Source organism: Hippopotamus amphibius, chromosome 1 (genome assembly GCF_030028045.1).
Source record: "Hippopotamus amphibius kiboko isolate mHipAmp2 chromosome 1, mHipAmp2.hap2, whole genome shotgun sequence".
Lineage (NCBI taxonomy): Eukaryota > Metazoa > Chordata > Mammalia > Artiodactyla > Hippopotamidae > Hippopotamus > Hippopotamus amphibius.
The window spans coordinates 54,772,334-55,060,691 of record NC_080186.1 but is presented as its reverse complement, the minus strand read 5'-3'; the positions used below and the strand labels follow the sequence as shown (position 1 = coordinate 55,060,691).

The 288,358-nt window shown below is 38.1% G+C and overlaps 1 protein-coding gene and 1 pseudogene across 1 annotated transcript; one reads left to right on the top strand and one right to left on the bottom strand.

Annotated features, from left to right (window-relative positions):
• The first annotated feature begins 134,913 nt into the window (after positions 1-134,913).
• On the top strand, positions 134,914-144,237 carry LOC130859965 (peptidyl-prolyl cis-trans isomerase G-like; annotated as a pseudogene).
• A 4,312-nt stretch (positions 144,238-148,549) lies between these two features.
• Positions 148,550-270,240, bottom strand: HFM1 (helicase for meiosis 1). The gene is made up of 38 exons (XM_057746760.1): positions 270,170-270,240; positions 266,403-266,515; positions 264,811-265,117; positions 258,170-258,435; positions 257,868-257,915; positions 244,532-244,602; positions 243,952-244,084; positions 243,171-243,322; positions 242,521-242,598; positions 242,139-242,297; positions 239,638-239,838; positions 239,466-239,554; positions 234,340-234,383; positions 234,131-234,232; positions 233,582-233,727; positions 232,591-232,685; positions 231,842-231,975; positions 230,992-231,039; positions 226,100-226,180; positions 206,738-206,829; positions 205,192-205,298; positions 205,051-205,098; positions 186,927-187,024; positions 186,715-186,843; positions 181,037-181,122; positions 180,723-180,806; positions 180,444-180,601; positions 178,839-178,942; positions 178,239-178,373; positions 163,333-163,413; positions 162,984-163,099; positions 160,752-160,831; positions 159,638-159,744; positions 155,163-155,276; positions 153,055-153,145; positions 149,606-149,717; positions 149,359-149,513; positions 148,550-148,619 (listed from the first exon to the last, which is right to left on the bottom strand). Exons 1-38 carry the CDS (start codon positions 270,238-270,240, stop codon positions 148,550-148,552), a joined length of 4,305 nt encoding a protein of 1,434 aa, XP_057602743.1.
• Between the last annotated feature and the right edge of the window lie 18,118 nt (positions 270,241-288,358).

Genomic DNA, 288,358 nt, shown 5'->3' with positions numbered 1-288,358 from the left:
CTAGAAAGAGAGAGAGCACACATGGAGAATCGTGAGTGCAGTAAGTTGAAGTGGCCAAGCCCAGGAGTGGCACACATCCCTTCTCACTTTCCAGTAATCAGCATCTAGTCATGTGGCCCCACTTAACTGCAGGCAGAGGCTGGGAAATGTAGGTGGGTGGTAGGCCCTGGAGGAAAAGGAAATGGGACTCGTGAGCACAAAGCAGAGTCTCTGCACACCATGAGTAAATGCAGCAGAGAGGTTATGCAAGTAAGTTGAGTCCACTGGGTGTATAAAATCATTGGTGGCCTTGGTAAGAGCAAGGTCAGTGGAGTGCCTCAGCCTGCTGCAGTGAGTTCAGGAAAAAATGGAAAGGAAAGAAGGGGAAATAGCAATAGTCTGATTAACTGGAAATCTGACAAGATCAAGTGACTAGACTTACAAGGCTGAGAGACTAATCTCACACTATAGGTAGATGCCACTGCTTTAGGATTCTTGGCAACTAACTAGCCAGCCTTCTCCTGGTAAGAAGAAGGCCCTCTCTAGCCCTTCATCAAACTTTCACACACATTAAACTTGAGAAATGCCTTTATTGTTTATTTTTTCTAGAGTGAAAGATTCCAGATGTTTCAGAATATTTGGTTGAGATCCTTCCAAGGAAAGAGGGCATTCATAATTTCAGCCATCCCTTGTGTTTTCTAAAGAAAATGAACACAAAATAGTAAGCCAAAGAATTGCATTATATGTATTGATTTCCTTTATAATCAATAATTGGGAGATGTAATTGTACAAATGTACAATTTAACTACATGGCAATAATTAGAAATTAGACTTTGATATTTCTAGTTTAATTGTAAATGAAATTAAATGTCTTTAAAATGAACATCAAAGTCTCTATCATGTATCATTTTCTGAAATTTTCTAAATATGTTGTAGGAAGGAAAAGGATGGTGGTTACAACCTTTAAAAAATAGATTTAGGAAACATTTAGTTCAAAATAGAAATACAGGTCTAAAAATTTAACATGATAATGTCATCTTTATTTTTCTTATCTGTTTCTCTTTTTATTCCAAGACATTAAAATCTCTCTTACAAATTCTTAATCAGATTTGTTCCTTAGTGCCGTACTTCACCCTCAACATAAAATGGCTGTGGTCTCCAGGCATACCTGAAAGATGCACTGAAATGTATATCCATCCTCTCTTCTGATACTCATGTGGTACCTTCAATGTTCCAAACATTATACTGGGCCCTGTGGAAGATGTGAAGGTAAACAGGACACCCTCAGCTCTCAAATATCTTATGGTCAAATATATCAAAAACCACATGCTCAAAGTGCTATTTGTATTTTAAAGTTGACAAAGAAAGAGGTCAGTTTATTGTTCAACTAGTACCTCGTGTGGTGATAATGCTGTGAAGTCATTTCCTCTAGAGTTTAGCTCTTAGCTTTGCAGGTTGAGAATCAGTTAGACTAGAACTGATCAAGCTCAGATGCATTAAACCTATAAAAAGACTAGTGTATAAATCACATGGTGATATATCAATTTACAGTAAAAGTTGTGACCGCCAAGCATAATGGAATACTTAGGCAGATTGGTCAACATAGTCTTTCTCCTGTAGAGAAGGGTTCCAGGAACACTAAATTACATGTTCAGTGAGCATGGAATTATATGAAAATGATCTTAACAGATGGTGTTACGAAACTTTGATAGCAAACTGCACTCTGCCATGAAGATGTACTTGTCAAGATAACTTGAACCGTTAGTTTGCTGTCATAGGGAAATAACTCGTATTTTCCTTAAAGCTATATAGCAATATATAAGAAGCACAAAAATATGAAGCATTTTATAATCTTTATTTCATCAATTCTATAACACTTTTTAAAAAATTATTTTAATACCTCTGAAATCGAGATGTGTTAAAATCATGGTTTGTAATTGGCATTTTTTTCTTGCTTAGGGGTACATAAAATAATGGCACACCTTTCAACGAGTGATATCTTAGAATAACTGCCTGACATTTTTTAGAAATTCACCTAACTCTGTTTTGGTAAATTGACTTTCACGAACTTAGTTGTTGCCCCAGTATATTATAGCTTACTGTCTAAGTTCAAAAACTATGTCAAAGTTTAGTCTCCTCAGTTCATACTCTGATCAGGCTGTTACAATTGAGCAAAGTTCCCAAGGGATACAGAATATTGGAGGATAGTTCGTATACAAGTGCATTCTTCCCTCCTAGAGTAACCCAGAAGTAACCTTCACTAGGCTTGTCACCACTTTTTACTGCAGGACCCTTAAAACCCCTGCAGAGTTCCTTGAAAGATTCTCATATACACTCAGGAACAGGTCCTACCACATACCTCGTCATTCCTCTGATATGACACACTGTGTGCAGTGGCTACTGGTGAGGCTTCTGCCATAAACGACTGCCTCCCACATGGCAACACCATTTTTTGCCAAGCACCTCCATAGTCATAACTGATAATACACATCTGGAATACACATTGGTACTAAGGCAGCACTGGGGGCTTAATCTAAGCTTTTATTTTTATGGACTACTTTTTAAATATTTACCTATTGTGTTTCAGGGCCTTTACTAGTCACTGCAGAGACTGTACTGAAAAATCTATGGTCACTATGCATAGTTGTGGAGTTTGTGCCCTGCACAGAGGCTCTCAGCCAAGCAGGTGCATAGAGGCTAAAAACTAGCCTTTTCTCTACTCACCAAAGCATGCCCCTTAGTGCAGGGCTAAATTTTTCTTCAGGAATGGATGCCATTTTCTTCCCACAAAGTGCCTTTTCTTGTGAAGCAATTCTTGTACTCATGGACCTGCATCAGCCTATGTCTAATTCTTCTGCACAGAGTATCACCTTTTTCAATCTTTCTGCCTAGAGAGGGTCTTTCTGGAATTTCTCTTTCCTACTTCACACAAAGGGAATTTATAGGATACTGGATCCTAATTACTCAGTCCCTGCCCTCAAGCAGTTTACAGTCTAATGGAGGGAGATAAACAAAGAAAAAGACCATTGTTGTATATGTGATACGTGTTAGATAGGAGTAAGCACCAGGAGGCCCTTGGAAACATGGAGGAGGAGGACTTAAGTTAGCCTGGGGGACCAAGAAAGACTTCCTGGAGAAGCCTTTATCTGCCTAGGGCCATCTTCCTACTCTACCTGGGCTAACTCCTACTCATTCTTCAAGTTTCAGTTAAATATCCCTCAGAGAGGCTATCCCCGCCCCCTTACCTCACACCCACCTCTAGTACAGATGCTTTCCCTTTGTTATACTAGTCTTATGTGTATAGTAAAATCCACTACGACTGAACAAATGGGGACCAAAAATTCAGTTTCACAAATTACAAAGTCATATTATTATGAGGTTAATGAAATGACTGGAGTAAGCCCTCATAGTTTGCTGGGGGTCTGGTTGTGTAATCAAAATCTATCCTGGTCTCATTTAGAGTTTAGAGCAATCTGCTGTACTTGACTGTTTCAGCTTAAACACACTGCAAATGACTCTAGGTCCTACGACTTGCTGGGAATTCCAGGATCACACCACTAATTCCAGCTACTTGGTACCCATTTCATCTGACTAATCCAGGAAGATTGGGTTGGGAGAATAATGCAGAATTATTCTGGGAATGCAGAATCCCACTTCTTCCATTCCACCTTGCCTCTTTCCATCCTAAGTCAAGAACTTTAGCCCACTGCATTGGAAAATGGAAACTGGGCAGAGGACAGGATTAAATAGCCAGAATTATTATAGTTGATTTTGCATTATCAGGAATATGATTTTACCATATGTTATTTTCTACATCACTGTAGATTTATTTGGATTTAACTATAATTGCTTGCTTAATGTCCTCCTCTAGACTATATCTAACATGAGGGTGTATTAGATGTTCATATTATATTCCTTACTCATAATACAGTTCTTAACTCAGTTGCTTAATAAATATTTATTGAGCTGAATTGATGTTATATCTAAATTGAGATCTAAAAGACTTTTAAAGCTAGCTGGGGGAAAGGAGTAGAGGGAAAGTATCCTATCAGAGGGAACAACATGAAAAAAGTCTAAGAAGAAGGAGAGAGTGTGGCATGTTTGGAGAGTTGTAAGTAATTTGCATGGCAAGCGTTATAGCACAGGAGTGGAGAGTGGGGAGTAGTAAGTATTGAAACTGAAGTGGGGGCAGATGTTGGATCTCAAAGAACAAGAATTTGGACTTGATCATAAAGACAATGGGAAGCCACTGATGGATTTTTTCAAAAGAAATTGTGTAATCAGATTTGCATTTTAGAAAGATCTACAGTGTGACAAATTTAGTAAAAGGAGTCAAACTGGATGCAGAAAGGGAGTGGAATGTTTTCAGGATGGACCCTGATGCCTGCATGAGCATATGTTAAAGAAAACTGCCTGCTCTCACCCCACATGGAGAGGTGGTCCGTAGCATTCCTGCCTTGTACTTTGCAAGCCTACTCCCTCTAACACTCAGCTGCAGCTGACTGGATCATGGATGGGAACCTGATCCAAAGAAAACCAATTCGTAGGCTGGCAAGTGGTCTATGACATAACTGTCATGGAAAATAGCACTCAAGACACTGTGGCATTACAATAGACAAATAAATCAATGGAAGAGAATAGAGGGTCCAAGATATAGATCCACAAATGCATGGCCAATTAATTTTTGGCAAAGGTAAAAAGGCGATTCAGTGGATAGAGTAGTCTTTTCAACAGATGATACTGGAAAAATTAATCACCCATATGCAAAAAATCAAACTTTGATCCATATAAAAAAATTAACTCAAAACAAATCATAGAAATAATATAAAATATAAACTGAAAAACTTTTAGGAGAAGAACTTTGTGAGCCAGAGTTGGGCAGAATTCTCTGGAATATGACACCAAAAGCATGATTCGTGAAAGAAAAAGTTGATAAAATGGACTTCATCAAAGTTAAAAATTTTTTCACTCTTCAAGAGACTCTGTTAAGAGAATGAAGAGACAACCCACAGACTGGGAAAATTACTTGCAAGTCATGAAATTAGTAAAGAACTTATATCCATAATATACAAAGAATTCTCAAAACTCAATAATTAAACAAATAACCTGGTGAAAATTGGGCAAAATAATTAACAAGAACTTCACCAAAGAAGATATACTGATGTCAAATAAGCACAGGAAAATGCTCATTAGCCATCAGGGAAATGCAAATTAAAACCACAGTGAGCTATTACTATGTACCTGTGAGAATGGCTAAAATTAGCAACACTGACCACGCCATGTATTGGCCAGGTTGTATAACAACTGAAACTCTACTACACTGTTTGTGGAAATATAAATTGGTACAACAACCTTGGAAAAAAACTTGGCGGTTTCTTTAAAGTGTTAAAGAATATGACTTATCCCTTTTGCTTCTGGGTATTTACCCAAGATAAAAGAAATATACATCCACACAAAGACTTGTACAAGAATATTCATAGCAGCTTTATTTATAATAGCCTAAAACTGGAAACAATCCAAATGTCCATCAGTAGATAAATATATAAGGCCAACCCCCAAAAAGGCATACCTACTGTATGATTCTCTTTATATGAAACTCTAGAAAATGCAAATTAGTCTACAGTGGCCCAAAACAAAACAAAACAGATCAGTGGTTGCCTATTGTGGAGGAAGAAGAAGAGACGGGAGTGGAGGTAAGGGATTATAGAGGGGCACAAGGATATGTTTGGGGGTGATAGATATGTTCCTTAGCTTGATTGTAATGGTGTCTTCTGAGGTATAGATATGTACACTTTAAATTGTAAACTTTAAATATACACTGTTTATTGTTTTGATAAGAGTTTCAATAAAGAGCTTCAATAAAACTCTTTTCAAAAATTTAAAAGAGAGCGGTAATGGAAAGAGTGAGCTCCTTGAAGGGGTAGAATGGTAGGGTACTACGATTAGACTTGGACAACACTTTTATTTGACATGTTTCTACATGGGGTGTCAGGCACACAAGATTATTTCTTTTCCTTAGGTGCTCTCCATTTTCTCCATAAAATTGGCAGCACTCTTTCTGCACAAAGTGATTTGAAGTAGGTAGACAGAAGGCTTGAGGATGTGGATAGTGGATCACCCTTGAAACGGGCTGCTGTGGAGAGTGGATCAGCCCAGACCTTTTGCATTTGGGCAGCATTAGGGTTTCTCTTGATATTGGAGACCAAGAATCTATAGTGACTCCATTTCGTATCATTACATAATTTTCTCTAGCACACATCAGCAGTACAAATGAAGGAAGAGTCAGTCCCTCTCACTTCTTTGAACACGTCTTATCTTCCAGAAGCTTTTGGAAGATTTCTAAGAAACTCAGATTTCTATGGCATCTGCTTCACCATTTTGCCAGACATGTCAAGACTTTTTTTCATTTATTCATTCATTCATCCAATAAATATCTGTTGAGTCCCTTTGACTCAGGTGTGAGGTGCTAACGGCACTGAATACACAGTAGTCTAAATATATATGGTCCCTGCTTTCAGGCTTCCATACCTAAATAAGCAACTTACTCTTCCAGGCTCCACCCTGATCCATTGCAGACGTCAGGGCACCAGACACTTCCCAAGTAAGTGTCACCCCTGGGACTCATACAGATCACTTGGCCACCCATCATCAAGGTGGCTCCATGTCATGTTCCATCTTCATACTGGACCCATGTTACATTCCTCCTTTCGAGTGTGTATTGTGAGATGGGAAAAGTATTTGGCCAACACTGAATTCCTAGGAGAGACCCAAGGGCAAAAGGAAATGTGCACAGCCATCTAGTACACTGTCAGTAAGAGCTTTAAGTATTTTCTTTCCCTTGAAATTCAATAAACCTTCACAATGACCTTCCATTAAAGAGGAATGCTAAACTGCCGTCTCACTCAGTTTGGATAATAGATTATTAAGAAATCTTTACATATTAAATAATGTGGCACTACTGCATCAAATGGGAGTAACATTAAGTTATTTCTTTATCCTCTTAAAGGAGAGCTACCAGATGCAAAACAGTTAAATACACACAAATGTGTATTTATATATGTGGAATGTTGAGTTAGGAATCACATTATGTTTGCTTTAAGGGGAGATAGAAAAGTAAGAGGTTTCTTTCTGCCTTTGTAACTCTGTTTTGAATAGTGTAAGAAATTCCATATAAAATTACAATTTTGGGCCAGAAGCCAGCATACAGTGTCATCTAGCTGACTGTCAATATTCAGTCTGTGAGGGCACCACCAGAAGAGACAGCTAAACAGTAATAAAAGGGGAGAAAGGGATATAAAAAAATATGTGTGTTCTTTCCTCTACTGTTGCTGTGATCCAAAAATTTAAAATAAAAAAATATGCACAAATGCATAAGGGATGTTTCATTTAGTGAAAAGGGGAAAAACGGATCCCTAAGGGTTGAGGATAGAAATTGATGAGTTTGGCAGTGGGCTTTGGAAAAGAGCAGTGATAGCCAACCTGACTAATAAGAAAAAAATGTTGCAAAGAAGCACTAGTACCAAAAAAGCAACAATTTTTGAATTGTGCAGAAAAACAAAATGGTCTTGTAATAGCCCCCGAGGGAAGCTTTCTTGTGACAAAGAAATTTTCCTAAGTAACAAAATGGAAAAAGGGGACTCTGCCTGCAAGATCCCTTAAGAAATAAAGTATTAGTCTCTCTATCCCAATGGATAATAATGAATTTTTTATAGGAAAAGTAGTCATGTGCAAGATATTTCCCTAAATCACAGGTCAATGCATTTTACCCTCCATATAGCCACCCACGATACAGAATCTGGCTGGAGATTCCAGGATGATCACTCTTCATAATTAAGTGTAAAGGTTACATCTAGCCAACTATTAATATTTTGCCTGCAAGCATCTTGCCAGAAGATGCTGAAATGAGCACCGAAAATAAGAGAAGATCCATGAATTTACTGTAATTTGACCAAGCCCCAGTGAAGAAGATTTGTTTTGGAATTCATAATTTCCCCCAGCTTTTTAGAGCCTTAACTGTTGAGACAGGAAATTCTCAGTGCTTATTATTATGTGTGCTCTCAGTATTTTTATTTAAATAATCAGAGAATACTTAATAACTTTAAGTCATTCTTAAGACAGATTACTTTGTGAATTGTCTATGGTGACTTGTGAAGAATTTCCCCTCCTCCAAAGACAACTTACTCTGTTCTCCCTTCACCCATTCCTTTTGTGTCTAGAAGGATTGACTAGCAGAGACTTCAGGCAAACCTTCATGAAAACGGTTTTTCTCAGTAAGCTTTTGATAAGTACTTGGCATGCATGAGTTTATGATTTTACTCTCTGTAAAGCGCCATGGCATAGCGTGTCTATCTTGCTGTGATAGTCGGCCAGTTTTGGGGCTGCACCACCATCAGACTGATTCTGTCAACTTTTATCTGTCATGTGCCTACTGGATACTGGGAATCACGCTTGTTCATGACACTGGGTGTGATTCTATAAGCAAGATTGACAAGTCCCTGCCCTTATAAAGCTCACATTCCAGAATGTTGACTGCAGTCCAGAACTAGGAGTTGTTATGTAGGAAAACACCCTGGGCACTTCAAGCCAAGGATTCTTAGGTATTCCTATGAATCAAGTAGGATAAGAACTGTAAGGAAGGGAAAAATAGAATTAGGGTATTGATCCCAAGAGAGACCTCCTCCTTAGAAAGCCAGAGTTTAATCAAGCAGGCAGCCTTAGGTGAGGGGATGAAGGGAAAACTTATTGTTTTGCAGGTAAGGAGGGCAGCTCAGTGGGAGCTCAGAGTAAAGCATTCTGGGAGCAAGAGCAGGCTGTTGCTTGTGTGCTATGCTTTGAGATGAATTGGGAAAGCTGCCAGTTCAAAAATGTCTCTTCCACAGATGTCTGTAAAACGTGAATGTTTACTTCTCTTGGGAGAGATGGCAGTTAAAAGGATGGACTTTGGAATCAGGCAGACTTGTTTGTGAATTGCAGCTCTGCAACCTAATAACTGTGTGACTTTGGAGAAGTTACTTTTCTCTCTTAGCCTCAGTTTCCTCATCTATGAAGTGGGGATAGTCAGGCACTCTCATAGGGTTTTTATAAGGCTTAGGAGAGTTATTATAAAGCAAGCACTAGCACAGGTGCCAAGAAATAGTAATATTCAATAAGTGATAGATATTCTTAATATTATTTATGCCGATGGATTGATTCATTCATTCATTCAACTAACATTCATTGAACTCTCACTGTGTGCCAGGTATTGTGCTGGTCATGATGAAACAGGGAAGATAGTCATGGAAGCAACTGACTAGTAAATTGTGAAAGGTGCCCTAAGAGACGGTAATAGAAAAAAAAGTAAAAGAAAAAAACTCGATTTTTTTTTCTTTTCCAAAAGCAGCAAAAGGAAGGAGAACATTCCTGGAAGATGGGGAAAAAAGGCTCAGTGTGTGAAAATGTTTTAAATTCATTATTCATTTCTTCCTAGAAACTGAGATGTAAATGGTAGAAACTGGACCATTAATGTAAGAAGTTACTTCATCCTAAAAATGCGGTGTTCCCTTGACTTCTGTGGCACTGCACTCTCCTGGTTTTTCTGCAGTGTCTCTGGTAGGTCAATCTTAGTCTCCTTTGTAGGGTCTTTCTTCTTTACCATTATACGCTGAAGTTCCTCGAGATTGTCTGAGATGATTTTCTTACTCCATATGCTCTCCTCAAGCATCTCCTTCATCATTAATAATTTTCTAGGGGTTTAAATTACTATCTAAATGATAACCCCCAAATTTTTATATCCATCAGATCTCTCTTACAAACTCCTCCTATTTCCAGCTGACTCACATTTCCAGTTATTTAGTGAATGTGTTCACTTGATTGTCTTAAGAACACCTCAAAATTAGAATGTCACAAACTAGCTTGTTTCCTTTCCAAAGCCCCTTCCAGTGCTCCCTCTCCCAATAAGTGTACCATCATCCTCTCAAGTGCCCTCCAAGTTAAAAACCTAGCAGTCATTTCTGACTCCACCCTTTCCCTCAATCATCACATGGTCAAATCTATTCCTTCTGCCTCTTAGATATGGATGGCTCATGTCTGTTTGCTTCACTGTCCTTAATGCCACCACCATAGTCCACCTTGACTTTCATATTGTCTTCCCATGTTTAGCCTACTGCTTTCCCACCTAATCCAGTCTCCACACAGCAGCCAGAAAATGGAAATCCATCCCTGTCACTACTTTATTTAAAACCCTTCAAAGCCTTCCCACTGTCCTTAGGAAAAGTTCCAAACTCTTTACCAAGCTGTGCTTATCACTCTCCTATCTCCAGTCATTCTGAAATTTCTTTTCCCAGGACACTCTATCCAGGCTATTGCTCACCTCATACATTTTCCCACTTGCTGTTCCCTGTGCCTGGAATGCTTTGCTCTCCTTCTTTTCACCTAACTATACTTAGTCATGCTTAAGGTCTCACTTAGAAATCGTTCCTCGTTGAAATCTTGACAACCCCTCACTCTTCACAACCCCCCAAGGGCCATGGATAAGGGGGAAAGTAGAAGGCATGGGAGAAAAAATATCATCAAATTTGCACTGTGAAAATCACTGTGGATGATGTGTGGTGAACAGATAGGAAATAGGTGAGAATGGTTGTTTCCAGTAGTTAAATTGGTAAGAAGGCTATTGCAAAGATCTTGTTGAGAGATGATGTTAGCTTGGATCAGGGAGGTGGTAACAGAAATGGAGAGGAGGTAACGTTGTCAGAGATATTTTGGAAATGAAATCAATAGGCTTTGATATTGCATTGTATTAGGAGAGTGATGCCTCCCTATGCCTCTGGTTTCCATGAAGAAGTATTTTCCTTAAAATTTCCTGGCTTCTTGCCTCAACTCATACTCCTTACGTGTGATTGATGAGTTGGGGAGAGTAACTGGGCTTGCAAGATTCAGCCCCTCCTCTCTTCTAAGACTGGCCTGCCTGAAGGGAGTATGTGCTCTCAGTCTGTAGAGGGGTCAAGTTTTTTGATAAAAAGCCTGTCCTTCTAAGGAGAAGGCTCCAGTGGTCTGGTGCTGTCAAGAACGGGGTAGGTAAATCCTCCTAAAGCTGGGGTTTGGAGTCAGGATACTCATTTTTGCCACACACCTACAGCACATTCTTCAACCTGGCCTTCATCAGTAGGAAAGATAACACATTGATCTCTGTTTTCCCCACTCTTAATTTACTTCCTCATTTATTCAGAGCTCAGATGGGGGTTGGAGGAGGGAGGAGACAATGAACAATGATGACTTCCAGATTTCCAGCTTATACAACTGCATGGATTATGGTGTCATTCTTTTCCTTCCCTCCTTTTTTTTCTTTTTTTCATATAGAGCAGTCAGAACTCACAAATTCAGAATTTGGGACATTTTGAGTTTAAGATAACTTTAAAATATGATATGGAAATGTCAAGTTGGCAATTGTATATACAGATCTGGGGCTCAAGGATGCAGCCTGGGCTGGAGATAGAAATTTGGGAGCTATCAGCAAGTAGACCACCATCATGGGCTTGGATGAACTCCTGGGGAGGGATTATAGAGAAGGGAAGGAGGTTAGACCTGAGCTTCAGTGAACTACAGTGTTAAATAGCCAGTTTGAGGAGGATAAGTCTGAGAATGTAGGCCAATTTGCTGATACTAGAGCAGACCCAGAGGAAGAGTTTAGAAGATGAGCAATGAGGGAGGGGCTGAATGAGGGGCAAGAAAATACATAACATTATGAGGAAAATAGTACATAAAAAATATAAGGCCTGGGCTTCCCAGGTGGTGCAGTGGCTAAGAATCCGCCTGCCAATGCAGGGGACACGGGTTCAATCCCTGGACCAGGAAGATCCCACATGCCACAGATCAGGCTAAGCCTGTGCACCACAACTACTGAGCCTGCACTCTAGAGCCTGCAAACCACGACTATTGAGTCCATGTGCCACAACTACTGAAGCCTGCATGCCTGGAGCCTGTGCTCCACAGCAAGAGAAGCCACCTCAATGAGAAGCCTATGCACCGCAATGAAGAGTAACCCCCCCAACCAGAGAAAGCCCACGCAGCAACAAAGACCCAACACAGCAAATAAATAAATAAATAAAATTAATTTTAAAAAATTAAAAAATATATATATATAAGGCCAAGGGTGGGCTTATACTTGGGGCATTGACTAATGTACACAGGATTCTGATTTAATCTCACATCTTGTAATTAATTATTTATAATTATTTGTATAATGCCTGGTTTTGCCTCCAGATAGAGACTTCATTTTTTTTAATTGAAATATAGTTGATGTGCAATATATGTTATAGGTGTACAATATAGTGTTTCATAATTTTTCAACATTATATTCCATTTAGGTTATTATGAAATATTGGCTATATTTCCTGTGTTGTACAATATATCCTTGCAGCTTATTTTATACATAATAGTTTGTATTATGTATTATCCTCTTTATCCCCTATCCCTATATTGCCCTCCCCCTCTCCCCTCTCCCCTCTGATAACCAATAGTTTGTTCTCCATGTCTATGAATCTGTTTCTTTCTTGTTATAGTCACTAGTTTGTTGTATTTTTTAGATTCCACATGTTAAGTGCTATCATACAGTGTTTGTCTTTCTGTCTGACTAATTTCACTTAGCTTCATACCCTCCAAGTCCATCCATGTAGTTGCAAATGGCAAAATTTCATTCTTTTTTAATGGGTGGGTAGTATTCCACTCTGCTTGTGTGTGTGTGTGTATGTGTGTGTGTGTGTGTGTGTGTGTGTGTGTACATCACATCTCCTTTATTTATTCATCTGTTGATGGACACTTAAGTTACTTCCATCCAGATAGAGAGACTTTGAAAGGCTGTCCCTTCTTGGTCACTGCTGGAGCCTCAGCCATCAACACAATTCCTGAAACAAAATAGGGACTCAATATCCTTTGACTTCCTACTTCTATATTAATGGTTAAATGAACCAGAGAAAGAGAAGCCTAATAGCATTTTTTAGGTTAAGCTCTAATTATAGTCACAAAGAGAGGGGAGTGGTAGTGAGAAGAACTATATGTTTGTTACTCACTTCATTCCATACTGACAAAATGTGTTTTCTTATCCATAATTGTTAGCCAGAGCTCCTCTCTTTTAGTGTCATAATTAGTTGATTGCATGGTACTCCTAATCAAATAATCAAAAAAATTTTCAGACTTCCCAAAATAAATCTGGCTTATGAAATTATAATTTCAACTACATTAAAATTTGCTTTTAAAAAGTCTGGAAGGAAATGTGATAACATGTTCATAGTAGTATGAGAGTCATTTTTATCCTTTAGATCTAATTTCTAAATATTCTAGATATTTTATTTGTTATGGCTTTAAATGAATTTTCATATTTCGTGGTTGTTAATCTTCAGTTGATTGTATATTGTAAATATTTTCTCACAATTTGTTACTTCTTTTAACTGTTTGTGCTTTATTTTTAACCACTTTGTAGAGGTATAATTTGCATATCACAACATTTACCCATGCTAGGTATACAATTGAATGGGTTTTTTAAAATCTGTATAGTTTCACAAACATCACTACAACCAAGTTTCAGAACACTTTTCTCCCTAGAAAAAGTTCCATTGTGCCCATTGGTATCAACTTCTTTTCCCACTCTCAGCCAGAAAATTACTAATCTGCTTTCTACAATTCTGCCCTCTCTGAATTTTCATATAAATGATGTCTTACAATAATTAGTCTTTTGTCTATGGCTTATTTCAATTAGTATGATATTTGTGAGATTCATCTACATTGTTAAATATATAGTTTGTTCTTTTCTATTGCCGAGTTTTTTGTCTATTATATGGATATATCATAGTTTATTTATATATTACATTTGATGTTGTAATGTATATATTACATTACAAGCTGATGGACAGTTGGGTTATTCTCAATTTGGGGCTATCATAAAAAGAATTTTTTGAGGGCATATGTCTTCATTTATTTGGAGTAAATACATAGGAGTGGATTTTCTGGTTTATATGGTAACTTTGAAGAAACTGCTAAATTGTTCCAAAGTGGCTGTAACAATGTGTGAGGATTCCAGTTTTTTCAAATCCTTGTTAACACTTGGTATTGTCAGTCTTCTATTTTAGCCATTCTAGTGAGTGTACAGCAGTACATCATTGTGATATTAATTTGTACTTATCTAATGACTAATGGTGCTGGGCATCTTTTCATGTGCTTATTGAATCTATACATCTTCTTGGGTGAAGTGACTCTTCAAATCTTTTGCCCATGTTTTGTGTTGAGTTGTCTTTGCTGTTGAGTTGTAAGTGTTCTTTATGTATTCTGGATACAACTCCTTTATGAAATATATGTCTCACAAATAATTTCTCTCAGTCTATGGCTTGTCTTTTTATTTTCCAAATGGTGTCCTTAGAAGAGCAAATTTTTTTTAATTTTGATAAAGTTAAATTTATCAATTTTTAAATTTTATTATTTGTGCTTTTTGTGTCATATCTAAGAAATCATTGCTTACCCAAGGTTACACAATTTTCCCCCATATTTTCTTCTAAAAGTTCTGTAGCTTTAGCTCTTACATTTAGGACTGTTATATACTATAGACAGACATATTTTGAGTTAATTTTTGTGTATGAGTGAGGTAAGAAGCAAAGTTTTGTTTTGTTTGCATAAAATGTCCAATTATATTAGCACCATTATTTGAAAAAAAATTTTCTTTCTGGTTGACTTAGCTCAACACCTTTGTCAAAAAAAAAAAAAAAAAAAAATCAGTTAACCTGATGTCTAATTCTGGACTTTCTATTTTGTTTCATTGATCTGTATGTCTATCCTTATGCCAAAGCCAGATTGTCTTGATTACTATAGCTTTATAGTATCATCTGAAATAATGTGCAAAGTCCTCCAACATGTTTTTTCTTTTTCAAAATTGTTTTGGCTATTCTAGTTTCTATGCATTTTCACATACATTTTAAGATCAGCATCAGTTTCTACTAAAAAAAAGCCACCTGAGATTTTGTTAAGGGTTGCATTGAATCTAAAGATCAGTTTGGAGAGAATTGCCATCTCAACAATATTTAGTCTTCCAATTCTTGAATATAGTATAGCTCTCCATCTATTTAGGTGTCTCTGGGCATTATTTTTATTATCAGAAAAAAATCAAGAACACTTTTCTCCCTTTTCTCAGATAGTTTATTTTTTATCAGTACCATATAACCTTAAAGAAGAATGGATTTCTCCTATAGCTACTAGTTATAGGTGAACGTAAGTGTCATAGGCAGGTGGGGGGACTGCTCTCAAGGAAGTCCTCTGAGATGTGCAGAATATAGCTGGTAGTTTACTATGGAACTGATAGTTTACTATGACACTGATAGTTTACTATGGAAGAAACAGATGCAATGAGTGTGGTGAGTGGGCTGCAGAGGTCAATGGGTCAAAATCCTTCTCATCTGTGCTTCTTTTCCACTTGTTTTAGATACTTATAAGGAAGCGTCATTTAATTTGTCTACCATCATCAATACTAAATATATAATCTTATAGAAAATAAGTACTCAAGTACTGAATAGTTTTCAGTTATTGAAAGATCATTAGAAAATTCTGGAAAATTGTTTATGATAGCGTTTTCAATACATGAAGAATAACAAGTGAAAATATTGCTTTTTTTATAGATCATTGTTTATCTTAAGACATTTCTTGCTGAATTTTATTGATAAATTATCTTGAAATGAATGTACTTATCCAAATCAGATAGTTTATATAAATTAAAGAATATCACTCAAATATCAGTTCCAATATAAGTAAATTATAAATACAGTAAACTTACTGGAAGATTTTAAGAAATACTGTTGTCTGTTAATTTTTTGAAAACTACTGGATAAATAGTTTTAATAAGTGAAACAACAACAGCAAACCTTCCTTATATAGAGTGAAAAACATTTTCTCTTAAAAATTTTTCTATTTGAGGAAGCAAAATACATTTGCACTAAGGTATGGTAAACTAAAGAAAAAGAGCAAGCAGTAGCCTGCAGAAAATAAAATGTAACACTCTGTAGCTCCAATTACAGAACTGCAGAGTGAAAAAGAAATAAATGAGACACAACAAATATAAACAATTTATATCTCTTATGTTCATGTTATCAGCTTCATTTACAAAGAAAACATGAAAAGAGTTTGCAGTAAAAAAGAAAAAGATATAAAGCTGACCCAACTACATTCATAAATCTATAAAACTTCCTCAAATATAAATGGCCACATTTCAAAAAAATTAACTATGATAATGCTACTCACAATAGAACTTATTAGGATTAAAATATTTATGCATATTTAATTTATTCAACATTAAAGGGGATTTATTAATAGTCCAATGGTAACTAACATTTATAAGTAAAACAGAAATTTTATACATAGAAAGGAGAGAGAGAAATGGGTAGATAGATATAAACAAATATAGCACTTGTACTAGGTACTTTTTTCCACTGTATTTTGTCTCTTTGAAGGGAACTACGATCATTTATGGGCACATAAAAAGTTTTTCAATGGATGAATGAATTAACCTGCCCTGATTTCATTTTATAGATGACAGATTGGTAGTCCAAAGAAGTTAAATGACATTCACTCATTCATTAATATTTGTATGCATACATTACCAAACAAATCATTGTTGAGCACCTACTATGTGCTGAGCCCTGAGCTAAGAACTGGGAATTCAAGGATAAACCAAAATCCAAGAGGTACCTAGTCTGTGGAACTTGTTTAGTGGGAGGAGACAGGTATTAATTACACAAATAATTAACAACTGCAAGTAAGTGCCCAAAAAAAGGTATATGTGGAGCTATGCAGAGGTAGAGGAAAAGGGGAAGCAACTTACTTAGGTTCATAGATATAACTATCAGAGACAAAATAATACAGATCCACTATCTTTCCAAAATATCTTTAGTTAAATGGTTGAAAGTACTAGGTATTAATATTATACAACATTTCAGAAAAAAAAAATCAGAAACTGTTAGTGTATCTTTCCATTATATTAATAAATTAGGCATACAAATACAAACCTTTAAAAAGCACTTAATTCTTAAAAATCAAATAAATGAACTGTTTGGTAAATGGTGCTGGGTAAATTGATCATTCTTTTGGCAAAGTAGATTTTTTCACTTACATATCATACAACAATCAATTCCATTTGACTCAAAAATCTAAATATATTTTAACAAAACTAAAAAGTATTATAAGAAAATATAATTTTTAAAAAGTAGGGGGAGGGCTTCCAAGGTGGCGCAGTGGTTGGGAGTCCACCTGCCAGTGCAGGGGTCACGGGTTCGATCCCTGCTCCGGGGGATCCCACGGGCCACAGAGCGACTGAGCCTGTGTGCCGCAGCTGTTGGGCCTGCTCTTTGGCGTCTGTGAGCCACAACTGTTGAGCCCATGTGCCGCAGCTGCTGAGGCCTGCACTCCTGGAGCCCGTGCTCTGCAGCAAGGTAAGCGGTGGCGGTAGGGAGCCCATGCACCACAGGGAAGAGTGGCCCCTGCTCGCCACAGCTGGAGAGGGCCCGCGTGCAGTGGGGAAGACCCAACACAGCCAATAAATAAATAAATAAATAAATAAATAGAGTAGGGGGACAATATGAACTTCTTAAAGAAGAAACAAAATTCATAAGCTATAAAGGAAAACATTGACAACAGTAACTAAATAAAAGTTAAATAGCTAGGCATGGGAGAAAATATTCCCTCTCTCTGTCTCTCTCCACACACACACACACACACACACACACCCCCACACACCACTATCACTACCACCACCACCACACGATTATATCTATAACATATAAAGAGCTCTGGCAAATCAATAAATAAAAGACAAACAGCACTGCTGAAAAATAGGCCAAAGATATGTGGAGGGAAGACTCTAAAATGATCTCCAGTGATCCCTGTCTCCTGATATTCATACCCCTTGTGTAATATCTTACATGTAGCCAGGATCCAATAAAATACAGCAGAGATGATGGGAGGTCACTTCTATGATTAGGTTACATAAGATTGTGACCTCTGTCTTGCTAGCTGTCTATTGGCTCTCAGCTTGCACACTTTGATGAAATGAGCTGCCATGTTGGAGAGGCCCACATGGTAAGGAACTGATAGTGGCTTCTGGCCAACAGTAGGCAAGGAGCTGAGACCCTCAGTCCAACAGCCCCTGAGAAACTGAATTCTGCCAACAACCACAGGAGCTTGGAAGTGGATCCTTCCTTAAGTAAACTTTCAGATGAAACCATAGTCTTGTGAGAGACCTAAAGCCGAGGACTCAGCTAAGCTGTGCCAGACCCTGACCCACAGAAACTGTGAGATGGTAAATGTGTGTTGTTTAAGTTATTACATTTGTGGTAATTTGTTATGCAGCAGCAGATAACTAATACAGGTTATGAACAGGCAATCTGTAGAGGAAAAAAATACAAATGATCAACAAATATACATTAAAAATGCTTAATCTCATTAGTGATTAAGAAAATAATACAGAAAAATTACAGTGAGATACCAATTTGTACCTGTCAGGCCAGTAAAAATGTTAAAGATTGATAATTCCTAATAAAAGCAACACTAGAAGGAAAAGAGTACTTTTATACAGTGTTGAGAACACTTTAAACTGGTACAATTTCCTCCTTGGAGAGCATTTTGGCAGCACCTTTGAAAAGTTTAAACATATAGACTGTTGACAGTTAAATCTATCTCTTGGAAACTATGCTATGGAAAGAATAGAGAGGTATCTCAATGTTCATTGCAGCATTTGCTATTGTAGCAAAATATTGGAAATTATCTAAATCTCCATCAGTAGGGAGTGATTGAATAAATTATGCCACATTCATACAATCGTTGTCAATAAAGGTAGATCTGTGTGTACTAACCTGGAAATGTTTTCATTATTTATTAATGGGTTAAAAATCAAGTTGATAATGATATTTTTAGTATGATCGCATTGCTAATGAAACAGACATACACATACATACTTTCATATGTGCACATATATGTATATGCATAGGAAAAACTCTGGAAGGATTCACACCAACTATTACCAGTGGTTACCCCTTAAGGAACAGAAATAAAGCAGATGAAAGACAGGCTTTCACTTTGTGCTTCCTATTGTTTGAATTTTTTCAGGGAGCAGTTCATCCTTTTTGTACAATATTTGTAATTCTTAAACCAATGAAAATAAATAAAAGGAAATAAAAAACAAAACTAAAGCATTCTTCCCTTGTTGAAGGAGGAGCATTTTGATATTCCACTTCATCTTGTAACAAAAGAACACTGAAAACAGAAACAGATGTTCCTCATTCAAGCGTAGAGAAGAAAGCAAAAATAGAACTGTTTAAGAAGAAAGGTTTTAAAACAAAAGTAATCTCTTAGAATTTAATCTACACAAAGCACATATGGCTTAAATTTTTAAAAATTATTTTATAATGTAAAAGAGAAACAGAAATAACTTGCTCATTTTATCGCTAAGAACAAAACCTACATTTGATAGCCATGAATATTTCACCAAATAGAAAATATCCAAGAACAGATAGATAAAACAAATAAAACAATGGAAAGTATTTCTCAAACAGATCAAAATTATGTGTGATTAAATGAGGAAACTTTTAGATTGAACAATATGAAATTGCCATTTTTATAAGTCAAAAATAGTAAACAATCAGTAGTTTTATATTGTTCTAGCAAATATATAGGAGGGTTTCTACATCATACAAGCCTTTGAGAAAAGAGCAAAAATAAAGAAATGAAGAAGTCTCAAGTTTTGTTTGCTATCGCTTTTTTTTTTATATCCCATAAAGCTTTATGGCTCAAACTTGAAATCCCACTTTGTTTTCCAGACAGGGAAACTCATTTTTTTTCATAATAAATTACAAGTATAAAGGTTAATAGCTGAGGGAATAATTCAGTTGTCCTTTGTGCCTAATTAGTGTTCAAAGCAGAAAAGAAAACAATTTCAAAAAAATGATCTTTCATGAAAATCAAAACGAAGAGATAAAAATTAGAGAAAGCTTTTCCACTGACAGCTAAACTTTGAAGCAATTTCTAGATAAAAAGAAAGCATCAAAATTCAGATCATTTCAAATCTAAATTCATTTTTTAAGAGTAAAGGAAAACAAAAACCTACTTAGCAATAGATAAATGGATTGTCTTAACAGCATAACCTGTAGGTAATGCGTTCAAAGTAAAAAATACAGTATCAGAAGATTTTTAAAAAAGTAACAAAAAGAATTTTCCTATAAATTGGGATCCTTACTTTATGCCTCAAACGTACGATTTTACCTAGAAACTCATTGAAAAATTGTTTTACCCTAAAAAAAAAAAAAAACTTCAAATATGGATCCATTTTTCATTAAAGGTAAGATCCTATCTGGAAGAAATTTCTAAGTTTTGAAGCATAAATCCACAACAATTGCCCCTGTTCTAATATCAGAATACGGTGCATCAGTACAGGGTCTACCCTATCTTAATAAAGAATATTTTCATTGCAAATAACAGATATACATTCAAAATAGCTGAAGCAAGAAAATAAAAGGAAAAAGAAAAGAGAGAGAAGAACGTGGAAAGAGTTGTAAGACTATAGAACTACCTCAAGAAACTGAGGCATACAATGTACCACTGTACTTCATGAAGAACTAGAACCTGGAAAGAGCCCAGAACCATGTGCTCTATCCATTCATTTCTATGTGGACCTTATGTTCTCTCATCTCTTTCTCTATACTTTTGTTATATTCTTTTTTTTTCCTGTAGACCACTTTCACTGCTTTTTTGTATGTGTGTCAAGGGATTGCTACCTGAGTTCAGGTCCTAGCTAAGATTCATTAGCCCTATCATCTCTGAAATGTAAAATTCCAAATTCCTTGGAAGAAGGAAACTGATTGGCCAAACTCAATGTGTCTATTCCTCATCCCATCAACCGTGGGTGAATCCCATAGACTAAATATGGCTGTAGGGTCTGCATCTGTGAAGGGGGCGGGCAATACTTTGTGTATGTTTGGAGGGGTCATGGTCTAATATACACCCTGATTCTAACATTCTGTCTGTATTATCAGGCTTAAAATATTCCCATCTACAAAACATTCTGAAATATATGTCCATTTGATTCAGTCTCATATTTTTATTATTTGTAATGTTTATATTATTATTTGTTCATATGGTAAATACATGTACCAAGAAAAGACTTAAGAAAAGAATATTGAAAACTAAGAACATCGCAGACTTTCAGAAAAAATTAACCACACTTGTATGTTTAATTTTCACACCAAAAAAAAATCAGTTTGGTAGGCTGAACAAAGCCATCAAAGCTGTAATCCCCCAAACCTGTGAATGTTATCTTATATAAGACTTTGCAGATATGATTAAGTTAAGGATTTTGAGATGGAGACATTATCCTAAATTATCCTTGTGGGCCTTAAATGTAATAATCAAAAGTGTCCTAACGACTATAAGAGGAAATATGAGGAAGATTTTACCACACAGAGAAAGCAATGTGATTCTGAAAGCAGAGATTAGAGTGATGCACTTGGGAGGAGGAGAAAGAGGCCACAAACCAAGGAATATAGGGGACCACTAGAAACTGAAAAATGTAAAGCAATGGATTCTCTGCTGGAGACTCTGGAAAGAACTAGCTCTGCCAACACCTTGCTTTTGACTCAGCAAAACTGATTTTGGACTTCTGACCTCTAAAACTGTAAAAGAATAATGTTTGTTGATTTAGTATGTGGGGTATATAAGGTGCAGTACAGAAGAATGAAGTCATGACCAAATCTGTGTTGGGGGGGGGGGGGTGGGTATCAGAAAAGTCCTGATCTTTTAATTGAGTCTTGAACAAAGTGCAGACTTTGGTCAGGTGAACAAGGGAGGGGAAGGATGCTCTAGGGTGAGGGAGCAGTGTGGCACTGCAGGGCTGTGGTAGAGCTGCCATTGACCAGTATGCAGGGACTAGCTATATGTGGCTATGAGCCTCTTATCATAAAAACTTGGTCATGAAAATTTTCAAACATAAAACGAAGTTGAGACACTTTCCTGGTGGCACAGTGGTAAGAATCCGCCTGCAAATGCAGAGGACACGGGTTTGAGCCCTGGTCCGGGAAGATCCCACATGCCACAGAGCAAGTAAGCCCTTGCACCACAATTACTGAGCCCGAGTGCTGCAACTACTGAAGCCCATGCACCTAGAGCCCGTGCTCCACAACAAGAGAAGCCACCGCAACCAGAAGCCCGCGCACTGCAACAAAGAGTAGCCCATGCTCTGCAACTAGAGAAAGCCCATGCACAGCAACAAAGACGTAGGGTGGAGAAAAATAAATTAATTAAAAAAAAAAAAGAAAGTGCGTTTTGTTTTGTGTTTTTTGTTTGTTTTTGTTTCATTTTGTTGCAGCTGTAAAAGGGTTTATGCTGATTAGGAACACTAGGTTTGTGATTTAAATTATAGTTGGTGGTCTAAATTCTCCCATCCAACTGATAATTGGATTTCCAGTTTCTAGATTTTTATGAAGGCTATACTGTCAAGCTTTCTTAGGATTTTTAATGTTTTATACACTCCTTATGGTAATTTAAGTATGCTACTAAGAATCTGTTATGAACATGTATTAAAAATATAAAGAAAATGAAAAGATGTGCTGAGAAATAATCTCTCTCTTGTAAATGAATGCTTTGCTAATGCATATTCCAGGTGAGAAGATTTTAGAAAAAGAGGCTTTTCTGAGAATGTATGAGATCTAATTTAGAGCCATGCCTTAGTTCAATTGTTCTAAACTTCAATGCTCATAAGAATTACCTGCAGAGCTTATAAAAATGCAGATCTGATTTGATCTTCCAAATTCTAATCAGTAGGCCTAGGATGGGGTCCAGAATCTGCATTTCTGGCAAAGGATGCAGACAGTGCAAGAGCACACTTTCAGAGACACTATTCCAACTCTGTGGCCCGCACTTTGACTGATCATATCTTTGTAGATCTCCCCAGTCCATTTGGACAAGATATCAGTGATCTTTTATTGAATACTTACTTTACATTAATATTAGAACTATGAGGATGGGTTATTTGAACTAATCCTCCTGCTAAAAACAACTGAAAATGCTGGATAAAATATGTTTTTAAATATCTTCTTAAAAGCATCTTGCCATTAGGTAAGAAATTAGTAGGCCAAAATCCAAGTGAAGGTAGGAATCCTAAGTGTAACTGACCTAACCAAAGCTACTTTTGCTCTAAGGGTATTTGCTCAAAGGGTGGAAATTGAAGGGCAGTTTTCATAGTTTCAGCTTATGAGACACTCCAGCTAGGGAGTCTTAATGGTAAACTCTCCCCCAGTAAAGCTGGAACTCAAAGGGGCTAGACCCCAGGGTAGGATGACCCAGAAGCAACTCCCCCAACTGTTACCACTAGAGAAAACAAGGAAAGTTGCCCCATTTCCGAGGGGCCGGGGAGAAGAAAAGTACATTTCTATGAAACTTGCCACAAGCTAGCATTTGTGCAGTTTTTCAGCCTAAATTTATATCATCTGAGTGGTACAAAACTATTTTATTATGTAAACAGAAGGGGCATGGATGGACAACCTGGACACTCATAGAGTGGGAATTTGCCAGGAGGTCTCCACCCTAAACCAGGGTAAAGGGTACCTGACATTCTCCACCCTCCCTTCTAACAGGCAAGATGCTACTTCAGTTGCTCCCGCAAGAAAGATAACCAATGTAGCTAACCTGGCTCTGATTCCTTGCTCAACTTCTTGCTCAGTAACCTGCTGATTAAAAACTTACTTTGAAAAAAAAATTACTTTTCATAGAGATATTTCATAGGTTTGGAATATATTAGTGTATGGATACTAAGAATTTTGATATGTACATAAATCTGCATTCTGTTTTATATGCCAGTATTTTGAGTTCAGTGGTATGAGTTCATCCCCTAGAAATTGTTTGTTTCTGGGTCCACTGGCAAGAAATAGAGTTTCTCAGCCAGGAGGGCTGAAAATAACCTGCCTGTGAAGTTTTTTGTGAGTTACTGCCATGCTGGGAAGTCTTGCCTGGAGGCCACAAAGTCAGGCCACCAACCCATGGCTTCCAAACAACTATAGGACATTTCTCCCCAAAATTAGCACACTCAAAAGACATATTTAGTTGCTTTCCACAGAATCCCTATAAACTAAGAGCAGAGCAGATCGGGTATGCCATCTCTGGAAAGAGCACAGTCCTGGGAGTCAGAAGAAGCAGGTTTAAATTCTGCCCCTGCTACTTACTAGCCCAGTGGTTGTGGGCTGTTTAAACAATTTTATCAAAAAAAGAAGAAAAAAATTAGGGGGAATTCCCTGGCAGTCCAGTGATTAGGACGAAGCACGTTCACTGCCATGGCCTGGGTTCAATCCCTCGAGGGGGAATGAAGGTCCCACAAGCCGTGTGGTGTGGCCAACAACAACAACAAAAAGGTACTATTGATTAAAATATAAAGTAAAACGAACAATTTTATCCCTGCACAATGCGATTGACAATATTTACCTTATAGTATAACCATGAATATCAAGTAGAATAATATACACGAACATGTCTAACATAATGCCTGACTTTTAACAATAAATATCAGTAAGGGTTGGTTTCCTTCTTTGCTTCCACTACTTTCTAATAATACAGACACAGTTTAGAACTTTTTTCTCCTCCTCCTATCAGGTTGTCTGGAAGGACTGGTGGTTGGTTTGCTGCTGATCACAGTAAGGAGAAGAGTAATATAGAAAAATCAGTGCCAGCTTTTATCAAGGAAATTTGGTTTTCTAGATCCTTCCCTTACCCCCAAAGAAAGAGGAAAGGAAAGAACAAAGAAAACTGAGAAGCAGTGGCTATAGAAGTATGAGGAAAAGCAGTGGAGGGTAATGTCCTAGAGACCAAGGGAAGAAGGAATTTCAAAGAGGGAGTGAGCAAGATGTTGTGGAGGGTGAAACCAGTTCAAATGTTGTAGAGAAATCAAGTGAAATAAAGACTGAGAAATTCCCATTTAACTTAGTAACTCGAAGGCCACTGGCGGCCTCAGCAACAGCATTTCACTGGAACTTTGAGGGAAACGGGTTTGCAGCAGGTTGAGAGGCGGGGAAAAGGAAGTAGACTAGCAGAGTTTAGACAAATTTTTCAAGTCTGCCTATGAAGGGAAGGGAAGAAGTAAGGCAGTAGCTATAGAAGGACATGAAGTTGAGAATGTTTATTTGCTTAGATAGGACAGAACTATAGGAGTTAAAATGCTGGATGGAGATGAGATAACAGAGAATGGAAAGTACAAGACAGAAGACAGGATGATGAAGAGAAGGAAGTTCCTAAAGAGGCAGAAGAAGCTGGGACCAGGTGGAAAGATAAGCCTTTAGAGGGAGGGATACCTATTTTATTGTAAGAGGAAAAGGCAGGTGCCAGGAAGGTTTACCTAAAGATTTGGAGCCAGGAAGTTAAACGAGCACTTCTTGGATAGCTTCTGTTTTCTCTGTGAAGTAGGAATTTAAGTTGTCTTTTGAGAGTAAGGAGGAGGAGGGGGAGGCAGAGGGTTAGACGTTGGAGGGAAGTGGAGAAAGTAAGAAAAAGTCTGGGGTCTGGAGGGAAAAATTGACCAGAGAAACATAATAAGATTGTAGAGCAGCACTGAGGGCCCAGGTAAAACTGACCGCTCTGAATTTATACTGGTAGCAAAATTTAGGGCTCTGTGGTTTTCTTCAGACTCTGTAGAGGGAGTAGCTGGGTTTTCCTGTTGTGTTGTACAACGATGTGCTGGTAAACACTTCACAGCTGCTTTTAGGGGGTACAATAGGAGGACATTTGATTTACAGCAGCAATGTAAATACTCTCACCATGTCAGACTTCAGGCTACCAGTATGTTGTCATTGAACTCAGACTTGGGAAGAGATGCCCAGTGGCACACAGTTATGTAGTACTTACATCTACAGATACAGTAGATGTAAATAACCTTAATCACACAGAAAATAGTAAAATGTAGTAAAATATATTGTGATGAGTTTTGATTATTTATTACCTTTGTTTTTATATAATTTTCTTAATTGTAAGTGCATATAATTTTTAAAAATAAATATACCTGACTCACAAATTTCCTGAAAAGTTTACAATCAGCTCTCTCAAGATATCATGAGCTGGTTCCAGCATACCGCTGGTTGTGATGGCCTGCACTAATAGATGGGGTGGGTTGGGGGCAGGGAGACAGCTGAGATATAAATGACAAGATTGCTTTCCCCGGGGCCAGGGACTCTGGGCCTGGTAGAGGTAACCTGAGTTCACTAGAAAAGGAGGCTAGAAATGATTGAAAAAAAGCTTGACTCTGGGGAAAGGAGAGGGAGTTTCAGGTGCACCATGAATAGAGGGTCAAACGATTCAATATTAGAGTAGTTACCAAGTTCATATCTATTTTGTGACCCTGAGTTTTCTCTCACTGCACTATAAATAGCTTATAAATGTCTGATGGAATAAGTTGTCCCAGAGTGGGGGAAGGGTGCTGCAGGAGAAGAGCAAGGAGAGTGAGTGTGGACCCAGGGGCAGGAAACCTGGGCCCCCTGGATAATGGCCGAAGAAAGTTACCTCTACAGAGGCAAAACCAGCTGGGAATTTTGCTGTTCACAGTTTCCCTGTGCTATGTTTTGTTTCGCGTTGGCAGGGAGATACTTGGGGGATGGAAGCTTTTTTTCAGTTCTAAAATTATACTCTAGGAATAAATGCTGTACCTCAGTTTCTTGTGTCAAATAGTTCACTACAGAAACAAGCAAAAGTCTTTCTCTGCATAGAGTACAAGAATAATTTCACTTCAATTCTGCTCAGTATTTTCTGGTGTTGGAAAGTCACTTTCCACAAAAGAGCTAACAAGTTAATGGCGTCAGCTTGGCTTTTATAATCATGACTGGGTGTAATTCAGAATCATGTTTGGTGTGAGATACCTCGGCAGGCAGCATTTTCACTCTTTTCAGAGAAAATATTTCAGAGAGTAGCTATATAATCAACATCTCCCTGTTTGCAAAAATCCTGCCTACCCTATGATCTAGTGATCCTACTTCAGGGAATATATCCAAAGGAAATGAAAATGGGCTATTGAAAAGATATCTGCATTCTTATGTTTATTGCAGCATTACTCATAATTGCCAAGATATGGAAACAACCTAAGTGTCTGCCAGTGGATGAACGGATAAAGAAGACGTGGTATATATATACATGTGTGTGTGTGTGTGTGTGTGTATATATACACACACAATGGAATATTATTCGGCCACAAGAAAGAAGGAAATCCTACCACTTACAACAACATGGACAGGCCTTGAGGGCATTGTACTAAGTGAGATAAGTCAGAATGAGAAAAATTCTACATGACCTCACTTATAGGTGGAATCCTAAAAAGCCCAACTCACAGAATCAGCGAGTAGAATGGTGGTTACTAGGGGCTGGGAGGTTGGGGAATTGAGGAGATGTTCTTTAAGGGTATGAAGTTGCAACCAGTAGATAAATAAGTCTGGAGGTCTAATGTACCGCACAGTGACTATACTCAATAATATTGTACCATAAACTTCAAAGTTGCTAAGAGACTAATCTTAATTTTTCTCACACACAAAAAAAGAAATGATAATTATATGACATGATAGACATGTTAGCTAATTACACTACAGTGGTAATCATATTGCAGTATATAAATGTATCAAATTAACATGTTGTACACCTTAAACTTACACAGTTACATGTAAATTACATGTCGATTAAAAAAAAGAAAAGAAAAGAACTGGGCCAGGCCCAAGTTCAAATCTCAGCCCTGCCACTTACAAATTGGGGAACCTTGGGCAAGTCACTGAACCTCTTTGAACCTCAGTTTTCTTCTCTTCAAAAGTAGGACAGTGATAGGTACTTCCCAGGTAATCACGCTGATTTGATGAGATAAAATATAAATATACAATAGGACTCAGAAGAGTGCTTAGCATTCAATAATTGTTTGCTCTTATCTTCTCTCATCCCCATAACTTTCTTTTTAAAATGATAAAGACAGAAGCTGGTAATAATTTCTATGTAACCTCCTGAACTTGACTTTACCTTTGGTAACCTCACCCTTTTTAGAAACACACACACACATATATATGCTGGTCTCTCTTCCGGGAATGCTCCACTCCCTCACTCTTACCCTGGCAAACAAATAAATTATGAGTCACTTGCTACTGCTCTGGTTAGAAACATGAACAAGGCAAAGAGGTGGTAGGATCTAGTATGCTGAGTGGCTAGGTTGTAGCCTTGTCAAATTTCACATCTCCCGTTTACTAAAGTTATCAATATCTTCACGTGCTTGTCCTGCATTCTGGTGTATGTAGATTCACTGGGCTATGTTCAAGTGGGATAACTGGTTTCATGGGTATGTGCTAAGCCACCTTCTAGGTAGAGTTTGGAGACCCATGCTGGACCTTGCTCTAGCGTGTAGGCGTTTTAATGTATTTAATGATCACGAATGTTCCATTTGTTCTAGAGAATGTGTACCCCAGAGTTCTACAATGATACAAAATGCATGGCCCAGGGAAATAATTAATATCACATGATATATGTTTTTTAAAATGAGGGTTGCTGCTTAGGTCTATGCCATCTACTAATAATTTCCCCCAAAGAAACTCATTAAGCCTGGGTGTCAATTTACTGGGCAGCCTTGTATTTCACTAACAATTGAACTAGAGTCCTGGAAGGCCATTAAAATGAAATGAATAACCTAATCTCTTCTGCAAAATCAGCACAGGATTCTAATTTAAACTTATCAAAAAAAATAATTTCTAGCCAGATGAACCAATCAGTAATATAATGTTAAGGCAATTATATTAGACAATGTTTCCAAGAGATTGAATTACATCAAATTAATCCCATGTTAGCTTAGATCTCCAGGCCAGATATTTTCCAGGGGCCATGTGTTACAAATATTTGTGCACATCTGGGTTTCTGTGGGCCAAAAGGGTATAATCATAAGATGCATTAAACATATATACACAAGCTACTGTACAATGAATTATAGTTAATTGGAGCAATCAATTAGGAAAGGTTAAAGAGGCTAATATCAGTGTTGGGAAAAGAAGAAATTCAACTGCCAGCAGTAAAACCGTTAAAAAAATATTTCTAGAATAAGTTGTAAAGTATAAATGAATGAACAAATGAATACATATAACAGTCAGCAACGTGTCCAGAATGCTTTTTAAAAGCACATGCTTTCCTAACTCAATAGCTATCTTCACCAACATCACATCACATGCACACATATAAACCCAAATCAAAAACTGATTTTTTTTCTCACTAGGCACAATTCAATATATTTGAAAATAATCATTTGGCAACTTGATAGAAACAGAGAGAAGATAGCTCTGTCTGCCGGGAAAAAAAAAAAGGCAATGAAAAACTGCATGCCATCTTTCTGGTTTTGAATCAGAAATTGCTGCCTTAACCATTTCATGCCAGATGTGTCAGTGGGCATTCCAGACTCTCTGTAGGTATCGGTGTCCTGAGGTCTGGCACAATGTAATCCCTTCCCAGAAAGGAAAGAAATTCCATTATTTCAGTGCTTAATATGCATTAGCTTGTTAGCTATATGCTATCTAATTTAATTCCTCTCCAACAGCTCTATTGGTGGGGAGGTATTAGCATCCCAATTTTGCCAATGGGGAAACTGAGGCCTAATTTTGGCAGAGAACTCAGACTCCTCAAGCCATCCTAACACATTTCATACCCCTCAAGCTGTGTCTCCTGGCACAAAACCCATGCTGTAAGAAACTTCCATAACATGTAATTCCACTGACCTTCAGGAGACCAAGCCCAAATCAGCAGCAAATGGTTGCTGTTTGAAGGGGCCACAAGATGAAACGCCAACCCAAACAAAAAACTTCTTCTCTACTTTCAAGGAAGATTTGGATTTCAATCCAGCAGACCCTTTGAGTACCTTCTATGACCAGACCCTGTGCTATGTACTTTCACATATCTCTTTTGTCACAACAAATGATTTTATTGATATGCACTAAAATAATAGAGGCTTCCTATTAAAAAAAAGATAGAGTGCATTCTGTGGTTAAGAAGGACACGTTTAGAATTTTTTCTGTATCTCCCACTCTTGGGAATGGATGTGATTACTGTCTTAAAAGCAAGCTCATTTGAATGCCCAAGCATCAGTTTTAAATACTTATTTTGTTCTTTTCTTTAATCAAGCTCATTGTTTTTCAATCCTTATTGTGACTAAGAATTAGGGCTATATACTCATTTAATTAATTAATTGATTTTTTTCTTTATCAACAATTTCACTCATGCAATAAGCAACTACACTCACAGACATACTTAAAAGATGAGTCATAACAAAAGATTTTGGGGGAGATAACAGGCCAAAGTCATATATATCACTGCGAGGCCATGTTGAAGCTCATTAAAATGTTTTCCCTCCCAGGTAAGAACACTTGTTCTTTCTCTCTCTTTCCCTGTCTCTGACTGTCTGTCTCTCTCTTTCTTTTCTTTTCTTTTTTTTCCTGGAGTTTCTTGGGATCAAATCAAAGCAAGATTTCTCAACAGCTTAGGTGCCTGGAATCCATCCAGGGCATTTCCAGGAAAAACATGAGTATGACTTTGACAGGCAGGACTATAATCACCGCAGAAACGACGGCAGTTTGTACATCCAGAGTCATGGTGCAGTGCAGAACGCTGCAGTGTTCCAGTTGTGGGGGGGGGGGGGGGGGGAGCGGCAGATTTGGAGATGCCAGTCTCTATTTTGTCCATATAGCCACCACACTAGAAAGGAGAAAAGGAAGTCGGGTGGTTAGGGAAGGGCTAGGTTTGGCGCCCAAGTATGGTACGGGAGAGCAGGAAGGGGGCATGGGGACAGGGGTGCTTGCTTCTTCCCTTCCTAGGATTGAGCTGATCTTTCTTCCCTAGCTGAGAAATCTTAGCTTACGCTGAAGTCCCAACATTCTCTCTCGGGCTCCACGGAAAAGGCAAAATCCTGGCTTTAAGAGGGAAAGGCGGGAGGAACCAGCACGGCGTTCTCTGGTACCTGCGTAGGTTTGCCTGTCGGGGGAGCGTCCGGTCTGCCCGCTTGGCTTCGGATCAGTCTCGGTCTCCCTACTGCCTCTAATTCGCTCGCTTTCCCACGCTCGCTCTGTTCACGGGGCTCCCGGCTGCCAGCCACTCTTTAGATCCCTGCCTCGCTAGCCCTCTTCCTCTCCCCTCCCATGTACCCATTTTAGAAAATTTCAAAGATAACTTTGAGTTAGGTAATGTTTCATCTTCAGGCTGACTTTAGTGCTTAGCCCCTGCTTCAGATACGACCCTTTGATAGACTAGAACTGGAGAGGCTGCCAATAATTCCTATGCCCACATTGGTGTCATTCCCTCCTTTGGGGAACCTCCCCCTCTTTCCTGCACTCTAACCCTCTGGTCTGAATGGCCTTATTGTATGATTTCATCCCTGGCCCCAGCGATTGGTTCAAGAGGTTGGCACAAGACCCAAGTTGAAACATCACAGCTCTTTCCCAGAATTTTTCAAAATGGAGCTATAGACATTGACACTTTCTCTGTTCTGGCTGCGCCCTCTGAGAGTGTGAGCCTGGGGCCACCAGCACCTCCCTTGAAGAGATAAAGAGACAACTCTGATGGTGCTGGAAACTTTGGTCCAGTCTTTCCTCAGGCCAGCTCTCTCCTGCCCTTCTCACAATTTAGCTATGTGAGTCAATTGATTTTCTGTTTTCTTAGGCAAAAATTGGGGTTTTGTCTCATGCAGCCAAAGACGTCTGACTAAATACACCCATGAAATAATTATTTTATACTTACCTGAAAGGGCGTATGCTATAATAGAAGGCAGGCTGGCCTTGAAATAATATTAGAAAAAACCTTGAATTTTGTGAGTATCAAGTACCTATTACTGACATACAGTGTTGGGGTAGACTGTGAGAGAGACTTGGCCCAGGGTCAAGAGGTTCATTTAACCCAGCTCAGGGACTGGGCAGCCTGCTGCTGGGACCCAGACGCATCAGAATTGTCTTCGCAACCTCGTTAAGATGATCTGCTTCACACTGCCCCTTCCCCATCAGTTGTGGGGACTCGTTACCATTCTTTCAGGCCCAGGCCCACAGGCATGGCAGCGCCCTCGCTGTCCTTCCCGGCACTGCGTTAACCTGAGCACAGGTGTGGCGAGTACCAGTCCTGAACACTGGCTGCAGCACAGATACAGTTGCTCACGGAAAGGGCTAAAGCATTGAACTGCAGGAGCAGAGATAAAGAGTGGGGACATTCAGAGGCCCACAGAACTAGGTTTTAATTTAACTCTGCTACTTATTGACTCTGTGAATTCTCCAAGTGCCTGGATTTTCTATAAAGTGGGGATAATAATACTTTAAATGTTAGTGCTTTCATGAGAATTAAATAACGGTGGAAAGTATATGGTCTACTGCCTGCACATAGTTGGCCCTTATGTGGTAGTTGTATTGATGAGGATGATGGTAGGTGATGGTAACGTTACGGCTGTAAAGTAACCTCCTGCTCTCCATTAGAGAAATGCAGTATAGGAACGTGGTTCTCTTTCCTCAGGGCCATGTGATGAGTTACTAATAAAGATAGAATTCAAATAACTGACTCATTTTAGGCATTTGTGTCTTCTCGTGCGCTAAAGTGCTCAAATGATAAAAGTGCTTAGTTTCACTCAGGAAGTGTGAATCACTATTATCTTGCTTTTGACTTGCTTCTATATTTCAGTTTACAGAACTAAATTTAATAGAAGTATACTTTTAAAATGTCTTAGACCCTGATTTGAGGTGGTACTTTCTCTTAGATTATACTGGCAGCATAGGTCTAAATTCTTCCTTCTTGGCTCTGATTTTTTCAAAATTTTAAAATTTTCTTCATGTTTTTCAAAGGAAAGGCACTTTTTTCTATCTTAACAAAAAGAAAATGAAACTATTGCATTTCCCCAAAGATATGTCTTGAGGAAAAGCAGATCCCTGAGAGGATATTATTAACTGTCTGCTTCTTATAATTGAGGCCTCTTCTTAGACAACGTTGCTGTTTAATCTCAGCTGTCACCAATAACCCTTTCTGCTTTTTGATCAAGTGTTTAATTTCCTTGAAAGATTTTCTCAGATTTCAACTATTACTGAGAGGATTTTTATTTTACCCTAACCCTTTAATGGCTAAATCTTGCATATCCATTATTTCCAAAAAGGGTATCTCTGTTCATCTAAGTAAATAGTGCAAGGATTTGATCTTCTTTTCTTGCCTATTACTGCTGAAATGAGGAATTATTTGGAAACTTTTGCTAAATGACTGTCTTGTAAAAATCAGGTAAAATTAAGCATTTCTGAAAACCAATCTTGGACAACTCTCAATTATCTACAACAACATAGACTAAAGCATAGATCACTAAAAAAGAGACATTTCTGAACCTAATTTTGGCCATTCTTTTACTTTCTTCCAAGTAAAATGTATGTGTTTAACCTTCAGTTCAGGTTTTTCTTTCAATCCTTAAAAACCTTCTAATTTTAGGAAAACATGAAATATTCATAAGGAGGTAACAGGAAAAAGAAGAGTTGGCCAGGATAACACAAAAGTCTAGGGGTAAAAGTTATTGCCATTAATATTTAAATATGTAAGAATATGATTTTTAAAAATATATATGTATAAATATATAACAAATGAATCCAGTGTGGATTTTGCCAGATTTTTCCATAGACTTCGATAAGACTTCAACTTAGCGCAATCCTAACCATAAACCCTAGCTGATTCCCAAATCTGGGTTAGTTGCTGTGTACTAAGGAATTTGGTTTTATGCAAAGACAAAGTCTGGTCTTTGCCTCAGTTTCTGGGAGATACTCTGTCACAGGAGTATGTTTGTCTACTGCAGAAACTGGACACATCAGGCTTTAGGTTGGTGACCCTATCTAACAACCTAACAACCTAAGGTCTGGTCACAGCAGAAACATGTGACTTAGGAGTCACAACTATGTGACTTAGGGTCAGGGCTTTGGATCATGCAGTATCATTGAGACTGAGTTCACCCACATGGTGATCAATCAGTCAGTCAATCAATCATGCCTGTGTAATGAAGCTCCAATGAAAAGTCTGGACACTGAAGCTCAGGTGAGCTTCCCTGGTTGGCAATACTTCATGTGCATTGTCATACATTGATGTTGGGTGACTAAGGCATCCTGACCCCATGGGGAGTGGGCAGTGGACTCTTCACATTTGAAACCCTCTCAGACTCTGCCCTATGTGTCTCTTCTTTTGGTTCATTTTATCTATGTCCTTTCCCTATAATTAATCTCTAACCATAAGAATAATAGCTTTCTGTGAGCTCTGAGTCATTCTAATGAATTATAGAACCTGAGGGTGATTTGGGGAACTTGGAGTTGATGAGGCCCATCTTGGGGGCTGTGGCCTCAAACTCTGAAGTTTATCTAACTGGGTGATGCTCCTCTCCAATTCTCCCACTCTGTCACTACCTCTGTTATAGCACCTAATACATTGTTCTTGTACAGTGCAGGGGAGAAGGTAGTAAAAAATGGAGAGATTTCCAAAGGAAAACCACTGGACCTGTGGCCAGCTGGATCTGGAAGATAAGCAAGAGGGAAAAATCAACAAAACCTTTAAGGTTTTTAACCTGGTTAACTTGGAGGATGTTACTGTCCATGATGGAGGGAGGCAATTTGGAGGGAAGATAATAAGTTCATTTTTTAAAAGCTCTACTTTGTTAATGTATAATTTATATTCAATAAAATTTACACATGTTAAGCACACAGGTTGATGATTTTTGACAAATGCATGTACTGTGTACCCACCATCCTAAACAAGATATAAAACATTTGCAGGTCCCCAGAAAGTTCCCACGTGGCCCTTCTTTCCCTCATCATGCCCCACAACCATTAATCTGATTCCTATTACTGAAAATTGATTTTACCTGTTCTAGAACTTCATATAAACAGAATTATACTTCTTTGTATGTTCTTTGTGTCTGGTTTCTTTTACTCGGGATGATAGCTGTGAGATTTGTCCATGTTGCTGCATATATCGGTATTTTAGTGGGGGAGGTGGACATGTAATATTTCATTGTATGACTATACCACTGTTTGATCATCCCTTTACCTGTTGATGAACATTTGGGTAGGTTTCCAATTTAGACTAATAATGAATGCAGTTGCCATAAACATTCAAGTACATATCTTTTATGGTCAGATATTTTCATTTCTATGGGTAAATACCCGGGAAGCAGAATTACTGGCTCATAGGGTTGATGTATGTTAATTCTTCAAGAAACTGCCAAATGGTTTTTCAAAGTGGTTGCACCATTTTACACTCCTGCCAGCAATGCATGAGTGTTCCCATTGGTTTACATTCTTGCCAGCCCATGCTGTTGCCAGTCTTTCAAATTTTAGCCATTCTAGTGAGTATGAAGGTAGTATCTTATTGTATTTTTTAAACAACTTTATTGAGGTATAATTTGCATACTATATTTACCTATTTTAAGTGTACAGTTTAATGACTTTTAGTAAATATAGAGACTTGTGTAACTACTACTACAAACCAGTTTTAGGGTATTTCTATTATCCTGGAAACTTTCCTCATGTTCACTGCAATCAGTCTCTGCTCCTACTCTCAGCCCAAGGGAGCTACTGATCTGCTTTCTGTCCCCATAAATTTACCTTTTCTGGCTATTTCATGTGATGGAGTCATATAATAGGTAGTCTTTTGTGTCTGGTTTCTTTTGCTTATCATAATATTTTTGAGGTTCATCCATGTTGTAGTTTGTATATCAAGAACTATAAAAAGTCTGAACTTTTACCCTGATTGCAAGCTAACAAGTTAGCCTGCCACAGCTTCATGGCTACTGACTGAAGACGTGAGGCTCCTGAGTCAGGGAGAAAGGCCTTTGTTACTTATGGCCCAGCAGGCAGCGTGAGCTTCATGTTTGTGCAGGTTGCCTGTGCCTCTACAGTCCCACAGGGGTGATACAAGTGGGCTCACGGGGATGCTGAACAAGCAGAGGGTTCCTGTCAAAACTGAGGAATCCTAAGCTTAGGAAACCCTCGTTTTTTGTAATGGGCTGCAAGCAAACCTACTCAACTTTTTTCTTGAAGAGATACATTGTCTTTATTAAACTAAGCATCAAGCAAATCATTCCTCTGCTCTACTTAAATCTTTTCCCCATTTTATAATTGGATTATTCATCTTTTTATTATTGAGTTATAAATGTTCTTTATATATTCTGGATACAAGTTCTTTACCATATGTGTGGTTTGCAAATATTTTCTCCCAACTTGTCTCTTGTCTTTTCATTTTCTTAACAGTGTCTGCTATTGTTATTAGCTTTTTCAAAAATTTTGAGACATAATTTACATATTATAAAGTTCACCTGTCTAAAGTGTACATTTCCATAGCTTTAGTATACTTACAGATTTGTGCAATATCACCATACTTTAAAAAAATCATTAATTAATTAATTAATAATTAATTTGCTGCATTGGGTTTTTGCTGCTGTGCATGGGCGGGCTTTCTCTAGTTGTGGCGAGTTGGGGCTACTCTTCCTTGTGGTGTGCAGGCTTCTCATTGTGGTGGCTTCTCTTGTTTCAGAGCACAAGCTCTAGGCACGTGGGCTTCAGTAGTTGCGGCACATGGGCTCAGTAGTTGTGGCTCACGGGTTTAGTTGCTCCTCAGCATGTGGGATCTTCCCAGCCCAGGGACAGAAACTGTGTCCCCTGCATTGGCAGGTGGATTCTTAACCACTATGCCACCAGGGAAGTCCCTCACCGTACTTCTTTAGAACACTTTCATCATCCTCAAAAGAAACATTGTACCCTTTAGCGGTCATTCTTCATTCTCCCCTCAGCCTCCCTGCTGGCAATTAGGAATCTACTTCCTGTCTCTAAAGACTTACTTATTCTGGACATTTCAAATAAATGGTCATACATTATGTGGTCTTTTGTGACTGACTTCTTTCACCTAGTATAACGTTTTAGAAGTTCATCCATGTTGTCACATGTATCAGTACTTCATTCTTTTTTAACTGATGATAATATTCCATTACATGGCCATGTCACATTTTGTTTACCCATTCATCAGCTAATGGACATTTGGGTTGCTTCTACTTTTTTGGCTATTATGAATAATGTTGCTATGAACATTCATATGCAAGTTTTTTTGTGTGGACATACAGTCTCATTTACCTTTGGAAGATATCTAGGAGTGGAATTGCTGGGTCAATATGATAACTCTATTTGATGTTTTGAAGAACTGCCAAATAGTTTTCCAAAGTGTCCATACATTTTCCATTCCCAAAGGCAGTATAAGTGGGTTCCGATTGCTCTAGTTTCTTACCAACACTTGCTATTATCTCTCTTTTTAGTTTTTGTCATTCTAGCAGGTATAAATTTGGTATCTTATTGTGGTTTCAATTTGCATTTTCCCAATGACTAATGATGTTGAGCAGCTCTTCATGTGTGTATTCACCATTTGTATATCATTGGGAAATTTTCCATTGAAATTCCCTGCCCATTTTCTAATTTCATTATTTGTTTTTTCTTATTGAGTTATGAGTTATTTTAGATTCTAGATACAAGTGCCTTAGCAGATTAATGGTGTTTTTTGAAGTGGCAAAGTTTTTCATTTTGGTGAAGTGCAATTTAATAGTATTTTTAAAAATGGGTTTGCTTTTGGCATTGTATCTAAGAAATCTTTGCCTCATCCAAAGCCACAAAGATTTTCTGCTATATTTTCTTCTGAAAATTTATAAGTTTAGCTATTATATTTAGGTCTGTGATCCTATATTGAGGTCTTTCAGATAACTTTTTTTTTGTATTTTGTGAAGTAAGTTCACTTTTCTGCATATAGATATCCAATTCCAGCACTTATTTGTTGGAAGGGCTACAGTTTGCTTATTGAATTGTTTTTGCATCTTTGTTAAAAATCAGTTCACCTTAGAAGTGAGGTTTATTTCTGGACTCTCGATTCCATTCCATTGATCTACATGCCAATCCTTGCACTAATACTGCACTGTTTTGACTACTGTGGCTTTATAATACACTTTTATATTGACTGGTATGTCTTCCACATTTGTTCTCTTTTTAAAATTTGTTTTGGCTATTCTAGTTCCTTGCATTTCCATATAAACTTTAGGATCAATTTTTAAATATATACAAAAAATCAATATATATACAAAAAGGCTGCTGGTATTTTGAATAGGGATATTGAATTTATAGATCAATTTGTGGGAGAATTGTCATGTTAACAATATTGAGTCTTCCTATTCATGGCCATAGAATGGCTTTCCATTTACTTAGATCTTCTTTAATGTGTCTCATCTATGTTTTGTTGTTTTTAGTGTTTGTCTTCCACTTCTTTTATTAAACTTATTACTACATATATTTTTGGTGCTATTGTGAATGGAATTTTTTACTTAATTTTATTTTTGGATTGTTCAATGCTAACGTATAGAAATCAAATTTTTGTGCATGGTTCTTGTATCTTGTGACCCAACTCAGACTGTTTATTAGTTCTGGTAGTTTGTTGTAGATTCTTTCAGATTTTCTACATACCATATTGTGTCATCCGTGAACGAAGGCAGTTTTACCTATTCCTTCCAATATGAATGTGTTTATTTATTTAAGTGGTAAAAGGAGAACTTGCCTTGTTCCTGATCTAAGGAAAATTATTTCATCTTTCACCATTAAGTGTAATTGTCCCTCTAATTGGTTTAAACAAACCCCAGGTACAATATTGGACCCAAATATTTTGTAAGTTGGGAAACATCAGAGGCTGGAAGGAGAGATGTAGAGAAAGGTAGAGGTAGAGGTAGAGATAGAGGTAGAGGTAGAGATAGATGATAGATAGATAGAGAGATGATAGATGATAGAGAGGTAGAATGAAACACACGAATGATTCTTCTGAATGACATCAGCCAAGCTGATTCTGTCAATGGGTTGTAACCAAGAGGGCATGGAAGGCCTGGACAGGAAATGATAAAAATTAAAACAATGCCCAGTGGCATTCCACCAGCCCAAAAAAACCTTATCTCAAGATAAGAGTAAGTGCCATCTTAAATTGAGAGCTGGGAAAAAGAGGCTCCCTGAACTGGCATTATCTGTGTGGCAAATGCTGTTGGAAGGACTGGGACAGGATGTAGACACGCATTAAGGGAGGGTTAATCCCTTCGGTATGAAAGTAGAGCTTGAAATATTAGCTAAGTATACCAGCTGCCCTGCGCATTAAATATTCATACTAAAATCCCTGTCAATCAACAGGAACAACTTGTCCCTCTCAGACCTACTAAAGAGAAGCTGTGTAGGTTATTCAGCAAATTATAAGGGGAAAGAACTTGGCTTTTTTTTATCCACAATGATGCCAAAGATGCATTGGAATTGAAAATTGAACTGCTCCCTTCCTCGCCTGTCCTTTGACAAAATGCATGTGGAAGGGTAGGGAGCGTGGCCTTGGTTCTCAAACTTGGACATCGTGGGAATCAACTGTGGACCTAACTGAGATGCAGATTCCTGGGCTCTCACTGTTCCCACCCACTGCCATCTGATTCAACAGATTATGGTGGGGGGAGAGGGAGGGAATGGACACATTTTGATATATATGGTCTGCAGGCCATTCTTTGTGAAACAGTGGGATGTTTAAGAGTGCTGGTTTCTCAGACAGCCTACATGGTTGCATGACCTTGGAAGTGTTACTTAACCTGTAAGGGCCCAAGTGTTCACAAACCTGAAGGATGAGAATAATAATAACACCCACATCCTCAGAGGGCCATGGTGAGAACTGAATGAGATAATGTGGGTAAAGTACTGATATGCAACACTCAGCAAATGGTAGCTACTGTTAACTTGAATTCAAGCAGAAATGAATTCTCCACCTCATAAAGGCTGCAAGTGCATCAGCACGAACCTCAGGTGCCACTGCACCTCACAACCCCAGTATAAATCGGGGTGTGGCAAAGAGTTAAATATCCCTGAAGGGCTTTGGCTTGGTGTAGTGGCTGATACAGGAAGCCATGCTTCCCACAGAGAGGTGGTGGCCTGACCTGTGGGGCCAGGATGCAGTGATCTATTGGCTAAGTCTGCTTTACAAAACCCTGACCGCAGGGGTCTGTGTGACCCGAATCTTTCCTTTCTTTGCCTCTGTGGTGAAGGGCCTGCAGGGAATGTTAGCGATTCAGGAAGCTGTGCTGTGTGGAGGAAGGCACACTGACCCAATTTCCTGTGCTGCCTCTCCCACTTGAGAGATTGTGCACATGTCAGGTCATTTCTGTCGACGTTAGTTTCCTTATCTCCCAGAATAAGGGCAGATCAGATATTTGTATGTGGGCATGGTGGTTTAGCACTTGGACCCACCGCCTCCCTTTTGAGTCCCACAAGGCTGTGGATTCCACAAAGCAGGAATCCTCTCCTGATTCACTGGTGAGCAGACTGAGCCCAGGAAGGTCAAAGGACTTGTTCGACATCACAGGGCAAGCACGCAAGCAAGCCTGACTCTCCTCGTGCTCCACGTGACACTGTTCGCCCTCACTGCCTACCTCCAAGGGCAGCAATAAGGAGGAAAGAAAATTATGGGTGTGAAAGTTCTTGGCACAGTTAGTGATTTGAAAGCACTATGACACGTCCTCAGCCTTACGGGGACACAGGTGGGAGACTATTTATAGGGAGCTACAGTTTAGCTTTGGACTGACATGGTAGTGTATGTTAGAGAAAGGAATATCAGTGTGATGAGGGCTTAGTATCCTGAGAGTTCTTCCGTGGGTTACATGTCAAATTAATGCTTTTGTCACCATCATCATCTTCATTATCATTAACAACGTCCTTTATGACATTACACTGGCATACAGTGCACTGGGGCCTTTCTACAGCGCTTTATGTGTAGCATCACATTTATTCCCACCAATGTCAACTAAGCCTTAAAAAAATACCTGTGAGAAAAATGCTATTATTACATACCCATTGCACAGAAGAAGCAGCCGAGGAACAGAGTTTAAATATTTGGCTACAATTTATGTGCAACAAAATATGAACTGAGTTATATTTGAGTAGCTGACAGAAAGTTAAATTTTGCAGCCATTTAAACAGTTATTAATTTTAATTCTGCCAATTTTCTTTTTTCAATTTTGCAGCCAATTTTTTTTTTCAGAGCTGAAACAGTTTTATAGATCCTTAGGAATTGTGTCTATAATGCGTTGTTAATGTCCCCGTATAAGAAAAAACTGTGAGCAGGGTCATGGGCTTTCATAACAATGAAAGTAGTCCTGGAGGCCAGGCAGATGGTGAGCTGGCTCACTGTCATGCAAAACAGGACGCCACTGATGGAGAAGCTCCCAAACTGAATCCTTGGGGAAGCTTTAAAAAACACAGATTTTTAGGCCAAATTTCTCCCTGTGTTCCAGACCCCATCCCCTTCTCCACCTCTCTTCTACTGGACTGGCTCATTTTCCCAAGTCTCTGTCTTAGCAATCACTGTGTTTTGCCCCTCTTTTCAGGGAAGGCTCGGGAGAGGAGGCTTCAGCCACTTTCTTTCCTTAAACTCCATCATTCCTTCTCTCACTGTGTTTGCTGGGTCTAATTGACATTTTGCCCCATTTTTATACTATTGGATGACAAAACAACTTAGCTACAAATCTGATGTCCTTTATTCAGGGGAAAACAATCCATGGACTGGGGGAGTGCAGTGCCTTATGAGCATTGGAGCACTCTTCCCAAAGGACTTTGGGCAAGAGCAGGTAGAAGAAGCAGGAAACAGGCCATGGTTGGCTAGGAGGCCGGGGATTTCCTTACAAGGCTAGCAAGTCTATTTTCTAGGGCAAGGTAAGCTAGCTAATGTGGAGTTGGAGGACTGTGATTGGTGTTTGTTGGATTTCCTTGACAGGTGTTTGCTGTAAAAGCAGACTGACTTAGGTTTTGATTTGTGACATGCGCTGGGCCACTGGGGCAGCCTCCATTTAATGGGTCTTCATATGTGAATTAACTTTATCAATACATACTGCTATGTGAGCATAGCTTCAAACCACCCTTCTAACAATGTTGCTGCCCTCAAGTGCCTGCAACTGAATTCCTAGAGATGTCTTTAGAGTCTCCCCTCCCTTGACTTCACCCTGCCTCTAAAACCAACATGTCCTTCCTGTCGGCTCATCCCCTGGCTTGGGTTTCTCCCTCCCTCCTTCAGGGTCCCCCCTCTCCCCATTGCCTCATATGCTGCCCTCTCTTGACTGGCTCTCCGCCTTCTAACTACAGACCTGCTGGGGACCCACCTTCTCTTGTTTCCGGCTGGACATGGACCAAGATGGTGAGGCAGTTTCTCTGGTGGTGAAATACTTTAGATCAGGTGCAAATTATGGTTTCCACCTGGAACAGCTGCCCTTAGAGCTTGCAAACCTTGCCAAGGTGTTTGGTAAGGAAATTCCTTGATGTTAGCAGGTTTCCTCAAATTATCCCCCTATGACATTCTGAAACAAATTCCTGAGACATGTAGGCACAGCAGCAGTGAGACATTTCAGTTGGACAAAGGAGTTTGGGGGTAGGTGGGAGGAAGGCAGAGGAAGCAGGGAAAAGAAAATAATATTACTGAGCTGTTATATATGCAAGGAAGGAGATGTCTGTGTATTATAAGTACAGCAACCTTGCAAGAGACGTGTAGTTATTCCTGTTACATAAAGGTACTGAGATTTAAAGAACTTGAATACTTTGTCCCAGGTCAAACTATATACAAGTAACTGGGCCAGAAGCAAAACCCACGCTTTGGAATTGGCTCCAAAGCCCATCACTCTTTCCATGGGATCACAATTCCTAAGACTTCTATGTGTGATCTTTTCAGCCTTCTCAGGTTATCCCATACGTCTGGAATCCCCAAGCTGAACTTTGAGGAGGCTAAACCTTCCCCATGCTGGGCTTCAGTTAGAATTTCCTTTCCTTCTGGCTCCACAAAGCCCAAGGAAAGACTTTTCCTTTTGAAATACAGCTTCTCCCTCAGGTGATTTGTAATGTTTGAGGCAAAGCATAGCATTTGCCTATCTCACAAGCACAAGTCACTGAAACCCAGCAGAGATCACGTGGTACAGTGGAGATCGCTCTTTCCTGCAGAGGCCTGGGTTGGAGCCCACGTTCTGCCACCAACTGGCTCTTCTGAGCCTCAGCAGCTCGGTGTTTTAGGCAGCTGCAGTTGGTTGCTGAGTCTGTTATGGACCTACTTTTTAATGCTTCTAACTGGGCTTTTGGATTTTATACAAGCTGAGTTTGACAGTTCCTGTTCTTTAGAGAAGGTTGGTTGTGTAGAGCCTTCCGTATATCAGAAAACTTTTCCACACCCCAGATTTGTCCATCATTAACTAAATGAAAATCATGGCAGAGACATAAGATTTTAAATGAGAGGACGTGAAAGGGGAGTCAAGCAGTAACACTAGACTGGGCTCTGACTTTTAGCAGATAATCCCCAATAATCACATAACACAAGAATAAGGTGCCACAGTTATTAAATGCCCTGAGGTTCTTGCTTCTAATTCCCCTTTCCTTAAAAAGTTATCTGTTCCATATGTACAAGCCACTTTCCACCATCCCCCCACTCCCTCCATCACCACCCCCTCCCCAGTGCTAGATAGATTCGTTTATTCAAGGAATTATTTAGTGTCAATCAACAGCCCATATGCCTTGCACCAAAAAAAAAAAAATTTAAAAAGTGAAATATGGTCCCTTTCTGTTCTTTCAACACAGGAATGAGCACCCTTCCCCCACACTCTTCACTCACAGCCTCCTTTTTCCATTATTCTGTGTGTAAAGCGAAGAAATTCTTTGTTTCACCTACCCTTCCTAAGCTCACCAAATCTAGGCTTTACTCCTAGGCCCCGAAAATTCACTCTTTCAGAAACTCAAGTCTTTGAGGAGTGTGGTTGGGTCCTAGCTGGCATTTTGTAAATCAATCTCTTTGCAAGATTTTTCCACCTGTGAAGTCTTTATGATTCTGCATAAATACCAGAATGCAGGCTGTCAGAGGGGGCCCCCAGGAAAGATTCTTTTCCCTTTCTTTTGGGCTATTTGCATGCACATTGGTCAGGAGTTTTGCAAATTAAAATAACAGCCACCACACTAAGTAGTGATTAAAACAGGAAAATGCATAAATGTCATGAGCACAGGCTAAAGGTGAAGTCAGGGAAATTAGTGATTTTTTATGAAACCAAAGAGCCAGTTTCCACATTAGCTTCTCCCTCTGCTTTTTCTAAATCGACTAGAGTAAGTAGATTCTCTTAGCCACGTTTTCTTTCCTGTGGCATCTGGAAACCTGGGGTACTGAATTCAGAGAGCTGACCATGAATTAGCTGGTAAGTACCTGTTCTAAGAAGCAATATGCTATTACTTCTCACACACCATCAACGATGCAGAGGGGAAGCATTTGCCTCTCGTTAGAGGTGTATTGGAAGCAGAGATGGGGGAGGTGTATTGGAAGCAGAGATGGGGGAGGTGTGTTGGAAGCAGAGAGTGTACTGCTCTGTCTCAGGACCTAGAAACACTGAAAATACTTGTGACTTTTAAATGGGTGGCCAAAAACTGAAATAAGACCTCACTTTGATTCAGAAGAACTTACCCATCTAGAATCATCAGAGCCTTTTCATCAATAAGGCTCCAAGGGAAAAAAAAAGTGTTAGGGACACCAGAGAGCTGCACAAATGTGGAAGCCAAGTGCAATATCAGGACAGAGGCTGGAGAAGAGGGAGGTTAGGGACGGGGCAGCCTGTGGCTGTACCGGAGAGAGCAGAATGTTCAGTACTTGTGTTTGCAGTATCTGGCTGGCCTGAGGACTACCTGCATTAGCAATCTGCAGGAGGCTTGTTCAAAATGCAGATACCCCCAAAGAACTGACTCAGAGTCTCTGTGGGTGGGCCCTGGACTCCAGAGTCCAACTTTTTAGGCATTTGTGAATCATCTTGAAGTTTGAAAATCGTTGCTTTAGAGCTGGTGGAGCCAGTCTTACCTGTTGCAGCTTGGAGTTAGAAAAAGATGATCGTTCATTTATTCTAGCAAAAGAACATACAGTTGTCCCTCAGTATCTGCAGGGGACTGGTTCCAGGACCAGCCGCCCACCTCCACCCCCCCCGCCCTCCCCCCCACACATATACCAAAATCTGTGTGTGCTCAAGGCCCTATGTAAAATGACATAATATTTGCATATAATCTACACACACCCTCCTATATACTTTGTCATCTCTAGGTTATTTGTAAACACCTAATACAATGTAATACTATGTAAATAGTTGCCCATGCTGGCAAATTCAAGTTTTGCTTTTTAGAACTTTCTGAATTTTTTTTCACATATTTTCCGTCTGTGGTTGATTGAATCCGCGATGCAACGCAGGACATGTGGCTACAGATGGCCAGCTGTACACGTAACGGCAGACTGGTTTCTGCGCACGCCTGGTTAGCACCTAGACAGAATCACTAAGCACCAACCCCCCCTTCAGTCAGTAGAAAGTAGCCCTGTAGAGACTCCAGATTCGGAGCAGCCCCTCTTACGTATCTATTTCTCTATCTCCTTTATCTCCTTTCTCTCTGTTGTACACGATAAAGTAGTTCCTAGACTTTTTGTTTTTTGCCAATCAGTAAAATAGGAAAACAAATAGACAAAACCAAACACATTTTGGTGATCAACATAGGACTGCTTACTTTTAATTTTGCCAAGTAAGGACATTGAAAAACAGCACCTATCAGGTATCATTACCATGCTCATATAAAATTAAAAACACTTTAGCGCTAATTTCAAAACAGAGAAAGGATATGTGGATTAATTTCTGAAACTCACTGTATTATCTTTATTTTTCTCTCTGTTTCCATTTTCTAAGAATTATTGGTGTACTCTAACTACTTGTCCAAGAGCAATGCAACTTGACTCATTGGAGTGGATTAAATGAGGAGACAATTGACGAAGGGGAGAGCTGCCTTCTTTGCCTGGGAGAGGAAAGAACATTTCAGGAGGTGGGTTCAAGCTGGATCTTGAGTGCTAGGCCGGATTTTAACATTTCAGGGTCAGTTTCTAGAGGTGAGATAGTAGGAGCCTAGGCATGGGAACTGGGAATGTGGGGTGCGCTGGAAGATAGGAAATCTGCTGGGTCTCTCATCCTTAGACTGGGTCCTACTCTAAAGTCCATGATCTTTCCTTTTACCAACTTTTCCTCTTGGCCTTGAATGACAAGATAATTATGGTCGACACTTACATCCAGTACTTCCTATGTGCCAGGAACTGCACAAAGTGCTTTACGTCCATCAACCTATTCATTCTTTAGAATAAGCCAGTGAGGTAGGTATTCTTGTTACCATGTACAGATAAGAAACTGAGCCCAGAGAAGTTCATCAACTTACAGAGCCAGATTTAAACCTAGGACTGTGATTCTGGAGCCCAGGCTCTTAATTACTCTATGGTCTTTCCTCTGTCGTGGAAGTTTCTGAGCTGAGATCACAGAGTCCAGGTACCACATATAGTAATATTTTTCCTAGATGAAGCCAGTAACAGATCAGGGAATTCTTTGTTCTTACCTTTAGCTCCTCAGTCTATCCCATTACTACTCCCCCACCCCGAACACGCAACTATAGTGTATTTGCTTGATAGACAATATACATTGGAACTCCTTCAGCTCAGGCAACTAGCTGTCTCCCCCGGTCAGGAGTAGTGAAGGGGACCTGAGTAGGTTCCCTGGCAATGGGGAAGGCTTCCAAAGTCAGCAGGAGCAGACCGGGGCTGTGGTGGAGTTGGTGGGGATAGGGCCAAGGAGAGGAAGGTGAAAGTTCCATTGACAGGGACCAAAGAGAGTTCTTGCAGTGCTGATGCTGGGAAGGGAATCTCAAATGTAGTAGCCAATCATTCTGTTTCAAAAAACCTCATACTAATCCTTCCTAGAAGGCACTTTGGTTCTATCAGGGGTGTCTACACACAAGTGGGAAAACATTCAGCACAAGTTCACAGTTTTCAGTACAAGTTTAATATTTATTGAGCACTTACCACATATCAACAGAGGGAATGCTGAAGGGTTTGGGGCATATTTTTTCCCGCTAGGGTGACCAACCACATCCTGTTTGTCTGGGATTGTCTTGGTTTTAGCACTGGAAGTTGCACGTCCCGGAAATCCCTCAATCCTGGACATACCAGTATGGCTGGTCCCTCTAACAGATGATTAACACAAGGTCTCTGTCCTCAAGGAGTTCACAGTCCAGAGATGATGAAGGGAAATACATAAAACAATCATGACAGTCCAAAGGTTTAGGTACAGTGTTTCATTCAGGAGGGAATGGCAGTTTGATATCTTTACTGTACCCACTAATGCTATAATATAGAGTGATTTCCATTCATTACAAACTCAGCAGTAGCTCATTAGTGGATTGTACTGTGAAATGGAAATCATGGCAGAATGTATAGGCAAGCAAAATTTTGCTCTTGTCTAAAATACACTTTTTTCTGCCTGAAATAAATTCTGTTTTCACTCTGAATAGTGATCCAATTTTTCAGATCTTTGCTTCAATAGTCTACTGAGTATGTACAGGCATTGTCTCCACTAGTGCTGTCCAGTAGAAATGCAATGCAAACCATGTGTGTAATATAAAGTTTTCTAGTAGCCACATTAAAAAAAAAGGAAAAAGAAACAGGTGTAATTAATTTTAATAATATAGTATATTTAACTAATACATTAAAATATTAATTTAATATGTGATTGATGTTAAAATTTGAGAATTTTTTTTGATACTAAGTCTTCAAAATCCAGTCTAGCTACATTTCAAGGGCTTGGTAGTCATAAGTGACTAGTAATTAGTTTTGGCCGCCGCAGGTCTACACGAAGTCATGTATAGAATACAATTAGTTTAATAATTGAAGTCAAAACTCTTTGCCTAAATTAATGGACTATTTTGAAGGAAAGTGCTCACTTCTGCCTAGGTTTCGGACTCCTCAGTATTATGGAGCATCCTGCCACTGGTCTCTAGGTTCCAGCTGAGTTGAACACAAATTCTTAGCACATCTAAAGAAGAAAACTGCAAACAGGGAACTGCATATTCTTTCTTACCTGTGGGGAGCCCCGCTGAGCACATTGTGAAGAGGCCATTCTTAGGTCTGATTTTGAAACATCCCCAGGTGTTTCTAGTTACCTCCAAGGGGTATCATGAAGTTTGCAAAACAAAATATAATTTACATTCTTGGATTTATAAAAAGCAATTATTATATGTGCCTTATGGTATGCTCTTGATGGAAAGAGGGGAGAATTGTGAAACCTAGCACACAATGAACCGCTGTTGTAATTCCCCAAAGGCTGCAAAACACAAACAAAAACAAAGTGACAGAGATGATAAAGATGCTATGAGAAAACAATGAGTTGGGGTTTAGAAAACCCCATTCTCCCTCAGCATGCTTTGCCAAGTGACTTACCTACTCAATAATGCAGAATGAACACTCTGCCTTTCCCTCCGTTAGAAAATTTTTGACTCCCCCCTTCTGTTTGCCATGGCATTTTTACTCAACGAACCTCAAAATAACTGTACCCACACTCTATTTTTTCATTATTTATTCACTTTGCAAACATTTATTGAGGCCTTCGATGTTTCCAGCATTGAGCTAGGCCTGGGGTTGGGGGAGGAATTACAAAAATGTTCACCGCCTAGTGGGTGAGACAGAGAAGCAAACAAAAGGGCCGCAGAGAGATCATTTCTGGAAGGAAGTTCATACCGAGGGTTAAGTGAACCCAGCTAGAGAGCTATGCTGTCAGTTCTGGATCTGGTTAGGTAAAGATTAGTCTGGGTGGGGAAGGCCTTGCAGAGTAGTATTACTTGATCTAGTTGGAAGGGAGAGTAGGAAGTGGAGGAAGCCTCTTCAAGTAAATAGACTGAGCCAGGGGAGCAAATGTGTTGAAGTTCTACCAGTTAAAAACATCATTGTCGGTTAACATCTTAGCCACTTGTGGTTGGATTGGAACTCCAAAAGGTACCAGAAGCAGGCAGGGCAGGGATGATCCTGAATGAGAAGCAACTTTTATTAACTTTGACACATTTTTCTCCCAGGCTGGCCTTGACTTGTCATTCAAAGTAATCTCAGTAACACTTTGACACCATTCCTTCCTTCCTTTTATTTATTCATCCAATAATTTTAAACTCCTACTAGATACCAGGTGTAGACTGGGACCAGAGGTAGGAAAATGAATATGACATAATCCTTTGCCCTGGAGTCAGGGGGAGAGGGGGGTTCACTAGTAGGCACATGTATTAGGATGTGCTATTCACAGTGGCAAAGACAAACTTGGGAAACAGGGGAAAATCCCCTAAATGGCATCTCAAGTTCAGGAGCCAGAGAGCTGAGAAGAGGAACATCACTCCACCGCTCCCCTGGACGCTCAGAGGACTCTGGAGGACCTTCAACTTCCACAGCTCCTGGGAATTGGGGCATGACATATGTAGCAGACACTATACAATTTTACCTGGATTTTGAGGGCCAAGGAGACCCCCGGCTGATACTCGATAATACTGGGATCAAAAACACGACTGGAAGCAGGTGACCTCAGTGTTCTCACTCTGAGGCAGCGGGGTGTGTGTGTGTGTGTGTGTGTGTGTGTGATAGCCAGAGCCAGTCACGTAAACGTCAATGTGGTGAGAAGGGCCCACATGGCAGAGCCTGTTCCCTGATTCCTCAATCAGACCTTCCGTTGGAACTGGAGTGTCCTTAGACACCCTTTTTTCTTTTTTCAAAATCCTTCCCTTAATGACTGAAAAGTCTGCAATCTAGACACATACATTGATGTGTCATTGGGTGCTGTGACCAGATCCCATGTTTCCCTGGTTCTCTGTGTCCCTCTTTCCATCATTCTGCCTTTCTGACTGACTCTGTGAACTATCAGGGCAGCACAGCAATAGACATGGGAAGACCTCATCCAGGTTCACTTTGGGTAAGTTCAGCAGCACAGGCCAAGGCCCTCTGCTGGGTCAGAATACCTTGCACCCTTGCTTAATGGCCCCACTTCCTCCTAGCTGGAGAGTCTCACCTATCTTGTTGTTCAAGGCTGTGTCCCAGCACCTGGCAGTTAGAGGATGCTCTGTCATTGTTGATTGACTGAGTGGATGAGACGTAACACCATCCAGCTCCGTCATACAAACCCAGACTGAAGCCACCAGAAGCTCTGGGGTCCTGCCCACTCTCAGCGGCAGCTGCAATAGTAACAAGAATGCCTTGTATTCAGATGGTCCTTTGCTATTTCCAAACCCATTAGCCTGCTTGGCCACATTCAATCTCAAGTGTCCCTGCAAGGTGAACATTAGCCTGAGAGTAAAGGGAGCCTGAAAAATTCTGGACTTTTCTCTGGCACTTTCATTCAGGCCCACAAAGCCTGAAAAACCAGGAAGTTGCTGTATATTATATAGACTCTGAGGGAATGGCATTATTTACCACAGTTTAAGATTGATTCTTGGGCTTCCCTGGAGGCTCAGTGGTTAAGAATCCACCTGCCAATGCAGGGGACATGGGTTCGAGCCCTGGTCCGGGAAGATCCCACATACCAGGAGCAACTAAGCCCATGTGCCACAACTACTGAAGAAAAACCACCACAATGAGAAGCCCACACACCGCAAGGAAGAGCAGCCCCTGCCCTCCACAGCTACAGAAAGCCCGTGCACAGCAACGAAGACCCAACACAGCCGATAAATAAAATAAAAATAAATAAATAAATTTTTAAAAGATTGATTCTCAAATGCATGGCATTAAAGGGGCTATCCCTCCATCAGTTGTTTGTGGAACTGTAATTTATTCAGCTGGACTTTTTACACTCAGCCCAAACTTAGGGGGTATTTGGTGAGCAAATGCAAGTTTCTTACAAGCATCCAAGTCTGGGAATGCAAAGAAGTTTCAGCCCAACAGAGGCTTGGGTTTATGCCTTCCTCACATCAGACTTCCTCATAGAGTCCACTTGCTCACATCTGAGGGGAAGGACCGCATCTGTGCTGGTCAATTCTGCAACCCCAGGGCCTAGCATTTTCAGTGGATGGATGGATACATGGATGGACGAAACTTCAAAGAATCTTCCCACTTCAGAGACGTTTTGAGTTCCCCCTCTTTGTCATTCCAATTGATTTCTTCACAGAAGAGCATTATAATGAGCAGACAAAGAGGACTGAATGCCCGGATACTGAGAGCAGTTAAAAAGGCCAGGCAGCAGGGAATTTCTCCACACACACACACAAAAACTTAGGCGAAAAGGAATGTGAAAAATATACATGCACATTTTTGAGGAGCAGGTACTTTATTTTACTTTATTCTCACAAAAACATCCTGATAGGAAGAGTGACAATTGAGGGACTTTTTCCCTGCGGGGGTCACTTGCTGAGGACTATTCATGCATCATCTCATTTAAAGTCACAACTTAATCAGGCCAACACTAGTATTATCCCTGTTTTACAGATGAGGAAACTGAAGCTTCAAGAGATGAAACAGAATGTGACAGTTGCAGGAATTGAACCTAACTCCAAAGAATATGTGCTAAACTGCTATTATTTATGATAAGGAGGGTGATTTGATTTTCTTTTAGAGGGATGAAGCAACTGAGCCTTAGAGAACTTGAGAATCCTGCTCAAGCCAGTAAATGGTAGATCCAGGACTCAGACTGGCCTTACTTTAAGTAAGTCGGCCTTGCTTTAAATCTGATCCTCTTTTCAACTCTCCAAACTCCCTTCTTTTTTGACATGCTCAGTGGCTTCCAGGCAGACCACCAAAAGTGACTTTAGATGGGTACTGAAAGAATATTTTTCACCAGAAACTTGGGGATGGTGTCTGATACACATTAAAAGAAAAAAACAGAAACAAAACACCAAGATTTCCCTAACAGAAAACAGAATTAGGTGGCTGTCGGATGATTTTAAACATTACTTAAATTCTTTTTTAAAAAACTTATTTTATTAAGCATTTCACTCTCTTCGTGTAACATTCAAACTACACAAAAGGATATGTAGTGAGAAACAGTTCTTCTCTCCCTCTGTTACCCAGTTCCGCTCCCATGGAACTATTCAGTACTCCAACACTAGTGGTATATGTGGGGGGGATAAACCTGGCCTGCCACCACCCCACAGTCCACACACACTGCCTGAGAGCAGGAGGAAGGGAGAGAGAGGAGGAGAGGATGTGGCACTGGAATGAAAGGTATTTGCCCCTCCTGGCCCCCTCTGGAGACAGGAAGTTAGAGGGCAAGGTGATACAACTGTTGGAGGGATGCGGGACTCCAGCTGAGCTGGGGTGGGGTGGGCCCTGCCCCCTTTCCCGTCCCCCTGCCCAGCTGTGCTGCTGCAGTTGAGTGCATCCAGCCTTGTTCCAGGGCGGAGACTGGGAGCTTGGGAGCATCCAGAGGCCACTGCCACTGGGAATGTTGGCACGCTCCTGATTGGCTGCGAGTCACGTCAAAGCCCAAGCCCGTGGGACTCAAGATGAGGAAGAGGGCTGAGGCTGTGGGGTAGCAGTAGCTGACCAATTGGGTGTGAAAGTGTCCCTTCTGGGGATATTTTGGGGCTGTGAGCCGAGGTCACACTTTTAAATGAGTGGAGGTGGTCAAGCGGCCGATTATAGGCCTGCGATAATGTTACCACTTAGTGAGTGCTTGCTGTAGGATACCACACGCTGCAGACTACGTGAATTACAGCCGTTTCCTCCCTTCAGTCAAGCATGAGAACTCCTCAAAGTGAAATCGCTTTGGCTGGTCCAGTATTTGTCTTGCCGTGGACTGGTGAAAGTAGAGGACACTGGGGGAGAAAAAAGCAATAAAGGAAAGAAGTCTTGCCTGGTTCCCAGAATGTGTGTGGCCGGAAGAGGAGAAATGCTTGATCCCTACAGTTGCAGCAGAAAATATTCCATGAATGTCATTGGTTGCTGCTGTTGTTTTTGTTTGCCAGACTTGAAGAAGCCCTCAAGATAATTTTATCCAAATCCCTGCCATTCATAGATGAAGAAACTGCAGGCTGGCTGAGGGTGTAATGACATCCCAAGGTCACGCAATCAGTACCAGCATCACCTGGCCAAGGCGACCCCCTGGAGACCCAATTGGCTAGCAGGTGGAGGGTGCACCCAACTTGGTCACAGGCTGACCAGAGTGTTCCTCACAGCCCTGTAAGTGCTTGTCAGCATGTTCGTTGCCTCTGAGTTCTAGGGCTGGAAAATCAGGTTTTTCAAGTCTAGAAACCTCACAATCCATTCTTCACTTCCCCGGCAGTGCCTCAAAGGCCTCAGGAAATCGACGTATGATAACCAAACTCTGCTGAAGTTGATTTGTAATCAAGGAAGCTAATAATTTACAAGGGGGATGCAGTCTATTCCAGAATCTCTTTACCTGGCAGTAGGCCTCCTTGTGAAATCAAAAACATAAGAGGAAAACTGCCTGATAGGCAGAGAATTATAGAGCAAGAAGAATAGGCCTAATAAAACCTATTCAATATTTAGGCGGGGAATATCTACTGTTACCCACCCCCCTCCTTTCTTCATGGAAAGAATTGCATCTTGGATTTGAATTTTAGCTCTAAGATTACTAGCTGTGTGACTTTGGCTACTTGTTTGACCCCTCTGAGACTTCATTCCTCCACAGATCCAAATATACCATCTTCTTCTCTTCGATGGTGTCGAATGCAATGAGATGTGGGTTTTCAAATGCTGTTAAGTGGACTGTAATTTTCACGCCTCCTTTTCTAGGTGAAAAAAAGACAATGTAGTGAGTTTTCATCATGCTAAATTCATTGAAATTTTAAATTGTCCTTTATTTTACCAAATGATGGTGATAAGAGGTCATCTTTTTAAAAATGTTCTTACTTAGCTGGATCTTACTTAGCTAGATTAAGAAATCTGTCTCAATCTAGTCACGCAGGATTTGAGCCTGCATCCCCAGGAATATTTGGATTAAGTGACTGCAGCAAAATAAAGAAGTGTACCCTCTTTTGCTTTCAGGTTTTCTACTTGGTTAGTGGGTTCAGTGAATTTAGGAACAAAAACTGAAATTTCTAAAATAGAAAATTTTATGTCCATGCTATTTAGTCTCAAACTTCTAATTTGTCTCAAGAGAGAATGTTAGCATTTGGTGGCACCTAGATTTTTGCTACATTTTCTTCCGAATCTGCCTACCATGTCTAACTCTGTTGCCTTTCTTTGACTCCTCCAGTGTCTGGTGACTTGGGTTTTATGTGAGACCTTTTATGTGAGACCTGCAGAAATTATGACTGAACTTGGTTGGAGTCCCTAACTCTTGTTGGGAGTTTTGTCCAGCCGGTAGAACCAGGAGAAGAGAACTTTGCAGCCAGCACAGCGGTGTCCCACTCTGCTCATGGGTCAGTAACTTCCAGAACCATCAGGGGGGATGGGTGAAGCTGCTGAGGAAGACTTCAGCCTGTGGCTTTATGTGAAGAGAAAGAGAAAAGAGAAAGCGAGAGGAAGGAAGGAATGAAGGAACGAAGGGAGGGCGGGAGGGAGGGAAAGGGAAGCAGGAGGGGATTATTATTTGAGAAAGGTAGGCTCTTTAAATAAAAAACCCATATGGCCCTCTAGAGGAAAAAAAGCAATAGTTAAACTTTGAGAGCTAGATTGTGAGCAACACCTGTTGTGTTTAGAGGCAGATTTATTTAAATAGCAGCACCCTGGACGTCACTTCCGGTGCATACAAGCTGTTATTCTGCTCTGGAAACTTGAGCAGAGGGGCGGGGAGAAGGAAAAAGAGTCTTGGTGAGGTAGCTGAACCCAAGCTTGGGTAGAGGAGGGACATGTCTGGCTGAGGCTGCAAGCCTCAGGTAACTGGTAACTTCTGCAAAATCGCCCTGGGGTGAGACCCTCGCTCTCACTCCACCCTGCATTCTTATAAAACAGGCATGCGGTAGATTCCCTTCTGAGTTAGCCAGCAAAAGCCAAGTTTTCACCCTGTTCACAAGCTTGCGAAGGCTATTTTGTAACCTAGAGTTGTAGTATTTTGATTCTTGTGAATCATTTCATGTAAATCAAGGGAGGCTGAAAACTTCTGGCAGCTTTCTGGGCTGCCCGCCCCCTTGGAACAGCTGGGGAGCAACGCTATGCCAGAATATCTGAGGGTGTTTGCAAACACGGCTCTGGGAAGGTTCTTAAAGTGCCTAGGTCCACATTTTTGTGCTGCAGGCAAGACTGTGGAGGGATGGGGGGAAGACAGCCATATCCCTCACCCTCATGTGTCACAGCAATAGTTGGAAAGCCTTGGTGATGTTTAGTGGTTGGAGGCAGGGTATTTCAGCCACTGATGTGCATAGAACGTGGGGTTAGCTGCAGCTGCGTGATCAAGGAGAGGAAAGTTCAGACTACCGTCATCTTTTGTCTGGACTAGTTTCCTAACTAGCTTTCTTGCCTCAGTGGCACTGAAACCTGCTCTGCTGGCTCACAGGAGTTCATTGTACGTGACTTGTCCTAACTCTGTGTTCAGCAACAACAAATTGGTAAGCTTGAAACTGGCCTGGGTGGGAGAATTTACACTACGGAAATTGTCAAGTGCCATAGATCAAGGCTTTTGTTTTTCCCCAAAGATCTGATGTATTAACACAGCACCTCACTGCTTCCACACCTGTCCCCCTACATTCATTTCCTTCCACAGCTACAATGGTTCATCAACGGATAAAGCTGACTGTTGTTGGTTTCAGACATCCACTGTAGGGAATTCCCTGGTGGTCCAGTGGTTAGGATTCCCCACTTTCACTGCCGAAGGCACAGGTTCAATTCCTGGTCCGGGAATTGAAGCCATGCAGCACGGCCAAATAATAAATAAACAAATAAATGAAATAAAACATGCACCGTCTTCCTGTTGCTCTGAAAAGGACCACAATCTTTTCCATGGCTTAGGAGGCCAGCTTGCACAGTCTGGGCCCTACAAGGTCCCCTCTACCTTGTCTTGCATTATGCTTCACCTGACTTTATGGGCTCCATCAATTCTTCCAACAGAGCTTCAGTTTCTCACCACAAGTTCTAAGCACAAGCTCTTTTTGTTACAGTATAAAGAGCTATTTGCTGCTCACCAGATAGTCACATTTCCCAGCCCACTTGCAGTTGGGTGGGGCCATGTGACCAGTTCTGCTGAGTGAGCTGCGAGTTGAAGTGACACGTAGCAGAAGATTTAGGAGCTGATGTGCCATCTTCCAGCTTTCTCTCCTACAGCTGCAGTCATGGAAGCCGTATGTTGAGACAGCAGAACCACAGGATGGAGGAACTTGGTTGCTGAGTCAGCACGTGGAGACCAGCTGTCTTTGGAGAGCTGCCTGATTGTCTATGCGCGTCAGGGAAATAAACTTTTGTTCTGTTTAGCCACTGAGATTCAAGACAATTTTGCTACCACAAAATAATTTAGTCTAGCAGTTCTCAAATATTTGAGTCTCAGGACCTCTTTAAACTGAAAATTACTGATAGTCCTAAAGAGCTTTTACTTATGTGGATAATATCCAGCAATATTTCCATATCAGAGATTAAAACTGAGAAAAAAATCTGAATGTGTATATATTAATTTCTTTTAAAATAACAATAATAAAATCATTACCTAATGTAAATAACACATTCAATGAAAAACAGCTAGCTTCCAGAACAAACTAGTAAGAATGATAGTATTTTACATTTTTGCAAATCCTCTGGATTAATTGAAGACGGCTGGATTCTCATATTGCTCCTGCATTTAATCAGTTGCAATCTGTTCTGTTGCTGTTGTGGCATGTGAAGAAATGTGGCTGCACGCAGGTACTGTAGTTAAAAAGAGGTGTATTTTAATAGCCTTTTCTGATGATTGCAAATATTCTTTTTGAATACTATGCCAAAACTCGACAAGTGGCAGTTTTTTAAAAGCTAGTTACAAAACAGAATCTGAAACCATATCAATGAGCTTTTCATATTCTGTTACGGTAAAGTCCATTAGGCTATCTTGCACTTTGAATGGATCCTTTACTCATGCGTGATTTTGTGACCTCATGCATTGTTTACTTGGAAAACATTGGTTCACTGAGTTATACAGATCTTCCAAATGTTGACACATTTCATTATATAATATATTTTAAAATCACATTAATTAGTATCATCATCTCACTGGAGTCTTTAAGTATTAGGAAGTTGTCAAGCTCATAACAGTGGCTACAAGTTTTCTAAAATTCTGATTTTTGTTTGAAAGCTTGAATTTTTATCTTTGGCAACAAACACTGTCAGTTATTTTCCTTGAAGTGACAGATTCACTTTATGCATTGTTAAAAAAAAATCTGCCAAGAACCCAAGATGGAATAACCATAGTTTGTCAGTAGTTCTTTTTCAAGCAAAAACTGTGTTCCGTGATAAACGCAGCCAGTTCCATTTACAACTCAAAAAATCAAAGTGCTTTCCCTCTAGACAACCATTGTATTTCTGTACGCGGTAGAAATGCTTTGTGCATGCTTCCCATGTGTCACAGAGAATACTGACAAGATGTGTACTCAGGGTAGTGACTTAATAAAAGAAATAATTTTACTGCTTAATTAAAGGCATTTCTAAGTAAAACTGACTCCCCCCCCCACGTTTGTGTGGAAAAAGAATACAGTGGCTGCGAGTACAGTCTGATGCCACTGCCTTGGTTTGTGCTAAGGCCTCAGCAATGCTACCCACCAGTGCTTTTATGTCATCAGTGCAAATATCAATACAGCTGAAAGGGGGCACTAAAATCTTAGTATAATATAAAAATAATGTTGACCTCAAAGAACCTCTGGGAGGATCTCTGGTACCCTCACTGGTCTGAGGACTGCACTTTGAGAACTACCTATCCAGCCCATCCTCACCAATCCACTCACACTTTTCCTTCTGGCTGGAATGTACCCCCTCCGCCACCTCTTTAGCAGGCCATCACATTGTAGATATGATGCTCAGGTTCATGACCAAGCTCTCGGGGGTCCTTCTTTGACTTCCTAGGTCTGTTTCCATTTTAACATTCTCACATATCTCATGTACATCTTCACTTACCACAATAGTAATCTTACACTGATAACTATCTTCCTTGCTAGATTTTAAGCACTGGTAGTGTAGGGATGGGTTTTAGGGGCTCACTAATTACATTTTCAGTGTTTGGCGTGTGTTTGGTGCATACTAGGACTCAAATCTTAGTTGACTGAGTAAATGTGAGGTTCTGAAAAAGCCATGTGAAAAGACCTAATGGAGGCTCCTGTTGATTTGGGACTAAACAGAATGACTCCCAGTCCTTGATTAAACTTTCGCTTACTTAGGTTTTCCCACAAAGAGATTCCATATTAAAAAGATGGCAGGCCTGTGACTGGTATCTGTGCTCAGCCCTTTCCTGTTTCTGAAAAAGTCATGTGTGTGTGTGTGTGTGTATGTACACGTGTGAACATGAGAGAGAATGGGTCTGGAGGTCTGGAGAAGGGACACTGACAATTCTTAGTTACCTCTATAATGGGGAAAAGCGCTAATAATATCCGAAAATATTATGCAGTTCTATGTTTTTATCTCATCCCATGGAACCTTTAATAAGAGCTACTGATAAGTAGGAACTGATTTCTGTACTACTGCATTTGCTTTCCCAGTGAAGGTTGATAAGTTCTATGACGATAAGGATCATGTCTTTCTCTTCCTTTCTTTCTTTCTATAGTGCCCAGCCCAGCACCTGGCATACAGAAAACATTCAATTAATGTTCATTAAATTGTCATGTGGGAAGAAGTAAAGCAATGTGGCAGGAAGAAGGAAAGGCAAAGACTTGAGTTGGGAGCTGACCACCAAGGATAATACAGCCCCACCATCTTCCCTGTCAAGGAAGAGATTTAGGCACAGCCTAATGGCTGCTGTTGGCCACAGTTAGCAGCTCTTAGACCCATCTCCTTTCTATTTTCTAGATCCAAGATGCCCAGGGCCAAACCACTCCACCTTGCTGGAGAAAGGTAGGGGCCACTCCCATGGTTCTCAACCTGTGCTGTACATCAGGTCCTCCCGGGAGCTTGTGAAAAATACCTTCTCTCTAGGGAGGGTCCCAGGCATCAGTATCCTGAGGAGCTCCCCTGGCGATTCTGATACGCAGCCAGGATCCGGAACCACTGAGCCAGACAAGGACGGGGGCACTCAGGTGCTCATGGGGCTCCCCCTACCTCCATGGGGATAACTCAAAAACCAGGTAATGAGTCCCTGAGAAATTACCACATGGCTGCTGGTCACCATGATGGCTGACACTACTGGAGAAGCATGCATGGGACTGGACCCAGGTCCACGCCTGACTGCTGGGCCATGGGACCACCTCTGAATGCTCTCAGGCTTGTGCTGCTTGAGTGCTCCTTGCATAATCCACCTTTAAAGCACCATGGTCTCAAAATCTGTTCTTCACACCTTTCAGTTGCTTGGACTAGAGGCAAGTGGAGTGGCAGGATGCCCTAGAAAGACAGGTGTGTGATTAAATTCCACTTACAGTGAAACTCCCAGGGGTGGGGGTCACATGCTGAGAGTACCCGGGAGCAGTGCTTATAATAAGCCCTTGTTTATAGTTCAGTTAGAGTTCAGCAGCTCAATAACCCCCTCTTCCACTTGTGCTCCCCACTCTCTCACCCGCTGCTTTCCCTCTAATAGGGTTCTTTAAACTACCCTCTAATGGTGGGGTGGGTATACCACCCAGGTCCAGGTAGAGTTTTCATGGTGTTTACACAGTCAAAGTAGCTCGGCTTGTTAGACCATTGAGCCTCAAGGACAGGCAGAGCATCTGCTCAGGGCTCTGTTAAATTAACCTTTAGTCAGTTTGCCCTAATTGATCCAGTGCTTCACGCCCAGGGCATTCTAAGTATTTAAAAGCATGTAATGAAAGATCTAACTAGCCACTAACCATAGTGGTTTAAGAGAGCTGCTACAGTATTCCTTTTGAAATATCCCATTGAATTAAAAATTATTTAGGAGACATTGGGCTGAACGTAAATTAAATCACTTGGAGAGAGATTAGTCTTTAAAATGTGGACCAAAATGTATGAACATGAAAGCACATGTTTTGCACTCAAGGAAGACTTTCTGCAATGCTGACATCCCTTTCCCTGGTCAGAATGTTAGTAGGAAACTGTATGCGCCAGCAGCTTTCATCAACAGAGGGACACATGGTGACCTCAGGGTGTCAACAAATGACACCTCGCACAGCAGAGGTGCATAGGCTTCAGAGAACCATCCTCGGCTTGGATTGGACTCCAGCTTTGGCCAGCGTGCCAGCCAGGGCTCAATGGAGTGGATGGCATAGGCTCTGGAGTGGCAGAGACCCAGGTTAAAATCTCAGCTCTCACACCTACTGGCTTTGTGACCTTGGTCATTCTCTTAACTTAGTTAAGCTTCACATGTGTAAAATGGGGAAGATATTGGTACCCACCTCCCAGGGTTGCTATGAGGATTAACAAGATAACACATGTACAGCATTTGGTGTGCACTAAATTTACAATAAATGTTAGCAAAACAAAAAAAAAACAAAGCAAAACAAATCAAAACCCAGTCAAACAGCGACAAGAATAGGACAAGAAGCCCTGAAGAGCTACAGAAAATTTTTTAGTTACTTCCAACTGGCACCGTCCCCTTCCTTTCCACCCCTCTCTGCAAGCATGCTAATTTCAGTGACCTCAAAGAAAAGTATATTTGGTATGTTATAGTGTAAATATAGTATGTTGCAGGGACCTAAAGGTCAAGTGCCCATGGCAAATTCAGGACAAAACTGCACAATGAGAACCCCACCCCCCGCCCTGAGAGCTGTTGCTCTCAGAGAAGACTGCTAGAACTCACGAGTGTCCACGAGCGCTCTTCTTTCTGGGCACACAGTCAGACTACATTTCCCTCGCTGCCCCCCTACCCCCGTGCAGTGAGGGGTGGCCGCCTGATTGAATTCTGGACGATGGAAGCGAGGCGGGCCACTTCCAGGCCTGGCCTGCTGAACACTCCCAGGTGCAAGATTTGTTCTTTTTTCATTGGCTGGCTGAATGGAGAAGACACCAAGTACATGAAGAGCCTGAAAGAGGACCAGCCCAGCGGGAAAAGGGAAGGCCCACCTCCTACCTACATTGGGTTGTGACATAAGTGAGAAAGAAGTTCTTATTACATCAAGCTACTGATCCTTGTGGTGTGGTCGTAGCAGCTTGCCTCTTCTGAAGGGTACGACGAGCTTCTCTAATCTTTGGCTGGTCTCCGCAGGGCTGGGGTGGGGGTGGGAAAGCACCAGACAGACAGTCAGGAGAGCCAGGCCTAGTCTGGGCCCTACCCTTTGCTTCCTAATGGACCTAAATGGTCTCAGAGAGCGGAGAGTCTGAAAAGGAGGCCAATGATTCCTTCGTCTCCACAGATGACGCAATTGCCTCTCTGCCTGAGCAGAGACTTGGCTGGGAAAGGCGCTTTGCTAAGCCCTTAAAAGGAGATGCTGGTTGCCCTTCCCCTTCTTTTCCTGGAGCTTGACTTATATGCCGGCTCAGCACTCTGCAAAAACTATTTGCTTCAGTCACTTAAACTAGTTCAATGACGTTATCCAAGTCCCTTCACTACTTTGGGCCTCAGTTTCTTTGTCTGTACAGTGGGAATAATGATTCACCTACCAAAGAGTATTCTTGTAAGAATCAGAAATAACTTTTGCAATGCATGGATCACAGTGCCTGGCCCTGGTAGTCACACAACAACAGGTTGTTGCTCTTAAATTTGTGTGCTTGAAACTTGGAACAGTCCACAAACATTTGTTGAGCACTTGCTGTGGGATGCAGAGGCTTATGGGTGGACAGAGCTCTGCCCTCAATGCATTTATGCTCCAGTCCTGGCATCCCCTTACCGCCTTCCACCCCTCCCCCTCTCCCCGAACACACACATGGCCATGACTTGGCAATATGAAGTAGAAAACACAGAAAGGAAAAAAAAGTTATACACAGTGGGTGAAATGTATGGTATGTGAATTTTATCTCAATAAAGTTATATAGATATATAAAAATTGGGTGGGTACAGAGTTTTACTTTTTATACTTCTGTTGTATTTGAGTTTGTTTTGTTGTGATACAGTTGTTTTACCTTTATAATTAAAAGGGAATAAATGTTTTATTTACTGCAAAAAAGAAAGAGAGAAAACAAAGAAATGAATTTTCAAAGGGATAGATTCAAAGGGGTATCTGGGGCCAGACTACTGCTCTTCCTCCAGGTTGTTACATGCAGTCAGGTATTCCTTCCTTAAGGAATTTCTCCCTTAGTCCAAGGGCTGGCAAAATTTGCCCATTAGACCCTAGGCAGAAAGTCAAACTCCAGGGGGCTTTCAGTCAGTAGAAAAACTAAGTCAAGTCTTCAGCTGCAGCTTAAGCCTGACTCCTTTGGTCTAAAGGAAGCTGGAGAGAAGAGAGAGGTCAGAGTTCAGAATCATTGCTCTGTTTCCTGGGTGTGAGGGGTGAGGGAAACTGGAAGCCTTGTAGAGTAAGGGAGGGACAAATAATTATACGTTCGTGCATTACTCTTCAGAATGTAAAATCTTCAGTGGTCATTCCAAGCACAGTGTAACAAAGCCTTTAAGGACAGGCTTAAGAAGGATTAATTTACAAAGACCCAACAGGTAGAAACCTCTAAAATAATTGTAAATGAAAAAAATGATGCCAACTTTTCTTTTGTACATCTTGCAGTTTATTGTTCTAGGAATAAGTAAAACAAACTTCCCAAATTCTCTCTCTGATTTTGTTCTAGGACAGTGTTTGGAGAATCGCACTATAAATCCTCTCCTTTACAATATATGAAGCAAGTTAGAATTCTGGTCCTAAATCTTCTATCCACAAAAATAAGAGTCTTAGGGCCAAACTGAGAAATTTTGTGCATCAGAGGTATCTGGAAAGATGCCAAACTTGCTCTGCAGCCGTTGATAAAGACAACTGCCCTCCTGCAGTTCCTTGCTGCCGGAAGCTGACCGTAAGTCTGGGGTTGAAACAAAGGTGGCCACTGGACTGGACCAGGCTGGAGTGGCCACCAAAGAAGCTGTCTAGGGAATGGATACACACCTGCGAGATGGTCTTGTCTGGGAAGCTCTGCCCAGGAAACTTCTTCAAGTAAGTTTGAATCAGGAGGGACAGAGAGAGCCAGGTGTAGGTGTAGAGAGCCAGGGAGGAAAAATGAACTAACACCCAAAGACACACAGGGCTGGTGAGAGTGGGAATCACCATAGCAACAGAACACAGGCAAGAAGACCTTTCACTCCTGTAACTGAAGAGGGGACAAAACCGCTTGGATCCTAGGCTTGTCTTAGATCTTGGAAAGGAGCTGCTCCTTGGTTTCCACGAGCTTCTTTACCTGTCTATAACCCTCATGTAATAGTGACAGATATGTGAATAAAACCCCCATTACCTGAGCAAACTTGAAGGCATTTCTAACAAAGTGCAAATCTTGGTCTTCGTATTTATGAATTGGAGCTGTGTGGGGAAATCTTACTGGATGGCTAGAACTTCCTGGGCTGCACAGGGGAGAGGATTCTTCTAACTGATGAATATATCGAGGCATGGGAGGTCAAGACGGGTCCAGAGGACATGGGACGATCAGTGTGACTAGCAGGAAGGATGAGGGGAGATGGCAGGCTGTGGGGTTGGACTAGTAGGGTCCACACTGTCAGGGGTCTGCTTGTCATGCTAAGATGTGGACAAGATCCTTAAGTGGGGGCGAGGGGAGGATGGGACATGATCACATTCATTTCTTTGTTGGTTTCCTTTGGGTTACAAATGCAGTTATACTAGTAAAGACACACTGAGAAAAGGGAGGCCGAGACATTATCACATCAGCTGCACATTCAGGTCTCATGGAGAATCAGAACGTCAGTCAGGACATAGCCATCCCTCTGAGGAATTGAAATTGAGGCCTTAAAAAATCATTTTAAATTCTAAATGATGTCATTTTGCTTTTCACAACTCAGTGTTCCAATCACAGATTTGCCCCCTTGGATCAATGTCCTACTTAAAGTTCCCAGGGCTTGAAGGAAAGACATGTAAGGAATGTTTTCATATTGTCTTTCATGCTTAGATTCAGATGTTCATGTCTAATGAACCACAGGCTGCTGCTATAAACCAGAGAGCATTAATTGTTTAAGGACCAGAGTGAAGTCAGCATCATGTGATACACAGAATCCCTTTGACCACACTCCTGAAGTGATGGGATGTTAGTCCTTCATGAAGCATGGCATGAAAGGCTTGGCTAAGAAGTTGTAATTAAAATAATAATAATAATAATAGTTTTTCTTTATTTTGTAGTTAGTAAACATTGTGGTTTAAAGAGACTGAGTCACTGTGTGATGTGATGAACTTATGGTCCTACAAGAATGATTTTTATCATTTATTTATTTTTTTAAAATTTATTTATTGGCTGTGTTAGGTCTTTTTTGCTGTGCCTGGGCTTTCTTTTTTTAGTTGTGGTGAGTGGGGGCTCTTCGTTGTGGTGCGTGGGCTCCTCATTGCCGTGGCTTCTCTTGTTGTGGAGCACAGGCTCTAGGCGCGTGGGCTTCAGTAGTTGCAGCACATGGGCTCAATAGTTGTGGCTCACGGGCTCTAAAGCGCAGGCTCAATAGTTGTGGCACACAGGCTTAGTTGCTCCGCAGCATGTGGGATCTTCCTGGAGCAGGGATTGAACCCGTGTCCCTTGCATTGGCAGGCGGATTCTCAACAACTGCACCACCTAGGAAGCCCAAGAATGATTTTTAAAACAAAGTTTGTAAACCTCAAGGGGTCTAAAAAGAAATATGTGATCTGATTTAGGCCCTAAAAAGCCTAGTTTCATAAACTTTAAGTTTAGTCCACTCTCTCAAACAAGGGTAATACACTCAACAGCTTGATTCCCTAACTATAGTTCCTATAATGAAAATCAGCAGTTATAACTTCTAACAATTGCTGCTTGCAGACACTCAGTGCTAGTCAATATGTAAGTTGGTGCAAACTTTCTGGAAGACTATTTGATGATACGTATCAGAAGCCTTTTATGTGATCACAGGGTTTGACTCAGAAATTCCACCTCTGGGAATAATATCCTAATCAGATATGTTTATCACAGCATTATTTATATTAGATCCAAAGTAAAGCTACTGAAAGATCCAAAATTATAGGGGACTTAGCAAATAAATTATGGTAGAGCTATATGATGAATTAAGAAGTCAGAAAAATGTTTTCAAAGGATATTTAATTCATGAAAAATTACTCACAATATAACCTTATTTGAGAAAAGGACATAAAATGACATAAACACACAAATACATATATATCAAGTTTTTCGGTATGTATTTATATACATTTTAAAATGCTTTAAAAGAAAACCTGGAAGAAAATACTCCAAATCAAATACTGTATGCAATAATCAAATGTTAATAGCATTTGTCTTTTGGTGGTAGGTTTACAAGTGCTTTAATATTTTTGTTTATTAATTTTCCTAATTCATCAATGCATATATACTACTAGCATAGTCGGGAAAAATTTATTTAAACCACACACACAAAATTATCATTTGACTAGTCATTAGTTGAAAGGATGATTACATTCAGAAAACAGAACAGAGACCAAAACTTTCACTACCCCCAACCTGTTGACACAATTACAGGGAATAAGCAGGTGACCTTATTTAGGTATCCGTTCTTTTTCCAGCTTACTCCTTGGGTGAGCTGATGATGTCAAATCAGATTCACTGTGATCTCCCAGGCCTGTCACCATCATCATCATCATCATTGCTAACAGTTATTGGGCATGTGCCAGGTGCCAGACATCCTTGGAAGGATTTTTTCATATACTGTCAATCAACCCTTACAACAACACTTTGGAGTAGGTACTATTATTGCTTCTATTTTACTGATGAAGAAACCAAGCAACAGAGAAGCTTGCTCAAGGTCGCACAATTAGTAAGGGATGGAGCTGGATTCAGACTCTAGGGAGTCTGTAATGCAAGGCCCTATGCTTACCTGTCAGAAATCAAAAGACAATATTGGAATTTTTGGAACTAGAGGAGATCACAAAATTTTGCATTTTTTTTTAAACAAAGAATTTTTTTTTTCGAATCAAACTCTGTGTGTAATTCCAATATCTAAAACAGATTTTTTTAAAGGAGGGGTTTCCTCTGATTTAGTTGAGGCAGAAGATGGGGCCCTTTGCTGTGCCTTTTCCCCATTTCCCGTTGAGGCCACAGTGGTGCCACAGATTTTTACAAGTCTTCTGAGAAACTCTTGTCTCATTCCAACTACTTATACTTAGAGATCAGAAACCTGGGCCCAGAGCTTTTAAAAGACCTGCCCTAGGGCACCCAGTTAGTAGGTGTATAAGTCAGTGCTTCTCTAGTATCACCCCAGAGTACACATGAACCTTAATCAGGACTCTTCCTGTTACAAGGAACAGAAACCCAACTCAAACTTGCTTACATAGAAAAGGGAATTTATTGCTTCAAATAATTAGGCAGTCCAAGGAGATGTTGGCTTCGGGTATAGCTAGATCCAGGAACCCAATATCACACAAGAGCCTCTGTCCATCCCTTATTTCTTAGCTCTGCATCCCTGTGAATGAAGTTTCCATCCTCGGGAAGGCTCTCCACATTGTACACTCATACTCTAAAGGCTCTAGATGTGCAGGGTTCCTGCATGGTAAACTGGATAATCATTATCATCTGTGTATCCTTCTAGCTAAGATCTCTTGACCTTTATTCTATTAGTGGTATGATGATTAGGTCCCTCATCCCCCACTTAAAAAAGAGAAAAGTGATGAACAGAGTGCTCAGTGGTCCATAACATGCACTACCGCCCCCTGTAGGCGTGGTGGTAATGAGCTCCTCCCGGTAGCCAGGCACCCTGGTCCACTGATCTCTGGGTCTATCTGTTCACCAATACCACACCATCTTGATTACTACAGAAGTCTTGAGTTTGGATAGAGTCTCATTCCTCCTTGGTGATGGTGGTGGCGGTAGGCAATGGTGTTATTGCCATCCTCTTCCTCCTTTACTTCCTTCCCACTCACCCCACCTTCTTCTTCTGTCAGATTTATTGTTGTGTAATTTAAATACAATAAAATTCACCAATTTTAACTGTGCAATTTGATAACTTCTCACAAATATATATGTATATAGTCATGTAATTACCACAATCATGGTAAAGAAGAGTTTCATCACTCCCCAAAGTTTCTTTGTGCCCCTTTGGACTTAATACCTGGTTACCACTCTCTAGCCCCCGGCAAGAGCTTTCAATTCAGGTTTTCCCTTTCAACAATTTCATGTAATTGGAATCATACATGTGTTGTCAGTTGTGTTTGATTTCTTTCACATAGCATAATGCTTTTGATGTTTGCTCATGTTTTTGCATTTATCAGTAACTTGTTCCTTGTTATTGCTAAATAGTACTCCAATATAGGAGTATACTGCAATTTGTTTATCCATTCACAAGTTCATGGACATTTGGGTATTACATTTTTAGCCATTATGAATAATGCTACTGCGACCATTCATGTACAAGTCTTTGGGCATATGCTTTCATTTCTCTTTGGTAGAAATGAAATTGCTGGTCCCTATGGTAAGGTGACGCTTAACTGTTAAAGCAAGTGCCAAACTGTTTTCCAAATTGGCTGTGCCATTTTACATTCCCACCAGGAATGTATGAGGATTCCAGTTCCTCCACCTCCTCCCAGAACTTGATATTATCTGTCTTCTTTATTATAGCCATTCTAGTGAGTGTGTAGTTGTGTCTGATTTTGGTTTCAGTGTGCATTTTCTATGTCTAATGATATAGAATATCTTTCCATGCACTCATTTGCCATCTGTATTATCTTCTTGGTTGGATGACTGTTCAAAGCTCTCTCCCCAATTTTTATGGTTTGAATATGAAAGATAAAACTTTAATTTTTAAAAGAAATCAGAATAATTTCTTACATAATTGGAATAGGGAATTTTGAATTATAAATATGATAAAAATGAGAACTCATAAAGAAAAATTTTAATATGTTGGATTATATTAGGGACTATGTTTCACTAAAATATTATAAAGCTGAAAAGACAAACTGCATAATGGGAGAAGATATTTTCAAGATATATAAATAACAAGAATTGGCATCCAAAAAATATAAACAGCATCTACAAATCAATAACAACAAAAAAGCAACACATCCCGTTAAAGGCATTAGAAAAGGAAACAGGGATGGTGAGTGAACACAGGAATATATTCCAAAAATCATTGGTAGTTGTGCATGCAAACCAAAACCACAATGAGATACCATGTGTCCCCATTTTTAATTGGGTTGTTTGCTTTTTCCTACTTGATATGGACGGAATTGTGTTCCCAGCCCCACCCCAGTTCGTATATTGAAAAGCAAACCCCCAGTGCAATGATATTTGGATATGGATATGGTATTTGGATAATAGCCTTTGGGAGGTTATTAGATTTAGATGAAGCCATGAAGCTGGAGCCCTCATGATGGGATTAGTTCCCTTATAGGAAGATACACCAGAGATCTTGGTCTCTTTCTGCTATGTGAGGACATGGTGAAAAGGGGACCTCTGCAAGCCAGGAATAGATCTCTCACCAAAACCCAATATGCTGACACCTTGATCTTGGACTTCTGGCCTCTAGAATAGTGAGAAAATAAATGTCCGTGTTTAAGCCACTAGGTGTATGGTATTTTGTTATGGCAGCTCGAGTAGACAAAGACACTACTGTAGAAGTTCTTTATGCATAACAGATATATATTTGTTGGACATACGATTTGTAAATACTTCTCTTATCTATGACTTGCCTCTTCATTTTCTTAATGCCTTTCGAAGAAGAGCAAACATTTTTAATTTGGGTGAAGTCCAATTTATTGATTTTTTTTCCCCTATCTATCTCCCCTATTTTGTGCTTTTTGAGTAACATTTAAGAAATATCTTCCAAACCCAAGGTCATTCAGATTTTATCCTATGCTTGTTTCTAGAGTTTTTATAGTTTTACTTCTTATATTTAGGTCTATTAACCATTTCAAGTTAATTTTTTTAAATTGTATGGTATAATTGTCAAAATCTTTTCTTTTTTTCTTCCTTTTTTTCTCTTCTGTTCTTTCCTTTCTTTCTCTTTCTTTTCTTTTTACCCCCCAGCATCATTTATTGAAAAGGATATCCTTTCCCTGTTGGATTGCATTGGTATCCCTATCAAAAACTAATTGACCCTGTGTTTATGGATCTATTTCTAGACTCTCTATTCTATTCTACTGAGCTGTGTGTCTATGCCAATACCATAGTCTCTTGATGATCATAGTTTCATGGTAAATCTTAAAATCAGGTAATGAAGGTCTTGCAGCTTTTTCAAGTTCTTCTTTTTCAAAATTGTTTTGGCTATTTCCAGGCCCTTCGTATTTTCATATGAGTTTAAGAATCAACTCCTCACTTTCTATGAAAGAGGCTGATGGTATTTTAATGAGATTGCATTCAATCTATGATTAATTTGGGAAGAATGTACAATATTAAATCTTTTAAACCATTAATATGGTGTATCTCACCACTTATTAAGGTGCTCTTTAATTTCTCTAAACAATGATATATGGTTTTCATTGACCTGATCTTTTATCTAGTTTGTTAAATTTATCTCTAAATATTGTATATTTTTGATAGGATTCTAAATGATATTATTTTATTAATTTCAATTTTTGATTGTTTATTGCTAGTGTAGAGAAAAACAACTGATTTTTGTACATTGAGCTTGTATCCTGCAGTCTTACTAGACTCACTTATTAGTTCTAGTAATTAATTTGGAGATTTGCAAGAACTATATATCTAGTTTGCAGATTTCTAAGGTTTATCTATCATAAATGGTTAGGAATAGTTTTGCAAACAGAGACAGTTTAGTTATTCTTTTACAATCTGCATATATTTTATTTCTTTTTCTTATTTTATTACTCTAATCTCCAAGCAATGCTGAATAGAAGTGGTGAGAGCTGACAGTCATTCCTTGTTTCTCATCTTAGTGGGAAAACATACACTCTTTTGCCATTAATCATGATATTAGCATTAATATCTTTGAGATGATAACCTCACTATCAGGTTGAGAATGTTCTCATCCATTCCTTCTTTGCTAGAATATATACATATTTAAAACCACGAATGGATGTTGAATTTTGTCAAATGCTTTTAAAATATTTATTGTGCTGAGCATACATATTTTGTTTCTCATTTGTTATTATGGTGAATCATATTAATTGGTTTTTTTCATGTGAAACTAACCTCACATCTTTGGTATAAACCAAACCACACTTGGTATGACATGTTATCAATTTTGTTAAGGATTTGGCATGATGTTCTTGAGGGAGGGATATAGGTCTGTGGTTTTCTTCTCTTGTAATGTCTTTGTCTGGTTCTGAGGTCAGGTTAATGCAGCATAATGGCCATTTAAGGAAGTGTCTTTTTTGTGTAATTTATTACAGGTACCATGATTTTTATTAAAGTCTGGGATTCTTAGAATTAGAGAATAAACAATTTCATTCAAAAGCAAATGCGTTACCAGAATGAAAATAATTGGAAGGATAAAGCTTATTTCAGCAGAAAGGGTCCATATAAAATCACCTCTAAATAAGCATCTGGGCAAATGAAAAAATCTTATTTCAGAGCTTGGAAAGAGGCTGGCACTCCTCAGTTATGCCTGTGCTCAAGAAGTTGGAAGGAATTCAAGTACAGCACTCAGGGATGTGCACTGCACATCTCTGCTGCTGAGAGAAGATGCAAAGTGTGGCTGCACTGGGGATTCTCTTGATTTGTTTCATCCTCCTGATTTCCCTTGGCACATCTTCAGACTGATAGTAATGACATTGACCTCCCCATTGAGAGTATACGTGGGGGGAAGTGACGATGCTGATTAAAAGTAACAATCGTTTAAGGAAACAAGGAGTCTGGAACCTTTACTACTACCAGGAGAGAGATGTGGAGAAGCCTGGTGGGAGCAGGTTAGAGATAGATTTGCAGCCCCAGCCCAGATGCCTGCATTTATGTGGTGAGCAATGATGTTTGTGTGCTTTGTCAGTCCTGAGAGAGTCTTCTTCCCAAAATAATTTTATCTTTGTAGCAGGAAAAGCTCTTATCTTCTGTCTAAATTCACATCTTCATCTGCCTTACGGAAGCTTCACCCTTACTAAGGCTTTGGCTGAGATGTTGGCTGAGGTTCTGCCAAGATCAGATCGTCCTCCTAATCTTTTCAGGACGTTTTAATCTGTAGTGACTTTGAAAGGAGAGGGTGGTTCAGGATCCCATAATGTCGCCAGGATGAAAAAAATTGAATAGAGACAGAGAGAAAAATCACTGTGGTGATTTTGTGTGTAACTGAGTGGAGTGATTTTCTTGAGGAATGGTCCCTTCTTTTCTGCCCACCTGCCTGGGTTACCTTAAAAGCAGAGCCTGAGACAAAGGTTTACGTATGAGTAGTTTACTTGAGAATGTGGTCCCAGGGGGCAGGAAAGAGGGAAAAGCCACAGAGAAGGAAGGAAAGCCAACGTAAGGTTGTGTTGTTGAGTTGACCATGGCATCGGCAATAGGGCTTGACTGTGGAATTTTCTGAGGATCTATATGAAATGTGTTTCAGAATGTCCACGAAGGATGAAAGAAAGAAACACGTATTTATGAGCTCTCATCTGCCCCTCATCACCAGTGGCCCTGAAGCGTCAACAGCCCCGCGTTTTGAGCTGCCTTCGTGGGAACGCCGTGCCACTCCCATATGATGATGCTGACATTATAACAGGAGTGGCTGTGAGACACAAGACAGCGCGGCAGGGAATTATTAGGGACCCAGACTGCAGCAAGGATGCAGCAGACGGGCCCCCAGTTTGGAGTGTGGGGTGGGGGATGGTGCATCTGTTTTTCGAGTCGGATATAGACCCTGGGGTGGGGCTGGCCCAAGTCTGACAAGATGTCAGGACTTCCACTAAAGGGGTTGAGGCCGCAGATGGGAAACTAGAGCATTGCAGAGGAAACAGAAACAGTTTTAAGATTTCAGAAATTAGGGGGTTGCAGAAGGATTCAAAGAAAGCTTAGACAGCCTGGAGGATGCAGAGAGGCTTCCAGGCTGCCCCACCCCCATCCCAGGCTTACAGAAGCCAGACGAACCTCACACCAAGCACCGGGTCCCTCTGCATGGACCGTTTGCCTGAGCACAGGGTGTGATTCATGGGTTCAGAATGAGGGGATTGGTGCAACTGGCTGGGGCTAGGGGGTGACAGACTAGAAACTTGCCTGACTCTCAGCTCAGCGGCAGCTTAGCAGGAGGCCTCTGCTCTAGAGGGGCTGGCACATAACCCCTGACCCTGATCCCAATCTGGCATAACCTGCCAGTTGACCCTCAGAGCCCAGGTTAATCAGGCCCCCTTGCCTCAGCTGACAGGGTGACTGCCCCACCATTAACGCCTAATCCTTTCAGGCTGAGACCAAACTCTCAGCCAGGACTAACAGCTCACTGACCCAGGACAACATAAACACACCAGGTATCCCAAACTGTAACTCATGGTTCCTCTGTTAATTTCCTTTGGGGGGAAAGAGCCATATTATATTATAATGGACTAGGATATTTGGTCCATCACACCACACGTAGTAACAATGTAAGCAAATTCATTTCAACGAACTTTCCATTTTTATTTAATATCAACACCTTTCTTTTATATTGTTCAAAGAATGATCTCAGATCCTCCAGGTTTTCATGGAGAAAACACACTGAATTGATTGTTTTGATTGAAACAAAGATGTTGGAAACAAATTTAAATGAAACGTGTGGTTTTATACGTCGTTGGCTGTGTAGCAATTGATAGGTTAGCTTCCCTTTATTTTTCTTCAAAGGAAAAAATTCCAATTGAATGATGCTTTGAAAATAGCTAACTAGAAGCGTGAGGGACTTGTTTAGAAAGTTGAGGTGACAACAGAAAGTCAAGACCACACATGTTCATGTGTTTCCTATGGGGGAAAATATCTCCAACTTAAAGAGAGCTGGGTGCTGCTGTTATTTCTTCAGCTATAATGCGTAAGGATGGAAAAGATGAATTTCCTTAAAGAAACATTAGATGTAAATTTTTTTTAATGAATATAAAAAGTGACATATTTTTCCTTTCCCAAGATATTTCCTTTATCTCTTCATAGTTTTATTATTTAAGGTTGATATCTTCAACTCTGCGCTTGAGTACGCTTATCCTTCCAGCAGCACCCAGGGACACTACAGGGGTGCATCTTCAGGAACCAGGAGTCTTGGTCCTCCTTGTGGCTGCTCACACTTGCTGGACCGCCATTTCCTGACGTGTCTCCCCGTCTCCGCGATCCACTCCTCAGCAGCCCGTGTGCCGATCTCAGCTCCATCCTGTGCAACCTCATCTGAACACCTCTCTCCCGGTTCACTAAGACATGTTATCCTTGTTTCCCTTCCCAAATTCCTGGCAGATTTCTACCTGTTCACCATCTTTTAAGACTGATCCTAGATTAGAGTGTTGATGAGTAGCCTGAGTTCCTAAAATAGGTCACGTATAGACCAAGGTGGAAAACTGAGCTAATTGGGTGGCTGAAATCAAGTGAATTTTGTGGTATAACAGGCCCTGGTCCATCAGGCCCTCTCCCAGCAGCATTTGCTCTTGAGCAATGGGATAAAATTCAGAAGTAAGCAAGAATGTCCTCTAAAGCGACGAATCAAATACCTGTCACAGAATTCACACAACTTTATTCCTTTGATTAAATTTAACAAAAAGTTATTGAGTATTTCCTATCTGCCAGACGCTGTCCTGGGTGGTAGGAATACTGAGATGAATAATTTATCTCTCTCTCACCTTGTTCCAGGAAGGATCTGAGGCAGCCTGTAGCAGAAACACATAAAATAAAATGGCCAAATACAGGTTTTTAAAACTCTGGGCAAGGCAAATACAAATTAAAATAGGTCACATCCAGGGGGAAAAAAGGACACAGATACATGGCCAATGACAGCCTTAGTAATTGTGATACTTGAGCTGTGAATTTGACTCTAAGTGCATTAAGTGGCCAAGGGGAAAGGGAAAATGGTCAGCCACACGTTTCCCATCATAGAAACAGAGAAACTATATAGTTACTCAGGGGGAAGAAGATGAACAAGACGTGGTTCCTAACAGCAAGGAATTCATAATCTAGCAGGAGAGACAGGTCCACAGCGAACATCTGTAAAACAAAGCTGTGTTGTGATGATCCGTATAAAGTGCTAAGGGAATAGAGAGAGGGAGCAATTTATATGGCTTGAGAAAGAAGATGCTATACGAACAATGCCTCAAAAGAGGAAGTGGACAGGGAGGAGAAGGATGCATGAGACAGAGGGAAAGAGCACGGTGACCCTAGATTAGCAGCCCTCAGCTATGTGCACATAAAAATTGCTTCAAGTGCTTGTTAAGACTCTGAGTTGTTAGGGCTGGGATTTTTCACAAGGACTCCAGAATGCTAATTCTGCTGTTGAGTGACTGGACTTTGAGAAACACTGGAATAGAGTCTCCCAGTGTTGCACAGTGTTGCAGAGTGAAAGACGAGGTTGGAAAAGCGGGCTGGACCCACTTGGAGTGGGCCTTGCATGCCGCAGTCGGAAACATAGGCTTTATGGGTGGCGGGGAACTGCTGGCGCTTAAAAGCCTAAGCAGGAGAATGACAATATCAGATCCGTGTATGTCTGTGTGTGTGCCTGTGTTTTACTTTTCTTCTTCTTGATTATAAATGCAGAAGCTATAGGATGAAAAGCAGGAGGAGACCAAAACAGGGAACCAACTAGGAATGTTTCCGGGTCCAGGCAGGGGAAATGGAGAAGGTGAACACTTTTTTGCAGTGAGCACGGGCCTGTTATTGTATTATTAGCCACAGATTTACTGCTGTCTTCGTGTCTCACCTACTATTATTTTACTTCAGTTTCTGCTCTCTGGCATCAGGCCTAAACCAACAAGCAGTCCCAGTGAGCTGCAGAGGAGAGGATGGTTGTAGAGCTCTGCGTGGTCCACGTGTGGGCGGTGGGGTGGCTTTGAAGAGCCGTGAGGGACACTTGCGCTCTATCACGTAGGGGAGGCAACTTCTCTCACAGTGAACTCACGTTGGAGAGTAACATAATGTACACAGTTTTTTGTTTCCCTTTTTATGTTTACACATTTTTAAAACTCTGTTTTCATAAACAAAATAGAGAATAACTCACAACTACTCGGATTCTGCAATTTCAAGATTTTTATCATCTTTTTTCAGCTATATTGAGGAATAATTGACAAAATTGTATATATTTATTTATTTATTTATTGCCTGGATTGGGTCTCTGTTGCTGCTCACAGGCTTTCTCTAGATGCAGTGAGCAGGGGCTACTCTACACTGTGGTGCACGGGCTCCTCGTTGCGGTGGCTTCTCTTGTTGCAGAGCACAGGCTCTAGGAGCATGGGCTTCAGTAGTTGCAGCACACGGGCTCAATAGTTGTGGTGCACGGGCTTAGCTGCTCAGCGGCATGTGGGACCTTCCTGGAGCAGGGCACTGGCAGGCAGATTCTTAACCACTGCGCCACCTAGGAAGTCCCAACAAAATTGTATATATTTGAAGTGTATAACGTTACGATTTGACATGTGTATGTTTGTGAACTGATTACTACAGTCAGGTTCCCTAGCACATCCACCCCTCACAGTCACTTTTTGTGTGTGGTGACAGCACTTAAGGTTTACTCTCTTAGCAACTTTCAGGTACACAACACAGTATTATGAACCATAGTCACCATGCTGTACATTAGCTCCCCAGAACTTATTCATCTTACAACTGAAGACTCGTACCCTATTACCAGCACCGCCCCATCGCCCCAGCCACACTGGGCCTCGGTAATCACCACTCTACTCTCTGTTTCTAGAATCTGATTTTTTTTTTTTTTTACGATTCAACATATAAGTGAAACCATACCCTATTTGTCTTTCTCTGGTTTATTTCACTTAGCATAACGTCTTCTAGGTTCGTCCAAGTTTTGGGGAATGGCAGTATTTCCTTCTTTCTCACGGCTGAGATACATACACACCACATCTTCTTTACCCATCCATTCATCTCTCCTCAGACATTTAGATTGTTTCCATATCTTGGCTGTTGTGAATAATGTTACAAAGGACAGATATCTCTTTGAGACCTGAAAAGTGTTTTCTTCATATTTATACCTAGAAGTGGAATTACTGGATCTTGTGGTAGTTCTAACTTTAATGTTTTGAGGGACCTCCATATTGTTTTCCATAATAGCTCTACTAATTCCCATTCTTACCAAAAGTACACAAGAGTTCTCATTTCTCCACATCCTTGCCAACCCTTGTTATCGCAGATCTTATTATTTATTTATTTATTTATTTATTTATTTATTTATATTTTTGGCTGCATTGGGTCTTCATTACTGTATGCGGGCTTTCTCTAGTTGTGGTGACCGGGGCTACCCTTTGCTGTGGTGCGCGGGCTTCTCATTGAGGTGGCTTCTCTTGTTGTGCAGCATGGGCTCTAGGTGGGCGGGCTTCAGTAGTTGTGGCACGTGGGCTAAGTAGTTGTGGCACACGCGCTTAGTTGCTCCGTGGCACGTGGGATCTTCCCGGACCAGGGATTGAACCCATGTGCCCTGCAGGTGGATTCTTAATCACTGCGCTACCAGGGAAGGCCCTCAAATCTTGTCTATGGATAAGCCTGCTTCACACTTCTGGTTCCCTCTTTGGGGGGAAATCTTTTCTCAACCCTGCAAAGCCAGGCCATGTGCTGACAGCCATGTGCTTCCCTTGTGTGATACTGATACTCGAGTTGGTGTGCTTCTCCGAATCGTGCAGGGTCAGGCTGGTTTTCTGTGTGTGCTCACCAGCCCTCTGCAAAGGCTCACGCTCACCACCTTCAGGGTTTACACAGGGAGCCAGCCACGGTGTAGGGGTGTGTGGGGGTGAGGCGAACGGAGCAGTCAGGGTGGCTGTGAGCCAGCTGGGGGCATCTGCAGGTGAGGCATCCCCAGCAGCTCGTGGACAGGCTTCCTGATGGATTCCATGACACAGTGAGTAGTATCCATGTCCCTTTGACACCCTCTGAGAGCCCTGCTCCCAGGGCCCTCCCACCCCCATGCCGTGCAGCACACCTCCGGATTCTGGACGGGGTGAGACAGAAGGGGGCCCCTATGGCAGCGTTCCACATGGCTGGGAAAGCCAGGTGCTCACACACACTCACTCTCCCCCATGAGAGAAGCTGCAGACCCAGAAGTTCTCTCTTGCGCTGAGCTGTGCTACCTCGGGGAAGAGGTGACGTGGGTAAAGTGAAACTGCTCTTCTCACCCTCTGCAGTGTGTCCAGAGTTGGACTGCTTTTGCTCCAGTGCTGTGTGGAACTCCTCTGCCAGACTCCTGGAAGGCCACAAAAGCACTCTCTTCCGTGGGGGATTTTCAAAATCGCTGTTCTTTAGGAGGAATGCAAGAGAAAACTCCTATTCCACCATATTCTGGTATCACTGAGATGTGTTTTTATTTGTTCTAAGAAAATAGCTGATAATGTGCAGTTCACTGAATTCTGCAAATACGATGTCTCCCCCTCAAAAATGGCAATAAATGCCAGCACCTTTGTATGTAGCTCACAAAAAGTAGTGTGCCTGAAGCTGGACAACGTTCCCATGCAAAGCCCAATTGTTTTGAGGCTCCTCTCACGCTTGCAAGGTGTTTCTGAGCTATGGACCTGTGATCCAGTCCATTATTTCCTTTATGGTATAGGAACCACTGAGCACAGGGCTAAGACAAAGTCAAGTAAATGACATTCGACAGGGATCTACTGATTAAACCTGTGGTCAGCAGGATAATGACCTCCCAAAGATGTCCAGGACCAGTGAATATGTTATCTTACACACAGAAGGGATATATTGGTTTGCTAGGGTTGCTGTAACAAAGTACCACTAACTGGGTGGCTTAAACAACAGAAATTTAGTCTCTCACAGTTCTGAAGGCTACATGTTCAAAATCAAGATGCCAGCAGGGTTGGGTCCTCCTGAGCGCTGTGAGGAAAGGCTCTGTCTGTTCCAGGCCTCTCTCTTTGGCTTGTAGATGGATGGCTGTCTTCTCCTTCTATTTCTTCACATCATCTTCCTTCTATGTGTGTCTGTGTCTGTATCCAAATTTCCCCTTTTAATAAGGATATCAGTCATATTGGATTAAGCCCTGCCCTAAGGACCTAATCTTCAGTGATAATATTTATGAATCAATTTCCAAATAAGTTCACATTCTGGGGTTGAAGAATTCAACCTTTGAATCTGGGAGACACAATTTAACCCATAATATGGGACTTTGCAGATAGGATTAAAGTTAAAGCCAGTGAGGGACTTCCCTGGTGGTCCAGTGGTTAAGACTCTGTGCTCCCAATGCAGGGGGCACGGGTTTGAGCCCTGGTCAGGGAACTAGATCCCGCATGCCACAACTAAGACTCGGCACAGCCAAGTTAATTAATTAATTAATTAAAAAATATTTCTAGGGGACTTTCCTGGTGGTCCAGTGGTTAAGACTTGCCCTTCCAATGCAGGGGGTACAGGTTTGATCCCTGGTCAGGGAGTTAAGATCCCACATGCTTTGCAGCTGACAAACCAAAACAGAAGAAGCACTATTTTAATAAATTCAATAAAGGCTTTAAAAATGGCCCATAGCAAAAAAAAAATTTTTTTTAATTAAAAACATTTTAATTAAAAACAATAAAATAAAAAAAAATAAAGTTAAGGACAATGAGGTGGGGAGATGACCCGGAATTATCCAGATGGGCCCAATCTAATCACACGAGTCCTCAGACGTGGAGAAGCTTTCCCTCGGAGGTCATGAGAGAAAGTTATGATGACAGAAGAGCGGTCAGCGCAAGCAACATCGCTGACTTTGAAGATGGAGGAGGGGGCCACAAGCCAGGAAATGCCAGGGGCTTCAGAAGCTGGAAAAGGCAAGGAAACAGAGTCTCCCGCGGAAGGACCTCAGTCCTGCGGCTGCCTTGATCTTAGCCCAGTGAGACCTGTTGTCAGATGTGCTACCCGCCGAACTGTGAGATCGCGCATTTGGAGTGCTCCCAGCCACTAAGTCTGTGGTAATTCATTAGGGCAGCAATTGAAAGCGAATACACCCCACCACCACCCCCGCCCCCCGCCGCCTCTAAATTCACCGCTCAATCTCCCATCGCCCATAAATAACACCTCTCTTCTGGGAATCGCTCTCCACAGAACTTCCCCCACAGCCACTGATCAAAACAGCCAGGTCAAGTGTCAGATTCCTAGCAGAGTGGCCAGCCCACGGCCACGCCGCCGCACACCCCCTGACTTCAGGGTCAGTGCGGAGACCCTCCTGCCTGCTCTGAGCTGACGGAGCAGGAGGGACCGTCTCTCTCAAGATCTCCAGCTGAGAGACTCTGGGAGCAGGAGTTGGGAGCTGGTTCCTGTTAATGACAGAGGTCTGGGGTGAAGGTTGGTGGGTTAGCGCTCTTGGGTGCTGAGGGCCGTGCTGCCCTGCTTACACCAGTTTGCAGCCAGTCTGTTTGACGTGCCAGAGAGACTGAGCATTTGCATTGCTAACCCAGAAAGTCCCACCAAGACTACATTGGAAAGAAGGAAAGGGAGGTGCAGAAAAGGCCAGGGCAGGATGCTGTTCCCTGAGGTGGGAGAAGGCTGCCACTCCTGACTAAAAAGTATCTCAGAGGAGTTTCCGGGTTCATTGTTACAATGAAACGTTGTCAGATGACTCGGTGTTTTTCCTATAAATCCAGTAACCAATTTCTGGAGGCCTTGTTTTCTTCTAGAAGAGCCAAACCACACATCTCTTATTGTAGGTGGTTCTTGTACCACGGGCACTTATCTCTCCCTACACAAAGGCTAGCGAAATACTCAGCTGCCTCTCAGTGCTTTTGTTTTACATTGTTTTGTTTTGTTTTGACGTGTTTGATTTTTGAAAGCTGTTAAGACCTAGATTGGAAACTCTTAGATGATCTGATCCTCTCCGGTGTCAGGATGCTTAAACAAGGCTCTAGTCTTTTCTTTGTACCTATTCCATCAGGAACTGCTGGAGATAAAAGCAAATGTCTTAGAAGAGCAAGTGTGACATCTGGTTTGCTATCAGGAATAAATCTCTACCTGCCAAGCAGCACTGTAAGGCAATCTGGAACCAGTTACTATGCAAACTTGTTTTATTTCAAAACCTTATCACCTGACTTACTTTTCTATTTATTGCCTGTCTTGAATTCTTTTTCAGCATCAAGATGCACCTGATGAAACACAGTTGCCCTGAGTGTTGAGGTGAATAGTGAGAAAGGAGTTTGTCAGAAGGACTTAAAGCGAAAGTGCTTTTATTTCCTTTGGCTTTTGTGGCTGCAAAGGCACCACAGAAGCCAAGCCCCAGCTCTAAAGGAAGGTAAGGGAAACTGATGGGGCTCTGATGCCCAAAACCCCATTCTAGGAGCTGGTTTTTAAGATGTGGTGAATAAGCAGTACATTTCTGCACTGATGTGTAATGTGGGGTCAGGTGCCTGTCAGGCCACTGCCCGGTATGTTGAAGGGTCTCAGATGGACGTTGCTGGAAAGCAGGCCTGGGCCTGCATGACTTGCTCTCGTGTCCCCCTGCAGGGACTTGGTGAAGGGGATGGGGCAGGGGGGGTAGCTGTCAGCTGCTATGTGCTGACCAGATAGTGCCCTAGCTTTTCCAGGTGCTGCTATTTTCCCAGGGGAGTATTTGATGTGCAAAAACCTGGAGGTGCCAAATGTCAGGCAAATTCATACATCCTTAATGTGAGCATGAAAGACTAGGGGGTGGCAGGCCCGTGATATAGGGCTGTTGTTTGTATATCAGCCTTCACATTTTCTTACACACTTTCCTACCTGTTACCCTGTAATACTCTTCAGAAAAACCTGGTGAAAATGCTGCTGTCTTTCCCATCCTATAGATGTGGATGTGGAGTCTCAAAGGGCTGACTGACTTACTATTAAGTTGAGGAAGTGAGTCTCAAGCCCCTTTCGCCTGACTAACACAGGGCTCTCAAACTCAGATGCCTGACAGAGCAAGGGAGTAATTACGGGAGAACAGTAGCCTGGAGACCACACAGCTTGTGCACAAGGGCAGCGTCCCTCAGCAAAAGAGGGTGCTGTCATCTGAGAACTCAGGTCCAAAACTGCCAGAGCCTTCTATTTTTTTACTCCACAGTATGGATTTTTGTGTGTATATGTGTTCATGTGTGTGAGTGTGTATGTGTGTGTGTGTGTGTGTGTGTGTGTGTGTGTGATTGCAGCTTATTCAGACAGCTTATCAAAAACTAAAAACAAAAATAACTTTGTGAACCCTAAGCAGCATGCCTTAAGGCCCTGCCTTGTTTTCCCACCAGTTTGCAATATCTACTGGTGGCTCATTTTACGTTTATTGAGTATCTACTATGTCAAGGGACTGTGCTGAGTGCTGGGGTACAGGCGCAGCAGGCCTTATTTGAATGGAACCAAGATGTAGGTGGAGGGTTCCTTTATTCATATCCAATGAGTCTATGTAGACTCAGCTTGAAGTCTTGGTCCCTTGCTGGCTGCTAGGATTTAAAAAAAAAACCACATAGTTGCACAACAATGTGAATGTGCTTAATACCACTGACTGTACAGTTAAAAACGGTTAAAATGGTAAATTTTATGTTATTTATATTTCACAACTATAAAAATATCATGCTGTAAAAAAAATGTAATTTTTCTTCTCAACAAAGAGAAAATCTATTTGAGAAGAGAAAATTTAGTGCTATCAAATACTTCAACTCAACAAATATCTGAGCACCCACTGCGCATCAAACACCATCCTAGGTGCTGGGAATAGAAAATTCAGGAAAATCAGTTCCTGTCTTCAAATGTATCAATAGCTTCTACCTGGGGATGAGAGAAATGTTGGGAGCAGCCTAGGTTTTTGTGGCTGATAGATACTGACTCCTTGCCAGGCCCTTTAGAAAGGGCTTTGTGTGCACGGGCTAACTCATTTGAGCCTCACAGCAACCCTATGGGGCAGATACTATTATCAACCTCATTTTACAGAAGAGGTGGTGGAGGCTCAGAGAGGTCAGCATCTTGCCCTAGGTCACACAGCACCAGAGAGTGGAGAAGCCAGGTTTTGAACGCACATACACTTTAATATAGGGCCCATGGCAGAGGGGCTCCAAGAGCCCTGTTGTAACTAGCCAGCCGAGATTGACGGGAGGCAGGAGAGCTGAGGAGGCTGGGCAAGGGGGCTCAGGACTGAGGTGCGGGTGCCGCACCCCATGCAGGTAAGTGTACTACGTCTCCTGTTCAGAATCCATGCCAGTCCCACAGAGCTCATTGTCTTAGTCTGTTCGAGCTGCTATATCAAAATGCCACAGGCTGCGTGGCTTGTAAACGGCAGAAATGTATCGCTCACAGTTCTGATGGCTGGAAGTCTGAGATCGGGGTGCCAGCACGGTCAGGTGAAGGCCCTCTTCCCGGTCACAGGCTTCTTGTTGTGTCCTTACGGGGCAGAAGGGATGAGGGAGCTTGGTGGGGTCTCCTTTATAAGAGCAGGAATTGCACTGTTGGTGGGACTGTAAGTTGGTACAGCCACTATGGAAAACCGTTTGGAGGTTCCTTAAAACACTACAAATAGAACTACCATATGATCCAGTCATCCCACTCCTGGGCATATACCCAAAGAAAACCATAATCCCAAAAGAAACTTGTACCATAATGTTTATTGCAGCACTCTTTACAATAGCCAGGACATGGAAGCAACCTAAATGCCCATCAACAAATGAATGGATACAGAAGATGTGGCATATATATACAATGGAATATTACTCAGCTATAAAAAGGGATGAGATGGAGCTATATGTAATGAGGTGGATAGAACTACAATCTGTCATACAGAGTGAAGTAAGTCAGAAAGAGAAGGACAAATGTTGTATGCTAACTCACATATATGGAATCTAAAAATGGTACTGATGAACTCAGTGACAAGAACAAGGATGCAGATACAGAGAATGGACTGGAGAACTCGAGGTATGGGAGGGGGCGGGGGGTGAAGGGGAAACTGGGATGAAGCGAGAGAGTAGCACAGACATATATATACTACCAACTGTAAAACAGTCAGTGGGAAGTTGTTGTATAACAAAGGGAGTCCAACTCGAGGATGGAAGATGCCTTAGAGGACTGGGGCGGGGAGGGTGGGGGGGACTCGAGGGGGGGGGAGTCAAGGAAGGGAGGGAATATGGGGATATGTGTATAAAAAGAGATGATTGAACCTGGTGTACCCCCCCCCCAAAAAAAAAAAACAGATGATTGAACTTGGTGTACCCCCCCAAAAATAATAAATAAAACAAACAAACAAACAAAAAAGAGCAGGAATTCCCTTCGTAAGATTCCACCATCATGACCTAATCACCTCCCAAAGGCCCCTCCTCCCAATACCATCACCTTTAGGGGTTAGGATTTCAACATATGCATTTTGGGGGACACAAACATTCAGTCCATAGCAGTCATGAATGCTGATTCCTAAAGGATGGGAGATGGAGAACACAGGGAAGGACATGCTGGCCACACAGAGCATGTTGACATAGGGCAGGGGAGGGGGCTGCCCATATCATGGAGCCCTCAAGGCCCAGCCGTGGCACAGTGAAGCGTGACATCGCACAACGTGAGGGACATCTGTGGCAGATGGCATGGAGCTTGCCGGCCTTAGCAACCTTTGCAATAGACTTCCCACCCACAATAGGACTAGAGGAAGATGTCAGGGACCACCTGGCAGCCCATGGGCTCAAGTTGAAGACTCTTGAAATACTGGGAAGGTCGGTTTCCAAGGGCAGCTGGAGGTTCTACCAACATGCATGGGGTGGAGACTAAGAAATGTAGTTGGATGCAGGTGATGCAGTACTATATTATTTTTTTTTTTTATTGGCACACAGGCTTACTTGCTCTGCGGCATGTGGGATCTTCATGGAGCTGGGATCGAACCCGTGACCTCTGCATTGGTAGGCGGATTCTTAACCACTGCGCCACCTAGGAAGCCCAAGTACTATTTTAAACAGATGGACTCACCTGTAGATGCAGCGGATGTGGCACTCAGCCAGGGTGGCCTGGGGCACATGTCGTTCATTCAACAAATAGTAATTGAGTGAGTCCCCACGAGTGCCGTGCTCTGTTTTATTTTTATTTTTGAAAAAATTGTGAATCAAGATTTTTTTTATTGAAGTAGAGTTGATTTACAATATTAAATTAGTTTCAGGTGCACAGCATAGTGATGCAGTGTTTTTACAGGCCATGCTCTGTTTTAGATGATAGGAACACACTGTTGAACAAGACAGAGAAGCTCCCTGCCCTCAGGGAGTTCATATTCTAGGTAGAGTTTATTATCTGACTAGATAATACACAAGCAAATAAAAATTATATTATATAATTTATATATGTAATTGGTCCCGCCCCGGCTTTCCCACGTGCTGCCTTTTTTTTTTTTTTTTTTTGATTTTTCAGGCTTTATTAACCAATAGCAAAGCCGAGCCCTAGAGTTTCCTTTTAAAAGACCCAGCCTTGTTTATGGCAGACAATTTCAGAGAGTGTCAAGAATATGAAGGAAACAGGGGAGGAACATAGAGTGTGATAAAATATTCAGGGAAGGTTTGTCTGAGGAGGTGACATTTGAGCTGGGACCTGAATGGTAAGATGGGGTGGGCATGAGCTGGAGTGCAGAAGACAGAGGGGAAAGTGGTGCAAAGGCCCTGAGGCAGGTGTGAGCTTAATTTCCTGCAGCTTTGAACACATCTGTCTGAGGAAAGGTGGAAGTTCAGTGTGGTCGTGGGGAAAGAAAGGTAAGAGATGAGGTTGAGAGGGAACCAGACCATATTGGGCCTTGCAGTCTCCAGGCCATACATGCACATGTACTGGAGCAGCCTCATCACTACCTCAAGGAAGGAAGAGGTTCCTGGACTAGCTGGAAAGGATTCAGGGAAAACTGGCTGGGCCATAGGGGGAACTCCTATGAAGCTGGCTGACAGTCCAGGGTGCTGTGTCCGAAGGGACCTGGAAAATCCAAGCTTGGTACAAGAAGACGTGGTGATATAAGATGTCCCAATACAGAGCAGAATATGGCTTTGGAAATCCACCAAGGAAGTGCCAGGTCAAGTCAGTCCTAGTCAATGGTGAGGGGGTTGGAGCTGGGCAACACAGGAAAAGACCCTGGGCAGGTTAACAGGGCCTCTGTGAATTTCAGGGCTAACTGGGGAAGAGGGGCTAAAGCCCAGGTAACCGCTAGGTGAAGGCAGCTGTAGTGGAGGAGAATTGGGGGAAATGTGACGGTTGCTGGGCAGCGGCGGCCAAGCTCAGACCTGGGCGGAGCCCTGGCAATAAGGCTGATTTGAGCGCCACCTGCTGGTAGATTGCAGCTGCTGCTAGTTTCCTGGTCCTGGTTAGATCCACCTCTTAAGGTCAGGTGGGAATTTGTAACAGCATTTATGATCGGATTCTTACTATCTCTATTTTGTTTGAAGTATGAATACAATAGATACTAAATTCCAAAGGAACCACTGTGCAGAAACTTCAAAGAAGTATCAAGAACAGGGAAGACAACTCTTAAATTGCTTAACCAACTCAATGCTGGAAGGGTGGGATAGGAAGGGTGGGAGGGAGGTTTAAGAGGGAGGGGATATGGGGACATTTGTATAAACACAGCTGATTCACTTTGTTGTACAGCAGAAACTAACACAACATTGTAAAGCAATTATACTCCAATAAAGATCTGAAAAAAATGCCTTAACCACCAGGGAAAGGCAAAAAGGATTTGCAACGAGAATTTTTAGAGTGAGCAGCTATCAAATCCCATCCTTCACAGGGCTGGTGGGAGAGGGGGTCTGTGGCTGCTCCTTGCATCAAGCCTAGAGAGAGACGCTAAGGAGAATGCTGGGAGAGCTTGATCAGTGTTTCCTGAATAGAAAGACTCTGGGCTAGGATCTGACTTCTGCCTACAAGATCCAGCAAGCTTGAGATGGGCTGGCTGCCCTGGAAAGGAGAATAAAAAGAAGCAGTTTCTGCTTTGGGCAAAGTCACTAGGGGCAAAGCTGTGTGTGTGTGTGTCCAGATGTGCTGGGAAAAAGAGAGAGAAGAGTTTTTATTATGGTGTGGTTGTTGCAGTTGTTCCTTTTCAAGGAAATAGCAGGTATTGATATAAATAGCCAATATAGTAAACATCACAAGATATTCAATGCTATATTTCCCAAAGTGAATGTCTATTTTTTTCTGATTAAAATAATGCATGCGAATCAAAATTCAAACAGCTCAGAAATATCCATTAGCAGAAAATGAATTTCCCCTTTATTCTCCATGCTCATCTTTAAGGCCTTTTCCAACATTAACAGTCTCAAACTGCTTTCTGGGGTACATTCTTCTGCACTGTGACCAGCAGGTGGCAGCATACCACTGCATTAAAGGGACCCAGAAAAGACGTCGATTGGAGAGGTAAGTTCCAGCCAGCAGAGAGCTGTGTAAATGGCTTTAAAACAATTTTCAAGTTTTAAAAAAAGTCAGGAAAACCTCCTAGTGATTTTTTTTTACCTGTTGAGAAATGGTCAGTTCTGGCCACTATGCCCTAGATTATTACCCCTGAGCTCTAAGCTTTTGAGAGCAAGAAAAAAAAAAGTTTAGAAAACAAAGGGAATTCATTGGCTTATGTAATTGAAAAGTCCAGGGATTTATTCTGGGGAGAGGGATAGGTGCTTCAGGTCTGGTCTGCTCTGGTTTCATCCCATCATTAGGGCCTTGGGTCCGTTTTCGTGGTGTTTTCCTCTATCCACGGCCAGCTTTGTCCTAGGACTGCCTTCCCTGCTGCTGGAAAACAGTCACAGCGGTGTCAGGCCTCATGTCTGCAGGTTTCACCTCCTAGAGTGCCTCCTGCCCCCTGCCAGCTCACTCTCCCCCCGTGCTGCCTTGGGTCTCAGCAGCCTGAGTTGAATCACTTGCCCTTTCTGAAAGCAAACACAGTGACCAGGGGCATGGAGTTGGGTTCATTCACTGAAGCCTGAGCTCTGTGCCCCAGGAGAGCAGCCAGGTTTCCCCTGAAGTACATGGGCTATGTTGGGGTGAGGGAAATAACTGGGTGACTAAGAAGTGTTAACATGTGTTAACTGAAAAAACACACACAACGTGAGAGTTGTGAGTTAAGTTTTATTTGGGGCAAAATGAGGATTATAGCCCAGGAGACAGCATTTCAGATCGCTCTGAGAAACTGCTCCAAAGAGGTAGAGGGAGAGGTTAGTGTTATACGTGACTTTAGTGAAGGGGGGACCTGCAGTCAAGCACACATTTGGGCAGAAGCGATTTTAGCGCTTTTCTGGATATGAGGAGATATGAGTTAGGCTCTAAAAATCTTCTCCCGAAAATGTTTAACTCTCTGAAGGCCTGCTCTGCCAGTTTTTCCCAGAGCACAGAGTGCCTCATTCCTGATCTTCACCCTGAACTGCTTTCAGGGGGTGCTGAAGGTCAGCAGCTACAGCAATTTGTGACCTCATCCTTGTAGAGGCAGACGGCAACGGTCAATGTTTAGTCGGCACATGTGAGGGGGTGGATGTTTGGTGGCCCCATGTGGAACGTCAGCGGGACTCTGGTGTCCTAGGTCTCTGGGAAGTCCTCGTGCACACCAGCAATCAGGAAAAGGCGTAGGACCCAGCCTCCAGGTAGCAAACTGGACAGCCTCCTCCAGGCCCGCCCACTCTGAGCCTCCCTCCACGGAGCCAGCCCCTGAACGGCTTCTCCAGGCTTCACGTTTGCCTGCACATCCCTCTACCTAAAACCCTACTGATGGCGCCCGTTCTCCAAGCACGAGTCCGTAACCTGGCACACGAGGCCCTGCACCCGTGGACCACATTCTCTCCAACCTCATCGGCCTCTTCTGTCTCTGGTACTTTAGCCTCCAGCCACACGGATCTGCTTGTTCATCTCGTCACTCTGAAGGGAGGGCCTTTCCATTTCTCTCACCTCCGTTTACTCCTCTTCCTCCTTCCAAAGTTAGCTCAAGTGTCACCAACTCCTCCAAAGCAGCTTCTGCAGACACCCCCAGGGCTGCATGGTGCCCTTGCCGTTGTCCAGAACACCACACGGGGCGAAAACCTGCAAAATGGCTCTAACCACGTGGTGTTGCAATGATCTGCAAGGCAGTGCATACCTTTCCTGAACTGTGTGGTTCTGGACGGCACAGGACATAGGCAGGTGTTCAAGGAGTGTTTATGGGATGGCTGGAATGCATTCTCAACCCTCCCTCAGCAATGGGGGGGATTTTCTCTCTGAGAGGGAGATAGGGGTTTTCCCCTCAAGAACTGAACTTCCTCACCAACTGTCTTTTCAGCCCCAGAAACCCCACCATCCCGTTGGCCTGAGTGATCTTCTAGGATCCCTTCCAGTCTTCAAGTGTGTGATTCATCACTGGAAACAGCATTTGAGCAGAAGAGAACTGGTCGCACTGATCAAAGTGGTAGAGGATCTGAGCTTCCTTTTATCGGAAGTCAGATTGGATCATTGGGAACAGCCTCAGATTTGGGGCGGGGGATGGTTTTGTTTTTAATTAATTAATTAGCTGCAGGGGGTCCCAGTTGCAGCACACGGGATCCTTGCTGAGGTGTGGGGGCTCTTGGCTGCGACGCGTGGGCTCCTCTCCGTAGTTGCAGTGCACGCAGGCCTAGTTGCCCTGCAGCATGAGGGATCTTAGTTCCCCGGTCAGGGAACAAACCGGCATCCTCTGCACTGGAAGGCAGATTCTTAACCACTGGACCACCAGGGAAGTCCCAACAGCCCCAGATTTTGGATGTAAATCAGACAAGCTACCCAGGGCCTGCAATCTCCCTGTTTCCTTCCCCCCAAGAAAGGCATTTTCATTTTTTGAGGAGATTTTCTAATTTTCTTTTTCTTCAGCTTCCTGGCTAACTTGCCAAGATGGAAAGGTCCTAGTGTTCTCTGAATGAGCAGGGAGGTCAACAGAGTTGAGGCACTCGGAATGACTTTACTATGGCTATTAAGGAAAGCTCCCATTTTTTGAGAGCTCACTTTACTAGCTATCATTTTAAGTATAATTATGCATTATTAATTATCATGTGTAATTCGATGTTTACAACATCCTATGAGGTATACACACCACCATCATCCCCATGTTGCAGATGAGGAAACTGAAGTGTAGAAAGGTTAAGTGGCTTGCCTAAGGCCATGAAGCTACTCCGTGACCAGGACAGGATTCAAATGCAGGCAGTCTGGTCCCCCAGACCCTCAGCCACCATTCTATGCGGCCAGTCTTCTCCAGGCTGTGGAGTAAGAAGGAGGGAGAGAGGCCGGTTTGGCAAGGGGCGTCCAAGCTGGCGGGACCCTCCCTCCGTGCCACCAAGGCTGCTGGCCTCCAAAGACCACACCTGGCTCCGTTCTACCTACCCAGGAGTCTTTAAACCACCGTAAATACTGATTGTGGTAAGTAACAATGCCTGCTATTAATCTATCACGTTCAGCTCTCAGAACATATCACAGGCCTCACGGAGACCGACCACGGCTCAGTGAGGAGGTATATTAACTCCATTTTACAGGAGGAGAGGGTGAGGCTCTGCAAAGCTAAGGGGCCACTCAAATGCCCCAAATAAGTGGACAGAGAGGTGGGACTTGTTCCTGGGGCATCTGTCTATGGACGCGAGACCCACATTACGGTATCTTCCCTCGTGGGCGCGGGCCTCTCAATTGCAGGAGGTGCTCTAGTGAAAACAGCTCTAGAGCGGTTTGTTCTTATTCTACATTCCCTGCTGCTCCCAGACAACACCAGGCTATGCTGCTGCCCCCGTGTGCCGGGGCAGAGGATGGAGAGACCTGCCTCTGGGTCTAGGATGACTTTTCACCCCATCCACACCCAGCCTGTGCCCGCCCCCTTTCCTCCAAACACCCCCTTTTCCTTTTGCCTAGAAACGTTTGAGGTTTGATAGCTTCTGCCTCTGCGTCACTACCTAATCTCAGCCGGTGGCCGGGGCATCCCCTGCTGCTTCCCACAGGGCGGGCTCGTCACGTCCATGGGCCGTCATTTCCCGCTTCCCTTCAGAGTCCTTCTCGGGTCGGTGGCCTTTCAGGGACATTAGAGGCTGAAGTGCTGGCCGCGGTCAGGCCTGCACGGCGCCACCCTTTCCAGGGTCCATCCAAGGACCCTTAGACACGGCGCTGGCAGGGGGAGAAGTGTGAAGGTCGTGTTTCTCGTCTTCTTCTCTCCGAGTAGATGTTGACTAAGTCCTACTATTTGGTCACTCAAACAGTTAAGGAAACCTCACTCCAGGGAAAAAGTCCCCATCTCTCTTTCCTAGAATCCCTGAGACCCCAAGCAAGTCACTCCTCCCGGTAAATCTAATCACCCTCTCTTATTCACATGGAGACCCGGGCTGCTGCGGAGAGGTCAGTGGAGTTGGGCCATTTGGTACGGCCTTATTATGACTGATAAGGACAGCTTACATATTTTTTTTGAGAGCTCACTTTGTTAGCTAAGAGTCACTGAGCTCTCACTAGTGCAAGATACCATTTTTCTTTTTCTTTTTCTTTTTTTTTTTTTGGCCACACCGTGCAGCATGTAGAACTTCCTTGACCAGGGTATTGAACCTGCATCCTCTGCAGTGGAAGCACGGAGCCTTAATCACTGGACCACCAGGGAAGTCCCCAGATATCATTTTAAGTATGATATATGTATAAACCGTTCAAGATGCACAGTCTTATGAAGTAAGCACCATTATCATTCCCATTTTATAGATAAGGAAACTGAGGCATAGCAAGGTACCTGCCAAAGGCCATGAAGCTAGTGTGAATAAGAGAAGCCAGAAGCTAAGATCAATCCCTGCTCCATCTCCAGACTCCCCAGGCAGGTGGGCATATCAATCCGCTCATCTCTCTGAGTACCTGCTAAGTTCAGTTGCACACAAAGAAAATAAGGTTTAGGCCCTGGCCTCTGTAAATTCAATGCCTGATAGTGAAGACAGACATATAAGTTATAGCACAATGAAACAAGTGCTAAGAGAGGGTGGGTAGGAAGTGTGTGGGTGTTACACAGGGGAGGCTGCGTGTGCCAAAGTTCAGGGCCATGAAAGAGGACATCCTTCCTGGGCCACTGCACTGTGACCCACACCCCTGCTGGACCGCCTGTGAGCAGGGAGGGTGGCACGTACCCACCAAACAGCTCGATCACCCCTGAGCTTCCCAGCCACTAGCCAAATACCCAGGTGGCCCTTTCTGTAGAGATTCAGGGATGGGTGATGGGAAAGAATTACCAGGGATGTCTCATGACAGTGCGAGTCGTGCTTTCTGGGCCCTCTTAATGCACTCTGTGGTTTTCTGATATTTTCCATATGTCACAAAATTTACGAGTCTGATCTCACAGAGCAGCCAGAAAGCTCAGAGGCAACTGGTGATGTATGTGGACCTTCTGGCTCCTCTGAGAAATGATTCAATTGTTTCTCTTAAAGTGATGTAATCCTAAATCTTAGGCTGGAACAAATAGAAAATGCAAATCTGTCTTCCTTGCTTAAGGGTTTTGCATTCTTTGATCGTTTCAAAGCAATCATTCAGAGAAACAACATATTTTAACAAATACATCTCATTGGAAAGTGTAGATGCTTTGACAAATTAGAAAGCCAACCAAGTCACACACTTCCTTGTCAACCCTTGCTTCCAGCTGGAAAGCATTTAAAATAATATTCCAAGAAGGTTTAACATTCATGATTACATTGTTTGATTACTGCACTTTCTAGATAATGGTTTTTCAAAATTGTATCTTGCAGCTAAAAATTAAATAGCGACTTCTGGGTATGCATGACATTCTTTAATAAAATGAGACCCAACGTAATATTCTCAGAGGCTGAGCAGTAATATAGAAGAGATTTACTGTAGTCCAAGTGAGTGAGATCACTGATCCTATAGGATTCTTATTATTTTCTCAAGCTAAACTCCAGAGTATGCTGGGAATGGAGCCACAAGCTCCACTCCCATCTTCCAGGATCCTACATGGGCTTTTCTCTCCCACGTGGATACCTGAAGAATTCTTGGGGCCTTTTGGCTGTGTGCTGGGAAGATGCCTCCTAAGAGAAAGCTGTGCACAGAGCTGTTTATTTGTGTGCACTGTAAAAAGGTACCTCTGATTTTCAGGTCAGTGAAATCATATGTTTGATACTATAATGGTGAATACATGTCACTCTGCATTTTTCAAAACCTGTAGAATGTACAACACTAAGAGTGAACCGTGGTGTGGATATGGAATGTGGGTTCATCAGTTAGAACACATGTATCGTTCTGGTGGGGGAGGCTGGTAATGGGGGAAGCTATGCTGGTGCGGGGACGTGGGCTGTACGGAAACGGCATGTGCTTTTTGCCTAATTTTGCTGTGAACGTAAAACCAGGCTTAAAAAAAAGACCCTCCGGGCAGCTCAGCCCAGGACTGCAGCCCTTCCCGGCCAACGCCCACAGCCCTGCCCTGCCAGCCCTCCGTATTCTCAGATTGCTCCTTGCTGCTCCACTACGTTTTGTCAAGAAACGCTTGACTTTGTTTCTTCCTTGTCCCTCAGGACCCAGATGTTCAATCAGTGTTTGCGGTGGAGATTCCGGTGTGTGTCAGGTGCTGGCTTACACTTGGGTTCAAACTTGGCTCAGACCCGGGCTTCAAGCATCTACCTGGAAGAGGCCCCAGGTGAGTTTGGGTACAACAGTAGGTCTGATGGGCTTTTCCATATGGAATATTGCTTTGATTTAAAAAATTATTTACAAATGTCCTGGGTGGCAGGTCCATCCTGTGTTCATATATCGGGGCTCACCTGTTTCCTGCACTCAGGCTAGGCTGGGTTAAGTGGGTAACAGACAACTATGAGAATCTCAGTGGCTTAACACAATGAAAGCTAGTCTTCATCCACACAAGGTCCAATGTGAATGTCACGGGTCGGGCGATTCCCTGTCATGAGTTCAAGGATCCAGCTCCTGACATTGTTCGCGGCTCTGACATCTCAGAGTCCTTTGCTCCAGGCACAGAGATGGTGAAGCCAGGGACCATGGAAGAGCTTGCTGGGCATTTTAAGGGGCCAGGCCCTAGAATGGCATTTACACCTGTGCATCTGCCACACACAGTAAGGGAGGCACTTCCACTGGGGACGATTTGGAAACTAAAAGGTCATTTTCATTCTTCCTAAAGTTTTTATATCCCACCTACTAGGCTTTTTTTCTTCTATATCCATAGTCATTAAACCAGAAACCCTTTGACACAAAGTTCTGAGTAGCTTACCTCCTGGCCCAAGTTGCAGGAAAGCTCTACGTGTTAGGACAGGCAGCTCATGGGTGCCAGTCTTTTTTATTTTCAAGAAAGGGATAAAATAACACAAGAAATGCAACTATATACATGGTAAGAATTCTATAAAGGAAACTAGTAAGAAAGACTGATCTACACTATATTTCTGGGACCCATAAGTAAGCCCAGAATATGTGGCATATCCTGAATTGCAGGTCAGTCTTCAGTTTTAAAAACATCATTCTCTTCCTAATTGGAAATATATGATTATATCTAAAGCACTTGATAGTTTTCTAATCATTATCTGCAAGTATTTGTCATTGAAACTCTGTGGTGCTAAGTTGTCCTAGAAAAAGTTATACTAATGAACTCTATTAAGTTTAGAGAAAATACAAATTTCCCCCTTTGTTACTTTAGGTAATCATATCTTCATTCAAAGGAATGTTCTCATTAGAGGATTTCAAAGTAAAGACCACAAAAGAGGAAGTGTGGCTGTATGTGTTTTCACACATGTGCATTGTGGTACCTGCCAAGATCCAAACCCTGTTAATGTTGATAGTTTGAAATATGCTATGACGATAGTGCCTTTATTTGTATACTTGGGGCTTCAACATGGCATTCCCTCACTGCACCCCACTGCCCTGAGAACCAGGAAATAAGATTGCCCTTCGAGAGCCAAGCAGTAAGATCAACATCAGAGAGAAGCGAAGTCACTCAAAGGAAACAAAATGTCTCAGGGCCTGTAAAGTCCCCCTAACAACCCAGGGAAGATGTGACATATACAAAAGAAGGTTCTGTCCATTAGAAGAGATGCTAGTCAGCCCTGGAAGCCTAGAAAAAGAGAAAATCCCGGGCAGGTGCTGATGGCATGAGCAAAGGGCCTCGAATGCCAGCGCAGAGGAACTGGGACCGGATCCCCACAGGACAAAGTATTGACAGGTACATTCGTCTTCCGTGTCCTATTTTCTCCTTTTTACCTATTTCAACTATTTTTAAGACCCCTTTTCCTCCACTTCCTTTAGATGACCTGTACAGTACTATCTTGCTTTTTTCCAGAAACCAAGCTTTTTGGAGGCAACAGGAAACCATGGAAAGGAATCTTACCCCACAGAAGTCATGATTCTGGAATATACTTAATCATTGATTCTTAATTTAAAATGACTATCATATATGCACAAATATAAGATGAGGATTTTTTCCTAAAAAATTATCCCTTGGTGGGAAGTCCCTGGCGATCCAGTGGTTAGGACTCTGTGCGTTCATTGCCAAGGGCCCCAGGTTCACTCCCTGGTCAGGAAACTAAGATCCTGCAAGCCGCATGGCATGGCCAAATATATATATATATATATTTACCAAGAGACTATATATATATATAGAAAGTAGCCTTATATTTAAGACTTCAGAAAGACTCTTATGAGGCTGCTCTCTCAGTTACTTTATTGTGAACAGCAAAGTGCCGTTTGGGGAAGGGTTAAAGGGGGTCCACCCCAACAAACTGAATCACGGGGCCTCCTTGGCAAAGGCATCGGTAACGCGAAGAGGAATACAGAGAGTTGAGGCCAGTTGAGTCCTAGGATTCTAACTAGTTGTCTTCAGGGTCCTATTTTCTCCTTAGCCCTAGCTAGTTTTCAATGGAAGCATCAGTTTATATTAGTTTGATTTCACTAAACATCCAAGTCATTTAGCGCTTCTTGTTCAGATGCCATAACCCTCTCTCTACCCCCAGGCAATCTTCTGATGATGACATAGTGTCTGCCTTCAGGAAAAGAATGCAATGGTCACGTAGACTTTGAGCATTTTGGTCCCTATGACAGTTACTTCTTGTTGCCAATTAGTGCTTTTGCTTTTATTCTTCAGCCTCACTACTTGGCTAATGAGTCTTTATCCAAAATAAAAATGGATCTGCCCTTAGTGGGTTGTGAACGTTCTGAGTCTGCAAGACTGAAATCCAGCCCAGCCCATGCACAGCCCACAAATGTAGTGGTGGCCACAAGTCAACACTTCCCCGCAGATGGACTGCGGATCTTGTTTGTCAAAAAACATGTTTGACTTGTTGGGTGAGTGGAAGAGAGCTTTTTTTTTTCTTTTGGTCATATGATGGATATTTTCCATTTCAAATGGCAGGTTTTTTCATTGGGAGATTGGGACTGTCATATATACATTACTAACAATAAAAACATCAAACTGTACACTTTAAATATATGCAGTTTAGTGTATGTCAATTATATCTCAATAAAAATCCTTAAAAAAAAATGGCAAGCTTTCAGTCCCCACCTCTGCACAGCTGTAGGTTGCTTCTCTCTTTTGTGCACTTGGGAATGAATTTTGCAAGTAACACCCACAATTTCTATGTTCCTGGCAATTTTGGAGGCAACAAAATTATCAGTTCTTATTAGCAATTCCCAAGCAAGAAATCACAGTATACTCACAGCTCAGTATAAGAGCTGTGTCCTCCAGATTTGAAAACAAAGCCTGCGACCAATAAGGTTGACAACCAATACTTTCTCTTTTTTGGTGTAAAGCCCCCTCCCCATGTGTTTCTTGGCAGGCTCCCATGTGCACAGGGATGCTTGAGTCTACTGTCATTTTTTAATTTGACAACTCTACTTACACACATTAAGTTAGCATTCTCTAACCAAGGGAGGCCAGTTAAGGACACGGGTTTTAAATAAAAACTGAAAACATCTGAAGCCATTGACTTCATAAAAACTTGGGAAATGGAAAATCTTCTCAGGCAGTTTTGTGGGATAGGAAAGCAGAGGTCTTATCATATGGAACAGAACAAACTAAGTAGATAATTCTGAAGGGACTGCTTCTAACTCCCTGGAATATGCTCACATGACATCCTGTCCTCTCTTTCATAAATTCTGGCCATGGTTGCAGTGAATCAATTATGGAATTATTGGGTTAATGTCTACATTCTTGCAACATATCAAGTTCTAGGAAGGCAGAGACTGTGTCTGGCTTTTTTTCTCTCTGAAAACTCAGCACCTACTACAGTGTCTTACACTGTAAAGATGGAAGATGGTTGGTGAATATTAGATGACTGGATAATATACCATCCAAGGGACTATGTCTTTCATCTTTGAACCACTAGTGCCTAGCAGAGTGTCTGGCACAGCAGGGATTCAGGCATCTGCTGTGGAAGGAAGGAAGGAAGGAAGGAAGGAAGGAAGGAAGGAAGGGAAGGAGGGAGGGAGGGAAGGAGGGAGGGAGAGGTCACCTCCATCCCATGAACTCAGTGCAGTTGGACTTGAGGTTTCCTGATTAATATCATCAAAGGGAAAATCTCCTTCTGTTAGCAAAAGATATGAAAAATAAACAGAATGCCATCTAATTTAATTTGAGCTGCAAAGGAAGTGACTAACGAGGCATTTCTGTATTTGGGTAGGAGGAGGATTCTCTAAGTGCTACCTGGAAATGGCTTTAGTTACTTTGGTGACTGTTATAGTCTTGTGAGAATAATCTCCTCTTAATAAGGACAATTACTTAGATTTATTACTCCTCTGTGGTCTTGTTAAAGATCTAAGAAGAATCCTATTTAAATGAAAGGAACAATAGGAGCTTTTTAACAGGGAACAAAGTTTAATTAAAACCCGAATACTGCCTCTGTGCCTGGGTAGAAAAACTGGGTTTAAAAAAAAAAAAAAAAAAAGCAGAGTAAATAATGGCACCTACTTCACCTACTTTTGGGGAAGAAGGTCCATTTTGAATGAAAAGGCCTCAAAAGGGTATGTGTATTCAGATTAGACAAAACATGCCTTCTTTGAAGGTGGCCTTTGGAATCAAGTCCTCCCACTTTGTTTGATGAAATATCCTTTAGAATTGAGATAATGAGCTCAATTACCTGCCGGGGTGCCTGATCCAAGAGGCAGAGCTGGGTTGACTGATGGGAATCACTGTAATAATATGCAGTGGTATTTAAAAAGTACTTTATAATGTTCCCGGGGAGGACCCAGAGTGCTCTCAAAGAAATACATTGTACCAGAGTCCCAGTCCACAAGTAGAGAAGCTTAGGGTTCTTCCTGCTTGAGTAATAATAGCAAGAGCTGTTTGGAAACCCCCAAAGCTCTGACCCTGGGGAAATATCATTAAAAATAACTGATATTCTAGAAGCTAACAAAAATAATAGAGTGAAACAAAACAAGTGTGGTAACCCATCAGATGGCTGCCGGGTGTACGGGCCGCAGACCCGCAGACTGACAGCTTCTCTGCTGTCTGCGTGGCTGTTTCCATGTTGGAGTGGCGCATATAAATACAGCTGTCTGTTGTTTGTAGCATTATTCTGCCCTAAACAAATAACCAACAGCAGTCATTTAGATGCATTTTGGGTGACGATGGCACATGGGAACTCATGTCATCTAACCTAAGCCAGAAGTATTTCCGCATTAAATTATATCATTGAAAACAATGAAGGCGTAAACATGGGGTAGGGTGGAGGTGGGGAGGCTCTTTCTTGGCTTATGGGGTATGTTCTGATTTTATGTCACCCTAGTGGTCAACAAATGTCATACCAAGAACAGATGAGCACTAAATGAATCTCTTCTTGTGATGATTATAACAAGACTGTAAAAGGGAAAACAGTAAATATAACTCATCCTTATTAAGACTCTCTGGTATTTGTTTCCAGCTAGAGCTCCTAACAAGAGAGTAAACAATACTCGGTCTCTTGTGATTGCTAATTAAAATGCAATAAATTATGGAATCAATTTAAATTCTGGATCAGCTCTACAGTGGGTTCAACAAACCTCCTAAATTTTATTTTCCCCTTGGGGTCTCTTTTCCAGAAACTTGGGGGTGGGGGAATGTGCATGAGCGTGATCTCTCTTTTGTTTGATATTTAATTGCTGGTGGCGTCTTTCAAGGAAAGACGGCCAATAGCAGGACAAATTTCAGGATCCTGGCACATGTCTTCTCTGCCTCTGAGTCACCTCTTTGCTTTTGGCTCGTTATTTTGACCAAGATAAGACCTGGGGTTGTTGCCCAAATAAGTTCAGTGGCAGTGGGCTTGGCAAGATCCCTAGAGTGACCAAATAGCCTGGCTTCCCCACAGTCTTGTCTGGACCCAGCAAGAACAATAGGGTCTAAGTGGTACCCTTATGTGCCTAATGCTGGAAGGCAAAGTGTTTGTCAGCTAGGCCAGCAGGAGAGGAGACTAGTGCCTCTCGAGCGAGCAATATATAGATATGATATAGGTATAGGTAAGTAATATAGTTAAAAAATATAGGTACAGTTATATAGATGCAGAATCCTAAGCCAGAAATATTTCTACATTATATTGTATTATTTAAAACAATGAAGGAGAAAGGATATATAGATATAGTTACATCTATATCTATATATCTATACCTATATCTATATCTATATATATAACATATGGTTATATAATATATAATATTATCTAGTAAATCTATATAATATAGATAATAATAATTATGAACAATAATTACGAATTATTGCTAATAATACATATTAACTATATAATGCTATCTACCTATTTATTCATCTATCTACATATATTTATAATTTTGTTTTAAAGCTATTTTAAATCTAGTAGAACTCTGCAAGAAAAGAAAATATTCTAAGAAAGATTCCACCTGGGAAAAGCAAAGTTACTTTGACTGGATGTGGCAGTGGCTCTTTCGAACTGCCAGAGAGAGGACAGGAACAACTTGCTATCACTTCTGATACTAACCCCAGACACCGGAGTGGAAGGAAACCCTTGGAGGGCTTTGCTGGCCACTCCTGATCTGCACCAGCACCAGTGAGGGGCAGGTGAAGCGTGAAGAGGAGTGTGTATGTGTGTTTCAGCCAGAATACAGTTCAACTAGGATTGCCTGCTAGGCTGAGATGGAGATACAGTTTCAGGTAACATCACAATTTATATCAGAGTAGACACACAACCCAAGTCTGCTCTTTCCTTGTGTAGAAGATGTTTAGTTCTTTTCTGCGTCCTTCAGACAAAACACATCAGCAGTTTCATCTCTTGCTACCTGAGAAGCAAGCTTGACAGTAAAAGACATGCCACCTGCCTGGCTGCTACTCAACTGTAATTCAGAAGAATTTACTTCCATCCCATTTGAATGTGTGAAGTGCTCCCATCCAGCCAGTACTTAATAAATTTGTATTGGTTATTCTTGAAGCAAAGGACATTTTCACCTTCTAGACGGGCCATATGGTCTCTTTCAAAGTCATCATGATGTAGAGGAATAAACATAGACTTCAGAGTAAGTCAGAGTTGGGTTCAAACCTCTGTTTTGTCTTTTATTAACTGCATAGTCTTTAACAAGTTTTTTTGCCTTATATATAAAATGGGGTTAATAAGGCCTCCTTAGGGCTATTATATAGCTTAAGCAAGTTCTTTTACATGAAATGCCTACAACATCTACACAATAAATAAATGTTAGCTAAAACAATTTCAAATTTGGTTTTTTCTATTCTATTAACTTTATTTTATACATCATTTTGTATATTAAAAAACCCTAAGTATAACCATCTGTCATGCCTATTGCCCAAGTTATTTTCTTAAGGAACAGTGTAACAAGATAATTTAAAAAGTGAAGAATGGTTTTTCTTTTCTCCGAGAGCACACATACATTTGTGCACACGCACAGAGGCAGATGGGTGACTTTCCAAAGTTCCTCAAGCTTTGGGTCATCATCATAATTAAGAAGGGGACGTGTCCAAAGTGAGGAAACAGTTAATGCATAGCGCATCGTGAGAGATGTATTCCTCCCTGATCTGTGACAAATACTTTCTGAAAAGCCTGGCAGAAGCAGGGTGCACTCCTGCCAGTCAGGATGGCCAAATTCTGTGCTCATGTGTTAGAAGAAAATTAAAAACCAGAACCCAGCAATCAATTGCTCTGATCCAAGTCTGTGGCGGCTGCTAGTGAACATTTAATAGTGATTAGTTTCATTCCACCCTGGAATCTCTTACAGGAAAACTATTGGCAGAGCTGTAAACAATAACTAGAAAAGACTCCATCTCTAGACAGAATAACCAGGCCACTAAAGGGGTCTCTTCTCTCTGTCCTTCTAATTGCCCTTGTATTTTAGATCTGACAGAGCCCTGTGCAATAAGCCTCTTCTGTTCGTCCTCATTCTTGGGTGGGTGGTAAATCAAACCCCATCTTCTCATTTCTTTCTTCTGCCGGGTGACTTTTTGCATCTAGCATAGCTCAAGGATGAAGGGGTCCTGGAGAGCCAGTGCCAAGTCAGTGGTCAGGAAGAAGAGCCCAGACAATGTGGGCAAGAAGGTAGAAAGGCTAGGCTGTTGAAAGGCTGTGGGCAGACCACTGTCCTCAGAGAGAAGAAGGTCTCCCAGAAAAACTGTTGGGAAATAAGTGCTTCCAAGTGTTGGAAGAGGATGAGGGAATCCTTTTTATCACACAGGGCATTAATCTTACAGACATAAAGGAATTAGAAAAGAAAAAAGGCCACAAAGAGGAAAGTTGACTTTAACTCTTTTTAAAAATTAAAAACTAGGAACACAAAACACTGGCCTTAAAAAGTCTGACATCATTTATGGCTGGTTAAGGGGGTGGATCTGAGGGAAAGGATATATTGATAGAAATGTGATGGATTGTGAAAGATGAGCTTGGTTCAGGCACACACTCAGCAATCCCTTGAGTCCCAAGCACATCTTTATTTTTAGGATTTTGAAGAAGGGGAGAGCACATCAGCTGTGTGAAGCAGTAGAAAGAAACTTTGCAAGGTTGGTGTTTCCAAAGCAGCACGGGTGAAAGAGGAGCCCCAGCTCAGACAGAGGCCTGAGGAGCCCACAGTCAACCCCTCCAGTAGGAAAAGAGCCCCAACAGGAGGCTGAAACGGAACAAAGAAAACCAGCCCCATCCAGCCCAGGGCCAAAGCTGGAAAGAATCAAGGCAAGGAGAGCTCGACAGCAAAGAGGATCCTTGCCATGCCCCTCCCGGTGCACACGCGCGCTCACACCCACCCAGCCTCCTTGGGCCTTGGGAGAAACAGTCGGCTCTTTGCACATCCCTTATCCCTGTTTACCTGTTTTCCCAAGAGAGGCCACAAACTCAACGATGATTCCTCATTCCCTGGACACTTCATGCACATTCAGTCCAGTACGTCACATTTCTGACCCCATCCTCCACCTCTCGTTTTCTCCTGAAGCTCTTCCTCTGTGCTCCCTGGAATTCACTGTCACTTGGCAGCAATATCCCTGTTCGACCCTCCACGTCTTTTCTGAATGCCCCTTACTTCGTTCTGACACTTGCTCTTCTGAGGACACTGCTTCTCCTGTGGCTCTACGTGGTAGTCTCTCCCCGGCTCCAAATCCTTCCCACCCTTCCCTGACCCTCAAACCCCTCATGTCCTCTTTTCCCAGCTTAAGTCTCTGGTGGGTCCTTACAATTGCTCCCAAATTGAAGCCTAGACTTCTCTCTGGAACTCCAGTCAGATATCCACTTGCCTCTTTGACATCTCCACTTGGGTTTCTAATGGGCTCTCAAGCTCTAGCTGATCCAAAATCAAGCTCAAAATCTTTTCCAGTTGCTCCTTCTGCAGTCTTCTCTGTTTTAGTAAATGGTACCCTTTCTTCTGATTGCTCAGGTTGAGACATTTGTTGTCATCTTTAAGTCTTTCTCCTCCTGCCTTTATTGAGATATAATTGACATGTAACAATGTGTAAGTGAAAGGTGTACAACTGTGATGATTTGATAAATATATATATTAGGAAATGATTACACACCCATCATCTCACATAGTTACATTTTTCTTTTGTGGTGATAACTTTTAAGATCTTTTCTCTCGGAGACTTTAAAGCATATAATACAGTATTGTTAACATAATCACCATGCTGTACATTGACACAACCCGAACTACTCATTTTGTAATTGGAAATTTGTATCCTTTGACTGCCTTCACCCATTTCCCCCACTCTACCTCCTGGGCAGCCACCAATCTACTCTCTGTTTCTATGAGTTTGGTTTCTTTCTCAGTTTCCATGTATAATGAGATCATACAGTATTTGTCTTTGTCTGTCTTGTTTCACTTCCCATAATGCCCTCAAGTTCCATCCATGCTGTTGCAAATGGCAGGATTTCCTTCTTCCTCATGGCTGAATAATATTACATTATGTATAAAAATATAACAAATTTTCTTTATCCATTCATCTTTTGGTGGACATCTAGATTGTTTCCATGTCTTGGCAATTGTAAATAATGCTGCAATAAACATAGGGCTACAGATAGCATTTCAGGATAGTGATATCATGTCTCTCAGATATCTACCTAGAGGTGGAATTGCTGAATCCTATGGTAGGTCTATTTTTAATTTCTTGAAGAATCTCCATACCGTTTTCTAGAGTGCCTGCACCAACTTACATTCCCACCAGCAGTGCCCAAGTTTCCCTTTTCTTCACATCCTTGCCAACACTTGTTACATCTTGACTCTCTGATGATAGGCATTCTGACAGGTGTGAGGTGATACGTCATTGTGGTTTGGATTTGCATTTCCCTGATGATTAATGGTATTGTGCACCTTTTCATGTACCTGTTGGCCATTTGTACACCCTCTTTGGAAAAATGTCTCTTGAGGTTCTTTGGGTCCTTTCTTTCTCACATATCTCATAATCTGTCAACAAATCCTGCTGGCTCTACCTTAAAAATATATCCTAGATTTGACCACTTCTCACCATCTCCACCATCACATACTGGTCGCAGCCACCATCATCTCTTGCCTAGATTCTGCCGTAGCCTCCTAATTATCCTCCCTTGCTCTCCTTCAGCCCATTTGCCACATGGCACCCAGAGTGACCCTGCTAAAACTAGACTTGCTGGGCCACCCCTCCGCCAGAATCCTGCTGTGGCCTCCCGCATGGAGCAGAGTAAAGCCAGGTTCTTACCAGGCCCTGCAAGACACAGCTGGTCTCTTCCCAGCCACGCCCCACCCTGACCTCACCTCCCGCTTTTCCCTCCTACAGCTGCTCCTGCCACAGCAGCCTCCCCACTCTTCCTCGGGCTCCGGGAGGGAGCATCTATCTCAGGTTTTGCACTTGCCTTTTCTCCCTTAGTTCAGACCTTCTCAAAGAGGCCCTGCCCTGGCTGGTCAATTAAACCCCACCCCAGACTCCTTCTGTTCTCCTCCCTGCTTCATTTTTTCTCTTTATCACTGCCTAGCATACTGATCTTTTACATACTGTATCTTTGCTTTATTTTATCCTATTTATTGTCTGTCTCTTTAAAGAAGGCAAGAGATTTTTATCTCTTGTCTTCACTACTGAGTCTCTATTGCCCCAAACAGTACCCGGCACACAGTTGTTTAATAAATGGGTGAATACCAGAGGTTCTGGCAGTGGGTCATTGGTGAGAGCACAGGAGAGGAAGGTTGAATTGCACTGCAGACATGATGGAACTGGGATGTGGAGGAAGAGAAGACGTGGGAGGGAACCAGGAAAACAAGCTCCTAGAGATGAAGGCTGCCTGAGGGTCCCCATGCTTTCCTCAGCATTTGGCTCATGGCCAGGCCCCATAGGCGCTTGGAAATATTGTTGCAATGAACACACTTGCTTTATTTTTTATTTTATTTTTATTATTTATTTATTTATTTATTTATTTTTGCTGTGTTGGATCTTCTTTGCTGCGCATGGGCCTTCTGTAGTTGCGGAGAGCGGAGTCTACTCTTTGCTGCGGTGCATGGGCTTCTCATTGCTGTGGCTTCTCTTGTTGCAGAGCATGGGCTCTAGGTGCACAAGCTTCAGTAGTTGCTGCATGTGGGCTCATCGTTAGTTGTGGCTGGCGGGCTCTAGCGCGCAGGCTCAGTAGTTGTGGTGCATGGGCTCGGTGGCTCCGCGGCATGTGGGATCTTCCGGGACCAGGGATCAAACCGTGTCCCCTGCATTGGAAGGCGGGTTCTTAACCACTGTGCTTCCAGGGAAGCCCCCAAACTTTCTTTAGATTAGACAAATCTGAAAAAGGAATGGGGCAAAACCAACTGAAGTTGTTGATTTCAGAATCTTCTTATCACGTCAGGTTACCCAGGAGTCTGTCACCTGGGTGCCCCCTTGCTAGGCCACCTTTTTCTTTACTATTGAAATGACATTACCTCAAGTCTTGCGGGCCACAAGCTATGGGAAGTCCTGTGACCTCCGCAGAGGATCTCAGTAAACCCCTGGGCCTCTGCTCTCTGAGTCAGCTCTCCCACTGACCTCCTGGGCCTGCGATGCTCTACCTGCCGTCAGCATCATCTTGGACTGCTCCCCTCCCTTGCCCTGTGGAGACCCCGCCTCGGGAGCCCTGGTAACACAGAGCAGTGTCTGCAGCAGGCTCATTCTGAAGTTCGGGGTTATACGACAACACACCACACATTTAATCTGAAAAGTCGTTACGTGGCTCCTAAGAGTCCCTTGGCTTCCTGCACACTGACCCCCCCCCGCCACAGCCCAGGATTTCTCACTGCCGCCCTTTTCTCCTCAGGCCACACGCTGACCCAGGCAGGATAAGCCTGGCCCGTAGCTTTAGCTCTCCTCTTCGGGTCCGACACAGTTCCTGGAAACACCTTCACCTGCAATGTCAGGACCCTGAGACCAGGTCTCACAAAGCGGTTTCCATTTCAATTAACCATGTGTGATCTGGATTTTCAGTGATTTCAATTAAATATTTTGTGAGCACTATTTCTCACTGGCAAATAGGTACAAAATTGTTTCCTTCTCAGCCCCTGTGTGGTGGGAAATGAAGAACAATTTGAATGGGCCTCACCTTACCCAAGAGCTCATAATTCACACCACAAGCCCCACTTTATCAGCCACTGTGGATTCAGGGGAGGAAATAAGAGAATCTCAGGCACTAGAGGGGTGGACCAGCTCTTTGCGCTCACGAGGCAATGGGGTGTGGGAGGGAATTAAAGCTCCAAGAAAATCTGCATTGCACCTCACCTCTGTCATACGCTTTTTAGGGATCGAGTTGGAAAAAACCACTTGCCTCTAAGAGCAGGCTTTACTTTAGTAGGACTCACTGCCTCCCAGCCGCCTCTGGAGAATTGTCAGCCCATAGAGGAGCCGTGTATGCGGCTGGCTGATCGCAGGTCAACAGCACCCATTCTCCTCCGGCTCCCCTACGGCAGAGGTTCTCAGAGCGGGGGCCCTAGACCAGCCGCATCAGCATCAGCATCAGCTCTACCTGGGAACAAGTTGGACGTGTACGTCTCAGGTTCCACCCCAGACCTACTGAATCAGACACCTTGGGAGTGGGCCCCACTAATCAGGTGATACTGATGCAGCTCAAGTCTGAGGAGCACTGACCTGGCATTCTGTACAGCTCATAGGCAAAGTCTGGCCTCCAAGTCTGGTGAAATCTGCGTAATCCTTCTCGTGTGATGGGAAAACAGTAAAAAAGAAACAACTTTATTTATATAGCTAGGTGAACAAAAAAGGCACAGAGAGGATGATGGATGGTGCTGCTTTAAATCACCAGGCACAGCGATGGTCCATGTGTCGATGTCTTCAGGGGTGAGGTGCTGGCCTGCAGTGACCAGCAGCAGACACGCAAGTGGGTGAAGAAGTCCCCTGAACTGCCCATTAAGCTGTCACGAAGCCCCGGGTTCCTTAGAACCGACTCACTTTTAGGTGTATCCTGTGGAAGCCGCGGCCCCCAGGAGTCTGTGCCAAGTTCTGTACCAACATCCCTCCATCTCATGACAACCCTAGACAAGTATTTCTTCTCCATTTTATAAACAAGAAAACTGAGGAAATTAATTGTTCAAGTTCACACAGGAGGTAAATGGTAGAGCTGGAATTCACCCTAACATGCTGGACTCCAAAGGCCCTGCTCTCTCTCACCTGCAGAATCCTGCCTTGTGTGATAGAAGTGGTGAGGGCGATTTACAGGGCAGCGCACGGTGGGTGAGCACGAGAAGGAAATGCTCAGGCAACGGAGGAGCCTGAAAGCCCCAGCCCAAGAGCCACATGCAGCCCAGTGGCCCCAGCAGCCACTACTGGGTGGTAACCAGTAACACGAATTCATTTTCACACACACAAAAATCTGTGTGCACTCAAATCTAAAAGGTAGGCAAGTATGCAGTTATTGCAGAAACGCTAAAGTGCCATGTGGTTACCCTGAAGGGACTGAAATTTAAGTATCATTTAGAAAAGATTTACTTTTAGGGAAAACATAACATCATTTACTGATGGTGTTAGCTAGATAAATGAAGTATTCCTGCAGTATACTTCTGTTCAAGTGCATGGCGAGTTTTTGAAGAATGGGCTTAGTCCTTTTCTTTTTTTTTTTAAATGGAATCAAGCAATGCATTTATTTATTTATTTATTTATTTATTTATTATTTTTTATTTTTGACTGCATTGGGTCTTCTTTGCTGCTCACAGGCTTTCTCTAGTTGCAGCAAGCAGGGGCTACTCTTCGTTGCAGTGGGCAGGCTTCTCAATGCAGTGGCTTCTCTTCTTGTGGAGCACGGGCTCTAGGCTTGTGGGCTTCAGTAGTTGCAGCACGTGGGCTCAGTAGTTGCAGAGCATGGGCTCAGTAGTTGTGGTTCACAGGCTATAGAGCGCAGCCTCAGTAGTTGTGCACGAGCTTAGTTGCTCCGTGGCATGTGGGATCTTCCTGGACCAGGGATTGAACCCGTGTCCCCTGCATTGGCAGGCAGATTCTGAACCACTGCACTACCAGGGAAGTCCTGGGTTTAGTCTTAAGTTGTGCACAGGTGAATAGTGTACCCATTTCTTGTATTTCACCTGATGAACTCAAGCGATGATTCTCAAAGAATTTCTTCCGCAGTTTCAGGACTCAGCATCCTCCAGAGTGCACTTTTAAACTAGAGTTTAACCAAAGCCAAGCAAAAGTCAGCACTTGGTTATTACTACTATTGTCTTAATAAGCATCTTCAGCAAACCTACCAATATTCTCCCAAAAATTAAAAATCTAATTCTTTTTCCCTGGGGACAAGGGAATAACTTATGAAAACATTGCCTTACAGTAAAAGAATGATGCAATGACAGACAACACTCAAACTGGCCATCAATTAGTACTCGAATCTCCTGCCTTTTTCTAACGTGTTGATTAGCTCTGCCTTTGCCAGGTGGGGGTGTGTCTTCCGCATGAGACACCAGAGAAGGCAGCGGCATTCCTATTTTCAGGGTGGAAGAAACATTAAGTATTCCTCAGAATCTTGTTGGGTGAAGGGGTGCTTTGTTCTTGCTTTCCCCAAACACAACAGGAGAATTATTTCCTAATAAAACCTCCACTAGACCAGACAGTGTTGCTGGAACGTAATTTTTAATATGCAGTGGCCTGGAACCTGACAGATATTGGCAGAGCGGGTGCCCCTGTTTTAAAAAGCTGAATGTGGCTGACAGTAATATCACTGCTTCCTTACGTCTATTAGAGTCAGTGCAAGGTTAGACAAATACCTTCCCACCAGCACAAAACAGCAACCTTCCAAAATGTATGTCAGTGGTGTATTTACAGCCAAATCCAGAAGGAGCTTGTACTTCTGATGCTGCTCCCATTAATGAGACAAATGTCAGCATCTGCAAGCTATTTTTTTGTTTCTGCTTATCAAATCTTTCAAAAAATTGATAACTAGTCTTTATAGATTGTGAAAGTCAGATATAACTCTGAATGTATTACTTTACTGGACCTCTTGGGGTAAACTTATCACCTGGAAACCATTTTACATGGACGATTTGACTTTCATGTGGAGTGTCAGAATGCACCCTGGATGGAAATCTAAAATAAAATATCTGGACTACAACCTTCCTCTTGGTGGAATTTATGATTCCCTCAGAACAATAATTTTGAAAATTGTATCCCTTAAGCTACAAGACTTGATATATTATTAAGTGCCTGAATTGAAGAAGATTTCCAATAGGCTTACGTGCTATCTAGAGGCACGGATTAATTTCTATGGAACTACAAGCTTATCTCAAACTGTTTTTCAGCAATCTAAACTGCACTCTTCATCTTCTGTCTAAGACAGATCAGAGTGTCCATTTCCTCTCTGGCAGCTCCGGGAGGCGCTGCTTTTAGCAAAGCTCTTCTAGAAGACAATGGCCATCAATCCACTAGAGAACTGGTTGTGTTCAGTCAATCACACCCCAGAGAGACTTGCATCCACCTGGGGCTCTTATTTTTCTATTTCTTGTGGCATTTTCTGGTTTTAATTCTACTCTGGCACAACTGAACCGGTGTATAGAGAATGCTGGTAGGAGGGAGTCTGGAGGGTATTGTTTTTGTGAATTTAGGGAATAACATTTTTCTTTAACTTTAAGAGGCTTGTGCTGCCAGAGGGAACCTGTTCACCTGTCTTCTGCTTTCATAGCCCCTCTTCTCTCCTCCTAGACACTGTGCCTTGAAAATCAGCCATGACCAGGTGCGTAAGAACCACCAGAATGTCCAAAGGCAGAGAGGGCGGGAAAGCTTTCCACAGGGTTTGTTTTGTTGTTGTTGTTATTGTTTTGTTTGTTTGTTTTGGGGCTGCATTGGGTCTTCATTGTTGCACGAGGACTTTAGCTGTAGCAAGCAGGGGCTGCTCTTTGTGGCGGTGCATGGGCTTCTCAGTGTGGTGGCTTCTCTTGTGGAGCATGGGCTCTAGGTGCGCAGGCTTCAGTAGTTGTGGCACACAGGCTCTAGAGCACAGGCTCAGTAGTTGTGGCACACAGGCTTAGTTGTTTCATGGCATGTGGGATCTTCCTGGACCAGGGATCGAACTTGTATCCCCTGAATTAGCAGGTGGATTCTTAACCACTGTGCCACCAGGGAAGTCCCAGGGCTCTTCTTATAAGACTCTTTCCCTTTACTCATGTTAGTTGAGCTGGGAATAAAGTTAATTATCTGTTTTACAGTCAATTCTATATATAGTCAAGATAACGCTAACTGTCCTGATATAGGGACAGCTTCTATAAATATTATTTCTGGGGACACAAAAGTACAGGGCTTGAGAGTACATTGCAGTAGAAACCAATGTGTCCTGTAGCTTGAGATGTCAGGAACATGTGAATGTATTTAGGATCAGTCTCTCCACAAGAAAACTTGAAATTCCCTGAAATTTCACAGCTCACTTATAAAAGAAGTAGAGGTTTTCCCCAATTTGATAACAATCCTAAAACTTTACGTGACATTACATATAGCATATTGTAAGCTTTTAAAAACTATCATTAATAAGAAACAAATATTTATCAGCCCTACTAAAGAATAGACTGAACAGGTAGTCAATTGTAGGGAAAGTGTGATAGAGGTGTAGCCAGTTAACCAATCAAAGTAGGTTAGTTTTGTGGCCTTTGTGAGGCTTATAATTTGCTGTGATTGCTTCTTTTTTTTAATTTATAATTTGTTGTGTCTTTCTCTACACCTAAATAAATATTAACTTTATACTCAATTTTGTATCAGTAAATCTAATATTTTTTTTTTCTTAAAGAGAGTCCTCCAAATGGAGTAAGCTTCAGGCCTCACAATACCTGGATCTACCCCTGGGTAGTTTAATCACTCTTCTCTAATCCTGGGATGCCAAACTTTGGATAATATGATCATCTTCTATGTGTATAATCTGATCAATTACCAGGACCAAGCTTTCTAGAATTTATAGTTTTAAAATCTTTATTAAACCTAAAGCTTTGGGAATTCCCTGGTGGCCTAATGGTTAGGATTCCAGGCTCTCACTGCTGTGGCCCAGGTTCAGTTCCTGGTTGGGGACTGTGATCCTGCAAGCCATGCCATGTGGCCAAAAAAACAAAACCAAAAACAAAAACCCTAAAGCTTTATATATTCCTCTTTATGGGGATATGTCAAATACATCAGCAAATCTGAACTGAGATTCTTTTCTCAAGTCAGCATAATAGAGTTCTATAGAGGCTCTAAAGTTCTCTATGAAATACACCTATTTATGATGAGTTTCTAAATTTTTCTTTTTGCCTGCTAGCTATTTAACTATTTATTAGTCATCTTTAATTATTGCTTTTCAAAAATATGTGTATACCAAGGACTTTTGTCATTCAGTAAATGTTAACACATAGGGTTTAAAAACGTGTTAAGAATTAGTTACCTGACTTATTTAATGAATAAATAATTCAGTGATCAAATGCTGAATCGATATAAGTAAAGTCTGTTACTTAAAGGATCACCAGATACTATTTTTCTATAAGAAAATCTAAAGTTATCACTTGAGGGACCATCATTTACAGGAAGATGTTCTTCCTGAGGGGGCTGTGGACTGGCTGGCAAGGTGATGGTGTTGCTATGTATTTCTCTGGCCTTCCCAGCAGTATACAGTATACAACAAGCAGTTTCTAAGCAAGCTCTATTTTACAGTTTGGGCAAGAAGCCAATAAGCACTGGGAATGATGCAGGGCCAAAATTTGGGGCAGATTTCTGAGGAACCCATCTCTTTCCTCCAGGCAGTGTCGGGGACGCTTGCCTGGAAGCAGTGCAGAGGATTCCAGGATCTGTCTCTTACCAGCTGTGAACCTTGAGCCACAGGGCATGGGGCAAGGCCACATGGTGGGCACTTGGCAAATTTGCAGGAATTTCTGGGCCACAGTAATTTCCCCCCTAATCTTTTAGCCAGGCTGCTGGAAAAACCTTTTAGAATATGAAAACTGGAGTTTCCTTTGGCCCTTCAAAAAAAGGTTGATCCTGCAGAGGACAGAATGAAAGCAGAGAAAGCACCACTGTCTTTTCCCCAGGAGACTCCCAGGCACACAGCCCTCTTTGTAAGCTGTACAGAAAACCAAGTTTCCAGTTGGTAACTTCAGCTGTCATGCCGCCTATGCATTTGTAAGCATTTAGCTTATTGACCTAAATGTTCTCATGTTTAGAAAAAAAAATGTAGTCTAATTAATTCACAATAAAAATCTTCCATTTCATAGAAGATACAACTCATATAACCCAAACAGAATTGAATGTGTGATAGGATGCAGTCATCAGCGTGCAGCAGCCTTAAAAATTACAATACCTGACCTTAATATGTGTGAATCTATCAGGATTCCATTGTCGACATGTATATTTTTCAATATTCTTCTCTGAGCTGAAATCATGTCATTTATATGCAAATGACCACATCTTCAGCAGCTGCTGCTTCTCCGTTGAAGCCGAGGGACTTATTTGCACTTAATAAAGCCTCATAAATAGGTTTTGCCTCTAAAAGTGTGGGGGAGCAGGAAACCCATCATAGCCTTTTACAGTTACAAGCTTCTTTTTGTTTTGAAAGCAAGCAGCCACCTCTAAGAGGATGGTTCTCAGTTACCAAAGAAACAGGGCTCCTCACCCAGCCAGCCTGCCCCTTCCCTACTCGGGAAACAAATGCTCCTGTCCTTCTTGGCGCCTTCTTCCCACCGCAGCCGTGGGCATCGCCAATCTCCAGCCGGGTTGTGATTTAATCCAGACTTTAGTACAAGGGGGGGCTGCTCTCTGAGTGGAGCCTCCTGCCAAGGTGGTAAAAGCAGGTGTCCGGCCCTGGGAAGACCCCTCAGGCTCCTTCAGGCTGTCCTGTCTGAAAGGAGGAGGAGAAGAATTCCTCTGCAAGTGGAGGAGAATTTTTCCTTTTATGAGTTATGAGTTTTCCTTGAAAACACTCTACATAGGGACGGGACAGCATTTGGGGACTGTTTGCACACTCTGACGGCCCAAAGAGCAATAAAAGAATGTTAAAAACTCACCTTAATTCATGGGATAAGTACATAGCATTTCTCCTTTTCCCCTCCTACTCCCATCTTCCTTACTGGTCCTTCTTTGTCAACAGAATTGGATGGAAAAGGAAAAGACTATATGCATTTGGTGTGCATATAACATGAATTCTACCCATTTTCTATTAATGCTCCTATAAAAACCACCCAGGTTTCTACACCGAGGTCAACAGAAACGTTCCATTTGCCATTTAAGACCACTTAAGACATGCTAAAAAAATAGAAGAATATTATGGGATAATTGTCTCCTGCTGTTAGATGCTAGGATCAACCTGAGGCACTTATGAAAAATAAATAATGATGGGAAGCAGAGTCATTTATTTTTAAAGCACTGTGCTGCTGATTTGGTAATAATGACCTATTATCCTTGTCAGAATAATAGACTGTTCCTGTTCCTGGAGCTTCATTTCTGGTGTGTGAGCAACTGGCATTAGTAGAGATGATTATACTGTGTGATAAATGTGTATAATCATTGAAGACACTGGTTGACAATACTATCATTAAATTGTCACCAGCCTGGCAAAGAGACAAACATCTCTACCACATCAACCTATCAGAGATGTTTATAACTGTAAAAACATCCAAACACAATATGAATGTTAATAACTGAAATGTCACTCACACACACATACCCCTAAAAATCCAGCCACTAGGAGCAAAGTGTGGCCAGGGAAGAGTTGGAAAGAAGTGATAGCCGGTCCTTGACTCAGGAGTCCTGGGCTCTAGTCTCATCCCTCTGACCCTCGGTTTCTCTCATTTTAAAAATAGAGATCATGTCTGTCCTGGGCATCTCACAATATTATTATCAGTATCAAAAGTGTAAAAGAGCCTTAGAGGACTGGGGCGGGGAAGGTGGGGGGGACTCGAGGCGGGGGAGTCAAGGAAGGGAGGGAATACGGGGATATGTGTATAAAAACAGATGATTGAACTTGATGTACCCCCCAAAAAATAATAAATAAATAAATAAAATTTAAAAAAAATTAAAAAAAAAAGTGTAAAAGAATACTACCAACTGTAAAATAGATAGCCAGTGGGAAGTTGCTGTATAACAAAGGGAGTTCAACTCGAGGATGGATGATGCCTTAGAGGACTGGGATGGGGAGGGTGGGGGGGAGTCGAGGGAGGGAGGGAATATGGGGATATGTGTATAAAAACAGATGACTGAACTTGGGGTACCCCCTAAAAAATAAATAAATAAAAATTTTTAAAAAAAGAAAAAAAGTGTAAAAGATACAAAATACAAAGTAATAATAATGTTATCTATATAAGATTATAGTACAAAGTTGCTCTTGGTATATTTAAGATTTTACATTGGGTTACTTTTTTTAAAAAATGGTGGTGAAATACATGTAACATAACATTTATCATCTGAGCCATCTTTAAGTGTACAGGTCAGTAGTATTAAATATGCACATTATTGTGCAACCTTTATCAGCATCCATTTCCAGAACTCTTTTCATCTTGCATCACTGAAACTCTGTACCCATTAAACAATAATCTCCGATTCCCCCTCCTCCCAGCCCCTGGCAACCACCATCCTATCTTCTGTCTCTGTGAATTTGACTAGTCTAGGTATGTAAGTGGAATCATACAGTATTTATCCTTTTGTGTCTGGCTTATTACATTTAGCATAATGTCTTTAGGGTTCACTCATGTTGCAACATATGTCAGAATTTCTCTTCTATTTAAGGCTTAATAATATTTCATTGTATCTATGAACTGTTTTTGCTTATCCATTTATCTGTTAATGAATACCTGGTTCCTTCTACCTTCCGGCTATTGTGAATAATGCCATAAACATAGTTTGCATGAACAGGAATATATTCTATTTATGAGTATGAATATATCTCTTCAAGACCCTGCTTTCACTTCTTCTGGGTATATATCCAGAAGTGGAATTGCTGGTAATTCCGTAGTTAATTTTTAAGAAGCTCCCATACTGTTTTTCACAATGGCTGTACCCTTTTATATTCCCACTAACAGCGCACAAGTGTTCCAATGTCTCCACATTTTCAACAAGGCTTATTTTCTGTTTTTTGTTTTCCTTTGCTTTGTTTTAATAGTAGCCACACTAATGGGTATAAGGTGGTATACATTGGTTTACTTTTAATACAATGATGTACAAGAACCATTGTCTAATATTATCATGAAAGTGTTCACATTTGGAGTGACATTTAAATTTATTTTATTTTATTTTATTTTTATTGAAGTGCAGTTGATTTGTAATGTTGTGTTAGTTTCAGATGTACAGCAAAGTGATTCAGTTATACATACATATATATCTATTTTTTCAGATTCTTTTCCCTTATAGGTTATTACAAAATATTGGAATGACATTTTTTTAGCCATAGATTAGATACTAATTTGCCAAGTATATTTACAACTACAGTACAGAGTGATTTGTGCGCTCCTCTAACACCTGTATTATATTTACGTATATATTACATACATAGTTTTAATGGAAATTCGTCCCCCAGAATTTCCATTATATATGTGTGTGTGTATACACATATTTTTTAAGATAAAAAATAAGCTTCTTAGTTACAAAACTTCTTAGATATATCAACCAGTCAATATATAGAATAAGAATCACTGGAAAGCTAAAAAACATGGTAGTGCTGAAGCCTCATCTCCAGAAATTCTCATTCAGTTGGTCTTGATCAGGCCCAGATGTCAGTATTTTGATGATTCTAGTGAGCTACCCTGTGGTGAACCATTGCTGCCCTGTATCCATTCCATTGCAATTTAAAATCTGTTACTCCCTTACTTTTCACACTGTGGATCTGAGCCATCATCCTCATCCTCATCCTCATCCTCCTCCTCATCCTTATCATCATCATCCTCATCATCCTCCTCCTCATCCTCTTCATCCTCATCATCCTCATCATCCTTATCCTCATCCTCCTCAACCTCTTCATCATCCTCATCATCCTCCTCCTCCTCATTCTCATCATCCTCATTATCATCATCATCATCATCCTCCTCCTCCTCCTCCTCCTCATCATCCTCATCCTCCTCCTCATTCTCATCATCCTCATCATCCTCATCCTCATCCTCCTTATCCTCCTCCTCCTTCTCATCCTCATCCTCATCATCCTCATCATCATCCTCATCCTCCTAATTCTCATCATCCTCATCATCCTCATCATCCTCCTCCTCCTCCTCCTTCTCATCCTCATCCTCATCCTCATCATCATCCTCACCATCCTCCTCATTCTCATCATCAGCCTCATCATCATCCTCATCATCATCCTCCTCCTCATCCTCATCATCCTCATCTTCATCATCATCCTCATCCTCATCATCACCTGAGAGCTTAGAAGCTGAGAGTCTCAGGCTCCACCCCAGACCTACTGAATCAGAATCTGCATTTTAACAAGCCCCATAGGTAATGCATATGCACATTAAAGTTTGAGAAGGGCTCCTCAGTGGGGATGGAGAGAAGTTGTTCACCGCCAAACACACACTTTCTTTTCAAACGCCTGCACTGTAATATGAACTACTTTCCCCTTGAAACAGTCAAGGAAAGAGAAAGTTAATGTCAACCCTATAACAAGTGGATGGCAGCTCAAGTCAACTTAATTCTATTCACAGGGGAGGCCTAGTAGACAGGCCTACACCTTCCCTGCTGCCTTCACTGCTGCCAGTGCTGCCGTCAGTCTCTGCTGCAGCCACACCACAGCCCACCTCAGCCCCCAGGTGAGGCATAGCTGGGTCCACCTGCCCCAAGCCCAGCCCAGGTGGCAGGATGATGAGAGCGTGGATTATGGCTGGGCTGCCCAACAGATTCAGCAGGTACCATGTCTCCTCCCCAACCCTGATCAGCAACAAGCAAGGTCCTACATCTGCCCTTGGCCTCTGTTTAGGATGCATGTTTCCCTCATCTTCATCACAGTGGACACTGCTGAGCCATCTCTTAGATCCTCAGGCCATGCTTCAGTTGTCAGATAAAGAACCCACCAGGCTCTAATGAATGATTGGTCCTAGAATCTGAATGGTCATTTAGTACATCTACAGTGAAATCCCTTCAATAAGGTCCTGTCAAATTGTTTTCTTTTCTGTGCTTGAACATCTCCAGGGGTGCAAGCAAAGCCATATGACTGACTTATACTGACCTTGCTTTTGAATAAAACCTATTTATAAAAAACACAAGCTGCTAAGACATGTACCCCATACTCTGCTTATAAAGTTTAATATTGGACTAAAGTAAAAGACTAGATTTTTTCTAGGCAAATCTTGTATTGTTTGATTTGGCCTGTTGTTTCAGCCATATGAGAATTTTTTTGAATCCTTTTTGTAACCCAGCATTCTTTCGTTGATCACCATGCTACAAATATTAGCATAAAAGTCATTAGTGAAAATGTTGAACATTTTAGGGCTGAGGGACCAATCTCTAATTTATTCCTCCTGGAAAACTTCCTCTGAATTTATAATTTTTCTTAACTAGCATTGTTTGGATTATTTAACAGGTTAAAAATCCTCTTACCTAAAACAACCAGCCCATAGTTCTTTCATTAGGATAGCTTGAATTCTTGCTCATACTGAAGTCCCAATACTCTTTATATATAAAATATCTCTGATTTCCAGTATATAGCCCTTTAGAAAGAGATTAATAAGGCTTATTCTTACTGAACCTACACTATTGCTAGAGATCACTGTTTACTTTGGAAACTCTTTAAAACTACCTTTAATATAATTAGTTCTAGTTTTATTGACTACTTATTAACATTTATTCTTTAATTTCTTAAAGATTTCTGATGTCATTTTAACTGTTTAGTCTATAGAAATAATAATGATAAAATGAATAGCTATTGTACATGGAGCATTTACTATGTGCTGAGTGGCTGTGTTAAAGTGGCTTACATTGAATTGTCACCCTAGCGCTGTGAGGTATATACCATTATCCCAATTTTACAGGTGAAGAAACTGAAATTTAAATCCATTAAGTAACTTGCTAAGAGAACAAAGTGGACTCTAGGTCTGACTTCAAAGCCTGTTTTCCTAATCAGCATACTAGATTACCTTCCATTGGAGGAACCAATTGCAATGGTTCAGATGTGGAGCCTTGAATAAACTGGGGCTCAAATTCCTTCTTATCAACCCTCATTATACCCTTCCCAGCCAAGTCTGATGAGCAGTCTTCTTTCCCAGAAAAAAATATTTAAAGGTAGTACCATAGGAGTGGAGAGGTTCTGCTTCCTCATTGCTGTTATTCACCAATCTAGCATTACTTTCAAGCCAGGGGCTGTTCCCTTCTCAGAACTCTTCCCACTCTGAATTTCTTATTTTCTCTACTATTTTGTCTGATTCTGAGCATTAGTGTTCCTCCAAGACCTGAGTTATTCCAAACCTTGAGTATATGTCATCCCATTCAACTTTCATCCACGCTCATCAGAAAGCTTGCTATCCAATCTAACTGGTCTCATTGGATCTCCAGCTTTTCTTCCTGGGTAGAACCAGTGCAATAGTTAGAATCAAATTGTGCTCTTAATCATTTTCATTGTTTGCCTTACTTCTGATGGAGTCACTATCATGACATCAGTTAGCAAGCTTTTCCTTTGGGGCTGTAAGAACTAGTACAGTTCAGAGACAGCCAAGCCTGCACTCCACAGGCTGCCCCTTCTCTGACTGCATCTGGCAGTAGGACTTTGCCTGGTGTTGTATGTGACATATGTGTTTCCTCTAGCAAACCCTTCCTGCACTCTCAGGAATCTGCTGGGGTAGGGCACTTAGAACATCAAGAAAACAACAAGTGTGCCATGACTCTATCATATAGAAAGCTTTCTACGCTGTCAGCCAAAGGGCTGTAGAGCAGTGGTTAGCAGCTCACACGGGGAGTGCATCAAATCTACCATGAGTCAGCTGTAGGTGATGTGGAGATGCTGCCATTTCTTAAGCTTTAATTTCCTCCATTGAAAATAGGGATGGTAAGAATGGGATATTAGGGTAATACAAATGTTCCTTAATGTGATGTAATTTCTCCTAAGCACAGTCAGTGTTGAACTATCATTATTCAACCCTTGGCCCCTGTGTGAGATTTTGATCAGCTGCCCCAAGCTCCTTCCCAGCCTACACTATCAGCCCAAGGGTATAGCCAAAGCTTGTGACTCTGGTGAAGACACTTAACCACTTTCTAAAGGCTCTATTATCCTCCAAGTGGTTTACTCTTGTTTAATTTTGAGTACAGAACAGAGGCTAAATTGATCAAAAGACATTGTGTATAGTTGTAAATATCTTTTTAGAAAATGTTTTTGGAACAAGACCCTTCTATATGCTGCCTACAAGAAACCCACTTCAGACCAAGGGATACATATAGACTGAAAGTGAAGGGATGGAAAAAGATATTCCATGCAAATGGAAGTCAAAAGAAAGCTGGAGTAGCAATACTCATATCAGACAAATTAGACTTGAAAGTAAAGACTATTAAAAGAGACAAGGAAGGGCACTACATAATGATCAAGGGATCCATCCAAGAAGAACATATCACAATGGTAAATATCTATGCCCCCAATATAGGAGCACCTCAATACATAAGGCAAATGCTAACAGCTATAAAAGGGGACATCGACAGTAACACAATTATAGTGGGAGACTTGAACACCCCACTTACATCAATGGACAGATCATCCAAACAGAAAATAAATAAAGACACACAAGCTTTAAATGACACATTAGACCATCTCGACTTCATTGATATTTATAGGACATTCCATCCAAAAACGACAGACTACACTTTCTTCTCAAGTGCACACGGAACATTTTCCAGGATAGATCACATCTTGGGTCACAAATCAAACCTCAGCAAATTCAAGAAAATTGAAATCATATCAAGCATCTTCTCAGACCACAACGCCATGAGACTAGATATCAATTACAGGAAAAAAACTGCAAAAAATACAAACACATGGAGGCTAAACAATTCACTCTTAAACAACCAAGGAATCACTACAGAAATCAAAGAGGAAATCAAAAAGTATCTAGAAACAAATGACAACGAAAACACAACAACCCAAAACCTATGGGACGCAGCAAAAGCAGTTCTAAGAGGGAAGTTTATAGCAATACAGTCCTACCTTAAGAAACAAGAAAATGATCGAATAAACAACCTAACCTTACACCTCAAACAACTAGAGAAAGAAGAACAAAGAAACCCCAAAATGAGCAGAAGGAAAGAAATCGTAAAGATCAGAGCAGAAATAAATGAAAAAGAAAGGAAAGAAACCATAAGAAAAATAAATAAAACTAAAAGCTGGTTCTTTGAGAAGATTAACAAAATTGATAAACCATTAGCCAGACTCATCAAGAAAAAAAGAGAGAAGATGCAAATCAACAGAATTAGAAATGAAAAAGGAGAAGTCACAACGGACACCTCAGAAATACAAAACATCATGAGAGACTACTACAAGCAACTATATGCCAATCAATTGGATAACCTGGAAGAAATGGATACATTCTTAGAAAAATACAATCTTCCAAGACTGAACCAGGAAGAAATAGAAACCATGAACAGACCAATCACAAGTACAGAAATCGAGGCAGTGATTAAAAATCTCCCAACACACAAAAGCCCAGGACCAGATGGATTCACAGGCGAATTCTATCAAACATTTCGAGAAGAGTTAACAGCTATCCTTCTCAAACTCTTCCAAAATATTGCAGAAGGCGGAGCACTCCCAAACTCATTCTATGAGGCTACCATCACCCTGATACCAAAACCAGGCAAAGATGTCACAAAAAAAGAAAACTACAGACCAATATCACTGATGAATATGGATGCAAAAATCCTCAACAAAATACTAGCTAACAGACTGCAACAGCACATTAAAAAAATCATACACCACGATCAAGTGGGGTTTATCCCTGGGATGCAAGGATTCTTCAATATACGCAAATCAATCAACGTGATACATCATATCAACAAATTGAAGGATAAAAACCATATGATCATTTCAATAGATGCAGAAAAAGCTTTTGACAAAGTTCAACATCCATTTATGATAAAAGCTCTCCAGAAAATGGGCATAGAAGGAAATTACCTCAACATCATAAAAGCCATATATGACAAACCAAAAGCCAACATTGTTCTCAATGGAGAAAAACTGGAAGAATTCCCTCTAAGAACAGGAACAAGACAAGGGTGTCCACTCTCACCACTGTTATTCAACATAGTTTTGGAAGTGTTAGCCACAGCAATCAGAGAAGAAAAAGAAATTAAAGGAATCCAAATTGGAAAAGAAGAAGTAAAATTATCACTCTTTGCAGATGACATGATACTATATATAGAAAACCCTAAAGACTCTACCAGAAAACTGCTAGCACTCATTGATGAGTTTAGTAAAGTAGCAGGATACAAAATTAATGCACAGAAATCTCTTGCATTCCTATACACTAACAACGGAAGAGCAGAAAGAGAAATTAAGGAAACTCTCCCATTCACCGTTGCAACCAAAAGAATAAAATACCTAGGAATAAACCTGCCTAAGGAGGCAAAAGATCTGTATGCAGAAAACTTTAAGACATTGATGAAAGAAATCAAAGATGACATAAACAGATGGAGGGACATACCATGTTCCTGGATTGGAAGAATCAACATCGTGAAAATGACTGTACTACCCAAAGCAATTTACAGATTTAATGCAATCCCGATCAGATTACCAATGGCATTTTTCACAGAACTAGAGCAAGAAATCTTACGGTTTGTATGGAAACGCAAAAGACCCCGAATAGCCAAAGCCATCTTGAGAAGGAAAAATGGAGTTGGTGGAATCAGGCTTCCTGACTTCAAACTATACTACAAGGCCATAGTGATCAAGACAGTATGGTACTGGCACAAAAATAGAAAGGAAGATCAATGGAACAGAATAGAGAACTCAGAAGTAAGCCCAAACACATATGGGCACCTTATCTTTGACAAAGGAGGCACGAGTATACAATGGAAAAAAGACAGCCTCTTCAATAAGTGGTGCTGGGAAAATTGGACAGCAACATGTCAAAGAATGAAATTAGAACACTTCCTAACACCATATACAAAAATAAACTCCAAATGGATTAAAGACCTAAATGTAAGGCCAGACACTATCAAACTCCTAGAGGAAAACATAGGCAGAACACTCTTTGACATACATCAAAGCAACATCCTTTTTGACCCACCTCCTAGAATCATGGAAATAAAATCAAGAATAAATGAATGGGACCTCATGAAACTTAAAGGCTTTTGCACAGCAAAAGAAACCATAAACAAGACTAAAAGGCAACCCTCAGAATGGGAAAAAATAATTGCCTATGAAACAACGGACAAAGGATTAACCTCCAAAATATACAAGCAGCTCATGCAGCTTCATACCAAAAAAGCAAATAACCCAATCCACAAATGGGCAGAAGACCTAAATAGACATTTCTCCAAAGAAGACATACAGATGGCCAACAAACACATGAAAAGATGCTCAACATCACTCATCATCAGAGAAATGCAAGTCAAAGCCACAATGAGGTATCACCTCACACCAATCAGAATGGCCATCATCACAAAGTCTGGAAACAACAAATGTTGGAGAGGGTGTGGAGAAAAGGGAACTCTCCTGCACTGTTGGTGGGACTGTAAGTTGGTACAGCCACTATGGAAAACAATTTGGAGGTTCCTTAAAAAACTACAAATAGAACTACCATATGATCCAGTAATCCCACTCCTGGGCGTATACCCAAAGAAAACCATAATCCCAAAAGAAACTTGTACCATAATGTTTATTGCAGCACTCTTTACAATAGCCAGGACATGGAAGCAACCTAAATGCCCATCAACAAATGAATGGATACAGAAGATGTGGCATATATATACAATGGAATATTACTCAGCTATAAAAAGGGATGAGATGGAGCTATATGTAATGAGGTGGATAGAACTACAATCTGTCATACAGAGTGAAGTAAGTCAGAAAGAGAAAGACAAATATTGTATGCTAACTCACATATACGGAATCTAAAAATGGTACTGATGAACTCAGTGACAAGAACAGGGAAGCAGATACAGAGAATGGACTGGAGAACTCGAGGTATGGGAGGGGGTGGGGGGTGAAGGGGAAACTGAGAAGAAGCAGGAGAGTAGTACAGACATATATATACTACCAACTGTAAAATAGTCAGTGGGAAGTTGTTGTATAACAAAGGGAGTCCAACTCGAGGATGGAAGATGCCTTAGAGGACTGGGGCAGGGAGGGTGGGGGGGAATCGAGGGGGGGCGTCAAGGAAGGGAGGGAATATGGGGATATGTGCATAAAAACAGTTGATTGAACCTGGTGTACCCCCCAAAAAAAAAAAATAAAATAATAATAAAAAAAAAAAAAAAAAAGAAAATGTTTTTGGGTTTTAAAAACCTGGGAGAGAGAAATTAACTCACACACAGACTGGTTTCTTCCCATACGTAGGAACCCTCACTAGCACTCCATTTCTCAAAAGGCCTGAAATAAACAGGAGCAAAGTGAGCTTCTGCTGCAGGGCCTCCCTGTGTTGGATTACAGGCACAGGAAAGTCATTTCAATTAAAATGACATCAGTGTGGTTCTGTGCCATGAGCCCAAAGGTGGTACATTAGATTTTATTGCTGCTGTAAAAAATGATCACAAACTTACTGGCTTAAAAAAACACAAATTTATCACTTACAGTTCTGGAGGTCAGAGGTCCAAAAAACCAGTCTCACTGGTTTAAAATCAAGGTTGCTTGATTTTAAAATCCAGGGCTGCATTCTCTCTGGAGGTTCTAGGGGAGAATCCATATCCTTTGCCTTTTCCAGCTTCTAGAAGCCATCTGCATTGATTTGTGATCCCTTTCTCCATCATCGAAGGTACAGTGTGGCATTTTCAAACCTGCCTCCCTCTCTGTCTCTGAGCTCTGCTTCCACCCTCACATCTCCTCTGACTCTGACTCTCCTGCCTCCTCTTTCATTTATAAGGACCATTGTGATGCTCTGGGCTCACCCAGGTAATCCGGTATAATCTCCCCATCTCAAGGTCCTTAACTTCACATCTGCAAAGTCCCTTTTGCCATGTCACGTGACATATTCACAGACATGGAGGATTAAATTGTGGCCATCTTTGGGGGCATCTACCATAGGTGTGGATTACACATTCTTTCCTCAATCATGGGGCCCAGATATTATCAGTACTGGTTTATATGTTACAGTCAATACTTCAAATGGGACAAGCTGGCATTCAGAGAAGCCAAAGTTAATCAAATAAAAAGCAGGTATCAGTGTGCATTTTATCACATCACCAAGAGAATCAAAACAGTATGATAGTAAATTTGACTTCTTGTCATGTTGAATTCTTCTTTCAGTGCTACGTTATCGAAAGAGGCAGTATTGTTATAATGTAATTTATATAGTACCTTCCCCTGAGTGATGAACAGAATATTCCTCAATATCCTCAGAGAATTAGGCTCTCTATCTCTCTTTATCCCAGCTCAGCCACTCCAGCAATATAATATGCAGCAATATAACATCTGTGTGCAAGAAATAAATCAGACTCACTAAATTTAAGGATGTTCACTTAAAGAAATTCCTTTTGGAGTTTCTTTTTTTCTCATTTGAAAATCCTCTTCTTTGGGTATTATAAAGCCATTGACCTATATTAGATTAATTAGGTCAATTAGTCTTTATGTAGTAATTACCACTCAGATGGCTTTGAATAATTCCCTTTTAATAAAGATGTGTCTTGGAAAGAGATTAAATTCCTAAAATTCCTGCCACATAGTAGCATTAAGAAAACATGCATTTAGCAATTCTTTCTGCAACGTGGTTTGGGTGTAGCAATGATACTGGGTAGAAAAAGCTTAAGGATTTTACCTTGATGAGTTGATTATTCACATTCACAGACTGTTAAAAGCCACGTGGGTATTTTCCATTCAGAGAAGCTGCTGGTAGCTCTGAACGCTGTGCCTGATTCAGAGCAACTCCCTCTCTTTTTCTATCCTGTCAATAGGAATTCCCACATTTTTAGACTCACACTGGCCCCAGCACCTAAACTGGGACTCCCACCAGCCAAGAGGACTATGAATTTTTTTGCTCTCTGCTTCTCTCCTTCAACAACATCCCCATATTTTCTCCTAATATTGACAATAGCTGCCACTTAAGGAGAATGTGCTAGGTTCCAGACATTTCACATTTGTTACTCCTAATTGTTACCGTAAGTTAACTCACTAACAGATATTTGTTGAAATATTTGCTTATGATACTGGAGATAGTCAAGTGGATAGCCTATCTCCATGTAATAGTTGAGGAAACTGAGATAGAGGACCTTAGTGAGGAGCCCACGGTCCCGCAGCACAGGAGTTTGCAGGAAGCCCAGGGTCTGACTAGCTCCGCAGCTTGGCCCTCCCACCCCAGTAAGCTGCTCCAGTAGGGGAGGGGGCACTGGAACTGCTGTCTTCTACGTTTGAAAACTCATTAGACTGTTTGGGATCTAAGGTTACTAATGAAATCAGAACCTTCAAGAAAAATTTAAAAGTACTTTAGAAATCAGGTTGAAAAATAGAAAACTCACAATTAGAACAAAAGTCCCACTGCTAGTAATTAAAGGCTTTAATTTTTTTTTTTTAATTTCAGGATTCTGATACATATACAAGTGCAAAAAAGTTGATGTACTATTTAAATGAATACATATAAATGGCATGAAGGGTATTTCTAGGTGCATCCTTGCTGCTTTCTCTTGCTGTATGTAGTTGAGTCAATTCCTGATGTTTAGATCAGAAGGCAGTGCTAAATTGTCGGTTGTGCACTAACATTAACATGTTTTGTAGTCTTTGATCTCACACGGAAGGGAAAGGACTCTGAGCAAATTTACTCTATTGCTGAGATCTGGATGTTTTGGTGACCTGGAATATGGAGATAACTTTGTTTCTGTTGGTTTGTTTTACAAGTTTTAGGTTCCTACAAGAATCAGAAAGTTTCATATTTAGAGTGTAAAACTGGAGTTTCTGGAGGGCAGTTTGACAACAATGTGTTTCAATAACTTAAAGGTGCATTTCTAGTGAAAGGCAAATAAAGATGTACGCATAAAAATGCTCATTGCAATACTAGTTATTAAAAAAACTGGAAACGATCTAAATATATATCAATGGGGTAGTCATTAAATAAGTTATGCATATCCATGCTCATGCTACATGCAAAATGATTATGTATAACATTTACACTGTATTGCTAAATGAGAATAAAGACTAAACAACAGATTATAATCCCACTTTAAAGTGTGTGTGTATGTGTGTACCTGGATGACTGTATTCCAAAATATGCAAACTGTGATTATCATCAAGTGGTGGGACTGAGGGTGATTTTAACTTCTTTGTACAATTTCTGTATTATCTGAAATTTCTTTTATTCTTTATCCACATTTCCCATTTAGATCACCCAAACCACCCCCAACTGACAATAATTCTAATGCATTTGATGTAAATCTTTTAGTTTACATATATTTCTACAAAATATATTTCCTTGTTTTTTGTACAGATATTTTATTTTATTTATTTAAAAAAATATTTTTATCTGATAAGACTCTATGTAGAATACATCCAGAACTTTTACAAATCATCAACAAAAAAGACAAACAATAAAATTCTTGAAGCAGACAAATGACTTCCACAGACTGTTCTCCAGGCAAGACATACAAATGGTCACCAAGGGCATGAAAAGATGTCAAATATCAGCAGTCATGATGGAAATGCAAATTAAAGCCACAATGCGATACCCCTTCACACACGAGAATGCTTATGTTAAAAATAAATAAATAGAACAAGGAAGCAGATACAGAGAATGGACTGGAGAACTCGAGGTATGGGAGGGGGCGGGGGGTGAAGGGGAAACTGAGAAGAAGCGAGAGAGTAGCACAGACATATATATACTACCAACTGTAAAAGAGTCAGTGGGAAGTTGTTGTATAACAAAGGGAGTCCAACTCGAGGATGGAAGATGCCTTAGAGGACTGGGGCGGGGAGGGTGGGGGGGACTCGAGGGGGGGCGTCGGGGAGGGGGGGAATGTGGGGATGTGTGTGTGAAAGCAGTTGATTGAACCTGGTGTACCCCCCCAAAAAAAAAAATAAATAAAATAAAATTAAAAAATAAATAAATAAATAAAAATTACAAACATTGGCAACAATGTAAAGAAATTGGAACCCTTAAAAGTTACTTGTGGAGATGTACAAGGGTGCAGTCTATGTGTACAAAACTTTAGCATTTACTCAAAAATTTAAAATACAATTACCACATGGTTCAACAACTCCACTGCTAGATATATACCCAAACAATGGAAAACAGGTGTTCAAACAAAAACTTGTGCACCAATTTTCATAGCAGCACTGTTCACCATAGCCCAAGGTAGAAAAGATTTAAATGTCCATCAACAGGTAAACGGATAAGCAAAATAAGGTAGATCTGTAAGCTGCATTATTCTGTCTTATAAAGGAATAAAGTAAAACTACGCAGCCACTGTGGAAAACAGTATGGCGGCTCTTCAAAAACTGAAACATAGAAATAACGTATGATTCCTCAATTCTGCTCCAAGGCAAATATTAGAAGTCAAGGACTGGAACAGATATTTGTACCCCATATTCACAGCAACATTATTCACAACAGCCAAAAGGTGGAAGCAACCAAGTGTCCTTCAACAATGAATGGATAAGCACAATGTAGTATATACATTATGGAATATGATTCAACCTTTACAACTAAGGTAAATCTCACATATGCTACAATGTGGATGAATCTTGAAGTCATTATGTTAAGTGAAACAAGCCAGACACAATAGGACAAACATTCTATGATTCCACTAGCATGAGGTATCCAGATAAGTCAGATTCAAAGACAAAGTAGAATAAGATTGCCAGGGGTTGAGGGGAGTTAGTGTTTAATGGTTACGGTTTCACATAACCATTGGAGATGGATGGTGGGGATATTTGTACAATAGTGTGAATGTAGTTAATGCCATACAGCTGTATACTTAAAATGGTTTAAGTGATAAATGTTATGTTTTTAATCACAATGAAAAAAATGAGATAAAGATAAATGTCACAATGTGGATAGACACTGAAAACATCCTAAGTGAAAGAAGTCACACAGGAAAAGCCACCCAGATCACACTCATCTTGTACACTTTAAATCCAACCAGGTTTTAAAATGAAAATTCCCATAATGGTTCCAAGAAAAGAAAAATAATCTAGAATGGAAAAAGACATTTCTGTAAAGTTGGGGGAGTCAGTCTGTGGAGAGGATTATAAAGTGGAAACCACAATCATTCCTCATTTGGGGTTATGTGCTATTTCCCTGGGAGAGTGGCCCTCCCACTCTTGCAGGGTAAAACACACTGGAGTGTTTTGTGAATGTGGAAAACTTTGTACTGCTATTTAAAGTTTTTTTATCCACTTTAAATTTACTAGAAAATAAACTACTTATCAAAACAATCATGTCATACCATGTCAGAAAAAACAGACATCAAACTTTGTTATAGAGGCCAAGCCCTACCCAGATCCAGTTCACCCACAGTGGTGATGCTAATCGCCCTTGTAGGAGACCACATATTATAAGAGGCACCATAGGAAGATTATAGTAGGAGCCACTATGTCTTGGGTGCTGTGGATGACCTGGATGTAGCTGAAACAGTGGGATTTCTGAATTCTAGTTTTCCATATCCAACCACCAAAAAACTGTTAGAACTGAAAAATGAATTCAGTAAAGCTGCAGGGTACAGAAAAAATCAATACCCAAAAATCATTTGTGATTCTATACACAAATAATGAACCATCAGAAAGAGAGACTTTTAAAAAAAATCCCATTTACAATTGCATGTAAAAAGATAAGGCATGGGAGGGGGCGGGGGGTGAAGGTAAACTGAGACGAAGCGAGAGAGTAGCACAGACATATATATACTACCAACTGTAAAATAGTCAGTGGGAAGTTGTATAACAAAGGGAGTCCAACTCGAGGATGGAAGATGCCTTAGAGGACTGGGGCAGGGAGGGTGGGGGGTACTCGATGGGGGGGAGTCAAGGAAGGGAAGGAATATGGGGATATGTGTATAAAAACAGATGATTGAACCTGGTGTACCCCCCAAAAAAATTAAAAAATAAAAAAAATTGGAAAAAAAAAAAAAAGATAAGAAAATTTAACTAAGGACGTGAAAGACCTGCACACTGAAAACTGTAAGGCACTGATAAAAGAAACTGAACAGACAAAAATAAATGGAAAGGTACCCTATGCTCATGGATGAAAAGAATATTGTTAAAACATGCATTCTAAGGTGGGACTTCCCTGATTGAGGCTCTGCGCTTCCACTGCAGGGGCCACAGGTTCGATCCCTGGTTGGGGAACTAAAATCTGGCTTCCTGCGTGCCGCAAGGTGTGGCCAAAACAATAAAAAAAAAAAAATGCATTCTACCCAAATTAATGTACACATTCACTGCAGTCGCTACCAAAATTCCAATGACATTTTTCATAGAAACAGAACGAACAATTTTAAGATGTGTGTGGAACCACAAAGGACCCAGAATAGCCAAAGCGACCCTGAGAAAGGAGAACAGGCTGGAAGCACCTCGCTCCCTGACTTCACAATACATTACGAAGCTACAGTTCCAAAAAAGTGTGGAAGTGGCACAAAAACAGGCCTACAGACCAGAGGAACAGAACAGAGAGCCCAGAAATAAATCTACAGTTATGTGGTCAGTTAATTCCAAGAAAGGAGCCAAGAACATACACCAGGGAAAGGACAGTCTCCTCAATAAACGGTGCTAGGAAAACTGGACACCACACACCAAAGAACAACACTGTACTCTGTCTACACCACACACACACACAGAATGGCTAAAAACCCAGTTTTCTACACCAAGCCCTTCCTCTCCTGGGTCCTCTGAAGACAGGTACCCTCAGCGGTCAGCCACACACAGGAATCTTCTCCCCTACTTTTCTTCACCTTTTATTTCAGCAGCACCACCTCCCGGCAGGTTCTGAGGAGACCGGGCTCCTGTCAGAGAGAAGTGGACCCCACAATGTCCCAAAACTGAAGTTCCAGCGGGTCCTGTGGACTCAGCCCCGGTTGTCCGGAAGCCCAGGCTGTCAGCACGGGCTCAGCCCTGCATGTTCCAGAAGCCAAAGCCCCAGCAGGTCCTGAGGAGATGGGCTGTAGAGATATTTTAAATTTACTTAGATAGTTTCACTTTCTATTCCTTAACAGTTTTCAAACAGTATTGTTTTTTAGGCCACTTTTGTTATGTGTACTAGTCTGTTGCTGATTTATTTTCATAGTATAGGTACTGTAAATAAGCATACGCTACTTTTATAATCAGAAAAAAATCCAATAAAGCTCTTTTTATTGTGAAGAAAGAAAAAAGAAAGAAAATTATTTCTTCTAACATAAGAGCATAACACTATAAATAAATTTACATAATTTTGTAAATGGAATATCCAATTGGAGAAATATTTATCACACTGAAGATTGTATTTTCCTGAACACCTCTACTTCAGAAAAGTGTTTGGACATATGGAACTCTTTTTTATAAGTATAGAAAATTCAAAGAAAAAAGAAAATATTTCTTTCTATACAGACTCTAAAATAATTCATTTTAGGAGGCAAAAATTTCAAAAGACAAAGTTACTTGGGAAGTGAAAAGTAGTGACATGAACTTATTACAGTGTGTTCTCGCTATATATTAAAAATGAAATTAAAATCATTTAAAATAAAAGAAATATGACATCGTAATGCAAACAGAAATTGAAGAGAATCCCAGAAGGATAGGAATCGGTTGATGGACAGCCAGGAAAATGAAAAGACAATCAGGGGAAGTAATAAATCCTATTGAGAAAAACTTCAAATTTATATTTTGAAAGTTCATAATTTTTAACATAAAAATCTAATAACTGATAATCCCTTTCCTTTCTTTAAACTTTAACTTAAGTTTAAAAATAGAACTTCAAGAATAACTATTCAATCGTATTTTTATAAGGTATATATCAAATACTCTCAGTAAGACGTGTGTTTAACTTTCAAACTTTTCTTCAAAACAATATATTCCTAGATGAGAGATATAAAAAAAAACCATATAACTATTTATTATAGGGAGGAATGGCAAAATGAGAGTCACATTTCAAGCAGATATTACTGAAGTCCTATGATCCAGAAAAGGTCACAAAGAACTAGGTTTCTTCTCTTTCTTTTTTAGGTTAGTTTTTACTGACAGCGGAGGGCAGCTTTATGACATAGCACTGGCAGACAAAACCAAGTCTCCTTTACGAAAAGGATTTTGTTGAACACAGGCTCTCCTTTTCTCTCTCTCTCTCTCTCCAAAATATTGGGTTTCAAAATGAAGTCATTGACCTAGGAAAGATAAACAAATAGTATTCAGGGATCTGGAGGCAGAACAAAAAGGAGGTTAAAGTAGAGAAGCTTAAGTGTGATAATGAAAAAGCAAAATAATGACCTGATTGTTCAAGTTCAAATGGGAAGAAGAGATGTCCTACTAATGTTGACAGGTGACCTGCAAAGGGGAACAGCCCAGCACAATGACCAGGTTCTCTAGGGAGAAGGTCACAGCAGTCTTGCTTCTCTGGAAACTAGAGTTAAAGTGGCCACTGAGACTGCAGGATGTGTCTTGCATAAGAGTCCTCTTGAATATGCCTTAAATGCTCCAACACAGAAACTCTAAAGATTAGGAGCAATATGGATTTTGATGATTTTATGTGACTATAAAGATCAGTCAGTTTTTCATTCATTTCTGGGCAGAATGGCAGAATGGTTATGCAAAGGATTCTTAGATCACACAAAGTTCAAGCTTTGTGAACTCTCACAATTTATTTTGCTTCCTCATGTATAAAATACATATATAACAAGAGAATTTACCTCACAGGACTATTGTAAGTATTAAACTAAATATGCCATATGTGTACTCTGTGCCAGATAGTCTTACTTAGGAAGTTTTTATTTTTTAAAAAAGAAAGTATGTTTAACATTTGAGCAGCCACCTGAGACTCAGATCTGATTTTTTATACCAATTGAGATTCGTATTTTGCAGTTTTTGATAGATCATATTGAATTTGAAGAAGACATTGTTTGTTACTAATAATATTAAGAAATGAGACTTCTTGCACAAATCTATCACTATCAATAATATAGTGGGTACAAATCTTGGTCGATTAGCTCAATGATGCAAGAAATGTTAAGTTTTAATTTCTCTTTCAAGCCCCTCTTCCACTAGATGTTGGAAAAACAATCCCAGTGAACTCAAGGTTTCCCTCCTCTTACACTGGGATTGCATACATGTTCCAGGGGCCTGTCACCTGTTAGTTGTCGTTCTCTCACTATGTTACTATCTGGTAAGGTGTACATCCTTGTCCCGATTGCCAGTCCACAAAATTTATGTCTGTGCCCTCCTTGTGTTGGACACCAGCTTCTATGACTCTTGGAAGAATGGGGAAATGAATGGGGCACTAAAAGGCCCTATTCCACCTGCTTCTAGCCTCTGGCTCATGGAAAATGCTACTGTCAGCGCCCCATACTATCCTGGTGCACAAAGGGACTCTGAGCTTATCTCAGCCTCTTTTCAACTCTAATACACCCCATTGCCATAGTTATTCTACTGCTCTGCCACCACTGATAAGACCTCACTGATAAGACAGTGGGGTCTTAACACCTTCTCAAAGGAAGTAGGAAAAGTGACATTCTTTCTCCTCCTGAATCTCCAAAATTATGCAGAGATGAGTGTTCTATTATTCCCTAAACCTCACTACACCCTACTTCAGATGAATATAGGAGAAAGCTGGGCACAGGTCCTTTTTCAGGTAGCCAGCATCTTTACTTTTCCTCTGACTTCTCTCCTTCTCAAAAAGTCTAGAGAGTCTTCAGTCTTGGGGACAGGGAAAAAGATTGACCCATTGGGAATTTTTCCAATTTTTTTGTCTCAAGTCTGGATCTTGGCTTTTGAAATTTAAAAAATCAAGGATTTGACACTCTCCCTTGAGGAATATCTCCTTCATGGTCTAGTTGTTTCAATGAGGGAGCAACAGCAAAAACAAAACAAAACAAACAAACAAGATAGTTCAATACATCAAAATACATCAAAGTAGGGAGAGATGTATGTTTTATCATTTTCATCTAAACTTACTCTTTAAATACTTTCCATAATGAACAAAAAGTCTCCCAACTAAAATATTTTTCTCTGGTTAAAAATATGGGTTACCTTATATACTATTGGTAAGCACTTGATTTATAATTTCCTTTCAGCCCAAATTATAATTATTAATTACATAAATTTTATGCATATAATGATTCTAACACTAGTCTGCCAGATGAGGATGCTTTTCTTTACTCTCTCCTTGCTTCTTTTTCTTTCTTTAACCCACCTGCCAATATGTTCCTCAGGGATCTCTGTTCCTCTCTGAATTTATTCCATCCTCTAGCTCCACTCTTTTTATTTATAAGCCACTATGCAAAAGAATGTGTAGCTTTCCTTTTTGTAAAATTTGACTATGTCTGCATGTTACCTCCTTAAGTAGCCCACACACTATAAATCTTATGTAGAGTCTAGAAAAAGCTTGAAGTCGGAGACATTTGGTAATATCATTTGATGGTGATGATGTTTATTTTTAAAAAACCTTGATAACATTAAAGGGCCATATATTTTTGTTGAATTTTGATCCCTGTTACCTGGGTCATCTATGAGCCCTATGAAACATGGCCTGGTCATATTCATATTTCTAGGACTAGTTCATGATACAATAGGTAGTATAGTAGTTGTTTAACCACTATGTTGAATGAGAGAACAATAAGATATTTGGCTTTTTTCAAACAGTAATGCATAGCAAGAGCCGTCTAATCTACATACACCATATACTACAATATATGTGTGCAATACTTCAAAAATATAAGCATAGCAACAACTATGAGTGAAATTATGTTTGGAATTGAGTTATTATGGTTCGTAAATTCCTTAATACATTTAAGGAAGAAGAGAGTAAAGTACATTTTACATTTCTAATCAAAAGATCTAAGGTTTACCAAATAAACAAACAAAAAACGTTTACAAAACTGAGCATGAGACATAACCCTTAATGTTAGAACTGAAGTAGGAACAGAATGGAACCAACCCGAGTTTAGTTCTGGTTCTAACAATTATTAGTTGAGAAATTATGGGCAAGTAATTTAGTATTTTGGGAAGCTCAGTTTTCCCTTCTGTAAATTGAAATTTTGAGTTAGCATCTCTAAGTTTTTTTTCATTGCACCATTCAATTTTTTCCCTTATTTTAAAAAATATATCAGATAATAAATTTTTAAATTAATTTTTTAATAAAGCAAAACTCTTGCAGCAAATTAGTCATTAAAAAATGATTGTAGGTAATCTATGACAAAGGAGGCAAGGATATACAATGGAGAAAAGGCAGCCTCTTCAATAAGTGGTGCTGGGAAAATCGGTCAGCTACATGTAAAAGAATGAAATTAGAACACTCTTTAACACCATACACAAAAATAAACTCAAAATGGATTAAAGACCTAAATATAAGTCCAGACAGTATAAAAATCCTAGAAGAAAACATAGGAAGAACACTCTTCGACGTAAATAACAGCAAGATCTTTTTTGATGCACCCCCTAGAGTAATGGAAATAAAAACAAAAATAAATAAGTGGGACCTAATGAAACTTCAAAGCTTCTACACAGCAAAGGAAACTATAAGCAAGGTGAAAAGACAACCCTCAGAATGGGAGAAAATATTTGCAAACGAATCAACAGACAAAGGATTAATCTCCAAAATATATAAATAGTTCATCCAGCTCAATATCAAAAAAACAAACAACCCAATAAAAAAATGGGCAGAAGACCTAAATAGGCATTTCTTCAAAGAAGATATACGGATGGCCAAGAGGCACATGAAAAGCTGCTCAACATCACTAATTATTAGAGAAATGCAAATCAAAACTACAGTGAGGTATTACCTCACACCAGTTAGAATGGGCATCATCAGAAAATCTACAAACAGTAAATGCTGGAGAGGGTATGGAGAAAAAGGAACGCTCTTACACTGTTGGTGGGAATGTAAATTGATACAGCCACTATGGAGAACAGTATGGAGGTTCCTTGGAAAACTAAAAATAGAACTACCATATAACCCAGCAATCCCACTACTGGGCATATACCCAGAGAACACCATCATTCAAAAAGACACATGCCCTCCAATGTTCATTGCAGCACTATTTACAAGAGCCAGGACATGGAAGCAACCTAAATGTTCATCAACAGATGAATGGATAAAAAAGATGCGGTACATATATACAATGGAATATTACTCAGCTGTAAAAAGCAATGAAACTGGGACATTTGTAGAGATATGGATGGACCTAGAGACTGTCACACAGAGTGAGTCAGAAAGAGAAAAACAAGTATCGTATATTAACACATATATGTAGAATCTAGAAAAATGGTACAAATCAACCAGTTTGCAAGGCAGAAATAGAGACCCGGATGTAGAGAACAAACATATGGACACCACGTGGGGAAAGCGGGGAGGGTTGGGGGGGAATGAATTGGGAGACTGGGATACCAGATAGTACTCTCTAAATATATGCAGTTTATTGTATTTTAACTGTATCTCAATAAAAGTTCTTAAAAAAAAAAAAGATTGTAGGGCTTCCCTGGTGGCGCAGCAGTTAAGAATCCACCTGCCAACGCAGGGGACACAGGTTAGAGCCCTGGTCCGTCAAGATCCCACATGCTGAGGAACAACTAAGCCCATGTGCCACAACTATCGAGCCCACATGCCACAACTACTGAAGCCTGCTCGCCTAGAGCCTGCACTCTGCAGCAAGAGAAGCCACAGCAATGAGAAGCCTGCACACCACAACGAAGAGTAGCCCCCACTCTCCACAACTAGAGAAAGCCCACGCAGCCAATAAGTAAATAAATTTATTTAAAAAAAAAGGCTAATTAAAAAAATGATTATAGTAGTTGGCTTCAGAGCCTTTTCTACAAGTGGCAGATTTGAAGCACTTTAAAGGACAGGACCCCAGGAAAAAGAGAGTGTACTGATACAGGAGCTTAAAAAATTTTGGATCAGCTTGTCCTTGATTTTTCTTTATTTAAAGATTGAAGTGTAGGAGCCATCAGAATAAAAGTTCAGCACCCTTGATGTTTTCTTTTTTGACATCACCATTAATAACCTGCTGGAAAAGCTGTCTTTGAATTATTTTCTGATGTGTGCCCCCAAACATGCGAGAACTTTTATTGTCTTTGTACTGGTGAAAGGGGACCGAGAAATAAGCTCAGAAGCCATTATGGTTTTTGTTGTTGTTTCTACCCACCTGAGGAAGCTTTCCTTTTTCCCCCTGTGCTATACAGCAGGTTTTTATTAGTTATCTATTTTATACATATTAGTGTATATATGTCAATCCCAATCTCCCAATTCATCCTGCCATGATGTTTTAATACATTTATTTACTTCTTACTTACTTATTGGCTGAGTTGGGTCTTCATTGCTGCGTGTGGGCTTTCTCTAGTTGTGGTGAACAGGGGATAGTCTTCAGAGTAGTGCACAGCCTTCTCATTGCAGTGGCTTCTGCGGAGCACAGGCTCTAGGCACGGGGGCTTCAATAATTGTGGCATGTGGGCTCCATAGATGTGGTTCGCAGGCTCTAGAGCGCAGGCTCAGTAGTTGTGGCGCATGGGCTTAGTTACTCCTTGGCATGTGGGATCTTCCTGGACTAGGGCTCTAACCTGTGTCCCCTGCATTGGCAGGTGGATTCTTAACTGCTGTGCCACCAGGGAAGCCCCCACCCCCGCCCCCCCATTATGTTTTAAGAATTATCTCTTTCACAGGGTTGTCAAAAATTTTGTGGTTTAAGGTGGTGACTTCAGTGAAGGAAATGGTAGAGGAGGGGAATCTATTAACAGAGGATTTTTTTTTTTTTTTTTAATTTCCAACTATTTTATTTTGCTTCTTAAAGATACAAGGCATTTTTGCTCTTATAAAATTAATCTTATTTTAATATAATGTTACCTTAATGATATTGTATTAATGTTTTTAGAAAATTGTAGTGAGAGTAATAGCTTTTTTTTAAATTATTATTATTATTATTATTTTTTTATTATTATTATTATTTTTGGGGGGTACACCAGGTTCAATCAACTGTTTTTATACACATATCCTCATATTCCCTCCCTTCCTTGACACCCCCCCCGAGTCCCCCCCATCCTCCCTGCCCCAGTCCTCTAAGGCATCTTCTATCCTTGAGTTGGACTCCCTTTGTTATACAACAACTTCCCACTGACTATTTGACAGTTGGTAGTATATATATGTCTGTGCTACTCTCTCGCTTCTTCTCAGTTTCCCCTTCACCCCCCGCCCCCTCCCATACCTTGAGTTCTCCAGTCCATTCTCTGTATCTGCTTCCCTGTTCTTGTCACTGAGTTCATCAGTACCATTTTTAGATTTCGTATATGTGAGTTAGCATACAATATTTGTCCTTCTCTTTCTGACTTACTTCACTACGTATGACAGATTGTAGTTCTATCCACCTCATTACATATAGCTCCATCTCATCCCTTTTTATAGCTGAGTAATATTCCATTGTATATATATGCCACATCTTCTGTATCCATTCATTTGTTGATGGGCATTTAGGTTGCTTCCATGTCCTGGCTATTGTAAATAGTGCCGCAATAAACATTATGGTACAAGTTTCTTTTGGGATTATGGTTTTCTTTGGGTATATGCCCAGGAGTGGGATTACTGGATCATATGGTAGTTCTATTTGTAGTTTTTTTTTTGTCTAGTGTGGATTAGTTCTTTTTTTTTTTTTTTTTTTTTTTTATTTTATTTTTTTGGGGGGTACACCAGGTTCAATCAACTGTTTTTATACACATATCCCCATATTCCCTCCCTTCCTTGACGCCCCCACCTCGATTCCCCCCCACCCTCCCTGCCCCAGTCCTCTAAGGCATCTTCCATCCTCGAGTTGGACTCCCTTTGTTATACAACAACTTCCCACTGACTATTTGACAGTTGGTAGTATATATATGTCTGTACTACTCTCCCGCTTCTTCTCAGTTTCCCCTTCACCCCCCGCCCCCTCCCATACCTCGAGTTCTCCAGTCCATTCCCTGTATCTGCTTCCCTGTTCTTGTCACTGAGTTCATCAGTACCATTTTTAGATTCCGTATATGTGAGTTAGCATGCAATATTTGTCTTTCTCTTTCTGACTTACTTCACTCTGTATGACAGATTGTAGTTCTATCCACCTCATTACATATAGCTCCATCTCATCCCTTTTTATAGCTGAGTAATATTCCATTGTATATATATGCCACATCTTCTGTATCCATTCATTTGTTGATGGGCATTTAGGTTGCTTCCATGTCCTGGCTATTGTAAAGAGTGCTGCAATAAACATTATGGTACAAGTTTCTTTTGGGATTATGGTTTTCTTTGGGTATACGCCCAGGAGTGGGATTACTGGATCATATGGTAGTTCTATTTGTAGTTTTTTAAGGAACCTCCAAATTGTTTTCCATAGTGGCTGTACCAACTTACAGTCCCACCAACAGTGCAGGAGAGTTCCCTTTTCTCCACACCCTCTCCAACATTTGTTGTTTCCAGACTTTGTGATGATGGCCATTCTGATTGGTGTGAGGTGATACCTCATTGTGGCTTTGACTTGCATTTCTCTGATGATGAGTGATGTTGAGCATCTTTTCATGTGTTTGTTGGCCATCTGTATGTCTTCTTTGGAGAAATGTCTATTTAGGTCTTCTGCCCATTTGTGGATTGGGTTATTTGCTTTTTTGGTATGAAGCTGCATGAGCTGCTTGTATATTTTGGAGGTTAATCCTTTGTCCGTTGTTTCATAGGCAATTATTTTTTCCCATTCTGAAGGTTGCCTTTTAGTCTTGTTTATGGTTTCCTTTGCTGTGCAAAAGCTTTTAAGTTTCATGAGGTCCCATTCGTTTATTCTTGATTTTATTTCCATGATTCTAGGAGGTGGGTCAAAAAGGATGTTGCTTTGATGTATGTCAAAGAGTGTTCTGCCTATGTTTTCCTCTAGGAGTTTTATCATGTCTGGCCTTACATGTAGGTCTTTAATCCATTTGGAGTTTATTTTTGTGTATGGTGTTAGGAAGTGTTCGAATTTCATTCTTTTACATGTTGCTGTCCAATTTTCCCAGCACCACTTATTGAAGAGGCTGTCTTTTTTCCATTGTATACTCGTGCCTCCTTTGTCAAAGATAAGGTGCCCATATGTGTTTGGGTTTACTTCTGAGTTCTCTATTCTATTCCATTGATCTTCCTTTCTATTTTTGTGCCAGTACCATACTGTCTTGATCACTATGGCCTTGTAGTATAGTTTGAAGTCAGGAAGCCTGATTCCACCAACTCCATTTTTCCTTCTCAAGATGGCTTTGGCTATTCGGGGTCTTTTGCGTTTCCATACAAATCATAAGATTTCTTGCTCTAGTTCTGTGAAAAATGCCATTGGTAATTTGATCGGGATTGCATTGAATCTGTAAATTGCTTTGGGTAGTACAGTCATTTTCACAATGTTGAGTCTTCCAATCCAGGAACATGGTATGTCCCTCCATCTGTTTGTGTCATCTTTGATTTCTTTCATCAATGTCTTAAAGTTTTCTGCATACAGATCTTTTGCCTCCTTAGGCAGATTTATTCCTAGGTATTTTATTCTTTTGGTTGCAACGGTGAATGGGAGAGTTTCCTTAATTTCTCTTTCTGCTCTTCCGTTGTTAGTGTATAGGAATGCAAGAGATTTCTGTGCATTAATTTTGTATCCTGCTACTTTACTAAACTCATCAATGAGTGCTAGCAGTTTTCTGGTAGAGTCTTTAGGGTTTTCTATATATAATATCATGTCATCTGCAAAGAGTGACAATTTGACTTCTTCTTTTCCAATTTGGATTCCTTTAATTTCTTTTTCTTCTCTGATTGCTGTGGCTAACACTTCCAAAACTATGTTGAATAACAGTGGTGAGAGTGGACACCCTTGTCTTGTTCCTGTTCTTAGAGGGAATTCTTCCAGTTTTTCTCCATTGAGAACAATGTTGGCTTTTGGTTTGTCATATATGGCTTTTATGATGTTGAGGTAATTTCCTTCTATGCCCATTTTCTGGAGAGCTTTTATCATAAATGGATGTTGAACTTTGTCAAAAGCTTTTTCTGCATCTATTGAAATGATCATATGGTTTTTATCCTTCAATTTGTTGATATGATGTATCACGTTGATTGATTTGCGTATATTGAAGAATCCTTGCATCCCAGGGATAAACCCCACTTGATCGTGGTGTATGATTTTTTTAATGTGCTGTTGCAGTCTGTTAGCTAGTATTTTGTTGAGGATTTTTGCATCTATATTCATCAGTGATATTGGTCTGTAGTTTTCTTTTTTTGTGACATCTTTGCCTGGTTTTGGTATCAGGGTGATGGTAGCCTCATAGAATGAGTTTGGGAGTGCTCCGCCTTCTGCAATATTTTGGAAGAGTTTGAGAAGGATAGCTGTTAACTCTTCTCGAAATGTTTGATAGAATTCGCCTGTGAATCCATCTGGTCCTGGGCTTTTGTGTGTTGGGAGATTTTTAATCACTGCCTCGATTTCTGTACTTGTGATTGGTCTGTTCATGGTTTCTATTTCTTCCTGGTTCAGTCTTGGAAGATTGTATTTTTCTAAGAATGTATCCATTTCTTCCAGGTTATCCAATTGACTGGCATATAGTTGCTTGTAGTAGTCTCTCATGATCTTTTGTATTTCTGAGGTGTCCGTTGTGACTTCTCCTTTTTCATTTCTAATTCTGTTGATTTGCATCTTCTCCCTTTTTTTCTTGATGAGTCTGGCTAATGGTTTATCAATTTTGTTAATCTTCTCAAAGAACCAGCTTTTAGTTTCATTTATTTTTCTTATGGCTTCTTTCCTTTCTTTTTCATTTATTTCTGCTCTGATCTTTATGATTTCTTTCCTTCTGCTCACTTTGGGGTTTCTTTGTTCTTTTTTCTCTAGTTGTTTGAGGTGTAAGGTTAGGTTGTTTATTCGATCATTTTCTTGTTTCTTAAGGTAGGACTGTATTGCTATAAACTTCCCTCTTAGAACTGCTTTTGCTGCGTCCCATAGGTTTTGGGTTGTTGTGTTTTCGTTGTCATTTGTTTCTAGATATTTTTTGATTTCCTCTTTGATTTCTGTAGTGATTCCTTGGTTGTTTAAGAGTGAATTGTTTAGCCTCCATGTGTTTGTATTTTTTGCAGTTTTTTTTCCTGTAGTTGATATCTAGTCTCATGGCATTGTGGTCTGAGAAGATGCTTGATATGATTTCCATTTTCTTGAATTTGCTGAGGTTTGATTTGTGACCCAAGATGTGATCTATCCTGGAAAATGTTCCGTGTGCACTTGAGAAGAAAGTGTAGTCTGTCGTTTTTGGATGGAATGTCCTATAAATATCAATGAAGTCGAGATGGTCTAATGTGTCATTTAAAGCTTGTGTGTCTTTATTTATTTTCTGTTTGGATGATCTGTCCATTGATGTAAGTGGGGTGTTCAAGTCTCCCACTATAATTGTGTTACTGTCGATGTCCCCTTTTATAGCTGTTAGCATTTGCCTTATGTATTGAGGTGCTCCTATATTGGGGGCATAGATATTTACCATTGTGATATGTTCTTCTTGGATGGATCCCTTGATCATTATGTAGTGCCCTTCCTTGTCTCTTTTAATAGTCTTTACTTTCAAGTCTAATTTGTCTGATATGAGTATTGCTACTCCAGCTTTCTTTTGACTTCCATTTGCATGGAATATCTTTTTCCATCCCTTCACTTTCAGTCTATATGTATCCCTTGGTCTGAAGTGGGTTTCTTGTAGGCAGCATATAGAAGGGTCTTGTTTTTGTATCCATTCAGCCAGTCTGTGTCTTTTGGTTGGAGCATTTAATCCATTTACATTTAAAGTGATTATTGACATGTGTGTTCCAATGACCATTTTCTTAATTGTTTTGGGTTTGTATTTGTAGGTGTTTTCCTTTTCTTGTGTTTCCTACTTAAAACAGTTCCTTTAGCACTTGTTGTAAGGCTGGTGTGGTGGTGCTGAATTCTCTTAACTTTTGCTTGTCTGGAAAGCTTTTGATTTCTCCCTCAAATCTGAATGAGATTCTTGCTGGGTAGAGTATTCTTGGCTGTAGGTTTCTCTCTTTCAAGACTTTCAGTATATCCTGCCATTCCCTTCTGGCCTGCAGAGTTTCTGTAGAAAGGTCAGCTGTTATCCTGATGGGTTTTCCCTTACATGTTGTTTGTTGCTTTTCTCTTGCTGCTTTTAATATTTTTCCTTTGTGTTTAATTGTCGTTAGTTTGATTAATAGGTGTCTTGGTGTATTTCTCCTTGGGTTTATTCTGTATGGGACTCTCTGTGCTTCTTGGACTTGGTTCATTATTTCCTTTCCCATGTTGGGGAAGTTTTCCACTGTAACCTCTTCAAATATTTTCTCAGACCCTTTCTTGTCTTCTTCTTCTTCTGGGATGCCTATAATTCGAATGTTGGTACGTTTAAGGTTATCACTGAGGTCTCTGAGGCTGTCTTCTAGTCTTTTTATTTTTTTTTCTTTTTCCTGCTCTGTGGCGTTTATTTCTCCCATTCTATCTTCCAACTCACTTATTCGTTCTTCTGCCTCAGTCATTCTGCTGGTTATAGCATCTAGAGTATTTTTAATTTCAGTTATTTTGTTATCCATTGCTGTTTGTTTTTCTGAGTTCTTATGAACTGTTTCTTGTACTTTCTCTATTTTGTTACCAAGATTTTATATCATTTTTACTATCATTACTCTAAATTCTTTTTCAGGCATTTTTCCTATTTCCTCCTCATTTATTTGGTCTTGTGGGTTTTTTTCCTGCTCCTTTGCCTGCATGGGGTTTCTTTGTTTCCTCATGGTTGTCCAAGCTTTTGGGGTTGCTTGTCCTGGTGATAGAGGTGTTTATAGAAGACTGTCCAAGCCTCAGACTAATGTCCAAGTATTGGATTAAACGAATATTCAGTCTAGGAAACACATACATGTATAAGACACACAATTATTGAATCCATTAGGACATAAGGCTCTAGAAAGACCTGACAGAACCCCAGTGTGCTATCAGATATTCAAAGAGAAACCCAGCAGAAATTGACAACTGAAACAGAACAAATCAGAGACAAAAGCAAAAGCAAACAAACAACAAATAACACCCTACACATACAAACATCAATCCAGGGAGATTTTGTAAGCTAGGATCAAAATAAGAAATGAGCTGGAGTACCACCAGAGAGAATGGAGATTCTCAGAATGTAATTAGACAACTGTACTAAGAACTAAGATAAAGACAAAAGCCTAATATTAAATACCAAGGCAGTGCATCATCTGGAGAATAGAGCAAGGAGTCTGAGCAGACCGATAGTGTTGCTTATAAGTATGTTAAGATAAAATACACTTAAAATGGCTGGAAGAAAGGGGAACAGAAGAGCGTAATGTGGTTGGAAATATGCAAAGAAAAAGAAAGGAATAGAAGTGTATAAAAGAAAGGGATGAAAAGAAAAGTATGAAAGATATTTTGTCCGTACTACCAAAAACTTAGCTAGATATAGACGTATATAAAAAGGCAAAAAAAAAAAAAAAAATAAAAAAAAAAAATAAAAAAAAATAAAAAATATCCTTAAAAAATTATGTTGTAAAACTTGTAGATCCCTTAGAGCTAAGATCGTATTTAATAAATCAAAAAAAAAAAAAAAAAGAGAAAAAAAAAAAAAAAATCCAGAACTGATCCCAGAATGGACCAGTTCAATAGGTATGGATACTACTATTTCTGTGTCCTTAGCGTCTCAGCTGTAAGTGTCCTTCTCCTTGCCTTGGGTTTTTTTTTTTTTTTGCGTTATTCTGTGACCAGCAGAGGTTCCTTTATTGTTCGTCTGTAAGCCTCGCTGTGTGGGGAGGGAGAGGATACAATAGTGACTCCTTCTCCTGGGAGTGAGTGAGCAGTGGCGCACTGTTGTTTCAGTCAGGCTTGGAGGTGCCTGTTGCAGAGGGCGCTGGTGGCTCAGGCGTACACAGAAAGTCTTAGAGTTGGGCCTCTCTCGGGGTTTTTTCTTTTTGATGCTGGTTTTTTTTTTTTTTTTCTCTCGGCAGCCTCCCTGCTGCTGGCATTGCAAGGAGTTTTAATCTAGCCCCGCCCGAGTGCCTGAGGGTGCTTGTTCTCCCTGAGTGCCTTAGGTGGCCCGCAGGGCGTCTCTCCACAGCCTGTTGCAGAGGCGCCGAAAGAGAGGGAGAGGCTATGCGCGCGGCTCCTCCCCCCCCCCCCCCCCCCCCCCCCCCCGCCCGGGAGCCTGCAGCCTCCAGCCGCCATCATGGCCGGGCAGCGCTCAGGGACGGGCACTCCTCTCCGCGGACCTCCTCCCTCCTGTCCTCTCGGTCTGTCCCCCTACCGGCAACAATGTTTCTCCCCCTGAACCAGCTCTCCGGTTCCCACGCTCCCGCTCCTGGACCCTCCGTTCAGCCGCGGATCGATGTCTCGGTCCGGGAACGCTGAGCTGCGCTGCGGACCCTCCGTATGTTTCTCACTCCCTCCCGTCTGCCACAGCTCCGCCGCTTCACCCTCTCTGAGCCCTCGTAGATGCCTCCCTACCGGCTACGTCGGGCTCCCCGCAGCCCTTTCTGGTGTCCGAGGCCGTCTGCTGGTGTTCAGCTGGTTCTCTGTGGGAATGACTGCGTCCTTCCGTGCATTCCCAATGCATCTGTGGAGAGGGATGCACTCCACGTCTCTCTACTTTGCCGCCATCTTTTTCTCCAACAGAGGATATTTTGAAGATGAGTTTTGCTAATAAATATAAGAGAGAGTTTCTTATCAATGACCAAAAAAGAAAGGGAAGAATACAAACAGTTCACAGTTCTTCCTAACAATGAAACCAACTCCTCATTTAGATGGGCATCATGTGGTTTTGGGGAAAGTGATTTCTGGTCAAGAAGTTGTGAGAGAGAGAAAATCAGAAAATAGATGCAGCTAGCAAACCATTTGCTGTGATGCAGATATTCAGTTGCAGAGAGCTAATTCCCAAACTAAAACTAAGAAAGAAGAAAAGGCATAAGCCATCATCACCATCCTCATTATCCCATGACTCAGCTCGAGATTCTCAGTCCTCTTCTGATTCTTCTGATTCTGAAAGTGCTTCTGGAGAGATATTTTTAAAAAGAAAAAAACATAGGAAAAATTCCTGAAAACACAAAAAAGGAAAAATGAAAGAAAAGTGCATCTAGTGAAACGAGGCTGAAAATCTTGAAGCATGACCCCAGTCTATTGTCCATCCAAAAAGAGATCCTCCTATATTTGAAAATAGATTCCTAATCAGGAGCATGAGAAGACCAGAACCTCGGTGGAAAAGGAAGACCAAAAATCAAATGGTCAAGAAAATGACCATGTACATGACAAAAATAAAAAATCTGAATCAAGCCTTAGGACAAATGAGGACAAAAGTGGATGAGTGAATTGTGCAAATTAATTTCAATTCTATCTCTGTTTTAAAGTTTAGAGGCTTGCTGATGAACTCCTTTATGTTGTTTTCATCTTTTCATTGTTTTTTAGGCTTTTGGCTTTTTTTCTTTTTAATGTGGACTTAATTGAGTTGATCTTTTGATAATCTGTAATGTGGATAATTTGTCTTGCTAAGGTTTTAATAAACTTGAAGTGAGAAAAAAAATATTGTAGTAAAATTCCTTTTGCGTTAAAAAAAATTCTAAATGGTAAAACGTAAAGTTTCCAAACTGATCAATTTGGAAACTTAAAAAAAAAAAAAAAAAAGGCTATCGTGTGTGTAGTTTTAAAGGATTGAAGCTATCTTCTGTCATAGGAGGTACTTCAGGCAAAATGCTAATGTCAGCTGAATTTTAATTCCTCTTTTAATAAAACATTTTATAGCTACAACACATAATTCGTGACTGTAGGCTTATGCGCACTTTTCTAAATCTTTCAGAATGCTATATGGGGTTTGGATTATTTTGTTTTATTTTGTTTTGCTGAAGTATGGTAGGGATTTTTAAGGCATGTGTTAGTTTAGGGAAAGGTTTCTGAATTAAAATGTGAAAATAAGAAAGACAAAGATTGCTCTTTTGAATTACCTGCTTTTATTACATTAATTAAAACTCTACAGAGCATCTAAGTGCCTCTCAAGCTACATAACAAAATACCCAGTTGATGTATGAGAATTATAATTTACACAGTTGGGGAAGAAAACAGCCTATACTGAAAGGCAATTAAACAAGAGCTATATCACCATGCTACATTTAAAATAGGAAATATACGTGCAGAAAACCAAGTAACCATTATTACTCTTTTATACTTGTCTTCTGAAATGGAGTCTCTTGAAATTCTGATATCACCCCCTTCCTTTCTTTTCCAATGAAAAAAGTGCTCCTTACACTTTAATGTGCACACAATCACCTGAGGATCTTGTTAAAATGCAGATTCTGACTCAGAAGGTCTGCAGTGAGGTCTAAGACCTTCTAATCAACTCCCAGGGATCTCCCATGTTACTGGTCTTTGGATCAGACTTTGAGCAGCAAAGTCTTTAACTACTGGCAGCCAGGAGTTCAAATGCCAAAAGATAAGACGTGCCAACATTTTTCTTCTTGTTTTGTTTATTCCACTAACTAACCAAAACTCACACTAAATTCTTAGCTTACTTAGCTTAATTCTAAGCTTAGCTTAGTTTACTCCCCTTTGCCCTGACTTCCTCCTCACTGGTGCCTTCTCTATACACATTATCTAGGATGCACTTAGATAAATGTTATCCATTTATTCAATGCTCTCCCCCTGGGTTAGGGGTCCTCAAAGAATGGTTCCCTACTGTGCTTGTTGTGTTGTTCCCATTCTCTAGAAATGGGGTCTTGTAAAGAGACTTTTTGCATAATCTGCTAAGGAGTAAATTATGCCAAAATCTAAAAGAGTGAATAATAGAGTAATCATCTGTATTTGGCTTTAGAATGTATTATAATAGAATATGCCAAGGATTTATTTTATAATTACATTTTATTTAAGGTAATATTAAAATAGATTTATATGCTCTGACCATAAACCAACTAACTGTTGGCAAGGAGGGAATGGGAGTGGAGGGGACCTACTCGAAAGCATGAGGAAGTGTATGTAGGAGGGAGGTCTAATTTAAAAATTTTTTTTATGGATGATAATCTATGGAAGTCAAGAGTTCATTTTTCAAGTCCTATGCAATTTAGTGCAACTCAAATATGACAAATGAATATTGTATTATTTCACCCCTTCCCAATGAGTTATTTAAAGTGCCATTAAAGACACTTTCTTTTTAGTACAGACAACTACCATTCATTGAGCATGCATTATGTATCAGTCCTTAAACTAAGAACTTCCTATTCAGTGACTTATTAAATTCTCACTCTGTACCTATGAGGTAGCTGCCATTATGCTAACATTATGGATGAGAAAAACACATCCAATTAAGGTCATTTTTAATTGAAAAATATTTCCGAAAAAATTTAACCCATCAAAGATTTTTGTGAAAGCTCTGTTGCATGGTTCATTCTATAGGAATAAATAAACCCAATATATTTAGAACACAACTAATAAATAAGAAAACAGCGTTATTATTCACTTCGTGGAAAGAACACTCAGTGTCTGTACTCCTTTAAGTGGTCAGTATATGTAACAGGGTTTTGAGTTACACACATTTAACATACACATAATTTTCGAGGTAAGCACTTGCACAAATGGCCAATTATCTACCCACGTGTTTCTAAAATTGGACTGGTCATAAAGAATGACCTGGAGTGACTGTTAAAACTATAGAATTCCCAGTCCTATCTACTGGAGATGTGGAGTTCTGAGATGAAGTTTGGGAGTTTGTATACTTAATATATTATCCATATGTTTCTTATGATGAGGCAAGTTTGGGAAACATTAGTTTGCTGAGTAAAGCTCAGATTTCTATATGGACACCAAATGGGGGAAGGCGGGGAGAGTTGGGGTGGGATGAATTGGAAGATTGGAATTGCCGTATATATATTACTAATAAAAGAACAGAAATGGAATTGTACACTTTAAATATATGCAGTTTATTGCATGTCAATTGTATCTCAATAAAAGTTCTTTAAAAAAAAAAAACACCTCAGGTTTCTTATTTTAACATCTAAAGTCCTCCACAGAGTGATCTTAACATACAGTTCAAACATCTCCTACAACATTAACCTATGTTTAGAATTATCTCTTCATTATTTCCCAAATTCATATTTTCCTCCCTTGGAGCTTTGCTCAAGCTGTCCCCTCTGCCTACAATGTCCGTTTCTCATGTATTTGCCTATCAAAATCTTATTCATCTCTCAAGGCTCAGCTCAAAATTTAACTTCTCTATAAAGGCTTCCCTGATCCCACAGTCAGGATTGTATTCTCTCTCTTATGAACTCCCACAGTCCTTTAAATCTCTGGAATAGCAGCATCAGCATCACTTGCGAATTTGTTAGAAATGCACATTCTCAGGCCCCACTCCAGACCTATTGAGTCAGAAACTAGGTATGGCGCCCAGCAATCTGTTTTCAAACAAGCTCTCTAGAGTATTCCAATGTACCCTGAAGCTTGAGAACCACTTCTCTAATTACTATCTTATTATTGCTTTAGTATAGGTCTTAATTTCTCTACCAGAATGTAAAGTAAGCTCTATGAGAGCAAAAACAATGTTTTCATTATTTGTGTCCTTTGCACTACCAAGCACAGTACTTTTCACTTAGCAGATCACAATAAGCCTTGTTGAATTAAATCGCTATTTTCTTAGTGTCGAAGTCTATGTATGCTAGATGAGCAGATTATAGTGTACCAATTTTTCATTTTAATGGCATTTAATAATCTTTAAATGTTGTAGCATGATTGATTCAGATGAAGAAACACCAATTGCAAAGATGACTAAAATAAGGGCTGGATGCTCTTATTTTTCAACAGAGACAAAGCCTCTTAGATTTGTTCTAAGTTTAAGACATATGATGTCTCATAAATGTTTACTAATAATAACTAACAACCTCATCTTTTTCTTTACTTCTCTTTTCTCTTAGGCTATTATGTCTGAAGAAAAATTCCTAAAATTTCTTAAGTGGCTTCAACCTCACACTGTATCTATGAATAAAGTAGATAATAAACATTGCTTAGAGTGCCTATATACTATTTTTCAATAAGGAAATTTCAGATATAACTCACTGGAAAATAACATAAAATAGCTTTTGCGATAGTAAAAGTCAACATAACAAAGTTTTAGAATCCACCACATTGAAAAACAAGTTAAAGGAAAACAACAATCTATGTTGATAATTTCATTTATTGTTGCTTGAAATGATATAACAATAGGTTCAGATAGCCATTGGATTCTTAAAAATCTTTAGTAAAACAAAACAATAATTGTGAAAAATTGATACAGTAAATAGATTCCCTGACCTACCATCATTTTGCTTTCACAGAATACCTTTCTTCTTGTTAAGAAAATATTAAATTGGTTCCCATCAAAAACCAATTAATAACCAAATAATTTTTTCTAAATGAAACAATTATCAGCCTATGAAACAAAGCTACTGTAAAAGTAAAAGTGCTTTTCATGAAGTTACCATATGATGGGGAAAAAAATCAGTCCAAATATTTTGTTGCAAAAAAGTCAACAAAGCCAGTCAAATCCGAGAGAAAAAAAAATCTGAATAAGTATGAACTACTTTTTAAAAATAAAAATCATGCTTTTTAACTAGGTGTCTTTATACTTTGTCTTATTAACATAAAAAGCATTTTTGTCTGTTGGTTTTAGAAAATACCATCAAATATTCCCAGAAGAGACTTCATTTCGTCAGCTTCATTATCAGGATGATACCTACTAGCGGAAAAAGCAAATGTAAAAATAACTATTTTTGTAACACAATTTTTAAATTTATAATAGATAATGTAATAATTATAAAACAGATAAACTTGAAGATTGCTGAGAGGTTAATTTATCAAACGAACTTCAATATGCATAACCTTGGAGAAAGTCTGGGGAAAATTAGAGCTCATGAACTGTGAAAGGTAGAAACAAGTATCAGATATTTCTTTAAACATAGTGGAAAGTAATGCCGTTTAATCAGTGTCAACAGGTCTACAAACCTTGACTGTTCAAGAGGGAGAGGGAAACTGCTAGAGTTACCCATAAAAATGACCAGCAATAGGGCACTGATTAGACTGAATCTGACTTTTTTTTGAACCTGTAGAACTGTAACAGAACTTGGTGGCTAAAATACAACTTGAATGTTAGAAAAATTAGCTGATCTCATTTCTCAAGTGACCTTACACTTCATATTACATACAGCAGTATTCAAATCAGTAAAAAAATTTATCAACATAATATAATGTTTTAATTACTAGCATTAAATATATAGTTTCTCAAAAATTGAGATACTTGATATTTTGATTTATCTTAAGGAGCTTAGCTCACCAGCAGTCTAAAATTTTAATAACTTTAAGTAAATAAAACATTTAGGTTCTGCTCTTTAAAATAAACCAAGGGAAAAGGAATACTTAAGTTCTCTGTAAAAAGTTTTTACTTGTATAGTTTAGAAATATTTTTAAAGAGTTCTTACCTGAAGTCAATCTCCTTTTTATATTCACTGTTTCTAATAAAGCAATCCACTTTCTTAACAAAATTTGAAGAGCTTGATATTTTCTCAGAGTGAGTAAAGCATAGCTTTTCAATCTCTGGCGACAGACTTTGTGGTTTTCTTTCTTGTAAATGGACCTATATTTTGAGGTTAAAAAAACTAGCAATCATTGAAGGTTTAACTATTGAGGCGGTATTTAAAAGGAAAACAAAGAAATACTTCTTCTTATGATACTTGCATTTCCAGCTTGTTGAGGTAATTTTGTCATGGAGGATGCACCAAACTTGGACGTAGCAGAATTTGATAAATAAATATCTGGCTTTTCATGTGATGAAACAAAACTAAAAATCAAAATGAATTATTTGTAAAATATGGCAAATAAGAGAACAAACCATTCTAATTTAGATTAATAGCTATCTTTGGAAAATATGATTGAAGTTTATCATATTTATCAATCCCCAAATTGATGCTCTATTTCTTAGACTGATAGAGAACTTGGTGCATCTCCTTTCTTTCAGACAAAACAACAGTGTATATAGTCCAAATTAAATAAGAATACTACTTTTAAAGGCCTTCAGAAATAGTCATTCAGCAATTTTTTTTTAAATTGAGTCTTATGCTTAATCACCTATCATCTAGCAGTCTGTAAATCTTTTCTAAATCCCGCTTGCTTAACTTTCAGTCTCCTTTCCCTATTCTGGTCTCACTGTAGACAGACATCTCCACCTATCTTCTCATTTATAACTGTATACTAGAATTCACCTTTAATCTTTTGTATTAAATTAATTCATTAAAAAACATTTATTATTCACTACCGTATGCCAGATATTGTACTAGGAGCTAAGTATAAAGTGGTAAACAAATCCTCTCTAGAGGAGCAGATAATGAATAAACAATAAATATAAATCCTGAAGTGACATGAAGGAAATGAAATGAGTAATATTATAGGAAATAACAGTGAGGAGGCACAAGCCCACTTTAAAAAGATGATCATGGATACTGCTCTGAGGAGGTGACAATTTAAACTGAGACAGGCTAAAATGTGACAGTCATACAAGGAGTAATGAACGGCAGATATAGATAGGGAAGAATCACATATATTGATAAGAACTGAATCTTTTTATCTCTAATGAATGGCAAGGAATTAAAATAGTGAAAAGAGTATGAAAGGAAAAGCATGTGTCTCCTTTTCATCCCAGACCCTCAGATCCCACAGGCTTTCTTCCCAGCAGCAACTTCTGGCACCAGTTTCTCAGAGGTTTCTTGATAGGATTCCTTTTTAAACCCACTTATCTTTTGTTGGTCACTTCTAAATTCTCCCAAAATTATCTGTAGTTTTCTAAAGGTGTGGTGCACAAAACTGTTCATGTGTCTTATTATCTTCCTACTTGTGATTTGCCTATTTTCTCTATACCCACAGCTTTGTTCCACTTTTATGCTTCTAATCTGTTTACTTTGTATGACTCAGAGTTAGAAGCAATAAATGGAAATGATAAGGACAAATTTTAGGCAAATATTTTTAAAAGCTATTGAGTGATCTGAGAGATCCAAATTTGGAACAAGCATTGTAGAGTGAATATGCTCCTGGTCACTGTTGTCATCTTGACAGAAACAGCATAATTACTTGCTAGTGATATTGGATGGTTATTCAAGGACCCAGTGGTGGAGAGACTAAATGACATTTAAGTGAAGCCCCCTTCAACTCTGGAACTCTCTGAAATCTATGACTCTGTGCTGTTGATGCTAATGTTCAGTAAAATGACTAAATAACAGCAAAAGTATCAAAAGATACCACAAATTTAAAAATTTTTTAAAGCAGGAGAAATAAATAATCCTTAAGTAGAAAACTGAACCCTGAATAAATAGTTATCAATATGTCTTCTCTGTGGGAAAGTTTTGGCTCTGGCTATAATTTCTCTCCCTTGAGTTCTGATCAGGTCCAATATCCAAATGCATTTTACATTTCTATAAAAATACTTTAAGTTGAACATTTCTAAAATTATTATTGATTTTTTCCCAAACATCCCATATGTTCTATATTCTCAGATAATACCTCCGTCTACCCACTTGCCATTTATTCTTCCCTCTTCCTTTACTACCATATTCTATCACTGGCTAAATCTACTCTGTTATCTATGAAATGCTTCAAAAATCCAATCCTACCTCTCAGTTTTTATCACCTCTGCCCTAATTGAGGCCTCTTCATAGTCTGCCTTTCTCATTGGCCACCATACCCACGCTGGTCCACCCTCTACAAATCATTCTATATATCACTGCTGGAAAGATTTTTTCTGATTAAATTATATAACCTGTGCTTAAATATCTTGGATGGCTCTTTACTGCCTACTATGGAGATCAAAAACTAGAGGCCTCCAGGCTGCATATGGTCTACAAGCATTATTATTATTTTTTGGAGAGGGGGTCCTGCAGACCATATCACATTTAAAAAAAAATTAGTTGTCAAAATTTAAAAGTCAGGGGACTTCCTAGGTGGCGCAGTGGTTAAGAATCCACCTGCTGGATGATGCCTTAGAGGACTGGGATGGGGAGGGTGGGGGGGGGGAGTCGAGGGAGGGAGGGAATACGGGGATATGGGTATAAATACAGATGATTGAACTTGGTGTACCCCCCCCAAAAAATAAATAAATAAATAAAATGGAAAAAAAAAAAAAGAATCCACCTGCCAACACAGGGCACATGGGTTTGACCCTGCTCCAGGAAGATCCCACATGCTGCAGCACAACTAAGCCAGTGCGCTACAACTATTGAGCCTGTGTGCCGCAACTACTGAAGTCCATGTGCCTAGAGCTCGTGCTCTGCAACAAGAGAAGCCACAGCAATGAGGCGCCCATGCACCACATTAAAGAGTAGTCCCCACTCACCACAACTAGAGAAAATCCGTGTGCAGCAACAAAGACCCAATGCAGCCAATAAATTAAATAAATAAATAAACAAATAAATAACTCTATTAAAAAAATTTAAAAGTCAGGAGATGTCACATAAATTTTAGATTCTTAGCTTTTTTGAAAAATCAGAATATTTGAAAACAGTAGACTCACATTTCCTGCACAGCAACAACTGGTTGGAGCTGAGTAGTGGTTATTCCCTTTAGATGGACACTCTACAGCTAACCTTGGCCCATCAAATCCCGAAGGCAGTTTGAGTTTGTGACCCCTGACCTACTGGACACCTCACAGGTATCTAAATATGGCATTCATGGGTCCTCACAGACCTCAGTAATCTCAGCCTTAATTCTGCGGCTACACAGACTATACTTCATTGACCCTTAAGCGTGAGATGACTTTTCAAGCCTTATCCCTTTACATGTACTCTTCTACTTGGAATGCCTTAGTCTCCTCTTTTCTACCTGTCAAACTCCTATTAAGTTTTCACATCTTGTGAAAAGTGAAGATTCCTCAGCTTCAGCCCCAGAGACCATGATTCAGTAAGTCTAGCATGGGGCCCAGGAATGTGCATTTTTAATGTGCACCCCTGAGTAATTTTTTTTGGGTGGTCTGACAACAACACTTTGAGAAACACAGCTCTAAGATTAAGAGGGTTTAGGTTGGCTAATACCCTACTGCTTCTCTGACATCTAATGACTTGATCCCCATCTCCACTTACTTGTCAGGAGGATATAAAGTTATAAGTATTTGAAACCAAAGTTCTAAAACTTGCCTGTTTGACATTTCTCTTTGGAATTTGCTTTCTGATTCTTGGAAGGGTAGCTTACTTTCCCTGGTACTTGAACTCAAAGTGTTTCCAAATCCTAGGTAAAGAGATAACATTTTGAAATAAAATGCCAGGAAACAGCTGAACAAAGCTTTTCAAAAGTTCTGCAAGCGCTCTCTCCAAACAGATATGATCTGGTTAAGGAAAGAATGAAAAGTTCTTCCCAATAATCAAATTTAATGTGCACAGACAAAACAAAGGAGTGAAGCTAAGAGAGTAAACTACAAAACACATAGGTTAGCTTATTAGTCACTATATTAAAGCTCCTCAAATCACTATTAATTTTTTTAAGATTTATTCCTCTCTATTATTTTTATTGCTATTGCAAATGGTATCTCTTTTATTTTTACTTTTTTATACATATTTATTGGAGTATAACTGCTTTACAATGTTGTGTTATTTTCTGCTGTACAACAAAGTGAATCAGCTATATTTATACATATATCCCCATATCCCCTCCTTCTTGAGCCTCCCTCCCCCCCATCCCATCCCGCTAGGTCATCACAAATCACCAAGCTGATTTCCTTGTATTATGCAGCAGCTTCCCATGAGCTATCTATTTTACAATTGACAGTTTTTATATGTCAATGCTACTCTCTCACTACATCCCAGCCTCCCTTTCCACCCATGTCCTCAAATTCGTTGTCTACTTCTGAGCCTTTATTCCTGCCCTGTCACAAGGTTCATCAGTACCATTTTCCTAGATTCCACATACATGCGTTAGCATATGGTATTTGTTTTTCTGACTTACTTCACTCTGCATAACAGACTTTAGGTCCATCCACCTCACTACAAATAACTCAATTTCATTCCTTTTTATGGCTGAGTAATATTCCACTGTATGTATGTGCCACATCTTCTTTAACCACTATTATTTATTTACTTATTTATTTTTAAGCCATGTAAATGATCAAGTCGAAGTTCATTCAATATTTTCAATGGTCTGCAAAGGACTGATTCCTTTCTGTCAGCCATCCTGGGAGAGAGTATCTCCATCTCGCTATCTTGTCTTATATTTACCAAGATTTTCACTTCTCTGTTTTAGTGAAATAGAGTGAATTTGCCAGTAACTCAAAGGCCTAGTCCCATTATTTCTGGATTGTATATGATTTAAACACAATATCTAATACAAGAAAAACTAATCTTTTCCTCTTCATTTTCTTATACCTGAAAAGTCAATATTTCTACTAGAAATAAGTTATCTTTTTATGTTCTTTGCTAGCATTTGAAAAGAGAACATTTTTAAAAATGAAACATTTTTGTTTTTCACAAATATTACCAGACCATGTGAGATCTTAAAATGGAGAACAGGATAGTCTGTTTTATGAGGGAAAATTCAATAAATAATCTGAATTTGAATGGAGCCTTTAACAAGATAAGGAGCAACAATATAAAAAACTCATTTGCCGCAGATGCAGAGAATGGACTTGAGGACACAAAGGGGGAAAGGAGAAGCTGGGGCGAAGTGAGAGAGTAGCACTGATATATATACACTACCAAATGTAAAACAGATAGCTAGTGGGAAGCTGCTGCATAGTACAGGGAGATCAGCTCATTGCTTGGTGACCACCCGGTGGGGTGGGATACGGAGGGCAGGAGGGAGGCTCAAGAGGGAGGGGATTTGGGGATATATGTATAAATACAGCTGATTCACTTTGTTGTGCAGTGGAAACTGGCACAAAATTGTAAACCAATTACACTCCAATAAAGATCTGAAAAGAAAAAAAATTTTTTAAAAACAGAGAAAAGAAAAATCTCATTTGCTATATCATCATCATGGAACAACTTTGACCTCTGTCCTTAGGATAGGAAATGTTATTTGTGGGAGGGTCACATCTATAGTTTTGCTAAAAATTATAATTTTAACAAACCAAAACCAATTAAGCAAGCACACAAAAAAAGCAAAGAAAATTAGTCCCAAAAGCTTAACTGAAAAATATTCAAATCATTTCTCATGAAATTATTTCATTCTAAAATACATACATTTCAAATACAATACATACATATATAAAAAAATACATACATACAAATGGAATATATTTCCTGCTAATTACCTGATGTTTTTGTCTTCTCTGTATCAGCTGTAAAGCTAGTGACTTCTATTAAGTTTTCGTCATCAAAATCATCCCAAACTTCATTTCCCAATTCAAAGTTCACATTCAAAACTTCTGAAAATGAAGAATTACTTTTAACCGCATCAGTCAAATTCTGGTTTCCAGATGCATTAAGATTTCTGTTGAACAGCATTGTTTGAGGGGCTTTCTCATTTGAAGTTACAGAATAGGGCCGTCTAGAAAAATCTGTCATGTGTATGTATAAATGAGTATAGGCACTTTTTAAACCATAAGCATCATTATCTATTAACATACCAAACACATCTTTCAACTACTAAACAGAGGTCTTTAGTAGTAGTTTTCTAAAGCACTAGGTCAAGCATTGTTGAGTGCTGTATTCAACCAATTCTTTTTATTGTATTACATGTAGTAATTGCTGCACTGAATTTAATTTTCAAGGTATTCTTCTAGACAGAATTAATGTTCCCTCTTAATTCCTACATACGAATAATCTTACTCCAATATTGGATTGTAATAGCTTCTAAAATGGGCTTTCTCCCCATCCCCCCAACTCTTCTCCCTATAAGTAGTTAATTTTGAGTATTGTTATGAAAATATATCTTTATTTTTCTCCAGCTAAAATATTCTTGGTGTTATCCATTGTTTATAGCCTGGGTTTAGAGCCAAATTACCTGGGTGAAAATTCCACCTCTCTAATTTACTAGTTGGATGATCTTTGACAAGTAATTTATACTCTGAGCCTAGTTTTCTCCTCCACAAAATGGGGATAATAATAGTACCTAACACATATGATTGTTATCGGGACTAAACGCCTTCACTTGTGCAGTTTTCCATAGTAGTGTATTAATAAATATTTAATAACTCATTTCTCCAAAAAATTTTATGCATATATATGTATTATATGTAAAGGATGTGTAGCATACAATTTACAAATAATGATAAAATATACAGCATGCTTAACTGTAAATTCCATATATCTAATTGATTATCACCGAACGTTTTCATTGAATTTTGCCAAACTCTTGTATTCTTATCAACCTATGGTTGCAATTAATAAATGAATGTAGTTCTCATATTCATTTCTCAATTCAAATGTTGTTTGATATTTTTGTTGACTTTAATAAAAGTAAAACAATAAAGACATATGTTGGGACTTCACTCATTCACCCATTGCCTTAAGCAACTTCTTTGCTGAATTAGATAATAATTTTCAAATGCTTAGAAGAATATTCCTTCAATTTTTCATGTTATCCACAATGTAAGCGCTACAGACATTACACACTGATAAATTAAATCTGCACTATCATCAATTTCTCCATCACTTTCATAAGTATAAACAATAAACAAAACAATAAATCATGGTCTTATTTGTAGTGTTTGCTGATTTCCATGGTATAAGTATTCCCATCATGACTGATTTCAATGTGACATAACTGAATGCAAAGATGGGAAGAAATGCACAATAGCCCCCCCTTATTACAGTATTTCTACCATACAGATACAAAGATAGATGCAAATATTCTCAAGAATACAGATAACAGTAAAATGTAGTAGAATAATTAGGAAATGGTTAGTTTTTAATATTTATAGCCTTTGTGTTTGCTATAGTTTATTTAAAGTTTACATAATTAAACTTTAATAATGCCTGAAAGATTCCCCCAAATTTAATAATCATCTCTCAAAAGTTAGTACAAGCTTGCTCCAGTAAAGTGAGTTTCCTTCACTTTAAATAACCTTATCCTTTTCTTCACTATCCAAATCTATCCTTCAACTGTATCTACAACTCCAGTTCACATTATTCTATTTTTATGCCTTGATACACATACACAATATGCTATGTCCTGAAAAGAGAAGTAGGTACAAAGTGCAATGGAAATATAAAGAAAAAAGGACCATCTGGCAGCTAAAGGAGGAAGAGACTTGAGCATATTTATATTCTGAAAAGAAAGAGGCCATGGGGAGAAGATACTGAAAATAAAGGCAAGAGGAGAGAGATAGCTGGTCTCCTAAAGATCCAGGGGAGATAGAATTGGAAAGATTAAGATTACAGGTAGAGAGATAAGCTTCGACTAGAAGAAAAGATAATTCTTCTTTTAAAACAAATAGAGTTAAGGATGGGTGCAGAAACAGAGAAATATATAGTTGGGGGGGTGGAAAGTTGAAAGAGTTCATATATTATAGGTTTGATTTTCAATTCTCCACTGATAACTAAAAGTCAATTTCATTTTATAGAAATGTCATAGCCTGGGAATCAAGAGATATGGAATTTATTTCTAGCCCTGCCATTAATTAGATATGTGATTTTTGGCAAGTCATTTAATCTCTTTGAGTCTTGGCTTCTTTCACTGTAAAATGAGAAAACGCACAAAGGTCCCTTACAATTTAAATTTTACAATTCAATATGCTTTCTCATAATTTCTGACATTTTTTCTTCTTCTCTTTTTTAACCTAGAATACAGACGATAAAAACTGCCATGTTTTTCTTCAAACATTCTTAAGAGCAGCATTTGAATACATTTAAAGGATGTTTTGCCACCAAAGACTAATGTGTAAAAAGTATAATGAATATACTCAATTACTAGTAATAATAGTACCAGATACTGTGCTAAAAGCTTTACATACATCAACTCATTTAACCCTAAAATCCCTAAAATATAACCAGATGAGCAAACTGAGACATACTGGGTAAGTATACTATGAAAAAATCACACAACTACTAAATGAGCTAGGATTTGAACTTACTAGACAGATTATCTCTAGATCCTGTAAGTTTAACTACTATATTATACAGCTTCTTCTTTTAAAAAGCAAGGAGGGGGGACATTCAGTAAAAGAGGGATACAAGGACTTCCCTGGTGGCACAGTGGTTAAGAATCCGCCTACCAATCCAGGGGACACAGGTTCGAGCTCTGGTCCAGGAAGATTCCACATGCCACGGAGCAACTAAGCCCGTGTACCACAATTACTAAGCTTGCGTTCTAGAGCCTGTGAGCCACAACTACTGATCCCGAAAGAAGCCACCACAAAGAGAAGCCCACGCACTGCAACAAAGAGTAGCCCCTACTCATCACAAACAGAGAAAGACCGCATACAGCAATGAAGACTCAACACAGGCAAAAATAAATAAACAAATAAAATAATAAATACATCTTTAAAAAAAAGGAGGGATACGGTTATTATTGGGGTTTAAAGTATCTGGATGAAACTTTTATATCATAATACAAATCACATTTAGAATAGTGGGTGGGAAAGAAAAGTAGAAAAACTATGTAAAGACAACATGAAAATAACCAGAGAGAAGGACAAACTCTGGTGTGGAGAAGGGCAGGGAATAGAGCAGCCATGCAAGGAATAAGTTAGAGGGCTACAGGTTGAAGAGAGATAAAAATAAGAGGGTTGACAATCTTATACCTTCTATCCATGTTGTCATGATATTTTCAAGCTTTGAACAAACTGGATAAATGTTTTGATATTCTAGGTGAGATCAGGGGATTTTTCTTGATCTGATATTGGGCCTAATGGCTGCCATGGTGTCATAAGGGGTGGTGGGTTCTCCAGCCCTTGCCTACCTAACATCTTAAATTATGGCTAGAGAAAGCAATAGAGTGAAAGAATGAAGGAAAGAGTGGCAACAGAAGTCAAAATCAACACACACACGAAATTGTTTTCAGAAAATCCCAAGCTTACCATTTCTACACACAGCCATTTGAACAAACAATTCTATGGCCAGAATTATTTCTCACACGTTGTAACAGACTGCTATTAGTAGCATAACCCAGAGAAATGGTGCTATTAATGACAGGATGTGGAATAATGATGAACTGGGCCCAAAGTTGAAGAATTTATATGCATTATCTCATTAATTTAATGACAAACACACAGATAAAAAGCAAATCTATATTACAAACCAGCTATATCCCACAAACTAGGCTGTAGTCTCACATTATCATAGAGATTGTAAGAATCATAGGTTTAAGAACTGGAGAGATATTAAAGGTCATCCAATTCAATCCCTTAATTTTAAAGATAAGACTAAGGCCCAAAGAGGTTAAATAATTTTCCCAAGGTCACACAGTTATTTTGTAAAATGGATGAATTTTATAAATAAAACATTATTTCAAATAATTCTGAAGACATATAAAAGTAATAGTTCAGCATTTTAATACTTTGCATATCCAAAGATCCCTTACATTCTCAGCTTTTCCTCTTATTATTTTTAAATTAAAATAGTCAATGCTATCTACGAAAAGATTTTTAAAAAATTTATGACAGACACAGCAAGACCATCTGAAATAACAGACCCAAGAATTTGAAATTGCTTCAATAACTGAAGAGAAAAATGTTGCCAAGTTAATAATCATAATTTTAGATGTTGGTTTTTCAATGACACTGCTTGTCATCCAAAGTAGTGATAAATCATATTCTCTCTCAAGTCAATATCAACAGTAATTTACCTTTGTCTTGATATGCAGATGGTTCTCGTTGTTGACCTTTTGTATAGATCTCATGCTGATCCCTCTGCTCCATTACAGGCAATTCAGGTGTGTTTAAATATTCTGACCTTTATAAAGATAAATAAAACCATAAAAATGTTAAAATATTAAAATTAATCTGACTGAAAACTACTTATTCATATAAATGGGAAAAAATTGGTTCATCCACTCAATACTTCTATGATAAATTGTACTAGCCTGAGTAGTAAAGGGTAAAAAAAACAGGCATTTAATGGAAGTGATAACTGCTTAGGTCATTTAGTCATCTTTACACGCCCCCACTGTGTAGATTTCTGCTGTGTATAGCCTTGCAGATTTACTGCTAATGCTTCTTTCAGTTAGATAACAAAAGCTAGGATCTCTTGAAGTAGTGTTGGCATCTATTCTGATTGGTCAGTGGCTGTTCTGTACTGGTTGCTAAGTATATTAAATGTCATCCCAGCACATAGAATATCCTTATTTGGAAGGGAAATTATATACACTGTTACCTTTTAGGTATCATAATCTAGGAAAAGAATGCTGAGTTATCATCTAGGGCCCTCTGCTTACTAGGAATATGAGCTTTGGTTATTTCATCTATATAATGGGATAAAAATACCTTGGTTTATGGGCCAGGTTGTTGTTAAGGTCAAAAGAAATAATGCACAAAAGTGCAATTTTTTTAATTATAAAGTATTTTATAAATCTGAGGTATTATTAATAGAGTGGGCCCCTAAATGGAAAAGATTAGACTTTATACACCAACAAGATTTCTCTTTTTAAAGTATACTCTTGTCACCTGTTAAGTTTAGAAGGCAGAGAGTGCCTGAGGGCATTACACATAGGATGGATAGTTTTCCAGGAAAGAGATGATTCGATCCATGTTAAAGTATCCTTATGACTGCAGAGTTCTAAATAAATTTGGGGTATGAAAGATAACAAAACTCTTATGATGTCATTACCTCATTATGGAACTACCTGATTACTGTGATTCAGAGGTAGCCAGTAACCATCTTTCTCTGAATAAATGACTATTTGGAAGAACAGAGAGTTTATGATGAATATTTTACCTCAGATATTAACATTATATTTGTACCTTGATATACTGGGAACAGAAGGTTTTGGAGTAAAACCAAACTCTTTAAGGTCCACACTTTGAGATTTATTCATCTGCATCTATTAATGAAAAATTAACAAGTTCAACTATCAATTTCATATTAATACCTTTTAACAAATGAGCCAAACAGCAAAATTCCTACTGATATATATAGTTCAAAACCAATAAATTGTGAGAAACACAGGCTAATTCTCAACTCAAATCTCCCTCTCAGGCCCTTCTTAAGTACTGACATTCCTCACAGTTCTTCATCACTAGGCCTTCTTCTCTTCTCACTCTACACATTCTCAATCAAAGATCTCATTTACTCCCATAGCTTCAATTACTATCTACACATGACTCTCAAACCTATAGCTCTCTGTAGATTTGAGCTTAGCTCTCTTTCCTGATTTTCTAGCTCAGCTCTCTCCTGACTTTCAGACAGCTATATCCAACTGTCTATAGAACATATTTACCTAGACATCTTGTAGGCCTCTAAATTCAATATTTCCCAAATGAACTTACCATGTCTCTACTCTTCCAAACTTGCTTTCCCTTTAGAGTTCCTACCCTATTGAGGCCCCACTTTTTTCCCAGTTGTTTAAGCCAGAAGGCTGGGCATCACCTTTAACTATTCTTTCTATTTCACCCCTCATAACAAATTAAGTACCAAGGCAGTTGTTTCTACCTCTGAAAAATACTTTAAACCCAGCCACTTCTCTCCATTGCTACTGCCACTACACTAGACTAGGCCATCGTTTTGTCTGGATTACTGCAAAACCTCCCTAATGAGTCCTTATGTTCCTTTTCCATTATCCTCTAATCCATTCTCTACATTGCATCCAGAGTGAATTTTATAAAACATGGTTCTGATCATGCCACTCATTAAAGCTCTTCAGTGATTTCCCAGCACTTTTAGGATAAAGTCCAAATCCTTAAAATAGCAAAAATATTTTCATGATCTAGCTCCTACTTCTTAAGCCTTATCTTTCTCCACCCTCCTAGCTGTAAATGAACTCCAGATATACTGTATTGCTTCAGTTATTAAAAAGATCTCTATCTTTTTCTCAGCTCTAGACCACTGCATATTCTCTATAACTGAAATACTTTTCTATTCCTCTTCACCACCACTCTGGTACTCACCTCTCTATACTTGCTTATGCCTATATATCCTTCAATCTCAATCACGATTATTAGGAATCCTTTCCTGGCCTAACTAACGTGGAGTGAATGCACTTTCTATATAAGTTCAAGTTATCTTACACTCTGTCACAGAATCACTCATCACACTGTATTGAAAAAGTCTATTTACTTGTTTGCATCCTTCACTCAATTGTAAGCTCTGTGAGGACTGGTACAAAACTGACTTATCACTGTATCTTCCATACCTACTATAGTGCTTGGCATGTTCTTGGCGCTCAATGAATATAGAAAGAAGGAAGGAAGGAAGGAAGGAAGGAAGGAAGGAAGGAAGGAAGGAAGGAAGGAAGGAGTTAAATGGAATAAATATGAAAAAAAGGAAGGAAAAACTTGGGATACTAAAAATAATTGTCTCAGTAAAGGTGGTTGCCATTTCAAACTGCAAACCTCTCCATGTTTCCCAATATTCTCCTTGTTTTAGCCTCATGACTTAGAATCTTCTTTCTTATAAGAGCCCTAGAAAAGAAACAGGCACTCTGCCATTTTCTTGGCTCTGTTCTGTGGCCTGATCAATTATTTTGCCCTGGATATGATGACTTAGGCTTAGAGTAAGTCAGCTAGAGACTAGCCTATCAATCAGCAGGAGCTCCCTTTCCTTCACCAGTTAAAAGGGAGACTCTTGCTCAGTCCTCATCTAGGTGCATGAAATCAACTTCAGACTTTCCAGCCCAGTATACCACAGATGGAGCCACAAAAGGGTAAGAGTGCCTAGTCTGAACTGCTGAACCAAGGCAAGCTACATATCACTCTCTCCACTTTCCTTCTCTCCGGTTAAAAAAAAACAAAAAAAAGAGGCGAATGAAGGAAAGAGATGTATACCTATGCTCCAAAAGTAGACTTACAGATTAATTATTAAAAACTATAGTATCTTTTCCTATAGAAACAGTATTATGAATAACAGTCATATTCCTAGTCAAGCCTTCATGTAACTCTAAAGTGCTGTGTGGATATCTACCTAATTGATACACAGAATAAAGGGATATTCATACACATTTAATTACAGAACAAGGGACAAATGTTATTAAAACTAACCTTTAGACGTTTAACTGGAGGAAGAGATGAAACAGCATTCCTGTTCCTTAAGTCAGATAAATATGAAGAAATTGTTGACTCTTTCATTTCCGACTTCTGTGCAACTCCAGTTTTACCTATGAAAAGAAATCCTAGATTCTTTACGTTAAACTTTACCTATTGTTCATATAAAGCCAAATTTCTTCAAAATTTTTAATAGTTTTAAAAAATGTTGCCCACAAAAGAAAGAAAACTGAGTTATAAGCTGCATAATATAAATATCATACATAGATAATTAGGATATTATTACTACTCATCAAAGACCTTTCAATTTTTAAAACCTGAAATAAACTCGTTTTATGGCACTCACAGCAGTCATGTCCACATGTGTGTTTATTTTTACAGTGATGATTACATTCTCGGTTCCCAGGTTTTTTGCAGGCAGTCATTCCTAAATTAATATATGAAAAAAAAAACACCTTTTTCACTACATCTGTTAATATGACTTTAATTATAATTAATTTTTATCCAGCTGTTTCCTTTCTGGCAGTACAAAAAGACTGATTTTCACACTCCCTCAAAAGTTAATCCATTTAATATGTATATTTATTTATATTTTTATTTTTTAAGCTCTTTATTGGAATATAATTGCTTTACATTGTTGTGCCAATTTTTGCTGTACAACAAAGTGAATCAGCTGTATTTATACATATATCCCCATATCCCCTCCCTCCCGCGACTCCTTCCCACCCTCCCTATCCCAGCCCTCTAAGTCATCACCCATCATCAAGTTGATCTCCCTGTGTTATGCAGCAGCTCCCACTAGCTATCTATGTTACATTTGGTAGCGTATATGTGTCAATGCTACTCTCTCACTTTGTCCTGGCTTCCCCTTCGCCCCCCCACCCCCACCCCATGTCCTCAAGTCTGTTCTCTGCATCTGCATCTTTATTCTTGCCCTGTCACTGGGTTCTTCAGTACCATTTTTTTAGATTCCAAATATACGAGTTAGCATACGGTATTTGTTTTTCTCTTTCTGGCTTCGCTCTGTATGACATGTATTTTTAAAAAGATACTCTGATAACAATCAGTTCCTGCCCTACTATCAGCCCCACCCCAACTTTTCACAAGAAGCACTAAGTCACCTATAAGCTTCTCTTAACCTCCCTGATATAAATAGAACCAAATATCACAGAACATCAGTTAACTCTTGCTGAATGAGGTAAGAATGAGGGTGGAGTTTTGAAACTTTTTTTTTCTACTTTATAATTAAGCCTGAAGAACCTGGAAGGAAGGAAACCTCATGGCATTTTGATGGCGCCTCTGACAGCAGCTAGTAAACAGGACACCATGCACTTTTAATACACATAGGTGCTTTAGGGATATAAATAAATTTGCTATATGAGTTCATAGAAAGGAGAAATTGCTTCCAGCTTCACCCCCTAAGCTAGAATTAATATATCCAAATATATAATTTATTCTTTATTTATAGGCTTTTTCTTGATTTTAACTCTCCTAGTAACATGGGGGAAGGAACAGACATTTGAATTGGTCCTTGAAGGATAGACAGGATTTGGACATGAGAAGGGGACCAGAGGAAGATGTTCCAGGTAGAGAGCATAATATCCAAAGGCAGCAAACCACAGACTACAGGAACAAATCAGTTTGTTTTTGCTGGAGCACAGATTTTAAATGAACTAGAAATGCTGGAGATAGTGAAGAGCTTTGAAAACCTCTGTAATCTTTCTTGGTCCTTTACTCTTCATTTTCAGTGTGCTGCCCAATCAACCTTTCTCAAGGCATGGCACACCTAAACAATGATAATACATATACAGCACCCAGGGGTCAATGAATGAGGCTGCTCACCATATGAGGCAACTGGTTAGACATCTTGAGGGCTGAGCAGATCAATGTACTGGGTACTGAAAAAGTAATAAAATATCCCTGGCAGCTGAAAGCTGACAGCTGAACCATAGTGTTCCTACCTAAACATAAACAATTTTGGCAGAATATAAACAATACTCAGATAATGCCACTCTATGACTGTAGTAGAAGACAGATATAAGACTACCATGTAACTATTTCTAGGAGTAGAGATAAGGACACTGAAGAACCACAAAAATAACTAAACATCTCCCTCTTCTGGCTAACACAAATGACTACTATTTCTTTAATCCTTCCATCTCCAAGATAAGATATATCGAAATATCCAATACCCCATTTGCTGTAGCACCCAATCTAGAATTGACCTCTGCTTTCCCTAAACCCTTCTAAGAATCACCTGGCACAAGCTGAACTCCTATAATAGGCTCCTCCCAATTCTCTGAGATGACCCACAGTTCTGCAGGTGCTGTGCTCTCCTTTGCTGCAGCAAGATAAAAAAATATCTAACTTTCCTCAAATACAGGTATGCTCCTAGTGGTCCTTGCCGGAAAGGTTTCAACGTAATACTTTACAAGGTGTGCCATGGCTTACTGGTTGAGAAGTTTACCCCAGTTTGTGATCTCTGGTTTCCTTGAATCCAGTCCTACCATGCTACAATTTATTCTATATGCCATTGCTTAATTATTCCTCCCAAAATTCAACTCTGATCAGCTCATTTGCCCACTTAGAAACGTTAGTTCCTTCCTGCTGCCAACAAAATTAATTCCATATTTAAGGTCCTCCACAATGTAATGCTAGCCTCCCTTCTAGCACCCATATTAACCCTACACTCATCAAAATACATTCACTTGCCATTAGTATTCAAATAGTCTTAAGCCTCTCTATGATTGTACCTTTGATATTTTAGAAGACCCTTCTTTGTCTATCAGAAGGCTATCAACTTTCAAGACCAACTCAAATGGCACCTCTATCACAGAGATCTATACTGATCAACGAAATTGGAAGTGATTTCTCCTTTGAGCCATTTTGGCATTTTCTTTGTCCCTCTCACCTACTGTATGCTACTATATATTTAATGTATTTACATGAAAAACACAGTGGTGAAGTACAGGGCACCCTAGGGTAAGAAAATATGAGTTCTAATATGCGTTGTTCTCTGTTAAAAAAAAAGGGGGATTAACAATAATACTACCTGTTTTGTTACCTCATGGAGGTAAAAAGATAAAATGAAATTACATATGTGAGAGCATTTTAAAATTAATAAACTAATATATTAGTATATGTAGTATCTCTACTATATGTTAATTAAAGAGTATACAAGTAAGTATAAAATTGTTCTGAGTGCTATGAAGGAGGGGGGCACAATGCTATCTAACAGGGGGAACAGTCCTGGTCAGGAATGTCTTGGAAGGCTTCCCTAAGGGAGTGATAATTGGACTGAGGACTGAAAAAAGAGTGGCATTATCAAGGCAAAGGGGTAGGAGAAAGAATGTTTCAGGCAGAGGGGATAGCATATGAAAAAGCTCTATGACAAGGGGAAGCACCGCACATGGAGAAATTAAAAGAAGGTCAATGTGGTTGATGTTCAATGCATGAGATGAGTGCATGAGATGAGACTACAGTGTGTAGAAAGATCAGCCTATGCTCCTAGGGAAACAGCTCCACCATGGCACACTGGTGATCGCATGTCTCCACCTAGGTGAGGCTCAATTAGATACAGAATGCCCTCTGATCCTCCCTGGGACAAGTTGAGATAGGCGGTCTTGGGAGGAACTGTTAAAAGCCATTTCTCATCTACCTCCTTAGCTTGCAGGAGGCTGCCTATCCTGCATAAGGCTGCCATGAGGCAGTTTCTTTTCTGTCTCCTGGTTCTAGTAAGGCAGAGGACTTTCCACCTTGACCCTTTCAGGTACAGCTGTAGGCTATAAAATTGCTTAGCTGTAGCCTAGAGTTGACTCCTCAAATACAAAGCAACCCATCATTTGTGTCATCTGGCCCCTCCAGTTCAGTGTCATCCTCTGGGATTATGGATGCATGCAGCTGATACCGTGCTGACCTTGTTTTGCTGCCTGTGTAAGCAATAAACTGTCTAAATACATTTGGGTCTCATGTCCTTATCAGTCAATCCTATGGAGGTGAGGCAAGACTACATAGCAGCTGGCACCCCACTGCTACTTAGGAACTTATTGACTATGTGATAGTATGGAACCTTGTAGAAGATGTTAATGATTTGGATCTTTTATTCTAAGAGCTATGGAGAGCCTCTGAAGTGTTTTAACCAAAAAAGGGATATATCTGAATCTGCATTTTGAAAAAAAACCAATCTATGGCGTGTAGTATGGAGAAGGGATCTGGGAGAGGACAGAGTAGGTGCAAGAAAACTAGTTAAGTCTATTGTAGAAAAACGGGTTTGAGAGGACAAAGTAGACAAAAGAAAATTACAGTAACAGTCTAGAGTGGTAGTATTAGAAGATTCAAAGAGAATGGACTAACTTGAGAGATATATAGAAAGTAAAAATATTTTTAATGCAGAATCAAGTGGAGTACTTTTCTTTCTTGAGCGACATATTATTTTCCCTGAAGTTTTACTGCCTTCCTTTTAGTCCAGCAATATCTACCTTAAGTTTCTTTAGTTCATTCACTATTTCAAAGATAAAGACAACTATATGAAAACACCTCACTCATTTACTCTCCCTCAATAGATATCTCCTTTCTCGAGTCCTCCATCTTTCTCCCAGTGCAATCTAGGCCTGTGCTATAGTTGTCATCCTGGAACTTCCTTTCATTAAGCTCCTGGGCTGAATCCACTATTGCTGGATTCTTGGACTTCTTCTTTATTGGTTAACTGCTTTGTTTGATTATGCTCATCCTTGAACAACTGCACAAGAAAGAAATGTATAAGAGTTAAACTTCCTGAATCCTTGACTGTATTAAGATGTCTTTATTTTACTTTCACACTTAATTAATAGTTTGGCTGGGTATAGAACACAGGGTTGGAAATCATTTTTCCCCTGGATTTTTAAGTCCAGTCTTCTATCATCCAGTATTGCTGCCAAAAACACTAAAACTACTTTGATTTCTGTTCCTTGGAAGCATTTATGATTTTCTCTCTATCCATGATGTTCTGAAACGTTGCCTCTTTTATACATCTTCTTTCATTCATCCTAACACTAAGTAAGCCTTTTTGATGTGCAGATATATGTCTCAATTTAAGTCTAGTGAATCTTCTCAAATTATTTCTTCTGATTTGTTTGTTCTTTCTGGAACTCTTATTAGTCAGTTATCAAACTCCAGATTGCCCTTTTGTCTCATGTTTTCTGTCTCCTTGTCTTTTTGTTTTCATTCAGATTATACTGACTTTATCTTCTGGCCCTACAGCTAAGCTATTTTTTTTTTTAATCATAGTTTTTACTTCCCTGTGCTCACTCTTCTCTAATTGTTCATTTTTTCATGGCATCCTATTCTGTTTTATGGTTGCAATTTAGTCTTTAACTTCTCTGAGGTTACTAATTAGTTTACATTACATTTTATTACACCTCTGAATTATTCTGTTGTTCTTTCACCCACTTTGTTTATTTATTTGGGCTTTCTTTCACATGTTCCAAATTTTCCTCAAATGTCTCTTCATCCTTGGTTGTCTGCCTATACAACAGTTCTATTATATCTTCACAGATGATAAAATTAATTTATAAAGAGGTTAAGTAACATGTTTAAGACTATGCAATAATAAGTAGCAAATTTGAGATTCTAATTCAGGTAGTCTAATTCCAGAGCTTGGTCTCTCAACAACCCTGGCTTTACTAGTTATACTAGCTGCCTTAGTTCTCCCCATTTAATGCATTTAATTTACTTGGGAAGGAATCTACTGTTTGTGGGGTGAGAAGAATAGAACGAAATGCATTGCAGGTTGTTGTTTTGCAGTAAGGGATAAGGAGTCACTTTGTCCCTTATCCAACTTCTAATAGATGAACTTCTAAACATTACCACAAGATGGTGCACAATGACTACACACATTTGTTCCCAGTGGTGGAAACTAATTAGGATCTGGAAGTTTAATTATAGAGATTCTGGGGGAACCCCAAAATTTCAAGGCAGAGTTGGCAAGTCTTGTTAGGAATGAGAACTGTATACAAGTTTTTTTTACAGAATACTAGCATATGGATATTACCTAAGTGACAGAAACTTGTACTATATTTCTGTTAGAAATGATACTTAGAAAATATAAGTGCTCCTCTACCTGCACTCCACTCCCTAAGTCCTGAGAATTGTCTGAATTTGTCTTAATAACAAATACAAGTTTACAGAGGTTGATAATTGGAAAAATAATGTTCTGAGAGAAAATTGACCTAAGCTGTACACTCCGGTATAAAATTAATAGATCCCATACTCCATCACTATCATAATCTGAAATGCATACATTTTCTTAGTTCTGCCACATAATATATTAATTTATATGTTTTTAAAGCTCCAGTTCCAAGTATTTAAAGCAAAATAAGTCATTAATGTGAACTAGAAATGTATTTGAAGTAAATACTTAAAAGTACTTTAACAGGGTCAATAATGACCAGTAGAGTAAGGGTCAATTGCTTAAAAAACTCCATAAAAAACAAACTGGAAACAGGAAGCATCCCTGACACACTTAGCTTCACATCCTAAGTATAAATTGAAATAATCTGGTCTGCGCATAAGCTACTGGAGTTAATATTTTTAAAAGAATATTACTTTCATTTTGTAGTTCCTGATACATGCTAATCACATTTATGCACTTTATAATTTTTAAATGAGAAAGCAAATCTTTTAATTTTTTTTGTCAAATATTATACAATCATTTTTTTATTTATCAAGAAAAGGATAACACTGATGAACTGGAGTCCTTGATTTTGCAATTTAATGCATGTGTACACCAAAGAGTATAAAGAAAAGCAGACTGCCTTTTGACTAGAATTTAAATATGCACACTTCCAAAGTGCTTGAGCACTAGTTTTATCCTTACATTCTTCAAGTACATTAACTCTTTATACTCAAAATGGCAGAGCAAATGCAAATGAACTTATTAATGTTAAATCAATTTTCTTCAAATTAAACAAAGCCCATACTTCTTACTGAGAATGCATTTAAAGGATGAGAAGTTTAAATGCTAAAAATAAAAGTTAAAAAAATTTTTACAACTAAAAAAGTGTATTTTTCACACTGTTTAATCTTAAAAATAGCAAAAATATTTTTCCTTAAATTTTACAAAAAATGTATCTCTTAGACTATAACTGTGAAAAACTACAACAAAAATAATGTTCTCAAAGAGTTGTAGGAAGCATAAAAAGAATTTCTAATTATATTTGTACTCTAAGGTGTATACTTTTGTTTTTAAATATGGTCCTACAATTTGACAATATAAAATATTAAAATATTTGTTGAACCTGCAAGATCATTTGGAAACAATCATTTAGCAACTATATTCTCTGAACTAAATATCAGTTTTTATCATTTAATAATACGGTCTGACAAGAGGTCAAAAAAACTAAAATTTGTATTGTTTTGAAAAGGTTGTTGTCACAACCTTAGGGTAAATCTATGACCTCTTCATTGTGTAAGTTACTGAGAAAAGAAATGCACATAGTGTATGTATGTTATGTATAAAGGTGTAATTACACACCTTTATTTGGGGATATTTGAATTTGTATATAAGAACTGAATTATATAATCAGAATGTTCATAAGATTTGGGGTGGCTGTATATATAATATATGTATGTGAAGGGTGTATGTGTGTAATAAAACATTTGCCTGATAGGAGGCATCTTTTATCTGTTTTCCACAGGGTTATGCTGAAAAAGTGGGGGACTTTTGCTCTTATAAAGCTCTCATGCTAGTAGGCAGTAGAGTAAACATTCTAATTTTCACTACAGTTGCAAGTAACAGAAACAATTCAAGCTATTTTAAACAAACAAACAAACACAAAAAATCCATGTTGTTGGTGGTTGAAATATATTACATGAACACAGCTATCTCAAAGAATCCAAAAGCAGCAATGCAGCTAGGCATCACAAGGGACTGAAACCAAGAAATGGAAAGTCATCAGAACTTCAGCTCTGGCATTCTCACCTTTGCTTCTTTCTATACCTCTGCTTTAGTCTTCTCTTAACGTGGTCCAGCTATCTTTGCTTATTTCTGTACACGGTAAAGGATGGCCACCGACAGCTCTGATTTTATATTCACTTAGTGTAGTACTAATTCTAAATTATCCTTCTTAAACTGAGGTATTCCTTTTCTTCTAGGAACTTGAACTTTGCACTGAATGAAATAAGGTCACCCTGGTTCCTGATAATTTTGCTGTCAGAAAGATAGTGGCTAGAATGGAGGTCCGAGGAGAACTCAGTGTGTAACAAGACAAACAACCTACTTCTGTGATGTGGCAGTCAGTTCTAAGAAAAAGGGGGTCATTGAAAGATAGGCAGAAACCCTTCTTCCTTTTTTATATCTAAACATATACAACATGAGATTTCTAGTTATCCTGTAGAGTGGTCTTTAATGTCTTTTGCTACTGTATTACTAGATTTTTGAGATTTCTAATGCTATTGTAAATGGTATTTTCAGAATTATGATTTCTATCATTTTTTTGCTGGTAAGTAGTAATACAACTGATGTTTAAATTTTTTAATTGAAATATAATTCATACCACAAAAAGACCATTTTGAAGTACACAATTCAGTGGGTTTTTAGAATGTTTCTGAGGTCATACAACCATCATAACTATCTTAATTCCAGACCATTGTCATCATCAAAAAAAGAAATCACAAACCCACTAGTAGTTACTCCTCATTTCCTCCAACCCCTTGCCCCTGGAATCACTAATCTACTTCCTGTCATTATGTATATGCCTGTTCTTGACATTCATATAAATGGAATCATACAATATCTGATCTTTTGTGACTGGCTTCTCTCATTAGCATGATGTTTTTAAGGTTCATCCATATTGTAGCATGTATCAGTAGTTTATTCTTTTTTATGGCTGAATAATATTCCTTTAAATGAATATACCACATTTTACTTACCTATTAGTTGATGGATATCTGGGTTGTTTCCACTTTTGGGCTGTTATGAATAATGCTGCTATAAACATTCAAGTACAAGTTTTTGTATGAATATTTTTCAATTCATTTGAATACATACCTAGAGGAGGAATTCCTGGATCACATGGTAATTCTAAGTTTAACTTATTGAGGAACTGACAAAATGTTTTCCAGAGCAGCTGCACAATTTCATATTCCCACTACCAAAGTATGAGGGTTTCAATTTCTCTGCATTTTCGCCAACACTTGTTATTATTGTTCATCCTTTCTATTAAAACCATCCTACTGGGTGATATCACACTGTGGTTTTTATTTGAATTCCTGTATTGATTAATGATGTTGGAAATCTTTTCATGTTGTATACTGGTCATTTGTAGCTCTTCTTTGGAAAATGTGTACTTAAATTCTTTGACCAGTTTGAATTAGGTTATTTGTCTTTTTATTACTGACTTGTAAGATTATTTTATATATACTAGATACTAGTCCTTTATCAGGTATATGACTTGCAAATATTTTCTCATTCTGTGGGTTGTCTTTCACTTTCTTGATAGTGTCATCTGAAGTACAAAAATCTTTAATCTTGATAAAGTCCAATTCATCTATTTTTTTTTATTTGGTTGCTTGAGCTTCAGGTGTCCTTATCTAATAAACTACAGTCTAATCCAAGGTCATGAAAATATATACCCATGTGTTCTTCTAAGAGTTTTACAGTTTTAACTCTTAACTTCAGGTCATTGATCCATTTTGAGTAAATTTTTACCTATAATATGAAGTAGAGGTTCAAACTAATTCAACTAGCTATCCAGATGTCCAGCCCTATTTGTTGAAACACTGTTCTTTCCCCACTGAATTATTTTGGCATCTTTGTTCAAAATCAATTGGCCATAGATGTATGGATTTATTTCTGTACTTTCAATTACATTCTATTGATCTATATGTCTACTATTATGCCAGCACTACACTGCCTTGATCACTGTAGTTTTGTAGTAAGTTTTGGTTTTTTTTAAATACGTAATTCTTTTTTAAAATTTATTCATTTATTTTATTTTTATTTCTTTATTGGCTGTGTTGGGTCTTTGTTGCTGCACGTGGGCTTTCTCTAGTTGCAGCAAACGGATGCTACTCTTCATTGCGGTGTGTTGGCTTCTCATTGTGGTGGCTTCTCTTGTTGTGCGGGGTGGGCTCTAGGCTTGCGGGCTTCAGTAGTTGTGGCATGTGGGCTCAGTAGTTGTTGCCTGCAGGCTCTAGAGTGCAGCCTCAGTAGCTGTGGCGCACGGGCTTACGTGCTCCATGGCATGTGGGATCTTCCTGGACCAGGGATTGAACCTGTGTCCCCTGCATTGGCAGGTAGATTCTTAACCACTGTCCACCAGGGAAGTCCTTGTAGTAAGTTCTGAAATTAGGAATTGTTAGTCCTCATGTTTACTCTTTTTTTCAAGATTGATTTGGCTATTTTGAGTCCCTTACATTTCCATATGAATTTTAGAATCAGCTTGCGAATTTCTGCCAAAAAGAAAAAAAGCTGGAATTTTGATAGGGATTGCATTGAATCTGTGAATTAATTTGGGAAATGTTGCCACCTTAATGATATTGACTTCCAATCCATGAACATGACATTTCTTTCCATTTATTTAGGTCTTCTTTAATTTCTTTCAATGGTATTTTGGAGTTTTGCAATGTTCACATCTTGCACTTATTTTGTTAAATTATTTTATTCTTTTTTGATGTTGTACAGCTTTTAATATTGACTCTGTATCCAGTGGTTTCTAAATTTATATATTAATTCTAATAGTGTGTCCATAGAGTCTTTTACATTTTCTAGGTACATAGCCATGTTGCTTTCAAGTAATGACAGTTTCTTTCTTTCTTCCCAATCCTTACCCCTTATATTTCTTTTTCTATATAATTGTACTGACTAGGACTTCTAGCACAATGCTAAAAAGAAGTAGTAATAGAGAACATTCATCATTCTCCATTTAAATAAAAAAGTTTAAAAAATATTCACTATTGTGACATTTGCTATATATTTTTAATCAAAAATTAACACTGAATTTTTGTCAATCTTTTTTTGACATCTATCTAGAGAATCATGTTTTCTTCTTTTTTCTTTTTTTTTTTGCCCTGTTAATGTAAGAATTATATTGATTCATTTTTAAATGCTAAGGCTCTCTTGCATGTGTGGAATAAACCATACTTAATTGTGCTGTATTATGCTTTTTAAATATGTGGTTAGATTCCACTTGCTAATATTTTAAGAACTTTTGGATTTATACTCATGAATAGACTGATAAATATCTTTTTTTTAATGTCCTTGTTTGAAATCAAAGTCATGTTGGCCTTCAAAAAATTAAAACATTAGAAAATATCCTTTCTTTTTTTCTGGAAAAGTTTGGGTAAGTTTGATGTTATTTCTTCCTAAATATTTGGAAACTTTTACCAATGGTTATCCAAGCCTCAGGATTTCTTTATGGAAAGATTTTAAAAAATTGCTTCAATTTCATTATTAGTGTTGATATTACTCAGATGTTCTATTTCTTCTGTCAGTTTTAGTAAGATATCTCCTCAAGGTATTTGTTTCTTTTTTACCCAAATTATGTCAAATTATTGGTATAAAGTTATTCATAATATCTTGCAGGGTCTTTTTTTATGCCTAGAGAATCTATAATGTTATCACCTTTTTCATTCTTGATATTGTTAATTCATGTTTTATCTCTTCTTTATCAATCTTGGTAGGGACTTTTAAATTTATTCATCTTTTCGAACAACCAAATGTGGTAAATTTGGCCGATAAATTCAGCAGTAAAAATTAATTCCTTCAGTTATTTTTTTTCTCAGAATGTCTCTATTTCGCTTTCATTTTTGAAGGACATTTTTCACTGGACATGGAAATCTAGGCTGGCAACATTTTGAAGCTATTATCCCATTATCTCCAGGTTTCCATCATCACTGTTGAGAAGTTAGCCGTCAGTTTCACTGTTGCCCTTTGAAGGTAATGTGTAATTTTTCTGTGTTTGCTTTTTAAGATTTTCATCAGTTCTGCTATACTGAGCCCCAGTGTAGTTTTCTGTGTATTTGTCTCTGCTTGGGTTTGCTGAAATTCTGAACTCTGTGAGTTGATGTCTTTCATTATTTTGGAATGTTCTCAGCCATTGTCTCTTTGAATATCGCATTTGTTCCATTCTTTCCCTACTCTACTCAGACTTTACGAATATGTTAGCATTTTGAGTATTATGCTCTTTTGTATTCTTTTTGTTCTCTTTGGGCTTCCATTTGGATATTTTCTACTGATATGTCTAACAGTTCACAAATCCTGTGTTTGGTCATATTCAATCTATTATTAAACCTACCCAATGAGTTCTTCACTTCAAATATTGTATTTTTCAATTCTAGAAAGTTCACTTAAATCTCTGTTTGGATTCCAATTTTATGGTGAAAATTTCCATTTCATTCACTTTTGTCTATTTTTTTCCTCTATTTTCTTGAAAATATTAATCATAATTGTTTTACAATCTTTAAATGCCAACTCCACCATTTGAATCATCTACAGAGCTGCTTCATTTTCTTTCTTTCTGTTTTAATAAATTTATTTATTTAATTGGCTGTGTTGGGTCTTTTTTGCTGTGCGCAGGCTTTCTTTAGTTGCAGTGAGTGGGGGCTACTCTTTGTTGTGGTGCATGGGCTCCTCAGTGCCGTGGCTTCTCTTGTTGCAGAGCACAGGCTCCAGGCGTGTGGGCTTCAGCAGTTGCAGCACATGGGCTCAATAGTTGTGGCTCATGGGTTCTAAAGCACAGGCTCAACAGTTATGGCGCACAGGCTTAGCTGCTCCGCAGCATGTGGGATCTTCCTGGCACAGGGATCGAACCTGTGTCTCCTGCATTGGGAGGTGGATTCTTAACCACTGCATCACCTAGGAAGCCCCTCATTTTCTTATATAGTTAATTATGAGTCATATGGTCCTGCCTCTTTACCAGTCTCATAGTTTTTTATTGTATGGCAAACATTATATCTGCAGATTCCAGGTTATGTTATATCCCACCAGAGAGGGTTTCCCTTTTTTTCTGTCAGGCAAACACAGTGAGTGGCTGATGATATAAAACCCTTTTTAAGGCATGGCTTACCCAGCCCTGGAATGGAATTTTAGTTTCTTTAGTTTGGTTTCATAGATGTCCTAAAAATTGTAATTTTTATAACTTATGTAGTCTTTTATAGGTGCTGCTATCAGAGCACTGGCCTGCCCCAAATTACTGCATCCTACCCAGAAGTGGAAACTCCTCTGAATTCTTTAAAGAGAAGGAGTATGAGTGCTCCTGGGCTCACAGAGTAGTTCTGTATGTGCTCTTCTTGCCATCATTCACTGCAATTACTGTTTACATAACTACCAATACTATTCAGAGAACATGACTGTTTAGATTACTTTGGTAGGTAGCTGCTGCTGTCACATTCCTGAGTACCTGTTAATTGCTCCCTCTACTGGGCCTTTCACAAAGCAGTGAAAATAGAACCAAGTGAATGAGGAAGAGCTGTATGGTAGACTGCCTATGCCTCAAGTATTAACAACATTTGGTGTTTGTTTTGTAGATCTGACTACGGAACAATGTAAATATTTTACATTACTATCAATCAGAATTAATTCGCAAAAACTATTCTAACAACATAAAATAAAATAAATAAAATAGTAAATGTGTATCCAGTTGGTGGCATAGCCACATAGAGCAAATCTATTCTAAGTGATTTTAAAGCACAGTAATTTGATTACACATGCCCAGTGAGATACAGTCTAAGAATAAAAATATATACCAAAAAAGCCTTAAACTATTTTTAATAATCACATTAAGAGTGCAGTCTGGGGAATTCCCTGGCAGTCCAGTGGTTAGGACTCCATGCTTCCACTGCAGGGGACATGGGTTCTATCCCTGGTTGGGGAACTAAGATCCCACAAGCTGTGCTGTGCGGCCAACCAAAAAAAAAAGAAAGAAAAAAAAAAGTGCAATTTGGTGTTGTTATCCTTAGACTATTTGTTGTGTGTATAAAGTAGAACAAATAAAACTGGTGCCATTCTATCATTTTTGGAGTCATTGAGAACCAAATTTCTCACCATGGCAGAAAAGAGATGCAGATCACTGAGTATAGATCATTGAATTTAAGGATAAATACTATAGCCTTGAATGTGATTTGGACATGTAACTATGAATCAATTATGTATTTTATCTTTAAAAACAAACATACAAAAATCACATATTTCCTAATTCCATGCATGGAAAAAGCCAAGAGATAATAATCATTCAATGGCAATGAGCTCCTCAAGCACAGAGAAAACTATTTATTATGAAAAGAAACCAGGGATCTTTGGAGAAAAGGCTTATTACAGGTCTGGGGCTGGAATTATAAAAGATAAACCTAGAACATCATGTCACCTCACATAGCAAGAAAGCTGTCAAGACTACTGGGGACACAGCAGAAGGATTCAGGAGCCAATCTGGTATATCTAGATGGTATCAAGATGATATATCTACAACGTTTATGAGTAATCAGCAATTTGAACATTAACTCAATATTGGATAATTATTAGTTACTATTAGCTTTTTTTTTTTAATTTAATTTAATTTAATTTTTTTTTGGGCACACGGGCTTAGCTGCTCTGCGGCATGTGGGATCTTCCTGGAGCAGGGATTGAACCCGTGTCCTCTGCACTGGCAGGCAGATTCTTAACCACTGCACCACCTAGGAAGCTCACTATTAGCTTTTTATGTGTAAGAGTAACACAGTTATTTTTTTTCTTAAATCCTTACCATTTACAAACATATACTGAAACATTTACAGAGGAAATGACATGATGTCTGATTTTCTTAAAAAAATACAAGGGGAAATAACAGTAGTATAGATGAAACTATATTAGCCCTGAGTTGATAATTGTTTAAGGTGGGTGATAAGTACATGAGGGTTCAATATATACTTCTTTCTACTTTTGTCCTTATTTGAATGTCACGTAATTAAAAAAATTTGTTTGCTACTGCTTTGCCTCATCAAACCCGTTAATTCTTGTACATCACTTGCTCTCCCCCTGACATGGCCATAAGAATGAGTGAGTATAAAAAGGGAAAATGTATATAAAAAACTAGTCAAATAATTTTTTGCTCCAAAAATCACCCCAATTTGACAAATATTAACTAAGAATTCCTACTATATATTATTAATGCAATTATTAGAAAGCCTAAACATCTAACTCCAGAGTATCCACAATCTGAATGAAGCAGTACTATGCTGATGATACTACCCCCAGCCATATCTTTGCTTTAATGCAAAAGAAGAATAAGTACAACTATTTACCTTTATTGGGCTCTGCTACTGAACGTTTAGAATGGGAAATCTCTGTTTCTGATTGTTTTCGCATAATTATTTGATTTCCAATTCTCTTGCGTCCTAAGTAAAAGACTGTAAACTTCTGCTGTATATCAAGTCCAACTGGAAAAAGAAAAAAAGCAAACAAATGCTTGTTATATAAATCCACACATGAGGCCATTCAGTTGTTTTAATACCACTTATGTTTTATACCTTTGTGAACTAGAACTAGAACAAGTCCAGGAAATTATAAAAATGTTTTTAAAAAACTTTAAAAAGTATAACAAATGAAAATTTATATATCTTTAATAAAAATAAAAATCAATGTTCCTACAATAATTGAAACTTATTTTAAAAAATAAAATGTCTGTAAATGAACAGATAAAATATTAATTTTGCTATCCTACTCTATGCTATCTTTTACATATCCAAATACATGAAACTTCCTTTAAAATTATTCATTTTACTTAAATAAATTATTTCTACACAATATCACTTACGCTGTTTTCCTGTTTTACATAAAGGAAATAATTTTTAAATGCTATCATATTTTTTACATTCATGTCTTCATTACTTCAATGAACTTACCATATTCAGAACTAATTAGATTTATGCTAAGATCTTCAGATTTAAGAGCTCTCCTCACATCAATCTTTTTAGTCCAATTTCCAGCTTTTAGCAAAACAGAATCCCTGAAAAAGAGTAATGCATCATTTAAATCGTGATCTTGAACACTAAATGAAATGAAATAATAAATTAATATTCAAGGATTAACTGATCCTAAGATAGGTCCTATCTGGTAGTAAAATGAAATCAGTTACTGAAAACTACTTTCCCCAAGTTCTGAGGATAGGGAAATGGAGTGTCAATGGAGCTACCATTACTATAATTTTCTTAACTATATGTTCACCCAACAGCTGGTTCTAAGTTGCATTGAATCATTTCAGGCCCACTTGAATATATAGATGCTATCAATAATCTATGACCTTGCCCTTAAATCACTACCACTTTACAATGGCTATATATAAGTTAAAAGGATTTGTGAGGACTTCAACAGTATTTTTTTAAATGATATGAAATAGTTTGTATCTGATAACATCACATCACCAGCAACCAATTTTGTGATTGAACTTATTCTGGCCTCCTACAGTCAAGGTTATCACTAGATTTAGTTGTCACAGAAAATAAAGATTTGTATAATTATACATTCTGTAAGTGTATCACAGCTAGTTGCTGGATAGTAATTATCAGTGAAAAGATATCCTTATCAGTCACTGCAGTCCCATTAGGAACCTTGCATGGGATGTTTTAGGAAGGCATATTCCATTAATCTGGCAACAATTAGGAGATTCCCATTTCAGAATCACTGCCATCCTGAACTTACAGGTACAGTTATATGCTTAGGAGCACTGGCTCTGGAGTCAGAATGCTTGGCTTCAAATCTAGGTTTTTGCTATAAACTACCTATATATAACCTTGAACAAACTGATTAAACTCTCTTGGTCTTAATTTTCTCCTCTACAAAGTATATATAAAGATAGCACCTATCTCATACAAAGATTAAACAATTCAATACCTGGAACCGACTAAGTGCTCAAAAAATATTAGCTGTAGCTACAACTATTATCTTTAGACTTTGCTTATAACATCGTGGGAGAAAATATCAGTATGTAATAGTATTAGAAAAAAGGCTGAAGTAAAAATTATAGATAACATGCTAGAAAACTAGATACAAGGCAAGGTACCTCCTTTATCTATTGGATCTGGTTGCCTGGATCCTACAATGGCTACAGTAACTTGTTAAATTTTAATTTGGAAATAGAAGATATATTTTGAAGTAAGTAGGAGTAAGACTGCACTCAAAGAGTAGTAAGGCCATGAATGATAGGAGAAAAGCAACAAAATAAGAAAGTTCAGCAACAGTGAATTTTTAGAACTACTCCTAAAGATCATCTATTACTCGTTTCAAACCATGGTGACCGATTTTACACTTTGTTCATTTAAGTACTAAATATAATAACTAAAACAACAAGCTCAATATTAGCATCTTCTTTAATAAACAAACTATCCCATTATAGAATCAGGAAAACGTAATTTAATTGATCCCACCATGATTTTATTACTTTTCCTCAGCAGAATTTTCCTTTTATAGTATATGCTTAGAAATAAAACAAATAGAAATTTCACACTTACATAATTTTGTGCTTAAAAACCAGTTGATTATCTGCATCACCTATGATTAAGGTAACATAGTGAGAATCTGGTGCTGTTCTTTTAGTTTGCAGCTGTTCAAAGTTTCTTAATATAACAGTCACTAATATTTCTGCCATGGTATCACTATATCTTGCAATCTTTAAAAAAGGATAGACATGAAAATGTTAAAAATAACCTTACTACTCACTCAGCTCCAAGTCAGCTATGGGTAGCTTTATTCCTGAAAATCAAAATATATGGAAAATAGAAAATATTTACCTGTTCCACTTCAAGTTCATATTTTGGTAGATACATCACTGTTTCTTTTATTTGAGTTCCAAAAGGGGGATGTCTATTTAAAATCTAAAAACATATTTATGTCATTATGTTCTTATTACAACACTAAAAACTCTTTTAGTAAAATATTTTTTAGAGTCAACAGTTTTAATATGCTTATTACCACAAATCTTAAGATAAAAATATGCATGACTGAGAGGGAAAATCATTTTTTAGTAGAAATAAAGATATAATAGTTAGGCTTTAGAATTTACACAGAATTCAGGTAACATTAGGAATAAGTAAATATTAAATACCAGTTCAAGTTCCCTTGGATCTGTTTCTTCTATTTTTTTAAAGGAAGTCAAACCTGCATTTACCATAGCATTTGATAATGTTATACCTGTGGAAAATGAATCAAATGGCAGTTTTTAAACAATCCATTTTAAACTAAATCTATACTTAAATATTTAACAACTACATTAGTAAAAAAGAAAAATTTAAAGAGCCAGACTAATGACTTTATTTTTAAGATTTTTTTTTTGATGTTGACCATTTTTAAAGTCTTTATTTAATTTGTTACTATATTGCTTCTGTTTTATGTTTTGGTTTTTTGGCCACGAGACGTGTGGAATCTTAGCTCCCTGACCAAGGATGCAACCCGCATCTCCTGCATTAGGAGGCAAAGTCTTTACGCCTGGACTGCCAGAGAAATCCCTAATGACTTATTTTTAAAGTTTTTAAAAAATGTTCTCCAAACATATGGACACCAAGGAGGGGAAAGCAGTGGAGTTGGGGTGGGATGAGTTGGGAGATTGGGATTGCCATACATACATTACTAATAAGAAAAAAAATATCAGATTGTACACTTTAAATATATGCAGTTTATTGTATGTCAATTGTATCTCAGTAAAAGTTCTTAAAAAGTGTTCTCAATTGGATTAATTGGGCTGTGACGTTGATTGTTCATACTTATTTTTTCAAACAAATAAAATACTCATTTGCTTTACAAAAGAAAGAGGAATTCTTTGGTCCACATGATGTCTCAACCCTTAGTTTTACCTTGTCATCCATAGAGCAAGTACCAAGAAATATCTATGGTTATATTCATGTTTTTAAAAATGGCAACCTGATTCAGGGGTGAGAATGTTGTTTCATGAAGCTATGGTTCTCTGAGCATTTCTGTCTTAGAAACTGAGTTCCCTCTATGTTGCTGTACTAATTCAGATAATTTTACTCTTCTGCCTAAAATTTCCAATGCCTTTCCATTGCATTTAGAATAAAGTGGCAGTTTCCTTACTGTGGCCCAACTCCCTCACCTATGACTTGAACACAGCCTACCTCTCCCATTTAATTTCCTACCATTCCCTTCTTGCTGACTACTCTCCAGCCATACCGGCTTTAATTTTGCTCCTTAAATACATCAAGTGCTCCTCCATCTTTGGACCTTTTCTGTTTATGTTTTAAGAAATTATAATTTTTAATTCTTACACTCATATGAATGAGTTTAACCAAATCTCAAAGTAGAAGATATTGACAGAAGTATAAAATTCCAAAGTAGTACCACCTTGTTTAAGGCATAGATATTACTGATGAGGGTGTGATACTACTTTCCTTACTCATATCTTAATTATTCTTGGGAATTTCTCTTACTCATTCTTTAGACACAACTCCTAGTATTCTTAATTCCTTAATGTTCATTTCCATTTTCCCTTATAACCTTTCCTGATTTTTAAATTATCGTTTATAAACATTGTTGAAAATCAATTTGTATTCATTTTTTTTCCTGATGCTCAATAAGAACTTAGATTTGCTTTTTTGTTTGGATTCTCTCACTTTTCTATTACATGAATTTTGCTGGGCAGTGTTTCTTTTTGTTCAGCTGTACTATACGTGAAAAACAGGTTTGTGTTCAACAATCTGGAAGGGAAAGAATGCAATAAATGCCCAGACTGACAATATTCTAGAAAGTCAGAAAGACTGGCTTCTTCTAATATAGTAAAATTTTATTAATAATCATTTTTATGGATAATTCATACTTTAATCATTCTGCTATTGATGGAAATTTAAGATTATGCCATTATAAACAATGTTTATATTTGTATCCATGTGGAAATATTTCTGTAAATTTAATTTCTAAAGTGAAATTGCTGTTTTAAAGAGACTGTGCATTTTAATTGGTAGATATCATGAGACTTAAGCTCCAACCAACACTGCATGAGAATGTTCATAACTTCATACTATCTCCATTACAGACAGGACTTTTAGTTTTTGCTCATTTGGTAAGTGAATATAATTTCTTTTGGATTTACTTTTATTTATTTTTACAATTTTATTGACTGACGTATAACTGACATACAATATACCTGACATGTGACTTCGTGTGTTTATCTGTGTGTGTGCATATGAGAAACTATCACCACAACCAAGCTAATAAACATTACTACTGCCTCTGAAAGTTTCCTTCTGCCCCTTTGTAATTCTTTACTACCTATTCCATCCCCTCCCCACACTGTTCCCAAGTAACCACTGATCTGCTTCTACCACTATTCTATTTTCTAGTCTTTTCTTTAAATGGAATTAGTTTTCTTTTTAGTCTGGCTTCTTCTACTTCGTATAATTATTGTAAAATTCATCCATGTTGTTATTTGTATGAACACTCCATACCTTTTTATTGCTGAGTATATATATCCATACTACAGGATATACCACAATTTATTTTCCATTTGTCTGTTCATGGATATTTAGACTGTTTTCAAATGTCTTGGTTATGAGAATTGTGTGTCTACAAGCTTTTATTTCTTTTGACTACCTACGCATGAAAGGGCCGGGTTATATGGTAGGTTTATGTTGAACTTTTAAAGAAACAATCAAATGGTTTTCCAAAGTGGTTGCAACATTTTACATCCCCACAGTGAGAGTTCCAGTTAACCATATCCTCTCCAGGACTGTGTCAAGTTTTAATTATTTTAGTGGGTGTGTACTGATATCACATGGTCATTTTAATTTGTATTTCTCTAATGACCAATGATGTCGAACATCTTCTCAGGTGCTTATTTGCCATAGACATATCTTCTTCAGTGATGTGTCTGTTTGAATCTTTTGCCCATTGTTTTATTCAGTGGCTTGCTTTCTCATTGAGTTGTAAGAAATTTTAATGTATTCTAGGTACAAGTCCTCCAAATATTTTCTCCCAGTCTGGTGGCTTGCTTTCTCTTCCAGCTCCTTCTTTAATAGTATTTTATATGAAAAGCAAAAGTTTTAAGTTTTGATTAAATCCATTTTATTGATTTTTTTCTTTTATAGTTTGTGCTTTTGTGCTGTATCTAAGAAATTCTTTGCCAAATCCAAGATCACCTGCTGACTTTGAAGGTAGAGGAAGAGAGCTATGACCAAGGAATCAAGTATTCTCTAGAAGTTGAAGGCAGGAAAATGGATTCACCCCTACTGCTTCTAGAAAGGAAAACAGCCTTGCCAAACCTTAATTTTATCCCAGTGAGACCCACATTAGATTTCTAATCTACAGAATTTTAAGATAATAAATTTGTGTTGTTTTATGCCACAAAGTTTGTGGTAATTTGTTACAATGGCAATAGCAAACTAACATAGCATAGTTTTTCTAATTTAGTTTCTGATTTTCCTTACTAGTATATAGAAATGAAACTAATTTTTATATATTGACCTTATACCCTTCAACCATGCTAAACCTTTCCTACATGCCATGGAATTTTCCACATAGATGGTCATGGGATCATGTATGAATAAAAACATTTTTACTTCTTTCCTTTCCAATGTGTATGCTTTTTACTTCTTTTTCTTGCCTTATTGTACTCATTAGAACCTCTAGTACAATGTTTACTGGAAGTAGTTACAGTGAGCATCCTTATTTTGTTCCTGATCTTAGAGGGAAAGCATTCAATCTTTCACTATTAAATATGACATTAAACTGCAGGTTTTTCATAGATATCCTTTATAAATTTGAGATATTTCCTTCTATTTTAAATTTGTTGAGAATTTTTATTAGAAATGGATTTTGGATCTTGTCATTATTTTTGGCATTATTGAGATGATCATGTGGTCTTTTTTAGTTTGTTAATATGATGAATTACTTTGACTGACATCAAGTGGTAAAGTAATCTTGTATTGCTGCAGTAAACCACATTTGGCCATGATATGTTATCCCTTTTATGTATCACTGGGTTCAATTTGTTAAAATTTTATAAAGAATTATTGCATTTATATTACTGAGGGATATTGGTCTGTCCTTTTCTTGAATGTCTGTCAGGTTTTGATAACAAGGCAATTCTGGCCTCACAGAATGAGTTTGGAAGTATTACACCCCTTTTAAATTTTCTGAAAGTTTGTGTAGAATTGATATTATTATTATTTAAATGTTCAGTAGAATTCACCAGTGTAGCCTTCTATGCCTGCGATTTTCTTTGTAAGGTTTTGAACTACAAATTTAATTTCTTTAATAAATATAAGCCTACTCATGTTGTCTATTTCTTCTTGAGTGGATTCTGACAGTTGGTTTTTTTTTTTTTAAGGAATTTTCCCATTTCATCAAAGTTGTGGAATTTATTGACATAAAATGTTTATAACATTCCCTTTCTATCATTTTGTCATCTATAAGATTTATAGTTAGATCTCACAGTTTTGTTATTAGAAATCTATGTCTTTTCTCTTTATTTCTTGATCAGTCTGAATAGAGCATTATCAATTTCATTTATATTTCAAAATAATCACCTTTTTGTTTTGTTGATTATTTTTCTGTTTTCAATTTATTTATGCTTTTTTAAACTTATTTTTTTTTCTTCTGCCAACTTCGGGTTTCATTTGCTCTTTTTCTCATCTTGTAACATGGAAACTAAAGTCAGTTTTGAGACCTTTCTACTTTTCTAATATAAGTGTTTTAGCGCTATAATATTAATAATCATTTTATCTAATTTCAAATTTTTCTGTAAGTTGCAATTTCCAAAATGTTGTACGTAACCTCCTTCCCAATTCAGAACTCTTATCTTTGTGGGATGGGTGTGGCATTTGGTTTGCCAGGACTTATGCATTGACAGGAAGGTGAGCTTTTCATCAGGAATCTTTCTTCTACTTCAACCTTACTTTCACCAACCAATCTCCACCTTCACCCCAGCTCCCAGGGCTGGTCAGCCCTCTGACTGATTTCCCCCACCTATTTTAAACTTCAAGGAAATACAAAGTAGTACTTCCTCACAAAATAGCTGGAGATCTTTGTTCTAAGGAATAATCAGACAATCCTTAGTGACCCATTACCTAATTTTTTAATGTCTCCAAGATGCGTATAAAATTGTAAAGCTAACAAGACTGTCAGCAATGAAATAACAACTCTCTTTTGGGAGTTCTAGGTATCTAAGAAGGAGTAGGGTCACAAAGCCAAAGATACCAAACTGGAAAACTCCAAAGTGCTTTAGGCATATCCCAGTCTTTGTAAGTGGCACCCTCTAGAGTTTTTCAGCTCACATCCTGAGCTAGATCCCAACAGATAGGAAATAAATTTGTCTACAGAATCTCTAAGAAAATCAGTACTAATATTGAAATGTTATTGAAAAAAAAAAGTTAAGATATAAATAAGTAGCATAATTTTCTGTAATGAATTAGGAATTACCAGGACTGCTAGCTCTGTACCTTGTCAGTGAGATCAAAACAAAAGAGTCATAAAAGTAGAAGAGAGAACACAAAGCTATCTAATTACTAAAACAAAATTTCACTCTTGATTGAAAACAAATTTAAAAATAAGAGCATTAATTTTTATTAGGTTTCCAAATTGATTTCAACTGAAATCCTTAAGCAGAAGCAAATGAAAACCAGATTTTCAAGAGACGGGACGTACAGTAACTTATTTAGGCCCACAAGCACATTTTTCCTTAAAGGTCTATAACCATCATAGAACAATTTTTCTAACAGTAAAATACAAAATAAACTGCAGACACTGACACACTGCCTACCTGTATTCAGTACCTACCAATTTTTTCCAGCTGTTTGGATACGTGCAGAGAGTTTTCCCAAAGTTTACATCTAAAACATTTAGCTAAAATCAAACTGTTCAACAGTATAGCAAATTTTTCTTGAATAGCCACAAAATCTGACAACCCTAAAAAAAAAAGTTTCCAATATTAAATCTACTATACTATTTTACTGGAAAAATTTTGAAAATCCATTAATCCTATAACATACATCTTGTAATTCGTGAGCCATTTCTGAAAATCTTTGAGGTATCTTGTGTCAAAGCAAAGTCTTGTATGGGAATGCATCCTAGCTGAGCCTGAATAAGACTGAGGAAAAAAGAAATTTTATTATTTCTTTTTAAAAATTGCTATCTCACAGTATTTGACATCAGTGACTAAAGTATCTCTTCTTAAAGTTCCTCTCTGCCTTGATTTCTGTGACACTACATGACTCCGTGTTTTGTATCATTATTATTGCAGGTCATTGTTGACTTCCTCTTCCCAGCCTCTAAAAGGTCAGTTCTTATTTCTCCACTCTTCTTTATTCACTTAACCTCGTTTTCTCTCAAAAATCTCATTTCTCGAGATTTTTGTTATTTCTAGATTGATAAATTTCAAATGACCACAGGGAAGTTGCACTTAGACTGTTTTTTTCATCTCAACACATCTAAAATTGTTATATTCTTCTCCAACGCAGCTCTGACTTTGGGCTTTACTACACATAGGTGTAACAGAAAACAACACAATTTATATAATCAACAAGTATTTACTAAGTGCCTACTGAGTAAAAAGCATACTGTCAGGTGCTCAAGATTCTGTTCAACATTTGAAGGTTGGTAGCTTATTAGCTCATTATTAGAAACAACCAGTTGCATGGTTGCAAAATTTGATGGGTGGAAAGAGGGGAGAAAAGGAGTTATCATCTATTGTGCCTACTATATCCCAGGTCTTTGCTAACTCTTCCATCTGTTTACTTATCTAATCAGACCTTGATATGCAAATCCCCTTACGATTCCAACTAAAATTATTAGACTTGTATTACTCTCTGGGGGATCTCTTGTAAGACTAAAAACAGGTATACAAAGAGAAAGAGTAGAATAGCTGTATCTCATGGTTTAGTTTTAGCAAACAGTATATGAAAATAGAAAGAAGCGAGGCGGAGTCAAGATGGCAGCGTGGGAAGACACGGAGATCGCGTCTCCCCAAAAATAGAACAGTTACCAGAGGCCAGTCGGAGACCTGAGGCCCAAACAGACAGCAGGAACCCTGCAGCAACCAGGCAGGACCTGGGGGAAGTCAAGGGGGCAGGGAAGGGGAAGCCTGATGGGACCAGTGCCCCTGGGGGGTGGCTGGGGGAGGGGGGAGGTTCCTGCCTGGAGGGACCACTGGGGGCTGGGGAGATCCGGGAAACTGCGACTGGGTTTCTCCCGCCCAGGAGGCCAGGGGGCCTGCTGAGCTCCCTGGCTTGGGGGCCTGCTGGGCTCCCCAGCAGGGTCCTACACCCTCCAAGGCCCCCTCTGGGCTGCCTGGGTCCTGGGGGTGTGGAAGGAGGGAGGAGGGGTGAGGAAGTGGAGAGGCAGACAGGAGCGGGTGCGAGCTTTGAGATTGGGGGATGGGGGAGGCTGGAGGGCCTTTCACCTGCCCTCTTGGCCAGGGAGGCCGACTGGACTCCCGGGCCTGGTCCTTCATTCTCTGGGCCCCCTCCAGCTGCTTAGAACCTAGTAGAGTGGGGGGCGGGGGAGAGGAAGAGAGGCAGACAGGGACCCTACCAGACTGGGAGATCTGGGGAAGTGCAGCAGGTGTTACCCTAGCCCAGTTGGCCCTGGGAAGCCTGTTGGGCGTCAGAGTCTGGTCTCCTGCCTTTCAGTGTGCCCTGCAGCTGTAAGGGTTCTAGGGGAATAGGAAAGAGGGGGTGGGAAAGAAGAGAACTCAAGGGGGAGGGACCCTCCGAGACTGGAGGACTAGGGGAGGTGCCTAGCATCTCTCTCACCAACTTGGGCCCAGGGAGCCCGCTGGGTACCTTGACCTGGTCCTTTACTCCCAGGAGCAGAGGCATTCCTGGGCCTCTCTACCTCATTGGCCCTACCCCCCATTTCCCACCACCCCCAGGGCCTTCTCTAAGGGTAGGCTCTGCCCATTGCCTAACTTCCCCCACCCCAATCCCCGCCCTTCTCTAAGCCCTGTCCCCACAGCCAAAGCCTTTTCTGGCTCTTTTTTTTTCTTTTTTCTTCTTTTTTTTTTTTCTTCCCACCTCCTCACTTAGGATATTGCAGTTGTTTTACCTTCCAGTTGTTGCTCCATCATTTTTGTAAAATTTTTTCTAACACGTCTGTTAGTTTCCTACTATTGTATTTTTTAGCTTGCTGTTGTTCTGCTGTTCTCCTACCTTTATTTATTTTTTTAAACTTTATTTTTTTTTCATTTTACCTGCTCCACACAGCTTCTGGGATCTTGATACACAAGCCCAGTGTCAGGCCTGCGCTCCTGAGGTGGGAGCTCTGAGTCCAAAACATTGGACTAACAGGGAAACCCAGTTCCCAGGGAATATCCTTTACCATGAGGTCTCCCAGAGGTTCTCAACTTAACACCAAGACACAGCATGAACACAATCACGCCCATCCAAAGTCGGGGGAAAATGAGACAACAAAAAAATATGTCACAGATGAAGGAAGGTAAAAATACACAAGACCAAATAAATGAAGAGGAAATAGGAAAATTGCCTGAAAAAGAATTCACAGTAATGATAGTAAAGATGATCCAAAATCTCGATAACAAAATAGAGAAAATACAAGAAACAGTTAATAAGGACTCAGAAGAACCAAAGTGCAAACAAACAGTAATAGATAATAAAATAACCGAAATTAAAAATACTCTACATGGTATAAAGAGCAGAATAACTGAGACAGAAGAACGAGAAAGTGAGTTGGAAGATAGAATGGGGGAAATAATTGCCACAGAGCACTAAAAAGAAAAAATAATAAAAAGAATGGAAGACCGTCTCAGAGACCTTGGTGACAACATTAAGCATACCAACATTCGAGTCACAGGCATCCCAGAAGAAGAAGAAAAAAAGAAAGGGTCTGAAAAAATATCTGAAGAGGTTAGAGTGGAAAACTTCCCCAACACAGAAAAGGAAATAATTCATCAAGTCCAAGAAGCACAGAGAGTCCCATACAGAAAAAACCCAAGGAGAAATACACCAAGGCACATATTAATCAAACTAATGAAAATTAAACACAAAGAAAAAATATTAAAAGCAGCAAGAGAAAAGCAACAAATAACATATAAGGGAAAACCCATAAGGATAACAGCTGACCTTTCTGCAGAAACTCTGCAGGCCAGAAGGGAGTAGCAGGATATATTGAAAGTCCTGAGAGAGAAAAACCTACAGCCAAGAATACTCTACCCAGCAAGAATTTCATCCCGCTTCGATGGAGAAATCAAAACCTTTACAGACAAGCACAAGTTAAGAGAATTCAGCACCACCAAACCAGCCTTACAACAATTGCTAAAGGGACTTTTCTAAGCAGGAAACACAAGAGAAGGGAAAGACCTACTAAAACAAATCCAAACCAGTTAAGAAAATAGTAATAGCAACATACATGTCAATATTCACCTTAAATGTAAATGGATTAAATGCTCCAACCAAAAGACACAGACTGGCTGAATGGATACAAAAACAAGACCCTTATATATGCTGTCTACAAGAAACCCACTTCAGACCAAGGGACACATATGGACTGAAAGTAAGGGGATGGAAAAAGATATTCCATGCAAATGGAAGCCAAAAGAAAGCTGGAGTAGCAATACTCATATCAGACACATTAGACTTGAAAGTAAAGACTATTACAAGAGACAGGGAAGGACACGACATAATGATCAAGGGATCCATTCAAGAAGAACATATCACAATGGTAAATATCTATGCCCCCAATATAGGAGCACCTCAATACATAAGGCAAATGCTAACAGCTATAAAAGGGGACATCGACAGTAACACAATAATAGTGGGAGACTTTAACACCCCACTCACATCAATGGACAGATCATCCAAACAGAAAATAAAGACACACAAGCTTTAAGTGACACATTAGACCATCTTGACTTAATTGATATTTATAGGACATTCCATCCAAAAATGACAGAATACACTTTCTTCTCAAGTGCACACAGAATATTTTCCAGGATAGATCACATCTTGGGTCACAAATCAAACCTCAGCAAATTCAAGAAAATGGAAATCATATCAAGCATCGTCTCAGACCACAACGCCATGAGACTAGATATCAATTACAGGAAAAAAACTGCAAAAAATACAAACACATGGAGGCTAAACAATTCACTATTAAACAACCAAGAAATCATTACAGAAATCAAAGAGGAAATCAAAAAATACCTAGAAACAAATGGCAATGAAAACACAACAACCCAAAACCTATGGGACGCAGCAAAAGCAGTTCTAAGAGGGAAGTTTATAGCAATACAGTCCTACCTCAAGAAACAAGAAAAATATCAAATAAACAATCTAACCTTACACCTAAAACAATTAGAGAAAGAAGAACAAAGAAACCCCAAAGTGAGCAGAAGGAAAGAAATCATAAAGATCAGAGCAGAAATAAATGAAAAAGAAAGGAAGGAAGCAATAGCAAAAATTAATAAAACTAAAAGCTGGTTCTTTGAGAAGATTAACAAAATTCATAAACCATTAGCCAGACTCATCAAGAAAAAAAGAGAAGATGCAAATCAACAGAATTAAAAATGAAAAAGGAGAAGTAACAATGGACACCACAGAAATACAAAAGATCATGAGAGACTACTACAAGCAACTATATGCCAATAAATTGGATAACCTGGAAGGAATGGATACATTCTTAGAAAAATACAACCTTCCAAGACTGAACCAGGAAGAAACAGAAACTATGAACAGACCAATTACAAGTACAGAAATTGAGGCAGTGATTAAAAATCTCCGAACAAACAAAAGCCCAGGGCCAGATGGATTCAGAGGCGAATTCTATCAAACATTTAGAGAAGAGCTAACACCTACCCTTCTCAAACTCTTCCAAATTATAGCAGAAGGAGGAATACTCCCAAACTCATTCTACGAGGCCACCATCACCCTGATACCAAAACCAAGCAAAGATGTCACAAAAAAAGAAAATCACAGGCCAATATCACTGATGAATATAGACGCAAAAATCCTCAACAAAATACTAGCTAACAGAATCCAACAGCACATTAAAAAGATCATATACCATGATCAAGTGGGGTTTATCCCTGGGATGCAAGGATTCTTCAATATATGCAAATCAATCAATGTGATACACCATATTAACAAACTGAAAGATAAAAACCATATAATAATCTCCATAGACACAGAAAAAGCTTTTGACAAATTTCAACATCCATTTATGATAAAAGCTCTCCAGAAAATGGGCACAGAAGGAAATTACCTCAACATAATGAAAGCCATATATGACAAACCAACAGCCAACGTCATCCTAAATGGTGAAAAACTGAAAGCATTCCCTCTAAGAATAGGAAAAAGACAAGAGTGTCCACTCTCACCATTATTATTCAACATAATTCTGGAAGTTTTAGCCACAGCAATCAGAGAAGAAAATGAAATAAAAGGAATCCAAATTGGAAAAGAAGAAGTAACACTGTCACTCTTCGCAGATGACATGATATTATACATAGAAAACCCTAAAGACTCTACCAGAAAACTTCTAGCACTAATCAATGAATTTAGTAAAGTAGCAGGATACAAAATTATTGTGCAGAAATCTCTTGCATTCCTATACACTAACAATGAAAGAACAGAAACAGAAATTAAGGAAACTCTTCCATTTACCATTGCAACAAAAAGAATAAAATACCTAGGAATAAATCTGCCTAAGGAGGCAAAAGACCTGTACACAGAAAACTATAAGACACTGATGAAAGAAATCAAAGATGATACAAACAGATGGAGGGACATATCACGTTCTTGGATTGGAAGAATCAATATTGTGAAAATGACTATCTTACCCAAAGCAATTTATAGATTCAGTGCAATCCCTATCAAACTACCAATGGCATTTTTCACAGAACTAGAACAAGAAATCTTACGATTTGTATGGAAACACAAAAGACCCCAAACAGCCAAAGCAATCTTGAGAAGGAAAGACGGAGTTGGTGGAATTAGGCTTCCTCACTTCAAACTATACTATAAGGCCACAGTGATCAAGACAGTATGGTACTGGCACAAAAATAGAAAGGAAGATCCATGGAACAGAAGAGAGAACTCAGAGATAAATCCAAGCACATACGGGCAGCTTATCTTTGACAAAGGAGGTAAGAAAATACAATGGAAAAAAGACAGCCTCTTCAATAAGTGGTGCTGGGAAAATTGGACAGCTACATGTAAAAGAATGAGAGTAGAACACTTCCTAACACCACAGACAGAAATAAACTCAAAATGGATTAAAGACCTAAATGTAAGGCCACACACTATAAAACTCTTAGAGGAAAACATAGGCAGAACACTCTATGACATACATCAAAGCAAGAACCTTTCTGACCCACCTCCTAGAATAATGGAAATAAAGTCAATAATAAACAAACGGGACCTAATGAAACTTAAAAACTTTTGCACAGTGAAAGAAACCATAAACAAGACAAGAAGACAACCCTCAGAATGGGAGAAAATACTTGCCAACGAAGCAATGGACAAAGGATCAATCTCCAAATATACAAGCAGCTCATGCAGCTTAATACCAAAAAAGCAAATACCCCAATCCACAAATGGGCGGAAGACCTAAATAGACATTTCTCCAAAGAAGACGTGCAGATGGCCAACAAACACATGAAAAGATGCTCAACATCACTAATCATTAGAGAAATGCAAGTCAAAGCCACAATGAGGTATCACCTCACACCGGTCAGAATGGCCATCCTCAAAAAATCTAGAGACAATGAATGTTTGAGAGGGTGTGGAAAAAAGGGAACTCTCCTGCTCTGTTGGTGGGAATGTAAGTTGGTACAACCACTATGGAAAACAGTTTGGAGGTTCCTTAAAAAACTAAAAATAGAACTACCGTATGACCCAGTAATCCCACTACTGGGCATATACCCAGAGAAAACCATAATCCAAAGAGAAACATGTACCATAATGTTCACTGCAGCACTATTTACAATAGCCAGGACATGGAAACAACTGAAATGCCCATCAACAGATGAACGGATAAAGAAGATGTGGCACATACATACGATGGAATATTACTCAGCCATAAAAAGGAATGAAATTGAACTACACGTCATGAGGTGGATAGACCTAGAGTCTGTCATACAGAGTGAAGTAAGCCAGAAAGAGAAAAACAAATACTGTATGCTAACACATATATATGGAATCTTAAGAAATGGTATTGATGAACCCAGTGACAGGCAAGAGTGGAGATACACAAATAGAGAATGGACTGAGGACATGAGGCTGGGGTGAGGGGCGAAGGGGAAGCTGGGACGAAGTAAGAGAGTAGCACAGACATATATACAGTACCAACTGTAAAACAGATAGCTAGTGGGAAGTTGCTGTATAACAAAAGGAGATCAACTTGATGATGGGAGATGCCTTAGAGGGTCAGGACAGGGAGGCGGGGAGGGAGTCGCGGAAGGGAGGGGATATAAGTATAAATACAGCTGATTCACTTTGGTGTACCTCAAAAACTGGTACAAGAGTGTAAAGCAAATATATTCCAATAAAGAGTCCAAAAAAAAAAAAGAAAGAAAGAAGCAACTAACTTCTCAGAATGGGTATATATAGCTGAAACTACAGACTAATTACTTCTTTGGGCTATAATATATGCTTCTGAAAATTATTTTATATCATCTATTTAGAAATGGTTATACCCCAATGTTCATAGCAACACTATTTACAATCACCAAAGTATGGAAGCAACCTAAGTGTCCATCAACAAATGACTGGATAAAAAAGATGTGATCGAGATATATATATATAGTAATATATATTACATATATATAATGGGATACTACTCAGCCATAAAAAAAGAATGAAATTTTGCCATTTGCGGCAACATAGATGGACTTGGAGGGCATTATGCTAAGTGAAATAAGTCAGACAGACAAAGACAAGTACTATATGATATCACTTATATGTGTAATCTAAAAACTACAACTAACAAATAAAGCAAAAAAAAAAAGAAGCAGACTCACAAATATAGAGAAGTAGTGGTTACCAGTGGGGAGAGGAAAGGGGGGAGGGGCAATATAAGGGTAGGGGAAAATATAGGATTATTATAGGATTATACGAAATCATGTGTGAAACTTCTGAAAATTGTAAAGCACTACAGAATTTAAAGAATCTTTCATTCAATTAAAAAAACACATAGCTCACAACCTATTAGCATTAAGACTAGCATTAAAGAAAGTTGGAAACTAAAAAAAAGAAAGAAATCGTTATAAAGTTACATGGTTTATTAACAAAGAAGGAACTGATGGGAAATGTGGACGGGGTGCTTTCAAGTGCTGGATAAATAAAACTCCTTGTGAAACCATCCTGGGATGCACAAATGCAGAGTATATACAAAATTATAGAGTAAAAATAAGACTTTTGAAGTAGTATTTATGTTTAACATCAACATGTCTACTAATAAATACGACACTTTTCAACATCATACTTCCCTGTCAGAAATTTTATCACAAGAAGCAGTATGTAACAGAGAAGAACAAACCTGACTCCATATTGGCTCTATTTCTTTATCTCTAACCTTTGTGTTCTGTTGCCTGTACTTAGTCATGCTGGCTCTGCACCTTTGCAAAAATGTTATTTATGGCCTCAAACATACATAATAGCCCTTTCTCAATGCTATGCCTCCAAGGCTTGATCTTTAAAGGTATAATATGTTTACATTCACACAGAGATAAAAAGTTGCAGAATAGGGCTTCCCTGGTGGCCTAATGATTAAGAATCTACCTGCCAACACAGAGGACACAGGTTTGAGCCCTGGGCTGGGAAGATCCCACATGCTGTGGAGCAACTAAGCCCATGCACCACAACTACTAAGCCTGTGCTCTAGAGCCTGCGAGCCACAACTACTGAGCCCATGTACCACAGATTACTGAAGCCTGCGCGCCTAGAGCCCGTGCTCCACAAGAGAAGCCACCACAATGAGAAGCCCGCTCACTGCAACTAGAGAAAGCCGGTAGGCAGCATTGAAGACTCAATGCAGCCAATAAATAAATAAATAAATAAATAAATTTATTTTTAAAAAAAGTTGCAGAACAGAAAATAATGATTGTTGATTGTTGTGTTGGAGGTTTACAGGAACACTGGGACCAGACCTACGTGGACAGCTGCAAGAACAAAGGATTCTGGCACCAAGAAGTCTGCAACAACAACCAGTCATACCCTCTCCCCATTTAGTATAAAAGAAGCCTGAATTCTAACTCAGTAAGATGGTTCTTTGGGACATGAGTCCACCATCTTCTTGGTCTGCTGGCTTTCCAAATAAGTTGCTTTTCCTTGCCCCAAAACCTGTCTCTCATTTTACTAGCCTGTCATGCGGCAAGCAGTATGAGCTTGAACTCAGTAATGATAATAAAATAGGAATGGAAGAGAGAACAGGGATTTATTCCAGTAGGTACAGAAACTTGGCAGGGCTGTCTGTCTCTCTCCACTAGATAAGGCCAGCCTGAGCTTGTCCTCAGTAGAAACAGAAGTCTCACAACCTCGGGTCAGATGGCACCTCTGCCATCTCAACTAATGGGGTCATACTTGCATGGTAGTTAAGTAATGACTAAATTAGTGTTATTGTAAGGATTAAATTAAATAAAATATCGATTCATTTTGAATTAGGTTCAACCATAACCAGATTATACAGGCTTAAATACAAATGGTTTATTCTCTTACGTAAAAGAACTCTTGTTAGGCAGTCTAGGGCTTGGTATGGTGGTCCAATGAGGCACCAGAGACCTAGGATCCTACTGTGTTTCTATTCTGCCATGTTATGGCTTCCATTCGCAGGCTATCTCACAGTCTAAGATGACTGCTGGATTTCCAGTCATTACACATTCACTCCACACAACATGTTGGAGGAAGTGAGGGGAGACAATAATTGATGTCTTGTTTATCACCTGACTCCATTCCCTTTAAGAAGACTTCTAGGAAGACTCATATAACACTTCTGCCTACATGTGGCTAATTGGACAGACTTAGTCATAGGGCCCCATTTAGCTACAAAGTTGCCTGGTAAATGTAATCTTTCTCCTGTGAAGGTAAGAATAAATACTGGGACAGTGAGCTAGCAGTTTTTGCTATAGGTATGTATAAGTATACCTCATTTTACTGCACTTCACTTTATTGTACTTTGCAGATACTGTGGGGCTTTTGCAAATTGAAGGTTTACGGCAACCCTGCATCAAGCAAGTCTATCAGCACCATTTTTCCAGCAGCATTTGCTTACTTCATGTCTCTGTGTCATATTTTGTTACTGTTGTTAATTTGATGATCTAATTTGATGTTGTAATTTGATGTTACTGTTGTAATTGCTTTGAATTTTTAAATTAAGGTATGTATACTGTGTTTTTAGACATATTACTATATACTTAGACTATATAGTCTAGTGTAAAAATAACCTGTATATGCACTGGGAAACCAAAAAATTGTGTGACTTGCTTTATTGAGATAGTCATGTTATTGTGGCGGTCTGGAACTGAACCCACAGTATCTCCAAGGTATGCCTGTAAAGCATCTAATGTAGTGCCTGGAACATAGCAAATATTCAAGAAATGGTTATTATTATTATTATTATTATTATTATTATTATTATTATTATCAATGGTTGAGCCATTTACGATCTGCTTTCAGCTTCCACAGTTAGCAAAATAATAAAAATGATACCAGAACTTTCCAAAAGACTTCTGTATACTAGTCAACTTAGTAAAGGAAGGTATAGAAAGAGTAGAAATTCTTCAAGTGAAGACGAGTTAAAGATGTACTATTAAGCTGTACAACTCTCTTGAGAGGAGAAAAAGTTATTCTGAAGCTATCTTTTTCTGCCTAAACAGAGAATAAGAATGCCCAAAGAATCAAATGAGAGAAAAAAAATCAAGGTGGCATATGGAGCCTTCTATATATGTAACTCCTCTTCAAATTCCATGAAATGATGGACAACTATGTAGGTGTGTTTTTGTATGTAAGTATCCATCCACAAAACTACAGGAAAGCAAGAAAGCATGCCATTGGTGGGCCAGAAAGTTGAATCTTAGAAATCACATCTATGAAAAAGATCAAATCTATGAGAAAAACAAAACTGGAGATTACCCATAGTACATGCAGAAGAATCAATAGATCAAGAAGGAGAGAGGGTTCTGGGTTATTTGTTGGAGCAATTCATTGGAATGTAGTATTCTGAGCAGGTAGTTTAGTCTACCCCATCACTCTCTCTCATTGGTGGAAAACATTAAGCAGTCGTGGTATGTATTGAGAGGCTAAAGCAGGGAGTATATGCACAGAGGCCAGAAAGGCCTGGCAGTTCTCCAGGCAAGAACCAAAACCCCAACAGAGGCAGAAAGACTTTACTCTTAAATTACAAGGTATTTCCACACTTTTTTGGCAGCCAATCTAACTACTTCTCCACAATCATTACAGATAGTAAGTAACAGAACAGGTAGGCAAAAAGATACTTACAAATCCAAAAGCAAACAATGAAGAACTGCCTAATTTTGAGAAAAAAATTTAAAAAGACACACAATATTAATAAATGAAGTAAACTGAGGAAACAGAGTTAAGTGCGCAGAAGAGGAGTTTCAAAATAAGTATAACTGGTTTATATAATTAATATTTTTTCCAAGATATTAGAAATACATGTATATTTTAGAAAGCCAAGAGGAGATACAGTAAAAAAAAAATTTTATTGAAATTTTTTTGGAAAATTTTAAAATTTCAATGCTTTAAAATTTCACCTAGGATTCTCTGAAGATTTTAATAAATTCCTGATATGCCTTATTGAAAAAAAATTATCACTGAAAAAACTCAGTGGATAAAGCTGAAGAGCAAATTAGTGAGAAGGATAACTGAACTAAGGCATTCACCTAAAAGCCAAGCACAAACATAAAAAATATGAAAGAGAAAGTATAGTATGTGGAGGAGACAGTCAGAAATTCCAACATTCATCCAGTAAGAGTTTCAGAAAGAGTAAACAGAAAGAATAGAGAAGTAATTAAATTACAGAAGAAAATTTCTCAGAGCTGAAGAAGGATACAACTCTATATATTAAGAGGGTCCAAGAATGCTGTACAAAATATAGAATAAAGACACGCCCAGACTTTCATGGTGAATTTCCTAAACCAGGTAAAGAAAAAAGTCATTAATAAAGAACTGAAAACAGATTAGATCACCAAGAATGGATGCAAGAAGAACAGTATAAACGTCTGAAGAATGATTTAGCCAAACTTATTCAAATGAGAGGGCAAAATACATTCAGGCTTACAAGGACTCAGAAAATTATTTGAGAATTATCCAAAAAGACAAATTACATATCTAAGGAAAAGGAAGACAGAAAATTTAAAAAGCAGAAAGTAAGCAAAGAAATCAGCAAAAAAAGAAATTAAGTCTACAATTTTTAATGCACAGTAAAATATTTTAAATTTAACAATCTGGAACTAAAATCCTAGATGATCTGCACATGGGAAAGAGCAAGAGGCAGGAGGGAATTGAAAATGTGATAAAAGTTTTATCTTATATGGGGAAGTTTTTAAATGTTCATTTTCTATAGACATTGGTTAAAAAAATATAAATCTACATTTGCAAAGCAAAATTTTAAAAGAAGAGCTAGCTAGAAGAACAAAACCAAAGGAAAAGACATATCTAAAAAGAGGTAGAAAAGGCAAAAGAAATAAGTGAGGAAAAAAGAAATAAACAAGCAATAATCATACAAATTAGAAAACACAATAAGATTAAGTCCAAACACAGTATCCTCAGGGGATACATTCCAAGACTTCCCAGTGGATGTCTGAAACCAAAAATAGTATGAAACCCTATATATACTATTTTTTCCTATACATACATACCCAGGATAAAGTTGAACTTATAAATTAGGCACACTAAAAGTTAACAGTAACTAATAATATAATAGAACAATTATACAGCGTTAACAAAAGTCGTGTGAGTGGTCTTTCTCTCTCTCTCTCTCTCAAAATATGTTATTGTATAAATATAATGTCTTTTCCATCTTAACTAAACACTTATCATGCACTGTGGCTGTAACTTTTGCAGTTTGAGGTGCAACAGCAAAACTGGCATGAAATTTCTTTTTCCTTCTTCACAATTTCAGCTTATTAACCTCTTATTAACCCACTTAGCAACCTCTCCTTATTAAATTTAGAATTTTCGCCTTTTCACTTAAAGGAAGGACTTGACAGCTTCTCTTTGGCATATCTGAATTGCCAGCAACACTACTCTTGTGCTTTGGGGCTGTTAACTTTAATGATACAGTAGCTAGTTATTTTACCAGCAAAAGCAAGTTTATTCGAATAGGAATAGCCAAAAGAACTGCAATTCAGGATATCCAATCTATGGCACATAATAGGCAAATCCAGAGAACAAGGAACTGGCTTTTACAGGGAAAAGGGGGAAGATAGGAGGGACTGTGAAAACCAGAGTCCATTGGAGGAAGCTGGGAGTACAAAGAATGGAAGCTTCTCATTGGTTGGGCTGCTACAGTCTCTGACTGGCTGGGCTGTCATGGGCAGAGAGAACTATTCTTTTTCCTGCTGGATAGGAAAGTAGGGATTTTCCTATCAGACAGGTAGTAGGTGTACACCTCTTTCTGCTTGGAGCAATCGATGATGCATGGCAGACCATGAGAGCTTCCCCTGCAGGTCTGTCCTGATTCCAATTTTAGCCGAGACTTCTTTAATTCCACAGGGCCATTATTAAGCAAAATAAGGGTTACTTGAACATAAGCATTGCAATATGGCAACTGTCATGTGATAACTGAGATGGCTATGAAGAACAGGCGGGATACACTGGACAAAGGGATGATTCATGTCCCAAGTGGGACAGAGCAGGACAGTGTGAGATTTTAAACTTATGAATTGCTACTCAGAATAGCACACAATTTTAAACTTATGAATTGTTTATTTTTGGAATTTTCCATTTAATATTTTCGGACCACAATTGACCATGGGTAACTGAAACTGTGGAAAGTGAAACTATGGATAAGGGGGGACTATTGTAATTATAAGTGTAAATGAACTTATTTTCAAAAGAATTCTATGAACAGGTAAAAAAAAAGAGTGATAAAATCTAGTTACATGCAATCTATACAAATTATACTTAAAACAACATGAAAATATTAAGAAGAAAAAGATTAAAAGATATACTAAATAAAACAAGTGTAGTAACATTATTAATCTTACACAAAACAGAATTAAAAACAAAAGTATTCAATAGCACAGTTAGTTGACTCATCTAACTAGCCTCCTTCTATCAAGCAGCAAAAAAAAGAAGACAGGACAAGAAAAGCAACATGGACAAATGGGCCAATAGGGTTGCAGTACCTAACAAATTCTGAATATACAGGTTAAGTACAACTCCTTTTACGTACAATCCTAAGAAGACAATTTCCTTATGATTTGTTCCTTCATTGTATAATCCATCCTAAACTTTTGTAGTCATTCCCACAAGCCACAGCTGATTAGATAATATGCCACTCTTCTGTTTACTGTGTACTTGTTCCTTTTTGTTTGCAATATATTGGTGGTATATATATTCCCTTGAACTATCTGACATCACATCTTTAGATCCATTATATAATCTTGCTACATTTTCAATATATTTTCCTCTTCCAATATAATAAATTTCTCTCTTGATTAATAAAATTCTACATGAAAAATGAGTGATATTTTACTTTGAGTAACACAATTAGCAAACCCTTCTAAAATTTTTTAATATGCAATTTAGTGCCTAAGGAACACATCATTTACTTATTCATTTACCATCCACATGGAACAATCATAAAAATTAACCATGTATTAAGCCACAAGTAAAACCACAGTATCTGTTATAAAGGAGAACTCGGACAGGCCATATTCTCTAATTACAATCCAATAAAATTAGAAATTAACAATAAAAGAATGACCATTTAAAAAAATTACTACTTTAAAAACTTTAAACATAATTTAAAATAATTCTTAAGAGGAAACTAAAACTGAAATTATAAACTATTTAGAAAGAACAGCAATAGATTTAGAAAATCTACAGAACAGTGTCAAAGTGGTACTCACTGGAAAATTTGCAGTCTTAAATATTTTATAGAAAATTTAAAAAACAAAATAAACAGAGAAAAATACAATTAAAAAGATTACAAAAAGAAGGAAAAATAAAGACAAAATGGGCAATTAATGAAATAGAAAATAATAGAAAGTAAAGATTAAAACATAAAATTAATAAAACTATTAAACATGATCAATAAGTCAAAAATAAATGGCTTGAACAATATCAAAATATAGAAATCTCTAGCAAATCTGATTAACAAAAAAGGAGATGATACAAATAATATTAGAAATTAGAAAAGACATTATATAGAGGACATTTTTAACTTATTACAGAACAAAAGATGTCATAAAAACTGACAAGCTGGGTGAAATGAATAGCTCAGGAACATATAAAGTAACAAAAATTGACTCAAAAAAAGTTAGTAACCCTGCAAAGAACAAAAAGACAGGAAAGAAATTGTAAAGAAACCCAACTTTTAGATCCAGTGACAATGGTGAGCTAAAATGGGTTACTGGCTCTTCTCTCTGAACTCAAACCTGTTTTTACAAATAAGTGAGAAGGAGGTTGATGGATTCCAGCATCAAATCCAAAAAGTGTGAGAAATTCCCTGGTGGTGAAACACTGGAAACTTGACAACTAAAAACAGTAATAAGACAAAGATGTTTGCTCTTTCTGAAACTAGAGAACATACACTAAAGGTACTATCTACAACAAGTTAAGAAAAATAGAGTTATAATTATTAGAAATCAAGATATAAAACTATCACTATTTATAGAAAATATGGTTGTCTATCTAGGTCATCCCAGCAAACCAACTAAAGGACAACTTGTACTGTTAAAAGAGTTCAGTGAGACAGCCAGATAAAACAATCAAAATTTTAAAAATTGACAGCCTTCCTATATACCATCAATAACTGACTATAAAATGCAATGGTATGCAACATAAAAAAGGACTCACAATATCAAACTCTATAAAATACCAAGAAATAAACCTATCAAGAAATATAAAACCTAAATGATAAGTTATAAAACATCACAGAAAGACATAAATATCTGATTAGATGGAGAGAGATACCATATTCCTAGGTAGAAAGATTTTAGAACTGTAAAAAAGAAGAATTCCTCCACAAACTAGTCTATAAAGCCAATTTCAATAGGACTTTTCATAGATCTTGACAAACTGATTCTAAAGTTCACAGGGAGGAAAAATGCAGGAATATCCAAAAACATTTTTTAAGGAACACTAAGAAGGAACTTGCCTTACCAGATAGCAAAACATGCAACAAAGGAATAGCAAGTAAAACAACATGATATTGTCACAGCAACAAAATGAACTAACAGTAAATGTCCAGAATCAGATCCTTAGGAATTTAGTTTATACGAAGGTAGCATTCCAAATCAACAGGCAAAGAGAGCAATACAATATATTTATCAAACATTCCTGACTATATTTCAGGGACAAAATATAATTAAATTCTTAACTGATACCACATATGAAAATTAACTCCTGATGCCTATGAAAAGGCTTCAGGTAAAAATAAAATGATTTTAAAGTATTAGAAGGAATGATAGGAAAAGTCCTATGATGTTAGGATGTGTGGCAGAGACTTCTTTATCTACCCAACATTCACTCTTTATTTCCTTATTAATAGCAGAATCCTAATTTTAATATAGGCACACTATCACCAAGATATTCCCCAGTCTCCTTTGCACTTAGCTGTAGCCATGCACTAGGTGTGAAAGTGTTATCTGGGACTTCCAAGAAACCTACTGAAAAGAGAGAGGATACTCAAGTGTAATGGCTGAAGCTCTAGCAGTCATTTTGGACAATGAGGTGACCTAGAAATAGAAGTCATGTGTGGGATAGCAGAGCAGAAAGATAGGAACACAGTATTCATGACACCTTGAAGCCACTATATTTACCTTAGACTATCTACCTTGATCTATACATTCTGTGAGAGAAAAGTAGCCTATTTCATTTACTGTTAATTGATTTTATTACCATTTTATGCAGCTGAAATTAATCTTAAGAAATACAGGTTGGGAAGACCTTCCTAAATAAGCAAGACACAAAACCTAGAAGTCATAAGAAAAGACTGACATATATGATTTTATAACAATTTAAAATTTCTGTATAAAACTGAATAATATGTATATTCCCTCCTAACAATTAGGGATTTGAAAAATTTTAAATATAATTTTTCACTCATTAGATTCACAAAAGTTCAAAGATATAAAACAAGTACCAAGAAGATGTATGGGAATGGTCATTCTTTTTACACTGTGTGGGAACTGTATATAAGAGAAGCTTTTTGAAGGCAGTTTGGCATTAAATATTAAATCTTTTCAAGTATATACCCTTTTACCCAGAAATTCTTGAAAACTGGTTTTATTGAGCCACATAAAAAAATCATTTTTACCTGAAATCACATGATCTAAGTCACATGGTTTACACTAAGACCTAAATACTCAGAAGAGCAAGCACTCAGCATAGCAGAAGAGAACACCATTGCATTTGTGATTGCAAACTGGGTAAACTCATTAAAAGTCACCATGTAAACTTTAGTTTACTCTTCCAATTATTACTCCTCTATACAAACTTCCCATTCCTGGCAGAAGAGTCATCCCAGTGTCACATATGCATTCCTTCACTCATGTTATTGCTTTCAGTATGTCCTTCCCAGAATACCACTATCATTCAATAGATATTTACTACAGGTGTTTTCATACTGTCCATTATTTTTATAAACATGGTTCTCATTCAAGCCAACTTGAAAGTTCCTGCGGATGAGAAGCATATCTTCTTTCTATTGTCCACCTTGCCTCAACAGATCACACTCTCAATGTTCATTGATTTAAAAATTCACAAATTATCTCTTTTAATTAAAGTCTGAGAGTTTTGGGAAATTAATTTTGCACCTACATTCTGACTCCTCTTTCTTACATAAATATGTTATTTCTTGTATTAAGGAAAGCAAATTTAAAATAAGTTTTAAAATTAAAAAAAAACCTTCATAAATATGAATCATGAACAGGTAATCAGTATTTTAAAACATTTAACAATTAATTTTCTTTACCAATTTACTTTCATTTCTCTTGTCTTAATTCTTCCTTCCATTGGAAATCTGGAAATAAACAAAGCAAAAGTTTTATTATTATTTTTTATTTTAACTGAATGAAACATTTAAAAAATTATTTAAAACATTTAATTTCTGTACCTGATAGTTATCCGATGTGGATCTTTGTTCAAAGTATTCAGTGTTTTCTTTTCATTTATTCTTAATTGAATATCTAGAAATTCCTTGCAGCTGGCTATCATTGTAACCTATAAAATTTCAGCATTTGTTCATTTAGTTATGTCCATTCTTTACTTCATTTCTCTCATTTATTTTTTCTGTGTTTATTTTTAATGCTGCCTTGGGACATCACATTTAGCATAATAGAGTTAAAAATTTGCCTTATACATTTGCTTCTTTAAGGATTCATTCATTCACTAATGAATGTTTACAAACACTTGTTATATGTCAGACACTGTGTAACACACTGGGACTATACCAATAAGATTGTAAAGATTAACAAGATAAAATTTAAAATATTCAGCCTATCACCTTCCACATAATAAACACTCAATAAATGAGATTTCATTACTACCACTATTACTACTGTTGTTATTCACTCTTCTACAGTTTGCAAATTATTATCCCTATTGAGGATAATATTGTAATGAAAAGAATGTTGTAGGTATTAAGAAATTTGTATTCTAGAGCCTAATTCAGCCAAATGACTGAGCAAAGTACCTTGCTTTGGTTTCTCACACCTGTAAAATGAAACTAACACCTTTTCTAATTCTCTTTCACACTTACTGAACTCAAAATCAGATGAGTTAATGTTAACATTAGGGAGTTTCTACTCCTGATTTCTTCCCAGTTGAGAATAATATTCAACACAACACTGTAAATCAACTATACTTCAATAAAAATAAATTAAAAAAGTAATATTTACATGAAAATACAAGCCTTCTACTCAAGTTCTGTGCAATTTTTAGTATAATAATCTTATCATAATAAACTTAGATATTTTAAATAAAGTTTAAATTTGAGAATGAATATAAATGTCATGTTTCATGTTCATATCCCCAGTAAAGGAAGAAAGGACCAATACAGTTACCAGGTGCCAAAAACATGACTATGGCTCTATTCACTGCTGTAGCTACAAAGCTGCCCCCACTGGCAATATCTTAGTATAGCCTGTTTTTACTTCCATTTTTTTCAAATCAGTTCTTTTTTCTGGCCTATCACCAATACTATTCTTTTTCTACTGTTATTGTTATTCTGATGCAAAAGATTTAGGGAAGAGTTGTAAGAGGAGGCAGATGTTTCCCTCAGTGTCCCTCATTCATGGAAGACTTTTCTAATATATCATGCCACACCATCCTGGAATCTTTCTCAACATACTACACTTGGTAGTCACTACCAAGGTAATCAGCATTATAATCACATAAGTTGAAAAACAGTTGCCATCCCTACTTTGGGTATGTATATAAATTTTCTTAGCCCTCATACGGAGATACAATTGAAAATATATTCTAAGGAGTAATATTCCATATCTTATGATCAAAGGTATATAAGGAAGAAAAACATCAGCACTATTAGAAATGCTTTCTTTCTGCCCATTTATTCTTAAATTGCATGAGCTATACAAACTAGTTGTTTCTGCCAATATTATACTAGATCATTATGTATTTTCTTGTGAAAATTAATTTACCAGATTTGATAAACTTTCTTCTCCACTGATTGTACAAAATTTCTTCACTGTCTCAAATGTAATATAATACCAAGCCATCAATCTTCCTGCCTCTGTGGGGAAAGATGGAAAAATAAACATTCTGCATTAGCTGAAACAATTTGCATTTTCGTCAGTTTAACAAATTTCCTTAGCATCTCTCCTGTGCCTTTAACAGCATCAAGTACAAAAGACACCAAAAAATCTAGAAGACACAGTCTTTGGAACCTACAGGCTAGACAGGGAGATAACCACATGTGAAATAGCTACACTAGAGGACAAAATCCAGTTAATGATAATGTTTACATACACAAACTTAAGTACAGAGGAAATTAAGCCTAAGAGAATGGTCCGTGTGGAATTACCTTCTAGAGAAAATGGGTCTTGAGCAGGATTTTAAAGTAAACAATAGGCCTTGGCAGGAAGGAAATAAAGCCATTATGACTTCAGGAAAAAACAAGACCTGTTTATCAAAAGAGTAAACTTTAAAAGACTATTATTAGAATACTGTAATGAGAGATATGGCTTGATAAGCATATGACTACAAATTCAGGTCAAAAAGACCTGCTTTGAGCCGTCACTTACTAGTTACTAGACGATCATGTACAGGTTACTTTACCAGTTTCTTACTGTAATGTGGGAATAACAGATGTATGCATCTCATATGTCTGTTGTGAAGAAAGATTAAATGCAGTAATACATGCATAGTACTCAGCGTAGTGCCTAACACTAAATAAATGTTGCCTACTTTTATTATCAAAACGTGATGAATGATAGAATATGGAGGCCCTGAAAGAGCCTTGAAATGCTATTAAAGGAGTTTAGATTTTGGTTTTGATTTGTAAAATAACAAAGGACCACTTAAAATTCTTGAGCAATATTTTAACTAAACTGGAATTTGAAACTAAATTGTTTTGGAAATAAAACATCAGGTTGGCTGGGGGAGGGAGTAGGAGGATGGGTAGAGTCAGGATAAGTAACCGATGAAATGGAATTCATTTAAAAGGTTACTGGCTTTAATTACAAGTTGTTGAAAACATTACAAAGAATTTCAAGTCTTGTGAACACACAGAGAAAACAGCTGAGAAGAGGAAAATGGCATACTGCTTCTCAAAGAAGGGGCTAACATTTATGTATGTGCTACAGATTTTGCTGAAAAGGAAAGAATGTGACACTCCATCAGTTATAGGCATCAAGAACAAGGTACAGTAGACAAAATTTAGACTCAGGAATAGCCACTTTCTCAATCAGGAGTCTAGTGAATATGTTCAGCCAAAATATGAGTAATGCAGTGGTTCATCAAAGGGAGATTCTAAGAGCAGTGTGTGAGACAGTGAGAATATGGTTAAACTAATATATGTTATATTTAGGGTGTATTTAAAGATGCTCCATTTATCCTAGATGTTTATAAATTAATATAGGGTCTCTCTCTGCTAGAGAAAATGAAAGGTTTTGAAGAAGGCTTGATATTTGCTGGCTTATTAGTAAGGATGAAAGTTTCCTAGGTAAGTCATAAAAATAACCTAGAGAGAAAGCTATGAAGAAAATGAGTCAGGGTAGAAGGAATGGAAAGAATTTCAAAAGATTTGCAAGTGAAGAGAGAAAATAAAAAGGTAATTTGCTATCAATATAGCTTTTGAATGATGAATATTCTCATAGCAGCAAATACAGAGTATATCAAAGTAAAAGTCATAGAGTTGGGGTAAGGAGAGTGGAAGTAGAGGTCATGAGAATGCAACTCTCACATCTCCTACTCAGGAAGTGCTCTGGTGGATGGTCCCAGCTGCTATGTTCTGAATCTATCACTATGTACACACCAAGATCACACTTCTCATGAAATGCTCCAAACAAATGACTGAGCATGGCAGGAATATTGAGCTAGACCTATAAGACAAGGGACTCCTTGGATAGGCAACTTTGACTTGAAGACTCCCCATCAACTTTGCCAAATGGTCTTAGGACTGCATTGAAGGAAAAAATTCTCCTTCCTTCTCTCTTTCCTTCCTTTTCTCCTTCCTTCACTCTCCTCACAGAGGTAAGCTTTGCATCCCAGTTTAATGACTTTCTGTGCCTCTTACAATTACTGCTCATTTTCATAAGCTTGTTAATCCTTCTTAAATTTGCACAAACCAAGACGTGGCCTTTTGAGCCCTTCTTCTATACACGTTAGCAGGCAGAACAGCTAAAAACCTGGACAAGAACACAAGTATACAGATGAAAATATGTAGATAGTTGAGTATTATGAACACAAGTTGAAAAAGCAAAAAATACAGAATTACTGGAACATATAGACTAAAAATTTAAGTAAGAAACATAAATACTCAAAGTGATAAAAGAAAATAATAGTAACACAAATGAACAAGAAATCATAAAAAAAGCATTAATTAGAAATAATATGTAAGGAGCTTCCATCTACATTAATGGCAGGCTAAGAAATTATGAACCAACCCTCCTGCTGAAGGCAACTAAATCAGATAAATGAAATACACAAAATATCTTTTATAAAGCAGCAAAGAATTAATAAGATATTTATGTGGGAGAGGGCTCAAAACCAAAGGGATAAGCACACACAAAATACTTATAAAAACTGACCACATACTGGGCCATAATTCAAGTCTCAACAAATCTCAAAAGACTGAACTCATATAGAAAATAATCTTCTGATATAAAGTAACTGTATCAGTCAGATATCAAGAACAACAACAAAACTAGAAAAGCAAATTACTACAAAACCATTGTATACACAGAAATTTAGAACTGGATTTCCAAATACTCCATAGGTCAAAGAAGAAATCACAGAAATTAGAAAATACAACAAACTGACTGATAATGAAACTATTACAAATCACAGCTAATAAAAATTTTTAGCCTTAAATAAGTACACAGTATTTCTATACATTTATGTAGACCTTTATTTCCTGTAAATATATAGTATATGCATTCCCATAAAATCTTGTATTCTATAAAACTGCATACTAAAAATAACAAAGCTTATGGGAAAAAGTACTGAAGCGTACAACCTTATAACAAGAGCACTAACCTAAATAATCCTAATAAAATACTAGCGCACTTAAAAAGACATGTTAAGTTCCTCATAAAGTTGTATATACATACATGTACGTTACACTTTGTGTGTGTGTGTCTGTGTGCGTTTTAAATAGCTGATGGTATAGGGTGTAACAAGAGTTGAGGCTGCTGAGTTAATAAACACAAAGGACAAAATATCCAATGACTAGGCATTGCATAATATGTGCTTTCAAAGCAGAGTACATGACCAGTCTGGGCCCAGAGGAGGAGTAGGTAAAAGGGCATCATGCACAATACTGTATTCCTCTGAGAACTCAGCTACATTCAGCAAGAGTGTATATTTTATGTTATGCTGCTCTGATGGTTAACTTTATTTTATTTTTTGGAATGTTTATTGAGATATAACTGACATATACTAAACTGCATATATTTAAAGTGTACAATTTCATTTCTTTTTCTTATTAGTAATATATATATGGCAATCCCAATCTTTCAATTCATCCCAGCCCAACCCCCCCCACCCCTGCTTTTCCCACTTGGTGTCCATATGTTTGTTCTCTACATCTGATGGTTAATTTTGTGTGTCAACTTAACAGGGCCATAAGGTGCCCATATATTTGCTCAAATATTATTCTGGGTATGTCTGTAAGGATGTTTATGGATGATATTAACATTTGAATTGATAGGCTGAACGCTGATAGAACATTAGCGTTCTCTGCAATATTAATGGATGTTTCATTTAAAAGACCGCTGTGGTGGGCTTCGCTAGTAGCGCAGTAGTTAAGAAACCCCCTGCCAATACAGGGGGCATGTGCTCAAGCCCTGGGCCAGGAAGATCCCACATGCCACGAAGCAACTAAGCCTGTGCACCACAACTACTGAGCCTGCGCTCTAGAGCCCACGAGCCACAGCTATTGAGCCCAAGCACTGCAACTACTGAAGCCCATGCGCCTAGAGCCCGTGCTCTGCAACAAAAAATGCCACCACAATAAGAAGCCTGCAAACTGCAATAAAGAGTAGCCCCCCCGACTCACCACAACTACAGAAAGCCTGCGTGAAGCAACGAAGACCCAGGGCAGCCAATAAATAAAAAAATAAAACAAATAAATAAATTTAAAAAAAATTAAAAAATAAGAGACCTCTGTGGCAAATAAGAATGTAAAACTCCTAGGCAATGCTGGGTACCTGGACCTGGTCCTTTGCCCCCAGGACCAGAGGCATTCCTGGGTCCCTCTGCCACATTGGGCCTAAACCTTATTCCCCACCACCCCCAGGGACTTTTCTAAGCATAGGCCCTGCCCACTGCCTCCCACACCCACCCCACTCCCCCTACCCTTGTCTAAGCCACATCCCACCCAAAGCCTTTTCTGGCTTTTTTTTTTTTTTCTTTTTTCCTTTTTGCTTTTCCTCACCCCCTCACTTCAGCTGTTGCAGTTGTTTTACCTTCCAGTTGTTACTCCAACTATTTTTTAAAAATTTTTTCTAACACATCTGTTAGTTTCCTATTCTTATCGTACTTTTTCTCTTGCTATTGTTCTGCCGTTTTCCTACTTTAAAAATTTATTTTTTATTTTTTTATTTTTTTTGTTTTCCTGCTCCACACAGCTTGTGAGTTCTTGATTCACAAGCCCAGGGTCAAGCCTGAGCTCCTAAGGTGGAAGCTCTGAGTCCAAAACATTGGACTAACAGGGAAACCCATTTCCCAGGGAATAGTCATCAGAGTGAGGTCACCCAGAGGTTCTCACCTGAACACCAAGACTCAGCTATACTCAATAGCCTAAAAACTCCAGTGCTTAAAACCTCAGGCTAAACACCCAATGGGAGAGGAACACAATCCTACCCATCCAAAGGGGCGGGGAGGGGGGAATGAAATGACACAAAAAAATGTCACAAATGAAGGAACAAGGTAAAAATACACAAGACCAAATAAATGAAGAGTATATAGGAAAACTGCCTGAAAAAGAATTCACAGTAATGATAGTAAAGATGATCCAAAATCTCGATAACAAAATAGAGAAAATACAAGAAACAGTTAATAAGGACTCAGAAGAACTAAAGTGCAAACAAACAGTAATAGATAATAAAATAACCGAAATTAAAAATACTCTAGATGGTATAAACAGCAGAATAACTGAGGCAGAAGAACGAGAAAGTGAGTTGGAAGATAGAATGGGGAAAATAACTGCCACAGCAGCAGGAAAAAGAAAAAAGAATAAAAAGAATGGAAGACAGTCTCAGAGACCTTGGTGACAACATTAAGCATACCAACATTCGAGTCACAGGCATCCCAGAAGAAGAAGAAAAAAAGAAAGGGTCTGAGAAAATATCTGAAGAGGTTAGAGTGGAAAATTTCCCCAACACAGAAAAGGAAATAATTCATCAAGTCCAAGAAGCACAGAGAGTCCCATACAGAAAAAACCCAAGGAGAAATACACCAAGGCATATATTAATCAAACTAATGAAAATTAAACACAAAGAAAAAATATTAAAAGCAGCAAGAGAAAAGCAACAAATAACATATAAGGGAAAACCCATAAGGATAACAATTCATCTTTCTACAGAAACTCTGCAGGCCAGAAGGGAGTAGCAGGATATATTGAAAGTCCTGAGAGAGAAAAACCTACAGCCAAGAATACTCTACCCAGCAAGAATTTCATCCCGCTTCGATGGAGAAATCAAAACCTTTACAGACAAGCACAAGTTAAGAGAATTCAGCACCACCAAGGCAGGCTTACAATAATTGCTAAAGGAACTTTTCTAAGTAGGAAACACAAGAGAAGGGTAAGAACTACAAAAACAAATCCAAAACAATTAAGAAAATGGTAATTGGAACATACATGTAATAATCACCTTAAATGTAAATGGATTAAATGCTCCAACCAAAAGACACAGACTGGCTGAATGGATACAAAAACAAGACCCTTATATATGCTGTCTACAAGAAACCCACTTCAGACCAAGGGACACATATGGACTGAAAGTAAGGGGATGGAAAAAGATATTCCATGCAAATGGAAGCCAAAAGAAAGCTGGAGTAGCAATACTCATATCAGACACATTAGACTTTAAAGTAAAGACTATTACAAGAGACAAGGAAGGACACTACATAATGATCAAGGGATCCATTCAAGAAGAACATATCACAATGGTAAGTATCTATGCTCCCAACATAGGAGCACCTCAATACATAAGGCAAATGCTAACAGACATAAAAGGGGAAATCGACAGTAACACAATAATAGTGGGAGACTTGAACACCCCACTTACATCAATGGACAGATCATCCAAACAGAAAATAAATACGGACACACAAGCTTTTTTTTTTTTTTTTTTAAAGGGAAGGCAGAAGTTTTATTTTTTATTTTATTTTTTTGGCACACAGGCTTAGTTGCTCCGCGGCATGTGGGATCTTCCTGGAGCTGGGATCAAACCTGTGACCTCTGCATTGGCAGGCAGATTCTTAACCACTGCGCCACCTAGGAAGCCCGACACACAAGCTTTAAATGACACATTAGACCATCTTGACTTAATTGATATTTATAGGACATTCCATCAAAAACGACAGAATACACTTTCTTCTCAAGTGCACATGGAACATTCCCCAGGATAGATCACATCTTGGGTCACAAATCAAGCCTTGGTAAATTCAAGAGAACTGAAATTGTACCAAGCGTTTTCTCTGACCACAACACCATGCGAGCAGATATCAATTACAGGAAAAAAATTGTAAAAAATACAACCACATGGAATCTACACAATACATTATTAAACAACCAAGAAATCACTAAAGAAATCAAAGAGGAAATCAAAAAATACCTAGAAACAAATGGCAATGAAAACATAACAACCCAAAACCTATGGGACACAGCAAAAGCAGTTCTAAGAGGGAAGTTTATAGCAATACAGTCCTATCTCAAGAAACAAGAAAAATATCGAATAAATAACCTAACCTTACACCTAAAACAATTAGAGAAAGAAGAAAAAAGAAAGCCCAAAGTGAGCAGAAGGAAAGGAATCATAAAGATCAGATCAGAAATAAATGAAAAAGAAACGAAGGAAGCAATAGCAAAGATCAATGAAACTAAAAGCTGGTTCTTTGAGAAGATAAACAAAAGTGATAAACCATTAGCCACACTCATCAAAAGAAAAAGGGAGAAGACACAAATCAACAGAATTAGAAATGAAAACGGAGAAGTAACAATGGACACCACAGAAATACAAAAGATCATGAGAGACTACTACAAGCAACTGTATGCCAATAAATTGGACAACCTGGAAGAAATGGATAAATTCTTAGAAAAGTACAATCTTCCAAGACTGAATCAGGAAGAAATAGAATATAGGAATAGACCAATCACAAGTCATGAAATTGAAACTGTGATTAAAAATCTCCCTGCAAACAAAAGCCCATAGCCAGAAAGATTCAAAGGCGAATTCTATCAAACATTTAGAGAAGAGCTAACACCTACCCTTCTCAAACTCTTCCAAATTATAGCAGAAGGAGGAATACTCCCAAACTCATTCTACGAGGCCACCATCAGCGTGATACCAAAATCAGGCAAAGATACTACAAAAAAAGAAAATCACAGGCCAATATCACCGACGAATATAGATGCAAAAATCCTCAACAAAATACTAGCCAACAGAATCCAACAGCACATTAAAAAGATCATATACCATGATCAAGTGTGGTTTATCCCTGGGATGCAAGGATTCTTCAATATATGCAAATCAATCAGTGTGACACATCATATCAACAAATTGAAGGATAAAAACCATATGATAATCTCCATAGACACAGAAAAAGCTTTTGACAAATGTCAACATCCATTTATGATAAAAACTCTCCAGAAAATGGGCATGGAAGGAAATTACCTCAACATAATAAAAGCCATATATGAGAAACCAAAAGCCAACATCATTCTAAATGGTGAAAAACTGAAAGCATTCCCTCTAAGATCAGGAAGAAGACAAGGGTGTCCACTCTCACCATTATTATTCAACATAGTTCTGGAAGTTTTAGCCACAGCAATCAGAGAAGAAAATGAAATAAAAGGAATCCAAGTTGGAAAAGAAGAAGTAACACTGTCACTCTTTGCAGATGGCATGATATTATACATAGAAAACCCTAAAGATTCTACCAGGAAACTGCTAGCGCTAATCGATGAATTTAGTAAAGTAGCAGGATACAAAATTAATGCACAGAAATCTCTTGCATTCCTATACACTAACAACGGAAGAGCAGAAAGAGAAATTAAGGAATCTCTCCCATTTACCAATCAAACAAAAAGAATAAAATACTTATGAATAAACCTGTCTAAGGAGGCAAAGGACCTGTATGCAGAAAACTATAAGACACTCATGAAAAATCAAAGACAAAACAAACAGATGGAGAGACATACCATGTTCTTGGATTGGAAGAATCAACATCGAGAAAATGACTATCCTACCCAAAGCAATTTACAGATTCAATGCAATCCCTATGAACTTACCAATGGTATTTTTCACAGAACTAGAACAAGAAATCTTACGATTTGTATGGAAACGCAAAAGACCCCGAATAGCCAAAGCAACCTTGAGAAGGAAAGACGGAGTTGGTGGAATTAGGCTTCCTCACTTCAAACTATACTACAAGGCTACAGTGATCAAGACAGTATGGTACTGGCACAAAAATAGAAAGGAAGATCCATGGAAAAGAATAGAGAACCCAGAGGTAAACCCAAGCACGTATCAGCACCTTATCTTTGACAAAATAGGCAAGAATATACAATGTAAAAAGGCAGCCTCTTCAATAAGTGGAGCTGGGAAAATTGGACAGCTACATGTAAAAGAATGAAATTACAAATTTCATTTGAACACATTGAAATTAGAACACTTCTTAACACCATACACAAAAATAAACTCAAAATGGATTAAAGACCTAAATGTAAGGCCAGACACCATAAAACTCTTAGAGGAAAATATAGGCAGAACACTCTATGACATCCATCAAAGCAAGATCCTTTTTGACCCACCTCCTAGAATCATGGAAATAAAATCAAGAATAAACAACTGGGACCTCATGAAACTTAAAAGCTTTTGCACAGCAAAAGAAACCATAAATAAGACAAGAAGAAAACCCTCAGAATGGGAGAAAATACTTGCCAATGAAGCAACGGACAAAGGATTAATCTCCAAAATATACAAGCAGCTCATGCAGCTTAATACCAAAAAAGCAAATACCCCAATCCACAAATGGGCGGAAGACCTAAACAGACATTTCTCCAAAGAAGACATGCAGATGGCTAACAAACACATGAAAAGATACTCAACATCACTAATCATCAGAGAAATGCAAGTTAAAGCCACAATGAGGTATTTCCTCACACTGGTCAGAATGGCTATCATCAAAACATCTAGAAACAATAAATGTTGGAGAGGGTGTGGAGAAAAGGGAACTCTCCTGCACTGTTGGTGGGAATGTAAGCTGGTATAGCCACTATGGAAAACAGTATGGAGGTTCCTTAAAAAACTAAAAATGGAACTACGATATGACCCAGTAATTCGACTCCTGGGCATATATCCAGAGAAAACCATAATCCAAAGAGAAACATGTACCATAATGTTCCTTGCAGCACTATTTACAATAGCCAGGACATGGAAACAACCTAAATGCCCATCAACAGGTGAATGGATAAAGAAGATGTGGCACATATATACAATGGAATGTTACTCAGCCACAAAAAGGAATGAAACTGAACTATATGTTATGAGGTGGACAGACCTAGAGACTGTCATACAGAGTGAAGTAAGCCAGCAAGAGAAAAACAAATTCCATAGGCTAACTCATATATATGGAACCAAAAAATGGTACTGATGAACTCAGTAACAGGGCAAGAATAAAGATGCAAATGTAGAGAATGGACTTGAGGACATGGAGTTGGGGGAGGGGTGCGAAGGGGAAGCTGGGATGAAGTGAGAGAGTAGCATAGACATAGATACACTACCAAATGTAAAACAGATAGCTAGTGGGAAGTTGCTGTATAACAAAGGGAGATCAACTCAATGATGGGTGATGCTTTAGAGGGCCAGGACAGGGAGGGTGGGAGGTAGTCACAGGAGGGAGGGGATATGGGGGTATATGTATAAATACAGCTGATGCACTTTGGTATACCTCAAAAACTGGTATAAGAGTGTAAAGTAATTATATTACAAAAAAGAGGTTAAAAAAAAAAATCCTAGGCTAACCAATTTCAGCTCTTTTTTTACTAACTTTCTTCTTAGCACCTTTAATATACTACTGAACCCCATGAATCTCCTAGAGAAGATAGTGAGAGTAAAACTGCATTTTCTATTTTAATCTCTTCCCCCCACCCCAGAACACTCATTGAGATAAACTGGTGGATGACATGAAGATCTAAATAGATTCTCACTATACCTATTGAAACATCAATCCCAAGGCAGTGGTTCTCAATTTTAATGTGCAAAAGAAGCATACAGGGGACAAGTTTAAAATCTAAATTACTAGGTTTTATCCTTAGAAGTTGAGGTTTGTAGGTCTGGAATAGGGTTCATTAATTTCATTTTTAACATAACATCACCCTCAGTTGATTTTGAGAGAAAGTAGTTAACCCAACCACACTTTAGGGAAACATTACCCTGCTATGTGACAAGGAATATTTTCAGCTCCACTGTATTGTCCTTTTGGACACATCCTGCCTGGACATGGAATGAGCGAGGAATGCAAGCGAAAACACAGACATCAAACCTTTTATAATCTTAGGCTTAACAAACCGGTTATGCTATTGAGAGTAAGAGGCAAAGAGAGATATATTTTCCTAACCTTGGACAAAAGGGTGCAACAACTCATGTTTTCAGAATTGTTTTTTTGCTGTAAATGTTCATTATCCCACTGACCATCCCAACAACCAAATAAGCTAAGTAGGACATGCAATATATTTTTGTTTTGCAGATAAATAAACTAAGGCTCAGTGAGCATAAGGCCACAGCTAGCATAGTGGCAGAACTGGGACTGAAATCCAGGTATCTGGAACACAAATTTTATATTTAGTCCACTGTATAATATTCCAGGTCAAATTAACTATTATATGCTTCTGGGTGTCCAGTTTCACGTCATATATGTAAGAAAAGATTTCCAACAGAAAACTAATGTTCAAATGTTATAGCAAAGGTGAGAGACCAGGATCAAAACTACAATTCATTTACATAATGACTATAGCTTAAGCTGTGAAGGTAAATTATGTTTCCAAAGAAATTATAAAGTGGGAATAAAGATCCAACGTCTGCACATTTAAGAAGCCCATAGTAAAGCACAAAAGGTCAGCAAAGAGAAATTGATTAAAGAAGCAGAAAGAGAATCAAATGAATGTTAAAAAGAAAATTAATCATGTAGTATTCATGACTGAGAAAGAGGACAAATATTACATACATCATTTATTAGGTATGTTTAAAGACAGAAGGAATGGTATCAGTGGATTCAAGACGTTCCACGGGGAATGAATGATAGTGAGAATAAGATTCTTGAGAATTAAAGTATCTAAAGAATAGATGAAGAAGTTATATTAGTGATTCTCATGCACCCTCTAGTGAGACATCCTAGAATACAAAACAGGTAATTCTCACAAACAAATTAGATTTATCAGAACGAGGACCATGGGAGAAGGAAAAAAATGTTATACATCTAAGGCTGAGAGTTAAGGAGGTAAATTGTTTTCAAAAAACCTTGAAATAAATACAAATAAAAACATGATACAAAATCTAACATTTCTATAGTATGATTCCAAGTATGTAAAAATGCATTTAAAAATGGAAGGATACATGAAATGTTAACAGATAGATTCTGATTTTTTTAAAGTTTTTATAAGAGGAGAAAAAGATGGCGGTGAAGTAGAGGGACGTGGAATGCATCCCTCTCCACAGATGCATTGGGAATGCACTGAAGGACACAATAATTCCCACAGAGAACCAGCTGAACACCAGCAGACGGCCTCGGACACCAGAAAGGACCACAAGGAGCCCGACATAACCGGTAGGGAGGCATCTACGACGGCTCAGAGGGTGAAGCGGCGGAGCTGTGGCAGACGGGAGGGAGTGAGAAACACACGGAGGGTCCGCACCGCAGCTCAGCGTTCCCTGACCAATACGTCAATCCACAGCTGAAGAGAGGGCCCGGGAGCGGGAGCGTGGGAACCGGAGAGCTGGTTCAGGGTGAGAAACACTGTTGCCAGTAAGGTGATGGACTGAGAGGACAGGAGGGAAGAGGTCCGCGGGGAGGAGTGCCTGCCCCTGAGAGGTGCCCAGCCATGATGGCAGCTGGATGCTGCGGGCTCACAGGCAGGGGGAAAGAGCCTTGGGCATAGCCTGTCTCTCTCTTTCGGCGCCTCTGCAACAGGCAGTGGAGAGATGCCCTGTGGGCCACCCAAGGTGCTCAGGGATAAGAAGTACCCTCAGGCACTCGGGCGGGGCTGGATTAAAACCCCTTGGAACACTGGCAACAGGGAGGCTGCCGAGAAAAAAAAAAAACCCGAGAGAGGCCCAACTCCGAGACTTTCTGTTTACACCTGAGCCACCAGCGTCCAGGTGCAACAGGCACCTCCAAGCCCGACTGAAACAACAGTGCGCCACTGCTCACTCACTCCCAGGGAAAGGAGCCACTATTGTACCCTCTCCCTCCCCACACACCCCTGCTTACAGACGAACAATAAAGGAAGCTCTGCTGGCCACAGAATAATACAAAAAACCCAAGGCAAGTAGAAGGACACTTACAGCTGAGACTCTAAGGAAACAGAAATATTAGTATCAATCATATTGAACTGGTCCATTCTGGGATCAGTTCTGGATTTTTTTCTTTTTTTCCTTTAATAATTACGATCTTAGTCCTAAGGGATCTACAAGTTTTATAACATAATTTTTTTAATGATATTTTTTATTCTATTTTTATTTTTTTGCCTTTTTATATACTTCTACATCTAGCTAAGTTTTTGGTAGTACGGACAATATATCTCTCATACTTTCCTTTCATCCCTATCTTTTATACATTTCTATTCCTTTCTTTTTATTTGCATATTTCCAATCACACTACACTCTTCTGTTCCCCTTTCTTCCAGCCATTTTAAGTTTATTTTATCTTAACATACTTATAAGCAACACTATCGGTCTGCTCAGACTCCTTGCTCTATTCTCCAGATGACGCACCACCTTGGTATTTAATATTAGGTTTTTGTCTTTATCTTAGTTCTTAGTACAACTGTCTAATTTCATTCTGAGAATCTCCATTCTGTCTGGTGGTACTCTAGCTCTTTTCTATATCTGATCCTAGCTTACAAAATCTCCTTGAATTAGTGTTTGTATGTGTAAGGTGTTACTTGTTTGTTTGTTTGCTTTTGCTTTTCTCTCTGATTTTTTCTGTTTCAGTTGTCAATTTCTGTTGGGTTTCTCTTTGAATATCTGATAGCACACTGGGGTTCTGTCAGGTCTTTCTAGAGCCTTATGTCCTAATGGATTCAGTAATCGTGTGTCTTATACATGTATGTGTTTCCTAGACTTAATATTTGTTTAATCCAATATTTGGACATTAGTCTGAGGCTGGGACAGTCTTCTATAAACCCCTCTATCGCCAGGACAAGCAACCCCAAAAGTTTGGACAACCAGGAGGAAACAAAGAAACACCATGCAGGCAAAGGAGCAGGAAAAAAACCCAAAAGACCAAATAAATGAGGAGGAAATAGGAAAAATGCCTGAAAAAGAATTCAGAGTAATGATAGTAAAAATGATACAAAATCTCGGTAACAAATAGAGAAAGTACAAGAAACAGTTCATAAGAACTCAGAAAAACAAACAGCAATGGATAACTAAATAACTGAAATTAAAAATACTCTAGATGCTATAACCAGCAGAATGACTGAGGCAGAAGAATGAATAAGTGAGTTGGAAGATAGAATGGGGGAAATAAACACCACAGAGCAGGAAAAAGAAAAAAGAATAAAAAGAATAGAAGACAGTCTCAGAGACCTCAGTGATAACATTAAGCGTACCAAAATTCGAATTATAGGCATCCCAGAAGAAGAAGAAAAAAAGAAAGGGTCTGAGAAAATATTTGAAGAGGTTATAGTGGAAAGCTTCCCCAACATGGGAAAGGAAATAATTAACCAAGTCCAAGAAGCACAGAGAGTCCCATACAGAATAAACCCAAGGAGAAATACACCAAGGCACATATTAATCAAACTAACAAAAATTAAACACAAAGAAAAAATATTAAAAGCAGCAAGAGAAAAGCAACAAACAACATATAAGGGAAAACCCATCAGGATAACAGCTGACCTTTCTACAGAAACTCTGCAGGCCAGAAGGGAATGGCAGGATATACTGAAAGTCCTGAAAGAGAGAAACCTACAGCCAAGATACTCTACCCAGCAAGAATCTCATTCAGATTTGAGGGAGAAATCAAAAGCTTTCCAGACAAGCAAAAGTTAAGAGAATTCAGCACCACCACACCAGCCTTACAACAAGTGCTAAAGGAACTTCCCTAAGTAGGAAACACAAGAAAAGGAAAACACCTACAAATACAAACCCAAAACAATTAAGAAAATAGTAATTGGAACATATATGTCAATACTCACCTTAAATGTAAATGGATTAAATGCTCCAACCAAAAGACAGACAGGCTGAATGGATACAAAAACAAAACCCTTCTATATGCTGCCTACAAGAAACCCACTTCAGACCAAGGGATACATATAGACTGAAAGGAAAGGGATGGAAAAAGATATTCCATGCAAATGGAAGCCAAAAGAAAACTGGAGTAGCAATACTCATATCAGACACATTAGACTTTAAAGTAAAGACTATTACAAGAGACAAGGCAGGACACTACATAATGATCAAGGGATCCATTCAAGAAGAACATATCACAATGGTAAATACCTATGCCTCCAATATAGGAGCACCTCAATACATAAGGCAAATGCTAACAGACATAAAAGGGGAAATCGACAGTAACACAATAATAGTGGGAGATTTGAACACCCCACTCACATCAATGGACAGATCATCCAAACAGAAAATAAATAAAGACACACAAGCTTTAAGTGACACATTAGACCATCTCGACTTAACGGATATTTTTGGACATTCCATCCAAAAATGACAGAATACACCTTCTTCTCAAGTGCACATGGAACATTTTGCAGGATAGATCACATCTTGGGTCACAAATCAAACCTCAGCAAATTCAAGAAAATGGAAATCATATCAAGCATCTTCTCAGGCCACAACGCCATGAGACTAGATATCAATTACAGGAAAAAAACTGCAAAAAATACAAACACATGGAGGCTAAACAATTCACTATTAAACAACCAAGAAATCACTAAAGACATCAAAGAGGAAATCAAAAAATACCTAGAAACAAACGACAATGAAAACACAACAACCCAAAACCTATGGGATGCAGCAAAAGCAGTTCTAAGAGGGAAGTTTATAGCAATACAGTCCTACCTTAAGAAACAAGAAAATTATTGAATAAACAACCTAACCTTACACATAAAACAATTAGAAAAAGAAGAACAAAGAAACCCCAAAGTGAGCAGAAGGAAAGAAATCATAAAGATCAGAGCAGAAGTAAATGAAAAGGAAAGGAAGGAATAGCAAAAATTAATAAAACTAAAAGCTGGTTCTTTGAGAAGATTAACAAAATTCATAAACCATTAGCCAGACTCATCAAGAAAAAAAGAGAAGATGCAAATCAACAGAATTAGAAATGAAAAAGGAGAAGTCACAACAGACACCTCAGAAATACAAAAGATCATGAGAGACTACTACAAGCAACTATATGCCAATAAATTGGATAACCTGGAAGAAATGGATAAATTCATAGAAAAATACAATCTTCCAAGACTGAACCAGGAAGAAATAGAAACTATGAACAGACCAATTACAAGTACAGAAATTGAGGCAGTGATTAAAAATCTCCAAACACACAAAAGCCCAGGGCCAGATGGATTCACGGGCGAATTCTATCAAACATTTAGAGAAGAACTAACACCTATCCTTCTCAAACTCTTCCAAACTATAGCAGAAGGAGGAACACTCCCAAACTCATTCTACGAGGCCACCATCACCCTGATACCAAAACCAGGCAAAGATGTCACAAAAAAAGAAAATTACAGACCAATATCACTGATGAATATAGATGCAAAAATCCTCAACAAAATACTAGCTAACAGACTCCAACAGCACATTAAAAAGATCATATACCATGATCAAGTGTGGTTTATCCCTGGGATGCAAGGATTCTTCAATATATGCAAATCAATCAGTGTGACACATCATATCAACAAATTGAAGGATAAAAACCATATGATCATCTCAATAGATGCAGAAAAAGCTTTTGACAAATGTCAACATCCATTTATGATAAAAGCTCTCCAGAAAATGGGCATAGAAGGAAACTACCTCAATATAATAGAAGCCATATACGACAAACCAAAAGCCAGCATAGTTCTCAATGGGGAAAAACTGAAAGCATTCCCTCTAAGAACAGGAACAAGACAAGGGTGTCCACTCTCACCATTATTATTCAACATAGTTCTGGAAGTTTTAGCCACAGCAATCAGAGAAGAAAAAGAAATAAAAGGAATACAAATTGGAAAAGAAGAAGTCAAATTGTCACTCTTTGCAGATGACATGATATTATATATAGAAAACCCTAAAGACTCTACCAGAAAACTGCTAGCACTCATTGATGAGTTTAGTAAAGTAGCAGGATACAAAATTAATGCACAGGAATCTCTTGCATTCCTATACACTAACAACGGAAGAGCAGAAAGAGAAATTAAGGAAACTCTCCCATTCACCATTGCAACAAAAAGAATAAAATACCTAGGAATAAACCTGCCTAAGGAGGCAAAAGATCTGTATGCAGAAAACTAAGACATTGATGAAAGAAATCAAAGACGACACAGATGGAGGGACATACCATGTTCCTGGATTGGAAGAATCAACATCGTGAAAATGACTGTACTACCCAAAGCAATTTACAGATTCAATGCAATCCCGATCAAATTACCAATGGCATTTTTCACAGAACTAGAGCAAGAAATCTTACGATTTGTATGGAAACACAAAAGACCCCGAATAGCCAAAGCAATCTTGAGAAGGAAAAATGGAGTTGGTGGAATTAGGCTTCCTGACTTCAAACTATACTACAAGGCCATAGTGATCAAGACAGTATGGTACTGGCACAAAAATAGAAAGGAAGATCAATGGAATAGAATAGAGAACTCAGAAGTAAGCCCAAACACATATGGGCACCTTATCTTTGATAAAGGAGGCATGAATATACAATGGAAAAAAGACAGCCTCTTCAGTAAGTGGTGCTGGGAAAATTGGACAGCAACATGTAAAAGAATGAAATTAGAACACTTCCTAACACCATACACAAAAATAAACTCAAAATGGATTAAAGACCTACATGTAAGGCCAGACACTATCAAACTCCTACAGGAAAACATAGGCAAAACACTCTATGACATCCATCAAAGTAAGATCCTTTTTGACCCACCTCCTAGAATCATGGAAATAAAATCAAGAATAAACAAATGGGACCTCATGAAACTTAAAAGCTTTTGCACAGCAAAAGAAACCATAAACAAGACTAGAAGACAACCCTCAGAATGGGAAAAAATAGTTGCCTATGAAACAATGGACAAAGGATTAACCTCCAAAATATACAAGCAGCTCATGCAGCTTCATACCAAAAAAGCAAATACCCCAATCCACAAACGGGCAGACGACCTAAATAGACATTTCTCCAAAGAAGACATACAGATGGCCAACAAACACATGAAAAGATGCTCAACATCACTCATCATCAGAGAAATGCAAGTCAAAGCCACAATGAGGTATCACCTCACACCGATCAGAATGGCCATCATCACAAAGTCTGGAAACAACAAATGTTGGAGAGGGTGTGGAGAAAAGGGAACTCTCCTGCACTGTTGGTGGGAATGTAAGTTGGTACAGCCACTATGGAAAACCGTTTGGAGGTTCCTCAAAAAACTACAAATACAACTACCATATGATCCAGTAATCCCATTTCTGGGCGTATACCCAAAGAAAACCATAATCCCAAAAGAAACATGTACCATAATGTTCCTTGCAGCATTATTTACAATAGCCAGCACATGGAAGCAACCAAAATGCCCATCAACAAATGAATGGATAAAGAAGATGTGGCATATACATACAATGGAATATTACTCAGCTATGAAAAGGGATGAGATGGAGCTATGTGTAATGAGGTGGACAGACCTAGAGTCTGTCATACAGAGTGAAGTAAGTCAGAAAGAGAAAGACAACTATTGTATGCTAACTCACATATATGGAATCTAAAAATCGTACTGGTGAACTCAGTGACAAGAACAAGGACACAGATGCAGAGAATGGACTGGAGAACTCGAGGTTTGGGGGGGCGGGGGGTGAAGGAGAAGCTGAGATGAAGCGAGAGAGTAGCACAGACATATATATATAGTATCAACTGTTAAATAGATAGCCAGTGGGAAGTTGTTGTATAACAAAGGGAGTCCAACTCAAGGATGGATGATGCCTTAGAGGACTGGGACGGGGAGGGTGGGGGGGACTCGAGGGAGGGTGGGTGGGGAGTTGAGGGAGGGAGGGAATATGGGGATATGTGTATAAAAACAGATGAGTGAACTTGGTGTACTCCCCAAAAAATAATAAATAAATAAATAAAATAAATAACCCCCCCAAAAAAACCTTTTCTATATTTCCCAAGTTTATTCAGTAAAGTATCTCTTCTTAAAAAGATTAATTTGTTACAATGAAGTCAATATTTTCACCCAAGAAACTTCTAATCATGAGTGCTAAAAACCACAAAACATTCTTGCTTCTATTATACCCTATATAAAATCAAAAAGACAGAGACAGAGACAGAGATAAAAAGAGCCTAAGTAACCATCCAGATAAGCAATGTTTGAATAATTAAGAATTGGCAAAAAAAAAAAAAAAAAAAGAATTGGCAAAAGGATAGCTACAAGAGTTATAATAGGATGGAAGTAACTCAAACATTTGAGCATTTCAATCTTCTGCTAAAAGTCACTGGAGTCAGTGAACACAAATTCTGTGCCTGTCAAAAAGAGGCCCTATAATTTTATAAATAGGACTCATATAAATTTATCATGCTAATAATAATGATACCCTGTTGAGAACTGAAACAATTTAATTTTCCTACATCTAAATTTTAGTAGAACAAATTTTTTAATTTAGTCTTAAGTAAGCAATTGTTGATGGAAAAATTACCAGTTGGTTTGAAATTAACATCTTCATCCATCTTTATCAGGTCCAGAGATGATAAATCATTCAGATTCTTCAAACATAATTCTGTTCAATTATAGAAAACACATTTTTACTTTAGTAAAATATAGAAGCAACAAAAATAGAATTTATTATTAAATATTCTGAAGTTATGTTTCTGTGTAATTGTTCTGGGAAGAACTGTACTCCCTACTTAAGTGGTTTAAAACAAAAACAAAAACATTTAAACAAAAGAGCTAATATGCTGAAAAAATTTTCTAACAGTAAAAATAATACAAATAATACTCAAGTGATAATGTTTACAACTTGGAGCTTTTAAAATGATTTATTTGTATTATCTCATTTCATCCTCAAAACACAACATGGCAGGTATTAATATTATTTCATATATAATTTAGGAAATTTAAAAAGTAGAGAAGCTAAGTAAATTGCTCCAGGTCTAACTGCTTTGCTATTTGACTTTCAACATGGCAGCAGTTTTTCTTCTCTTTCTAAAAAAGCTTTTATCAGATATACACACACAAAATATAAAGAGTCAAATAGTTCTACAGAGATTATTGGAAAAACACCAGTCTTTCCCCTCCTCCTAGTTTGCCACACTCACTTGAGGTAACCATTTATGACTATTTTAGCTGATGTTTTTTAGTATTTACTTTGGCATCTCTGAATATGACACTACTGCACCTGGAAGGAACCTCAGAATAGAAAGCAATGTAAATTCAATCCCACTGATTGATAGGGATCAGAGCAATTGTAGTAGCCTGCTGTATTCTCTCTGTTCCCTACTGTAAAGCCCAGGAGATTAGAGGTAATTAACAGCACAGAGTGGGAATACCACAACCTACTCAATCTTCTGTAGAATAGCCACTCACAAAAACAGGCAGGGTTCTTTGAACAATACTTTAGTTTAAGCAACATTGCTAAGGCAGCTTGATAGTTTTAAGTGTCTGGTTAAGTAAGGCTTTTGAGGTTTTTGCTAATTTTCTTCATTACCCACTATTAAGTTAACTCCACTGGCCATCATCAAAAAGTCTACAAATAATAAATGCTAGAGAGGGTGTGGAGAAAAAGGAACCTTCTTACACTGTTGGTGGGAATGTAAATTGGTACAGCCACTATGGAGAACAGTATGGAGGTTCATTAAAAAACTAAAAGTAAAGTTACCATATGATCCTGCAATCCCACTCCTGGGCATATATCCAGAGAAAACTATAATTTAAAAAGATACATGCACCCCAATGTTCACTGCAGCACTATTTACACTAGTCAAGACGTGGAAGCAACCTAAATATCTATCAACAGATGAATGGATAAAGAAGATGTGGTATGTGTGTTTGTGTATGTATCTATGTATATGTGTGTATATATATATGTGTTTGTATATATATAATGGATATTACTCAGCCATAAAAAAGAATGAAATAATGCCATTTGCAGCAACATGGATAGACTCAGAAGTTACTATACTAAGTGAAGTAAGCCAGACAAAGACAAGTATCATATGATATTACTTATATGTGGAATCACAAAAAAAAAAAAAGAAGGTACAAATGAACTTATGTACAAAACAGGAAGAGACTCACAAACATAGAAAACAAACTTACGGTTACCAAAAGGGTAGAGGGGGGAGGGATAAATTAGGAGATTGGGATTAACATAAACACACTATTATATACAAAACAGATAACCAGCAAAGACCTACTGTATAGCACAGGAAACTATACTCAATATTTTGTAATAACCTATAAGGGAAAAGAATCTGAAAAAGATATATACATATATCTCTTTCAGTTATATATATATATAACTGAATCACTGTACTGTACACCTGAAACTAACATGACACTGTAAATCAACTATACTTAAATTAAAAAAAGAACCAATGCTCTCAATTTTCAACTTCAAAAAATTAATATTCATTAAGTTAATCAAATAAGAATGCTTACTATATACTGAGCACTATTCTAAGCTTAAAGTTTATAGCAGTGAGCAAAACAAGGTTCTTCCTCTATAAAACTTATATTTTACTGAAGAAAGCAATCAATAATAAATAATATAATTTCAGGTACTGAAAGGTATTATGATGGCAGGATAGATTGGGAGTTTGGGATTGACATGTACGGACTGCTATATTTAAAATAGATAACCAATAAGAACCTTGTTGTGTATAGCACAAGGAACTCTGCTCAATATTTGGTAATAACCTAAATGGGAAAAGAATGTGAAAAAGAATAGATACATGGATATGTATAACTGAACCACTGTGCTGTACACCAGAAACTAACACAACATTGTTACTCAACTATACACCAATACAAAATAAAAATTTTAAAAAAGAAAGGTATTTTGAAGGAAAATAAAGCTGAGAAAGGAACTAAAGAATAATAGTTAAGCTTTAATTAAGCTTATGTGTATTTCAGATACACAGCTTTACAAATTCTGATTAAAGTAAGGATGTAGTCATCCTCATTTTCAACATGAACACATCACCTTTTCCAAGAACAGGTAAACAGCAATAACAAGATGGAAACTGTTTTTTCTTCCTCTCTGTAAATGTGGGTTTAAATAAGGTAGTCCAGGAAGGCCTCTCTGAGGAGTTGATATTTGAACAAAGATTTGAATGAAATGGAGGTTCAGGCCATGTAAAATATGAGAAAAGTGTTCCAAGAACAGAGTACAAGGACCTGAAGTGGTAACAAGCTTGATGTGGTTAAGGAACAGCAAGATAGCCAATTTGGACAGAGTGGAATAAAGGAGGCAAAAGTGACAAGAGATGAAGTCAGAGAAACAGACATAGGGATATCAAATAGGACTTTGTGGGTTCTGGTGAAAGTTTGCCTTTTATCCTAAGAGTGATGGGAGAGATACTGGAGGATATTGAGTGAGGAAGTACAACCAAATTTAGGAAACAGCATATTCTATGCAAAGGACCCTTTCTAAGAAATTTAAGGCAGACCTCTAAGGAAACCAAAACATTCTACCCAGTTACATAATAAATTTAGCTATTCTTTATAGGCATAACTTAGCCACCCTATAATAACTGAAACTAAGACAAATATGAACTGTTAAGAACAGTTAAGAAAAGTTAAATCATTACAGTTTATCAGAATATAGCAAGACATTTCTTGGTCTGTCTCATTTCTTGTGTGTATTTGATCATTATGATAAAAAATATATGCTTTTAAAACTCCATTACAAATTTGGTCACTACATAAAGGATAATACAACTTTTATAGATCTGTTTTAAATAGCAGCATTATGAATATAAGCTATTGCTTATCAGCATGTTTTAACAATATACTTATTCTTTTTTTTAAGCTCTTTATTGGAATATAATTGCTTTACACTGTTGTGCCAATTTTTGCTGCACAACAAAGTGAATCAGCAGTATTTACACATATACCTCCATATCCCCTCCCTCCCACAACTCCTTCCCACCCTCCTACCCCAGCCCTCTAAGTTATCACCCATCATCGAGTTGATCTCCGTGTTATGCAGCAGCTTCCCACTAGCTATCCATTTTACATTTGGTAGTGTATATATGTCAATGCCACTCTCTTACTTTGTCCCAGCTTCCCCTTCGCCCCCCACCCCATGTTCTCAAGTCCGTTCTCTACATCTGCATCTTTACTCTTGCCCTGTCTCTGGGTTCATCAGTACCATTTTTTTAGATTCCATATATGTGAGCTAGCATACAGTATTTGTTTTTCTCTTTCTAGCTTACTTCACTCTGTATGACAGACTCTAGGTCCATCCACCTCACCACAAATAACTCAATTTTATTCCTTTTTATGGCTGACTAACATTCCATTGTATATATGAGCCACATCTTCTTTATCCATTCATCTGTTGATGGGCATTTAGGTTGCTTCCATGTCCTGGCTATTGTAAACAGTGCTGCAATGAACACTGTGGTACACGTTTCTTTTTGGATCATGGTTTTCTCAGGGTATATGCCCAGGAGTCGGACTGCTGGGTCATATTGTAGTTCCATTTTTAGTTTTTTAAGGAACCTCCATACTGTTTTCCATAGTGGCTGTACCAGCTTACATTCCCACCAACAGTGCAGGAGAGTTTCCTTTTCTCCACGCTCTCTCCAACATTTATTGTTTCTAGATGTTTTGATGATGGTCGTTTTGACTGGTATGAGGTGATACCTCATTGTGACTTTGACTTACATTTCTCTAATGATTAGTGATGTTGAGCATCTTTTCATGTGTTTAACAATATATTTATTCTTTAAGAAAGACAATTTTACTACTTCATCCTTATCTTTGCATTTTTATTTGCCATATTTGTATATCCAAGTAGAGAATAAATTAAAATTGGCTAAATATTTTTAGGGATCTAACATTTGTTAATACAATACAATGAAGAGGCAGCAATTGCTACTCCCAATAAATTTTCAACAGTTTTGATATTTTAAAAGATAGGTAATGAAATATTGAGTGATTAACTGAAAACTAAAACTGAAGTTTGATAGGAATACTTCATTAGCACAGATTAGGATAGGAAGCCCATAATCAACCTAGGCTTATATTTTCAATTAACATTAAACTAGAAAAGGAAAATAAAGAGTTGCGTATCTATAGGTATCTACAGGTAACACTTTCACAGACTAGCATTATTTTAAAAATAAAAACAAACCAAGTTAACATGCTGTACAAACGAAGATATCCTGATGGAATTAATAAATAAATTCAGAAAAAAAGTACATGTGCCAAACTTTATTTACCTGTGAAAAAGAAATCCATATTTTTTTCCATAAACAAGGTTACTTTAAAAAATACTTTACCAGAGTATTCTTACTTTCATAATAACTAGACTTTTTCATTAAATTTATAGAATATAATTTTTTAGAAGGAAATGCATCTAACCTTGTAACTTTGATTCAATTCCATCTTTGTTTAATCCAGACGCAAAACCTATATGTTATGAAAATTTATTAAAAATAAAATAGAATGGGATTAATTCATCTTTATAGTCTTACTTTATACCCCAGTTAACCAGAAAAGAGTAGTCTAACTAAATCTTAAATAGAATTAAAAAGTAGCTTAAAGTTAAAACAAGGCTTAAACATCTACAGAAAATAACCACTGTTGTGATATCCTTTCAATATCAATTGGTTATCTTTTGTTCATTTTATTGTACAATAGTGACCAGGAATACTGTATGTATTTTCTTTTCCCTTAGAGATCTAACGTTTTGAACCTGTGCTCATTAGAATGGTATTATAATAAGTCAGGTTTTAATTCAATATTCTGCAATTCCAAGTATTTTTATTTTATAACCTGTGTCACATGAAAGCACCCTCTAGAAGCAACATAACCACATGTGTGTTAGTGTTAGAAGCAAGATGAAAATTCCAGCAGCAACACTGTTACTATAAACTTTGATTTGAACACCAGTTCAGACAAAATTCAAAACTTGTTTTTGACTTTATTTCAAACAATTTTAGGCATTTAAGAAAATTTTATTGGAGACAATTTTTTTCTAAAAGGTCTATTTTTAATGCTGTTGATTTCAAGCCTTATTAAAAGACCAGAAGTAAAACAGATAAAGATTTCTCACGTTTGTCTACTCTTGCCTCTAAATATACTTGTTATAGTTGTTACTTTTACTTCTGCTATGTATTAGTGTCTATAATCTATTCTGTGACCTATTAGTATAAAAATAGGCCCAAGTGGCTTGATAAAATTACTACACTTCAAAATCAAAGTAACAAACCATAATGAGATGGGTTTTTCAAGGCTCTGATATAAAGCAAAGTTGATCGTATCCATTCCAAAGCAACATTCACATTTGTGATGGTATGCAATGCTATCTCTGCATTTAAATGCTCAATAAGATGTCTGTGCAAACTAATGGGAAAAAAAAACTTTTCATTAGCTATATTTCAATGCCATAAAACTCTTACTTCTTTAGAATAATATTTGAATTCAATAATATAACTGAATATAAATGAACAATATTGCTACTTTAATAATTCATGAAAGTTAATTTTCAAAAATATGAGAAGACCTTAAAATGTCAGTTTAACTTTTAAAAAGGTTATAGATTTCTCTCTACTCCATGGCTATAGAAGACATTATTGCTTAAAAAAAGGGTGGGGAGTGGATTATATCCTATTTTCCCCAAGAGTATTATAATCAAACACTTTACTAAAAGGTCTCAGGTTGCCTGTCTCCTATGATTATGCAAATTTAAAGATGTAAAAAGATGTGAAAATTATTTTCCTCCCATTACTAATTTGGTCTTTTATAACCAAGATACATGCAAGTGCATGTTAAGAAACATTGCTGAACAAAAAATATTAGTCTTTTTTTTAAACTATTAAATTTCTTAAAAGGACACAAACTTTCTAATTAGATTATTGAACAGTTTTAAGACAATGGCCTTAGAAAATCCCCTAATATATTAAAATGAAAAATACAGGCTATATTAACATTATCTTTAGGGAATATTTTCCATATTACCTGCTTTCTACAGTGTCACTACAAGCTAGCATCTGAATATACTTCTCTTTTGTACTTAACCGAGTCATAATTACTGCAGTAGCTGTAGTGTCAAACTGGAAGGAAAAAAACCAGAAATTTAGTAAAGAAAAGCACATGTGGATAAGTCTTCTTCAATAACTCAAGATTTTCATTTTATATTAAACAGTCCCCTGTCTTAATCAACAGGTAAAAAAGGCCTTAAAAAATGCTTCTGAATTTGAATGTTAACTGAAAATTTAACTTAAAAAATTTCCAAGAACATAGATGTAAAAATACCACTTTGGTTTCAATGTCACATAATTTTGGCAGTAGTAAAATCAAAACAAACTTAGGTTAACGGGTTAAAAGTTGTAAGATTTGGTGCAATTTACATATAATCTAATTTATTCTATAAAAATTATAAATTTATATAACATAATATTTTTATATTATATGAAAAGATATTCTTCCTAAATTTTCCCTTAGTAACTATATGAATGACTTCTTTATTCAAGAATTTGTCAGATTAGGCCATATTTTGTAATGTGTATGGGCTGACTTTTAATTGTCACAATATCTGGGGACCACTATTGGCATTTTGTGCTAGGATCCAGGGATGCTACATGTTCTGCGATGTATGACAGTCTTACACAATGAAAAACTGTCCCATCCAAAATGTCAATAGCTTCCCCATTTAGAATAAAAAACAAAAACAAAAACACTCAGAACCAAAAAAACCCTTTAACAGCATACACATTCATAAACCCAACCATTCATCATCCTTAGAGGCAGTGAAGGGAGTATGCCTCCTTTGGTGAGGCTTGTTTTACTTCTCCTCCTCCATTAAAGTAGATTTTCTTACTTACATTTATTTTAAAACTTAATCTAAAATGTGAAATGTTAGTCTTGTTTAACAAAAAATACACAATTTTTTTTTGCTTTTTACCTTGTCTTTAAAATAAATTACAAAAAGTGAAATACTGTCACTTACTTGAGGTCGACCAGCTCTACCAATCATCTGTAGAATATCTGTTTCACTGTACTCTTCAAACATCCCTCCAGCATAATGCATTGTAGATTTTATAATTACTAGGTGAGCAGGCAAATTTACTCCCATAGCCAAGGTACTGGTAGTAACTGCATCAAATTAAGGAATATTACTTTTAAGTCATATAACTTTATTGTTTCAGGTAAACATGTTCTTATAGAAGACATATTCTTATAAATGTAATACAAACTCATATATAGGAAATTTAGAATAAAAAGGAAAAAGAAAAGAACATTACAATGTAAAATAATACACCTTAAAACTGAAAAACTACTAATTCTTACTCTTCAAATTGTACTGTGTTCAATAAGATGATAAGAACTAAAACTGCCAGAGAGTTCACTGTAGCATGTATATGTATGGGTAGTTATATAATTTTAGATTCTTGGAAGAAAAGCAAAAATAAGTCAGAATACTTGAATTTTTTCTTTTTTTCTCTTAGAACATTTTCCAAAAGATCTTATAACATCCATAAGAATATGTTTTACTCACAAAGAACTGGTAGATCTCCAACAGTAAAAGCTCCTTCAACTACTTTTCTATCTGACAGCTCCATACCAGCATGATGATAAGCAATGCCATGTATTAAGATATCTATAAAGGAAATATATCACCTGTTATATACTGTTAATATTTCATCAATAATTGTCTCCTTTTATCTACAGCTGAAAATACTATTCAAAAATTATCTCTAAACCTACCTCTCAGTTTTGAATCTCTTACGGAATATGCACACTTATGCAACCTATTTTAAAAAACAAAATTATTGAGTTATTCCCACTAATATAAAAAACTCAGTGTATTATTTTGACAATTACAGATATCAAAATATTTTCAAATCGTTTTTTGAAAACCATCTTTAAGAAGTAGAGAATATCTAACTTTCATACTGAGAAGTCCCTAATTTTACAGCTAAGAAAAAAAAAACCTAAAAAGGCAGAGGACCTGAACAAGCATTTTTTCCAAAGATGACATCCAAATGGACAGCAGAACAAGAAAAGGTTCGCAACATCACTAATCATCAGGAAAATGCAAATCAAAACCACACTGAGATATCACCTCACACCTGTCAGAATGGCTATTATCAAAAAGACAACAAATAACAAGTGTTGGTGAGGATATGGAGAAAAGGGAATCCTCATGCACTGTTGGTAGGAATGTAAATTAATGCAGCCACTGTGGAAAACAATATGGAGATTCCACAAAAACTTTTAAATAGAACTACCATATGATCCAGCAATTTCATTCCTAGGTATTTACCCAACAAAACAAAAACACTAATTCAAAAAGATATATGCCCCACTATGTTCATTGCAGCATTATTTACAATAGCCAAGATATGGAAGCAACCTAAGTGTCTAGCAATAGATGAGTGGATAAAGAAGATATGGGTGGGTGGGTGTGTGTGTGTGTGTGTAATATTACTCAGCCATTGAAAACAATGAAATCTTGCCCTTTGTGACAACATGGATGAACCTAGAGGGTATTATGCTAAGTGAAATAAGTGAGACAGAGAAAGACAAATACTGTATGATTTCACTCATATGGAATCTAAAAAACAATACAAATGAACAAACATAAAATAAAAACAGAGTTATAGATACAGAAAAAAAAAAGATGGTTGCCAGAGGGGAGGTGGGGGGGGGAGGAAAGAAATAGGTGAGGGAGATTAAAAGGAACAAACTTCCAATTACAAAATAAATGAGTCATGGGTACAAAATGTAGTGTGTGGGAATACAGTCAATAATTATGTAATATCTTGTATAGTGACAAATTGTAACTGGACTTATCATGGTGATCATTTTGAAATGTATGGAAATACTGAATCACTATGTTGTATAATAGGAACTAACACAGTGTTGAAGGTCAATTATACTTCAAAAACGAACAAACAAATGCATGGAAAAAAGAGATCAAATTTTTGGTTACTAGAGGCAAGGGGTTGGTGAAGAGGAGGGGGTACTGGATGAAAGTAGTCAAAAGGCACAAACTTTCAGTTATAAGATAATAGGTACTAGGGATGTAATGTACAACATGATAAATATAATTAACACTACTGCATGTTATATACAAAAGCTGTTAAGAGTAAATCTTGAGTTCTCATCACAAGTGAAAAACACTTTTCTATTTTCTTTAATTTTGTGTGTGTGTATATATATATATATATATATATATGGATGATGAATATTCACTAAACTTATTGTGGTAATCATTTCATGCTATATATAAGTCAAATCATTATTCTGTACACCCTAAACTTATATAGTGCTGTATGTCAATTACATCTCAATAAAACTGGGGAAATAAGGAAATAATTATAAATAAAATCACAAGAACGAACGAACGAACGAGAAAGAAAGAAAGAAAGAAAGAAAGAAAGAAAGAAAGAAAGAAAGAAAGAAAGAAAGAAAGAAAGGGAGAAAGAAAGAGAGAAAGAAAGAAATTAAAAAACCTCCAAAGGCTCAGGAAACATTTTCACTATGAGAATATTATCAATTAACTTCCTGAAGTTAACTAAAATTTTTCAAACTATAGAAATATTTTTTAAGTTAAATGCATGATACAACAGAAAAATTATTTTTTAAAAAGCTAAAGAGACCAGACTACACAAAAATTTGGGCATGTTAGACAAGTTTAGAAATCTTAGTAACAGAATCTGGGGTTTATGGGTGAAAAGAAGTCTTGTGGGAGCTGCTGGAATGTGACTGGTTAAAGAAGAATTGACATAAGCAGCGGTCTCTTTCTCTAGTCTATGGCAACTCAAAACGGCACTCCATTCCTCTTCACTTATGCTCTTCTCAGGGAATGAAGCAAAAGCCAAACACACAAATGAGAATCTATTCAACTGTTTATTGTTCCTAACTAACAGACTGACTGTGATATATGATAAACATTCTCTAGTGTATAAAACAAAGAGGTGGGTAGAAAAAAGCTTTGCTATTGTTATCACGTTTTCCCTTTCTGTCTACCTCTTAGACCTCATGTACTTATTTGGCTATAAGCTCTATTTCTGTTTCTCTTACTCTCTCTGGCTCTCTACTGTATCTTACTGTTTAATCATGCTTTGCTGATGTTTGTAACAAAAGCTGCACCACAGAGATTTTTTTTCTTATGGCAGTAACTAATGAGATCAAGTTAAATCCTTAAAGCGGAAGTAAAATTATGAAAATACTATATAGAGCGTGGATAGGTGGCTACAAAGGTAATTCTCTAATGTACTAAATGACTAGAGAGCCATCTTTTTAGTGGACAGAAAGTCAAAGAATGTCAGAAAACTAAAGTGGTATCTTCTAGGTTTGGTACACATCTTTGGTTGAAAAGTAACCAGAAGTGTAGCCATGGGGTAGACTGTAATTGGAAAGCTAATCTGATCCAAAGTGAAGAAAAGTACATTCCCTCCACCCCATACAAAATTAGTCAGAAAAATCAGTATCTGTTAACATCCACGTGTAATTATACAATCCAATTTTGGTTTGAGGCCTACCACTAAACTTATTTACTTATTTCCAAAAGTTGTTATTAATAATAATAAGCTAATATTAGTAGTAAGCATGTGCTGGCACTCTGCTGAGTCTTGCTAAGATTGAGTGGTAAATAAGATGACCATGAGTCCTTCTTTCCTCAAGATGTTTACAATAATGAATAGAACAGATATCAAATAACAATTAAACAAAAGCATACTTATAATTATAGTAAGTGCTATGAAATAAAAATATACAGTGCCTATAAAAGCAAATAAAGGGACACCAAAAATCATGGAAAACTTCCTAGAAACTGATATTAAAAGTGAGACCTGAAAGATGAATAAGAGATAAAAAACCATTCTGGGCAAAGAAAATATGATTCAGAAAAGCTCTGTGTAGGATAACAGTTTGGTGTATTCACAGAACACATTATACAGGGTATCGCAGCTCATATTAAGTATTTAGGATTTTATCCTAGTGACAATAAGAAACTATTGAAGGGTTTTAAGCAAAAACTGATATATTTAGATTTGTAATTTTAAACAATCACTCTGCAATGCATATGATAGATTAAAGTGGGATAAGAGTGTGTTTGTGGTCATCAGATAAAAGGCAAAAGATTATAGTGACTTGAACAGGGGAAGTGGCAATCTCATGGAGATAAAATGATATATTTGAGATATATTTAGAAGTAAGAATAGACAGGACTTGGGAATTGATTGCCTATGGGGAAGAAGGTGAAGGAGATGTCAATGATAGGTTTCCGCATGAGCAACTAGGGAGATAATGTATAATTAATATGGGGAACACTGGAAGAGGTGCTGGTTTGAGAGAAAGTACCAAGTTCTCTTTTGGACATACTGAGTTTGAGATGCCCACAGATATATAATCAGAAATGTCAGTTAGGCAGATGGAAGGTAAACCTGGAGCTCAGAATGGAGGTCTGTGTTGGAACTGTAAATTTGAAAATTCACAGACATATATAAATATGCGAGCACATATATTCTTTGAACCCATGTGATAATGAGATTCAAATACCTAGGAGTGTGGCATTAGAAAGAATGAACTTGGATAGAACCCACAGAATGTTAACATTTAAGAATCAAGTGGATGGACCTAGAGAGTGTCATACACAGTGAAGTAAGTCAGAAAGAGAAAAACAAACATCGTATATTAACGCATATATGTGGAATCTAGAAAAATGGTACAGATGATCTTATTTGCAAAGCAGAAATAGAGAAACAGATGTAGAGAACAAATGTATGGATACCAAGAGGAAGGGGGTGGAATTGGGAGGAACTGGGAGATTGGGATTGACACATATACACTATTGATACTATGTATAAAATAAACAACTAATGAGAACATACTGTATAGCACAGGGAAATCTACTTAATGCACTGCAGTGACCTAAATGGGAAGGAAATCCAAAAAAGAGAGGATATACGTATATGCATAGCTGATTCATTCTGCTGTACAGCAGAAACTAACACAACATTGTAGAGCAACTATACTCCAACAAAAATTAATTAAAAAAAAAGAATCACGTAGAAGTGAAAAGGGACTGAGAATGAGTAGAAAGCAAAGTAGGAAGAAACACAGTAGAAGATGATCATGGAAACAGAGTCCAGAGTTTTTAAATAAGATGGGAATGGTCAAATGTGTTAGAGGCTCCAGAGATTAACAATTAACAAGATCAGCTTTAGTAAAAGATTACAACAGGGCTTCCCGGGTGGCACAGTAGTTAAGAATCCGCCTGCCAATGCAGGGGGCACAGGTTCGAACCCTGATCTGTGAAGATCCCAAGTGTGGAGGAGCAACTAAATCCATGGGCCACAACTACTAAGCCTGCGCTCTAGAGCCCATGAGCCACAATTATTGAGCCCACGAGCTGCAACTATTGAAGCCCATGTGCCCAGAGTCCATGCTCCACTATAAGAGAAGCCCACACACTGTAATGAATAGTAGCACTGTAATGAATAGTTGCTCTCTGCAACCACAGAAAGCCCTTGCGCAGCAACGGAAATCCAATTCAGCCAATAAATAAAAAAATTAAAAAAATTAAAATTAATTAATTAAAAAAGATTACAACAGATGCTGGATTGATAGTGAGTAAAAAAAAGAAGACAGCAATATGAATAATCTTTCAAATCTTGCTATGAATTAAAGAAGACAGGATCACAGTTGTACTAAGATTCACTGTTCTACTTAATCCTCCAAATTACTTTTATGCTTATTTTACAGATGAGGAAACCGAGGCTTGCAAAGGTCAAGTAACTTGAAAAGGTCAACCGAGTTTTCTCATCTTATCTAGGTCATCCCTAAAAGACTTTCTACCTCCAAGAAAAAGTTTTAAAATTTACCTCTGTTTCTGTTCCACAGTCATAATAAATTTCGCGTCTTTCACAAGAACAGAAGCAGCCTGTTGCACACCTTTCCTTGTTGCACAAAACTAAAAATGAATGAAAAATTTTTGTATTAATCATATTAAAAACTGAACATTACACTAAAAAATAAGCAACCAACAATCCATACCACAAGTGTGGGTTTCTGATCAGAGTACGTTTGTATAACACTGGCAATTTTGTAGCTGAGGGTTAAATCAAACTTAAATTCACTTTGGTTATTAATGCAGGGAAATCCAAGCACCACTTTCCGAAGTTTCACTGGTCTATGTCTCTCATCCATTTTCAGACATACAGCAGATCTTTCACCATCTGAAAGCCATTCTGCAATCTTTAAATGACAGAAACATACACATTAAATTTTTTCTAGTAAAGTTTTATGGCTAAAAAGCGCAATTATAGATCACTTTAAAGTCAAGGTATAAAAATATTTAGTCAAGTAGTCCTTCTCAACATTACATATTCTAGTGACACTATTCTACTGATATATTGGTAAATATTGTCAATAGCAGTGTTTCAAGATTATACCCATTTTTCATTATGGTAAACTTTGAATTAATTATTGTTTTATTTTCCTCCTAAAGAGTCCAAAGTAAAATTAAAATTAGTTTCAAAATAGAAATGGAATTTCTGACTAGCATTGTAACTTCTTTGCTATTTTTCAGGACTATACCCAGATATGGCTGACACTTCTTTTGTGTTATCCTAAATACTAGCTAAAGAGCAGCAAAATAATGATTGGATTAGACTGGCAAAGGTTGACAACTTTTTTCAACAAAGAACAAATAAACACTTGAGAGATGGCAGTGCCAAAAGCACATTTCAGACTCAATGTTAGAGTTCTTAGTTAATTTCTGGAGCTGTGGAGAGCAATCCTTAACTTCACATAGCCTGGCTAGTAATCAGGCTTCATGCCCTGCTATGAAACTGTTTCTTTGACAGAAAGATAGATTGATGAGTTTCTAATTGTATAGGAAGGAAATATTAAAACATTTTCTTCAAGGTTCTCATGGGTAGTGATGAGAACAAGAATTTACAGTTTGAGCAGAACAGAAGGCCAAGGATGAAGGCCTTAACTCAGGGGAAAACTGAGGAAGAGGACTTATAGAAAGAGACAGAGAGAGAGAGCATTCACAGAAGTAGTGATTATCACAAAGGGGAAGAGAGTTTCAAGAATTACAGAGTATTGATATTTAGAAACTGCTTACAAATCAATAAGAAAAGTTTAGCATTCCAATGTGAAAAAAAGGGTAACGTCTATGACCAGGCAAGTTGCAAAAAAAGAAAGCAGTTGACAAATATATTAAAAATATTTACTTCAGTAGTAATCAAAGCAGTACAAAATTTTAAAATAAGGTACCATTTTAAATAACAAATTTAAAAACTATTTCAAAGTAATAATAACAATAATAACTTTAATATTATACTATCCAGCATTAGAATACAGAGAAATGGCTGATGGTAGAAAGTATAAATGAATATAACATTTATTAACAGTACTGTGTCCTTAGAGTTTTATATATCCTTTGACTCAGTTATTCTACTTTAGAAGACCATCCTAAGGAAATAATCATGATATTTTCAAAGATATATTAATTTCAGCACTATTTACAATAGCAAAAAATGAAAATAATCTTCCATCAAGGTGTTAGATAAATAAATTACAATAAAACCACAAAAAACATACTAAAGAAGAGTATTTAATGACATGGAAACATTTGTAGGTAACAAGCAAGTCATAAAAGAGTATGTATGTTATGATTCTATCAATACACCTAGAAGGACAAATGCTGGGTTTTTGTTGTTTACACATACTTGAAAATTTTCTCTATTATCCTGAATATAAACAAAACAAGTTGTCCTTTCATGAACCAAAATGATTAACTGTGCTAAACTAAAGACAAAGGCAAAATTTTACATTGGATTAGAGAATACTGCATGGTAGCTTTTGTGAAAACAATTTCTAAGAATTAGTTGGGGGAAAAAGTCATACTGCAGTAGGCTGAGAAGTAAATAGGAGTGAGAAAGCAAAGTGAGATTGTACTATCTTTCAAGTTTGCCAAAAAACTGAAGAAAAAAATTAGGACAAGTATTTGTTACAGAAAGTATAATATTGTACAATTATTTCTTTACACGTTCATGTACCCTAGTAACCATGAGATCCTCCTCAAGAGCAGGGCCTATATGTTTTTACTTTTGCATCTATCATTAGTGCTTACCACAATTCCAGGCACATAAAATTGGGGGAGGTGGGTGGCAATCAACCAACTAATTATTTTTATTCTCTACCATACTTTGCTAGACAATTAGAGTCAGCTGGTTACAACAATCATAACATAACACCTCATATTATGACGTGTCTAATACCCATGAAATTACGACTTTTAGATACTAATAAACAATGAACTTGCACCAAACATATTTTATTAAACCCAATCAACCAAATTTTATGGTCTTAACACTGTCATACCTATGAGACCTAACCTTAACTTTCCACAACATACTTTCCTATTAAATTGGTTAGGTGATTTACAGAAAATAAAAAGAAAAAAAAAAAACTCTCATTTTTCTCCAAGATTAAATATTTCACTAAGTCATAAAAAAATCTGATAGACTAAAATTCTAACTTACATCCTCAGCATTTGGAATTGTTGCAGATACAGCTACAAATCTCATTGGAATAACACTGCTGGTATTTTCTCCAGTATGAGATAAAAACTGCACAGTTTTCATTCTGCTGACTACTACTTCAAGAGTTGGTCCACGATTTTCATCTTTTATGACATGTACCTGAGAAAAAAATTAAGAAAGACTCATTAGCTATAAAAGTAAAAAACTATCTAGCCAATTAAAATGTAAAACAATATTAAACACCCTTCCTTAAGAATATAAGCATTTTTCACTTGAAGGGATAAAGCAAACATAGAGTTTGGTTGAAAATGTCTTGTTTCTTTCTATCCATTCAAATCATCTCTTCATGCTTATCTCTGAAAGTGAATAATGTGTTCACTACCTCATCAATGAGAAAGAGTCGAACCAGTTGGACCAAAGAGTTGTCTCTCCATTTTCTAGTCATGCTATCCCATTTTTCCTAGAGAAAAAATCAAAGTGGTTTAACATGATAAGGAATTATAATAAGTATTATTAAGATGTCAATACAATTTTTAACATGACATGTTACAAATGCTGGGCAATATTTTAGTTGATGTCTTAAAAGTATCCCAAAAGAGATATATTTTTAAAATTTTAAATAATTTTGATAATCTTGTGTTTAAAAAACTGAATCCCCATTTATTTTTTAGGTTTAAGCAAAAATATTTAAAATTATAGTCTAACTGCCCTTTTTAGTCTCTACCAAGATCCTCCCGCTACAATATACAATATGTGGATAAAAGAATACAAGCAGTAAGTATGATTACAAATTACCCACAATAACAAACTGCTTATTCATATCTTTTGCCTATTTACTCCATTTGGTTGTTTGTCTTTTACTTAATTGATTTGTTAGTATTCCTTATATACCCTGAATACTAGTACTTTTTGTTTGCTTCACATTGCAAATATATTCTTCTACTTTGTATTTTCTTTTAACTTTTTTTTATTGTGAAGAGAAACATATATTCTAATAAACCAAGGAAACAATAAAATGTAAGTAACACCTACTGGAGTTGTCATAATAATATGGGCATGCTGAATCTCAAATAGGTCATCCATTACTGTATCTCCAGTGAGTTCTTTACAATTCAATCCTATTGCTCCAAATTTTTTTTTCCAATCATCAAAACGCTGACTACACAGGGCTTTTATTGGTGCCACTACAACAATATAAGATACTTATTTTGAATATTAGTGCAATTAAAAAATTATTTTCACAAATAGTTAATAAAATTAGCACACATCTAGGTGCTGCCTAATATATATAAATCAAAAGTTAACAAATAAACATATTATTTAGAACCATAAAGGTAATCACCAAACAGAACTAAATACAGAAAAAGAAGTGATTGCTCAGGAAATTGTAACTAAGAGTGAAGAAAGTTAGGTAGGAAATTATCACCCTTTGTGATCACTGATTTTTTTAACCATGTGTATAAAATACTTTGATGAAAAAAATGTTAACATATACCTAAAAAAGGAGAGTAGAGGTTCCTATGGAAATTTCTTGAATTACAAAATATTTGACTCTATTTGTTCATCTTCCCTGTCGTTTCAAAAATAAACATGTAAAGGCCAAATTATCAATTCCAATACTATTTTTACTTATAAATCTGGAAAAATGCATTTTGAATGTTAATAGATAAGATCAAATGTGATATCTTTATTTAAAAAGTATGGAAAACAAAATAATTCTTATATCTTGAATTTGAATTTATTTTTTACTTTTACTGCAATGGTTTATCATTATTATAATTAATTATCACTCTTTCAATATATAAATACTTACTGTAAACAATTTTAATGTTTGACCATGGCAATGGTACTTCCATTAACAATCTTGTTATAGCTAGTTCAAACACCACAGTTTTCCCAGAACCAGTTGGAGCACAAATCACAAAATTCTTATCTGTATAAAGAAGCTAAAAAATAAAATTTAATCAATCATGGAATACAAAGAATTTTTTAATTCTCAATTTGTCAGAATATATGCCTTAAGAAGACTCTATGGAATAACAGTTCAAACAACTTTACCTCTAAACTTATTAAAATTATAAGCCTGCTCTAGATCCACCACCCTCAATAAATAATACTATTAATAATTTATCATCTTGTTTTGTCAAAGTAATATGCTAGACCTAGAAGAAAATAATTTCCCTACTTTCAGAGAAATTTTTATAAATCTAATAAACAATCCACCTATGAAAATTACATGCATTCATTTAACAAACATTTTTTGAGCTCCTATAATATACCAGTCACTGAGTATACCGATGAAGACGTAAAGACGTATGTGATCTAGTCCCTGCTCTTAGCACACAATCTCACAAGAAAAGGCAAATAAGTAAATAATTAAACAAAATACTTACATCATCAAAGGCTTTGGACTGTATATAGTTGAAATATGGGAATTCTTTGAAAATACTTCTAAATTTTGCCGCTGAGAATAACATTAAGGAGTCAAATATTTCAGAATTTAAAAAATTGGTCACTCAATTTAAAAATTAAGTTAGTACTGACTTTGACAGTATTTAATGATGAGGCTTTATTTTTTTTTCCTGAAAAAGCATAACTTTTCCCCATAAAAAGCATAACTTTACTATTTTTAAGAACTTTTATTGATACAACTGACATACAATAAACTGCACACATTTAAAGTATACAATTTGATATTTTTTTTCTTATTAGTAATGTATATATGTGGCAATCCCAATGATGAGGCTTTAATATTTATTATTTTGGGGACTTCCTAGGTGGCGCCGTGGGTAAGAATCAGCCCGCCAATGCAGTCGTCACGGGTTTGATCCCTGCCCCAGGAAGATACCACATGTCACGGAGCAACTAAGCCCGTGCACCACAACTGCTGAGCCTGTGCTCTAGAGCCCATGAGCCACAACTATTGAGCCCATGTGCCGCAACTACTGAAGCCCACGCGCCTAGAGCCCATGCTCTGCAACAAGAGGCCACCGCAATGAGAAGCCTGCACACCACAATGCACACCCCCGCTTGACGCAACTTCGTGTGTGGCAACGAAGACCCAACACAGCCAATAAAATTAATTAATTAATTAATTTTTAAAAAAACTTACTATTTTGGTATCATAAGAAAGGAATTAACAGATATAGCAGGAAGGATTGAGATGGTAACATAGGAAGCTCCTGAACTTCCATCCTCCCATGTATCCACTGAATAAACAGCTACACATGGAGCAATTCCCTCTGAGAGAAATCCCCAAACTAGCTGAACGATTCCTTTAAGACAGGTGAATGAGAAAATAACTACATCAAAATGGGTAGAAAAGGCTGAGAAACTCTTGCCATAAATTCCACTCCTGGCACATCACCATACAATTAAGAAGAAACCCCCAACTCCCAGCTTCTCCTTAAGGAGCAAAGGGTTTGGACCACATATCTAGTGCCCCAATTTTTTTTTTAAAGATTTCTTTTCTTATTTACTTATCTGTTTATTTATTGGCTGCATTGGGTCTTGGTTGCTGCACACCGGCTTTCTCTAGTTGTGGTGAGCAGGGGCTACTCTTCATTGTGGCGCATAGGTTTCTCGTTACGGTGGCTTCTCTTGTCAAGGAGCACAGGCTCTAGGCATGCGGGCTTCAGTAGTTGTGGCTCACAGGCTCTACAGCACAGGCTCAGTAGCTGTGGCACATGGGTTTAGTTGCTGTGTGGCATGTGGGATCTTCCTGGCCCAGGGATCAAACCCATGTTCCCTGCATTGGCAGGCAGATTCTCAACAACTGCACCACCAGGGAAGCCCTAGTGTCCCAATTTTTAAGGCTCCCACCTTAGGGATGGGCTCTCAAAACACCCAGCTCTGTAAGCCAAAATACAAGCAAAGCAAATAAGCAGCTTTTATTTTTTTTATATTTAAAGCACACAATTTGATTTTTTTTTCTTATTAGTAATATATATATGGCAATCCCAATCTCCCAATTCATTCCCCCCCAACCCTCCCCGCTTTCCCCACTTGGTGTCCATATGTTTGTTCTCTACATCTGGGTCTCTATTTCTGCCTTGCAAACTGGTTGATTTGTACCATTTTTCTATATTCCACATATATGTGTTAATATACGATACTTGTTTTTCTCTTTCTGACTCACTTCACTCTGTATGAAAGTCTCTAGGTCCATCCATGTCTCTAAAAATGTCCCAATTTCGTTCCTTTTTACAGCTGAGTAATATTCCATTGTATATATGTACCACATCTTTTTCATCCATTTGTCTGTCGATGGATATTTAGGTTGCTTCCCTGTCCTGGCTACTGTAAACAGTGCTGCAATGAACATTGGAGTGCATGTGTCTTTTTGACTTATGGTGTTCTCTGGGTATATGCCCAGTAGTGGGATTGCTGGGTCATATGGTAACTCTGTTTTTAGTTTTCCAAGGAACCTCCATACTGTTCTCCATAGTGGCTGTATCAATTTACATTTCCACCAACAGTGCAAGAGCGTTCCCTTTTCTCCACAACCTCTCCAGCATTTACTGTTTGTAGATTTTCTGATGATGCCCAATCTAACAGGTGTGAGGTGATACCTCATTGTAGTTTCGACTTGCATTTCTCTAACAGTTAGTGATGTTGAGCAGCTTTTTACGTGCCTCTGGGCCACCCTTATGCCTTCTTTGGGGAAATGCCTATTAGGTCTTCTGCCCATTTTTTGATTGGGTTGTTGGTTTTTTTGATATTGGGCTGCATGAACTGTTTATATATTTTGGAGATTAATCCTTTGTCTGTTGATTCGTTTGCAAATATTTTCTTCCATTCTGAGGGTTGTCTTTTCGTCTTGCTTATAGCTTCCTTTGCTGTGCAGAAGCTTTAAAATTTCATTAGGTCCCACTTATTTATTTTTGTTTTTATTTCCATTACTCTAGGGGGTGAATCAAAAAAGATCTTGCTGTGATTTATGTCGAAGGGTGTTCTTCCTATGTTTTCCTCTAGGAGTTTTATAGTGTCTGGCCTTACATTTAGGTATTTAATCCGTTTTGAGTTTATTTTTGTGTATGGTGCATGGAGTGTTGTAATTTCATTCTTTTACATGTAGCTGTCCAGTTTTCCCAGCACCACTTATTAAAGAGGCTGTCTTTTCTCCATTGTATATCCTTGCCTCCTTTTTCATAGATTAGTTGACTATAGTTTATCTCTGGGCTTTCTATCCTGTTCCATTGATCTATATTTCTGTGTTTGTGCCAGTAGTACCATGCTGTCTTGATCACTGTAGCCTTGTAGTATAGTCTGAAGTCAGGAAGCCTGATTCCCCCAACTCTCTCTTCTCAAGATTGCTTTGGCTATTTGGGGTCTTTTATGTTTCCGTACAAATCGTAAGATTTCTTGTTCTAGTTCTGGGGAAAAAGCCATTGGTAATTTGATAGGGATTGCATTGAATCTGTAAATTGCTTTGGGTAGTACAGTCATTTTCATGATGTTGATTCTTCCAATCCAAGAACATGGTATATCTCTCCATCTGTTTGTGTCATCTTTGGTTTCTTTCATTAGTGTCTTATAGTTTTCTCAGTACAGGTCTTTTACCTCCTTAGTTAGGTTTATTCCTAGGTATTTTATTCTTTTTGTTGGAGTGGTAAACGGAAGACTTTCCTTAATATCTCTGTCTGCTTTTTCATTGTTAGTGTATAGAAATGCAAGAGATTTCTGTGTGTTAAGTTTGTATCCTGCAACTTTACCAAATTCATTGATTAGCTCAAACAGTTTTCTGGTGGCACCTTTAGGATTTTTTATGTATAGTATCATGTCATCTGCAAACAGTGACAGTTTTACTTCTTTTCCAATTTGGATTCCTTTTATTTCTTTTTCTTCTCTGACTGCTGTGGCAAGGACTTCCAAAACTATGTTGAATAGTAGCAGAGAGAGTGGATATCTTTGTCTTGTTCCTGATCTTAGAGGGAATGCTTTCAGTTTTTCACCACTGAGAATGGCAAATAAGCAGCTTTTAAATGGGCACAGGAACATTCCACTACCCTTGCAGGTATACAACCAGGCTCAGTGCAGAGGGGACAAGCAACAATGCCCATCTTCAGTTTCTCCCTGAAAGGAATTTAACTCCATACTTTCTCAGCTGCTGTATGAGGTTCTAAGTTCTAATCAGCCTGCACCTAGGCACAGTCCTCCCCTTTGGGACACCAATGGATCTTGGCACACACAACTTCTGGGAGCCAGTAAGAACAAAGACAGAGACTTGGACAATTACAAAGGTTCGACCAGCAACTAGGAGCTCAGGCCAGGTTGACTGACAAGGTTCACCTCTTATACAAGACCAGTCTCTCAAGACTGGAGAGGTAGATGTTTTATCTAATGTGCAGAAACCAATACAGAGAGTCAAGAAAAATGAAGAAACAGGAGAATATTAAAAAAAAAAAAAAGATAAATCTCCAAAACATTAATTTAATGAAACAGAGACAAATGATTTACTTGATAGAGAGTTCAAAATAACACAGGTCAGGAAAGCAATTCATGAGCAAAGTGAGAATTCCAACAAAATCACAGAAAAATTATAAAGTACCAAACAGAAATCATAGAGCTGATAAATATAATAACTGAACTGAAAATTTCAATAGAAGATTTCAACAGAAGACAGACCAACTGAAAGAAAGATCAGTGAACCTGAAGACAGGGCAGTGGAATTAAAGCAATCAGGGGAGCAAAACAAACAAACAAAAAGAGTGAAATCAGCTTAAGGGACTTATGGGATACCATCAAGTAGACCAATATACACAATATAAGGGTCCCAGAAGAAAAAGAGATAAAGGGGAAGAAAGCTTATTTAAAGAAACAGTGGCTGAAAACTATCCTAACTTGGGGAAAGAAACAAACATCCAGATCCAAAAATCCCAGAGATTCCCAAAGAAGGTGAATCTAAAGAGACCCACACTGAAACACAGTAATTAAACTGCCAAAAGTTAAAGAAAAAGAGAGAACCTCAATAACAGCAAGAGAAAAGCAACTTGTTACATACAAAGGAATTGCCACAAGACTATGAGTGAATATTTCAGCAAAAACCTTGTAGAGCAGACTGTGGAATGATATATTCTGGGTCTGAAAGAAAAAACTGCCAACCAAGAATATTTTACCTGGCAAAGCTGTCCTTCAGAATTGAAAGAAAAATAGTTTTCTAGACAAGCAAAAACTGAAGGTTTTCATCACCACTAGACCAGCTTTACAAGAAATGCTAACGGAAGTTCTTCAAGCTGAAATGAAAGGATTCTAATTAGAAACAGGAAAACATATGAAAGTACAAAACTCACTGATAAAGACTGATACACAGTTACATTCAGAATACTCTAATATTGTAATGGTGGTAGTTAATTACTTATAACTCTAGTATAAAGGTTAAAAGGCAAAAGTACTGTATCTATAATAATTTATTCATGGATACACAATATTAAAAGCTATAAAGTGTGGTATTAAAAACATAAAATGTGAGGAAGTGAATGTAGAGCTTTTGTATGCATTCAAAGTTAAGTTTTATCAGCTCAAAAGAGACTATTAAAAATGAAAGATTTTTTTAATGCAAGTCTCAAGGTAACTACAAAGCAAAACTCTACAGTTGACACACAAAGATAAACAGGAAAGAATAAGAACATACCACTAGAGAAAATCATCAAGTCACAAAGGAAAAAGCAAGAGGAGAAGAAAGAAGCAATAGAACTACAAGATCAGAAAACAATAAAATGACAATAAGAAGTCCATACCTATTAATAAACACTTTAAATGTAAATGAACTAAATTTTCTAATCGAAAGACATAAAGTGGATTTAAAATGGATTTAAAAAACAGGACTAAATTATTTGCTGCCTACAAGAGATTCATTTCAGCTTTAAGGACACACACAGATTGAAAGTAAAGGGATGGAAAAAAATATTCTATACAAGTGGAAATCAGCAGAAAGTAGAGGTAGCTCTACTTAGATCAGACAAAATATGCTTAAAATGAAAAACTGTAATAAGAGACAAAGAGATCATTATATAATGATAAAGGGGTCAATTCATCAGGAGGATATAGCAACTGTAAATACTCATGCACCCACCACTGCAGCACCTAAATATATTTAACAAATATTAACAGATCTGAAGAAAGAAATAGACAGCAATACAATAATATTAGGGGCTTCAAGAGCCCACTTTCAACAATGAATAGATTATCCAAAAAGAAAATCAATAAGGAAACATGGGACTTAAACTATGCCTCACATCAGATGGCTCTAACAGATATATACAGAGCATTCCCTCCAGCAGCAACAGAATACACATTCTTCTTAAGTGCACATGGAACATTCTCCAGGATAGATCATATGTTAGGACACAAAACAAGTCTTAATAAAGTTTTAAAAGAAGACTGAAATCATATCAAGCACCTTTTCCAACCACAATAGCATGAAACTAAAAATCAATTAAAGGAAGAGAAGAGAATGCATCTAAACTCATTTTATGAGGCCAGCATTCCACTGATACCAAAGCCAGATAAAAACACCAGAAGAAAATAAAATTACTGGGCAATATTCCTAATAAACATACATGCAAAAAGCTCAACAAAATATTATGAAACTAAATTCAACAGTACATTAAAAGGATCATACACCATGATCAAATGGAATTTATCCCTGGCATAGGATGGTTCAACATCCACCAATCAATCAACATGATACACCACTTTAACAAAATGAAGAATAAATATCATATGATCACCTCAATAGATGCAGAAAAAGCATATGACAAAATACAGCATCTTTTCATGCTGGTACAAAAGAAATATGCTTCAACATAATAAAGGCTGTATATAACAAGCTCACAGCTAACATTCATACCTAATTATGAAAAACTGAAAGTTTTTCCTCTGAGATCAGGAACAAGACAAGGATGTCTATTCTTGTCACTTTTATTTAGCATAGTATTAGATATCCTAGATGTGGCAATCAGACCAAAAGAAAAAAGAAAAAAAAAAAGAAAAAGAAAAAGAAATAAAAGGAATCCAAGTTGGAAAGGAAGAAGTATAACTGTTTCTATTTGCAGATGACAAGAAACTATATATAGAAAACCCTAAAGACTCCACACACACAGACCAAAAAAAACAAAAACAAAACAAAGAGAAAAAAACAAAAACCTGTTAAAACTCTATTAGAACTAATAAACAGATTCAATTAAGTTGCAGGATACAAAATCAATACACAAAAATCAGTTGCATTTTTATACACTAACAATGAAATATCAGAAAGACAAATTGAAGAAAATAATCCCATTAACAACAGCATCAAAAAGAATAAATTCTGAGGAATAAATTTAATCAAGGAGGTAAAAGATCTGTATGCTGAAAACTATAAGATGTTGATGAAAGAAACTGAAGACACAAATAAATGGAAAGATATTTCATGTACATGGATTCAAAGAATACTGGTGAATGTCCACACAATGATCTACAGATTCAATGCAATCCCTATCCAAATTCCAATTGTATTCTTCAGAGAAATAGAAAAAAAGTTCTAAAAATCATATGAAACCACACACACACACACAAAAACCAGCTAAAGCAATACTAAGAAAAAAGAACAAAGCTGGAGGTATCACACGTCCTGATTTCAAAATATATTACAAAGCTATTGTAATCAAAACAGTATGGTATTGACATTAAAAACAGACACATGATCAATGCAACAAAATATCCAACCCAGAAATAAACCCATGCATACACGGTCAATTAATTTCCAACAAAGGAGCCAAGAACTGCTAAAGTATAATCTCTTCAATAAATGGTGATGGGAAAACTGGATATTCACATGCAAAAGAATGAAACTGGACCCCTATCTTACACTATACACAAAAATAAACTCAAAATGGATTAAAGACTTAAACATAAGACTTGAAATCATAAAACTCCTAGAGGAAAACAAAGGGCAAACGCTTCTTGACATTGGTTTTGGCAATGATTTTTTGGATTCGAAACCAAAAGTGAAGGCAACAAATGCAAAAATAAACAAGTGTGACTACATCAAACTAAAAAGCTTTTGCACTGCAGCAGAAGCCATCAACAAAATGAAAAGGCAATCTATGAAATGGGAGAAAATATTTGCAAACCACACATCCAATAAAGTGTTAATACATAAAATATACAAGGAACTTACAAAGCTCAAAAAACAACCCAGTTTAAAAATAGGCAAGGGACCTGAATAGACGTTTTCCCAAAGGAGACATACAAATGGCCAACAGCACATGAAAAGGTGTTCATCATCACTAATCATTAGGGAAATGCCAATCAAAACCACAATGAGCTAGCACCTAACACCTGTTAGAATAGCTATACTCAAAAAGATAAGAGATAAATGCTGGCAAGGATATGGATGAAAGGGAACTCTTGTATGCTACTGATAGGGATATGAACTGGCACAATCATTATGGAAAACAGTACAAAGTTTCCTCAAAATATTTTAAAAAGAAGTACCATAGGATCCAGCAATCCCTGGGTTATATCCAAAGGAAACAAAATCAGTATCTCAAAGAAATATCTGTACGCTCACGTTTGCTGCAGCATTATTCACAGAAGCCAAAGTATGGAAACAACCTAACCATTAAGAAATGAATGGATGTGAGACTTCCCTGGCAGTCCAGTGGTTAAGACTCTGCACTTCCAATACAGGGGGTGCAGGTTTAAACCCTGGTCAGGGAACTAAGATCCCACATGCTGCACAGTGCAGGGGCGGGGGGGGGGGGGGGGGATAACAAAAAACAAAAAAAGGACTTAGGAAACAAACTTATGGTTACCAAAGGGGAAAACTGAAGGGGAGGGATAGATTGGGAGTTTGGGCCTGACATGTATACACTGCTATATTTAAAATAGATAACCAACAAGGATCTACTGTATAGCACAGGGAACTCTGCTCAATATTTTGTAATAACCTAAAATGGGAAAAGAATTGGAAAAAGAGTAGATACATGTATTAATATATGTACAACTGAATCACTTTGCTGTACACCTGAAACTAACACAATATTGTTAATCAGCTATACTCCAATATAAAAAAAAAAGAAAGAAATGAATGGGTAAAGAAAATATGTATAAAACAGAATATTATTCAACCTTTAAAAAGAAGGAATTTTCTGCCTTTTGTGACAACATGGATGAAACTGGAGGGCATTATACAAAGTAAATTAAGCCAGACAGAGAAAGATAAATCCTGCATGATATCACTTATAAGTGGAATCTTAAAAAATAAAAGTCAAACTCACCAAAATAGTAGAATGAATGTTGGTTGCCAGGAGTTGGGGGCATGGGAGAAACAGAGGCTGGTAAAAGAGTACAAACTTTCAGCTATAAGATGAGTTAGATGTGAGGATCTAATATATAAAATGGAGAGTAGGGGACTTCCCTGGTGGTGCAATGGTTAAGAATCTGCCTGCCAATGCAGGGGACAAGGATTCGATCCCTGGTCCGGGAAGATCCCACATGCTGCAGAGCAACTAAGCCCATGCACCACAATTACTGAGCCTGCACTCTAGAGCCCACAAGCCACAACTACTAAGGCCCTCACACCTAGAGCCCATGCTCTACAACAAAAGAAGCCACGCAACAAGAAGCCCACGCACCACAAGGAAGAGTAGCCCCCACTCGCCACAACTAGAGAAAGCCCACACACAGCAATGAAGACCCAGCACAGCCAATAAATAAATTAATTAAATAATAAAAAAGTGGTGAGTAGAGTTGAAAATACTGTACTGTATAACTGAAATTTGCTAAAAGATGAACTTAAGTGTTCTCACCTCCCCCCGCCCACGAAAAAAAAGGTAAATATGTGAGGTGATGGATGTGTTAACTAACTCAATGGAGGGAACCGTTTGTAATGTATACATTTATCAAACTATCATATTGAAAAATTAAAGTATATCATAATTTTGTCAATTGTACCTCAGTAAAGCTGGGGTGGTGGGGAGGGATTAACAAATTATTTCAGTCCTCAGTCACATTCCATATTCTGAAAAGAATCCGTAAAGTCCTTATGGAGAAACAAGGTTTATAGTAAGCGTTATACTTTGACAATTAGATCTGATAGGAGAGATGCAAATACATATGAAAGTATATCAGAACTAGGCATGTAGTTTATTTCTACCCAACTGGTATTTTTTTTTCTTCTTCATCGTGATGAGGTCTTTTGATTTTTATCTCTTTTTTAAAATTCCAAATTTCATATTTTATCTGTTGATTGTTTCATTAGCTGATGCATGTTGCTGCTGGTCACCTAACCCTGAATTCCTTTGTTTTTGGTAACTTGGTTGTGCTAAGTGGTGGATTTAATTGCAATTATCAGCATATTGGCTCAAGGAGGACTTAAATCGCCCTTCCTCTAAGAAAGCTCAAAAATATTAATAGATATAAAGAATAAACTGTCCCCTCTCCAGGGGAAGAGTCTACTGCCAGTTTGCAAGCATTTGTACTTACATGGTATTCTTATTAGTCTGAGTCATATTTGTCAACTACATTTATTAAACACTGCGCAGAATACATTACTTGATTTAGAAAGCTGCAGGAAGTTGTAAATAAAGAAAATGAATTCCTGCAACTGAGGCTGTTACAATCTACATGTATTAGGAGCCATAAAATAGGTAATGAGAACACAAATACACAGTTATTTAAGCAATTCTATTTTTATGAAGATATACAAAAATTGATGGACTGTGGTAAGTGATCCTGTTAAAAGTTAAGTCAGAGCATATTACTTCTCTGCTCAAATTCCCCCATTTCTCTCAAAGAATATGGCCACAAGGCCCTACATAATCTACTCCACCTTCGTGTTTCCGACCTCCTATCCTACTACTCTTGCTTCTGACTCATTTCCTCTGGCTTTATTGGACTCTTTGCTGTTTTTCTAAAACATCAGCCATGGGACTTCCCTGGTGGTCTAGCAGTTGGGACTTCATCCTCCAGTGCAGAGGGTGCAGGTTCCATCCCTGGTTGGGCAGCTAAGATCCCACAGGCCTTGCGGCCAAAAAAACCAAAACATGAAACAGAAGCAATATTATAACAAATTCAATAAAGACTTTTAAAATGGTCCACATGAAAAAAAAAATCTTAAAAAAAAAAAAAAAGTCAGCCATGTTCCTGCTGTAAAGTCTTCCCTCCATCCAGATTGTTCTTCCCTCCATATTTCCTTGGCTCTTCCACTTCCTTCAACTGCTTACATCTCACCTTCTAAAGAAGACCTACCCTAATTACTCTATTTAATTCTAATCCTGAGGCCCCATTCTAGAATCCCCAATTTAATCTTTTTTACCCTGCCCCACTTTTTTCTTTTTTCATATTACTCATTACCTTCTAAAATACTATATGACTTTTATATACTGTCACAATGTCACAATTGTTCTGATCTATCCTCCATCCCAAGAATGTTAACTTCTCTAGGGCAAGAATTCATTGTCTGTTTCCTTAACTGACGTATCCCAAATTTCAAGCACACAGTAAGAATTCAATTAATACAGGTTTGCATTTATTAAATCAAGCAGATAATTTACAAATCCTCATTTTACTTTCAGTTGTGCACTGTGTCAGAATACTCATACCAAAACAAAAATGTAATGTTGAGTCTGTCAATCCATCAGCTTTTGAACGAATCTCATTTTTCCTTCAAAATATATCTCTTCCTTTAAAATATTTATTTGTAACAAGCCCACAAGTGGATCATCATGCTGCTTTTTCTCTCATTAGGTAGTTCCATATCAATTTACACTCACGAAAATGAATCTATGATTCAGAGTACATGTAAGATCAGTTTTCTAACTCATGAGAAAACTCAACTACTAAGTATATCATATATCATCACTATCAACACTTGATATCAAATTTTTCCTTTTGTCCAACAAATTCTCAGCAGTCTCACTGCAATTACATGTTATAATAGGGGGAGAAATGTCTGCAGGACTGAAAATGACAACAGTACTGTGGCAGGATCAATCTGACCAAACTTCTATTGTCCTGAGGATTCAAATATAGTAAAATATTGTAAAATAATCAGAAAATAAGTCCAAATAATCCCCAAACTCTCAAATTATCATGAGTGGCATTCAGTCTTCCACTTTAAATATACACGTGGAAATAATAAAGTATAGCAAGTTCTGTGAGTTTGACAGCAAATGAACTCTTTGGACAATAAATCAGTGGACACAAGAATAGGCAGTAGTCTAAACTAACAAAGAGACCTAAACAATAGAAGCACTTCAGCTGTGCTAAGATAGCAAGAAGATCTTTAAAACTCTTCAAAAATTAGTGTCATGTTATGGCAAGTCAGGAATGGGATAAGAATTTCCCATCATATAGATAATGAAACTAGCTTTAACTGTTTACTGCTAACCTATCTCCTACATCCCCACATTATTTAGGTCACCAGAGAGAAAGATGTGCAGCAAGATTGAGACACCATGATGAACAGGAGCACTAATGACTGGCCACATCTGACATTATTATATCATCATGCATAACCCCCCTTTCATTGTCCTCTCCTCACACTCTAATTCAGTCCAGTTATATGCATTGGAGGCAACTTTTCACAAGTGGTTAAGCAAACATTTTCTAACTATACTTCAGAATTATCTCAGTCCCCAGAGTACCCAGGATTAGAATCACTCATCCCTAGATTTCTCCAGTTCAACTGCCCAATATCTGGAACTCACTTTGCCAATTAGATCTTAACTTTTGTGGATCCTAGAGCATTCCCCAGCTTTAACTCACTAATTCCATAATCCTAAAGAATGGTTTTGATAACATAACTTGACCTGCTCAAAAATACTGCATGGATTCTCTTCATGGCTTAATAAATATATTAAAAATAAAAATAAAAACTTCTGACCTAGGTATTCACGGCATTAAATGATCTAATCCTGAAGTACCTATCCATAATTATTTTCTACCACTCCTTTAATCATAACTTTTTTCACCCAAACTGGAATGCTTGTTCTTTCCAAACATATTTCATACTTTCTTACCCTTGCCCTTGCTCATGGCTACTCTTTTGCCAGAACAATTTCCCTACTTTATATGGCTTTCAATGTATTTGGAGATAAGACAATATATAAGGCTTGGTCCTTGCCTTCAAGGAGTTCACAGGTCATAGGGAAATAGTCACAGAAACTGCTGATGAATTATAATAAAACAGAATAAGTACACTGTTACAGACATATACAAACTATCAAAGAAGCAAAGAGAATGTTACCTCTAGAACACACATATATACTCAAAATATTTACACAGGAAATGCCCAGAAATTTAAAATAGGTATAAACTGCAAATCAGGTTCTTTCAAAAATTACTAGATTTGTAAAAATGTCCCCAATCCACAGAATGTCCCATTTTCAGTCATTTCCCCTCTCCATGTTTATACCAATACGTTGTCTTTACCCAAAGTGTAAGAAATTATCTGTATCAATTTGTAAGTAAATATGCCCAGAGTTCATTCAATAATACAAATCTCATATCTGTACTTATCACCAACTGGTAACAAACAGTTCACAACTGGCCACCAGTCCACAGACCACACTTTGAGTAGCACTAACTGATACACATATTGGGACTCTTACATGACCAAAAAGATTCACTTTTCCCTCTTTTTCTTCGTCAATGAAAACAAACAAACAGAAATGCAATGAAACAAAATGTTTTAAAGTTATGACTCAAAATATAATGCTGCTGTAGTAAAATAAAGGATACGGATTTCTGTGACAGCCTTCAAGGAATCTAAACCATTTTCTGTTACCCCTAAAAAAAGAAAATCCTATATACTTATGGATATTTTTAAACTTTTCCATAAAAGCTACTTCAATAAAATCTGTGTAACTTTTTACTGACAGCACAATTAAAATAACATTAGATCACAATTTAAAATTATGCAATAAAGAAACTGCACATAGACAGCCTACTCAAATTTACTATATTTTTGTATTTTTACCTATACTAAGAAATACAGACTAGGTTGCACTTTTATAAAACTAACTGAAAAAGCAAGGAATTACCTTGAACTTCATGAGGTTGGGATGCAAATGAAAAAGATGGTGCTTTGATTATGCCTTCTCTGTTTTCAGAAGCAGAAAAAGTATCACTGGCTGTCAACATGTTAATATCTGAATATTGAGGTTTCTGCTTACTATTGCTACATTTCCACGATTTCCCTTTGCTCATTTCCATTTGGACAATTTTCACTGAGCCAATGTGAGAGTCCAAGTTTGCAGTGTCACTGGAATAAGCACTCCCATATATATTGTCAGATATTTTAAATAATCTGCAAAAAAACCCAAATTTGCATTTGTAATAGTTACTTAGAATGTGAAAAACTAGTATAAAATTGGTCCCTTTAAAAATATCTATAGATTATGGCTTATTAGAACACAAAAACCAACCATTCTCCTAAAGTATGATTTGCTTAATTTACCACTGAATTATGTCTTTTCACTTTCCTAAAACTCAGATAAATCCATCTGTGGTAGCCAGCCTCTGAGACAACCCCAATGATTCTTGTCTCCTGGTACTCACACCCTTTTGTAGTCACCTTCTTTGAATCAGGACTGGCCTATGAGACCAGCAGAGTACTGTGGAAGGACCAGTGTGCGAAACCTAAGGCCAGGTCATAAAAGACTGTCACTTCCACATGGTCTCTCGGATCACTCACTCTGAGAGAAGCTAGCCACTATATCATGAGAACACTGAAGCAACCCTATAGAGAGGCCCACATAGACAGTACTGAGACTTCTCGTCAGTAACCAGCATCAATTTTCCAAACACTATTCAATAATCATTTTAGTGTAAGAAATGGTTATTTTCAAAGTTCTGGTAAACAAAGAAAGGCCATCTTTATGATTATAATTTATTATATTCGACTGATTCAAAGACAATCCATCAAAGTAATTTGTTCACAATAGCCATAAGGGAAGAAGTGACCAATCCTAATACAACACTAGCACATTATAGAATAAGTAACAGGGTTGACAGCAGGTTATCAATTTTACAGGATTCTGTAAGAAATGACACCCAAGTAAGTACTGTACAAATATAAAATACTTATAAATTATTTTCACTAATCTTAATGACAGGTTTTTGTATAAGACCAATCTTTCAAAAAACTAGAGAGAGAAATGTATTTTAGAACAAACTGTAGAGTTGTGTCCTCCAATGCCAGCAGTTCTATTTTTGAAGGCAGAAAATTCAAAAGCAGATGGTTAGTCTTAGATAATATAACAGAATCCCATTATGAAATGATATTGGAGACTGTGCTATCAGTTAAAAGCACAGACTTTGTAATCAGACAAACCTGGATATAAATCCAAAGTTTCTCCACTTTCTAGCTGCATGACTTTAGAGTTTGAAAACTGTAAAAATATTATCCACATACTAGTTATCTAAATTCTCTGGACCTCAGATTCTTCCTAGGTCCTCTGGAACTCCCACTCCACACTCTCTTATGTCCTCAGCTTCTTTATTGAATTTTATATTTACTTCCTGGTCTTAACAAAAATATTTATTTGCCCTGGAAAACTCCTGCTACTTAAAAAACTGTTAAGTGGAAAAAACTGCTAATTCTCCTACATCTGATGTACTTGATGGTTGAAAGTCTTCTTCTCCACTCCAAATCTACATCATTACTTTTTCACTCTCTCACAAAAGTATCTGCTCTATCTAGCTATACCACCTTGTAACCCTCCTTGTGGCATATATCATGTATCAATCTCTGGTCACTTTAGAATCTTTTCCTCTCAATCCCAAGTTCTGCCATCATCTCGGTTACTTCAACATTCAAGTAGACAACCCAATTCAAAATCCTATCCTCTCAGTTTCTTGGGCTTTTATCACCAGTGGCTTTCTCCCTCACATGATCTCACTCACCTACTCTCTCACCTCAGACATTATCATTATCCAGAACTACTCCTCCTCTCAAATCAACAATTCTGATATACCATTCTCTGAGCAAAACCTCCTATCCTTTTAGCTTGTTTGCTCAAAGTACCGATGAGATGAAAGAACAAAATTATTATAATTAGCCTCTTTATTTTCTCCCAAGCCATCTTCCCCTTCACTTTTCTCAGGTACCTTTAATGGATTTAATACCATAACCTATCTTCTCGACCACTCTCTTATCAATATTCTAAACTCCTCTTCCCCTTTATCCTTTCATCATATTTATCTTGCAAATTTGCAATTCTAGATGAATCTAACTCCTTTTTTTTATATATATAATTGCAGCCAGGTGGTGGAGCACTATTGGAAAAAGCACAACTGTTAGGTAGATGAGTAATATTACAATTCAAAGTCATCCTCAGCAAGAGTGAAGAAACAAAATCAATATACAATAATCAATTGTATTTCTATATACTTGCAATGGACAATTTGAAATTTCATTTAAAATAACATCAAAAAGAATAAAGTACTTATGAGTAAACTTAACAAAGTAAGATTTGCCCACTGAAATCCACAAAACATCTTTGAAAGAAATTAAAGAAAATCTAAATAAATGGAAAGATATCCCATGTTCACAGATTGGAAGATTTAATAAGATAGCAATACTCATCAAGTTACCTACAGATTCAACACAATCCTTATCAAAATCCCAGCTGGCTTCTTTGCAGAAATTGACCAGCTTATCCTAAAATTCATATAAAAATGCAAAGAACTGAGAACAGCAAAAAAAAAAAAAAAAAAATCTTGAAAAAAGAAACAAAGTTGGAGGACTCACACTTTCTGATGTAAAACCTTACTACAAAGTTACAGCAATCAAGAAAACGTAGGATATGCCAGTGTGGGATATATCCTTATGCCAGGCATAAGGACAGGCAATAACAATCAACAGAACAGAACTGAGAGCATGGTAATAAACTTTATGTGGAATAATAGAAAATACACATTTGGTTTTTGTTCCCAGTTCCTGGCACAGAGCTCCTGAAACCTTTGGAAGTGATAGAAGCATCTTTTGTTATTCCTACTAAGCCCTTTTCAATCATACCTGAGCTTATGCTAATGTGGTGACTCTTGTAGGGCCCCTAGATAGTTTCAGGATGGGGACTGATTACCAGCAAGACCAAAATTTGGTCAGAGGGTTGAGATTTTTCAGCTCCACCCCCCAACATCCAAGGAGGGGAGAAAGGCTGGAGATTGAGTTCAATCACCAATAGCCGATGATTTAAACAATCATGCTTATGTAATGAAACCTTCATAAATGAAAACTTCCTAAATGACAGGGGGTTTGGAGAGCATCGAGGTGCTGAGCGGGTGACACACTCAGATATGGCATGGAAGCTCTGCACACTCTCCCTCTCCATACCTTGCCATATGGATCTCCTTCATTTGGCTGTTCCTAAGTTGTATCCTTTATAACGAACTGGTAAACATAAGTAAAGTGTTTTTCTAATTCTGTGAGTGATTCTAGCAAATTATTACACCTAATGTGGGGTAGTGGGAACTCCCAAATTTGTAATCTGTAAGGTGGAAACATGGGTAGGCTGGAACCCTATTTGTGGTTGGCATTTGAAGTAGGGCAGTCTTGTGGGACTGGACCCTTAACCGATGGGGTCTGATGCTAATTCCAGGAGTTAGTATGAAAACTGAATTGAATTGTTGGACATCCATTGGTGTTAAAGTATCAGATAATTGGATAGTGTACGAAAAATCCCCAGACCTTCCATTTATGGTCGATTGATTGTCAGTGAGGGTGCCATGACATTCAATGGGAAAAGAATAGGGTTTTTTTTAACAAATGGTGCTGGAACAACTGGATATCTATGTGCAAAAGAATGAAGTTGGACTCCTACCTTACGCCATATTGAAAAATTAACTCAAAATGGATCATAGACCTAAGAGGTAAATCTAAAAAACTCTTTGAGGAAAACTCCATGTAGGAGTAAGTCTTCACAACCTTGGACTAGGCAATAGTTTCTTAGATGAGACACCAAAAGTCCAATCAACCGAAGTCCAATCAACACAGGTAAAAAGACAACACAATTAAAAAAAAACAGGCAAAGGATTTGAATAGACATTACTCCAAAAGAAGATATACAAATAGCCAATAATCACATGAAAAGTTGCCCAATACCTCTAGTCAGCAGGAATATGCAAATCAAAACCAAAATGAGATACAAAACACACCCACTAATATGGCTATAATAAAAAAGACAGACAACAAGTGGTGGCAAGGACTGGAGAAATGGAAACCCTCATATATTGCTAGTGGGATTGTTCAGTGGTATAGTTACTTTGTAAAACAATTTGGTAGTTTCTCAAAAAAAATAAATATAGAGTTACCATATGACCCAGCAATTCTACTTCTAAGTATAAATTCAAAAGAATTAAAAAAGATTTGACCCTTGAACAACATAGGTTTAAACTGCACTAGTCCACTTATACTCAGATTTTTTTTCTTCAATAAATACTACTACGGTACTACACGACCTGAGGTTGGTTGAATCCACTGATGCAGAACTGAGCATAGGGAAGGCCAACTATAAAGTTATACTTCAATTTTTGACTTCCCAGGAGTCAACACCCCTAACCCTGTGTTGTTCAAAGATCAAATTTATACATTCACACAAAAACTTATACATGAATGTTCACAGCAACATTATTCATGATAGACAAAAAGTGGAAACAACTCAAATATTCATCAATTCATAAACAAAATGTGATATACCCATTCAATGAAATATTATTTGACCATAAAAAAAGAATAAAGTACTGGTACATGACATAACATGGATGAACCTTGAAAATGTTATGCTAAGTGAAAGAAGCCAGACACAAAAGGCCAGATATTATATGACTCCACTTATATGACACATCTAGAATACGTAAGTCTACAGAAACAGAAAATGATTAGTGATTGTCAGGGGCTGGACAGGGGAAAGAGGAATGGGGAGTGGCTGTTAATGAGTAAAGAATTTCTTTCGGGGTAGCAAAACATTTCAAAATTGGACAGTAGTGATGGCTGCACAACTCTGTGACTGTTCTAAAAGCCATGAATTGTACACTTCAAAATAATGAATTTTATGACATGTGAATTACATCTTAATAAAATTTATTTAAAAATTCATAGACATTAACCTCAACTAGGCCCTTTACGGTGTCCAAGAATCCTACCATTATTCGAATTAGATTGCTTTTCTCCGTAATTTCTTCCAGTCTTCTCATACTTGGTCAATACCCCTCCTTTTCCCCTCAAATGCCATAGATGACTTCACCTCTTATGTCACAGAGAAAACAAAAACTATCAACTATCTCTCTTCTGAATCCTAAACCCATATATCCAATTGTCTATTTGGACAATTTGTAAGTACCTAAAATCAACATGTCCAAATCCATGCTCATCACCTTCCCCTGTTCTTCCTTTACAGTTTTCTATATCATGAAAGAACACCATCACCCTTCATCATTCTGGCTTAAGCCAAAAGCCTAAAAGTCAGGTCTCGTATCCAAAAGTCATTTAAGTCCTGTGGAATTCTCTCTCTTAAATAACTTTGAACTTTCTCATTCTTGTTATCAGAGTCCTAGGTCAGACTACCATTCTCTCTCACCTAGACTAATAAAATAACCTAAGTGACCCTTCACAGTGTATTCTAGTTCTCTTCTAATTTATCATACTGGGGCCAAAATGGACTTTAAATAAAAAAGAAAATCTAATCTTACCCATCTGCTTAAAACCTGAGACCTTAGAACAACAGCCCTCAAACTTTAGTGTGCATAACAATCACCTAGAAAATTTGTAGAAAAATGAAGATTCCTGGGTCCCATCCCCACCTTTATCCAGACTGTGATTCAACAGGTCTAAGGTAGGAACCAGGAATCCAAATTTTTAACAAGCACTCCAGGTGATTCTGATGCAGTGAGTTCATGGGCCACAGTTTAATAAGCACTGCCTTAAAAGAACAAATGTTTCATGGCCTACAGGACTCTGAATTACTTGGCTCCTCCATACCTTATCTCTTAGCATTCTCTCCTACTTTAAACTAAAGAAAAATTTCTAAGAATAGGCCAAGCTCTGTGTTACCTTAGCACTTTTTCACACACTATTCCTTCTGCCTGGCACACTCTCCTTCTTTATTTGCATTCAGCTTGATTTTATTCCTCCTTAATGTTAAGCTTAAATACCATTTCTTCAGGAAAGTCTTCCCTGATTGTGCAGAGCAGATTAGGACCTCGTATTAACAGCAGTTCTCAAACAATGGTTAACATTCAGAGAGTTCATAGGATCAAAACAAGTTCCATGACACTTTTTTCCATAATTCTAATTTATAATATGGTTAAATATCAACATATATAACCTAAATAAGCAAAAGCTCTATGGGAATCCTCAATAATTTTTAAGTGTAAAGGAGTCTTGAAAACAAAAAATTTGAGAACCTCTGCTCTAACCATATATCTCATCAAAATAATTGCCGTACAAAAAGTATTCAATCAATTATTTTTATTTACTATCTGCCTTTCCCGTGATAAACTGTAAATTCTCTGAAGGCAAGAACCTATGGCTTGAATCCCACAGTTAACAGTGTCTAGTACAGAGTAGACTCTATTTGTTGTTGATGTTCTTCTCATTCAAATTCTACCGTACTTCATATTTCTGGACATACGTACAAATATTCAACTTTATCACTGAATATTATTTATTTCATTTAATTACCTTTTGCGGAAGGCTGACGTGCTCTCTCCTTTATCTTGTGCAAAATTAACTAACTTTGAATCATCTGGAACATTTTTCTCAAGTGCTATCTCAGTGCCCATGTGATTTCTGTATTTCTGAGAAGAACCATATGTCAGCTTGCCAGCAGCATGTAAGTCTTTGTTACCTGCTCCTCCTAAATTTAGATCTTCTTCATATTCATAAGAAGGAAAGGTGAACTGGAATTTTTGTGTTTGTGAAATATAATTTGTGTCTTCATTAGTTATCTTTAAATTTGATGGTAACATTTTTGACCTCTTTTCCTGACCTATAAAAATGGAATATTTTAATTACTACACGTGCTCCTTGAAAATAAATTTTCAAAATGATGATAGAAAAATTTAATAACATTTTTCAAGCGCTTACTAGGTAAATATGAAAATAACAATATAATCTTCAATACCATCTGTGATTTTGAAATACAGGTAGTAGCTGCTCTTATGGTATATCATAACACTGAAGGACACTTAGAAGTTAGTTAAGAATTACTGAAATTAAATTTGAAATTTATATTAAACCTACATTATAAAACAGGTTTAATTTCTGACCCACAGGAATAACCATAATTGTAATATAGAAGTATTTACTACAAATGATATAATTATGTAAGTAATTATGAAGATTTAAAAATTTACGTAATTTACACACAGAAATACAATGGCCAATCATATAAAATGCTACCGAATATGATTCAGTATTAAAATACATGACACAATGCTTTTAACTCTAATATTGCTTCTAAAATCAAGATAAAGGAATGCTTCCATCAAGGTGACAGAATTTTAAAGGTATCCTTACAGGGACTGTATAAGCATCTTTCAAAGGTTTGAAAGGAGTTTGGAGGCCTTATTAGGGCTTAAATTTGCTTTATCACTTATGTATACATACTAGACTACTATATATACATATATATATGAGTGTGTGTTCTATTATATAGTTGAATTATTATATCCTATATGTATAATTTTATATATTTGGTACATACAAGAATATATATTTTCATATACAAAATATATAAAAATTATGGTGCCTAATAATAAAATGTACATGCATGAACCTACCACTCAATTTAAAAATCAGTTTTACCAACAATATCACAGTAGATCACATATACTGTTTGAGTGTGCTTGCTCTCTAGCTTTGTAAAGATGATAACAGACTATATATAATCTGCATCGTGTTTTTTTCACTCAACATATTTCATGAATCTGATTTCCTAAACCAGAGGATCCTACCTTTAGTAAAGGGTAAGGCAAAAAGTAAATAGCAGTGACAGTTGTAACGGTAAGAGGAAATGAATTCACAGAACAATTTAACACGTGTGTGTGATAGCATATTTTGTGCATGTAATACACGTGTGTGTGTATATGTATGTATGGAGAGGGAAAATGTTTCAGATTTTAAGATTTGGTGAGCACTATTTTGAATAAGAGCAGTCTCTAACTTTCATTTTATTCCATTAAAATAAAATAATTAATATTTCAACATTAGCTTTTTTTACACTGACATGAGCTGAATGGGTTTGGCTTCACAACAAATATGTGATAATTTACCTAACAGTTTATGACTTTCTATTTCTTCCACTAATGCCTGAGTATCTGGAATTTTTGAAATCAATGGAGCAGGTGGAAGAAACCAATCCAAAGATTCTTCATTGTCTGGATGGCTATATAAAATATCAAAATATGAACATATGTTAATAAAGATATAACATCAGAAACTATGTATTTATTAATTAAACATTATTCAATTACATACTCTTAAACTTAATATACTACCATTCTGTATGACTTCGATTTATCCCTAAAAGATTGAGTGTTCTCAATCTTTTTTCCTTGTGTGTCACAGGATTAATGATACTGCTACAAGAGATATGCTACCTAAATAATGGCTATAACTCCGTTTTCTTTCTCCAATTCAAATGCTTGTGACAGGACTCTTAAATCTGCTCCAGTATGAAAAAAGAAAGTAGTAAATCATTCTGAAACTTCAGCATCTTAACCAATACAAATAACAAATTACTGATGATACACCTGACAGCTAATCATGGGTCATAAGTGTGGTTATGACTGGTATTCTAGAGTACTCCTAAAACATTATTACAAGTTAATGTCTTAACCCAAATATTCTTGGTCCAGAACCATCTATAATCACAAAAAATCCAAGAAACCAGTTGAAACTGACAATCACTTTGTAAACCCAGAGTGATGAGATTTTTGTCACCCTGTTGGCATTGTTAACTACCTTTCCTTATCTTTCAGCCATGATCCTATTAACATATAATGTATCAATGTTTCCTTTCCAACCAAAGTTGGCTTGTCCTTTGTTAGAACAAAAAGATAAGCATTAGGGAACAGAAAATAAAGTTGAGAAGAAAATCATATAAACTGTCTAAGCCAAGCCCCAAGGATTTTATGATTTCTTCTTATCTCTTCCTTTAGGATTTTAAACTCCCAGAAGTGAGAGGCCCAGTCTTTCATTTTTCTGCCTCTCACAGCACCTCAAACATAGCTACTACAGCTCTATTTTCCAAATCAAAATCTGTAACATATTACCTGACAATGTCTGACAATACACCAAAAAACTTTAGGACTATGTTACAGAGTCCTCAAGATCACCACCAGGGTCAGTGATTCCCTAGGATGACTTATAGGACTTAGCATATAGTCCTACTCATGACTGTGGGGTGAAGTCCAGGGGAAACCAGGCACAAGTTTCCAAAGGTCCTCTCCCACTAGAGTAACACAAAATGTGCTTAATTCCCTTAGCAACGAGTTGTGACAACACATGTGAAATGTTGCCAACAAGGGAAGTCATTAGAAACTTAATGCCCAGGGTTTTTATTGGGGGCTACTCATGTAGGCATCCCCTCTCTGGCACATACCTAAATTCCAGATTCCCAGAAGAACAGATGTTCAGTATAAACCACATTATTTTTATAAACAGCTTTTTCACAGTGAGCCAATCTTATCAGTTAATGATGGGAATCTTCCTAAAATCTAAGTTCTCAGACTCCAGCCAGAGGCCAACCTTACAAGCAGGCCTTTTCAAAGATAGTGGGTTAGGCCTGGTATATTAACTCTTTTCTGCACAGAGACTATTCCTGAAAATCCAAGAAAGAGGTTAACAAGATACAAAAAAGCACACATCTAGCTCTCCTATTCGGCCTCCCCATAAAATCAAATCTTCCTTGATTTCCATTTTCCAGAGGTGTCATTATTCTCCTCATCACCCAGAATCCAAACCACGGTACAATCTTTTACCACTATATCTAGATACATACCAGCTCTTATTGCATCTTCCTTATAAAGCTTCTTAAATTCATCATTTCCTTGTATTTCCATTAGCACTATCCTAATCAAGGCTCTAAGCAAAACTTATGTCTGATTGAGAACAATAGTGTTTTAATTGACCTCACTGCCTCTGGGCTTTCTCTCTCTATTTTATACACTCCTATCACATTAATTAGGAATTATTTTTATATTATTCCATTCAAAATCCTTCAGTGGCTTCCAAATAATGCCAACCTTCCTAGAAGCCTTAGGTCACTTTACAGTTTCAATTCTCCTACATGTACCTTATAGTACAGACCAATGTAAACTACTTGTATACCAAACAAATAATACATTCTGTCCCTCCTCATCATTGTTGGAAAATATTTTCTTTATTCGGCTTGCCCCTATACCCGACCCTACTCCCACATCCAACTACAGAAGTTCAACTGGTTTTTTTTCATTCATTAATCCAGTCAACAATTATTTACTGAGTACTATGTGCCAGATATGGTTTTAGGCAGCAGAGCTTATATTCATTCAAAATCCAGTTCAAATCTTAAATTCACAAAATCTCACAGGTTCTCTAGGATTTTCTGCCTTCCCCCTTCGTAAGTACTATTTGAACCTGTAATATTTATCACAATTTTTCTTGCATTGTTTGTGTCTGTGCATATGTCTATAGATAAATAGGAAGATGACAGATCTGCTACCCCTCTAGATTATAAACATCTAAAGGTTTTGTTTTTATCTCTATTTATGTCAATAGTAATTAGCACAGTGCTTTATATAATTAGGCATATTACTCAATAAGTGTTTGTTGATTCGATTGAATGGCTTTTAACACACAGAACCATGTCCAAGATCCTTATTTTGGCATTTAATATCCACCAAAATCTCAGCTTACTTGTCTAACTTTATACTTCACTGTTTCTCCTTTATGACTCTTCTACTCTATTCTAGGAAACTTCTCTATACACTATTCCCTAAAAGTATGGTGAATTGTTCCATTGTCATTCCTTTTCTCTTGATGTTATACTCTGCCTTCAAATGTCCACTTCTCTGCTTATCAGAATTATCCAGTCCTTCAAAGCCTGAAGTCTCCCCCAACTACCATAAAGCCTGACCTAATCAGTCTGGCCCAAGTCTCTCTCCAAACCTGATATTTCTTTGCATGAATATATGCTTATCATTTGCTTTGCGCTTTTTTTTTTTTTTATTTTGTATTGGTAAAAGAGCAACCACATGGTCCAAATTTGCCTAGGCCAGTTTGATTAACACCTGTTGTTCCATTCAGATGCACTCTTTCACTCTCAAAAGTGTGCCAGTCTGAATTACATGGTTAGATTATTTTATGAATGACCTTTCCATATGTGTGTTTAACCTCAAGTACACTTTAAGTTTTTCAAAGTAAAAATCTATTTCATTCTTTTTATATTCCTTTCAGCATTCAGTCAATATTTGAATTAATATTTGAATGGACGAATAATTGAAACAATAAATAATTTACCCAATGCTTCATTAAAAAGGATATACAATAGAATACATAGAAAACTTACAATTAAACCGATTCACATGTGAAAAGCCATAAAAGCCAGTATTTAACAGACTCTATTTGCCATTCACGTTTCCTTTGGTACCACATCCTTATTTCCACCCCTACTTCCTGCCTGCACTGAATCTGCCTATCACACTTGGCTTTTGGCACACTACCCTTTCTGTTTCCAAAAGGTGCCATGAACACTCCTTGTCCTGAGCTACTCTTTGACCATTACTTTTAGTCTTTTAGTCTTTACTTTAGCCAAAAATAATTTGAACCAGAAATGCAAATAAATGAAAGCCAAATAGGCAAGAATCTCCTCTATTTTTAAAATTGTAACATGTTAAACTTCAGTTACTCCCTTATATCTGAATTCCATGTTTACCAAGTATATACCTGAAATGTCATTCTGTTGATCCCTCATTTTTTATTTATAAATTTACCAGAGAAAAAACGAAAATGCCTTCAAACTCAATGATACTGTTATCATTCTTTAAAGCAGACTTACTTTTCAGCTTCATCTCTTCTTTCAAAAAACAAATTATCCAAGGAAAACAAGGAGTCATTTGACTTCAGCATTGTTAAAAACTGAACTCTGTCATAAATCTAAAAAATACAAAAAAAAAAACCAGTAGTTTATATTCTATTTACAAAGACGTAGAAACAAAATTTCTGGATCCATAAACTGTAATCATTAATTTCCCAAAATAAACACAGCCAGCCTTTCTGCAACTTCTTCTGCAACCTCCTCCAAAGTGCTTAAGTATCAAATACATTATTCTCTGTTCTCCACTCATTCATGCACATTCACACATGTACCCCGTCTTCATGCTGCACCAATGCTTCGAGCATGTGTTCTTCGATTCTCCACCTGACAAATTCCTACCCACCCTTCATGGTACAGGTCAAATGTCATTTCTTCTTCAAAGGTTTCTCTGAATTACCCAAAAGCAGAATTAATGGCTCCTTTAGGGTCCTTAAAATACTTTGTTCACTACATTATTTTTGAGTTAGGATAGTGCTTTTATTATGAATGTGTATGTTTCTAACAGTATACTGTGTACATATGCAGGGATTTCCTTCAAAATCAAGGGGCAGAGTAGATTTGCTTCAAAATAAAGAGGGAAATGTTGAGGGATATTGATAAGACAAGATTGGCAATGACTTGATAATTGCTAAAGCTACATAATAGGTACGTGGAGTTCCTTATAATGTTATTGTTATATATGTTTAAATTTTTCAAAATAAAAAAATTTACATGTATGTTTACATTCATATTACATAACATATATACAAATGTTTATATTTCTTTTTAAAAAGATAATTTTTACATTCAGAGATATTATATAAATGTAAAGGATAAAAACATTCAGCACTGGCTACCTAGGAATACAGCAAAAATCTAGGGCTGAACAAAGCCTCAAATCTGACAGGAGACAGTAGAACCATTTCTACAGATACATACATTGCAATTCTTCCCCCTGCACATCAACACTACATCTCAATTTTTTTCTAATTTCTGAAACATGATATAAAATTCTATACGACAAAACATGAAATCAGATGCACGTATCATAAAACATAAAATGATATTTCTATTTATTCTCTGATAGTTAATACGCTGCAAATCTTAGGATGGAAACTAAAATCAAAGACACTATATGAGTGCCATCTCGTGGAGAAATCCATATTACCAAGCCAGAGCAGGTTCCTTCAATTTTGAGTCCTTCCTGATGTGATAATGAAACACGTGAAAGTATGTGGGGGAAAGAGAAATGCTTCCACATGTACCCCTTGAAAAAATGCTACTAAGCAGAGGGCTAAATGTGATTACATTAGGACTGTTTTTACTTTATCAGAATATTGTGCAGTTTTTCATTAGTTTAATTATTGGGCTTTCCCCCTTTCCATCTGTTTAGCTTAGTGGTCCTCATTTTTCTCAATTTATGAATCACTTAGTCACCAACAAAAAGAAATAGTACAGTTTTGAAACAAATTAATGTGGTTCTATAAATATCTAAAACTATTTAATAATGTGAATAATAGAAGCCTAGGATAACAGGGTGGGAGACAGAGGGGAGTCACTCAGAAATTGCTAACTGGAGTCTTTAACATCTTTATTTAAGTAAAGAATTTCAGAAGTTGAAAATAATTACCAGATAAAGTATAAATAAAAATGCCAATCATGTTTCTATATTATCCAAAAAGTAACAAATAAAATATTCCCTTTGTAGTCACAGGAAAGTTATATAATTTTAAACAAAAAGAGTTTTCCAAATTAAAACTCACTAGACCCCTTTTATACGGCTATGCTACCTCAAAATTTAAGTAGAAACTCTTACGGCTAACACATGTTTGAACTCTTTATTCTAAAAGAAGCTGCAAACAAAACAATAACACTGAAAATTAAAAATATGTTTCTGAAAAAAATTATTTCATAAACTAATCTAAAAACCTCCTACATAAACAGCAAATATTTTCAAGAGAACTTCCAATTTGACTTCCAGTTCTGGCATAAAAGAGAATATAACTTGTTTGGGTCCAGAATAAAAACACTATGTATACAGTTTAGTTCTGATGCAGTCATATGACAGAAAACATCCTTTATCTAAAACACTCCATCCCCATATTGTTCACTATTTTTCTTCACAGCACTAATATATAACTGTTGTTTATCTTTCTCCCTGTAGAAGGAGCAGGGACTTTTTTACTCACTAATGTATTCCTATAACCCATAACAGTGCCTGGTACATAGTAGATGGTCCATAAGAATTCACTATGGAATAAATGCATTAGCAACGTTCAGTTTATAAAAATAATTTTAAATAAAAATAATTTTCCATCAATTCTGAGGCTTAAAATTTTAACCCCCCCCCCCCCCACCCCCGGCCAGATCCTTAATGTTCAGCTTTAAAACATGATTTGTTTTTTCTAGTTCAGGATTCATGTAATCAAATCGCGAAGGTTCTAAAAGACCATGAATTGGCGCTTGAATTATGTAAATAAATTTTTTTTAAAACACAGGCTCTACAGGGGACCTTAACACATTTCAATGTGAGTTTGTTATTGTAAGAAATGACAGATTTTTGATTAATTTATTTTCAGTTTTAAGTTTAGAGTCAGATTTTTTTAAGTTTCTACGTTAGATTACTTTCTACAAAGTTCTAGTTTCAGCATGTGGTATAAAATGTTCTACTTTTTAAGATTTTGCTTCTGCTCTAATCACTCTTAAAATACTTAAACTGTTTCTTGTAACTACATAATCTGTTGAATGTTGAAATGACCTGCACCTTACCTAATTATTTTAGTGACAATTTAACATCTTCTTACCTTCTATAATCTCTATTGTATCAAATGTTCTTATCTATTATTTATCTCTTACAATCTTTACTCTCAGAAATACACTTCTTATTTCAAAAGTGCAGAAACCCAGACATGAAATATTGATTTGCCAGAAATCGGTAGTCAGTGAAGACTCGGACCAACAGTCACTGGAAAAACCAACCATCACAACGAAGGCAGGGAATTTGACAAAATAAGAGAATGAACGTGGGAACAAACTACTACCCCGAGTCTCGGCCAGCAAGCAGTCCTTACAGGCGGGGCGCCTCATCTCCACCACCTCCCCGGGTGGACCCACGGGGCCGGGAGGCTCGAGCAGGAACTGAATCGGGGTCTGAAACAAAAACACCCCCGTGATGTGCCCTAACCCGAGCAAGCCCATCCCAGACTCGAGGGAGCAGCGCGCAAGGCTTCCGGCCGGATGAGCCGCCCAGCCGCGAGCGCGGGCGCTGGCACCGGGCCCGCCGGGCCGCGGGGCGCGTCGATGTGGACGCGCGGCTACACGCACCGCCCACCAGCTCCCGCCCCGGGGGCGAAATACACCTGGAAATGAACACGCGGGGCTCCAGGAGCCACCAAAACAAAACACGAGTCCGCCGGCTCTGTGGGCAGGCCGTCCGCCAGCACGAGCCGGAGCCGCCTCAGGCCTCGCCCGCCCCTTCCGACGGGAAGGCGGCTGAGGAGCCGCGTGGGCCGGCGCCGGGGTCGCGGTCGGGGTCGCGCCGGCGGGCCTACACCTCGCCGCGCCCGTCCGCTGCCGCCGGACACTCGGCTCGGAAGGTCGACCGCTTCCTGGCGGCCACCCCGGCCCCCCTGCCCACGGGGTCCCATCTCTCCCGTCCCTTCCTCCCTGTGAGACGCCGCGGCCCCAGTCCCCACCTTCGCCAGCGGGCGTGCGGCTCCCCGCTCTCACCTCCCCGCCGGCCCTCAGAGCCGAGCGCCTATTCACCGGCCCCAGAGGACCCCCAGCCTGGCTAAGCCGAGCTCCAAGCAATGGATCGCCGGGGTCCCCAACCGCTCCCTGCCCTCCTTTCCGTTTTTTTCTCCAAAATTTATAATTCCTTTTTAATATATGGCTCTCAGGATACTGTGGCCTATTCTCATTGAATAGAACTCTCAATCCTTCCCCCAGCTCTTTGTAACTCTACTTTCCCTCCCTAAGAATTTGCCTCTCCTAGGTACCTCACATAAGTGGACTCGCTTAGTATTTGTCCTGCCTCTGGCTTATTTCATTTAGCAAAATATTTTCAAAGTTCATCCATGTCATAGCAAGTATCAGAGTTCCATTCCTTTTTTAAGGCTGAGTATTCCATGTGTATGTGCATACCACATTTTGTTTATCCATTCATCCATGGATGGACATTTGTGTTGTTTCCAACCTTTTGGCGACTGTGAATAATGCGGCTCTAAAATTTCGTGTATAAAAATCTGTTCTCGAATTTATGGTTGGGGAGGGTGGGAAGAGATAGGGAGCTTGAGACTGACATGTACACACTGCTATATTTAAAATGGATAACCAACAAGGACCTGTACTGTATAGCATAGAGAACTCTGCTCAATATTACGTAACAACCTAAATGGGAAAAGAATTTGACAAAGAATACATACATGTATATGTATAACCGAATCACTTTGCTGTAACACCTGAAAGTAACACAACGTTGTTAATCAACTACACTCCAATATAGAATAAAAAGTTTTAAAGAAATAAATAAAAAGCATCTGAAGCAGAAAAAAAAAATCTGTTCTCAGTCCCTGCTTTCAATTATTTAGATAAACACCTAGGAGTGGAATTGCTGGGTCATATGGTAACTCTAAGTTTAATTTTTTGAGAAACCACCAACTGTCTTCCACAGTTAGTATACCACTTTACAGTTCCTCTAATAATGCAAAAGTGTTACAGTTTCTCTACTTCCCTGCCAACACTTGCTATTTTCCACCTTTTACAAATTTTAGTCATCCTAGTTGACGTGAAGTTGCATCTTATTTCTTATGGCTTTGATTTGCATTTCCCTAAGGACTAATGATGCTGAACATCTTTTCATGTGCTCAATGGCTATTTTAATATCTTCTTTGGGGAAATATCTATTCAAGTTCTCTGCCAATTTTTTTGTGTTATTTATTATTTTTAATTGATTATTTTTATCATATATTTTTAAAAATATTCTGGATGTTAATTCTTTATCAGATGTGTGATTGGCAAATATTTTCTCTCATTTGGTAGTTTTTTTTTTTTGCTTTCTTGACATTGTCCTTTGATGCACAAAAGTTTTTACTTTTGGTGAAGTCCAATTTATCTTTTTTTCTTTTGTCACCTGTGCTTTGGTATCATATCCATGAAGTCACTGCTAAATTCCAATATCATGAAGATTTACTCCAATGTTTTCCTCTAAGAGATTTACAGTTTTATCTCTGAAGTTTAGATCTTTGATCCATTTTGGGCATGCCATGGACCAACAAGGTGTATTTATTTCAAATAAAGGGGGGAGGGGTGTTGTCAAAATATAGTTTCTTGAAAGACTGGAAGAGCTTGAAAGACAAATAATAGGTGTTCATGACACAGGAACAAGATAGATTTCTGCTAATACTACTGATGCCACAGGTTCTGGCTCATAAATTCAACATAATCAAAATTTTCTCTACTTTGTAACCTCCACTTCTTAAAAATTCTGATCAGGAGGAGTTTGATATTGAAAAATTAGTGCTGATGGCTCTAGAGAGGCAGGAACCAAGAAATGTTGTAGTTGCAGGACTGTTTTTCTCTGGATAACAGCCAGAAATATGTTGTGTTATTGTCAGACTTGGAAAAGAAAAGGTAAGCCCATTTGGGAGACTCTGAAAATTGTAGAGTTAATATCTGAGAAAATAAAAAGAGGAAAAAATCAAGTCTGTGTATGATGGGATTCTTGGATGGAAAGGAAAATTTAAAGGGTTATGCACAATTGTGTGCAGAAGAGTCCAGTGCTATCTATACATTTAGTAATGCTTAAATAAAAAAAGGATGAATGAATGAAAATCAAAGATTAATTGGTCTTTAGGGAAAGATTTAGTAAGTCTCTATGTAACCAAGAAAATAAAAGACAAACGTTATTAAAAAGTAATTCCTTGAGTTCCAGCTTCTAAAGAGTGTGTTTAATGATGATGCAGAAGAGACTAGTACTCATATTTTAGGAGATCCATTGCTTGTTTTTAGGCAGAAACTGACTTCTTCAGCCAAAATGAATTTAAAATAGCTTCTGTTCTCCAAAGCCAAGAATGTTGATTATAATGAGACTGCCAGATAGGGTGCTCCAGTTAAACCCAGAACCGAAGCATCCCCCAGCCACAGCTAGCCAGAGTGTATTACAAAGAATATAAGCATTCCACAGAAATCAGTTGATAAAGACTCAGTAGTCAATGGCTGTTTTTTGTATAATTGCATAAGTAGAGTCTAAAATGTGGTAACACAAACCCTGAAGTAAGAAGCAAACATCCCAGAACAGAAGCTTTGGGACAAAGAGCAGTATTCCACACTGGAATAGAATTATTTCCTAATTAAAAATTAATACCAGTTTCTTCAGAATGCATAAATGGAGAGGGATAACCAGTGTACATTCTCTATGGGTAGTTGTATTTAGATTTGTGTAACAAATCATACACACTTCTCCTTACAGACTCTTTGAGGGAACTTTTAAAAGCCACTGACAGACATTTTAAAAGATATCTAAATATCAGGAATCAGGGTATAAAACAGATTTTTTTTTTTTTATAAAACAGATTTTAAGAACAGGCATTCTTTTTTTTTTAATCTAAAGTAATTGGCAAGATCTCACAGTTATATGATCAAACATTAATTTCAATTGTTTACATATTGTTTAGAAATAAGATCATTTCTAGAGGTGATATAATTTTGTATCACCATTGTATCATTATTGCAAATAAAGATTTGCAGTATTACAAGTAACCAGTTAAGATACTGGACAGAATAACAGAAATAAGAAACACTGTGAAGAAACAGGAATAATGCATCTGTCTAGAATCCTTTCCAGGCAGGGGGAGGGAGTGGTGAGGGATGTTACTACAACTGGCAGATAATTACTCATTTGTGATATTTTATGTTGAGTTACGATGCATTTAAGCATGGGTTATCTCATGTTTAAATATGTCAAAGCATTGAGAAAGCACAGTGCATGTAACAGCATTTAAGTTAACATTTTTGATAGTCCCTGGAACAAAGCTGGGAGTGCTGCATCCATGTCTGCCCAGAGTCTGAAGCCACCACAAAGAGAAATAGACACATGAGTTTTCTCACAACAGGTGCCACCATTAATAATCACCAGAGAGGGCTTCCCTGGTGGTGCAACGGTTAAGAATTTGCCTGCCAATGCAGGGGACATGGGTTCGAGCCCTGGGCAGGGAAGATTCCACATGCCACGTAGCAACTAAGCCCGTGTGCCACAACTACTGATCCTGTGCTCTAGAGCCCACAAGCCACAACTATTGAGCCCACGTGCCACAACTACTGAAGCCCACGCACCTAGAGCCCATACCCACATCAAGAGAAGCCACTGCAATGAGAAGCCCGTGCACCACAATAAAGTGTAGCCCCCGCTCACCGCAACTAGAGAAAGCCTGTGCACAGCAATGAAGACTCAATGCATCCAATAAATAAATAAATAAATTTATAAAAAATAATAATAATAACCACCAGAGAAGGGAAGGACTAAATCTGAAGATGTTCTCTGGAAATTCTGGCTGTTCATGGCTTCCCCCAGACCTGGGAACATGAAATAGCTTTCTGGAGGAAGACTGAGCATCTTGAAGTGCACAGGAATAAAAGTAGCTCGATGCTGAAGTTAAGGCCCCTTTCACCCCCAGTACTAGGCTTCAGGAGAAAGACTCATTCGCATCTGGGGAGCAGCAGACTCAGAAAGAAGCAGCAAGAGAAGCTGCAGGGACCAGGCTGTGGAGGAGAGGCACCTAGGCAATGCTCACAGACCATTCCCAGGGCCTGGCCCCGCTAAGCCTTCCAGAGTAGAAGGTCCCTCCCTGGTAGAGCTCTGCTGGCCTCAGAACAACACATCGCCCAGGCACAGGCAGGGATATGAGCAGCAAACCTGTCACCATGGCTGCAGTGGCAGCCCTAGGAAGGAGCTGTGAAATCAGCCAGGAAGGTATGCCTGGCTTATGAAAAGTATATGCTATTTATAACAGTTAATAGGACTGATTGCTAAAGCCAGGAGAGTTTATGAAGCCTCTTCCTCCAGTTGTCAGCTGGGAAACAGGTGGGACAGTTGGATGGAGAGTGTCAGAGAAGCTGGGATTCCAACAATTAGGAGGTATGGTTTCAAAGTAATAACTTGCTTTGTTGTCTTTGGTGGGGCTTTAACTAACACAGATTAGTGGCCTATAAAACACCAGTGTCACAACAAAATGTATATAGCACTCCACAGTTTACAAACATTTGTTCATTTGATGTATGGGCAAAATGTCTAAGAATTCACACAAATAGTGTGTGTGCATGTCTGAGTGAGGGGGTGAGAGAGTAGATGCATTGTCTGTGTTTATTATGCGGAGGGCAAAAGAATAGAGTAGACCCAGAGTGGATGGAGAATAAGATATATATTTAAGCAGAAGGAATGTTGTCCTTCCACTAGAAAATAGAGTAGTGTGGGTTAAAGCAAGTCCAGGTGAAACCATTCTGGCCAAGAACACATTCCAAAAGGTGAAGACTGTGGAGATTGGGAGAGAAATAAAAATGCTATAAGCCTAGGAAACAACAAGTAAGATAAGAGAATGATTAATATAAAAGTGAAGCAAGTTAATGTGTATTGTTAGAATTTTTTCAGATAACTGTGGAATAAAAGAGCTTTAAAATTTTCAGGTGTCACTGAACATTGGGAACTGTATTCTCCTATTTTATGTGTCCCTTAATCAACAGAACACTTAAACCATGCTATCTTAGGGAAACAATTACACCATTAATTCCAGAAAAGAAGTCCTGACAAACCCTGCATTCACACTTTATATTTCATCCACACTTGTAGAAATGGGCAAGTAACCAACCAGTAGGAAATTTCTTTTTCCAGTAGAATGCTTTGTATCACAAGTCATTTGGGGAAGTTTTCACTAAATAAATTATTTGGTAGGCTATGATCTATAATACTGGAGAATTAGATTTTTTTTCCTGTATTAAAAAAAGTACCATTCACACAATTTATCTGAAAATTTCTCCAAATCAAGAAATATTCTAGAACTGAATATTTGATATTTAACATAGTAATTTTGCCTGAATTTCTCTACACCTGGCCCCTGGCTCCTTCTATATACCATACTATTTCCTTTGGACAACAGTTGTCACTGATTTGGTTGTTGTTGTTTAAATGTTCAATTAGAAAAAGTTTATTTTTTAAATATCTGGATTTAAACAAATTCTTATTTTATTTGCAACATATGCTGTTACCTAGAGTGGACTTAAAGAATAAAAAAGATATATCTTTCCTTAGACTTCATTCCCAAGTGGCATTTCCCCAAAATATTCATATATACAAATAACATAAAATACATATATACCAAAGCATCTTCCAAACAGCTCTGAAATTTTTTAATTTTTTATTTCTCCCAACCTAACATCTGAGCTGCCATATGTTTTGAATTTTTCCAACCCACAGAGATTGCACAGCAAGTCACAAACCACATGACTGGAAAATCTCTTAACAACGGAAGTTAGGGGTCATTGATCCACATGCAAATGGAAAAATGAACACCTCTCCAAACACGTATCTGATACAAAACTAAAAAATTATTTTCAAGTCACAAAATGTTGGGTTTTTTTTTTGCTTCCATCACTTATGAGCAGAATGTCTCAGTTGATTTATATTTCCTAATTGAGAAAGTTTCTCAGAGGTTTCTTACCTGTGCTTTCACTTCTGGGTGCTTTCTTAGGTCAAATAAATAATTCCAGCTCCCTCAGTATACTGAGGGATTGATTTGCTTAAGATCAAAAAGCTAGTCACTCACTGGCAGAACCAAAGAACTGAAATTTCCCTATACCTGGTCCTCTGCTCTTTCTAAAATTATTCTTTCTCCCTTAAACAAGACTTAATAGATAATGTATAGCTCATTGCATTCAGTTTTGGATGATTCTTTTTATAAGTAATATTGACAAACTAAAGTATATTTCAAGGTTGCAAAATAGGAAGGTTAAATAGCCTAGGATTTAAAGAATATATTTTAAAAAGAGCGGTGCGGTATTGGGAAGAGGTAGTATCTAATATTGAGAAGAAAAGCTGGCTTTTTTCAAATATTTGAGAGATTCTTGCAGTGGCATAAGTAATTTGTTCATGTTTTTATAGCCATGGCTCCAGAAGGCAGAACCGGGACCACAGAATTACTTTAGGATTGTTACTGACTGAGAAATCGATTTCAGCTGTGAAGAATGATATGAGAAAGGCCTCCTTATTTTTTATCAAATATATTGATAAACAATTTATGTACAAAACTTCATCCATTTAAAACATACAATTGAATGAGTTATGACAGTTATACACATCTGTGAAATCACTGTCTTAATAAACAATACAGAACATTTCCAGCATCCCCAAGATTCCTCCTCCCCTCTGTAAAGATATCAGAAGATGCCTAATGGAGAATCAGGACTTTCACCACCACCCAACAGTAATGAGACTATGTACCCCTCACATCGTCAGTGGAGACCACATGGTGAGTTGTAACATGGGTCTCTGAACAAAGCATCCAAAAAATGGTGACGTTTATTCCAGTTATAAAATTAACAACTTCTTGGGATCTAATGTACAGCATAGTAATTATAGCTAATAATACTGTATTATATATTTGTTGCTAAGAGAATAGATCTTAAGTGTTCTCACCACAAAAAAAAAAAAGAAATGGTAATTATGTGACAGGATGGAGGTATTAGCTAAGACCATGGTGGTAAACATTTTGCTATATGTAAGGGTATCAAACCAACACATTGTAACCTTAAACTTACACAATGTTATATGTCAATTATATCTCAATAAAGCTGGGAATGAATCAATGAAAGAATAAAATAAATAAATAAATAAATAAATAAATAAATAAATAATTTCTTCTAGTCACATAGTTCACATTTTGCCTTCAAAATTTGTCTAAAAAAAAATTGTCTGTCTCTGTTCAGTCTCCAGAATCCTCAGGTATTTGTGTTTTTATGTATCTTGTCCAGAGTTTTACCACTGTTATTTGTGGGAGGATTGGTTTGTAAGATATTCAACTTTTCCATCTGAAGTTGTTCAAATTAGTGCTCCTGAGACTGTTAGCTTTACTTTGGGAGAAGTCTGGGGAGAAGTTGGGTGGGTTTGTGCCAGAGATAAAGAATGAGGTCACCAGGAGAAGAATGTGAGCAATTTCAAGATGGTTGATTTTAATCCTCTCATTTAAGAGAGCTTCTGGGATTAAGCATATCTGTTATTTCTTACGTTGACCTTGATCAAAGTTCCTGTAGACAATAACTTCTCTCTACACTGCTCCACTGTCCAATCAATTGACATAGATGCCTGAGGGAATCTTACAGTAAAAAGGACAGGTGCTCTTTCTTTTGGTGCCCTGAGTAAAGGAGCATTGGGGCAGAACAATTGTGGAATCTGCTGCTTAGTCTCTTCTCCCTACCTGTACTATCAGCTAGAAGAGAAGAAATCAAACCCAAGGTGTATTAATCAGGGTAATGCTATTCTGCTGAAAGACACCTAACATTAATTCAGTTTCTTAAAGAAGGTAAAGTTTATTCATCTCTCATGTAATAGTCTGCCATGAGTGTTCCAAGTTGGTAGACAGCCCTTCTGGCTGTGATCGTTTAGGATCCCATGTTCCATCCATCATGTTGCACTGTCATCCTGGGGCATTATTGCCATATGCATGGTCAAAAGTGCATCACCAGATGCAGAGAATGGACTGGAGGACACGGGGGTGGGGGGGGTGGGGGGCGAAGGGGAAGCTGGGACGAAGTGAGAGAGTAGCATAGACATATATACACGACCAACTGTAAAATAGATAGCTAGTGGGAAGTTGCTATATAACAAAGGGAGATTAACTCGATGATGGGTGATGCCTTAGAGGGCCAGGACAGGGAGAGCAGGAGGAAGTCGCAGGAGGGAGGGGATATGGGAATATATGTATAAATACAGCTGATTCACTTTAGTGTACCTCAAAAGCTGGTACAAGAGTATAAAGCAATTATATTCCAATAAAAAGCTAAAAAAAAAAAAACAACTAAAAATAGAACTATCATACAATCCAGCAAAAAACAACAGCTTTATTGAGATATAATTCATACATTATACAATTTACCCAGTTAAAGTGTACAGTTCAGTGTTTTTTAGTATATTACATTATTAATTTTTTAAATTGTAGTAAGTGCATATATATAAATAAAATTTCCACTTTAGCCATTAAAAAAAAAGTGCATCACTATGGGTTGTAGCTAGTGGAAAAGAGAGTGTATCTTATGGTCTGAGTCAGAAGTGACACACTTCACTTGCATCACATTTTACTGGCAGAAACAGAGTCGTGTGGCTACACTTAACTGCAAGTGGGAGTCACACATCTTATCCCTAGCTAGAAAGGCCCAGTTATAACTTTGTTTGGAAGATAGAAAAAATGGATTTTTGTGAGCATCTAGCAGTATCCATCCAGAAAGAATGGAGGGAGTAAAACGCAACAATTGAAATTATTTTACATGTATTATTAAAATAACATAAAGGTGAACTTTGTTCATATCAGAGTTATATATAATTACTGTTTAAAATGTGTTTTTCCCTATTACAACGTTATTACCATTTAAGTACAGGTTCCAATGTCAAGGACATTAAGAAGTGGCTGTAAGTTTCATCTTTTCCTGTGAGAATTTAACTCTTCTTGATTACATTTGTACCACATTCTTGGCTTATCTTGCTCTTGAGAGCAAAAAAATGCAAAATAGTCCATAGTCTTGCCTACTTTGTCTCCCTGTTTTGTCTGCCTTACCTTAAAGTCTCAGTGACTAGCACAATATCTCACAAATTGACTAACTTCTCATAATCTGTTTCAAATCTTTAACTTTGATACATTCCTTCCTCCAATGCTATACTGTCTCCATTTTAATTTTTCTTCTAATCAATCTCTCCCTCATAATAACCTCTACCCCTCAAATTATGAAAGGATCATTCTTTTTCCAATTTCTTCTTTATATCCTTGAATGTGACAAATTTCTTGATTAAGAGGCATTTTGTAACTCTTCCTGTTAGAATTCCCATTCCCCAGCATCTCCTTTCTGCGCATGTCCGTAGTGACCTCATGGTCTGTCTTGGGCTCCAGATGTGTCAGAGATGGCTGCAGGCTAGCTTAATTTGTTTTCTCTTCCTCAGCACGGAGTTGACTACACTTCCCAGCCCCAGTGTATTTTATCAAACCGAGTGACTAAATCTCATTACACTATTAAAAGGGATGTGCCATCTTGGGGTCAAGGCAGCTAAAAGGATGCCTTCTCTACACTCCTTTTTTTATCCTTGGCTGGCCAGATGCAGACGGTCCAGGAAGAACTCAATATCCATAGGCAAGCTGAGGCAAAAGACAGAAGGATCCTGGGTCCCTGAAACGTTGTGTGGAAAGTCACTTGCCAAACATGTAGTTAGACTGATGGGAACAAGAAATAATAAACTTTTGTTATTTTATTAAGCCACTGAGATTTTGGGTGTGGGGCAAGGGAGAGGAATGCTGTTACTACATTATAGCCTAGCCTACCTTAACATACCAAGTAATTTTTCCTCCGTTATACCTAAATATACTCTGAGACTTTAAAACCAAAGTAATTGTGTGAAAACAATTAAATCACACAAAAGATACATTTTAAGCACTTTTTAAGAAACATTTAACTTTAATAATTTTTACTGCTAATTTTTCTTAGTAGGTTGCTATTCAGATTGTAATCACCAATATCTTCTCACTAAGGAGAAACCACTTACAATGGTTTCAATTCTTTTTTTAAGTAAGCGTTTTAATTGAACTATAACATACATACATACAGAAAAGTACAAAAATTCTAAGTATATAGCTTAATGTTTGTTTGTTTGTTTACAAAGTGAACGTTCTATATAACCAACCCCCTAATGAAGAAATAAAATAATTGTCTTCCTCCAAATACAACATCCATAGACTGATATTGCCTGAATTTGAACTTTACATAAAATGAATCATATAATATATACTTTCATATGGCTGACTTCTTTTGCTCAATATTTTATTTATGAGATTCACCCATGTTGTTGCATGCAGTAGATTTGTGGACTTTTATTGCTGTCTACTATTCCATTGTAAGAATATGCCAAATTTGTTTAAGCTTTCTTCTGTTGATGGACATTGGATCAGGAAGAAACCCTCACCCCCAGACACTGAATGTGCCAGCACCTTGATTTTGGACTTCCCAGCCTCCAGAACTGTGAGAAATGAATGTTTGTTGTTTATAAGCCAACCAGGCTATGGTATTTTGTTACAGCAACCCCGACAGACTAAGACAGACATTTTGGTTGTTACCATTTTGGACCTATTACAAGTAGGGTTGATGTAAACATTTATATACGTCTCTTGGTGCACTTAAGAATGTATTTCTGTTTGGTATATAATAAGGAGTAGAATCTCTAGGGCATACAATAGGCACACACTGCAGGCCACTTTTCAAAGTGATCGTACCAATACACACCCCCCTCTAATTGCTCCACATCCTAGCTAACTCTTTTTTTTTTAAGGTTTATTTATTTATTTATTATTTTTAAATTTATTTATTTTTGGCTGTGTTGGGTCTTTGCTGCTGTGCACAACTTTCTCTAGTTGTGGCGAGCGGGGGCTACTCTTCATTGCGGTGCATGGGCGTGTCATTGCAGTGACTTCTTTTGTTGCGGAGCACGGGCTCTAGGCACGTGGGCTTCAGTAGCTGTGGTGCACAGACTCAGTAGTTGTGGCTCACAGCCTTAGTTGTTCCATGGCATGTGGGATCTTCTCAGACCAGGGATTGAACCCGTGTCCCCTGCATTGGAAGGCGGATTCTTAACCACTACGCCATCAGGGAAGTCCTCCTAGCTAATTCTTCACATATTGTTAATTTTTTTTTAATGTCAACCATTCTGACAGGTATGCAGTAATATCCCATTGTAGTTTTAATTTGTATTTCTCTTATTGCTAAGAAGTCTCAGCTTTTTTTTTCTTATGCTTATTGGCCTTTTATATAATCTTTTATTTATTTATTTTTTGGCATGTGTGAAATGCCTGTGACACTTCCCCCCCCGCCCCCGTTTTCTTAGTGATTTGTAGGCATTCTTTATATATTCCAGGCATGTCTTTTGTCAGCTACATATGTTGCAAATATTTTCTCCCACTCTGTGACTTGTGTTTTTACCCTTAGTGTCTCTTGATAACCAGAAGTTCTTAATTTTAATGATGTTCAGTTTATCAATATTTCCCTTTTTGGTTAGCGCCTGGTTTAAGAAATCTTGGCCAACTCTAAGTTCATAAAAGATATTCTGCTATGTTATCTTCTAGGAGCATTATTCCTCTGGTTTGCACAAGAACTGGTTTTTGTGCATTCATTTTCTATATGGATGTTCAATTGATCTGGCACCACTTATTGAAAAGAGCATCCTTTTCCACACGGCATTGCAGAGGCATCTTTACTATATATTAAGTGTGAGTTTATTTCTGAGCCCTATTCTGTTCTATTGGGCTATTTGTCTACATTGTGACAACACCACACTGTCTTAATTATCACTTTAGAATAAGTCTTCGTATTGGTAATGAAAGTTTTCCAACTTTGCTTTTTAAGTCTTTCTCTTTGTATGTGTTTCCATAAAAATTTTATACTTACTTTGTCAAGTTCTACAAAAAAAGAATCCTGCTGGCATTTTGATTAGCACTGCATTCAATCAATAGATTGATCTTGAGAAAACTGAAATCTTACACTGTTGTTATAATCAGATGATATCTTGTTTAATAATTTATTTTTTATTTCTTTTGTCTCATAAAGTGAGATATAAGCTCCATGAGAGCAGGAAATTTATCCATTTTGTTTATTGTTTCATCCCAGAACCTAGAGTAATACCTGGCATATTGTAGGTTCTCAATAAATATTTTTGAAGTAATTAATATTCTGAGATGCCTTTTTTATCCTTCTCTCTCCCTTTTCTTGGTCAACCCACCTCATCCTTCAGATCTAAAATCATATGCCATTTCCTCAGGGGAACTTTGCCTGATCTCCAGACTGGGACGGGCTCCTCTGTTATCTGTCTCCTGTTATGACATTTCATACTTCTCTCTTTTTTTTAGCACTTACCTACATACTTATATACATACATACGTATGTATTACATACTTATTATGTAATAATGATAGTCAACATCCTATGCAGAATGTAAGCTCTGTGAGTACAAAGACCAACTCTGTCTTAATTTCTTACTTGCTGCTATACTCCCAGTACTTGGGTACCATACACAAGGCAGGTGTCAGAAAAATTATTAAATTATTCACTAAAAGAGGCCTAGACTCCCTCTGCTGTTTCTTAAAAATAGAAGTTGTTACATTACCAACAGTTTGCTATCATAACATCAAAAATCTCTCTAGATGTTTCTGCTGCTTTTATCTTGTGGATTACTTGGTGGACATCCTCTACCAGATTTCCTGGGATGGGAAGGGGATCCTTCAGGACATCTACCCCATATTGGCTGAATCAGAAGACATGGGATGGCATGTTGCTAACAAACTCTGCAAGTAACTGTTGCAGTGGTGAGTTTGGCACGCACTTCTTTGGATTGCATTCATGACATTGCTGCTTTATCTCTTGCACTCCATAATTTTTGTAACACAGCTCTGGGTCCAGTGTCTCTCATCATCCCTGTCCATGTTGTGTTCTGCTTTTGCTCTGAAGGCTGTGTTTTCTCTTTGGCGATCTGCCCCCCAAGGACAGCTGGAAGGCCACCCTGACTGCCTAGTTAAGAACCTCATTAATCTCATCTTTATCTTTCTGGTCATGCTGACCACCCCGGCTAGAGGGGCCACACACTGTCCCAGCTCTCTGATCCAACTTCAGAGACACTGAAAAGAAAATAGCCCAAGATTTAGGGAATTTTGAGCCAGGAAACCAGAATATGCTGTCTGTGTAATCTTGAAAATGTCATTTAACTGCTCTTCACTCCAGGTGTAATAATAATACCTGCCCTCCCCACCTCAGAAATGTGAGGATCAAATGACATGATGCATTGTGTTAGGACTTTGTAAACTATGAATGGATGTATAGATATTAATTATAATTAATAATCTCAACCATCCAACTCTTTGCATGGTGAGAGGGAATATTTACACACTGTGTATTGGGAAAGGACATCCTTCCTAGTATTGCTTTGTTCTTTGCAAGAAATAAACCAACTGGCTAACGATTGTCTTCTCTGACTTCAAAATGTCCCACACACTGTGGTTCTGGTTGCACAGTAAGATCTCTTAATACTTTTAAACCTTTATATTTTTTACTACTGATCTGATTGGATTACACAAAATTGCCTTAGGAGTCTTCTGAGTTAGCCAATGCGGGGTAAAAGTAACATTTGTCAAGTAATGAAAGTAGAAAAGTCGCAAGTTGTTTTTCTGAAAAGCCAGAAGTATTAACCTATTTGGTGAAACGATGATTTTCATTTCTGTAATGAACTTTAATGATCCCTCCTCTGTACTCTATCACCCAATCCTATTGTTTCTAATCACTAGCTCTCAATTTCTTCCCCTCCCCTTCACCTCTACTGCCAGTGTCTTATTTAAACCTTTCTCATCCTTAATGTCGACGCTTAGAATTTCCTCCTGACTTGATTAACTGCCTTTATTTGTTGCCTTCAGTTCTTCCTTTGCACTGCCACCAAGGGTCAGGAAACTATGGTTCGTGGACCAAACAGAGCCAGCCCATAATATTTTACTAGAACACTGCCACACTCACTTACGTGCATATTGTCTATGGCTGCTTTGGTGCTACAACCGCAGAACTGAGCAGTTTCAAAAGAGACCACATAGCCTGTGCAGTGGGTTGAGTGATGGCCCTCCAAAAGATATGTCCACCTCCAAATCCCTGGAACCTGTGAATATTACCCTTTTGGGGAAAAGCATCTTTGTAGATGTAAATAAAGAAAGGATCATAACATTCTAGATTATCCAAGTAGGTACTAAATTCACTGGTAAGCATCCTTGTTAGAAACACACAGAGAAGACGCACACAGAGGACTAGGTGATGTGAGGATGAAATTGAGTGATGTGGCCACAAGACAAGGAAGGCAAGGAATGCCTAGAGCCACCAGAAATTGGAAGACACAAGAAGTTT

Bases quoted from the DNA above. Each gene is read 5' to 3' on its own strand.
- HFM1 (XM_057746760.1), bottom strand. From the start codon at position 270,240: ATGCTGAAGTCAAATGACTCCTTGTTTTCCTTGGATAATTTGTTTTTT. The intron at 234,384-239,465 runs GTAAATTTTAAA...TTTTTAAAATAG, and splicing joins ACTGTGGAACAGAAACAGAG to GTTGCATAAGTGTGCATATT. The intron at 178,374-178,838 runs GTAAGTTCATTG...TTCTTTTTCCAG, and splicing joins TCTAATTAGTTCTGAATATG to TTGGACTTGATATACAGCAG.